The sequence below is a fragment of the Pelodiscus sinensis genome, chromosome 7 (genome assembly GCF_049634645.1).
Source record: "Pelodiscus sinensis isolate JC-2024 chromosome 7, ASM4963464v1, whole genome shotgun sequence".
In the NCBI taxonomy this organism is placed as follows: Eukaryota; Metazoa; Chordata; order Testudines; family Trionychidae; genus Pelodiscus; species Pelodiscus sinensis.
The window spans coordinates 17,289,060-17,571,116 of NC_134717.1; the positions used below are offsets into that span (position 1 = coordinate 17,289,060).

General features: G+C 42.9%; 3 protein-coding genes and 1 long non-coding RNA gene across 9 annotated transcripts; 1 reads left to right on the forward strand and 3 right to left on the reverse strand.

Moving 5' to 3' along the window:
• Positions 1–2,330: 2,330 nt before the first annotated feature.
• Positions 2,331–32,743, reverse strand: MAP3K19 (mitogen-activated protein kinase kinase kinase 19). 2 transcript variants are annotated; one of them, XM_006117069.4, is made up of 7 exons: positions 32,389–32,743; positions 18,188–18,241; positions 13,767–13,958; positions 7,979–10,399; positions 6,312–6,461; positions 5,402–6,099; positions 2,331–2,466 (listed from the first exon to the last, which is right to left on the reverse strand). In XM_006117069.4, the coding sequence occupies exons 4-7, from the start codon at positions 10,382–10,384 to the stop codon at positions 2,400–2,402; spliced, it is 3,321 nt and encodes a 1,106-aa protein (XP_006117131.2). In that variant the 5' UTR covers positions 10,385–10,399; positions 13,767–13,958; positions 18,188–18,241; positions 32,389–32,743; the 3' UTR covers positions 2,331–2,399. The 2 variants fall into 2 exon arrangements, with proteins under 2 accessions (XP_006117131.2, XP_014425946.2); XM_014570460.3 differs by having other exon boundaries at positions 13,767–14,013.
• A 2,802-nt stretch (positions 32,744–35,545) lies between these two features.
• RAB3GAP1 (RAB3 GTPase activating protein catalytic subunit 1) lies at positions 35,546–105,903 on the forward strand. 4 transcript variants are annotated; one of them, XM_075933287.1, is made up of 25 exons: positions 35,547–35,772; positions 35,860–35,915; positions 42,714–42,789; positions 47,928–48,060; positions 49,388–49,466; positions 51,780–51,899; positions 53,198–53,363; positions 61,334–61,433; positions 64,498–64,579; positions 71,087–71,155; positions 72,092–72,165; positions 73,819–73,911; positions 76,341–76,510; positions 76,950–77,045; positions 78,311–78,483; positions 79,520–79,574; positions 79,950–80,333; positions 87,640–87,777; positions 89,236–89,463; positions 90,724–90,820; positions 90,901–91,004; positions 91,143–91,258; positions 94,658–94,760; positions 103,773–103,793; positions 104,480–105,903. In XM_075933287.1, exons 1-25 carry the CDS (start codon positions 35,731–35,733, stop codon positions 104,720–104,722), a joined length of 3,018 nt encoding a protein of 1,005 aa, XP_075789402.1. In that variant the 5' UTR covers positions 35,547–35,730; the 3' UTR covers positions 104,723–105,903. The 4 variants fall into 4 exon arrangements, 3 of the variants coding, with proteins under 3 accessions (XP_075789402.1, XP_075789403.1, XP_075789404.1); XM_075933288.1 differs by lacking the exon at positions 103,773–103,793 and having other exon boundaries at positions 35,548–35,772; XM_075933289.1 differs by lacking the exon at positions 35,860–35,915 and having other exon boundaries at positions 35,548–35,772.
• LOC142830156 (uncharacterized) lies at positions 99,054–104,484 on the reverse strand. 2 transcript variants are annotated; one of them, XR_012905139.1, is made up of 3 exons: positions 102,048–104,484; positions 101,373–101,482; positions 99,054–100,109 (listed from the first exon to the last, which is right to left on the reverse strand). It is a non-coding gene; the product is annotated as an uncharacterized LOC142830156 (long non-coding RNA). The 2 variants fall into 2 exon arrangements; XR_012905138.1 differs by having other exon boundaries at positions 101,373–104,484.
• A 544-nt stretch (positions 105,904–106,447) lies between the features above and the next one.
• Positions 106,448–231,057, reverse strand: ZRANB3 (zinc finger RANBP2-type containing 3). Its single transcript, XM_075933286.1, has 22 exons — positions 230,914–231,057; positions 219,080–219,237; positions 190,389–190,407; positions 180,466–180,644; positions 176,498–176,729; positions 175,199–175,284; positions 171,575–171,746; positions 167,518–167,646; positions 163,846–163,965; positions 163,056–163,175; positions 162,036–162,215; positions 158,138–158,290; positions 147,626–148,094; positions 145,184–145,405; positions 140,907–140,998; positions 135,426–135,527; positions 132,812–132,954; positions 130,340–130,486; positions 128,013–128,406; positions 125,501–125,632; positions 120,579–120,673; positions 106,448–113,103 (listed from the first exon to the last, which is right to left on the reverse strand). Exons 2-22 carry the CDS (start codon positions 219,229–219,231, stop codon positions 113,082–113,084), a joined length of 3,360 nt encoding a protein of 1,119 aa, XP_075789401.1. The 5' UTR covers positions 219,232–219,237; positions 230,914–231,057; the 3' UTR covers positions 106,448–113,081.
• Positions 231,058–282,057: the final 51,000 nt, after the last annotated feature.

Sequence of the window (282,057 nt, forward strand, 5' to 3'; positions counted from 1 at the left end):
TCTTTGAATAACAGAAGGTTTAAGCAGGTGCTAAAACACTTGCAGATGTCACCAGAGCATGTGGGATTTTATTTAAGCTTTTATTGGAAAATTTTCCAGGAGGATGTAGTGATTTTGTTGAAAAACCTAACCTTTCTCTTCTAATACATACTGCTTACTCCAGTGCACCCTTGTCCATTAGTATTTAATATAAATGGTACCTAATTATCATTTAATGTGAAATTAAAGATCATCTTTACTTTGCTGTCTTTTTGAAGACTTCCCTAATACAAAGAGGGAATTGTATATCATGGAAAATGTGCCATGTTAGGTCACAGTATAGGGTTCCACCTATCAGTTGTTAGGAGTGGACCACATCCATTATGATTGAATTGGCCTCATTTGCCCTGGTTCTCTGTGTGTCTGTGTCTGTCTGTCTTTTGCCCAAATAAATGTTTAGATTAAGATGCCATGGGATTCCTTGATTTAATCTTATTTAAAAAGCAACGAGTAGTCCTTTAGCACCTCAGAGACACAAAATATATATAGAGAGAGAGAAAATATCCTGAGCTTTTGGGAAGTGGGTTTTGCCATGAAATCTCAGGATACTTTATATTAAATAAATGTTAGTATCTAAGGTGCTATAGGACTAATTAAAGTTACAGAATAACACGGCTACTCTGAGATTTTTAATCTATACTTCCGAATTGTGCATGATAAAGTTTGCCAGCTCTTGAGATACTTGAGGTTTAGTGTCTCATTTGTAAGATTCAAGTGATGATGAGAATCTTGGCTTTCATGTATGCAGAGAAAATTGACAGAAGAATGCATTATAAAGGTTTAGAAATGAGCTATCAAAACTTATTACCTTGATGAGTGACTCTCAAGTTTGTTGAGGACCTAACTAATTATTTTTAAATGCTGCTGATTGGCATTAGTGCATAGAGGTGGTGAGACCAGATACCTAGTTTACTAAAGGTAAAATGTGTTTGTGTTCCTAAAGCCTATTTTCAAAAGGGATGTACACATTTAGGAGCCTAAATCTCTCCTAAGACTTACTGATATTCAGTGGGATTTTGGCTCCTTTGTGTTTAAGTCCCTTTTGAAACTGAGACTTAGCTCCTAAACCACTTATGATAAAATATTCAGAAGTGAGTAAATGTTAATGTTTAGAACCAGACACTTGTAGAATAAAATATACCTCTATTAGAGAAGTGAGACAACTGCAACGGTTGGCATTCTATAAATTTCAATTTGTACAAAAGACAGAAATTTTACTATTTTCAGCTCAGAATAACTTAATGACTCAATACCTCTTAGTAGTTACTTGTTCTCTCATATATTTGATTCCTGCTTTATTTTTCTGCTTTACACCCACAACATTACATCTTATACATTCAAAAAATCCCTAGTCTTGTTTTTAGGTGACCTAGATCCACATTCCAAAAATTTTTTTTTTAATCTGGCCAAAGACCATACATCAGTCCCAGTAAAGGATGGTCATCTTCTACAGCATGCAGGAATTTCTCTTTAATACTGTAATTGTAGTCACACTTCAGATCGTCCCCTTCAAGATTTTACCCATCAAACATACAGATTCAATGGTAATATAAACAAGTGACAATTTCAAAATGGCAAAGTCAGTTTACCAGTCCAAGGAGAAAAGAGGAATAAAGCCTCTTATGGCATTTGTATTCCGAGAGCGAACAGGAAATGTTAATTACTGAAGTTAACAGACTAGTACATATATAGAGCAGATATCTCTTGCCAATTAATTTTTGATAAATCACCAGCAGTAAAAGACTTCCAAATTATGTGTGTGCTGGAACTTGCTGTTCTGTATCCAAGTAATATTAAATGGACCCTTCTGAAAGCTGCTTTGTACTTGTAACTGTGTATTGTTCTGACCTGTATATAAAGTAAATTCTGATTTTTCCAAGTGATTTCCACAGTCACATTTAATGAACTGGTGAATTCTGTTTGGGAAATACACCTGAGCAGCATGTACAGAACTCTTTGATGCTTTTGGATAATATTAGCTATTTCACCACTTACATATTCACAGAAAAAATGGGAATCCCCCAGTTCCATTTTTATAAAATAGCTTCTTTTTAAGCCTCTTCAAGTTGAAAACAATGTCATGGCTTTTGTTTAAACATTTAATCTTTGCAGGAAAAAAAGTTGTTTACTGAATAAATGGCAATCTAAATTCCCCAGCCCTGATAAGCATGTCACAGGACAAATCAAACTAGTTAAATTATATTGCAGTCTCACAGGTGCTTTCCACTGTTTGGCTGACTGCTGAGATCTAGTAAATTACTATACTCCTATTTCAATTCAAATGCAAATTACCCTGTTGTACTGTTAGAAAGAGATATGAATGGAAAATGTATATTAGTTTGGCAGATGTTTTGAAAAGTTCATTGTCTTCCCTTCATGAAGGGATGCTGCAGCAATTGTAGAGCAGATGGACGCTCATGCTGATCCCTGCACAGTGGGGTTAAGGAATTAATAAAGAAAATAGTTACAAAACGTGCATGTTGTTTCACTGTTATATTATAAAATATAGATATCTTACATGGTTGCTTCTGCAGTATTTATTTTCTTAGAGTTCAGGAGTCAAGGCTTAGTGGAAAGTACAGACATTAATAGAATTCTTAAATAATTTCAGAGGGGTAACTGTTAGTTTGTAACTGACAAATCTTAAACAAATAGTCCTGCAGCACCTTTCTACGTTTTTTGTTAGTCTCTCAGGTGCTGCAGGACTATTTGTAGTTTCAGTTTTTTAAATCAAATAATTGCTTCCAGCCTTCTGATGTCATTGTCACTTTGATTTCTTCTAGTTAGTCACTCGCTTTCTTGTAAGCTGAGTATTCTAGTGGCAGTTGCATCAAAGCTATTTAAAGAATTATTTCTTGTTTGCTGACTCTTGCCGTGATCAAATCTGAATTGACTGCTTTTTACCCTGCTTCCTATTTTTGAGCACTCGGTATATGCTATTTTCAAACTTACCACTATGCTGTGGGTGACAAACTTGCTCTTTAGTTTTCCTGTAATAAATAAATAAATACTGAAGTCTGCAGAATCACTTGACTCCAGGAGCCAAGGTTTAGCAAAGAATGCCCCAAATGTCAAGAGTGATGAGACAGTCACAAGAATTGCAACATTGGAAACAGCACTTTCTAGGTGTCTCTCCTCTGTTTAGGCTTCTATGCATGTTTTATTTGCATTTTTTTCAAATAGAATAGAATAGCTTTTTGTATATGCATTTAATTTTTCCAGATTGTTTAAAGCTGCCCTTAACATTAATGAACACTATGAAATGTAATACCAAAACGCAGGTGAAACCAACTTTCCTGTTGGTAACTGTCCATTTTTCAGAGTAATATAGTAAGGTCCTGGGATGTGAATGGTTAGTCACCTCTTTTCCCCCCCCCCCCCCCCTCCCACCCTCCTGCCTCTATCAAGAAAGCCCTGACCTGGGCCTGTTGCTACAGTTCAAAGTGGAGGTGCCCTTATCAGCTAATGGAATAGTTGATGAAAACTGCATCAACTATTCAATTAGCCATTTACATTAACATCCCTGTAAGATACTTCCCCCCCCCCTCTAATTCTTATGCCATTGGATGAGAACAGTTTATAGCATAGCAGTGGTTGGTTCAGTGTTCTAGCAGAAAGTAAATTCTATGAGAGCTCCCTCGTATGATTGTCTTGTAAGTTGTTTGCCTTTGCTCTAGCCCTAAATCAGATCGTGGTAATGAGGGCATTTTAAGAAGGAGATATTCCTAAATGACCCTGGCATGCTCTAACTCAAATGAATAGCTTCAGGGGGTAGCCAAGTTAGTCTGTTAGAGTATGCTTACACTTGCACCCTACTTCGAACTAGGAATGCAAATGTAGGCATTCAAAATAGTCAATGAAGCGGGGATTTAAATATCCTACGCTTCATTAGTGTGATCTTGCTGGCATGTTACTCCGATCAACAGCTATTTCGAAAGTGAAAGTGCGCGCCAGGACATGTTAGTTAGAACCAAACCCTCATTTTTTGAGGAGTAACGTTAGTTCGAACCAAGGAGTTTGGTTCTAATTAACACATCCTGGCGCGCGCTTTCATTTTCGAAACAGCTGTTGATCAGAGTAACGCGCCTGCAAGATCATGCTAATGAAGCATGGGATCTTTAAATCCCTGCTTTATTCACTATTTTGAATGCCTACATTTGCATCCCTCGTTCGTACTAGGGTGCAAGTGCAGATATACTCATATAGACAAAAACAATGTGGTAGCACTTTATAGACTTAAGAAAACATGTAGATGGTATCCTGAGCTTTTGTAGGCACAGCTCACTTCTTCGAATGACTGGAGTTATGCATTTAGGATGTGTAGACCCAAAATAAATAGAGGGGAAAAGAAAGGGGTGAGAGAGAGGGAGCTAGAGGGAATCAGTAAGTATCTGAAGATTGGGTAGATAAAATGAAGCAGATTAGAATCAAAGTCAAATCCAAATAAATAGCAAGGCCAGGAGCACGGTTCCTGCCTGTGTAGCCGTGCACAAAAAAGTCTCTGCCTGCTCAGCTACTTTGCAGAGTTGTGCAGCAGCACTCATCTTCCTGCTGGCAGGTGTCTTCTCCAGGCCATGGCCAGCTGAGATGGCATGGGGCGTGGGGGGATTTGTGGGGCAGCCGTCCTGGACTTACCGTGTGGTGTGGGGAGGCCTGGGGCCAGCTTGGGGATGCCAGGGCAGCATGGCAGTGGAGCTGCTCAGGTGGCTGGAGCTGTGTCCAGGGATGCAAAGTGGCTTCCTGACTTCTCCCTGGGCTGGCTATCTCTTTTGCCCCCAATCCTCTGTCCCTTCTGTTCCCTGCATGTCACTGCCCCACCCCCAGCACTTCACTCCCTGCAAACCCTGGGCAGTGACAGAGAGGAGAAGCCTGGGCCAATCCCTGTCCTGCACACAGGCTGCCCAGGGAACTGTGCTCCCTGGAGGAGGGATGTCTCACCTTATCCCCAAGAGGTGGGGGGGGGGGAGGGGGCGCTATCTGGGACAGTTTCTTTGGGAGCAGTTCCAGTGGTAGGTGCCACAGTGGCACACATCCAAACAAGTGCATGTGACCTCATTGGGCGCATAAGACAAAACTCTGCTCATGAATTCTTAGAGGGAACACTGGCCAGGAGCTACGGGTGGGGGGAAAGACCCAACAAAATGAAGTTTAGAACTAAATGTCACTAAAAAACATTCAAGTTTGCTTCAAGCCTTTTTGGAATGCTCAGCAAAATGGTAACTTACAGAGACATGTTTCCTTATAGGAGATAACCCAAAGCCTCTGCTGATGATCAACAACATACAAGCAATTTGAGAAACTGCATCAAAGATCAAAGGTGGTTATTTCAAATTAATATTAAACTAATAAAAAACCTACTTACCTGGTTAAGCATACATGGACAAAGTCTACTGCTTTTCCTGAGAAATAGTCAGGTAAAGAAGGCATCAGTCCTCTGTGGGCTCCAATGTAAAACATAGCAGCTAGCCTATCCATGGAAGACAGAGGCGGTTTACCAGTTGCCATCTCAAATACAGTGCATCCAATGCTCCAGATGTCTGATTTTCTTCCATATCCAGATTCATTTATTACTTCTGGTGCCATCCAGTATGGAGTCCCATGCATAGACTTGAGCATTTCACTGTGTGTGCCACTCAGGCTTACCCATGCTAACCGCTTTGCACAGCCAAAGTCAATCAACTTTATAACACCATTTGGCATAAGCATAATATTATTGCCTTTGATATCTCTGTGTACCACACTGTTATTATGTAAATAGGCAACCCCATGCAGAATTTGTTTTGTATATTTACAAAAGACAATTTCGGACAATGGCCCAAAGCGACTAATAATACTGGAAATTGAGCCACCAGGGACAAACTCCATGAAAATGCTTACAATGTTATTTTTTAAACAGGTTCCTAAATAGGTTACAATGTTGATATGCTTTAGTGTTTTCAACAAGTCAACTTCCTCTTGCAGCTTTTGATACTCCTTCTCTGTACTGACTTTATCTGAGGTATCCAAAGCAACTTGTTTCACTGCTATTAATTGTCCTTGGCTTGTCAGACCACAATACACCTGCAATCAGACCAGAATTTGAAAAAATTAAATATGATTTAGAGACAGCCTTTTTAAAAAATAAATATCATTTTAGATGTACCATGGAAGCTGATCTAGAACTCATCTGTATAATCCAAAATATTGACATACACAGTAAATGGGATAATAGTTAACTATGTAGCTTGAGGGAAATAACACATATTTTTAAAAATATTCAGACTTTAACTTACAGTGCCATAGGCTCCTTTTCCAAGGATTTCACCTCTGGTCCATGTGATAGGATCCTTAACTTGAGTGATTTCTGGAAACACAGTAGGTTTATTGAAGCTTAGCAAGTCAGTTTCCCTCTTTGACACCAGAAAAGCATTACTGTAACTCTGCTAGAGAGGTGGTGGTCAGGGAGATGATGGGGCAGAGGAGAAAAAGATAAGGGCTTCATGTTAATATTATTCACGTTTTTAAATGATAATCTGAAATTACTCTTCTTTATATCATCACTTTAGGGTGGTCAAAAATCAAGGCTCCTTGATTATACTACACATAAAGCACTTTCAAGTAATGTGTAAGTATCGTACCTAGGTACTATTGACTGTCAATCAGAAAGAATGCAAAAGAATCCATCTAAGAAAGCTGGATAGCAAGGTATACCCTAGTCTGTCATCTAGTTTTCAAGTACCTACTTCTTACTAAGCTGAAGAATCAAACTGTGGCCTGATGCAGCTCACAAACCCTCCTCCCCCTTGTCACCCCCCTTTCTCTGCCTACCAGACTGGGGCGGGGGGTTGGGGGAGAGGAGGAAGCTCAGGACCTCTGCCTTGCAGTGGAGTGAGAGGGTAGGGGCTCTGGTCCAGCAGGGTGTGGCTGCCAGTGCTTGAGGCTTCAGCAGGCATGGAGCTGAAGCCCAGAACCCTGGCTCCTAGCAGGTGTACGCTCAGACTTCTGGAGGTTATGGTATGTGGTTTGGAGGGCCATTAAGTGTGGCCGTCCCTGGGCTAGATATACATTTAAATAAATCTCAGCCCTGGAAATGGCTTCCTCTAGAACAATTGTTCTGAAATAAGTTGAGGAAAATTTGGATGGGGGGCATTTTAAAATGAAAGAAGTGTCCCTATCTACCCATAGATGCTTATGAGGAGGGAAAGATTTGTAAAAGAGGTGTGTGTTCTCTTTTGTGTTACAGTAGCACCTGCAAATTAGTACCCCTTATGTTAGGCAATACACCAATGCACAGTGAAAAATAGTCCCTGTCCTGAAATTACAAAGGTGTTGGAGGGAAGAAATGGGTGAAATGACTAACACAAGAGCACACACAGCAGGTTTTTGCTAAGCTAGAGAACTGTTGATTCCTGCCTCAGTGTCCTATCAGCTAAGCTCTGCTGCCTCCATGATAGAGCACTTTTGTTTTATTTTTCCCAATGTAAACTCTTTCCAAACTTTTATAGTAAGCTAAGAGTTATGGTCATTTCTACGGCAACCATCTCATGGCTAATATTGATCCAAAGATAAGGTTGCCCTCTATGTTAGAGCTCCAATGCTTTGGCCTGGGCACAAAGAAATCTGTCGGTCTATTCTTGTGGCTTGTCCCTTCCCTTTACCATTTTTCTCCAGTTTATCACTGCTCATTATATTAGCCTTGCTCATCTTAGTTTCTCCATAATTATTCCTTTCATCCTGGAACAAAGTAACTGCTGGCCAGGCTTATTAGTCACTTCTTGTGGTCTTTGTAATGGGCAAGCCTGTCTACACATCAGATGACAATAAAATTGACACAAAAATTTTGGATGCGTTCAGGTTGCCATCTGTTTGAGTGTAATGAGGACTCACCTGTTTTTCCATGCTGGTGGTTTTGCTACATCTTGAGGAAACAAATAGGTAGCTATGGGAAATATGTTTTTACCTGTTCCTCTGCACTTGCCGCCACTTTGCCATCCACATTCACGCTGTCTTCTTCTTCTCTAGCAAATACATTTTGTATTTCAGAACCTGTATTCTCTGTGGGGATTATGGAAGAGGTGGTATCTTTTTCATCAAGTGCTAGTAGCTCTGCCGCCAGGCAACAAAGCAACTCATCAGTCAGTTTTTCGTTATCTGCACAGTCCAGAATGTTTTGATAAGTCTGGAAAACTGGGCCTGCAGCATTTAAATGCTGAGTTGATGCATTTTCGGACATGTGTCCCCAGCTCTGATCTAGTGTTCTTGGAGAAGACGTAGAGTCTGCTCTGTCTGGAAAAGACAATGCAAACAGTGCTTCATATTTCTCTATAGACTTATGTAAGGTCTGGTTTGCTTCCAGATTGATGGAGTTATTCATATCCTTTCTTCCTTGGACTCCACACTTGTTATTCTGATCCGTCTTTATCAAAGTACTCATTAAAGCAACACATTCTGCATGATCTGTATCAACCAGATGAAAACTGTGGGCATTGATTGCAAATATCTGATTGTTAGCCACATCTCTATTATCTGAAGATAGCTCCAAAGGGACTTCTTTAATAGTTGATAGGTTTGAATTCGGAATGATTTTATTTTGTTTAGTGAATTGTGAAAATTCCTCCAAACCCAGAAACTGCTGATCTTCACCTTCATTAAACAATGGTGTGCTTCTTGAAGTCTTTATGTGCCAATCAGAAGCAGAAATGATTAAAACATCATGCAGCTCTGTGTTGCTATCTTTTAACACAGAACTTCTCTTTTTTGGTGTTAAGCCTACTTGTTTCTTTTTAATGTCAGTCATGTTCTTGGGTTTAGAATGTGTTCTTTTCTGGGTGCTTCTTACTCTGCTGCTGTCTTTCTCATTAGTACAGGTAGATTTACGTTTATTAACAGTGTATCTCTCAAGTGGAGCAGAACAAACTTCCCTGTAAAATCTGTTCTCATGTTGACCAAATTCACGCACTTGGGAATATACAGGAGTTCCAAACATTTCATAAATCCCTGGGCCTTTGTCATCTGAATTTATTTCCTTAAACATGTCACTATATTTCAGATTCAAGTAGTCTGAGGCAGACTGTGTTTGTGGAACAGAGTGTGGAGTAACGTGTTTCTTTAGGCTGCTTGAACTTTCGCAGATATAAGGAAATGCTGGGTTTTTAGATTTCTGAGCACTCTGAACAACATAGCAGTTCTTCATCTGAAGTCTTTTTTTCTGATGCTTTGAAGAAGCCTCACATTCCACATGAGACATTTCCCCAGAAGGGAAAATCTGGTTCTTGATGCTGGTTTTGTGTGTCTTACATTTGGTGGAACTCTCATCAGAAACAATGAAATCTTGAGGTATTTTTCTACTCATTTTAGGTTTAAAAGCAGTTTTATTTTTACTAGTTTTTATCTTATTATCATTTTCTTTCTGAGCTAGTATGTTGAAGCTGTGACTCACATTAGGAGGCCTACTGGGACATTTGGCAATCTGTGGTGCTCTAGGTGGCACGTGTTCAGATAATGGGACAAGAGGCCATGGTTTATTGATTTTTGTTTCAGTTACTTCTGAAATAGCTATTTTTTCAGTTTTTCCAAAGGCTACGGGACAAATACTGGTTTCTACTTTTCCAGCAGAAAAGTGAGGCATTATTTTAGCTACAGATTTCTCTTCCAGCATATGATATGATTCTACTACATTTTTGCAACTTGAATCTAAATCATGATTTTCAAGCACAGCATTCACAGTGTCAGTATCTGCACACCAAGTATAAGCTGGGATCATCCCTGAAACATCAGCTTCCTTTAGATAAGTCTTAATGACACTTTTTGCTGCTAAATCTCTCTCGCAGTAGTTTCCAACTCTTTCCTTGTCAGTATTGCTTGATGCAAGACACTGAACTGCAAATATCTCACAGTTCTCCTTGGTGTTTGTCATTTCACTTGAGCTTAAGTAAGCATAACTTTCATCAAGAATATTGGCTCTGTTCACGATATCTGAATTTTCATAGGTTATTGAAAGCTGATATTTTTCAAAGTCCACCTGTTTACTTTTAATACCTACATCAGCTTCATTGCATTTTATTTTTACTTCACTTTGTTCTTTCAAGTCTCCGGAGCATTTGCAATAGCTATCCATTCTGAACGAGTCCAGGTTTTCCATTGAAGTGGAGCTTTCAGAAGCACTAGTAGGAGCTTGGTCTCGTGATGTTTTAGCCTGCCTTTGCTGTGGGTTGGCTGACTGAGGCTGATAAAGTGTGGTATATGGTTTTATAGGTATAGGTACAAAATTCATAATACTTAAAATATTGTTGCTATCAGTATTTGCACTGGCTTTATTGTCCTCTAAAGGAGTCAGTCGAACTGCTCTTGTAGGTTGAAATGTCATTGGTACCAGACAAAACTGCAAGTTCCAGAACAAAACTATTAGTAATTTGCTTTGTATTTTGGAGATCAAATACAAAATTCTGAGGCAATAACCAATGGTTTTAAGCAAGTAAGTATGCCCAACTGTATTCTTTGGCAATTTTCAGTATTTTACTCAACTTCAGTTTCAACATCAACACAGAAAATACAAAGTTGGTTGATGGATTGCCACTGAACTCACTTGAATATAAGTAATTTTACCAGGTGTCCCATATTCAGTATAGGGAAATATAATCAACTATCAATGTATTTAGAACTAGAAAAAAATGGAATTAGATTATATGAGGCAAATGTCACTACAGCTAAAAAAAATAAAAATAAACCCTGATACACATGCTTATAAAAATCATCAAAAGATATTAACTCTTAACTATGTCTTTGATGTATGATTTCTGTTTGTTTGCTGTACAAATACAAAGGGTAGTCAGTAGTTTGATATCCCAGAATTTATGTCACTCGCTGTGCACTTTCTCAATGAGAAAACAAGCCTTTCACTTAAATGTATGTCATTATTATGGTTCTAAGAATGTACTGAAACTCATGAATTTTCAAGTAATACTAATAGTCACCATGCCACAGAATATAAATCTATTTATTTTAACCATTAAAAAATTGTGACATTCTGCCATTGTAATTTTAGTTTTTATCCATGCAGAAAATTCTTTCCAGACCTTCAACAGATGTGTTGTTATAATCTCAAACAGCTGAAATAGTGCAGCTCATGTACATGTCCAGTCTTACCTCACCAATTTCCATAAACCATACTATACTGACACATGGCGTAATTGTCAGAATGGTAAATATGTAAGAAATTGTCCGAGCTTTGCCTACTCCAGCACTTCCACAAGTTCGGCAGAGGGATATTAAAAAAAAAATCCCTTCTGTAGACAAGGCCTGCTTAGATTAAGCATTTTTTAAACCTGTCACACCATAGTGTAGCCTCATTTATAATGAGCGATCAATTTATCTACACAGTGTGTAAAAAAAAGTTTGTTTTTCCCTGCAGGTGGAACTACCCTATATCTAATATTCTGGAGCGCTAGGAGAACTATGTGAGTATACAGCAGGGCTACTCAACTCATGGCCCACAACCTGTTCATTTGTGGCCCACGGTGCAGTTTGGGTTTATGCCGGGCTCAACATGTGGCCCACAAGTGGGATCCTTTGAACATGGCCTCCACTGGGAACATGCTCCACAATGGCAAGGCATCTCCCAGATGCGGTAAGCATTGAAAGCTGCAAGTGGATGGACTGGCTGGAACAGATGGGTACAGAGTGACAGCATTTCTAGCCCCCAGGGATGAGGTGCCGGGAGCGCCAAGGCATTGTGGGAAGTGCTGGTTGCTTAGCCCTGTGGGCAGAGCCTGAGAGGTGCTGACTGGCTCACACTGGACATGTTTGGGTCCAGCGCCGCGGCTTAAGGCTTAATCTTTGTATTCATGCGCATCAGTGTGAAAAAAGCTATTTGTGTATATTTGCATGTATATGCGACCACACTTATGTTGCAGCCCTCGGCATGTGCTGTGAGTATCATCAGGGCTTCCAAAGTTGGGTAAGTCTGTTATACAGTATTCCTATTTGGACTATGCATATCAATATCATGAAGAGGATTTGGCCCAAAGCATATTTCAGAGTGTTAATGGTTTTGCATATGGAGAGGAAAAAATGGGCTCAAAGACTATGCTGTTTGTTTTTATGCAAATAAATGAATAAATATCCCAATTCCACAGAAACAATTAGTGGTCATTTGCATGCACTGTGTTTATTTGTATGTCTATATCCAACATGATCTGGAAATTTGCAGTAATTTCAAAGTAGTGCTGGTGTCTGTCTCATTGGAGCAAGCCATGACCTGAGTGTGCTGAAGTTCTGTAATTCAGAATTTTGGCAGGCTCTTTCTTCTTTTAACCCAATGGTCACCAACCAGTAGATTGGAAGCTACAGGTAGATCTTGGAGCCTCTGACGGGTGATCCTGATTGGTTTGGCCAAGAGGCCATCAAGTCCTGGCATTTCAGCTGCCCTTCCACCGTAGTGCTGTGTACCTCCTTCCCTTTGCCTTGGAGCTGCCTCCCCTCGCTCCCGGGAGCTTCCTGCTTGCTGTGCAGGGCAAGGCAGGGGAGGGAGAAGAGGGGCGCTGATGTCAAGGTGCCCCCTCTCCCACCCTGTATCCCATCTCCACTGAGCAGGGCGGGGGGGCACAACAGGACTGGGTAGGGAGTTAGCCGTCTGCTTTTGGGAGTGGTGCAGGGTCAAGGCAGGGGTGAGCAAGGCAAGGGGTTGGGAGGTATGGAGATTCTGGGTAGAGGGTGAGGATGCAGGAATCAGGGCAAGGAGCTGGGAGGTGTGGGGTTCAGGGAAGGAGGTGGAGGTGCAGGACTCAGGGCAGGGGTGGGAGCTCTGAGAAGGGGTGGGGTGCAGGATTCAGGACTCAGGACAGGAGGCTGGGAGATTGGGTGGCTTACTGGGGCCACCAGAGGGAGGCAGGGCTGCTCTGCCCAGCTCTAGCTGGCAGCTCCTCCCCAAGGTGGCTGCTGGTCAGTGAGGCTCTCCCTTCTATCTGATGCTGCGGCTGAGGGCCAGGGGGAATGATTTGGCCTTAGGCTTTGAAGTACAAGGATCACTTACTCTGGCCAGTAAGATGGGAGAGCTCTGTTGCAGCTGCCCCCCTTGGCCACTTTGCAGTATAATGGTCCCTCACGCTCACTGCCCCCCTGTGGTCATTATGGAGCATAACTATCCCTGCTCTCAGATCCCTCCCTTTCCATGTTATAGAAATCATCTCCCATTGTCTTGGCACAACCAAATCCTGACCTTGCTTTAAGTTAGGATAAAAGGAAGCTACATACCAAATTTGATGGTCCTAGCTCTTAACGTTTAGGACAAGTTCTTGAACAAACCGACTCACAGACGGATGGAAAGACAGACAGGTGCACATTTCTAAAATATATAATAGATGTTGTGGCTAAACTGAACAATTAGAATTGGAAATGTAAGGGGAAAAAAAGATTGAAATCATGACCCCTTTTGATTTCACACATAGATTGACCACAATGACTAACCATAAAAAAGAGAGACATAATTATCGCGTCTCTTTTTTATGTTTGTCTGTAATTGCTCCTGTTTGTTTTTCATTCACAGGTATTCACAAAAAGACAAAGGGATGGTGGTTTGACTAACGTTCACTGAACACAAAGAAGATGGCAAGCAAACTGAAAGAAGCCCAAAAATTAATTTGAAAACAAAAGGCTAATTTTGAGACTTAGCCACTTAACTGTGTCCTGTTTGCATAGTCTACATTTATAGAAACAAATAACTTTACAGTAAACGTAATAACTTAACTTACTTTGCTGACTCTAGACTTTTATTTTTTGAAGGGCATCTAATCCCATAAGGGACTTTGAAATGTTATTCTCTAAGCAAGATCCCTGCTCCAGCAAACTGAAGTCAAAATTGAAGTAGGCGTCCTATATTTTCCTCTTTCTTCAAGAAAAAAGGCAATGAAACATTCTGATGCATCTTGAATTCTGTCTTTCATCTAGAAAAGATGCAGATTGTTCATTGGCCAAAGTCTGGGCACTGATGTTACCTGGCTAAAAGGCAAAATCAAAGTTATTGTTCATATTTCAAACTATTTAGAACAGGGTCTTTGTTTTCATGGCACTATACTAAGAACTTCACACAAAACCTCTTCATTTGCAGTTTCCCCAGTAAAGTATTTCTGCATCTCTATGGAGAAATGCAGTAAGTACATTGTCTAGCCATTCATTTTCATTTTCATCCAAGTATTCAGATTCTTCAGAGAGAGCTCAAAATTTCATTCCATCAACATGTATCTCACTACACATACTCCTTTTCTTTGATTATTTAACATCAGACGTGGACTTCAATCACCCTAACATCTGCTTGAAGAGCAAGACAGCTGCACACAGACAATCCAGGACGTTTTTGGAGTGTTGAGGACAACTTCCTGGTGCGAGTGCTAGAGAAACCAACAAGAGGTCATACTCTTCTTAACCTGCTGCTCACAAATAGGTGAGAATTTGTAGGGGAAGCTAAAGTAAGTGGCAGCCTGGGCAACAGTGACCATGAAATGGTTGAGTTCAGCATTCTGACAAAAGGAAAAAAAGGAGAGCAGCAGAATATGGATGTCAGAATAGCAGACTTTGACTTCCTAAGGGAACTGATAGGCAGAAGGCTATTATGAGAGAGAAAGAAGTCAAGGAGAGCTGACTGTATTTTAAAGAAGCCTTATTAAGGGTGCAGGAACACACCATTTCAAGGTGCAGAAGGAACAGTAAATACATTGGGCGAACTGCTTGCTTAACAGAGAATTCTCAGAAAACATAAACACACACACAGACAAGCTTACAAGAAGTGGAAACTTTGACAGATGACTAAGGAGGAATATTAAAGCGTTGCTTGAGCATGCAGGGTTGTAATCATAGAGGCCAAAGCACAACAGGAGTTGCAGCTAACAAGGGATGTTAAGTATAACAAGAGGATTTTCTACAGGTGTGTTAGTAACAAGAAGAGGGGCCAGGGAAAGTGTGGGGTTGTTATTGAATGAAGAAGGCAACCTAGTGACAGAGGATATGGAAAAAGCTGAAGTACTCAGTACTTTTTTTGCCTCAGTCTTCACAGACAAGGTCAACTCCCAGACTGGGCAGCACAATATGAGAAGGAGGTGAGCAGCTCTCAGTAGTGAAAGGGCAGGTTAAGGACTATTTAGAAAAGTGAACATGCACAAGTCCATGGGACCGGATCCAAAGCATCCAGCGGGCCTGAGACAGTTGGTTGATATGACAGAAGAGTCATTGGCTGTTACCTTTGAAAACTCATGGTGATTATGGGAGGTCCCAGGAGAAAGGCAAATGTAGTGCCCATCTGTAATGGATGGGAGGGGTACTACCCTTTTGTAGACCATCCCAATATTCAGTAACTAAAAGGTTAAACCCAGAACAGTGGGTATCCAGGAAGTATTGGCAGGGAAGATAATGGGAAGAGAGAGAATTTTTTTAAATAGGTTTTGCCTGCTTTAGTCTCCTTTGTGTGTGAGTTCAGTGCAGGAGCTGAGGAAAGAGATGGACTATACCAGGAATAAAAGGCATGAATTTTTCAGCGATATCTAAGCTCATGGAAAGACTGACCCCTAGAACAAAGAATATGTAAGTAAACAGATAATATTTAGTTAGACACAATAAGGTTATTTACTTTGTTTTTTAGGTTGGTTAAACTCCTCTGTGCTAAACCCCCCTGTACATGATAACTGAAACTGAATCCCAGGGATGCAATTTTCTGTGCTTTAATCTTTTTTTTAGATGCTCTGTAATACTTAGCAGCCAAATATTCTTTACCAAGTATGTCATGTTTATTTTTTTTAATAAAAATCACCTTTTTAAAGACTATGATCTGATTCCTGTGTCCTACAAAGCAGGAGGTTCTGTGTGCATATTCCTTGAGAAAGAAGGTCCTCTATTAAGAAATTACAGTTTGTTTTCAAGCTCTCTCCTGAGGGAGGTTTAAAGAGCTTGGGGTTACCTTACAGGAAGAAGTTTCAAAGTACATCTTCTTGGCTTCTCAGAGGTTTTTGAATTTGGGTGGTGGCAGTGTACCAACCAAGGTCAGGGAATCTATGACCTTGGTGAGTTTTTTAAACAGAAGCTTTTAGTGACAGGGTATTTTACGGTCCCTTGCAGGCCCCCACCTTCTGCACTTGAACATCATCTTTAAAAAAAAGGAAGAAGGTGGATCCAGGGAACTACAGATCCATCAGCATCACCCTAGTTTCTGGAAAAATCATGGAGCAGGTCCTTAAGGAATCCATTTTGAAACACTTGAAAGAGAGGAAGGTGATCAGGAATAGTCAACATGGATTCATCAAGGGCAAGTCATGCCTCATCAATACTCTCTCACAGTATTCTTGCCAGCAAGTTAAAGAAGTATGGCTTTGAGTGGACTATAAAATAGACAGAAATCTGGCTAGATCGTTAGGCACAATGGGGAATGATTAATGTCAATTTCTCAATGTCTAGTTGGCAGCTGATATAAAGCAAATTGCACCGGGGATTGGTCCTGGGGCTACTTTCGTTCAACATCTTCATTAATGATCTGGATGATGGGATGAATTGCACTCTCAGCAAGTTTGTGGATGACTAAACTGGGGGGAGTGGTAAATATGCTGGTGTGTAGGGTCCAGAGAGACCTAGACAAATTGAAGGATTGGGGCAAAAGAAATCTGATGATATTCAACAAGGGGAAATGCATAGTCCTGCACGTAGGATGGAAAACTATTGGGCTGTGTTTACACCACAAGGTTTTTGCGCAAAAACTGGCGAAGGGTACACACCTCAAGGGCGTTTTTGCACAAGAAAATCAACAGAACAGAGGGCTTTTGCCAGTAGAGTTATTCCTCTCCGCACGAGGAATAACTCCTTTTTGCACTACAGCTCTCATGCGAAAAGGCAGGTGTGGACGCTCCGCAGTGGTTTTTGGACAAGAAACCCTATCGGAAAAAGCACAAATGCTCTGATGGCCATTCTATGAATGGCCATCAGAGCTTTCTTGTGCAAGAGTGTCCATGAAATGTGGACGCTCTCAGTAGTGCACTGAGCTTTGAGGTCTGGCTGTGCTTTTGTGCAAGAACACTTCTGCAAAAGGCTTCTTGTGCAAAAACCCTGCAGTGTAGACAAAGCCTTGGTGTTTAGTTGTGTATATGCTGCCTCTTGAGGTGTTTTAGCAGATTTTATGTTCCTTCTTTGGAGTCCTTTATTTTATATATAGTATCTTGAGGCCTCAGACCCATTGTGCTAGATACTGGACATATACATAACAAAAAGACAGTTGCTACCCTGAAGAGCTTCCACCTTATAACTGAAGGGTAGTTTTACAAGATAAAGATAGTGGTAAGATTCTGTTTTGGTCCAACGATTAGGTGGTTGATGGATATTGTGAATAAGCAATTTGCAAAATTCAAGACTACAAAAAAAGGTATGTCATCTTTCTGTTATGTGCATATGACAATTATGTGGCCATCTAGACCTTTTAGTAATGGTTGGCTGTGGTGCCACTTTGGCTATTAGTAGACATTCATGGACAAGCACATAGATGCTATGGACAAGCAGCCCTGGGAGTAAGAAACCATATAGCCCAGGATGTACAAGCAAGGCATTATCCATTTGAATTCTGCCCTCATGTCTTCCATTTGCTGTCTCTAGCACACTTTTCCATGAACCCATTTATGAAAACATGGAACAGTCTGATAAAAGTCAAAGGAAAATCAGTGCCTTACAGAGTGCACCATATTCTAAAGAATTACCACACAGAATAGCTATTGCATGGACCAGAAAGAAGCTGCTGTCATCTCATTCCTGAAGAGTGAGAAATGCAAAATTATAAAAATGAAACCAACTGAATTTAAATCTAGAAAAACATGCCTCTTTCATCCAAAAGTCACATTTTGATTAATGGCATGATAATTGCACGTTTTCAATTGCACAGAAGGTTGAAATAAAAAGATGGTCATAAGAAATCAAATCATTTGTCTTTCTAGTGAAGTGTCTTGCCTCCAGCAATGACTGATATTTGATGCTTCAGAAAGATGCAGAAAGCCCATTACAACACACATAGTTGTACAATAATGTACCTGTCACTGAGTGAAAGGAACCCTTTTCTTCCTCACAGACTATTAGCTAGTTCTTGCTTTTCTTTCATTTCTGTTTATTTGATTATAACATAAGTACTAATATTGCAAAGAAGATTACTTACTTGTTACTACAGTTTTGCATGACTGATTCATTTCTTTCAATGTTGAATCTGCATCTTAAAAAAATCACAAGAATTTCACAACTTTCAATATACATATGTACTGTAATGATAATATGAAATATAGTTCAGTGACCAATAATCAAAAACTCTTATTTATTTCTCTTTTTAAAAGTGACATTGTATAGTTGTACACAAATTAGGACCTTATGTTTAATAAAATCATTATGAATTAATCATTAATAGCATTGTGTTTTGTGTGTGTGTGTGTGTGTGTGTGTGTGTGTGTGTGTGTATATATATATATATATATATATATATATATATATAAAATCAACTAAGGATTTAAAATACTATTCTGCTTGAATTGGCTATTTAAACTTTCATAAATTGAAAATATATATTAAATTCAGAATTTTAATATGACATACCACAAAAGAAAACTCAATACATTTCTCTTTTTAGCCAACAAATCTTTTTTACAGCAATTAAATATCTGAAATAATGTATATTTCATAAAGTTAATGTAGACAGCCTCAAAATAACTATAACTGATTATAATTATCAGTAATTGCAGTACTAACAAAAAGCAAAAACATTTTTACTTCTAAATTTTAGATGTAGAAATCAATCATTTATATTTTGTCATTTCTGGATCAAAAACCAGCCAACTTCAAAACTCTTGCCCACATTTTAACAAAACATATAAGGATATAAATGAGTTTCCATGTAACTTAATATCTCACTGATGCTGAAAAATAAATTGGAATTCTGCACAAGGTCTTGGGAACAAAGCACCCTCTCCTAAATTCTAGAACCAATATTCCATGGAGAATGGAAACCCCAATGTATGACTTCTTGAATGAAGCTCTTAAAAAGTCAATATTGTTTTACTGTTTTTTTCACCTCTGGTCCAGAAATAAAAGGTTTAAATCTGTTCAAGATGTGCAGTTCATATCCGTTGCTGACAATTCAGTACAGTTGTAGGAGGAATCCTGTTATCTTTCTGATGAAATAGTTACATTTTTGTCTACTGCTGTCTTTCCAGGTGCATGTTACAGAGATAGAAATTTTCTAAACAATATAACACTTGTACCAATACTGTCTCTTGGCAAAGTAGATTCTAAGTCCAAAACTTTGTGTGAGCTCATGCTGAATACACAATATCTAATATACTTACTGCATCATCATTTACAGCTTAATCCAAAGACTATTGACATCAAAAGGAGTCTTTCCTTTGAATCAGGCTTTTAATTCATTAACTTTATAAAGCAGTTTGGATACTTTGAATAGGAAGGGATCTACAATAAGACCAATTTCTTTTTAAACATAAGTTCAAAGCTTTGTTGAGCATGTTTCACAACAGATAAGTTAATAAACACTCAAGATGAAATCCTGGCTTCACTGAAAAAAATGGTAAAACGCCCATTGATTTCAGTAACAGTAGGATTTCACCCTCCATCTACTTTATCATATATTCATGATTTAATGATGTTTTATAAGCAGTGCTAGCTTGTAAGATTCCCGCTTTCGAGGATACATTCATGGATATAAATTCTCTGTCTATCATGCTAATTCTTTACAAAATTGTAATTGTTCAAAAGTAACTAGTTATTATATAAGTTATTTGATCTCTGACTTCGGCATTCTGTGCCAGCCATCTGTCTGAACACAGTATGCCTGGTAGTTATTAACCAAGACACAGATGCGATATTCTGCCAGTCTGTTCACATGCTAACAGTAAACTTTTGGTTTTTGGTGAAGGTTTGGACAGTGCATTCTATTAGTTCACATATAGTATATTTATAAGAGTGATCGTTTTCTGTCTGCATTATCACGGAGAGCCAAAACAAATGCATTTCTATAGTTTGTTCTAGACTAAAAAGAAAACAACTTAATATTAAAAAGTGTATTCGCACTTGTAGAATGCTGATGCTGTCTGAAATCTACCTTTTATTGCCGTATTGCCAGGGCTGGAGCCAGGTCATGGTGTTTGCTGCTCCTGGGGCCAGGGCCATGGTGCAGCCGCAGGAGCAGCCACACCGCGGCCCCAGCTCCAGCCTCAGCACACGGGGCAGCTGTCTGCCATGCAGCCCCACTCCAGGAGCAGCCAGGCAACCAACATGCAGCTCTTGCCCCAGATTCAGCCCTGCTCCAGGGCTGGAGCTCCAGCCAGGGTGAGCTGCATGTTGGCGGCCCAGCTGCTCCTGGGGCAGGCAGAGTGACAGGCATCTTGCTCCATGTGCCAGAGCTGGAGCTGTGGTGCGGCTGCTCCCGTGGCAGCCTGGCCAACCAGGTCCCAGTTGGGGCCCAGCCAACATCTGGCCACAGCATCCTGTCCCTGGCCCCGATCCTGGGGCAGGCCCGCAGTTTGACCCCCTTCTGTCCACAGGAAGGGCTGGCGGTGACATTCTGTCCTGCTGCGCCTCAGGTAGGAAGGGAGGCCATGATCTCGCAGTGGTGATCCTGGACTGGTCTATTGTCCAGCCACTTCTGCCCGGCTGTACCAGCCCAGCCCTGGCCAGGTAAGGAAATCCAGTCCCAGGGCCCTCCCACATACTCTAGTTCCCACCCTCAACCCTCAGCTCCCTGCCCCACCTCCTGCACCTCCCACATGCCCCAGCCCCCTGCCCTGAGCAACCTCATGCACACCAACCCTGACTCCTGCACTCCCACATCCATAAACTGCACCCCCAGCAGCACCAGAAGTCCCATTAAATAAAGTCTGTGAGAAAAATGTTTCATTTATGCTAATATTAATCATCATGTCAATTATCAATAATATTATGTTGTATATTTTCAGTCATGCAAATGGGAATTTTTATACTGGCTCTTTGTTGACCAATTTTTCTGAATTTGGATGTAGTTTGGCTCTTTGGTTTTAAAAGGTTGCTGACCCCTGGTGTAGACTCGGTCATTTGACATTGTTTTCAATGTCAGAATTGGAGCAGAATTGGATATTACATTTAAAAATCTATTCCAAAGCCCATGGATGTCAGAATTTTTCCATTGGCTTTAGTGGGTTTTGGATCAGGTCCTAAGTGAATTTTTTGCTTATGAAAGTGAGAGACTACTAGCACTAATATATAAGCTGGACCAGTGGATCCCCCTAGGGGTCTGTGATTGTACTGTAGGGGGTCCACGGAAAGTTGAGGAAAGGAAAGGAAAAGTAAGGATCAGGCCAATTGTGGGATGGGACTTTCCATCGGATGACTCTCGCCCAGGGCTCGCTGTTTGCAACCAGCTGCACACACCTTGCCTCCCACCTTCGGGATGGGATCTTGATACGCCAGGAGTCACCATCCATCCTCCCGCCACCAGCTGCGCTGCCATTCACGCTCCAGCCCTCTCCCTCTTCTCAATTCTGCGGTGGGCCCGATCCTTACTTTTCTTTTCCTTTTCTTTTTTTTTCTCCCCTAGGGTTCTGTGCTTGGCCAAGGGTGGAGTGCCAGGGTAGCAGCTGCCTTTGGCCACAAGAACCCCCTCACCATATCCTCCATGTATGGGCAGGGGATGGAGGGGGTGGGACCTGAAGAAGCAGTGTGGCTCAAGGGACATGCTGGCCGCCACTGCCTACCGCTCCCCTTGCGGGGGGGGGGGGGGGGGGTGAGGAGGGTCCGTAAAAATTTTAACAGATTGAAAAGGTATCTATATGCTCGAAAAGGTTGGGAACCACTGAGCTAGACATTATGCAAATTTCTTCCGACTGCTCTAACAATGCATCTTAGTAATGATTTACAGCATATAGCTGCTATACCAGTTCTGATACCTAAGTGGGGAGAGATTGGTTGTTGTATGGTGGCTGATGAAGTGAGCAAACACTAGCCAACATAACATCAATTTTTTTTCAGTCATGATTTGAGTTCTGGTCCTCAGAAGGTGTTTGTGCACTCCTTTTCCTAAAAGCAGTGTAGTGATAACAAATAAATTGTCCTTAATGTGTTTAGGTCTCCAATCTCTTACTGGGTAATACCTGGAGAACCAAAACTTACAACTTGATGACATGGAGGCATCCTTGTCCCAATGAGGTCAATAGTAAAACTGTCACTGACTTCAATAGACCTATGATTTCTTGATAAAATGTATGTGACTGCAACATATGGGAGCAGCAAAACTTTGGTATGACCCTCCAACCACATCATAATTATACGTGCTTCACCCACACTTAAACTCTGGAAGGTTTGCAACGGAGAAAATGTATTTTAAAAAGAAAAATGTGTTTATTGTTTTGTATTTCTAAAGAACCTCTTCGATTATCTGGGTACTATGGGTTGGATCCTGCTCCCATTCAAGTCCATGAAAAAATTCTCATTGGTTTTAGGTATGCAGGATCAGGTCCTATTAGAATAAAAAGGTGCTATTGCTAAATAGGCCTATTTATTTCTTTGCTTATTATTTAGAATTAGATTATTCAAAGGTTGCATAATGAAGAGAATCAACTTTTTAGCTGCAGAAAGCTCACATCCTTTCTTTGAGTCTTTATAAACTCCAGTGAGTAGATAGTTCTTAGTAAACTTTAATTATTCATTATTGACAGGACATGTAATGCTATTATTAAAATTGCCTGACACTTCTCATTACAAATATATCTGTGATGCCTGTAGCAATGAGTGTTCAAACTCAGGTAAACAGATTCAGACTTGTGGGTCTCATGCTACCATGCTAAAAATAGCTGCGTACCCAGCACTTTTAGGTTGATGACTGGGCTGGAGATTGGGCTCTGCAGCCCTCTTCCCTCCCTCAGCCCCAGAGCCCAACTCCAGCCCAAACTGAAGTGTCTAAAACAGCTATTTTTAGTGCTGTACTGTGAGCCCAAGTGTGACTACCCTAGCTTGGAGGCTAGTTGCACAGTCTGTAAATATACCTGTCATTGCAGAGCCTTTGGCCATTATCTTTGAAAACTCAGGGAGATCAGGAGAAGTTCTGGATCATTCGAAAAAGACAAATGTAGTGCCCATCTTTAAAAAAGGGAAAGGGAAGAAGGACAATCTAGAGAACTACAGACCAGTCAGCTTTACCTCAATCCCTGGAAAAATCATGGAGGGGATCCTCAAGGAATCCATTTTGAAGCACTTGGAAAAGGGGTAAGTGATCAGGAATAGTCAACATGGATTCACCAAGGGCAAGTCATGCCTGACCAATCCAATTAGCTTCTATGATTAGGTAACTGGCTCTATGGACAAGGGGAAGTCAGTGGATGTGATGATATTCATTGACTTTAGCAAAGCTTTTGATATGGTCTCCCACAATATTCTTGCCAGGAAGTTAAGGAAGTATGGATTGGATAAATGGACTGTAAGGTAGATAAAAAGCTGGCTAGATTGTCAGGGCCAACGGGTAATGATCAATGTCTTGATGTCTGGTTGGCAGTCGGTTTCAAGCAGAGTGCCCCAAGGGTCAGTTCTAGGGTCGGTTTTGTTCAACATCTTCATTAATGACCTGGATGAGGGGATGAATTACACCCTCAGCAAGTTTGCGGATGACATTAAGGTAGGGGGAGAGGTAGACACATTGGAGGACAGGGATAAGGTCCAGAGTGACCTAGACAAATTGGAGGATTGGGCCAAAAAAAATCTGACGAGGTTCAACAAGGAGAAGTGTAGAGTCCTTCACTTGGGACAGAAGAATCCCAAGCATTGTTACAGGTTGGGGACAGACTGGCTAAGTAGTAATTCATCAGAAAAGGACCTGGCGATTACAGTGGATGAGAAGCTGGATATGAGTCAACAGCGTGCCCTTGTAGCCAGGGGTGGCCCGTGAGCCTAGGCAAGGTAGGCAGCTACCTAGGGCGCTGCTGGCCCGGGCGCCTGATGATGACGTCATGAGGCACCAGGGCGCCCTGTGATGACGTCACGGCCATTGATGGCTGTGCAGGCAGGGGAGCCACAATTGGTGCCCTGCTTAGGGCACCAGCTGCGGCAGCCAGCCTCGGGCCACTTCTGCTTGTAGCCAAGTAAGCTAATGGCATATTAGGTGCATTAGGAGGAGCATTGCCAGCAGATCTAGATAAGTTATTATTCCCCTTTATTTGGCACTGGTGAGGCCACATCTGGAGTATTGTGTCCAGTTCTGGGCCCCCCACTACAGAAAGGATGTTGATGCATTGGAGAGAGTCCAGTGGAGGGCAACCAAAATGATTAGGGGGTTGGAGCGCATGACCTATGGATTTGATAGCAGCTTTCAACTTCCTGAAGGGAGGTTCCAAACAGGATGGAGAGAGGCTAGTGTCAGTGACGGATGGCAGAACAAGGCGCAATGGTCTCAAGTTACAGTGGGGGAGGACTAGCTTGGATATTAGGAAAATCTATTTCACTACGAGGATGGTAAAGTACTGGAATGGGTTATGTAGGGAGGTGGTGGAATCTCCATCCCTAGAGGTGTTTAAGTCCTGGCTTGACAAAACCCTGGCTGGGATGATTTAGTTGGGATTGGTCCTGGTTTGGGAAGAGGGCTGGACTCGATGACCTCCTGAGGTCTCTTCCAGCCCTAAGAGTCTATCATTCTATAATACTCTGTTTACAGTTACTTATAACTTGTCAAATATTAACTGTGAGAGCTGAAATTCTACAGGCTGTCTGCTTCATGCTAAAATTGTCTGGAAATTTTCAGGAAAAAAAGCAGCCATTTCCAAAATGTATAGGCTAGGGAAAATATGTTGTTTTGCTCATTTTAAAAAAAAATCTGTCAATGTTTTTGCAACTCCCATGCTTGGGAGCTTGAGCTTAGAATTTTGTGTCAGGGATGTGCCTTTAGCTAAATCGTAAGAACATAAGATTGGCCATACTTGGTCCGACCAAAGATCCATCTAGCCCAGTATCCTGTCTTCCAACAGTGGCCAATGTCAGATGTTCCAGAGGGAGTGAACAGAACAGGTAATCATCACGTGATCCCTCTCCTGTCATCCATTTCCAGCTTTGGATAAACAGAGGCTAAGGGCACCATTCCTACCCATCCTGGCTAATAGTCATTGACAGACCTAACCTCAATGAATTTATCTAGTTCTTTTTTTAATCCTGTTGAAGTCCTGGTCTTCACAACATCCTCTGGCGAGGAGTTCCACAGGTTAACGGTGTACAGAGTGAAGGAAAACTTCATTTTGTTTGTTTTAAACCTGCTATGTATTAATTTCATTTGGTGACCCCTAGTTTTTATATTGTGGGAATAAATAACTTTTCTTTATTCACTTTTTCCACACCAGTCATGACTTTATAGACCTCTTGCATATCCCCCCTTAGTCTGCTCTTTTCTAAGATGAAAAGTCCCAGTCTTTTTAATCTCTCTTCATATGGGATCCGTTCCAAACCCCTAATCATTTTTGTTGCCATTTTTCTGGCCATTTTGTTGCCAATGAGATGAGGCTACCAGATCTGTACAGAGTATTCAAGATGTGGGCGTACCATTGTTTTATATAGAGGCAATAAGATACTCTCTGTTTGATTCGCTATCCTTTTTTTAATGATTCCTAACATTCTTTTGGCTTTTTTGGCTGCTGCTTCACATTCAATGGATGTGAACTATCTATAGTGATTCCAAGATCTCTCTCTTGAGTAGTTTTAAGTAAATTAATCCCCATCATATTGTATGTATGGTTGAGATTATTTTTTCTAATGTGCATTACTTTATATTTATCAACATTAAATTTCATTTGCCTTTTTTTTGCCCAATCACTTAGTTTGGTGAGATCTTTTTGGTCTTAACTATCTTGAGCAGTTTAGTATCATCTGCAAATGTTGCCATCTCACTGTTACCGCTTTCTCCATATTATTCATAAATAGGTTAAACAGGATTGGTCTCAGTACAGAACCTTGGGGGACACTACTAGTTAACTTTCTCCTTTCTGAAAACTGACCATTGATTCCTACCTGTTGTTTCCTGTTTTTTAACCAGTTATTAATCCATGAGAGGACTGTCCCTCTTATCCCATAACAACTTACTTTACTTAAGAGCCTTTGGTGAGGGACCTTGTCCAAGGCTTTCTGGAAATCTAAGTACATTATATCCATCCAATCCCCCTTGTACGCATATCTGTTGACCCCCCCCCTCAAAGAAACCACCCAAATTTGGCTAAATTATAAAGTGTTGGAAAATCACAAGTTGTACGTGCTCAGGAGTGATTTGTTAGTGTTTAACAGATAACATTTCCAAAGATTCTGTGCACTGAACTTGCTCCATATACTAGGGGGCTGTGTCTAGACTGCACCCCTTTTGCGGAAAAGTGATGCAGATTAGACACAGCGCAATTGCAAATGAAGCGGGGATTTAAATCTTCCCCGCTTCATTTACATAAACATGGCTGCCGCTTTTTTCCGGCTCGGGCTTTGCCGGCAAAAAGCGCCAGTCTAGACGGGGATCTTTCGGAAAATAAAGCCTTTTCCGAAAGATCCCTTATTCCTCTTAAAATCAGGAATAAGGGATCTTTCGGAAAAGGCTTTATTTTCCGAAAGATCCCCGTCTAGACTGGCGCTTTTTGCCGGCAAAGCCCCGAGCCGGAAAAAAGCGTCAGCCATGTTCATGCAAATGAAGCGGGAAGATTTAAATCCCTGCTTCATTTGCAATTTCGCTGTGTCTAATCTGCATCCCTTTTCTGCAAAAGGGGTGCAGTCTAGACACAGCCGGGATGTAAATACTGGTTAACCAATACGCCTCACTCTTAATGGGTGAGGCATAACAGTTTTGGTTAATTGATAAGGTCTGGAGCAGTTCCAGCCTCACGGAGACTGTTCCAGCCTCACGGGGCCCACTGCAGTCAGGGGCTGCTCCAGCTGACTGGAGCAACCTCTGTCCATGGCAGGCTTGGCAGCCCCACCATAGGTTACATGCTAGGTCCCCAGGAGCGGGGCCGGTGGAGCTGGCTGCAGTGCCTCCCCAGGAGCCAGCATTGCTGTGGCAGTGTACTGGCCCCACTCCCAGGGAGGCTTTGCTGCAGCACTTGCCTGACTCGCTCCTGAGGAGGCTTCACTGCATACTGCAGAGCACACTGCAAAGCCTCCTTAGGAGCGTGGCCAGCAGCCCTTGGGGCACCGGAGCAGCTTACCAACGGGGCTTTCTCGCCCCGGAGCTCGCAGGTAGCAATCCGCTACCTCGACCTCCGGGGCGAGAAAGCCCCGTTCGTAAGTGCGGATCCGCGTAAGTCGGGGACTGCCTGTATTAGACTAGGCTCATGCCTAGGAAGAAAAAGTACAATTAATCCTCTATTTTACTAACCAGTAATCTTGAAGGAGGTGGAGGTCACCTTGTAATGCTGATTAAAATAACAGCATCTGGGGAATATGGAATGTTTACAGCTAATAGACATTTCTCATGCAAATGATATTTAGCCATAGGGACAGTTGTCTAATTGCTATAAATTTAAAAGAATATCTTGCTCCCTTTTACAAGGAAAACAGTGAGTAGGCCTGTGGCACCTTAGGTTATGTCTAGACCAGTGGAATCCCGGAAAAGCTCTGCCATATCCAAGGAACGCGTCCGCTTTTTCAGAACAGTTTCCAAAAAAGTGGACATGCTCTTTCAGCATTCCTGTATTCTCTCGGTGAGAAGAATAAGGGGTGTTCCAAAAGAGGACTTTTTTCTGAAATTTGGCTCCATTTAGAGGAGCCAAATATCGGAAAAGCCTCTTTTGGGAAAAAAAGCAGAAAAGGGTATGCAAATATCATAGCCTTAGAGACTAACAAAAATATATATTTAATATCATGAGCAAAATCCACTTTGTCAGATGAGATGAGCGGAGATAAAAGGGGGACTCTCAGAATAAGAAGGGAAAGGGAGAAAAGAAAGTAAGTGTCAATTGTAATCCTGGTGCTGATGAGGCTAATTGAGTGGGCTGGAAGCATCTCATACTTAGATGTCAATGGGGTTTAGAATGTAAGGAAAGCTGGTTTTATAATATACCATCCAGTTCAAGTCTTTGTTCAGGCAAAAGGAGACAAATTTGCAAATGAAGGTCAATTCCACACTCTTCCTCTGTATTTGGTTTGTGAAATTCCTTTGTAGAAGAATGACTACTTATAAATGTTCCCCTACAGGTTTGTGTGTGTTACCTTCCTAATATCTGATGTGTGTCCATTAATCCTTTGTTGTAGACTGTCCAGTTTGGCCAATATACGTAGCAGATGGGCATTGCTGGCATTTTATGGTATATATCACATTAGAGGATGTACAGTTCTATGTTCCTCTTATGTTGTGGCTTATGTGGTTAGGTCCTGTGATGGTGTCAATAGTATAGCACCAACAGTTAGCTGGGGACAATAAAGACTAAAATTAAAAGTAATATCTTACCAGAAGAATTTATATTCTATACAGACAATGTACAAAGAAAGGAAGAAAGACAAAATGCAAGAAAGAACAGAGTGGTTGAACAATCAATCTGAATACATAAGTTTGTTCACTTTTTTTGTTCTTTGTTTTAAAAAAATGTTATGCTTTAGAGTTAAGAAATTCAATTTTTAGGTTACATAACGCTTGGGTACTTGAAGAATAGAGTCTAGCATCCCCATCTATAATGCAGTCCATTCATCTCTGCCTACACATAACATTCAGAAACCAATGAAAATCATATCTTTGTTCAGATTTATTTTGTGATCCCACTTATCATTTTCAGAAAGTTCTGTATCAACAGCTGTCTTACATTTACACAGTTTTGTAAAGGAGGAGAAGAATTTCTATATTATTACAAGGATTGTATTATAGCATGTTAATTTCTCTAAAAGCCATTGTTTTAATTAATTATTAAAGGATAACATGATATGTTGTGGTTCAGTTTTCCACAGCACAATAATTTCAATTCAACTGAACGTGCTAACACTGAGGTGTAATCCAAGTACATTCAGACTAAAGTGAAAGATGAAATATATTAGAAGTTTAAAAAAAGCACTCTGCAAGTCACCAAAGAATAATTTATATAAAAATGCTAAATATGGGACATTATCAATTATTTGGTGTCTAATATTCTGTCATTAACAGTGGGCAGTTATAGATGTTTCAAAGGAAGTTGTTAAAGTCCATGGTAGATATTTATTACGGGCTGTCAAGTGATTAAAAATGCGGTGGTGTTTCAATGGGGCAGCGCTGCATGGAGTCCCCATGCAGCGCTGCCCCTTTCAGGCGCCGGAGCGGCACTTCAAAGGTGCAACGCAATCGGAGCCCCTTTAAAGTGCCACTCTGGTGCTTTAAAGGGACAGTGCCTTAGGAGCTGGGGATCAGCTGCAGACTCCAGCTAATACCTGGCTCCACTTGCACTGCCCCTTTGAAGTGCAGTTTTGGTGCTTTAAAGGGGCAGCACATTAGGAGCTGGGGATCAGCTGGGGACTCCAGCTGAGCCCCGCCTCCACTGTTGCAAAACCCCTTTGAAGTGCCTGTGATTAACGCGTTAATTTTTTAATGTGTTAATCCTGCCCTGAGTTAATCGCAGGCATTAACACAGGTCAATTGAGAGCCCTAATGTTTATGCAATAATATGCTCATGAGCAATGTTCCCTCTAATTTTTCCCACCCATAATAATAAATGTTCTCATGTGCACTAATATGGAGGTGATGTGTCACTGGTGCACATAATAAAATTCACGTGGTGGGATGGGTCTGAGGGGTTTGGAGTGTGGGAGGGGGCTCAGGGCTGGGGAAGAAGGCTCAGGTGCGAGGGGGGGAGGAGTTGAGGGCTCCAGCTAAGGGTGTGAGCTCTGGGTTAAGGCCAGGAATGAGGGGCACAGGGCTGAAGCAGAGGGTTTGGGTCCAAGGCTGTGGGTGAGTGTTTTGACTGTGGGGTACAGACTCTGGGGTAAGGCCAGGGATGAGAGTGCAGGCTGCTCCAGGGGCTACAATGCAGAGAGAGGATTCCACTCAGTTCTCTCTCCCTGTAGCAGCACCTGGGCATAGAGGGAGAGGCTCCTCTGCCCTGGCCACAGCAGATCCAGGCTGGGTCTGGAAGGAGAGCCTGTTGCCCAGGCCGCAGCAGTTTTGGCCTGGGTTGAAACCAGAAGTGGTGGTGCCCTGACAGGTCCAGGGCTTGGGAAGAGGCATCCCTCCCCACCACAGCTCTGAGCATGTGCATGGTGCTTAATAGAGGGAACTTAGGTCAAGAGGTAGTTTTTTTTCCTACCCCAAACAACTAGTAGTTTCTTGGCATATGTCCTGAAATACAGGAGCGGATGAGGATTTTGCAGGGCCCAGGGCAGCACAATTTTGCGGGTCCCCCCTTTGACACGGCACATGCATGGGGCTTCTTGAAACATGGGGCCCGGGGCGGCCGCCCCACTCGCCCTGCCCTATATCCGCCACTGCTGAAACATTAAAGTTTATATCACTTTATCCTAACTAGTATTATTTGCAGATGATATGATGTCTCATACTTTTTGGGGGGGGAAAGAGGGAGTGGTAGAATTCTACTGACCTATCTGCTCAATAACATTGTATGGCAGTAACACAGGTTACTCAGGTAAGAAGTATTTTTATATCAGTTTTAAAAAGTATTGCATTTTACAGTGGGTGTTCTCTTATTTGTATTCATTTTCTGACGTTAGCTTTCTATATCAAAGTCTTCATTAGCAACAAGGAGTCCTGTAGCACCTTATATACTAACAGATGTATTGGAGCATAAGCTTTTGTTGGTAAAGACCCATTTCATCTGACAAAGTGGGTCTTTGCCCATGAAAGCTTATGCTCCAATACATCTGTTAGTCTGTAAGGTGCTACAGGACTCCTTGCCACTTCTGCAGATCCAGACTAACACAGCTACCCCTCTGATAAGTCTTCATTCACACACACACGCTATATCCACTTATTCATTCAAAAAGCTTTCTTACAAGATATAATATTTAGATACCACATGCATACTTAAAGAGGTGGAACTGTGAGAGAGAATAAATTGGAGAAACTAATTGACCCTTTTCATGGGTCTGAGCTAAGCCTATCAAAGTCAATGGAAAGACTCCCTTTGACTTCAGAGGGCTTTGGAACATGTCCTCTGTCATCTATTATTTTATGCATTCATTTTGTGTCACTTTATTCATCTCTCTAAGCTAAACAATCATATTATTTTACTAGGGGGCTGCGCTCTCTGTTTGCTATGTTCACCTACTCCCTCTGGCCGCTTTCACTTCACTGGGTCTGATTATGTCATTCTGTCACCCAGCAGGAATATTTTTAATATAGAGAGAGAAATCTCTCCGCTTTTAATAGAACTGTAGAAATGTGGGGCTGAAAGGGATCTCAAGTAATTATCATGTGCAGCCCCCTGCACTGATTTTAGACTATCCTTGACATTATGAGAGTAATTTCAAGCTTCTAATACGATTCCCAAACTTTTTCATACTGGAGCCATTCTTGCAATAACTTGCTGGATGGGCAATCTGTCCTAGCCCATTAGGATACCTATCCCCTGAAGCATGCTCTGGAATTTTTGTTGCGATTTATTTTCTTTATTTTTTGTTCCTTTTCCAACTCTGTTCCCTCTGCTCTTTTTTTTCTTTCACACACCTTTTTAGTGGCTCATACTGCCCATTCCTCACTCAACAAAAGACTAGATGCTGCTTATGGCAGAGATTCTTAAATAGTTAAAATTTTTCCATCTAGCTATAAATTCCGGGGGACGGGGGAGAGACTGTAGGGCCCAATCCAACTTTCTTTGACTTCACTAATTTTCCTAGAGTGTACTATTCAACATGAGCAGACTCAGGCTCTTATTTCATATTACATTAACTAATAAGAAAGCTTAATTCCTTGAACAAATGCTGCAGCACCTTCTACAGACTTGTTGATAGTTATCCCCTTGGATTTATCCTAGATTAAATTCTATTATAACAAATTGCACTTTTATAAAGCACTTTTTAATCCAAGAATCTCATACAGTTTAACACAATAATAGTAAGCCTCATAACAATGCTGGGATATAGGCAGGTATTACCAACATTTTAAACATGGCTAAACATATACAGAAAAGCTGAATTACTTGCCTGAGGTCCCACAATCAATCAGTGCAATAACTAGGATAGAAGTCAAGAATCTTGATTCTTAATCCTCTGTGCTAAATCACTAGACAACACTTTCTCCTGTTGTATATTAGCATATCCATTCCATTAAACTAGTTTGTAAGATAATTAGATCTCCTTTTGTCTTTTTATTTTATTGTAAATTACCATGCATAACTGTGGACCTTCATAAATAATAACTGAACATAGTAGGTTCTGCAAAATATGCTGAAACACTGAGCTTACCTAGAGCAAGTTTTGAAACAGGCACCAATCCAAAGATCAGCTAAACAGCATTTTTAGGTCATAGTTGTCCCTATTCACTGAAGAGCAGCTTATTCACACAATGATTCTATGTACTTCGATTTTATTTTCTGGGCGAGCTTGAGATTGCATAGCCAAGATTGTTGAGATTGTTATGAAAGCAAATTCTTCTAGCGTAAAATTCTTCAAGCAGTCAATGCTACAACCAGACTGTTTAGTTTACAGGCTGTTGCCAAGGCAACTGTCCACTGGGCATTTTATTTAGAGAATTGTAAGTTGAAGTCTCTGCATGTATGAAAATAAATATGGCTAACTACATAGTAGGATTTTAGGTCCCAATTACAAAATAATTGCTCTAGCACACAAAGCAGCGTATGTCTCAATATGTTGTCTTTACAACTATCTTTTTGCTTGCATGACCTATTTTTATGGAACTTTTCTCTGGGTGTCCATTAGGAATGTTAAAATGTGTTTAATTATGTAATCATGTAACAGCGGAACATTTTCCAGCCAATGGGAGCATCAGGAGGCAGTGTCCTGATTTGCAGCCAACGGGAGCTGTGATTGCCCGATATCTGTGATGGCACAGGTAAATATAGTGACGGTGGCCCACCAGGGACTAACCCTGCAGGCCGCCATTTTGTTATTGCACATGCTTGCCTTATTTACTTTTTCCACACCATTCATCATTTCATAGATCTCTATCATATACCTCCTTAGTCATTTTTCTAAACTGAACCATTTCAGGCTTTTTAATCTCTCATATGGAAGCTGTACCATAAACCTCATCATTTTTGTTTCCTTTTCCAGTTCTAACACCATATATCTTTTTTGAGCTGGAGCATCCAGAACTGCAGCCTTTCCTAGTGTGGACATACCATGGATTTTTATCCTCACATTATGATATTTTCTGTCTTCTTTTCCATCTCTTCCCTAATTAGTTTTTTTAACTGCTGCTGCACATTAAGCAGATGTTCTCAAAGAATTATGCATGATGACTTCAAGATCTTTTTCTTGAGTGGTACCTGCTACTTTAGAACCCCATCATTTTGTACGTAAAGTTGGCATAATGTATTCCAGTGTGTGCCTTGCTTTGTGTTTGTCAACAATGAATTTCATTTGCCATTTTGTTGTTCAGTCACTCACCTTTGTGAGATCCCTTTAACTCTTTGCAGTCTGCTTTGAACTTAACTGTCTTGAATAATTCTGTATCATCTGCAAATTTTGCCACTCCTTTGTTCATCCCCCTTTTCCAGATCATTTGTAAGTATGTTGAACAGCACAAGTCCCGGTAAAAATCCTCAAGCTATTTACTCCTATCCATTGTGAAAACTGATAATTTATCCTACTCTTTGTTTCATAACTTTTAACCAGTTTCTGACTCATGAGAGGACTTTTTCTCTTATCCCATGATTGCTTACTTTAAGAGCCATTGATGTGCAAACTAAAAAGGCCAAGTACACTATATCAACTGGATCACCCTTCTCCACATGCTTGACGAAACCTTCAAAATATTCCAGTAGATTAATGTGGAGGGGATAGGTGCAGGGGCAGGGCTGTCTCTGAGGAGGGTTTGGAGGGGATGAGTGCAGGGGCAGGGCTGTCTCTGACGAGGGGATGGGTGTATGGGGCAGGGCTGTCTGAGGAGGGGTTTGGAGGGGATGGGTGTATGGGGCAGGGCTGTCTCTGAGGAGGGGTTTGGAGGGGATGGGTGCAGGGGCAGGGCTGTCTCTGAGGAGGGGTTTGGAGGGGATGGGTGTATGCGGCAGGGCTGTCTCTGAGGAGGGGTTTGGAGGGGATGGGTGTATGGGGCAGGGCTGTCTGAGGAGGGGTTTGGAGGGGATGGGTGTATGCGGCAGGGCTGTCTCTGAGGAGGGGTTTGGAGGGGATGGGTGTATGCGGCAGGGCTGTCTCTGAGGAGGGGTTTGGAGGGGATGGGTGTAGGAGGCAGGGCTGTCTGAGGAGGGGTTTGGAGGGGATGGGTGTAGGAGGCAGGGCTGTCTGAGGAGGGGTTTGGAGGGGATGGGTGTAGGGGGCAGGGCTGTCTGAGGAGGGGTTTGGAGGGGATGGGTGCAGGGGCAGGGCTGTCTGAGGAGGGGTTTGGAGGGGATGGGTGTAGGAGGCAGGGCTGTCTGAGGAGGGGTTTGGAGGGGATGGGTGCAGGGGCAGGGCTGTCTGAGGAGGGGTTTGGAGGGGATGGGTGTAGGGGGCAGGGCTGTCTGAGGAGGGGTTTGGAGGGGATGGGTGTAGGAGGCAGGGCTGTCTGAGGAGGGGTTTGGAGGGGATGGGTGTAGGAGGCAGGGCTGTCTGAGGAGGGGTTTGGAGGGGATGGGTGTAGGAGGCAGGGCTGTCTGAGGAGGGGTTTGGAGGGGATGGGTGCAGGGGCAGGGCTGTCTGAGGAGGGGTTTGGAGGGGATGGGTGTAGGAGGCAGGGCTGTCTGAGGAGGGGTTTGGAGGGGATGGGTGCAGGGGCAGGGCTGTCTGAGGAGGGGTTTGGAGGGGATGGGTGTAGGGGGCAGGGCTGTCTGAGGAGGGGTTTGGAGGGGATGGGTGTAGGAGGCAGGGCTGTCTGAGGAGGGGTTTGGAGGGGATGGGTGCAGGGGGCAGGGCTGTCTGAGGAGGGGTTTGGAGGGGATGGGTGTAGGGGGCAGGGCTGTCTGAGGAGGGGTTTGGAGGGGATGGGTGTAGGAGGCAGGGCTGTCTGAGGAGGGGTTTGGAGGGGATGGGTGTAGGAGGCAGGGCTGTCTGAGGAGGGGTTTGGAGGGGATGGGTGCAGGGGCAGGGCTGTCTGAGGAGGGGTTTGGAGGGGATGGGTGCAGGGGCAGGGCTGTCTCTGAGGAGGGGTTTGGAGGGGATGGGCAGGGCTGTATCCCTGGGTGTGCTGTGGGGGTGCGCAGGGACGGGGCTGTCTCGGGGGGTGCGCAGGGGCGGGGCTGTCTCTCGGGGGGGCTGTGGGGGTGCGGAGGGGCGGGGCTGTCTCTCGGGGGGGCTGTGGGGGTGCGGAGGGGCGGGGCTGTCTCTCGGGGGGCTGTGGGGGTGCGGAGGGGCGGGGCTGTCTCTCGGGGGGCTGTGGGGGTGCGGAGGGGCGGGGCTGTCTTTCGGGGAGGTTGTGGGGAGGGTGTCACTCGGGAGGGGAGGGGTATGGAGACGGGACAGTCTCGGCGGGGGAAGGGAGCCGGTGTGGCACTGGCCAAATTGCGGGGGGCGGCCCTTTGTACGAGCCCAAAACTAGGGTCATTTCCAACGGCTCGTACCGCAGCCTCCGTCCTTCCCGGCCCCGCCTGTCTCCTCCCCCCTGCCAGGCTCCCGTGAGCCAGCGCGTTGATGCCCAGGGCCTGGCTGCACAAGATGGCGGCGGACAGCGAGGTGAGTCTCCTGCTCCCCCTCTCCGTAGCCCCGACGGTTCCTCCGAGGCCCTCCCCGCTCACCGGCTCCCCCGCTCTCTCCCTGCAGCCCGAGTCCGAGGTGTTCGAGATCACGGACTTCACCACCGCCTCGGAGTGGGAAAGGTACGAGCCTGCCCCCCCCGCCCGCTTGTGCAAGGTTAGGGGCAGCCCCCCCCCCCCGAAATCCCTGAGGGGATGGCGGCACCGCGCGCCTCCTTCCTAGGCAAGCTCCTGCCTGGGTCGGCAGCCCCGGGAAGGGCCTCTCGCTCCGTCTCCCCGACTCCCAGGGGCCGGCCCCACAGCCGTTTTGGTGACCAGTTTCCCACTCCCGTTTAACCTGGCGTGTATCTGCTGGCGGGTGTGCTGGGCTCGCCAGCCAGCAGCGCTTTTACCGGACTGTTGCATAGACCTGCGGTGGTTCAGTCTCGGTGATCAAATAGCCAGTGACTTCCTGGAGCCTTGTCGCTGGCACCACTGCAGGAGAACCAATGTTAGCAGGAGGGGGCCTTTCAGCGAAGCTAAGGTAGAGACAGGTCAGGAATTGTATTATCTGACACTTCATAGCTTCAAACACAGTGTCATGTTGTTGGGGACTCAAACCCAGACGGCTTCAGTTGGTTGTCTGACCGCAAAGAGACAGGCAACACCAGCAAGGTCTAATCACAAAGCTCTTTATTGGAGAGTGCACACGACAATAGAGAGCAGCCCATCTCTCCGAAAACCAGCCCCCGATTCCTATAGCAAGTAGGGTTATATAGACAGTTCCATCCTGTCATAGACTGTTTACTTAAGCAACTCACCCCTCTTAGAAACTTCTAGCATGGGTGCATACCTTGCCAACTATACAAGGTGGCCTTGATACATTAGCAACTTTCTTATTAAGACAGAAGGCGAGTACCAGACGACGAGGAGACGGGGCGTTTTCTTATCCGTTTCTTAAGCAAGCTGTTCAGCTCAGCAAGTACAAAAATGCAGCTGTTCGCTTATCTCATGCCCTTGCTCAACTCATGTCTCAAATTTTGTTCAGGGACTACCCAGAACCCTTTGCTGGACTCTTCTCCGTCTGTCTTAGCATAACTGCCCTAGGCCCAATTTTCTGTGGCCTAACAGTGTGCAACATGGTATTCCCTGTATCCAGTGCAATGCAGATCCAGTGCGTGTGTGGTTAAATAAGAGCTGTCAGTTTTGGCTGGCTACATATTTGACAGGAAGAATTTATGTTGTTTTGTTTGTCAGAAGTGTAATCATCTTGTTCTTGTTTACTTAATTAAAATACTATGTAGACAGTGCACAGAATGGATCTCTGTACCTGACACAAACTCAGATATACAGTAGTTGATTGAAGTACTAGTTTGAATGCAGGTTGAGTAAGCATAGAAGAAAATTGATTCCTTCTAATTAAGGTTGATTGGAAAGTCAGAAGGTGCTATCCCAACCATACAAAATTCTGGCTGGAATATTGAAATGCTAGTAAAATATATCAGTGGCATAATCTCATTTCCAGTGAAGTCAATAGAAGTAGGATCAGACCCATCATAGAACACTAGAACTGGAAGGGACCTCGAGGTCATTGAGTCCAGTCCTCTGCCCTCACAGCAGGACCAAGCACCCTGTAGACCAGTGTTTCTTAAACTTTTTGAGACCACGGAATACCGAACAATAATAATTTATGTAGAACACCTATGAAAATTTTCTTAAAAAAAAAAATTCTCACAAAAAAAGACAAAAACAAGTAACAAAAATGTGGCACATCTGTGAGTCTAGACCATGGTCTGATAGATGTTTATCTAACCTGCTCTTAAATGTCTCCAGAGATGGAGATTCCACAACCCTCCTAGGCAATTTATTCCATTGCTTAACCACTCTGACAGGAAGATTTTCTTAATGTCCAATCTAAACCTTCCTTGCTGCAGTTCAAACCCACTGCTGCTTGTCCTATCCTCAGAGGCCAAGAAGAACAATTTGTCTCCCTCCTCCTTGTGACACCCTTTTAGATACAGGCAGTCCCCGGGTTACGTACAAGATAGGGACTATAGGTTTGTTCTTAAGTTGAATTTGTATGTAAGTCGGAACTGGTACATATTGTAGGGGAAACTCTAACCAAACATTTCTCCAGAGCTCAGTTTTATTCTCCCACACCTCACTTCCCTCAGTCCTGCAGACCAGGGAGACGTGGAGTGGCTTTTCTTGCCGCGGAGGACGCGGATGGTGGGACCGCGGCGCATCTCGGCGGTCTGCTGGGGCAGGGGCGCAGCTAGTGCGGGGTTGCCTCACCCCGTTTGTAAGTAGGGATCTGATGTAAGTCGGATCCATGTAACCCGGGGACTGCCTGTACTTGAAAACTGCTATCATGTCCCCTCTCAGTCTGCTCCTTTCCAAACTAAACAAGCCCAGTTCTTTCAGTCTTCCCTCATAGGTCATGTTGTTGCTCTTCTTTGGATGTCTCCAAATTCTCCACATCTTTCCTGATACATGGGGTCCAGAACTGGATATAGAACTCCAGTTGAGGCCTACTTAGCACACAGTAGAGCAGAAGAATGACCTGTCATGTCTTGCTTGCAACACTCCTGTTAATGCATCCCAGAATTGTTTGGTTTTTTTGTGACAGTGTCACACTGTTCTCTCATGTTTAACTTGTAGTCCACTATGACCTCTAAATCCCTTTCTGCAGTACTCCTTCCTAGACCGTTGCTTCCCATTCTGTAATCATGAAATGGATTGTTCCTTTCGAAGTGGAATACTTTGCATTTTTCCATATTAAACTTCATCCTATGTATCCCAGACCATTTCTCCAGTTTGTCCAGATCATTTTGAATTATGACTCTATCCTCCAAAGCAGTTGCAGTCCCTCCCAGATTAGTATCATCTGCAGGCTTAATAAACATACTCTCTATTCCAGTGGTCCCCAACGCGGTGCCTGCCGGGGCATTCGTGGGCACCCACTGACAACCTGGGCCGGCCCCGCCCCGGCGCACGGGAGGTGCCAGCCCCAGGCGCGCGACACGCACCGGCATTGGGTGCGCGGCGCTTGGGCAGCCCCAGCCCCAGGGCACATGTGGGCGCTCGGGTGCGCGGTGCTCGAGCGGCGCTGGTGCCGGCCTCAGGCGCGTGGCTTGGGCAGCACCCTGGGCCCACGGCACAGGGCGCTCGGGCGGCCCTAGCCCCGGCCCTAGGGCACATGCCAGCGCCAGGTGCAAGGGCATCCCAGTCCCCTGGCGTGCCCCCGGACGTGCAGCCCTGCCCCCACCTCCCGGGCGCCCGGCGCGTGAGTGGCCCCACCTCCCGGGCGCCCGGGAGCCTCTAAAGGTTGGGGACCACTGCTCTATGCCAATATCTAAATTGTTGATGAAGATATTGAACAGACCCTGTCCCAAAACAGACCCTTGTGGAACCCCACTTGTTATGCCCTTCTTGCATGATTGTGAATGGTTAATAACTATTCTCTGAGAACAGTTAAATAGCCAGTTAGGCACCCACCTTATAGTAGCCACATCTAAGTAGTATATGCCTAGTTTATTGATAAGAAGATCATGCGAGACCTGATCAGATGCCTTACTAAAGTCTAGATATACCACATATGCTGCTTCTCTCTTATCCACGAGACTCGTTATCCTATCAAAGAAAGCTATCAGATTGGTTTGACATGCTTTGTTCTTTACAAATCCATACTGGCTGTTACCTATCACTTTATTTTCTTCCAGATGTTTGCAGATGAATTTCTTAATTACTTGCACCATTATCTTTCCTGGCACAGAAGTTAAACTGATTGGTTTTGGTTTATTTTTATTTCCCTTTTTATAAATGGGCACTATATTTGCCCTTTTCCAGTCTTCTGGAATCTCTCCCATCTTCCATGATTTTTCAAAGATGATAGAGGAGGTATCCTCCTTTAGCTATCAGCTCCTTGAGCATGCCTGCACAACTCGGAAAGCGACGAGGGCCATATTACTCCAAAGAAAATAGCTGCGGGCCGCAAGTAGGGATGCTCTCCCAAAAAATACCAAGCACGCCTAAAAATTTTTGTTGAGCCAAAAAAAAAACCCAAACACTGCGTGTCTCCACTTGGCCCCCTGGCATTTGTCTCCTTCACCCTGCCCCTTGGTGTCTTCCTCTTTCTCCTAACCTGCCTCCCTCCCCTCAGCACAAGCCCCTTCCCCTCCTCTACCTGTCTTCTGCCTTTTTGAATTTGGAGGTCGCTGGCCGTGATGTCACACCAGCATCCTGGCGTCTGCTGGTGTCTCACCCTCTGGCTCGCGCCCCACCTCTTTGCGCCGGAGCTGCACGCATGCAGCCTGGTGGCGAGAATCACCGCACTTCCCCCTTCTCAGCGACGCTCCGCTCCTCCGCCCGGCCAGCGGATCGGATGGGGCTGCGCCGCCTGTAGTTGTCATGGGCCACACAGTGAGCCCCTGCGGGCCGCATGTTGTGCAGGCCCGTCCTTGAGTATTCTAGCATGCATTTCCTCAGACCCTGGTGACTTGCAGACATCTAGCTTTTCTAAGTAACTTTTAACTTGTTCTTTTTTTATTTCATCTTCTAAACCTACCTTCTTCCTACTATTGTTAGGCATCCCTTCATCATCAGACTTCTTGGTGAAGACTGAAATAAAGAAGTAATTAAGGACCTCTGCCATTTCCAAGTTTCCTGTTGTTGTTTCTCACTCCTCACTGGAGTAACTTTGTCCTTGGTCTTCCTCTTGCTTCTAATATATTTATAGAATGTTGTCTTGTTACCTTTTATGTCTATAGCTATTTTGAGATCTTTTTGAGCCTTTGCCTTTGTCATAGCTCCTTCCCCACTCTGGCATGATAAATGCAGAAGTGGGGGCCAGCAAAAGTACCCCAAAACCTTATGTTTTCAGGCTTTGGTAAAAACTTCCCCCAGAATCTTAATAACCTAGATTTTGGGGATAGAAACTCCACTGCCACCACCCAAGTAATAATAAAGAAACCAGGGAGAGATTACTTGGGAAATCTCACCCCCTAAAGTAAAACCAGGACACACAAATTAACCAATACCAGGTTAATAAAAGAAAAGAGAAAGAACTTTTATTATCCCCACAATATTCCTGTTGTAAGCATCACGACTAGATGGAAGAGTCACAAAGTAATACTCATGGTGGGAGAACCCCACTATGGGCCTAGGACTTAGTTACAAAAGAGAGCAAAAATACATTTTTAAAAAGTGCACAGACATCAGCTCCCATTTTCCAAACCATAAAACTTAATGGATTTATCAAAACTTTACCCTACTTACAGAAGAGTGAAGAGTCTATTCTTGGAGGGAGACATTCTGTCTGACTTTCTCAGTAGCTGGAGAAAAACTGCTCAGGAGAAAGGAGGAAGAAACCAAAATTCCTTTGTCCGAGTTTGAAATTCCTACCTACATTCCTATTGGCCAACCTATTGGGTGTGTTTCATAATATTCTGAGATCTTCTGTGGTTTCACTGAAGTTTCAAAGAATGAAATCTTGCAGGTAGAAAAATACATACTAGAATCTGTCTTTCCATTATTTTTAATAATCAGTTTTCAGCTGTTGGAATTGAGAAAAACACTATTTGCAGCTATTGTTGATTTATTGCCTTACAATTGTTGGCTTGGTCCTTTGGATTTCCTGTGTTTGAGTGTAATTTAAATCAACTGAAGAGAGTGTTCAGAACTGCTCATGGTGAAAAATATTAACTTGCTGTGAGATACAAAGCATGAATTCTGTTTGCTAATCCAGAAAGCTCAGGTGACTTTCTAAACTAAGAACAAATTTTGAAGGGTTTATCACCATTAACAGAAGTATAAACTAAAATTGCAACTTTATCTTTTTATGGTATACTATGCATTTTTTAGTTTCAGATATTCCAAAAGTTATGAGATTTCCTGCTCAGTCTCTGGTCATCGTTCCATGGGTTCCTAAACTGGGGGACCTGCCTCGGGGTGGGGTGTGAAGAAATTCCGGGGGGGGGGGGGGGCGTGAGATGACTCAGCCCCCTCTGTCAGTTACCCCCCCAAGAAAGAGCCCAGTCTGTCCGTCCGCTCGGGCATCTGCTCAACAAGTTTTGCTGCTATATTTTTTGGGGGGGTTTCTCAAAAATCAAAAAGGGGGCATTATGTGGAAAAGTTTGGGAACCATTGCTTTATTCCATGCTGTCCTTGAACAGATCAGATACTGGGTGACCTAAGTAGCACTGTGTTATATAGTAAATAGGTTGTTTTAAAATTAATTTTCCAAGTGTAGAATTTCTGAGCTGGTCAGACACACTCAGAATCATTCACTTTGAAAATTACTTAGTTTCTACAATACTATTTGGGTACCTTCTGCTCTCTGGTTAATGGAATGTTTGTGCTTGCATTCTATAAATCAGATTTTGAACTCATTATTTACACTAGTGATCAGTGAAATGAAACTCTGAATGAAGTGTAATTTCCCCTGAAATAGAATTAGTGAGTGAAACTACTCTTGGGAGTAACACCAAGAGGTCATGAGTGCAAATAAAAGGCTCACAATCAGACACTCAGTATATGTGAAATTGAGGAAAAAAATAATAGCATAAAATCCTAAAATTAACCTTTTATCTTGCTACGTTTTTTTTATAATAAGGATGTGAAAACGTAACCATGTCCACAGTTAACTTATGAGCCTGGGTTCATCAGTTAACCTTGAAGGTTACACACAGCCTCCAGGTACATATGGGGAGCCAGCTTAAAAAACAGCTGCCTGCACATACCTACTCCTGGGGTGTTGACTGCCGCCCCTTGTGTAACCATGGAACCACTGACATTTTCAGTGATTACTCGGTTATTTAAACATATTTTAACAACTTTAGTTTATAATGAATTATATAGTACCTGTTTTTCAGGAATTGTTTGGAAGATTAATTCTAATGTAGCTACTGTTGAGAAAACGCTAACAATTTTTCTTCCCTCTAGATTTATTTCAAAAGTTGAAGAAGTTTTGAATGACTGGAAACTTATTGGGATTTCTTCAGGGAAGCCTCTAGAAAAGGTCAGTTTAATTGCTTCTGAAATTCTGTTTTAGAATTGGAAATGGAAGGTATAACATAATGTGCATTCGTATTTACACTTCAAACTTTCTTGAGTTTGGCAGACTAATATAAAGTTATTTCTAGTGAGAACAGTTTTCAGTGGGAAGTTTTACTTGCAGAAATGAATCTGTGGACAAAATTATGTGTCTAGTGATGATTGTGAGAAATTTTCTCCCAAGGAAATGTTACATTGGTAATGAGTAGACCTTTATATGTGCTTCAGTGTTCTTGTCCTGGATTCAGAGTGGGAAAGGTACTGTCCAGGTTCCCATTTAAGTTCTCAAGGGTCTCTATTTTTCTTCCACTTCATCACACTGAACTTTTATGTTGTATGGATAAAGATCTCACAGGAATCCTCAGAGCTAGTGAATATTTGTAAGTATTTTATTACAGAGGATACAGTTGTGGCTGAGGCACTCTCCTCCCTCAAAATCTAAAAACTATTTAGGGAGTATCTCCTCCATGGATGGGGAATCTTTTTTTGGGTCGGAACTGCTAACCTGCATATATATCAGCCGGGGGCCGCACAAAAGTGAGAAGAGTAAAACAAACAAAACCCCATACCACACACTCATGCATACAAACAGTGTTGTGGTATGATGTTCTTTTTAATTTTTTTATTTAGAATTTTAATATGATGGCTGAACTTGCTTTTTGCAAGGAAGGAGCTGTGGAGGCTTCCCAGCCCATGCAGCTGTAGGCACCAGTTTTGGCTTCCTGTTGTGGGGGCGAGGGTGGGGCAGGGGAGGCATATGTGTACACGCACATGTGCATCCCTGGCTCTGCTTCCTTCTTTGGGATGGGGCGGGTCTGGACGGCTGGCCCACGTGGGGTGCCGGGGCCTGGGCCGTGTTCCGCTGCTCCTGGAGGGTTTGTGAGTCCTAGTGCTGCTGTCCTGCCGGTGAGTGTGCTGGGGGCACAGGGATGTCGGGGCAGGAGTTGGGGTGAAGGAGGATGCAGGGGTTGCACTGAGGGGCATGGGACGATTCAGGAGATCACACTAGTGAGGGATTGTGGGGCTGAGGGGAGCAAGGCTGGAGCAGAGGGAAGATGTGAGGGAGGACACAAGTTTACTTCACAGAAACTGCACTTTCTTTTACTCCCCACTTCTTTGCCTTTCTCCCCAACTAGGTATTTGGCTCTCATTCTTTCACCTTTTCCCCAGCCCCCTCCTGCCCCTAAACCCTCTCTTGTCCCCCGACCCCGCACTCTCTCCTGCCAACAAACTCCCTTCCAGACCCTACCCTCCTCACTTTGTCCTGCACCTCACCTCCTGCCCAGGTCCTGCATCCCTATCCCACTTGCTAGCAGCCATGTCACACACATTGATCTCCTCATTTTTGTTCCTACCTCAAAGGCTAAGGGGGGTCCACAAAATCTACTAACTCTGGAACCTCAGAAAAGTAAATCTGGCCTTTGGGAAGCCCTAAACTGCAGTTCTCCCTGTCCCTTCCCCTCACCCTGTGGGGGCTGGAGTGCCGGAAGAGTGAGGTGTCTCAGTTGGGGGCCACATCAATGAGGGTTGGGGGTTTGAGAGAGAATTTTTTGCTTCTCACTTGCGTGATCCCCAACTGATTTTTCTGTGGGTCAGTGACACCTGACCCAAAAGAGGTTCCCTACCCTGCCATAAATAAAGAAAACATTGAAACCTTTTGTGTTGGACATAATATTTTACTTTACTTAAAATGAAGTTTGATAAACTAATATGATAAAGTTAAAGAGGTGGAGCGTTTTAATAGTTTAAATTAAACTGTTCTCCCCAGCTGCAGCACTAGCAAAATGGCTCAGGTGTAATTATGTAATTAACTAAGTTTTTCCATTAGCAACTGGTAGTCCACAGAAAGGTTTGCATTGACCCCGTAGGTCCAGAGGGTGCGTGGTGGAGAGAGCCCTTCCCTTCCCCGGCAGAGTGGCACAGCCCAGGGCAGGAGGCTTAAATGTTGGCATGCCGCTTTGGAAAGGTTGCTGACCCCTGATCAAATGTAAATACTTTCAGTCTTAACTGTTAATATATTCCCGTGCCTTAAGTTAAGAGCTTGTCTGTTGAGACGTCTAGACCGCTGGCCATCCTCTCACTTTTTCTGCGTTACTGCATTGCATCAACTATTCGATTAGCTGATAAGGGCACCTCTCCCTTTGAAATGTAGCAAGAACCTTGCTGGCTCTTGCTACGTTTCGAAGGTGGAAGTGCTGCTGGGAGCATGGGGCCAGAGGAGACTACTCTTGACATATTTCAAAGGCAGAAGCACCACCAGTTCCCCGCTGCACCTTGCCTCCCCCTTACGTAGACAGTGCTGGGGGGAGCCGGCTCCTGCTCCCCCCTCCCCTTCCTGCCTCTCTGATAGAGGCAGCAAGGGTGGGGGGAAGCAACTAATTGAGTCAACTATCCAATGAGCATGTGCTTATTGGATAGTCAACTAGTTGCTTACATCCCTAATCTACCAGTAGATGTTAGAGCCTCTGACAGGTGATCCTGACTGGTTTGGCCAGGAAGCCATCAAGGGCTGGCATTTCAGTTGCCCCTCCATCCACTGTCGCGCTGCTCCTGCCCTCTGCCTTGGAGCTGCCCCCCTGGGAGCCTCCTGCTTGTTGTGCAGGGTGTGGGAAGGAGAAGGGAGGGTACTGATGTTGGGGTGCTCCTCCTCCCCCCCTTCTATACCCTGTCTCTACACAAAGAGAAGGGGATGGAGGGAGCTTGGCAATGCAAATCTCTGTCAGTCTCATACACTGAGGGTATACACTAGCCACTCTAGTTCGAACTAGGGTGGCTAATGTAGTCATTCGAACTTGCAAATGAAGCCTGGGATTAAAATATCCCGGGCTTTATTTGCATGTTCCCGGGCGCCGCCATTTTTAAATGCCTGGTAGTTCAATCCCCCGCCCGCGGCTACACGCGGCACGGACTAGGTAGTTTGAATTAAAGCTCCTAATTCGAACTACTGTTACTCCTCATTGCAGAAGGAGTAACGGTAGTTCGAATTAGGAGCTTTAATTCAAACTACCTAGTCCGTGCCACGTGTAGCCGCGGGCAGGGGGTTTGAACTACCGGGCATTTAAAAATGGCGGCGCCAGGGAACATGCAAATAAAGCCCGGGCTATTTTAATCCTGGGCTTCATTTGCAAGTTCGAATGACTACATTAGCCACCCTAGTTCGAACTAGAGTGGCTAGTGTAGACATACCCTGAGTTTGTGTCTGTCATTCTCACAAATGCACACTATACTTCACACTAATCTCCCAACCCAACACATAGGTGAGGAGTTGTTGTTACAACTTTTACTGCTTGCAGAGTGTGATTATTTTTGGTTTTTGCTTGGTCTGTGCATTTCATAATTTTCATTTCTCTCTTATGCTTAAATGTAATTCTTTGAGTAGTGAGTTCTAAAATGCCTAACCTGTTGTGGCTGGAGTCCCTATCCCTGTGGTAATTGCTGCTCCTGGAAATGGCTGACATGTCCCTGCAGCCCCTGAGAGAGGCAGAGCAGGGGGTTTCCACATGCTGTCCTTGCCTGCAGACCACTCCTGCAGCTCCCATTGATCAATAACAGGGAATGGGGGCTAGTAGAAGTTGTGGGCTCAGTGCCTGTATATGAGGGGCAGCATATGGTGCTGTGGAGCCATTGCTGTATATACCAGCTGCTTTCAGGAGTGAACCTGCCTTAACTCTACTGCTCTACCGCCTGGAAGCTGTCAGTTAAACAGTGCCCAGCCAGAGCCTGCTTCCTGAACCCCTGTCCCAGCCCTGAATCTTCTCCTACACCCAACCTCTTATCCCAGATGTAAGTCCCACTGCACCCAAACTCCTTCCCAGGGCTTGCATCCTGAAACCCCTCCTGGACCCCAGTCCTGCACCCTGGGCTAAGCCTTGGGGTCCCTCCTACACTCCAAACCCCTTGGCCTAAGACCAGAACCTGCACACCTACCCCAATCTGTTGAAAGTGTGTGGGTATGGGGGAGGAAGGGGTCTGGAATGAGCAGGGTGAGGTTTTGGAGAAAAGATGGAGCAGGGTTAGGGCCTCAGAGAAGGGGTGGGAAGAAAGTGGGGCAATGTTATTTGGGTTTGAAGTAGATCTTAAATTGCACTTAAATTGAAAAAGTAATCTTGTTAAAAAGGTTGGAGACCACTGGTCTAGACCAATAATTGAGTGATGGGAGCCCTGTAACAAGTAAGAGGATGGTGCAAATTAAGGAATCCTCTAAATAATTGTTTAAACATAACTGTACAGAAAGTCAGAACTGTTCATCTTATACATGCAGTGTTACATGGATATTTACAGTTAGTGTTATGCAGATTTGGGATGTGAATAGGTAACAGTTCACTGGTTCCCTGGGAGCAACCCTCTGCCCGTAGCCTGCTGTGCACAGAGGGCAGCCCCAGTCCCACTGGGCACTTTGTGCAGGGCTGGCAGGGCTGGTCCCTCCAGCTGGGCTAGAGCAGTCCCCTGCTTGGGATGCTGCTTAGTTAACCACTTAAATGTTAGGTTAATTGATTAATTGGGATTTTACATCTCTCTACATATTAAACTGTGGTCTTGCTGCTATTTCTTCATCTGAAACTTGATTGATGTTTGTATTTCATACACAAAACTATTTACTATTATCTGAAGGATAGAATTGTGTAATTACTTAGAAATGAGATAAGATTCAAGATGAATATCAGAAACGCAAAATTATTTCACACCAAATAGTGAAACTAAGCAGCACACAGTAGTTGTAATTTTCAAATGGAGTCATTTTGTCTGTCAGCACAACACCAGTGAACACTCTGAACTCTGTGATTTTTGTGGGAGAAAGGTACAAACACCTTTGAAATGTCAGATAATTCTATAGGTAGTTTATTTAGAATAACTAGACCTTCGGAATGAATAGGCTTGAACATAATGACATTTGTTTTAGTACTTAACTCTGTAGAGTGTTTTGGGACTCCTTTTAAAAAATTAATCTATACAATTAATTAATTTTATAGATTAATTTTTAAATCTATAAAATCGATGTAAAATACGTATTATCCATACCAGAAAGATTAATTCTGTAGGTAATACTTGAAATATATGTTATTGTTGTTAGAGAATAAGTCCTTACCCTTTTTAAATCTGCAGGGTGTATATACCACTGGATTATGGGAGGAAAAATCAGATGAAATTTCATTTGCTGACTTCAGATTCTCCATTACTCATCATTATCTTGTGCAAGAAGCCAGTGACAAAGATGGGAAAGAGGAGTTGGTAGAAGGTAAATGATAGTTCTTTGATATCAAAGATATATTGGCATTGGCAAAGATTCAGAAAAGGGCAACAAAAATGATTAGGGGTGTGGAATGGGTCCCATATAAAGAGAGATTAAAAAGACTTGGACTTTTCATCTTAGAAAAGAGGAGACTAAGGGGGGATATGCTAAAGGTCTATAAAATCATGACTGGTGTGGAAAAAGTGAATAAGGAAAAGTTATTTACTTTATTCCCATAATATAAGAACTAGGGGTCACCAAATTAAATTAATAGGCAGCAGGTTTAAAACAAAATAAAGTTTTTCTTCACTCAGCGCACAGTCAACCTATGGAACTCCTTGCAAGAGGATGAGGTGAAGGCTAAGACTTAAGTAGGGTTCAAAAAAGAACTAAGCTAGATAGATTCATGGAGGTTAGGTCCATCAATGGCTGCTAACCAGGATATGTAGGAATAGTGTCCCTAGCCTCTGTTTGTCTGGAAATGGATGACGGGAGTGATCATGTGAGGATTACCTTTTGTGTTCCCTCTCTCTGGGGCATCTGGTATTAGCTGCTGTTGGCAGACAGAATACTGGGCTAGATGGACCATTGGTCTGACCCAGTATGGCCGTTCTTATGAGATATGGCTGGAAGTTTTGCATATGCTATTCCGGCAGGGCCTGATGCCATTTTGAATTGGTTTGCCCCGATCTGTAGAGGGCAGGTCTAGACATCCCAAGCAGTAAATAGTGTTGATGTAGCAACGTTGAAGTGTTTTGGGAATTTTGCAAAAATGACACATTTCAACTTGAGTTTTTAAAAGAACAAATTGAACAAACCTTAAAAATTAACATTCCTCTGACCCTAGACACACACAAGCCAATAAACCGTGCAAAATCTCTGTTTTTGTCTGAAGGTATATAGCTTGGATGTGGTAGTAGCAATTGGTTTGTAAAATGTAAGCAAGTGATTGACTCTTCTCACATTTGCCCCCTCCCCATTGCTGCTTCTGTATCAGAGGCAGGAAGGGGAGAGGGGAAGCAGGAGCTGGTGCTGGGGGGATCTGGCTTAAAAGCCAGTTCCCCCAATATTGTCTCCGTGGTGCCTCCCCCACACTGCTGCCTCTAATAATGGGGAAGGCAGGGGAGGCTGCCATGAAGCATCCTCTGCCCGCGGTGGGCCCAGCCTCGCTGTGGGCAGAGGCTGCTCTGAATCCCGCTGAGCAGCCCCTGGCCATCATGGACAAGGGCTGCTGCCAGAGCAGCCTGTGTTTGTGGCCATTCTGTCTTTAACTTTCATAATAGATTTGTGCTTGATGAAGTAAATACTGACCTTTATCAAATTTGTTTCACAGATGCCCTTCCGTTATCTATGCAAGATTTGCTGTGTATGAACAATGATTTTCCTCCTAGAGCCCATTGTCTGGTGAGATGGTATGTGTACATTCTTTATTCTATTTTCTTCTATATTACTTGTAAGAATTTAACATATCATAATTTGATGATTTGATCAAATTGAGTGTTTTAGCTTTGATTGTATCAAATTTTGAGTCTTAAAAAATAAGCATCACTCAGTATTTGGAATTTTTAGCTAACTTTAAATTTGCTAAAGATTTAAATTAAAACTAAACTGAAAAGCTTTCAGTGTTTAAAATATTCAAATGATACTTTTAGTGGAATGTGTACTGAAATTCAAGAGATGGTTACATACATTTCAGACTGAAGTCTTTCAGATTTAGTTTTTCATAACAGAGCAACACTTGTATTGAATAAAAATTTAAGATGTATTTTTGTCATTCATAGTCGTGTTTGTACTACAGCTAAATAGCCACTATGTTCCTTTCACTATGTTCTTTTCTGCTGTGAAGCAGAATTAGTGCTATCACAAATCTTTATGGCTAGAGAATGATGTTATAAACTCAGAATTATATCTTGGCCCTAGACTTGGGTAGAAAAATAATGCCTTTATTTAATTCTGTATTACTTTAAGGCTGTGTCTAGACTGCATCCCTTTTCCGTAAAAGGGATGCAAATTAGACACATCGCAATTGCAAATGAAGCAGGGATTAAAATCCCCCCCGCTTCATTTGCATAACAATGGCTACCACTTTTTTCTGGCTCGGGGCTTTGCCGGAAAAAAGCACCAGTCTAGATGGGGATCTTTCGGAAAATAAAGTCTTTTCCGAAAGATCCCTTATTCCTTGTTTTTCACACTAGGAATAAATGAAAAGCATAGTACAGTAAAACTCCAATGGTCTGGCATCTGATGGTCCGGCACTCCTGATGGTCCAGCACCATCAGGAACCCGGAAGTGCTCCGGGCAGCCGGACCATAGGGAAGCTGAGGGCAGAGCAGCTCCAGATTCAGCCGCTGCTAAAACTGACCAGCGGCTGAATCGGGGAAGCTGGGGGCAGAGCAGCTGGGGCGCTGCCGGGTAGGTCCCGTAGCGCTGCCCCTCGGGGCTACGGGACCAACCCGGCAGCACCCCAACTGTCCCCGATTCAGCTGCTGCTGAAACTGACCAGCGGCTTACTCCAGGAAGCCCGAGGCAGAGCTCCTCGGCTTCCTGGAATCAGCCGCTGGTCAGTTTCAGCAGCAGCTGACTTGGGTACACCTGGGACAGAGCAGCTGGGGTGCTGCCGGGTTGGTCCAGTAGCGCCGCACCTCGGCACTGTGGGACCAACCCAGCAGCCCCCCAGCTGCTCTGCCTTGGGCTTCCTGGAGTCAGCCGCAGATTAGTATCAGCAGTGGCTGACCTGGGGCAGAGCACCTGGGGTGCTGCCGGGTTGGTCTAGTAGCGCCAAGGAGCGGCGCTGTGGGACCAACCCAGCAGCACCCCAGCTGCTCTTCCGCAGGTGTCCCCAAGAGCAGCCGGGTTGGTCTCGCCGCGCCAAGGGCCGGTGCTACCGGACCAACCCGGCAGCATTCCAGCTGCTCTGCCCCAGGCGTCCCCGATTCAGCTGCTGCTGGTCAGTTTCAGCAGCGGCTGAATCAGGGACGCCTGGGGCAGAGCCGGACTATCGGAAGGGGGGGCTATGAGGGGTCTGGGGTGGCATCCCCCCCACCCCACCGCACCCCAGGCCCCTCTTAGCCCCCCCTTCCGATAGTCCAGCATATCTGATAATCTGGCACCCCGTGGGTCCTAAAGGTGCCGGATTATTGGAAGTTTACTATAATACTTGCCAGCGTGAATAATACATGCTGTCTTTGTTTTAAATGCTGACAGCAAAAACAGATTGAGTACATCACTGCATATGTGGCAGAGGACTGTTCTTATCTGTTTTAAATTATACCTTTTATTTAGAAAAGTGGTTCTCAATCTATTTACAATTGTGGGTTGCATCCAGCACTACTTGTGTGGCCCTGAGGATGTCACATGGGCCACGGCTCTGTGGTGATTGGGCTGCAGGTTGAGAACCACTGATATAGAATGTAAGTAATAACATATATTATGCTCTAGCACACTAGTTGTAAAAGTGATTTATTTAAAAATAACTTTTAGTGTGCAACTTTTTAAAATGTTTGAAAAGTGGATTGAAAATCCAAAATATACTTTAATAATTTGGCTTTTTTCAGGCCTTTTAAATATTGGAGACAGTGCTAATTAATTGCCATTATATTACTACCACAATATGCACCAGTTAAATAAAATGGTGACCGCTGTACTCTAATCTAGCCTACCTAAGTTTGATTTGAGAATGCAGTTATTTGTAATATGTAACTTACTACAATTGTTATTTTTTTTAGGTATGGCTTACGAGAATTTGTGGTTATTGCTCCAGCAGCCAATCATGATGCCGTTCTTAGTGAATCCAAATGTAACCTTCTTCTGAGTTCAGTTTCGATTGTGTTGGGGAACACTGGCTGGTAAACAAAGTGCTACATATCCAGATATTACTTTTATTATAACTTGGAAGATGCTTCATAGGAAGGAAAAATATTAAATCAATAGTAACACTGTAGACTTAATCTGTTACCTGCCACATAAAGAAACAAAAAATTGTGTGTCAATAGAAACTTAAACTAACCTTAATAGCACAGGATTCTTTCAAAGGTAATTATCATTTTAATGCACTGAACCATAAATATGACATCTGTTTAATAGGCTTTTTCAGAGTGGGAAAAACTTCTTGTTCTGAAATATCAAAACCATAAGACGTTGGTCTACAAGAGACGATTATCATTTATCATAGACTCATAATGTCGGACTGGAAAGGACCTTGAAAGGTCATCTAGTCCACCTGTCTGTGCTGAGGAAGGACCAGGCATTCTTCATCATTCTTGAGTGCTTTATCCAATCTGTTCTTAAAATCTTCCAGTGATAAGAATTCCAAAACCTCCCTGGTAATCTATTCCAGTACTAAGCTTTCTTAAACTTAAGGTTAGTTTTTTCCTAATATCAAGTCCTGGGGGAATTCTGCAGATTTACTATACTCCAGTTGCAGAATTCCCCAGGACTATAATATCTAATCTAAAACTCCCTTGCTGTAGATTAAGCCCTTATCCTTTGATTAGTTCATACAGACAACAATTGATCACTTTTGTCTTTATAACAGCCCTTCATGTATTTGACGACTATTGTCAGATTCTCCTGTTTTCTTATCGAAAAACTAAATGTACCAAACTTTCTGAAACCTTTCCTCAGAGGTCAGATTTTTTTTTTTTTCAACATCTTAGTTTTCTGATACTCCTCTGAATTATTTCCAGTTTATCCACAGGTGCTACAGGACTCCTTGTTTCACCCCATATTGTTTGCTGGTATTCAGTCGGATTCACTATAACCCCCAGTAGTACTACAGTGTAGCCAGTTATTTCCCTTTTTGTGTTTGTGCATTTGGTTTTTCCTTCCTAAGTGTAGTAGTTTGTTTAATTTTATGTTTGTGAGACCAGTTCTCCAATGTGTGAAGGTCATTTTGTATTCTAATCCTGTTCTCCAGATTATTACTTATAATCAATCCCTGCTTTGTGTCATCTGTAGGTTTTACAAGTATACTTCATTATCCACATCATTAATTAAACTGATTTTTTTCAGTATTTAATATACATTTTGTATAACGTTTAGTTTATAAAATTATTAAAAATCTGATGGCATAAATACTGTTACATAGTTATAAAAATGTTAAAACAATGAACATTTTGTAATCCACTGTTTCAATATTTTGCAGTCAGGTACCACTGTTTGTGCAAATACATCATAAATGGAGAAGAATGTATATTGGAGAATGTCAGGGCCCTGGAGTTAGAACTGACTTTGAAATGGTTCATCTTCATAAAGTACCAACTCAGTATACTCATTTATCAGGTCTACTGGACATCTTTAAATCCAAGACAGTAAGTATGTGTGTATACTAGAAATCATGCCCTTTAACCAATGAAATGTAGGCTATTTCTTTTCAAATCAACAATTTTAAAAAAGATTTAGGCAATGTAAAAATTAAAGGGGAAGAAAAAGGGGGCCTATGCTTTAATCAACATGGCCTGCCTGTTTTTCCTTTTTGTTTAATTAAAGGCTCTACTGACCTTTTAAACATAGAGCAGTCATACTAAATGGCAATGTGAGTACTAGTTGGAATGTTTTTTCATTAATTCAGCTAGTTCTGAATCTTATCAAACATTCCAAGCTTTCTTCTTAATGCAAACTGTCAGTTTTTGGAAGAAAGTCACTTGAGCTTCAGTTCAGCAAGGTACTTGAGCATATGCCTAACTTTCAGCATGTGACTAGTCTTGTTACCTCCAGTTTGACTGTTTATATGTTTGAAGTTTTTAGGTAAGTACTTAAATACCTTGCTGAATATGACCTTACTGTTTATTATAGGATAGTTATTGTAAGGATGCTGTAGTTATTGCTGCAAAACGTTCAAGTAACTGTTTATAATGAAAACCATCAACAACATTTTGAAAAAAGAACTGTTGGACTCAGCTTGGATAAATTTGATAGTATTTTTTTCTTGGAGTGCCCAGAATTTACTAAGCTCCTCTCAAATCTGTGGTCCCTACCTTTAAGAATTTAACACTCTATTAGTGAGGGGCATGTCAGGGGAAGAAGAGATGAAGAACATTGTGGCAATAAGGTCACATGACTACTGTAGTAAGGTAGACACATCTTGATGGGGTTTTTTTTAGTATCTCTTTCTCATAGTCAGATAGTGAAAGTGAGTTTGTTAGAAGTTTTCCTTGAAAGTTTGGTAGAGATCACTTTGATCTTCTTTACTTTGGTAGGAATTGGGGTTTATCTATTCTTTTTAAGAAACTTTGCAGACATTCTTTGCACTTAAATCAGTTTCACGAGGAATTTGACTGAGACCATTTCATTTCAGATAGGACATCAAGCACCAGTCAGATAGTAATAATTATTTTGTGTGTGTTGGATTTGATCTAGTTCCAAAAGACATAGAATAATGTATGCTATTACCAGCCTTTTTCTAGTTTAGTTCCTATTTGTGTTGCTTTGAAATAATTTTCTTATCTGTGCATCCTCATCATCAGGGCTCGCCGAGCCACGGCGAGCCCCGCTCGCCAGCTGCGCCATCCAGCATTCTGTGCACACGCAGATCGCCCGACCCGGCTCTTCTGGGATGTAATCTACTTGCCATGGGCGAGTAGATTACATAGATTGTCGAGCCCTGCTCATCACTGATTTCAAAATATCTGTCATAGAACCATATTTTTTTGACAATATTCAGGCTAGCAATGTCCTTGTGTAGATGACTGTGATTAACTAATAAGGTCGGGTTTAGCAGTTAATCTTGTTGACTCTACACATTCCCTCCCCTTGCTGCCTCTGATGGGGGAGACAGGAGCTGGTGCCCATGAGGAGATGACTTAAAAGCCAGCTCCCCATGAACATTGGATCTACCTCTCCCCTGTCCCCTGCGTGCTGCTGCCTCTGATGAAGTGGAGAGCTGATAAGCATGGGGAGCCAGTTTTCAAGCAGGCTCCCATTGAATGCTGACTCTGCACACCCACCAGTCCTCCCATCCCCTGCTTCCTTCTACAGCGGGGGGGGGGGGGGGGGAGAGAAGGCAGGAACCAGTGCTGGGGGGAGCCAGCTTAAAAGCTGGTTGCCCCCCAGCACCAGTTCCCCAGTGCCTCCTGCCCCCTCCCCCACCTCCCACTGCTGTCTCTGTCAGAGGCAGCAGCATGGGGAGGGGGGCAGATGGGAGGGAAGGCTGCCGCAAAGCAGCCCCCAATCTATGGTGGGCCTGGCTTCCCTGCGGACAGAGGCTGCTGCACATTCCATGGCAGCAGCCTCTGTCAGCAGGGAGCTCGGACCCCCATGGACAGAGGCTGCTGCCTCTGTATTAGGGGCAGCAGGCAGCTGGTCTGTGCAGAGCGCCGGTTTTAAAACAAGCTCTCTTTGTGGACCAACTCTGTCTGCTACTCTGTGCTGCTGCCCGTGTATGAGAGGTAGCAGAGCATGGTGGCAGTTGGCTCCCCAGCGGAGCACTGACTGCTGATTCTGCTCTTAGCAATTACACAACTATCTGATAGTTCCTAAGATTTCATGTGGTTACATGACTATTCAGTTACATGATATCTAACATCCCTAATTCAGGCAGCCAGTCTTATTGAAGTCAGGTTTACTGACTGAGTACAACAAACTTGATTTGTCTTGTGTTCCAAAAGTAGTAAATTTGATTAATTTTTTAATTGTGAATTTATACTAACTGGCCTATTGTGTTGTTTTTACAACTATTTTTTAATATATTGTAGGGAAAACTTTTGTTAGGCCACTTTTTTTTTTAAAGCCAAATGACTGAATTTGACATTAAGTTCTTCTTCGAATGCTTGCTTATATCCATTCCACTAGGTGCGTGTGTGCTGTGTGCACGACTCCCAGAACTCTTTTACCCTTTGCAGTACCTGTTGGGCCAGCCTGGAGAGCCCCCTAGAGTGGCTCTGGTATAGCTGTGCATATATACCCCCACTGGCCCCAACCCCCCTCAGTTCCTTCTTACTGCCCGTGGTGGTCGACCGGAATGCTTGTCTTGCTCTGCAAGACTGCCCTGGGCATTTAGTTAGTTATCTAGTTTCTAGTGCAAATACTTCTCTGTTACAGTTAATGTTGGTTCTTTGTTTTGCATAGTTAGAGTGTTAGAGTAGTTTACACGTCCCCTGATAAGGGGGAGGGAATGCTGGGGACGCAGGGCTTCACACTGTGCCGGCGTTGTTCCAAACTTATGCCCCGTGGGGACCCGCACAAGGATTGTTTATGCTTGGGTGCATGGCATCTTAGACTCCTGCAAAATCTGCAAGTCGTCCAAGACTCATACTAAGGGGGGGCGCGACTCACGACTTAAGGTTATCCTGATGGAATTGGCGCTCCAACCCATGGCACCGGAGACACCATAGGTGCGGAGCGCACCGGGGTCAGTGCGGGAGACTGGGCACCAGGAAGGATGCCCCTCGGTGCGAGAACACCAGCCAGTACCACGGCACCGCTCCCAGTCCCCAGGCCTGCATGCGCACAAGAGGGTGCGCAGAGGCAGGTTGCCTTCAAGAAGGGAGACACGTCAGAAGGAGGGGCACCCTACTGCCTTGGCACAGGAGTGGCACCGAAGGGGACCCAGCTCTCATAAGGAGAGCGGTCCTGACTCCCCAGGCCTGTCTGTGGAGGAGGTCCATCCACCATTAACGCCAGACATTCCTGGCAGCACAGGAGCTCTTCAAGCTCACAGCATCCCCAGGACCGGCACTGCATGGGACTGACACCCAAGCCAGCTGGGACAGGCAGGGTGCCCAGCCCTCTTCGGCATTGCTGGCACCATTTGCCTCAGCACCATCTACCGCGGCACCATTTCCCTTGGTGGTGCTGCCTCCAGTTTCACAGGTCCCAGCACTGTTGGTCCTGGAGCTTCCCAGACTTGGTTGCTGGCTCCGTGCTCGGGGCGCAAGACCAGGCGCGGGACAGACCTCGTGTGGCCCTGCTTGCACACCCGCTGGCACTGGAGTCCGAGACCATGCCACCACCAGCACTGCGACAAGCCAGCGGCCATGTCTCAACATATTCAAAAGGACACCGCCATGGTTGGCATCGGAGTATGCCTCCAAGTCTGAAGTGGAGTCCCTTTCTTCTAGGGTCTCCTCTAGGCTCTCCGGCAGGTCGCATAGGTCGAGCCCTCGGTACCATTCTAGGTCTCTGCACTGATCAAGCTCTCGGCACCAGTCTTAGAAACATCAGCAACTGGAGATGCAGACCTGGCCAACTCAGTGGCAGCCTCCTCCACAGTGGCTGTTCTGGACCCCATGGATAGCCAATCAAGAGGTTATGCTTAGTAGGTATGCCTTCAACTCCTTGGTGGCGGCTAATAAGTTCGAGGCCAGGTTGCCCCAGTTCTCGCAGCAGGAGTTTATGGCCCTTATGGAAGAGGGTAGAGCGGTCTGTAGGTCGGCCCTCCAGGCCTCTCTCGACTCAGTGGACTCAGCTGTTAGGGCTATGGCTAATGGCATAGTCATGCGCCCGAGTTCTTGGCTCCAAGTGTCTGGCATTCCCACAGAGGTGCAGTCGACTCTGCAGGACCTACCTTTTATGGGGACGGGCCTATTCTTGGAGCAGACGGACAGTAGGCTCCATAGCCTGAAGGATTCTAGGGTGACTTCAAAATCCTTGGGTCTGCATACCCCGGCACCTCAGTGCTGCCCTCTGAATTCTTGAGGGGTGAGGGGCTTTAATCAAGGGGCCAGGTTTGACAGCAGGCACAGAACCAGGGATGATTCCGCCAGGAATATGAGGAGGCATTCTCATTCGGGGTTGGACCACAACCAGGGCCCACCCAATAAGCCCCAGGGCTCCAGATCGGATGTTTGATGGCATGCCTGAGGACGACACACCAGCTCTCATTATAGGTTGACCTTTTGGACAGACAGTTCCCTTTCCACCAGGCCTGGAGTACCATCACGTCAGACCGCTGGGTCCTCGAGGTGGTGGCAACAGGCTATTCTATCCCTTTCCTATCTCTCTCTTCCTCTCGCCCCCCTTCCCTGTCCCTCTTCAGGGACCCCTCTCACGAGCATCTCCTCCAGCAGGAGGTATCTGTGCTCCTATCTTTGGGGGCAGTGGAGGAGGCCCCTCCCTCCCCCCCCCGGGTTTCAGGGGGAAGGGTTTTATTTCCATTACTTCCTTATCCCGAAGTCCAAGATTTTAGACTTCGCCCCATACTGGACCTCAGAGGGCTCAACTCCTTCATAAGGAATTCAAGGTTCAGAATGGTAACGTTGGCCTCCATTATCCCATCACTTGATCTGGGAGACTGATATGCCACCCTTGACCTTTGGGATGCATACTTCCATGTTTCCGTTTCCCCTCACCACAGGAGATTCCTGAGGTTCGTGGTAGGGACCAAACATTACCAGTTTGCTGAACTACTGCCACAGCAGGGAGGGCCTACCTTCCGATCCTCAGGTTCCAGTTGATAAGGGGGATGGTCCAGGACCTGGAGGCTGTCCCTGTGACCACAGCAAGGCAGTGCTGATGGGCCACATGGCGGCATGCACGTATATCATTCGACACACCAGACTGCATCAGTGACCGCTACAGTCCTGGCTGGCGAGGGTCTACAAGCCAGCCCGCGATCATATAGACAAGGTGGTCACCATCCCCTCCTATGTCCTCTTGGCACTCGATTGGTGGACAAGGGAGAGCGAGGTGTGCAGCGGAGTCCTGTTCGTGCAACCTCTCCCTACGATGCAGCTGGGGACGGATGCCTCAGATCTGGCTGGGGAGGAGGCGGCGCTCAGGACACAAAGTACGTGGTCACAGGTGGAGAAGAAACTACATATCAATGTCAAGAAATTGAGGGTGGTGTGGCTCGCTTGTCTGATGTTCCTTCCCTGTTTGAAGGGCACCTGTGTTTCCGTTCCAACGAGCAACACGGCTGCCATATACTATATCAACAGATAAGGTGGTGCTTGCTCCTCTCCCCTTGCAAGGAGGCAATAGCCCTTTGCATTGTCGATGACATTAATTTGCAGGCAACCTACCTTCCGGGGGCCCACAATACCCTGGTGGACCAGCTCAGCAGGGCGTTTGCAGCCCACGAGTGGTCCCTCAGAGGAAGTGGCTAGCTCACTTTTCCACAGGCCCTCCTGGACCTATTTGTGTCGAGGCACAACAGGAAATGCCCCATGTTTTGCTCATACCGCAGGAGGGAACCGGCCCTGACATTGTGGTGGCCAAAACAGCTGCTGTATGCCTTTCCCCCCCCCTTTCCTCTGCTTCACGAGGTGCTTATATGGGTCAGGCAGTACGGGGGTGACGCTGATTCTCATTGCACCATCGTGGCTCCGTCAACATTGCGGAACCTTCTAGTGGAAGACCCCATCCCTCTCCCTCAGGTTCTGGACCTGCTAACTCGTGTGCCATCTGGATCTCCACTTCTTGCACCTCACGGCCTGGAAGATTAGCGGCTCAGGGGGGAGGAACTTCTATGTTCAGACCCGGTAAAGAGGGTGCTGAGGGAGAGAGGGAAGCCCTCCACCAGGTCTGCTTACAGGGCTAAATGGAGAAGGTTCTTCGCTTGGATTGCCGGTGGGAAGGGGGGTCCCGGACTCGGCCCCCACCCAGAGGATTTTAGACTATCTGCTGAGCCTCAAGCAATAGGGGGTTCTCCTCCTCCTCCTCCTCCTCCTCCTCCTCCTCGATTAGGGAGCCACCTGGTGGCTATTGCGGCCTTCCATCATGGGGAGGGTGATCGCTCAGTGTTTGCACTTCCAATGGTTAAGAGGTTCCTCAAGGGCCTGGACAGACTGTACCCTCAGGTTAGACAACCTATCCCCCGGTGGGACCCGAACCTGGTGCTCCGCAGCCTCATGAGAGCCCTGTTCGAGCCGCTGGCTACCTGTTGCCTGTCCCGTCTATCCTGGAAGTTGGCGTTTCTGGTAGCCATCACTTCAGTGAGAAGGGTCTCAGAGTTATGTGCCCTTTCCTCGGAGCCCTCGTATCTGGTGTTTTCTAAGGACAAAGTGACCCTACGGCCATACCCAGCCTTTCTGCCCAAGGTGATATCTCTGTTTCACATGTCCCAGGAAATCTACCTCCCTTTTGTTCTACCCAAAACCGCACGCAGACGGGAAAGAACAGGCTTTACACACGTTAGATGTCAGGAGAGCACTAGCATTTTATTTAGAAAGGACGAGGCAATTTCACAAGCCCACGCAGCTCTTTGACTCCATAGCTGAAAGAATGAAGGGTTGCCTGGTGTCAGCTCAGTGTCTGTCATTGTGGATTACTCCATGTATCAGAACGTGCTATGACCTGAAAGGGAAACCAGTGCCCCCTATCACGGCCCATTCAACCAGGACCTGGGCGTAGTCTATGGCATTCTTAGTGCAGGTGCCGATTTTGTATACCTGTGGGCTGGCCACGTGGTCATCAATCCACTCATTCAAGTCTCACTACGCAATTACGCAGCAGACCAGGCAGGATGCAGCGGTAGGGGCTGCAGTCCATTTCTCTGTAGGTCCGACCCCACCTCCGTAGGTATGGCTTGGGAATCACCTAGTGGAATGGACATAAGCAAGCACTCAAAAAAAAACCTGTGTTGTTTATGTCCATTCCAGTCCCACTCGCCTCGCCTCCCCTTCGTCGGAATTCCGGCAAGAAGGAACTGTGGGGGGTTGGGGCCAGTGGCTGGCCCAACGGGTACTGCTAAGGGTAAAAAAGTTGCGGGTGTCGTGCACGTGCTCACCTAGTGGAATGGACATAAACAACACATCTTGAAGAACAACAGTTACGAGTTAAGTAACCGTTTTTTTTCAGCCCCTGCATATAGGAAGGGTATGTCTACACTGCATTCCTCTTTTGACAGAGGAATGCAAATGCAGCTGAGTGAAATTGCAAATGAAGCCCGGATTTGAATTTCCCGTGTTTCATTTGCATAATTACATCCGGCCGCTATTTCGAAATACCCTATTTTGAGATGAAAAAATGCCGTGTAGATGAAACCCCTTCTTTCGAAATAACCGTTAATGCGTCTACACGGGATTTTTATCTTCAAATAGGGTATTTTGAAATAGCGGCCGGATGCGATTATGCAAATGAAGCACGGGAAATTCAAATCCGTGCTTCATTTGCAATTTCGTTCACCTGCATTTGCATTCCTCTCTCAAAAGAGGAATGCAATCTAGACATACCTGAAGAGATTTTACTGAAACAACAAGATATCACAATGTTAAAAACTCATTTGTGGCTTTTTTTTTTTTTTAAACTCAGTATTTTAGTTTCAAATAAGTATAATATGTAGAGTGTTACTCTAGTTCATTTATTTTAATTCATTTGTAGTGTTTCTTTTATTTATTTTTAGGGATGTCCTTTAACTCCACTGCCTCCAGTAAGCATATCTATTCGACTAACGTATGTTCTTCAAGACTGGCAACAGTATTTCTGGCCCCAACAGCCACCAGGTAGGATATTCATGTGCATAATGTCTTCAGGATAATTATAAATAAATGTATGGAAAACAGTTATCATAAAGAAAATATTTTGTGAGTATTACTGAAGGAATTAATATTTGTATAGGTCTTAGCAGAATTTTGCAAAACTGTAGTAGCTCTTTAGTCATGTTTAGAGAGAGTCAGCCATAGAGATAGTCATGCTTCTCTCTAAGGTTTTGAGAACAATAATGACAATGTTTTTAAATCTAATCCGTTGAGTGTATTTTGCTCTTTTGGCTGAAAAATCACTTGGTTGCACTTTTCTCTTTGCACTTTTCCTTGCATCCCATGCTGCTGACAAAATAAGTCCACAAATATACCTAAACACAAAAATCAGAAGAAAACAAAGTTGCCCAGTCACGTTGTTAATAGGAAGAGATAACATGTTGGTGAGAAACAAATTTAATATGACAGCCCTTTTGCACTGAAATTGGATTGTTTTATTTTGTGAGTCTTGTGATGCAGGTTAAGTCAGGTATTCAAACGGTCTTCATTTTGTCTGAAGAAATTTTTTTATTTTTTATTTTTTTTAAGAGTTTTGGATTCTAAGGTTACTTGGCAGAATAAGCTACTCTACTAAACTGAGTGGGGAATAACTTGTTTCTTCTTCTTGACCTGGCTAGAAGAGCCTTCTAGCTAACACCTCTAGCTTCTGCTGGTCCATTAGATCAGCTTCTGTTGCTATTGGTACCTATTTTTAGCTTTATCCATGAGCATAAAAACAAAAATGGGCTGGGGTCAAGTAGGAGGTTCTCATTCAGGGAATATCAACTAACTATTACTGAAAAGAGTCTTTATATACATCTGTTTTCATTCCAAGAGTAAGTTACAGGGAAAGAATAAAACAGAACAAGTTGTCCCAATGCTGCACAAAAAGTAGGTTGTCTGCAAGTGGGCAGAGACTGAGGAGTAAGAGCAGTTAATACTTTTTGGGGGAATGGAACAGCCCTATCCATGTATTAGTACTGCTGAGAAATTAGTCATTTGACCAGTCAAATAATGTGAATTGATTGTTTGGACAAGCTTCTGGGGATATACAGAGCTGAGACACAACATGATGCCCTGTTAGCCTCCACATGTTGTTGGATGAAGATCATTTGAAGATTCTCTGCCTCTCTCTTTATAGTCCATGCTGCCTTTGAAAAATACATCTCCCCAAGTTCATTGATCAGTGTAGGCTGCATTCCTCCCTGTCAGTCTCTGAAGGAAGCCACACCTCCTCGCTGTTGAATACCAATATGAGTGAGCTCAAAGGGGGGAATTAGTTACCTTACTCGTCTGCCCAGCCAGAGTGCTAGGTGTCAGTCAGTCTATGAGCCCTGGTCCCCAGGTTAGGAGAGGATAGCAGATAGTAGCCTCCAACTTGCAATCAGGGCAGAGTGGTTAATCCGTCTTGAGTCAAGGCCTGGGCAGGGCAGGACAGCAAAGCAATGAATAGGCTCTGGCCTGCAGAGTGGCTAAGCAGTCTAGGAGCCCCCATTAATGGTGAGCGCCAATATAATCTCTTGGGTTTATGTTGGCATGCCTGAGGTGCACAGGTCTCTTGCTTTAAGAAGGGGGAATACTGTGGCAGCTCCAACAGCTCCACTGTAGGTTTTAGCAGCAGGCAGGATGGTGCATCCATCTCCTGTTGTGGTTCCAGCCCAACTGAGCTTCAGAGCCTGCCTTTTGTACTTCCCCCTTCCTGTTCCACCTCTATGCTTTCAGTGGGGGTAAGTGTGGCTCTCCTGGTTTGGCCCACTACTGGGTCTTGTTGTGGTCTCTCACTGTCAAACTCTGAGGGAACTTCAAGAGGCAGGAAAGCTTCCTGGTGTTCCAGTCTCTATCACTGTTGAGATTAACTGCTCACTTGCTCTCCTAAGAGCTTTTTTGCCTAGCATGCAAATATGCTTGTCACTGTCTTTTCTCTGTTTACTCGGGAGACACATTGAAACACATGGAACCTCATTCCTTTCTCTGGAGAAAAATCCGTTTATCAACTTACCCTGACATGCCTATTTTAAACACATTTTAGTCATAATTACAGCACAACTGTATAAACCTTTGGAGGTTGACCATATATACATTATGTAAGAATATTAATGGTCAGTGAGTTAGTTTTCCAATGATACCTTTTTAGATGCAGATTGACAACAGTGAGTTGGCATACACTGCGCTGGTCAGGCCAGCTGAAACTCTGTGCTAGAAACCAGGGGAGCCCCTTGCCTTTTGGCAGAGGGATGTTCTTAGGGTGACAATTGCATATTTGTCTATGGTCAGATAATACAGCAAGAATGTCCAGATGTAGGCAATGGCCTGTTTTTTAATTTTAATTTGTGGTGCCATTCTTCTATTTTTTTAGAACTTCATTTCATTGTTCCAACATTTTTTTGAGTTAAAATACCCAGTTAAAATACTTGTGTGGGTTTTTTTGGTAATTAAACATACGTATCTAAGGCTAAGCCTGCTGGAGACCGTGAAGTCTTATTCTTTCTTTATAACTTTTGTTCCTCTTCTAATAAATGATTTGACCATTCTTGATTATATCTGACCGGTTGACCAGTTATTTTTGGATGGGTCAAATGCCCAACATTATTTTCTGGTTAGTTCAGGAGATACTTTTGTTAAATAGAGATCATATATTTGACATGTTTTGCATTTGTAGTGTGTATAAAAGGGAATGGTATGAGTGACCAAAGATATAAATATTTGCCTGTAGTGTTTATCTTTTACTTTGATTTACATCTATATTTAAATAGAGAAATCATTCAAGTACATTTGTTATTCTAATGAAGAAGAAATAGCTTAATGTAAATAATAAAACTAACTTTTCCTCTTTAATAAAATAACTTATCATGCGGAATATGTTGCTTGCCAAGACAGTGTGTCAGTTGTTAGTAATTAATATTTTATATTATCTAAATTTTAACTGCTTGTTCCAACAGAAAGATCATATGCCATGTAAGCTTTATGTTTAGTAGGCAGTGTGCTATTTATTGCTCTAGCAAACTATCACTATATTTAAATTATGGAAAATGTGTTGTTCTGACTTCAGATCTAGATGCATTAGTTGGAGGTGAAGTTGGAGGTCTGGAATTTGGGAAGTTACCATTTGGTGCCTGTGAAGATCCTATTAGGTGAGATTAAGCATTCAGAAAATTATAAAATAGTGTAAGTGCTTCTGAGAAAATCAGAACTATAAATCTAATTTTATATGGACTTTTGTTTTCCAGTGGTGTATCTGTGAGCAAGGTTCCCTTTCCCTGCAGCTGTTTAATCAGCCCTGTCCAGTCAGACTCAGGGCTCCATGCACAGAGCTGGCTGACTGGGCAGAGCCGATTAAGCAGTTGTGGGGCCATGCTGCCACGCAGCTTAGAGGGAACCTTCTCTGTGAGCCATTATATACTGCTAACAGAAGGCCTTGCAGTTTAAGTACTGCATAGGAGCTAAGAGCAGTGTGTGTTAAGAGAGGCTGTTTTATGAAAATTGACAAACATTAGAATACATAGAATAGTGCAAAGAGCTGTATTTTAGTTTCCAAGTTTCATGACAGATATTTTGGGTACTTAATGTACTTGATGCGATATCATAATTATAAACTTTCAGCTTTGTATTTATCACACAAACCCTAATGCTAATAGCTAAAGATGCTGTGTCCATATGCAAAGTGTCAGACTTGGAACTCCTTAAAAACAAACAAACAAAAAAAAACAGTTGAGCACACTGATTTTATTATCAAAAGAGGAAAGGCATTTGCAGAAGGTGAGTTTCTTTGATCCATAAATAAGTGATATAAATTATTGGGGGTAGGATTTTTTTGAGATCCCATGTCTTTTTATTTTTTTTAAATTCACCCGGTTGAAACAGAACATGTAATATATTTTATGTTCTAGTATGCCAAAGCAATTTGCAGATCAGTAATATGAAAGGGTGTAGCAACTGTGCATACGGTTAGGGTAGTTATTTTGGCCAGGATTAGTTCAAACAGTGTTGCCAAACCTGTATCCATAGTGGCTCTGGATCGTGCATGCTCCACCTTTCCAGGGACCAGCTGAATTTTATGCTTGTTTTCCAGTGCCAGGAGATTTGGATTATAAAATTGTTGACTGGGAGTTCTGTGGTGGTAATTTGAGTTCTCCTGTGGGAACTCCATCGCTTTTCCTTAACTACAGCCATTCTTAGGACATGTAGATTTTTCCCTACTTTTATTGAAGAGGAAATGACCATTCACTCTTCTCTTATTTCTTCCAGCAATATATGAACTTATTCTCAACCTGTTCTTCTTCGAGTGCTTGCTCATGTCCATTCTGATTAGGTGTGCGCGTGCGCCGCGTGCATGGATTCTGGAGCTTTTTTCCCTTAGCAGTATCCATAGGTCCAGCAGGGAGCCCCCTGGCGCCGGTATACCGGTTCATATATACCCCTGCTGGCCCCTCCACACCCTCAGTTCCTTCTTACCGCCGGTGATGGTAGCTGGAGCATGCTTTAAGGCCATTAACCTGTCTCTTAGCAGCTGTTTCTCTTACTCATTTTGTATCCTAGTTAGAGTTTGTAGTTAATTCACTGTTGAGTAGTAGATAAGTAAGTGTAAATATTGTAATTAGTTGAACAAAGGAGCACAGTGGGACTCTCCCCATAAGGGGAGGGAATGCCAGGGCCCCAAGGCTCTTTAAACCCTGTGCTTTCTGCTCAAAACCTATGCCCTGTGGAGACCCGCACTCCGACTATCCTGAAGTGCCTTGGAGAAGCCCATCCAGCAGAGAACTGCTCTATTTTTAAAAGTTTCAAGCCCCGAACAAAGAAGGAAAGAGACTCTTGGCTAAAACTCTTGCTGATGAGTCTGCATTGCAGCCCCAGAGTGAGGACCGCCCCCACTCCGTCCGCCGTACACAGTCTGCTTCAACCACGGCACCGGCCAAATGGTAAGCGGCCGCCGCCAAGGCACTGAGATACAGGTTGCAGTCGCTGGCACCAAGGAGCTCTAAGGGCTCGAGGGGCCGGTCAACGGAGCGGAGTGCACATAAGATGCGCCCTAAAGAGGGGCATCTGACCTCCAAGGCACCTGAAAGAAGGCGCAGCCCGGACAAGTCTAGGAGCCCAGGGCAGGTTGCGGGTATAGGGGAGGTTCGTTGCCCCTCTACCCCAGAGACATTCAATTCAGCCCGAGAGCTCATCAAAATGACCATGGCAGAGGGAGAAGGCCCAGTGCCACAAGGGCAGGCTGCGCCGTTACAAAGCACAGGCATCCTCCCACAGGCCCCGCCAGCCAGACCATGGGACTCACAGGGCAAGGTGCGGACTCCAGCCCAGCAGCAGCAGTTCCAGGTGCTGGCAAGGGCACTGGCACCCATGCCAGTGCAGGCTCCGGTTCCAGTTCCCTGCCTCGGGGTGGTGATGGCACCGGGGGCGGGTGCCTTCCCGGTACCGATGGCCTTGGCACCGGGGCAGCTAGAACGGCCCCAGACGGCACTGGACTTCGCAACCACTCGCTACGTAGTGCAGGAGGCGGTACCGCAGCCCAGACCATGGACGGTGCCAGGCCCCGTGCCAATCTACGTGCCTATGCTGGCACCACAACCTGCATCGCATATGGCACCAGCATTATTGCCTCTCCCAGCACCACTTCCGGCACCAGGACACGGACTGGGAGCACCGATGCCGCAGCAGACCGCGGTGCCGCAGTCAGCAGCGGCACTGCAGGAATACTTCCCGGCTTACTAGATGCAGCTGGGTACCATGCTGACGCAACAGATGCCTCCCCGGCACCGCGCCTAGGTCATAGGGGAAAGCCATCAGCTATGGCGGCACACCAGAGGGTGTAAGCGTCTTCTGCTCCTCCCTAGTCGGCATCGGACTATTCTTCAGAGTCTGAAACAGAGTCCATGTCGTCAGCCAGGTCATCATATAGGTCCCAGTCCCAACATAGATCTCACTCAAGTATCAGATCTGGGCACCGGGAAGCAGCAGACCAGCAGCAGTGGCAGACCCAAGGGCAACCACAGTGGCCCTTCTGGACACCTTGGGCATACTATCAGGCCCAAGGGCCCCCTTCTACGGTGTCAGTCGCCGGTTCGTCCCGAAGGAGCAGGGCCCCCTTGGTCACTCCACTACGAGCCCCACCATCAGAAGAGGGCCAACTCACAGTGGCGTTGCCCAGGCTGCTGGTGATCAGCCAAGGGCAAGGGACCACGGTCCCACCGGGCTTGCTGCAGATGAGCTCCTTGACTAGGGGGGAACCAGAGGCACCGCAGGGTGCGGAAGAATTAGGTCACCCAAGAGAGTCCTCATCTTCCTCACTGGATGAGGCTCTGGTAGACTCAACACCCCAGCCCCCATCTGTGAAGAGGTACACAAGGACCAGGACCCCATGGTTGATATCCTGACAGTGGCGGGTCTTGGTCGTGTGGTGCTCCCACTAAACAAGACGGTGGACAAGCTGTCAAAGACCCTGTGGCAGACGCCAGCCTCAGTTGCACCAACACAGAAGGGGGTGGAGAGGTGCTATTACGTGCCACAAGCGGGGCATGAACAACTGTTTAACCACCCAGCCTCGGGGTCTATAGTATTGCAGGCGGTGGGACAAAAGGAACGCCAAGGGCCCCCAGGCCCGACACCAAAGGCAAAGGACCCTAAGAAGCTGGACCTTCTAGGCTGAAAAACCATGGGAGGCCTACAGCTACGCATCGTGAACCAGCAAGTGATGCTGGGGCGTTATGCCTTTAATACCTGGGCATCGATGCAAAAGTTTGGAAACCAGCTTCTCCCTGAGTCCCGGCAGGAATTTGGGGCAATTATGGAGGAAGGAAAGGCGGTGGCACGCACGTCTCTTCAAGCAGCCCTGGACGCGTCGGATTCAGGTCATGAGGCGTAGCGCATGGCTGCAGATGTCTGGCATCCCATCTGAGGTGCAAACCACCATTCAGGACCTGCCATTTGAAGGGTCCGGTCTGTTCTTCCAGCAGACCAACTCTAAGCTTCACAGCTTAAAGGATTCGAGGGCGATGCTGAAATTGCTCAGGATACATACCCCAGCACCCCAGAGGTGACCCCTTAACCCTAGACCATACCAGAGACCATTCCAGCGAGGACAGAGGACGGTCAGAGGCCACAGAAGGGGACGTAACAACGGCTGTCCCGACCAATTTAGAAATAGGTGCAGAGGCCCTAGGTTGGATTCTGAAAGGGGAGCTGGCCCATCCCCTGGCCAGGAGACCAAGCCTTCGTTTTGAAGGTATGCTAGAGAGCAGAGTACCAGTGGCACCTATCAATCTACCCTTCGGAGACCGTGTCTCCCTGTTTTACCAGGCATGGTCAAAGATCATGTCGGACTGTTGGGTCCTAGACCTGGTAAAACGGGTATACTATCCCTTTCCTCTCATACCCTGTCCTCTCCCCCTCTCCCCCGGTCCCTTTTCAGGGACCCCTCTCATGAGACCCTCTTAGGTCAGGAGGTGTCCAACCTATTGTCCCTATGGGCCGTAGAAAGGGTTCCGCAAGTGCTGAGAGGAAGGGGTTTTTACTCCCGGTATTTTCTTATTCCCAAGGTGAAGGGTGGCCTATGTCCCATTTTAGATCTAAGGAATCTGAACACATTTATAAGGAAAGCGAAGTTCAGGATGGTGACGTTGGCATGCATCATCCTTTCGCTCCAGAAAGGAGATTGGTACGCTGCTCTCGACCTCAAATACACTTACTTCCACATTTCGGTGTTCCCCAGTTGCAGAAAGTTTCTCAGGTTTGTGGTGGGACAGGACCATTTCCAGTTTACGGTCCTCCCATTTGGCTTATGTACAGCGCCGAGGATGTTTACCGAATGTATGGCCGTAGTAGCCACATCCCTGACACAGAGTTCAAGAGTTCCCTTATCTAGACAACTGGTTGATAAGGGGCACATCTCAGGAACAGGTGCAAGACCAAATCGAAGGGCAAGGGCGTTGTTCGCGAGCCTCAGCGTTCTCATAAACGACGCCAAATCCTCGCAGGACCCCACGTTCGAGCTGCTGGCCTTGTGCTCCCTGAAGCACTTGTCTTACAAGGTAGCCTTCCTGGTAGCCATTACTTCAGCTAGGAGGGTGTCAGAACTTAGAGCACTGACTTCAGAGCTCCCTTACACAGTGTTCTTTAAAGACAAGGTGAGGATGCGTCCCTATCCAGGTTTCCTACCCAAGGTGGTCTCTCACTTCCACCTATCTCAGGACATTTACCTACCAGTCTTTTACCCCAAGCCACGCTCCACACCCAGGGAGGAGGCCTTTCACTGTCTGGATGTTAGGAGGTCTTTAGCGTTTTACATAGGACGCGAGAATTTCGTAAGTCACCACAATTGTTTATTTCAGTGGCAGAAAGGATGAAAAGACTGCCAGTCTCGGCGCAGCGTATGTCTTCATAGATTATTTCCTGCATCTGGGAATGCTATGAGGGCGCAGGCAAATCACCGCCGCACATAACAGCCCATTCCATGAGAGTTCAGGCGACATCGGCGGCGTTCCTAGCGCATGTGCCGATCTCGGAAATCTGTAGGGCAGCAACGTGCTCATCCGTGCATACGTTTGCAGAGCACTATGTGATCACGCAGCTGGCTAGAGGGAATGCTGCTGTGGGGAGGGTAGTCATAAGATCTGCAGAAGTATAGTCAGAGTCACCTTCTGACCCCACCTCCAGGGGAATGGCTAGGGATTCACCTTATCAGAATGGACATGAGCAAGCACTCGAAAAAGAAGAGGTTACTTAGCTCGTAACTGTAATTCTTCGAGATGTGTTGCTCATGTCCATTCTACATCCCACCTACCTCCCCTTGTCAGAAGGAGCAGGCAAGAAGGAACTGAGGGGGTGGAGGGGCCACAGGGGTATATATGCACTGGTATACCGGCGCCACTCCAGGGGGCTTTCTGCTGGCCCTATGGATACTGCTCAGGGAAAAAAGCTCCGGAAGCCGTGCACGTGGCGCGCATACACCTAATCAGAATTGACATGAGCAACACATCTCGAAGAACTACAGTTACGAGGTAAGTAACCTCTTCTTTCCTATTGCCCCACTCTTGAAGCTGCACACATAACGTATACATACAATTAAAAAACAAAACAAAATGAAAAACTCCCTCCCTTTTCCTATAGGGAAAGGAATTGGGGAAAGAGCTCTATAAGATGGATGTTAGTCACATTATTTATTTAATGCGCTGTTAAAAGGAATTCACATACTGGGTGATGGGCACAGTATAATAGAAATACATTTTGTGTAGTCAGTGCAAGCATGTCAACTTGTCTGCATTAAAAATATATTTTAATATTTTTGCTCTTTTGAGCACTAGAGTATGAATTTTATATCCCTCGAGCCCCCCAAAGTTTTAAAAACAAAACAAAAAAGACTTGACTTCAATTTTAACACAAAATTCAGTAATAAAACCCTGAAATCAGAATACAATACATGTAACAAAACTGTAATCATGGATTTGGTTCAAGGATTTATTGTGCTAGGTTACAAAGGGAGAGATTTTGAAGGCATAAATGGCAGTTAGCTCCCTAACTTCCAGTGAATTTCAGTGGAAGCTAGGGGAGATTAACTGTCATTTATGACTTTAAACTCTCTTCCACTGCTTCTCAATACTCAGTCTAGCATCATTTATGCTAAGTTTTTGCTGTTTCAGTGAACTCCATTTGGCAGCTACATGGCCTCATCTAACAGAAGGTATAATTGTGGACAATGATGTTTATTCGTAAGTATGTGTATTTGTAAATGTATGAATTAATAAATGTTTTTTCTTCATCTATTAACAGCCTGTTTCATTTTAATGCCACCTAGAGTTTAAAGGTCTAAGACTTTTATTTTAATTCCTTGATGAATGTATTACTCAGATAAGAGTATTTCAGAACCATTTGTTTTCTAATAATTTTTTCCTATGTGTGCATTGGCAAAAGACCATTACATGCTGATCTCTGTATACATAGTACATGTGCTCCTGTCTTGCATTAATTCTCTCTCTAGTTTCCATTTAGCTCTCTTTTATTAATTGATTTAAGGGTGCTGGTCTAGCATTCAGAGGAAGAAAGATGCCTCATTAGTGAACCTGAGAAGGCAAAGGAGTTACTTAAGCCCATAGCTGTGTTTGCAGAAGAACGGGATATCATCTCTGCTTTCTACTTCATATAGCAAGCATGGTCAGCAGTATGCACTGACCTATTTTAGAAAAGAATGCTAGCACTTTAATTGTTCATTTTGTGGTGAGTGGTTCTAAGTTTTGGAAACTTTAGGAGGAAAACATACATAGACAATTAAATGTTCTTTAAAGACATATGTTAAACGCTGAAATACATTCTGTTTAGCTTTAGATAGTGCCTATTTTTTTTGTATTTGTCTTCTCTGACTTTTTAGACCCATGTGTGAAAACAGGATCCTTGTTTATTAAGACTTCCATCTGTTGTTAATTTTTCTCACTTAATTCATGTTGTTCTCTTTGTCTTGTTCTTCACTTCAGCATTATTCTAATGTACAAAATGCAACTTATATTATGACTTCTATAACTTAGTTTGGCCAACTTCTTTGTTTTATATACTTAGCTCTTACCTTGCAATTCTGAAAACCATTTGATTATACATGGTGCAATAATATCCCCTAATGCTGTTTTTTGACAATTAGCACTTTTTTTTTAAAGTGACTTGGATCCCATTCAAGCACCACAGTGGTCTGTGAGAGTCAGAAAAGCAGATAATCCTCAGTGCTTATTAGGTAAGATATCTTTAACTTCATTTTAAACAGCGAGGAGATGAAGTTTAGGGTTGAATAGATGACCAGTCTCCTAATCCCTTGTGATTCTGCATTTTTTTTCATAATTTTTCTTAATTGTAAGCACAGAATTTCCTGATTTCTTTCATTGTCTGAATGGACTTCAAATTAAGCTGTCTTTCAAGCCCATAAGTGTAGAAAAGACAGATTTTTTTTTGATGCACAGGTCTAATAAAACTGTACTACTCAGCTTTCACTAAGTTCTGGCTAAGGTTCCCATGCTGATTTTGTTCTGTAAAGCACTGTATTGCTTAGAATCTTTATCTGAGAGATGGTTTCTTCCTATGTCCATCCTAAATATGTGATCAGGTCAGGCTCACTAGGTGACATTTACTAGATTTGTAAATCATGGAGGCATGATGTTCTTCTTAATACGGGCTCTTAACTCTGGAATTCCTTTTCCTTGTTGAGATAACATCCCCAGAAAAGCAGAGCAGGCTACAAAGGTTGAGGCACTGCATTAACTGAGTTTTGGATGTGTTCTTAGAATAACTGAAGTGTTGGAGCATAAACTGTTGTGGGCAAAGACCCACTTCAACATGCATCTGATGAAGTGGGTCTTTGCCCACGAAAGCTTATGCTCAACACTTTGGTTAGTCTATAAGGTGCCACAGGACTCCTCGCTGCTTTTGCAGATTCAGACTAACACGGCTACCCTTCTGATTCTTGGAATAGGTTGTTGTTAGCTTTTTAGTTGGAGTTGGTTCACTCTAGTTAAGCTGTAATTTAGTAGATTTGATCCACAAATGTGTAAAATAGGGATGTCAACGCATAGATGACTACATGATTAACTGATACGCCTGGCTACATGCATTTCCTCTCCCCCCCCACTGCTTCTGTATCAGAGCCAATGACCCCTTTCCCCCCCTCGCGCTGCTCCATCTGATAGAGAGGCAGCAGTGTGGAGGGTGAGGGGGACAGGAGAGAGCCGACTCTCTCGTTTTAAGAACTTTCTATGTGTGCTGGCTCCACGGACCCGACCCATCTCTTCTCCCCCCATCAGAGGCAGCAGTGCTGTGGTGGGGGTGGAGGGAGCTGCTGCGAAGCAGCCTATGTTGATGGTGGGCCTGGACTCACCACGGAAAGAGGTTGCTCCGTGGCAGTAGTCTCTGTCTGTGTGTGTGGGGGAGATGGGTGGGTCTAAGCTCCGCATGGAGAGGGGATCCTGCTGCGGAGCAGCTTCATCCGCAGGGACCTTAGATCCCTTGTGGACAGGAGCTGCTGTCATGTGGAGTGGCAGGAGGGAAACAGTCTGTGCAGGAAGTCAGTTTTTAAATTGGCTCCCCTCGTGGACTGGTTCCCACCTGCTAACCCACGCAACTGCCTCTGATACAGAGGACTATTGAATAGTTGTGTAACAGCTAAAATTTGATGTGATTACACCACTATTCAGTTACACGTTATGTAACATCCCTAATGTAAAACATGGCCTACAGATATTAATAGGTACATTTCTCAGATTAATAGTCAAAATAATTAACACTTCTCTCTCTTTCCCCAAGAGACTCCTGCAATGAGGAAAAAGGACATATGCTATGATTAATTTGTTATAGTATCTTCTCCAGCTAAATATTTAGACAATTGTATTATTTGTAGGTGACTTTCTTACTGAATTCTTCAAACTTTGTCGTCGGAAGGAATCAACTGATGAGATTCTTGGAAGATCTACATTTGAAGAAGATGGAAAAGGTAGACATCTTTATTCTTAATTTTTTAAAGTCATAACTTGGAAAAGTGATCTAATTAAAATAATACTTCTCTACTGTCCTGGTTATTCATGACATCAGCTAGATTTATTATTTTACAGCTCTAGGGGAAACCAATAGCTTTTCTTAGCAGGGAGTATTATAGGCAAATTCTAACTCTTCTTCCCACACTCAGATCTAGCTTGTCTCTTAGGGTATGTCTACACTGTAATGTAAGCTTAAGGTTAGTAGAACATGAGTTAGCGGACACTGGATTTGTTAACCTAGGGCTTGAATGTGTACACCTCAGGTTAGGAATTGTCTACACTGCATTATGCAGAGCTGAGTCCAACCACCCGTATCCCAGACTTCCTAATTTCCTCCCAAAATGCAGCCGCTCAGTTTTTCCCCAAGAAAGAAGAACCAGTGTGCACCAGATTTGACTGTCCAGAGAACAAAGAAAATCAACCCATGGGGTTGTGGGTTACTTTTAGTGAACTCATAGAGCACAAGTCTTGTGGTGCTGTGTCTATAATGTAAAGCAATAGGGTTTGAACTGTGAGTTGTGGCTTGACTTAGGTTCAGACCCTCTACCCCGGAGGTTCTGGGATGCTGGATGCAAGCCCTGGGTTAGCAGATGGAAGGGAGTTAGGCTTGAGCCTGAGCTGGAAGCCAGGGCCTTCATAGCAGTGTAGACATGCTTACAAGATTGTCTTCTCACAGCATGTCCTTTGGGAACCAGATTCCTTTCTTTTCTCTTGGTTTTGATCAGGAAGTCCTTTCCATGGTCCATCAATCAGATGTTGTACTCCCCCTTGATATTGGATAATCAGTGGATTTTCATCTACATAATTTTCCTAGGTTCTTTTTAAATTCACTTTTTCACTTCCTTTATACTCCTAAAACTAGCTCACTTACATTGTAACATCTTATTTTGAGGGTAGGACAGTTTGTCTAATTTCTTTGTAGACTTGGCCACTGTAATTTGTTCTGCATTGGGCAATAGAGGATAGCCATTAACAAGCATGGCCAATCCTGTCCTATCTTCAATCTCTAAAGCATAGGTGGGCAATAATTTTTGGCCGGGGTCCACTTCAAAAAATTTTTGAAGTGGCCCTGGGCCACCCCATGAGGGGCAGGAGCAGGATGATTCTGGGCTTCCCCATGCCCAGAGCATGATTGGTCTGGTGGTGGGGGAGCCCGTTTGCCCCCTTTCCCACTAGGCTCCCATGCCCCTGGCAGGGCAGGAAGAGGCTATGCAGGGCTTGGGGGTGGGGGAGTGCGCAAAGCCTCCTCCCACCCTACCCCTGCCTTGCCAGGAACACTTGGCACTTCAAAGTGCCACGTGCTCCTCGCAAGGTGGGAGGAGGCTTCGTGCACTCCCCAGGCCAATCAGGGAGCTGTGTGAAGCTTCCTTCTTCCTGTCTCTGCCCAACGTGAACGTATGGCAGTTTGAAGTGCGGCGCGCTCCTCACAGTTCGGGGGGGGGGGCAGGGCGCGTGGAGAAAACTTTGCATAGCTCCCCCGCCCCCTAGGGTTGCCAGATGGTTTTAACAAAAATACCAGACACATGCGACGTTACATCACAATCTACATTACATCTTACTTAAAAAATACCGGACATTTATAATTTGTCACTTATATTTTCTCAATTTGTTTCCCGAACAGAAAGCTCAAATACTGGACTGTCTGGTTCAAAACCAGACACCTGGCAACCCTACCGCCCCCAGGCCAATCAGGGCTTGGGGGCAGGGGAGTGTGATGTCTCCCCCGCCCCGCAAGCAGCACGTGGTGCTTAAAAGTGCTGTGTGCTCTTGGAAAGGCAGGAGGAAACTTCGCGTGTTCCCCCGCTACCAGGCCAATCAGGGTCTGGGGGCAGAGGGAGCTGTGAGAAGCTTCCTTTGGCCTGCTCCTACTCTGTGCGAGCATACGGCACTTTGAAGTGCTGTGTACTCCTCACGGTGCCGGGGGGAGGGAGGAGGAAACTTTGCACAATTCTCCTGCCACTGGGCTACAAAGGGCTTGGTGGCGGGGGAGCGCGTGATGTCTCCACCCACTCCGCAGGCAGCACATGGCGCTTCAAAGCAATGTGTGCTCCTGGCAGGGCAGGTGGAAGCTTTGCATGCTCCTCTGACCTCAGCCCCTAATTGGCCTGGGGGTGGCAGAGTGGCAGGGCCTCTGTGAGCCGGATCAGGTCCATGGAGGCCCTTTTGTCCACCTCTGCTCTAAAGTAAACAAGGAACTCTGGTGGCTGCTTTATAATCTCACTCTGCCTTGCAGTAGTGTTTCTAAAAACAGTTAATTTCAGATGTGGACAGGGCATCAGAATTGCAGAGCATAGGTTAACAAGTTCATTAGAATTGCAAATCCTAAATAAATTGAGATAATAGATTAGAACTCTTAATTTATTATGAATAATTTCTTATTTTATAGAGGTTGCTGATATAACCCATGCTTTGTCAAAGCTCACAGAGCCAGCACCAGTTCCAATCCATAAATTGTCTGTCACAAACATGGTTCACAGTGCAAAGAAAAAAATTCGTAAACACAGAGGTGTAGATGAATCGCCATTAAATAACGAAGTCCTCAGTACTATTATGTTGGTAAGCAAACTGCATTCCGCATGTGTGTGCATGTGTATGTTGGTGTTTTGTTTTATGTTTGTGATTTACAAAATATTAAAAATATTTTCGCTGACTGAGAGTGATTGATTATGACTGTCACTAGATTGGAAGATTCTGTCCTGTTCGTACCTAGAGTAATCAAAGGTGATACCACTAGCACTAGGGGGGAAGGTTATCTTTTCTATTGACAGACAGCTATACCTATTTGTCTGAGATTTGACAAGCCAAAGTAACACTCATCCATTTCAAGAGTATCAAAAGGCATAATATACAACCTCCACTGTTTGAATATCAATGTTCCATCTCAAGAAGTTGATCACAGCATATTAGCAACTCTATCAAGAAAAAATTAAGTTGTGTGAGGGAAAAGTGGGGAAAGTGCTAAAAACTGATATGGTATATTTCTCCCTCTTCCAAGTTCTTATTTCCTGATGCCGCTGACAAACTAACAGATGGATCTGAAGCCATGCCTAGTACTTCAAGAAACAATCCTCCTCCAGAGAGTGAAGAATATGTAAGTATAATTGAAATTAATAAGAGAAATATATAAAACCTGAGGCTACGTCTACATTGGCATGATCTTGCTCAAGAACTCTTTTGCGGAAGAGTTCTTGTGCAAAAACTCTTCCAGAAGAGAGCGTCTACACTGACATGTGCTTTTGCACAAGAAATGTGCAAGAGCATCCATTCCAGTGTAGACGCTCTCTTGCGCAAGAAAGCTCTGATGGCCATTTTAACCATAGGGCTTTCTTGCGCAAGAAATTCATGTTGCCTGTCTACACTGGCCTCTTGCGCAAAAACAGTTGCGCAAGAGGGCTTCTCCCTGAGCGGGAGCATCATAGTTCTTGTGCAAGAAGCACTGATTTCATGCATTAGAACGTCAGTGTACTTGTGCAAGAACTTGCGACCAGCGTAGACAGGCAGCAAGTTTTTGCGCAAGATCATGTCAATGTAGACACAGCCTTAGTGATTTCTTTATTACCTCAAAAAAGTTTGCCAGATGGAATATCTTTTATCTACATTAGTTTGTTTTAAATGTTCTTTAAAATAGGCAATCTTAAAAACCAGCTATATTCTTGTTTGACCAGCAGGTGTTGCTATTTGCCCTTTCTTTTCTCTTAGACTATTACTGCTCTATCTCTCTTATTGCCTTTAAAGAATGATTGGAAGAAGAGTTGTTTTTAGTGGAGGTTGTACAGCAGTGATGGGCAAGCTGGGCTAGTGAGTCCTTTGCATGAGTGGCCCTTTTTCCTCTCAGTGGGAGGCAAGATTTGTAGCCCACTGAGATGAGGAAGAGCCAATCTTGCAGCTAACTGAGATGAAGGAGGGCCAGATTGTCATAATTAAAATTCGCCTAGAATAGGGTAGTTTTGCTAACCGCATTTGTGTACCTAGAATTTGCAGGTGTCTCAGTTGAACTATAGCAGTGATTGGATGCAGACGGGGTGCATGGCTCTCACAGCCAATGTTATGTGCAATCAACACCCAACAATATGAATGGAAATCAGAGGACTCTGGCAGCCATGCGTGTGGGCAACAGTAAACCAAATGTCTTGCAGGCCACATGTAGAACCCTGCATGTTGCCTGCCACTGGTCTACAAAAACAAAAACTGTCTTCATTCCCCTTTCTCCCTTATCATTGAGGGCTAATACTTTTGCAGAGTTGAGTTTTGTTGTCATTGACACACAGAGATACCAATTTGTGTTTTAGTGAAATCAAGTTTGAAAAATAGTCATTTTCTGTTTTTTTGTTGTTGTTTTTGTTTTTTTAAATGTAGAATCTTTACAATCAATTCAAATCAGCTCCTTCAGATAGTCTGACCTACAAACTGGCCTTATGTCTTTGTATGATCAACTTCTACCATGGAGGGGTAAAAGGCGTGGCACATCTCTGGCAAGAATTTGTAGTGGAAATGCGCTGCAGATGGGAGAAAAATTATCTAATTCCAGGGTAAGATTTCCATTGGAATTTGACTGAAGATGTCCATTGTTTGTGTTAAAAGAATAACTTGGTGTGACTTTAAACTATACTCTGATTTTTCAGACTTGCAAAAATGATTTTAGATGTACGCTATTTGAATTAATACTCCTGGCTTCTCTTCCTACTCCCTCCCATGAGGGAACAAAGCACAGGGGGTAGGAAAGGAGCATCTGTTGCCTTGCCTTGATCCACAAAGCTAGAGAATTTAGGGGGTAGGGAGAGGTAGAAAGGCACATCATTTTATTATGGCAAGAGAACTTCGGGAGAATCTAAAAAGGAGTATTGGTGCCAACATTCCCTCTCGCCCTATTTCACATTAAAACCAAGGCAGCTGGGAAAGTAAAGTATAACACCCCTTCCTGTTCTCTCAGAACAAAAGCAGAAAGGGGGGCAGTTGCCCCTGGTTTCTGGGTTCATGCTCATCTCCCATTTTGGGTACTTGGTTACTTTTTTGAGCAACTGCGGTAGCCCTGCTCTGTGTCTACTGTGGCAGGAATTTGGCCTACAAACAGAGAGATGATGAGTATGTGGCTCCTACACAGTCATCCTTTTGTGTGAAATGTGACATCAGTCAGTAAAATGGGATTTAAAAAGTTTTTAGTTACCATTCTGGTATAATTTTGTCTTGTAAAATTACTATTAAAGTCTGTCTACTTCTTGTAAAAGGTGTTGGATTGTTAGCCCTGAAACTGATATCCTTTTAATCCCAGAATGGGTACATCATGGGCAGAGATAGTCCAAGTATTCCTGGACAGTCTCCCAATTTGTCTCATCCCTGACCTAGAGGAACAACCTGTACAGGTGAAAGTACTGTAGGTCATTTCCCATGCCCTGTTAAGTCTTTGGCCTGTCTACTGAAATATTGCCTAATAGGGTAGCTGCCATGTTAGTTTTTATATGTGGATGTTTGTACTCAGACCTGTACTCAGAGTACCAGCTCCCAATATGTAGTAGTGTCATAAATGCAGATGTTTTGTGGTAAATGTGTAAGTTTAACATTTTACAGGTTAGCTAATGGATCTCCAGATCTGAGATGCTGTCTACTGCATCAGAAACTTCAGGTAAATATCACAAATTAAGACTGATCTGTTTCTTAATTCTTCTTTCCTCATAGGTATAATAAACAACAATAAAATATTTAGTCAATGTAAAGTCATTATATGGTTAGCGTTAACTCTGATCTTTAGCAGTTGGTTTTTCCAATTTCAGTGTAGCTTCTGGTAGTGGTCACTTCTCTTAAAGCTGATAAAAATCTCTGCCTCTGTGCACATTCTTTCATATTAATTATACTGCTGTCTTTTAGAACAGAGTTTTCTGATACTGTTTTTAATAGGTTTCAGTATGTGGTAAAATGGCATTGCTGCCATTATGTAAGTATATTAGTGAATAGTTATTAATATATTAGAAATAATTTGTTACTGTTTTTAACTTTCTAGATGTTAAACTGTTGCATTGAAAGAAAGAAAGAAAGGGATGAGGGGAAAAAAGCATATACTGTTGATCGTTCACCTAGTGGTTCTTATGGTGATACTGGGAAAGCAGTAGACCATTCAGGTGGAGATTATCAAAAGGAGACTGAAAAGGAAAGAGGAGAGGTTGGAAAATCTTGGGAATCATGGAGTGACAGTGAAGAAGAATTTTATGAATGCCTCAGTGACACAGAAGAACTGAAAGGAAATGGACAAGAAAATGGAAAGAAAGGAGGAACAAAAGAAGGAAGTAAAGAATCTGCAACCTTAAAACCAGAAGGTCGCTTACATCCACATGGAAAGCTGACTTTGCTGCATCCCGGAGAACCTCTCTACATTCCAATAACACAGGTTAGAATGTAGTAGCTTAGCAATATTTATAGGTTAATTTTTAGCAAGTTGCTTTTATAACCAATTATTGGTGGGTATGGTAGCATTTCCCACTATGGGTATGTCTAGACGACAGGTTTTTTGGAAAAAGGTAGCCTTTTTTCAAAAAACTTCACTTGCATCTAGACTGCAGCTGTGTTCTTTTGAAAGTTAATCAAAAACACGGCAGTTTTTTTTTGATCGTGGTAAACCTCAATTTGAGGAATAGCGCCTTTTTTCAAAAGCATACATTTGAATGCAAACTGTGCTTTTTCGAAAGAGCGTCTGGATTCTCTTTCGAAAAAGCGGCTTGCTTTTTCGAAAAATCTGCTTGTAGTCTAGCCACTCTTTCGAAAGAGGCTTGCAGTCTAGATGTAGCCTATATGACCCCGTTTTCAGCTGCTTCAAACTTTTAACTGTTAGGGCTAAAATTTTACACGCTGGGTTTCTGCTCCATGTTGAATGTGTTGGAAAACTTAAGCCAAGAAAATCCAGCTGTTTCCAAGGATAAAGGTAAAAAAAACCCACATTATTTTGGCCATGTTAAAAAATTCTGGCAACATTTCTCTTTGAACAGTTCTAGCACCATCACGCTTCAGAGTAGAGACTTGAAATTTGGCCTGGAATAGACTTGATGTCAAGAATGTGCCTCTTAGGATGCTTCTAGACTACAGGGTTTTTTTTTTTTTTTTAAAAAGTGGCCTTTTTTCGAAAAAACTTTCCCTGCATCTAGACTGCTGCTGCGTTCTTTCGAAAGTAAATCAAAAGAACATGGAAGCTTTTTCGACCGCAAAAAACCTCATTTTACGAGGAAGAATGCCTTTTTTCGAGAGTGCTCTTTCGAAAAAGGTGCTATGTAATGCAAACTGCTTTTTCGAAAGAGAGCATCCAGACTGCATTGCTTTTTCGAAAGAACTGGTTGTGGTCTAGACGCTCTTTCGAAAGAGGCTTGCAGTCTAGATGTAGCTTTACTGTCCCAAAGACAATCTGACCAAGTTTGGCCAATTTACAAGCCTTTGAAAGAATCACAATTTGCATGTGCTCAGTTAAAGACATACTAGATTTTAACAACTAAATTCCCTAAAAACTATTCACACTGAGTATGCTTCAGCTTGGAATTGCAGTTGTAGCTCAGAACTGTGGAATGTACTATCTCCAGGTCCAAATACCTGAACTTTGAGGAAGCTTGTCTTCCTTGTGCTTTCAATGTTATTCTGCCCAAAGCACTATGGAGGAAGAAGCTGACTGACCTCAGTGCAGAAGGCAGAAGAGGCAGACCTCTGGGAGAAGTAGATAGAGTGAAGTTTGGCAGGGGTAAGGAGAGGGGTGACTGGGACTAAAATGGGATAGAGGTGAGATTAGGATTGGCTGGGCAAGGAGACTGGGAGCCAGTAGGTGGGTGAAGAGACTAAGATCAGATGGGGGATGATGGTGATGGTGGTGGACTGGAATTGAAAATCATTGAGGAAGAAAGAAGAGAAAGATTTGGCAAATCTTGTGTTGGTTTCAGAGGTGATGAGAAGCCCAGGGAGGGAAACTGGGAATAGCCTATGTGGATGGGGAATGTTGATGGTGGTGGCAACTGGACACCTGGGAGGGTAGTGGCAGAGGTCTGGGACTTTGGAGGACTGAAACTAAGACTGTTTGGCAAGGGGACTGGGATGAGAAACCTGGGGAATGGAGACTGGGATGGGGTCATTGTTGGTTGGGGAAGGGTGTAATGAGCAGAAGAATCTCCATAGTAGCTAAATTTATGAAAGGTTTGGGGAAGCTCTTCCCACAGAAAAAGGGATAACCTGCTTGGGGCAACCCCATTTGAAGCAATGGCGATGAATTTATGTTCCCTAATGAATTTATCAACGAAATGTTTTCCTTTACCTCGAGTAGGAGAGTTCAAGAGATTGGTGTGTTAAAGGCAAACTCTCACTTTCACAACATTCCACAAGAATAACACATTCTTATGGCTGCAGCTGAGGTTTCTTCCTGTTGTAACTTCTGAATTGCATGTGATTCAGGCCATATGTGTGCCAGTTTTCTTTCCAAAACTGTGTACTCCAACCAAGAGACTGTTCTTCATACTCTAGATGCCAGGACAGCGTTATCCTTTCATCTGTGTAGAATTAAACCATTTTGTAAATCCAACAGGCTATTTCTTCAGATTGCAGAGAGATCAAAGGGTTCTCACATTTTTAAAGACACTTTCTAAATGGATTTTCAAGTGTATTCTAACTAGCATCCAGGATGTTGATATTCCATTACCACTAGTGTTTCAGAACACTTGACTAGATCAAAGTCTATAGCTATTACTCCTTAAAAATATTCCCATTCCCCAAATCTGTTGAGCTCATGCTGCAGATGGCAGTCTCTTCAGTTATTGACACCTTTCTCCTATCGGATTATACTCACGGTGACTCCCAAGCAGTAGTGTACCCATAGAGTGCTCCTGGAGGAATTCTACACCACCATGCAATGCAGAATTTGTGCAGAATTAATGTTCTGTGCAGAATTTCCTTTTTCACTTGCAGAAATGGGCTGCAGAGTTGCAGGGGGCCACTAGACCTGGCAGCTCCCAGCTCCCCAGCTTGCAAATAAAAGGCACTGCTGGAGGAAGGGCAGGGAGAGAAACAGGAAGGTTCCCAGCATCTGAAGCTCCTGGCATGCCCTGAAGGGAGGACAGCATCAGGCTGCTTCTCCCTATGGCTTTGTTGAGCCTGTAATTGGGTGGTATGGATGTCTGGGCTTGGGGGAAGGAGGTGTCCCGCAGCTGAGCTCTGAGGGGTAGAAGGTATAAGTGTTTGGAGTGGGGGGTGTACTCCACGGCTGGGCTGTGGGAAGAAGGGTTTGGGTGTCTGGCTCCCCAACTGGGCTTGGGATGGGGAAGGGGCAGAGAAACAGGAACATGGTCGCCATAATGGTTTAAAGAAACCTATACTCCTAGGGCAATGATTCTCAAAGTGGACCATTAATGGTCCACGGCTGCCACCCGAGCGGTCTGAGGCTCAAGTTAATCCCCCCTTCTTCCTCCTGTAGCAGGGAGCTCGCACTGGCACTGTAGCCTCGTGTCCACTAAACAGCCATGAAGAAAGCCCCGACCCCGCCAGACTGGCTGAAAAGGGGGAGCAGCACAAGTGGCTCCATGCTGTGTTTCTCTCCTCCCACCCGCCCAGGTCAGCTCCGGTCCACCGGGAAGGAGGAGTAGTGAGGGAATGTGAAGGGCGTTCCCTGCTGGGGAGGAGGAGCAGGGAGGGAGTGTGAAGGGCTTTCCCCATTGGAGAGGTGGGGAGGGAGTGTGAAGGGCTTTCCCTGTGAGAGAACGTGTCTGAAGAAAGCTCTGACCCCAAGACTCCAGAACTGCAGCATAATGAAGGGCTTTCCCCACATGGGAAGTGGGGGGAGGGGAGTAGCCCTGCCAGAGGGAGTGTGAAGGGCTTTTCCTGTGGAGCAGGGAAGTGTGAAGAAATCCCTGACCCCCGTTAGACCAGCTCAAAAGAGAGAGCAGCACAAGCAGCTCCATGCGGCATTTCTCATCTCCCTCCTGCCCACCTCTTGGGGGGGATGGGCAGCGCAATGAAGTTTTTCTTTCCAAAAAAGGGGTCTTTCCAGCTGCCAAGCAACGTGATAGAATTGGGCATGTTGGAAATAACAAAAGGTCTCACCAAAAATGCCATGGAACCTTGACTCTCCTTTGCTGTTCCCTTTCCACAGCTGTTCTCGCACGTGGGCTAAAGGGGGGGAAGGGTCACACATAGGCAATTTCAAATGTGGATGCCCAAGAATTCATGAACCAGATTTTCAAGTGGCAGGTGCGCACACACATGCATGCACACGTGTACAACATTGTATTTTGTGTTCCCGCAGGCAAGCCAAGAAAACAATCCCACAAGACCAATCACAACTCAGCTCATTGAATACTTACCAAGCACTGTTGGCAATCTGGCCATAGAGTTTAAAATAAATTAGGAATAAAATTAATCGAATACTTTTGGGGGAGGAGGAGAGCTTTTCCAGCCACTTGCGGGGGGAGAAGCCCTGACACCCCCTGGACGGGCTCTAAGAAGGGAGGGAGAACAAACGGCTCTATGCTGCCATTTCTCACTTCCCTTCTGCCCAGCTCGCTGGGGAAATGCCACCATAATGACAAGCTTTCCTTGCTGCTTTCATTGGCTGCAGTTGCTGCCAATGGGAGCAGTGGGAGACCATGCTTGGGACCCACGAGGGCTCAGAGTCAGGTAAACAGCTCCCCCCATGCTCAGACCCTGCACCCCAATCCACCTCACTCCTCCCCTCCACCAGGGCTGGGCAAAATATAATCTGAGGCCTGGATGGGACTGAGAGTCTCAACTGGCTCCCTGCCTGCCCACCTCCACACACACTCAGTGAAGCCACCTGTGGGGCCACCTGTGTTTCTGAACCCTGAGAACCTGGAGGGAGGAGGAGAAGAGGCTTCTCATGCTGCTCCAGCCCCCAGTAGCTTCCATTGGCCATTTCAAGCCAATAGCAGCTGTCTGTTTGCAGGACAGGCAGCATGTGAATTGCCCTTCATTCCTCATCCCCCTGGGCTCTCAGCATTCAGTTCAGAGAAGTAAACATGGCTCCTGCAACTGATCTGAACATGTACAGGGGCTGGAAGACAGTGACCCTGGCTAAGGAACCTGCTGGGCTGCTGGTTAGGAGCCAGGTAAGGTCTAACCAGAGTAAGTCTGTGGCATCCCATCCCAGCCCATCCCTCCCTCAACCCCATGTAACCCAAGTCCTCTGCACCCCAAACACATACTCCTATCGTGCTCCAGTATCCACCATTGCTCCTGCACCCTCCCTCCAGGCCACATACTGCACCTCCCTTGCTCTTGCTCCCTCCACCCTGGCCAAACACCCTCTTCCCAGCCTGCTTCTGCACCCCACCTCCCACCCAGACCTCGCATCCTGCACCCCATCCCTATCCCACTAGCTGGCAGTCCTGTTCCACACACTGAACCCTTCATTTTTGTCTCCATCCCAGAGTTAAAGGGGCGTACCACATCCACTAACTCTGGAACCCCAGAAAAGTAAATCTGATCTATGGGAAACCCTGACCCTCAATCCTCCCTCTCCTTTCCCCTCATACCATGAGACAGGAGCATCAGAGGAGTGAGGTGTCTCAGTTGATGGACACATCAGTAAGGGCTGGGAGTTTTGGAGGAGTTTTTTGCTTCTCACTTGTGTGGTCCCCAGCTGATTTCTCTGTGGGCCAGTGACCCAAAAAAGTTTCCCCGCCCCTGCCATAAATAAAGAAAACATTAAAACCTTTTGTGTTGAACATCAATATTTTACTTTATTTAAAATGAAGTTTGATTAACATGGGAATGTGAAAACACTTAATCTGTTTAATAATTTAAATTAAATCATTCTCCTTTGCTGCAGTACAAGCAAAATGCCTAGGGTATAATTATGTAATTAGTGGCGAGTTTCCATCAGCAACTGGTGATCCGTGGAGAGGTTTCTTTGAGCCAGGTTGTCCATGGATCAAAAAGTTTTAGAACCACTGTCCTTGGGGGAATTTTTTTTTTGTTTCTCTTGTTGTAGACATAGTTGCTGACATATTTTCAAATAAATTACCAAAATAATTGAAATTGGTATTGTTTTGATAATATACAGAATTTTGTGGAATTTTAAAATATTTTGTGTGGATTTTTTTTTTTTTTTTTTTTTTTTTTGGCACAAAACACTGGTCGAAGAGATGATTCACTTTGTGCAGTAGCAGTGGCTTTTTGAGATGTGTCTCCCTATGAGTCATTCACTGCCTGCCCTCTTTCCCCTCTGCTTTGGAGTTTCCCATGAGACACCACAGTGGAAAAAAAAACTGACGGGCAGGTTCACCCACACAGCCTGATAGGGCCTTTATGTGCGGTACGAAGATACTAATGGCACTTGTGCAGGCCAAATGGACACTGCTAATGAAAATCTCTGATCAAATGGCATACACACTGAGGGTACGTCTACACTGCAACGCTATTTCGGGATACCCTAACCCACATCTTCACAGCAAGCCCATTATTTTGTGCTTGCTATTCCAATGTCACTGTAAACCTCCTTCTACGAGGAGTAAGGGATGTTTCAGAATAGTGCTTTATTTTGGAATTTGGTGCTGTGTAGACCATGACAAAATAAGCTATTTTGAAATGTCATCAAAATAAGTTATGCAATATGCAATTTAAACTATGCAAATCTTACTTCGACGTCTGGTGCAGTGTAGACACACTCTAAAAGTGGAATACTTATATTAGGATTAGGGATGTAAGCGATTAGTTGACTATTTGATAAGCATAAATTTATCGGATAGTTGAATAGTGACTCAACTAGTCACTCCTCTCCCCACCTTCCCTCCTCCCCTGCGGCAGGACAGCAAGAGCTAGTGCTAGGGGGGCCGGCTTAAAAGCTGGTTCCTCCCAGAACTGTCTCTGCTGGGGGCAGGAGAGGCAGAGGCACAATGTGGAAGCTGCGTGTGCTGGTTCCCACTGTGGTGCTTCAGCTTTTGAAATGTGGTAGCAGCCCTGTGGGCTCTTTCAAAGGCTGAAGCACTACATTGGGAACACGGGACAAGCGGGGATTGCTGGAGTCCCCTCTCACGCCATGCCCTGTGCAGCGTCCCTTCCCCCTGCTGCTTCTATGAGAGGCAGCAAGGCGGGGAAAGGAACTGGTGCTGGGGGAACCCCTCCCCCAGCACAGTCTCCAGGGTGCCACCTGTTCCCTGGCCTCTCCCCCTGCTGCCTTAGGGATGTTAAAGATGCGTGTTCTTGGGGGGGGGGAGGCGTCCCTGTAAATGTGTAACCACTGTATCAGATTCAGAAGCACAGGGTGGCTGCGGCTCCCCATGAGCAAGTGCTTGCAGAGAGCCTGCTTAAAAGCTGATTCCTTGAAAGCACCAGCTCCTGCCACCCCTCCACTGTCCCCGCACTGATACCTCTGTATCAAAGTGGTTACAAGCGGGGGCTCATCCAGGATTTCAACTGGGATGTCTCTGAAAATTGGAACGTGTTTCCTCAGCTGGGGGAAGTATGTAACCCACACACTTTTGGGGTGTGGTTCACTGTCACATGTAGTGGCACTTAGGCTACTTACAAAGAGAGAATGAGTTTGCTCAGTGTTAGCTGAGAGCTTACTAGTTATTAGCTCAAGCTGTAGAGGGTCATGCCCTAAGCTCCAGAGGTCCCAGGTTCAGTTTTGCCTGTTGGCATTATGCAGTTGTAGCATTGCAATTGTAGATGTATCCAAAGTCCTTTTGTGAATCTCTAGTCCTTCATCTTTACAGGAGCCAGCACCTATGACAGAAGATCTGCTAGAAGAACAGTCTGAAGTGTTGGCTAAACTGGGAACATCGGCAGAAGGCGCTCACCTTCGGGCACGTATGCAGAGTGCTTGCTTACTCTCAGATATGGAGTCATTTAAGGTATATGCTCTGGAACTATTTTGACATGAGCAAGCTGGGAAAATAGGGCAAGATGACTAATTTGAAGGATATCCTGATAGCTGTTTTTCTTCCCTTGCTGTTTTAGGAAAAGAATAGCAGGATAAGTTTAAAAATACAGTTTATAATTCTTCTAAAGCTTAAAAATTAAGATCTGTTAATTTCCCCCTGGTAAAATTAGGTCAGTGTATCAAACTATTTGGAGATGCAGCACTTCATAGTAATTTTTGTAGTTCGTTATTTGAAAACATAAAGTAGTGATGTAAAATATAACTTTTGATTTGGCAAGGAAAACCCTGCCTTCTTCAGTTCTAGCATTCTGGTGACAATGTAGAAACAGAAATCAATTGTGCTATTAAATGAGGCTTTATAAGGTAGTGGGAGAGTTTGACTTGTAAAATAAAAGTTAATAGGCTGCTCTCATTTAATAAGCTGTTGGGCAAGTGTTGTTTGCTACCTGCTTTAGTAACCAAACCAAAGCTTAGTTTAGAAAGTGTTTTAATGTAGTCTCTGTCTTTTTCAGGCACTGAGTGATGACAGCATGATTTTTTTTCCTATCTCCAGTGTAATAGGTCTGTTTTTCTTCCCAAATCACAAGAATTTGTAAATCTCATTTTCTAATGCAGAAGGGATTCACATGCAACAAGACAAAGACTTAATTTTGAACTTGCTTGAAAAAGATGGTAAACCTGTATTAGGGATGTGAAGTACTAGTCAACCATCTGATAAGCATTTGTTTATTGGATAGTTGATAGGATAGTCGACTAGTTGCTTCCCCCTCTTCCCCCACTTGCTGCCTCTATCAGCAAGGGGGGAGGGAGAAGAGGGGGTACTTCAACATGGCAGTGCTGCTTGAAGCCTGGGGCCAGACCTCGGGCTCCACACAGCGCTGCCGCTTTGAAACACCAAGTGCAGCCTGGGCCAGCTGGGGCGTTCCCAGGCTGCATGTGGCATTTCAAAGTGGCAGTGCCGTGTGGAGCCCGGGATCAGCAGGGGAGATCCTAGCTGACCCTGGGCTCCACATGGCGCTTTTGTCTTTGAAGTATAGCAACAGCCCTATGGCTAGTGCTGCACTTCGAAGGTGGAGGCGCCCCATTGACTAATTGAATAGTTGATGCAAAATGCATTGACTTGATTAGTCATTTAGTTGATACTTAACATCCTTAACCTGTACTGATTTGTATGAGTAAAAGGATGCGCATTTTTCATTGTGATTGATTTTTTTCCCTGTTGTTGTGTACCATTTAATAAAGTGAATGTTCAGTGCTTTTCTAGTCTCCTTTTTTTTTTCTAGCATTCACACAATGAGCTAGTGATTTGTTACTAGAACTTGGGAATTCTTGGCTCATAGTGCTTGGCTCAGGCCACTAAACCACATTGTCTTGCTTACTAGATTGTATATAAACAAATATTTTGTCTTATTCTATTCTTCCATTTTAGGCAGCTAACCCTGGTTGTTGTCTGGAGGATTTTGTAAGGTGGTACTCTCCTAGAGATTATATTGAAGAGGAAGTGGTTGATGAAAAGGGAAATAGAGTACTTAAGGGTGAACTGAGTGCCCGAATGAAGATTCCTAGTAACATGTGGGTAGAGGCGTGGGAAACGGCAAAACCAGTTCCAGCCCGGAGGCAAAGGCGACTGTTTGATGACACCAGAGAGGCTGAGAAGGTAAATGTGGTATGGTAGTCTGTTCTGTCTATCCTGAAAGATTTCATCAGTAATTTGTAATTGCACTACATTTTAAGTTTATTCTCCTTAAACAGTGCTACTTAAATGCCATAGCATTACTCAAAATGCTAATTTGAATGTTGCAGACTACTTTTTTGCTATGGTATAACTGTTCTTAGAATGACTTTTTGAAATTTAAATAAATAATGCATTTGCTATTTGAAAACATGCCCAGCAATAACTTGGTAAGTTGTATTACTTTTGGACTTACTTGCATTTCTAATAAATGAAACAAAGACTGTGATTAGTTCAGTGCTTTAGTTTCTTGAAACTTTTATTATTTGTATTTTCTTTCTTTACTTAATTTCCTTAGAATCACAAATTATAGATGAGAAAAATTTAAGTCCCATCTGTTGTTCCTTCTAATATGTTATGCCCACCAATATGGAGGTGATGTATTACATAACAGAAGTCATTCCACAAACAGACAGTGTGTGATGGGGATGGAGCCAAGGACTGGGGCAGGGGGTTAGAGTGCAGGAGGGTGAGTGCTCCCACTGAAAATATAGACTCTGGGCTGGGGCTGGTGATGAGGGATTCAGGGTGCAGGAAGGGGATCAGTTTGGGGCTAGGGCCCTGGCTAGGGATGGCGGGGAGAGGCGGGTTTCTGCTGCCGATTAAGGGTTTAGGTTGCTGTGGAAGGAGAGGACTACTCCCAGCTCCGTCTCCTCACAGCAGCTTGGGGCCTTGTGAGAGGTGCCTCTCCATGGTCACGGCAGCTCCAGCGGACATGGCTTGGGGAGAGAAGCCTGTCTCCCAGCCAGAGCAAGGTCGAGAGTAGGCTGGATGGGGCCAAAGAAGGGATGCCTCTCCTATGGCCACAGGAGCTCTGGGACAGCATCGAGTTGGGACTGGTGCCTCTGCAGTTCTGTGTTGTTCCCTGGCTGTGGCATCTCCAGTACTAGGTCTGGTGAGAGAGGTGCCTCTCTCCTGGCCATGGAAGCTTTGGGGACTGGAGAGAGGAATTTCTCTCTGTTGCAAATCTGAGTCCCTGCGTGGCTTAATAGGCAGTGTGTGAGGCTTAATAACATCATAGCATACTTTGGTGATTCATGTATCTATCTTATTAATGTTGCAATGGGTGGAGTGCAGCTTAATGTTCCATTTTTCTAATTTAACCACTAGTGCTCAATCACCATTAATCTTATTTTTGCAAAATGAATTTTGTCATTAAGGTATTCATTTTTTGATATACCATAGGTGCTTCACTATCTTGCAGTTCAGAAACCAGCTGACCTTGCAAGGCATCTTTTGCCTTGTATTATCCATGCAGCTGTACTAAAGGTAAAGGAAGAAGGTAAATAACATATAATAAAGTAATACAAATGATTTTTAAGAGCAGTGATGATACTATGACTAAAGTTGTGTTCTTTTTAGAAATGCTGGAAGATATCTCTTCAGTTAAGAAGATTATTAAGCAGATAATATCTCATTCCAGTAAAGTTTTAAGATTTCCAAACCCAGAGGACAAAAAATTGGAAGTAAGCGTCTCAAGTTAGCCAGGAAGAGAAACTTTGCAGATCTTAGTACTGAACATAGAGTGGGTTTACAATGCTGATGGTTTTTTTTTCCTTTCTCTCCTTTTCCCTTCATTCAAAATAAAAATCACCCTTATGCAGGAGATCATTGCTCAGATTATGAGTGCGGAAGCTACCATTGCCAGGGCAAGGTCACTGAAAGCAAAATTTGGGATAGAGAAATGTGAGCAGGAAGCGGAAAAAGAAGATCTGGAAAGGTGATTGATACTTTATTAAATAGTTTACTCACTTTGGTGCTTCTCCCAGTATTTTTCTAGGTTCCACATCTTAGAGAAGTGATGGTGAGGAATAATAATATGCAGATCCCCAACAAACTGCATGCAGTATATCACCACACATGAAAGAAACTTCAAAGAATAATGACCTTTATAACTCTTTTTTTGGCTGGAAAAATTTCTGGGGAGTTCCTGTCGTACACATTTGGGATGGCCAATGTAATCTATCTATCTCTTGAAAAATATTATGTGATGTGGACTTAAGTCAATTTTATTAAAATGTTTTATATAAATGTGATGAGTATTTAGTGCTCAGTCTATAGCTTATCTTGTGTGTGTGAAAGATCACAAATTGAACTATGCTGTTTGAGAACTACTGATGGGAAATTTTATATAAGAGCCAGGTCTTCTTCTTTATTTCTGTCCTCTGTATTATGTAGAATTTAATATCCAAAAGAACTGTTTTTCCAGTTACTCTGCTTATTAATATGAAGTGCCGTATTGATGCACTATAGTCATAGCCAGTTAAGCAGATTTTTTTTTCTGTTGACCACCATACAGTGGTGGTGAACTATTTATTCCTTAGTTTGGCTTAAGATGTTAATATTAAATTTAAATACTGTATTGGAATAGGTTAATTCTTAGAGCTAAGGTGGTTGCTGTGCAAGGATTAGGTGGTTTCTTCACTGTTGGTGTTGAGACTCTTCGGATGAGCTATTCTTCATTAACTCCACATCTCTCTACTAGAAATTCCAATTTCCATCCGGTGGTCTTAATGTGCTCACTTCTACCAACTCTGGATTCTTGATTCTTCCTGAAATTGGGAGCCAGCTGGGGGAGGATTGGATACATTTGCCAGTGGTGGCTAAGAGCCAATAAACTCTTACAATATAAATCAGTTAAAAAGTCAGCACACAGGATATGAGTAAGCACAAGAGAGGATGCCTTTTCTAGGTCTGGGAGAGGGATTAAGAATGGAAGTAAGAACTGCAGTCCCTCTTGGGGAAAGTAGTGAAAGACTGGGAGGGACAGATGTGTATACCACATATGAGGGATCTAAGAATTAAGATTAGTAATGCAATGTTACGTATAATACTGGAAAAATAGTAAGCTTCTAAAATGTACATAAAGATGTAATTCTGAATGTATGTCTTCCTAATATATCCCTAAGGGAATTCTGTGTCTCAAAATTCTGCATATTTTGTCAAAATAAGACAATACAGGCAGTCCCTGGGTTACGTACAAGATAGGGACTGTAGGTTTGTTCTTAAGTTGAATCTGTATGTAAGTCGGAACTGGCGTCCAGGTTCAGCCGCTGCTGAAACTGACCAGCGGCTGACTACATGAAGCCCAAGGCAGAGTTGCTCTGCCCCGGGCTTCCTGGAATCAGCCTCTGATCGGTTTCAACAGGCTGAATCTGGATGCCAGTTCCGACTTACATACAGATTCAACTTAAGAACCCCAGGCGTCCCCAAGTCAGCTGCTGCTGAAACTGATCAGCGGCTGATTCCAGGAAGCCTGGGGCAGAGCAACTCTGTCTCGGGCTTCCTGTACTCAGCGTTGGTCAGTTTCAGCAGCAGCTGACTTGGGGACGCTTGGGGCAGAGCAGCTGGGGTGCTGCTGGGTTGCTCCAGTAGCGCCGCTCCTCGGTGCTACTGAACCAATCCACCAGCACCCCAGCTGCTCTGCCCCAGGCGTCCTGATTCAGCTGCTGCTGAAACTGACCAGCAGTGGCTGAATCAGGATGCCTGGGGCAGAGCAGCTGGGGTGCTGCTGGGTTGGTCCAGTAGCGCCCAGAGCGGCGCTGCAGGACCAACCGGCAGCGTCCCAGCTGCTCTACCACAGGCGTCCGGAGAAAAGCATGGACTGCTGGGGGGGAGGGGGGGCAGGGAGGCGGCGTACTAGCTGCGCCTCCCCTCCCCCCCTTCTCCCAGCAGACCAGGGAGACACGGGCGGGGGACCGAGACGCAACGCGGTCCCGCCGCCCGGGTCCTCCGTGGCTTTGCTCCGCGTCTTCCCTGGTCTGCTGGAGACCAGCAGACCAGGGAGACGGGGAGCAAAGCCGCGGAACACGCGGGCAGCGGGACAACCGCGGCGCGTCCAGGCTGTCCGCTGCCGGCGTGCTCCCCGGCTTTGCTCCCTGTCTCCCTGGTCTGGGGAGACGTGGAGCAAAGCCGCGGAGCACGCGGGCAGCGGACAGCCCAGACGTGCCGCGGCTGTCCCGCTGCTGGCGTCCTCAGAGGCTTTGCTTCCCGTCTCTCTGGTCTGCTGGTCTCCAGCAGATCAGGGAGACGGGCAGCAAACCCCGTTCGTAACTGTGGATCCGACATAAGTTGGATCCGTGTAACTCGGGGACTGCCCGTATAATCGTACCAGTTTCAATTATTTTGGTGACTTATTTAAAAAAAACCAACCTGTCAGCAGGTATGTCTATAACAATACAGACAACAAAAAATCTGGATTTTTTTTTTTGACAGATTTCTTACAAGGCTTATTAATACAGAACTCTGAGTAACAAACCATTTACACCGCAGTACAGAAGTGTATTTTCCACACCCCTTAGAAGCAATGCAAAGGCTTGGGGGAGTTAGGGGTAACTGAGGGAGAGGGAAGTAGTTGCTTGGAAGGAGCCTGGGAGTTATCTTGAAGGGTTCTTAGGTATAGGTGGGAAAAGGCATGAAACAGATTTTTTTGGAGGGTGAGGGGCGATGGGGAGGGATTGTTAAGGAGCTTCCTCCATGCAGGCCCTGGCTGCTCTCTAGCCTCTCCAGTTCAGTCAGACATATCTGCCCCTAACCCTATGTGCATATCCTGTCCACATGATCCTCTGTCCTCACTCACACACCCTTTCCACTCATCCCTATGTGGCCCTGCATATCCTTTACCTCTGGGCCTCAACTCACATTCAGCTGTTGCCCCAGTTGGTCTTCCTCCACTAGCTCTTATGAGGCCCTGCCTGTGACTCCCCAGCAGTTCCATGCTATCTGTCTCCTCATATCCCGTCTCTTGATCTGGCCTAACAAGCACGAACAAGGCACTACCAACTCTTTCCTTTCCCTTCCTTACCTGGCCAGGTCCAGCTGCTCTGTTCTAGCACTACAACACCATCAAGTACGCAAAAAATGGAACGTCTGCAACTTTCTGGCAGAAACTGTTGTCTGCGAAAAAAGAAAAATATGCACAATGCATGGATTATGCATGCACACACAGTATTGGCCCAGGAGAACTAACAGTGCTCTTGGTGCTAAAACTGTTTGTTCACTCAAGATAGATGGGGGAGATTTTTGTCATTGGAGATTTCATGTGAAAATAATTAAAAATTGATATAGTTTAAATTTGGATGTTCACTTTTTCCTCCTTTGCATTATTTTGTACTTCTAGGTTTGTAAATTCTCTTTTGGAACAGCCAGAAGTATCGGTCAATGGTGCAGGAAGAGGACCTGCTGGTAGTATCATCCACAAGTTATTTTTGAATGCCCAGAGGGTAAGCTGGAATTTTTTACTGATTCTTTGATCACTTTAATTTAGACAGTGTGAAACAACAAGTCTCCATATGATGCTGATTTCTTCTACCTATAAATAGGCTTGAATTTTTGTAAAAATGCATGGAAATTCTTTTTCTTCCAGGGAAGACAATTTTGGCAATAGTATAACTTTTAACTACATGGCGAAAGGAGAACAAAAGGCATAGGATGTTATAAGACTGGATGCAGCTGTGTAGATAGGCATATAAAGTGACCTTTAAGTGAGGCTCACTTTGAAATATGATTTAACAATGCCATTGTGCAATTTTACATTTGTATCTATCTTTCCAAATCAAATGTGCTCAGTTTATAAAGTTTTTTTTTTCTACTTCAAGCACTGTAAATCTGGATTCTGAGTTAAAACTTTTTATTTTATTTTATCATTGGTATTAAAGGTTTTGCAGCCAAAATCTGCTTGTGACTTTTCTGCAATTCTGTTGTCTCAATAAATTGGCACAAATATTTCTGATTGAGACTTTGCATAATATTTACAATGCAAAGTTTCCCTCAGAAATATTTGTGACCGTTCTTGTGTTGATACACAAGAATGAAGAGCCCCATTCTCTCTCCTGTAGCCGTATTGGCTTTACAGTGCTTAACAGACAAAAATCAGTACAGATGTATGTATTTTTGTCGATGAAAGAAGTGGAGATGACTCAGTACATACAGGGAGTAGGTCTGATAGGTAACCTGCTACTATTTTTAGTAGCAGTAGTGGTGGCTGGGAGCAGTGGCCTCCTTTAAGTCTCTGGGCCCTGGAGCAGTTGCCCCCTTTGCTACTTTCCTCTCCATCTCCGTTAGTGACTTTTTTTTAGTTATGATACGGTCATTCATTTCACATTGCTTTCTTTTTTTGCTCACGTGGTGTAATGGTTTTTTAAATATAATGACCTAAAAATGTGATCTTATTCAGTATTCTGAGGACAGTTGTGACCATTGAATTATTACAGTGATAGTGAATTCTCTTGGCAGACGTTTCACAAAATTCAAGATTGTATAGAATTTTTCAGTTTCATTAATGTAGAACTTTTTTGCATCATTGCAGTCCAAAGGTGTCTCCTCCTTGAATTCAATTATAAAACACCATGAAATATTTGTATTGAGACTAATGAAACTGCTTCTTGCACATGACCAATTATATTTGCAGTGTGCTGCAAGGTGCAATTGCACCTTGATATTTGTAACCTATACCTAGCTTATTTTTTTTCATGTCAGGATTTTTATTGACTTGGCCAAGTGGTGAAATTCCATGCAGTGTTGCCATCTGGAGAGCCTTACTAGCTTCTTTGTATATAAACTGTCAGATCTTCTCCAGTGTGTATCACTTAGTTTTTTGTTGAGCATACTAGGAATGAGAATGGTTAACTGGTCAGGTAAAACATAACATTTAACAGATTAACTGGTATTCTTACATCCCTAGTGCATACCCCATATAGAACAGATACTAAGCTTCCTGTGACTCTTCTGATGCTAAAGTTCCTTCTAAACATCTTCCATTTAAAAAAAAAAAAAAACGCAGGGATACACTAGGGATGTTAAAAATAGTGTAATGGAGTACAGGCAGTCCCCGAGTTACGCGGATCCGACTTATGTCGGATCCGCAGTTACGAATGGGGCTTTTCTCGCCCAGGAGGACGGGAGCGGCGGGACGTCCAGATGTGCCGCGGTCCGCTGTTCCCGTCCTCCGGGGCGAGAAAAGCTGCTCCCCGTCTCCCTGGTCTGCAGGGAGACGGGGAGAAAAGCCTTGGAGCACGCCAGCAGTGGGACAGCCGCGGCGCGCCTACGCTGTCCCGCTGCCCGTGTGCTCTGCGGCTTTGCTCCGCGTCTCCTAGGTCAGCAGACCAGAGAGACGGAGCAAAGCCGTGGAGGACTTGGGCGGTCCCGCCACCCCCGTCTCCCTTGTCTGCTAGTGCCCCCCCCCACTAGACCAGGCTTTTCTTGCCTACCCCTGGGGTAGAGCAGCTGGGGGCTGCCGGGTTGGTCCCGCAGCGCTGCTCCGGACCAACCTGGCAGCACCCCAGCTGCTCTGCCCCAGGCATCCTGATTCAGCCGCCGAGGAGCCCCGCTACTGGAGCAACCCAGCAGCACCCCAGCTGCTCTGCCCCAGGCGTCCCCAAGTCAGCCGCTACTGCAACTGACCAGCGGCTGACTACAGGAAGCCCGAGGCAGAGTTGCTCTTCCCCAGGCTTCCTGGAATCAGCCGCTGATCAGTTTCAGCAGCAGCTGACTTGGGGACACCTGGGTTTCTTAAGTTGAATCTGTATGTAAGTCTGAACTGGCATCCAGATTCAGCTGCGGTTGAAACTGATCAGTTTCAGCAGTGGCTGACGCCAGTTCTGACTTACATACAGATTCAACTTAAGAACAAACCTACAGTCCCTATCTTGTACGTAACCTGGGGACTGCCTGTAACTGTGAAAATCTTAGCTGTTACACAGTTATCTGCACTGTGGGGTCTGCAGCATAAAGCTTAATTTAGCAAAGCCTTTCTGTGAGTGGGGCTGCCAGCCCCTGCCGGTCTGGCTCTGAGGAGGCTCTACTGCCACAGTGACGCTCCTCTCCGGGAGTGACAGTCCTTGCATGCCTGGCTTCTCAGGATGAGGCTTCACGGAGTGTATCCAGCGCTGTTAATTGATAAGCATCCGCTTTTGTTTTGATTCTTCTTTAGCTTTGCTACCAAGTATTCAGCATCACCAAATCTTGTAAGCTATGGCAATTTTAACTTTTCTCCTGAAGTCAGAGAGGGGAAGTATAGCAGATGTTTTGTATTTATTCTCAAATACTTTTTTGTGTTAATTAGCTAATAATTGAAAGATTTTTTTTTTATGCAGTGAGCTGGGCTCTTACTAATTTAGAGATTTATTTTTTAATCTGTCAACAGACTGAGGTTTGATAAAAGGACTTTAACATCATTGCATCTAATTTTCCTTATACAGCTGAATTCTGCTGTAGATATAACAACTGTAACACTATCACATCCTGTATTTTTTCACTTTTACAATGTTTTCTTTTATTTAAAATTTTTTTCTTTCAGAAAGTCCCACCTATATATAATGTTGCAAAATGCAATATGGCTACAATGCATGCACATATGCTGTAATGTGTGCTTTGCGCTGCTGGTAGACTTCTGATTAAGAGCAGCACTCAGTAGTTCCAAAACTTCATAAAAAATTTCAAAGTTTTAGTGTTGAAGATGTATGTTGATTTCAAGCTTTGACTTCTTTCAGGCAGAAATATTCAAAGCTACCTCCCAACTCTTATCTTCCTGTGTGAGGGGGGGATGTTAGCAGTTGAAACATAATAGTTATTATTGATGGGACAAAAATTTAGTTTGCTATTAAATAGCAAGTTTAATTTCCAAAAATAATTTCGCCAGCTACTTGTTGGGTAAATAGAACTTTGACACAGTGTATTTACTAAGCTGTTCTTCGAGGAGTGTCCCCGTGGGTGTTCCACCTTAGGTACTTGGGCACTGCTACATGCCTAGTCAGAGATTTAAGGTCGCAATGCCCTCTGGTAGGCTGCGCATGCGGAGCAGATGGGATGTGCAATGCTACTCCTGCACATGTGCAGCCAACTGTCCCCTCATTTCCTTCTCTACCGCTGCTGGCATCACTTGGAACCACAGTTGCTCTCAAGCTTTTCAAACTTTATCTTGTTCTTGTTGTTAGTAGTGTTATATTGTTCAGTTAGTAGTAGTAGTTTTTCTACTTAATTAATTATGTCTCTCTTTTTTTTTAAAATATTTTATTGTTAATGCAGTTTTTTGCCTTAGCAAAATTCCCCGCCCCCCCGCCGAGATTCCAATGCTTCCTCTTCTGCAGACTCTCAGTTCTTGTCTCTGATGGGCACTCAGTGTGTACAATGCCTGGGACAGACGCACACTACCACTCAGTGCCAACACTGTAAGCAGTTAATGGCCCACACGCGCAACTTAAACCTCTCTCTGGAGAATATGGTGAAGCCAGCCTTGGACACAGTGTTTCTCAACGAGTGGTACGAGTACCCTTAGAGGTACTCTAGAGAAGTCTGGGGAGGGGGGTACGTCAACACAACTGAAATTTGGAGAAAACTGAATTTTTATTTTAAGTTTTACAGTGTTTTATTATGTATTACATACTTTTTGCACCCAAAAATTTCATCGCCTGCCCGGCTATGATTAAGTTGTTTAAACAAAGGTGTAGAAAAAATTTGTGTCTGAAAACTGTAGGAACTGGGGGTACTTTTGTTTTTAAAGGGGTACTTTATTTTAAAAAAAAAAAAGGTTGAGAAACACTGCTCTACCCCCGCCTCGGCAGCCCTCTCCATGTCTGAGAAGGTGGCTCTGGCGGGCTTGAGCACCAGGGACTCTTCCTCTGAGCAAAAGAGATCTCACTCGCCAAGTAAGGGTGACTCCCCCTCAAAGAAATGGGGGTAAGCATCCAGAATACCTCCTGCGCCGATCTCTACCAGGGCACTGGACAGTGAAGTATTGAGACTGACAGGCACCGACCATTCCCGCGGGTTGAAAGACTGGGCACCAGGGCTCCTGAAAAGCCTAAGTCCAAATTGGCACCACTGAAACTGTCTGAGCCCGCTTTGGCCTTTGCTTTTGTTGGTGCCAAATCAGCCTCAGCTGGTACAGCCTTAGCCAACTCCATTGGCGCCATCTCCCTGCCATCTCTGGACAGATCAGCCTACTAAGAGGAAGATGAGCTAGCCTTGAGCGATGAGGACTCTTCCATGTCTTCTCACTCTGCAACTCACATGTCATCGTCCTCCCCTGATAACACTTAATGCCCCCTCCTCCTATGGTGGGAGATTACTTCCGCTCATTCTAGAAGCTACACAAAAGGGAGGCGGATGTTTTGGAGGTCTCCTTGGTTAGCCTCCACAAAATGCAACATAAGCCGACCAGCATACTACATGTTCCCCATCTGCTAAGCTGCCCCTACTGATGGACCCGGCGTTGATGGATCCTTTCATGGTGATCTGGCAGACACCAGCCACAATCCCAATGATCTGCAAGAAATCTGACTATAAATTGTGTTGTACCACAGGGTGCCAATTTCCTGTTTTCCCACCTGCCTCCTAATTCTTTAGTGGTGGATGTGGTCAACCATAGGAGAAAACAGAACGCAGCTAGAAACATGCCGTATGATGAGTGGAAGTGCTTAGACCTCATGGGTAAGAAGGCATATTCCTCCACATGGTTACGATTGAGGACTTTCTTTCCCAGGGCACCAAACTGATCACAGACACCATTGAGGCATCACTCCATTCCCTCAAGGATTCACGGGCTACACTGAAGATGGTTGGCATCCATGTCCCTGCAACAAAACACAAACAGGGCAGGTATTTTACACAATACTACCTTCACTTTTCTCTCAGGCCCAGAGGTATTTTGATAATAGTAGGCAACACCAAACTAGATCGAGGCAGACTCCTGACCAGCCCTCTACTGCCCAGACCTAAACCTCAAGGCAAAATTTTTGAAGGTTAGGTCAAGAGTCTGATAACACCTCCTTGTTAAAGGCAACCTCAGACCAGCACCTCCTACCTTTCTACCCTCAATGGTCTTCCATCACAACTGACAAGTGGGTACTGTACGTCGTAAAGGGCGGAATATGCTATCCTTTTGTCTTCTATCCCTTTTTCCCCCGCCCACCTTTCCTGTCCCTCTTCAGGGACCCATCTCACTAGAGCATCCTACTCCAAGAGATTAAACATTTATTCTGCCTAGGAGCCATAGAACCTGTACCTGATCACTACAGGGACAAAGGATGCTACTCTCATTACTTCCTCACAACAAAGAAATCAGGGGGAATAGAGACCAATTCTCAATCTCAGAAGGCTCAACCATCAAATACGACCCCAGCAGTTCAAGATGATCAGCCTATCCACTGTAGTCCCACCCTTAAACACGGGACTGGTTGTTTACTTTTGATTTCCAGGATGCATATTTTCATGTATCCATCTATCTTGCGCATTGGAAATACCTAAGATTTGCATTGGGCAATGCCCATTTCCAATACAGAGTGCTGCTGTTCCGACTCTTCACAGCTTCAAGGTCTTCTCAAAGGTGCTCATGGTGGTTGCCTTGCATCTCCATAAAAAGGGGATATCTATATTCCCCTACCTTGACAATTACCCGATGATGAGCAACCGTGAGTCAGGAAGCCCACAACGCAGCCTTGCTTACCAGGGATCTAATCCAGATCATTGGGCTGCAGATAAATTTATCCAAGTGCAAACTACAACCATCTCAGACAATGAAGTTTATCACCTCAACTGTATTCGGGCTGTAGCCTCCTTCCCACAATTGAGAATCCAGTCCATCAATGACCTTATTGCACTGCTCCAAATCAGCCCACAAGTTCCAGCTAGGACCTGTCTCCAGTTACTAGGTCATATGGCAGTAGCCACATCAGTAGTGCTCCATGCTAGGCTATACATGAGGCCCATGCAGCAGTGGCTAAAGACCGTATACCGACATTGTTACAACAATATCAATAAGCTAGTCTCAATTCCAAAGAAAATCAAGCGATTGCTAGACTGGTGGGCAGACCCAAAAAACGTGTGTGGTGGAGTACCTTTCCAGAGACATCCCCCAGTGATGTTCATCATGATGGAGGCTTCTCTCCTTGGAGACGCATTTGGGCCCGCTCACAATTAGGGTCACTGGCCCCTGCAAGAGTCCGCCCTGCACATAAACATACAACAACTCAGGGAAGGATTTTACTCATGCCAACATTTCCTTAATTTCATATGCAATGACACAGTGCAAATTTTTACGGACAACCAGACCACAGTTTATTACATCAGGCAGGGTGGTGCCAGGTCTCACCACTTATGCTGGGAGGCTGTCCACCTGTGGACACGGTGCATTGCACTCAAAGTTCGCATACAAGCCTTTTATCTTCTGGGCAAGGACAATCTTACTGCGGACAGTCTAAGCAGAAAGTTGAACTCCAATCACAAATGGTAAATGGACTCCAATATTCTACAACAGGCTTTCAGTCAATGGGGGTTCCCAACAGTGGACTTGTTTGCAACCAGTACCAACACAGAGTCCACAATACAGTTCCCGTACGGGCATCGGCTTGCGCTTTCTGGGGGACGCATTCACAATATCCTGTAGTGCATATCTCCTATATGTGTTTCCTCCAAGCCCGCTCCTTCACCAGGTAGTCAACAAAATAAGGGCATACACGACTTCAGTAATTCCTATTGTCCCAGCTTGGCCACAGCAAACTTGGTACACCTACCTGCTACAAGTGTTCAGTAGGATGCCATGGCATCAACTGCTGCTTCCCCATCTTCTCAAGCAGCAGGGTGGGCACGACCGCCATCCATCCCTCCAGATTCTTCACCTCTGGGCATGGTTCTTCAGTGGTTCTCCTCAATAGAAACAGCATTCACTGATCAAATTAAGCAAACTTCCCTGAACAGCCATTGATCAACAACCAGGAAAGCTTACCTGTGTAAATGGCATAGATTCTCCCTTTGGGCCGAACAAAAGCATGTGAGAACCCATCGACGATGCCACTTTTGGATGTTCTTGAATACCTTCTAGACCTAAAACACTTGGGTGTTTCATATAGTTAATTTAAGGTTCACCTCGCAGATATAACAGCCTTTCATTAACCCACTGACAAGAAATCGGTTTTTGCCCATCCGACAATCAAGTGCTTCCTTAAGGGCATGCAAAACACTTTACTGCCTGTCAAACCTGCAGTCTAAGCCTGGGACCTCAATTTAGTACTTTGGGCCCTCACCTGTAGGCCATTCGAATCCATAGAGATATGCTCCATGCTCCACCTTTCCATGAAAGTGGCCCTATTGGTGGTTGTTACTTTGGCTAGGAGAGTGAGTGAAATTGGTGCTCTAATGGCTGATCCATTCTTCATGGTATTCTATAAAGAAAAAGTGGTTCTGAGACCACGCCCAAAGTTTTTTGCCAAAGGTTTCCATCTCTTTCCACTGCAAAGAACCTATAAATAGTACCCTTCTTTTCCCAAAGCCTTATGCCAGCGCTAAAGAGGCTATGTGGCACTCGCACGATGTGTACAGAACAATTTCCTTTTACTTGGACAGGGCAAGGGGAATCTGCAGAACACCTAGACTCTGCAGTGGATACGAACAGAGATCCCTGTACTGCATCTGGCTGGCCTACTCCACCTTTAACCAATATTCTCCATTGCAATTATGTGCACATTCCATGAGGGCCATAGCGGCTTCTACAGCCTAGCTCAGTAACATGCCTCTTGTGGACGTTTGCAGATCTGTGATGTGGTCTTCCTCCCACATATTTGCCAGACATTGTTGTTGATACTTGCCCAAATCTAGTACCCTGGGATGGGTATGTCATTCTGACCACAGCCCAGGTTACTGATTAGTTGAAGCACCCGCCTCCGATCATTGCTCCGTAGCCACCTAACGTGGAGTACCTACAGGGACACTCCTCGAAGAAGAGGAGAGGGTTACTCACCTTGTGCGGTAATGGAGGTTCTTTGAGAGGGTTGTCCCTGTGGGTGCTCCACCACCTGCCCTTCCTCCCTTCTACTTTGGATATTATTGCTTCTGTAGCAGAAAAGAAACGGAGGGGACTGTGGCTGCGCATGCATAGTAGTGGCACCGTGCGTGTTGTCTGCTCCACATTCACAGCCTACCGGGGGGGGGACTGCTTCCTTAAATTTCCAACTAGGCATGCAGCAGCGCCCAAGTATCTTAAGCTGGAGCACCCAAAGGGACAACCATCTCAAAGAACCTTCTTTACTGCACAAGTGAGTAACCCTCTCTTCTGATTCTGGACTCCTGCATATATACGTTGTGTTACATGTGTTGTGTTCTCAAAGTATATGTTTGTCATAACTCTCTCAACAAACTCTTGAATTCAGTATGTGCTGTCTTTAAAACAATCCTAAAATCTCTGACTTGCATTTGTTTGTTTCTATCTTTCATCACTGGTTCTCTTCTCATCCCTTCTCAAGATGACTGAATCTTCTGATGAGGTAACTAGCTTTTGTTCCTTGTTTCCTGCTCATCTTCCTACCTTCATGTTAAGGGTATAAAGAATAGAGTAAATATAGAACAGCATGATATGATTTGTACATATATCTTAAAAAATATTCTCTCTCCCCCTCTTTCAAACTGGTTACTGCTTATCCATAGATTTTTGAAGCTTAACAAGCTGTGAAAAAACAGTTTGTAAAAACACTGAAGAACTCATCAAATGAAGTTTAATTATGAGAAGTTAATTGTTTATGAAGTCAGTTATTTATGACTTTTCACAGTGTATCCTATTGATGGTTGTTAGAAATACTGTGGATATTGCCTTAAACTAAACATAAGCCTGTTTTTCACTGGTTGGGACAGCAGTATACAGTAGCACTTGTTTGTCTTTATTTAATTTGCCCTGCTATGATAGACCAAAGTAATCCTACTACTTGGCCAGTAAAAATCGTGACATACTGCAGAGAGTTCTCATTTGGTATAACCACACAGCAAAGAAAAGTTGCCAGCTGGTATGGCTCAGGCTGTTTCATTACTGTGTAGACTTCTGGGCCCCTGGGTCTTACTTTGTGTCTGCCGGTAGCCTTTCAATGTGTAAATTACCACATTTTGTTTTTGAAAATAATTTGATGTTCTAGTTTTAAGGATAACCTAGCCTTAAGCAAAGCTTCTGGTTCCGTTTAAGGTTGCCACAATGATTCCACTTGATGAAGAACTGAAGAGGTCTGGCTCATCAGATGAACGGAGACTGAATTTAGGAGCAGTTGCAGATTTCCCACCACCTGCAGGCCGTGAGCTCATTTTACGCATGACTGTACCTCGACCTGCACCTTATTCTAAACCACTGCCTCAGCGAATGTACAGTGTAATCACAAAAGAGGATTTTCGACTTGCTGGTGCGTTTTCATCTGATACAACATTCTTCTGATGTCACTGGCTTTAGGTTCTCTTGTACGTCTCTGCAAGTGGAACACTATTTCTCTCTTTCCATGGAAATAAATGCTATGGACCATGCCAGTCTGTGGACAAAGAGAGGAAGGATAATACTGGAATAATTATGCTAAAGAATAACTTTTCCCTAATGAGTCGAACCAGCATCTCAGAGTGATTCCTGCATCAATCTGGTATTTGGGACAGCTCTATACGTTTAAACATTTCTTCTTCTTCTTCTGTCTAGAAATCTCCCCTCTATCCAAAAAGTTGTACTTGTTTGCATTAGTTTAACAATGGACATTTCTCTGGGCTTTTTACAAGTACTTCATGTTGAATTTATAGTACAGTATGTGCTGCTTTTCAATTCTTAATGTAGTCCTGGTGTTAGGCAGCCTATTTGAAGTGTGAACATTAAAATAGTTATTTATTATCATATAAAATATAATCTTAAATTCTGGATATTTTTGGTGACCTTTTCACTGAATTCCAATGGCTAGTTTTAAAATACTATTACTTTAAGCAAAATGTATCGAGAGAAGATTCTATCTTGTGCTAAACTCTTAAACATGCAGTATTTGTCTGAAAGAAGTCCTGGATTATATGCATTACATACGTCTTTTTCTCTGAAGCACTTAACATAGATATTTTTGGCTATAGCAGGGTATTAAATCTTAAAAAAAGGGGTCAAATAGCCTTAAATTTGTCATTTAAAGTTTTCAAGCTTTTATGTCTCCCTATGTTGGAAGGGATCATGCCTACAAGTGTACTGTAGACAGCCACATGTTAGCTATGCTTCAGCTATTGTGCTAAGAGTAGCAATGGGGGATGATGGTGCCTCAGGCTAGCTGCCAAAGTATGATCAGTCTTGAGGCCCTGAGTTTGAATTTGGGTGGCTAACTGTAGCCATTATGGCCACACCACTTTTTTTTTTTTTTTTTAAAGTGAGGTTGCTGAAGCAGAACTAATATGGCTGTCTATTCATGTTAAGAAGTATGCTCACAGCTAGTGTAGCAATACCTTAAAGGTGAGACAACTGGGCCAAAACTTTATGTAAATGATGATTAATTACTTAAGCAACTTATTGATGCTTATAGATGCCTCTTGACGCCACATAGTGTATACCATGCATTTATGTTCATATTGTTCTGGTAATAAAAATATTATGAAACACATAAATCACATGCTATATGTTGACTTTGTAAAATACCATGCAAACAGTGTACTTTTAACACAAAGGCTTATTTTAAGCAATAGCTTGTTTTTGTCTGAATCAAAGGATTATAGTGGTGTTGTAAACTGTCAAAATGGCTGTGAAAACACAGTCTTGATGCTTGCACTTATTTGTCTTTGGACACTGTACAATAAATCTTAAATTGTAATTTGCGATTGAAATTCTTCAGTTTACTTGTTCAGTGAAAGTGGTAATACCTCAGACAATACATGTGCTAAGTATATCTCTGAGGATCTGGACCTTCAGCACATCAAGTAGCAAAATTAGTTAAGATCCCAAACAGTGTGTGAACATCCAGCGGCTATGAAGAAACTGGCATCCTCCTTAATTGTCAAAAGTATAAGCTGAATCAACTTGTTGATTCAGGAACAATATCACTTATATAGTGATAACAGCTTATACTTTTGACAATTAAGGAGGATGCCAGTTTCTTCATAGCCGCTGGATGTTCACACACTGTTTGGGATCTTAACTAATTTTGCTACTTGATGTGCTGAAGGTCCAGATCCTCAAAGATATTTAGGCGCTAAACTGCCATTCATTTTAATGGGAGTTAACTGCATAAATACCATTTGAGCATCTGTACCTAAGTGACTTACACTTGTGTGACAAATTTATAAGGGAGTAAAGCTTTTGTGAAATGCACCTCATTACTTCAGATGCTTGAAGAGAAAAAAAGGGAAGGGATACAGAGATAGGAATGTGACATCAGTGGATGTGAGTCATCTCCAATGAGCCACATTGGAAATCTCAGAGGGGTAGTGATATTAATCTGTAACTTAGGAAAAAGGAAAAAAAAAACGGCTATTCACCCTCTGCAGTAACTGATGTTCTTTGAGATGGGTGTCCCTGTGGGTGCTCTGCCTTAGGTGTTTTGGTACCTCAGTGCACCCGGCCAGAAGATCTACTAGCAGTGACTTTGACAATGCAAAAGTGCTACACGCGGTAGGTGGCTAATGTGCATGCGCAAGATAGGGTCATATCAGTTCCTTCTCTGCCCTGGAAAAGTACGGAAATAATATCAAAGCAGAGGGGAGGAAGGGTGGGTGGTGGAGCACCCACGGGGACACCCATCTTGAAGAATGCAAGTTACTCTCTTCAAGGAGTGTCCCTGTGGGTGCTCCACCTTAGGTGACTACAAGTAGTTTATCCACTGGAGGTGGGAGCTTTGGACGGTGTAGTGTCCTTTTAGACTGTGGCAAGGATTGTATGTCCGAACGCAGTTTCTCTAGATGCATAGGAGTCCAGAGCATAGTGAGCAGCAAATGTATGAGCAGAGGACCAGATGGCCGATTTGCATATATAGGACAGGGAGATGCCCTGTACATAGGCCGTTGATGCTGCCATGGCCCTGGTCAAATGTGCATGAAGTTATGTAGGTGGTTCTTTACTGAAGATTGAATATGCTAGTCTTATGCATTCCACTATCCATTTTGAGATCCTCTGGGAGGACAAAGGGAGTCCCTGGGATCGTTCAGTGGTTGATACAAATAACTTGTTGGTTTTCCGAATTTGCTTGCTTCTTTCCAGGTAGAATGCAATGGTCCTCCGTAAAGCAAGGGTGTGGAATGTGGCCTCTGTCTGGTTGGTGTGGGGTTGGAGAAAAAAGACTGGTAAGTTAAAATGTTCGTTACAGTGGAAAGAAGACGGCACCTTTGGCAGGAACTTAGGGTGAGGCTGGAGGACTACCTTGTCCTTATGGAAGGTGGTGGAAGGAGGGTCTGCTATGAGAGCTGCAATTTCACTGACTCTCCTGGCAGATGTTATTGCCACTGGTAAGGCCACCTTCATGGAAAGGTGGGGCCTGGAGCAGGTTGCCATAGGCTCAAACGGTTGACGAGTTAAAGCCCTCAGAATCAAATTGAGATCCCAGGCTGGAGCTGGAGGTTTGATTGGTGGATAAATGTTCTGCAATCCTTTGAGGAACTTTTTGGTCGTGGGATGTGTAAATAGTGACGACCTATCTATGGACTACTACAAAGCAGTTATGACGGCGAGGTGAACCTTCAGGGAACTGAGTGAAAGTCCCAAATTTTTGAGTCTGGTTATGTATTGCAGGACCGCAGGTAATGGAATGGAAGATGGATCGAGATTGTGGAGGTGAGACTAGGTGAAGAAACGATGCCACTTGTACAGGTAAGGTTTGCAAGTGGATGCTCCGACTCCTAAGGCGGATATGTTGTACTTCGTCTGTACATTCTGCTTCTAGTGAAGTAAGCCATTGAGAAGCCAGGCCTGAAGGTTCAGGGTGTGGAGATGAGGATGCTGAAGGCAACCGCAACATTAGGTGAGGCGATGTGGGAGCTGTGGGCGATGCCGTGGATGGTCAGCTGACATTTGCAGTAGGTATGTATACCAGGTTTGTCTCGGCCAGTCTGGTGCCATCAGTATGATGTTGGTGTTGTCTAAGTGCACGTTTGTGACTACTTGATGGAGAAGCAGTATGGGGGGGAAAAGCGTATAGTAGGGTTGTCACCCAGTGTATTGTGAATGCATTCCCTAGGGATTGTGTTCCAATGCCCGCATGCGAACAGTAGAGGGGACACTTTTTTTTGGCACTGGTGGCAAACAAGTCTATCTGTGGGAAGCCCCATTGTGTAAAAATTTGATGCAGAATCATGGGGTGTAGTTCCCATTTGTGGCTCGCAGGAAAGTTCCTGCTGCGAATGTCTGCAGTTATGTAGTCCATGGGGAGAGCAAGCTTTGTGGATGGAGAGGTATGGAGGATGCTTGTAAGTTTATGCGGGGTCTCTGGCAGTGTGGTTAACAAGACCTTAAGGACCTCAGCTACCCTCTTAAAAAGGTATTGGAAAGCCTTGAAATCATCCCCAGATAGGGCTTGCGGAGGCACGAGTGTGTCCCCTGGAGAGGAAGGAGATACCAGTGTGAGTGAGAGGAAGTAGTGGATTCCTCGTTACTTAGTGGCTGATTGAAGTCTGTCTGGTCCCTTGAGGGTCAAGGGACACAGTGGATGTAGGCTTGGAACAAATTGAGCAACACTGTGATGCTATTGCTGCTGAGCCCTGTAAGGTGCTCAGTAGGGCCATGTGGGGGCCATAGGTAGCGGTAGCCAATGCGCAGGTTGCCAGTGTGGTAAGGCTGGTTGTGAGTGAGGGAATTTGAGCCTTGGTGTAGAGTGTGTGGGAGGAGTTGAGGTCATGATAGAAGCCTGATCCTCCTCAACTGATAATGGAGGTATGGAAGTGCTGGGGAAAACCCCTTAGAGTGAGGGGATGAATCAGTGCCAGACGAGTCACTGAAGGGATCATAGATTGTCTGTGGCTGTATAAAGGCAAAAAGGAGGCATGGGTGGTAAAGAATATTGTGCTGGTGTATGCTTTGGCTTCATGAGCAGAGGGGCTGGCACAGGTGCTGAGGCTGGTAACAGTGCTTTGGTCCCTGCACTGCTTCCCTTATGTACAGCACTGCTTGGTGTTGGTAGGACCGACGATGCTGCTGTAGCCCCATGCTGTTCAGCCGTGACAGGCTTGGGCTTATCAGCATGTTTAGGCACATTGGCCAGGTCCTTACACCCTCGGGGTACTGTGGGTGAGCACTGCCCTGAGGAAATGCTTGTCCAGAGCCCCAGTTGGGGGTGGAACTGGCTTAGGATGCAGGGATTGCCCTGTTTGCTGCTACATGTGCTCTTTTCTGTTTGGAAGAGGCAGAGCTCGCAGTTGAGGTGGGGCAACTGCCTTATCTGACATTGCTGCTGGTGATAGTAAGAGCGGGGATGCGGGGTGACCAGGATCCTATGCTGGTCTGAGAGAGCATTTGAGGGAGATCAGGTTGAGCTGAAAACCCTCTGGCTCTCCTGCCATGGCTGCCAAATTTTCACTGATGGCAGTAAACTGCACTGTAATTGCACAGACAGTGTATGCACTGAGAGTGTTAGTCTGGCAGCATGACTGACAACCCTTCAGGAAAAAACAGCATTTAAAACAGAGCCCCTGCTTGGCAGAACGCTATGAAAAAGATTAAGAAATTTTTTTTAAATCTGTGAAAAAGTATCTCAGACTTATGTGAGGAGGCTGGAGCTGAGGGAAAAGAAATTCCTCAGTGCAGAAGAGAGGAGTCCCCTGAGGGGAAGTGCTGAGGGAGACACGTGGTGGCGCTGACATTATTCCAAAATAACATAGGCAGTGTCTATACAGCAAGCAGTTTTTTCGACATGCAAAAATAATGTTGAGCTGGAGGACTTCTTATTCAGACTCCTGTAACCCTCATTTTATGAGGAGTAAGAGAAGTCAGAGGAAGACTGCTCTAACTCAAACTTCCTGCTGTGTAGATAGCTTATTTTGGCTTTTGGTGCTATTTTGACTTAAGCTATGCAACTGATATAGCTCAAATTACATAGCTTATTTCAGCTTTAGCCCTGCTGTGTAGACGTGCCCCTAGAGACTAACAAAATTATATATAGTATCATGAGCTTTCGTGGGAAAAATCCACTTCTTCAGAATAGCACCTGAAGAGGAAATTAGTGTTGTAATGTAAGAACTGTTCCATGTTTTTATTTAAACCTCTTTTGACTGTCAGATTTGCATATGAATTTCAGCTAAGCAGTTTCTTGTTGCAGTATTTTTTTGAAGTTTTTTGCCTGAGAATGGTAACTTGTCAGTAACTCTGTTTGTCCAAGATTAAAATCATAGAACACTAGGACTGGAAGAGACCTCGAGAGGTCATCCAGTCCAGTCCCCTGCCCTCATGGCAGGACCAAATACTGTCTAGACCATCCCTGATAGACATTTATCTAACCTACTTTTAAATAGCTCCAGAGATGGAGATTCCATAACCTCCCTGGGCAATTTATTCCAGTGTTTGACTACCCTGACAGTATATAGATGTCTTTCCGTAACAGGCAGGCATGTGGACAGCAAAATGAGTAGTCATCCTGAGACCAAAAGTGGAAATAAGGTCAGACTGAGAATTGAAAACAATTTTGATAAATTGGAGGACCGGTCTAGCAACACTTCTTAAAGATGATCATGCTCTGGATTTGGCTGATCTCTTCTGGAAGATTTCCAGCAGAGCTGGTTTCCCTTGACAGAGAATGCTTTGTGTTCCACGCTGTCCCAGAGGGTTACTGTGACTGGTTCATAAATGAAAATTTGATATTGATGTAGCAATGGCTGCTTGTCCTTCTTCCTCTTGCATCTCTGTCCTGAGAGTGAGAGCTCCTTGGGCCAGGACCAGCCTGTCTTGAAAATCTGGAAAGCACCTAGTTCATCATGGGCATGACCATGAATAAACAAATTTATAACAACAACAAATAGCCTGGTAGCACTTTAAAGACTAACACAACATGAAGATGGTATCATGAGCTTTCGTGGGCACAACCCACTTCTTCAGATGACTAGAGTGTTGGATGTCCAGAACTAAAATAGAGGACAAGGGAAGGGGGGAGGAAAAAAAATTTAGGGGGAATGGGGAAAAGAAGAGGCAGTTGGTATAAAAATATCAAGGAAAAAGCCAAGCTGGAATGTACCAGGAAAAACAAATATAAGCATCTAAAGTCTGGATAGTCAAAAGAGGCAGATAAGAACCATTAGTAGGCAATAAGAGGGGAAGAGTACTAACAGCTAATACTATACAGACAAAGAACTATTGGCACCTTCAAAATGCTCCCTTACTGGTTTTTATATGTTGCCATTTTTCATGTCTGAGTTGTTCATTTATTCTTTTGCTTAGAGACAGCTCCGTTTGTCCAATATACATGGTAGAGGCACACTGCTGGCACACATTACATTAATACATGTGCACATGAATGACCTTTCATGTTATAACTGATGTGGTTAGGTCCTGTAATGGCATCACTAGGGTAGATGTGTGGACAGAGTTGGAAACTGGATTTGTTCCAGGGAGTGGTTCGTGGTAGGGATATGAAAGGTTAACTGGGAGGCTGGAGCAGCTCTATTGTCTATTATGTATTATGCTTTAAATTAGCCTGAGTTTCCAGATACTGTGCTTAGCTTTACTTTTAATCAGATAATGTTTTCCTATAACTCTGTGCCCTTCCTTGTTGGATGATGATACCAGTCAGAGCTCCTGATTTTGTTCTAATAAATAGCTGAATTATTACACTGGAACCGGTTTTCCCCACCTTTATTAATGAAAAATTCTTCAAGTGACTGGTCATGTGCATTCAAATGAGGTGTGCACGTGCATGGTTTCCAGAGCATCTTTTTCCCCAGCTGTACCCGTCGGGCCGGCAGGTCGCCCCCTGGAGTGGCGCCACTATAGTGGAGCATAAGTATCGCTGCTGGCTCTCCCCCTCCTCAGTTCCTTCTTACTGCCAGTGACAGTTGTTGGAGCTTCTCTGTTCTTGTGACAGAGCCCACCGATAGTTAGTTGTTTGCCTGTTTGTAGTTTCTTCTTCCACTTATGCCACCCCAAGTTAACGCCCACCTCACTAGAGCTCAGGCGTTCTCAGCAGCTTTTGTGTTGCGCAAGTTCCAATAGTTGACATTTGTAGAGCGGCCATGTGGTCCTCTGCACACATGTTTACGGTGCACTATGCTATTACCCAGCAGGCCAGGAATGATGCTGCTATGGGTTCTGCAGTTCTCAGTTCAGTTCAGTTCGTAGTAGACCAGAGTTCAGCTGAACATGTTTGACATGGCTTGTTTAGGAAAGTGGTTGAATTTGGTCGGATTTACCTAGCAGTAACCTAAATACACCCACTTTTCCTAGTCCAGACAAAGTTTTGGCAAACAATTTAGTATCTGCATCTGACTACCAAATGCAACTGTATTTAATGAACCAGCACGCGCACACAAAAAATCACAAACACACACGTACCTTGTAAACACTTGCCAGGGATATGAAAATGATATCCAGAGTCTCTGTAATACACCATATCAAGTCCTGCAAAACCTTGAAGTCATCCACTCAGATGCAGAAGTTGGAGGATGAGGAGATCACATTATAGACCAATATTTTTTCCCTTTTCAGATGATGTCCTTCCTCAGTTTCCTCCTCTCTTTTTCTAGATCTAGAGTATCTCTGAGGCTACACTACTTGGTCTAGCTGGGATGGCCTGTACTGCATTTCTTGTGGGGGATATATATCACTGGAGACAATAGATTATGCAGGGCCTCCAGTAGAGTCAAGGCTGGTGTGGATATCAGTACGGAAGTGGTGGATTCCTGGGGAGTATAAAGCAGATGTTCCCTATGAGTCAGAGTTCCGTTCTGTAAACTGTCATAGAATCATCTGTATTCACATTTCTTGACTCCCCGCTATGTTACCCAAGAAGAGGAAGATGGATAGGTGGGAAATGAGTGCTGTGCCTAGATGAGGATGAGAAGGTATACATTTTATCCAATGCAGGGTCTTTTCTATCAGGAGCACCCTGGAGAGGCTGGTACTGGGAATCTTCCTTAACATGACATAGCAATAACTCAGTAACTGGTGACGTATATATCACAACTCTCCAATCCCTTAAGGGAGAACACCTCTGGTATGGGACACTCAGGTAAGTCACTCAATACCATGCATGCTTTGCATAATGACAGTTGGTAGCAAGGAACCTGGTTCTGAGGGAATAGGTAGACACAGGATTTGGGGCGCCCATACTGAAATCGGTACCAAGAAAGGTGTGGCCCACAAATTTAACAGTACCATAAGCGCTGTCTTAGAAATTGGTAGTGGGGCAGTAGTTCTGAGAGGTATGTGAGCATAAAAAGTGGAATCCATGCAACCGATCACTTGAAAGATATTCTGTTACATCATTATAGAATCATAGAATCATAGGACTGGAAGGGACCTCGAGAGGTCATCGAGTCCAGCCCCCCGCCCTCAAGGCAGGACCAAGCTCCGTCTACACCATCCCTGACAGATGTCTATCTAACCTGTTCTTAAATAGCTCCAGAGAGGGAGATTCCACCACCTCCCTTGGCAATTTATTCCAATATTTGACCACCCTGACAGTTAGGAATTTTTTCCTAATGTCCAATCTAAACCTCCCCTGCTGCACTTTAAGCCCATTACTCCTTGTCCTGTCCTCAGAAACCAAGAGGAACAAATTTTCTCCTTCCTCCTTTTGACACCCTTTTAGATATTTGAAAACCGCTATCATGTCCCCCCTTAATCTTCTTTTTTCCAAACTAAACAAGCCCAGTTCATGAAGCCTGGCTTCATAGGTCATGTTCTCTAAACCTTTAATCATTCTTGTCACTCTTCTCTGTACCCTTTCCAATTTCTCCACATCTTTCTTGAAATGTGGCGCCCAGAACTGGACACAGTACTCCAGCTGAGGCCTAACTAGTGCAGAGTAGAGCAGCAGAATGACTTCACGAGTTTTGCTTACAACACACCTGTTGATACAACCTAGAATCATATTTGCTTTTTTTGCAACAGCATCACCCTGTTGACTCATATTCAACTTGTGGTCCACTATGACCCCTAGATCCCTTTCTGCCATGCTCCTTCCTAGACAGTCGCTTCCCATCTTGTATGTATGGAACTGATTGTTCCTTTCTAAGTGGAGCACTTTGCATTTCTCTTTCTTAAACCTCATCCTGTTTACCCTCTGACCATTTCTCTAACTTGCTAAGGGCATTTTGAATGATGTCCCTATCCTCCAAGGAAGTTGCAACCCCACCCAGTTTGGTGTCATCTGCAAACTTAATAAGCGTACTCTCTATCCCAATATCTACATCATTGATGAAGATATTGAACAGTACGGGTCCCAAAACAGACCCTTGAGGAACTCCACTTGTTATCCCTTTCCAGCAGGATTTAGAACCGTTAACAACAACTCTCTGACTACGGTTATCCAGCCAATTATGCACCCACCTTATCGTGGCCCTATCTAAGTTATATTTGCCTAGTTTATCAATAAGACTATCATGCGAGACCGTATCAAATGCCTTACTAAAGTCTAGGTATATGACATCCACCGCTTCTCCCTTATCCACAAGGCTCGTTATCCTATCAAAGAAAGCTATCAGATTAGTTTGGCATGACTTGTTCTTCACAAACCCATGCTGGCTATTCCCTATTACTTTATTACCTTCCAAGTGTTTGCATAGGATTTCCTTAATTACCTGCTCCATTATCTTCCCCGGGACAGACGTTAAATTGACCGGTCTGTAGTTTCCTGGGTTGTTCTTATTCCCCTTTTTATAGATGGGCACAATATTTGCCCTTTTCCAGTCTTCTGGAATCTCCCCTGTCTGCCATGATTTTTCAAAGATCATAGCTAAAGGCTCAGATACCTCCTCTATCAGCTCCTTGAGTATCCTGGGATGCATTTCGTCAGGACCTGGTGACTTGCTGACATCTAACTTTCCTAAGTGATTTTTAACTTGTTCTTTGTGTATCCTATCTTCTAAACTTACCCTCTCTCTGCTTGTATTCACTACGTTAGGCACACCTCCAGACTTCTCGGTGAAGACCGAAACACAGAAGTCATTGAGCATCTCCGCCATTTCCAAGTTCCCTGATTGCTTCTCCCTCCTCACTAAGCAGTGGGCCTACCCTGTCCTTGGTCTTCCTCTTCCTTTTAATGTATTTATAAAAGGTCTTCTTGTTTCCCTTTATGCCTTTATCAAAATACAAAGGGTGAAGGGAAAAAGAGAAACTTAATTTGCCAAAAACATGTCATGTTTTCCTGCAACTACCTTAGTTCAGTGTTTCTCAAATGTAGCTTGAGGCCACCTTCAAAATGCCACAACTGTTGATGAGTATTAAAGTTGCCTTGTAAACCTCATAAATCATAGTGCACGCTCATTCTCTTCTAAAGATTATGGTACAGTACAGGCAGAGCTGAATTACATACATGTAGTTTTCTTTCAAGTCACAAAGCCTAGTAGTCATTGGCTAATCACTATGTTTACATCTCATGTTATTGTAACTACCGTATTTTCCGGCGTATAGGGCGACTGGGCGTATAAGACGACCCCCTATCTTTTTAATTAAAAGATAGGGTTTCATCTTATACCCCAGCGCCCTTCCGCCTCCTTTGCTCCCGGTGTCCCTGGTCTGCTGGAGATGGTCCCCAGCAGACCAGAGGCACCGGGAGCAAAGCCGCCAGGAGCGCCTGGGCTCCCCCCCGCCGGAGCCCCTCCGCGGCTTTGAAAGCCTCGGGGGAAGCCGGCGGGGGGGCATCCCAGGCGCGCATAGGCTGCCCCCCTGCCGGAGCCCCTCCGCGGCTTTGAAAGCCTCGGGGGAAGCCGGCGGGGGGGCATCCCAGGCGCCCATGGGCTGCCCGCCCGCCGGAGCCCCTCCGCGGCTTTGAAAGCCTCGGGGGAAGCCGGCGGGGGGGCATCCCAGGCGCGCATGGGCTGCCCGCCCGCCGGAGCCCCTCCGCGGCTTTGAAAGCCTCGGGGGAAGCCGGCGGCTGGGAAGCCTCCGCGGGGCTCCGGAGGGGGGGCAGCCCATGTGCGCCTGGGATGCCCCGCCGCCGGCTTCCCCCGAGGCTTTCAAAGCCGCGGAGGGGCTCCGGCGGGCGGGCAGCCCATGCGCGCCTGGGATGCCCCCCCGCCGGCTTCCCCCGAGGCTTTCAAAGCCGCGGAGGGGCTCCGGCGGGCGGGCAGCCCATGCGCGCCTGGGATGCCCCGCCGCCGGCTTCCCCCGAGGCTTTCAAAGCCGCGGAGGGGCTCCGGCGGCGGGGCATCCGGCGTACAAGACGACCCCCGATTTTTGGGGGATGTTTTTTAACTTCAGAGGTCGTCTTGTACGCCGGAATATACGGTAAGTGGCTGCTGGCCAACATCATTAGGAAGATCACTAATGTTGTTTGAGAATGCTCATTGTTCATGGCACAAGGAAAAAGTTAAAAATGCAAAAGTATATTGGAAAGTTTTTCAAAAAATTCATGTCAGAATGACCCTTAATAGGTTACAGAAATGGTCCCAGAGGGGCCACTTGCTGCTAAGAAAAGTAGAAAGTAGTAAAAGAAAGAAAAACAAACATTTCAGGACCAGTGTGAAATGCTGCTGCTTGTTTCTGAAGCCATCTGATTCAGTTCCCAAGCAAGTTACATTGTGTGGTATTTGTAAGAATGAAATTAATTAAATTAAAATGTACGCAATGCAGAGTTGTTATAGCCGGCATGCAAGAGAAATTGCATAGAATTTCCATAGTGAGTAATAGGTGCAAGCTGTTAAAAGATGCAAAAACTGAACCTGAAAGACAAGTGACAGCTCAGAAGGCTACTTTTTAATAAAGGTGGTTCAGATAAAGGTGGCTACTTTTAGAGTTGCACTATTTTTAAGGAAAGCAAGGAAACCATTCAGTGACAAAGAACTTATGAAGAAAATTGTTCTGGGCATACAATCAGAAAATATGCCTGTCAAAGATATACCACTGAGCAATGAAGTATTCAGAGGAGCACAAGCAATCTGGTGAATTTTCTACAAAATGAAATAACTAAAAATGTCACAGAGCCCTTTCTACACGCTCTGCTTGGATGAGAACTTTGATGTCATAAAGAATCCCAAGGTAATTGTGTGCATTCGCTTTGATTGCCATTGTTTGTGTGAAGGTGTTTTATGTCTCATGAGCCTCAGTAACTAGCCAGTTGCAAAAACATTTTTGAATGTGTTCAGGCAAGAATGGAGTTGGGGCACATTAACTTTGACTGTTGAAGCTTCACAGTGGCTATGTAGGGTGCATGCATAGGAATGCTGAACTCAATTTTTTTTTGTTTCACTGTTTTGTCCTCCAAGTTGTCAGCAAGGCTTCAGTGAAAAGCATGGATGAAATTGAATCTGTAGTGAAAAAGTGCATCAATGTTGTCAATGCCAGTGGCCTCAATAAAGGGAGATTTGCAACTCTGTACAAAATGGGCTGAGAGATGCAAAAGGTGCTGCTGAATTAGTCTGTTCTGTGGCTTAGTTACACTGACAGACTACAGAGGCTCTTTGAGCTGTGGAAAGAGGTTGTTGAGGTTTTGATTGGTTTTGCCAGAACTGTCCCAAAAGTTACAAGATCCTGAAGTAGATGGCTTGCTATTTTTGAAAGAGTTATTACCAAAGCTTGCTTCCTTGGACTACAGCTTCAGAAATCTTACCAATGACAGTAGACACCACTGAAATAGTTAATACCTACAGAATGATAATCACAGTCATTATCCACCATTGTACTCTGAAGTTTTTAATGAGCTTAGTCAGCTTCTCAGCTGAAGGATGAAAATGTGTAGTGAAAGGTCACTGTAGCTGTAAGAAAATACCTTAGTATTCTTTTGGAGGATTTTAAAAATTGTTTGAGGGGGAAACTTTTTCTATTAGTACATCTTTGTGAATGACCCATTCAGCAATTCCGGTTCAGATTTTTGGCTGCAACGTACATAGCAAGACAGATCAGTTTCCTTTGACACTCTCAAGTACCTCCTGAAATGTGCACAAATGCAAGAACAAAAACTTACTTCAGTCACCATAATGTTACAGATCTGGAGAAATGTGTACCTGTTTGAGGACACCTACAAGTCCCTAGCTATAGTTGCTTTTCTTGTCGCCATTTTCTACTGCGGTGCTGTGTGAAAGGGTATTCAGTGAACTGTATTTTCCAAACACCACATACTGATATCACTGATGCTAATATGGAAACTTCCCCTCTGGTTAACAGGAGATTTGGATCCTGGCCACTTTCCAGTCATAGAGCTTATGAACTTTTGCATCTAGTTTGATCAAACCCAGAACTTGAATTTCGCTATCACACTGTATTAGTAAAGTTCAGTCAAAGAGGATTATGTTTACTATTATCATTACTGCTGGATTAATCTTTGTCTACATTTATACAAGAGAAATTTTGGACATATTTGCAGAGGGTTTTTTATGTAAAAGCATTTTAAAATTTTACTTCTGAATTATATAGACTTTCTATTATGTTTAGGGCCCAATAATGAATATAGACATTAGTTTTATTATAACCTACAAAACTACAATTATTTGAACATACAGCTACCTTATTTTAGAGAGTTTGTGCATCTATATGTCCATCCATTCATGAGTTTATTTGTTGAAAAACTCAAACAGAAGAGTTGGGATCACCAAATTTGGTATGCATTATCATAACCAAACCCTGAGCTTGCTTTAAGTTGTGCCAGGACAATAGGATGAGTATGGAATGTGATTTGATGTGAGAGCTGGGACAGATCTACTTAACAATCACAGAGGACCAGCAAGGCAGCAAGTGACCCAGCCCCAGGGAGCAGCTGCCAATCCAGGGTATCTTGCCTCTGCCCTCAGGGAGTAGGTGACCTGCACAGCCCTACCCTCACCCTATGGAGACGTTGATAGGCAGCCTGCACACATACCCCATGCTAGGCTGACCCCCACGTCTTCTAGTATGCTTATATTTGTTTTTCCTTCAGTTAATTAGGAGGCTGCACCCCGAGAAGAGAAATCCTGCTGCTATTAAATCCACAGAAATAAATTTTGTATATGCTAAAAATTATTTTTTTCCCCCCTGAGAATCATCAAGGACATTTTACTAGCTACTTTTGCCAGTTTAAAGTGAAAACAACTAATAAGAGGTGATGGTCCAGTTTCTGAAATACCCCATTATCAGTTAGCTGACTTTGACTGTTACCTTTCCAAATTCAAGTGATCACAATGAGTGAGTGAGATTCCTGTCTGTCAGGGTGAGCGATGCAAATGAGATTGTTCTGGAAGTACTGAGAATGCAAATTTTATTGTATCCAATACAAAAAGCTCCTATAGGAAATAGTGTTTTCTGTCACATGAACAAATTTAAATGTCTCTGTCATGTATATTCAATTCAGTTTCAGCTGGACTCAGTCATATATTAGATAGTTAATCTTTTAAAATATTATGCAACACATGAAAACAGCTGCAAGTATTCTGATAGTTAAACCGTTGTCACTTTATTCTGTCTGAGACATGTTAAACCGTTGTCACTTTACTCGTTTGAAACATAGCCAAAACTATTGCTGAAAAGAAACCCAATCCAAACTGAATTCCCCAACAGTGACAGTTATCAGTCTAGGGTACTCATATGTCTGCTATCACTTTAGTATCACAGCATCCCCCAAATATTGAAAAATAGATAAAAATAGAGAAGTAGAAAAAACTTTTCTTACATCATTCATTCTGTGTATTAAAAATAATTTGAGTGTCTGAAACAAAGATATGAAATAATGATTTAAACAAACATCTTTACTGTAAGATATTTGCTCCTAGAACACCAGAACAATATAAAGCTAATAGAGCTAATTTCCGAAAGGTGTAGTTACAAATAATGTTGTTTGGAAACAGCAATACTGTAGAAAAATAGGTTCTCACACATACACTAAAACAATATTAAGTTTCTGATTTAGGACAATAAACCCAAGGATTCTTAGCTTTCAAATTACTGATTCATGTAGTGAAGAAACAGTCTTGGAATACAATGTCAATATAATGATTTGGTGTTCTGACATCCCAGAAATACTGAAGCAATTATGAATAAAATGACCATTTCTTTCCCCAGCCATGGTTTTGCCTGAGTCCGATTTTTCAGAATTTATTCTATTTATTACAATAATTAGACTGTAAAGATTCAGAATTCTGCATCAGTGCCCAACCAAACCCATTCCCATACATGATGGTTCTGAAATATTACAACTAAATACATTTGCATTTTACATCAGTAGTATATATTGTATACTACTCACATTTTTACAAAAAATTTTGAGATATCAGATCCATACTTCGAAGCTAAAGAATGTCGCTTCATTTGGCTTCTTTCCTTGGCTTGTTTAGCAGTTCTCTGAAAGAAAGACAGACCTGTCAGTACTAGTGATGTAAAATCCTATTTAATTAGTTAATGGGTTAAACATGAAGGGGGAAGAGGGCTACCAGCTCCAAGCCTGCAAGTCAACAGCCTTGTTTGGGACAGAAGTGTGTGGGAGGGGCTGTGGCCTCCCAGTCCATGAGCCTGCTCAGGTTTGGGGCCAGCAGCCCCCCTTCCCCTGCGAAATCGGATAACCAGTTACCCATTCACATCCCTAGTCTGTACATGTTAAAAATTACTTAGCATTGGCATTCTGCATTTGAGAATTGGGGGGGGGGGGGGGGGGGGTTTGTCTCATGTTAGATCAAACATGTTGCAACACTTATTTCATTATCTAAAATACAGCGCTTGTAACAGAGTGACAATTTCCACATGCTGGTTGAACTAAAGTCTTCCAATTTGGCATACTCATTCCTTACGTAGTACTAAGTATAGAAGACAGATCAAGTCTGAATACTGATTTTCCTATTAAGAAGGAAATCAGTCTCTCTTACTGGAGTTGAAATTCTTGATGTGCTTTTTTTAAAACTAGAATCCTGAAGTCTGATATTCTTAATAGATTACAGAAAAATAACGTATGTGGAATTTGCTATTTTTTACTCTGTCACCAAAATGTCAGTCAATTTATAAAAGTTATATTAATTTCTTCTGCAAGATGCACATGTGGTAGAATGACACAACCAATTTTGAAAAACTGCGATCATCTAAATTCATGAGTTATACTTAAGAGATTTTAGCCAGCTAACTGTTGAAGGTGACTATTGAAGTATGTTGCAGACCCTGATGTTCATAACCCTGTCCACTTGAAGGCTGCATTACCATCAACTAGTACTTTGTACAGTAGACTTCCAATAATCTTTGGGACCTAGGTCTGGATTATCAGATATGATGGACTATCAGGAGGTACTATAAACTTTTTTTAAATTTTACAAACACACACATACAGTATATAAAGTGTAACCCTTTTTATTGTAGCACAAGCACTGTCCAGCATCACACAATGCCCAGTGGCAGAATGACTTGGTCCCATCCGGTTTTGCTCGGTTCAGCTGCTGCCGCTGATGCCTTCTGACTCATTTTTTGCTGAAGTTCACTCACTAGGTTCTTGCCATTTTGATGCCGGACTATTGGGAATGCTATACAATTGGATGCCGGACTATTGGAGTTTTACTGTATTTAGTATTCAGGTAGCCCTGTATATCAATGCTGGGCAAACAAATGTTCTTATAGGTGGTTTTGTGAGGACTGAGACATGTAATATTTCTTTCCTGACATGGATAAATAGATACAGAATAAATGGCTAGAACCAAATCACATGGTAAATCAGAGAGCCAGGATTAGAAATCTGTAGTATATGACTCCAAAGGGGATTGGAGAATCACTTTAAAATTACAAGGTTATGTAAAGAGGCTCTATGCCTGTATCTAACTTTATTCATTGCACACCTGCATTAGTGAGAGAGACTCATTTAGTTTAAAAAAAAAAGACAGCATCTTCAAAAGCATCTTTAAAAGCTTTTTCTAAAATTATTACCATTTAATGGTTATGTACCTACCAGTGCAAAATAAGTTTGGTAGTCCTAGCTCAAGTCTTTGTAAAAGCATGTTCATATTAAAAACACTATTGCAACTGGCAGTAACAAACATCCCTATTGTGCCTTTCAGCAGTGGTACCAAAAATCAAACAGGATGTTTCAAAATGTACTATCATTAGATTATTACATAGCCCTAATAGTCTCCTCCCGTAAATTAGGTACAACAGATGTGTTAACATCACAACACAGAGAAGCTTCCAGTGGTGCTATTTATTTTGTACATAAACAATGAGAAATTTCCTATTTGGTAATTTTCTGCTAGCAGCTTCTCTCTTCATTCATAACAAATGGAAAATACCTTCCCTTCCTTTCTCTTCCTGAAAACTTAATTTACTACCCCAACAAAGAAAGTGTCTAAGGCTAACACTATAAATCAAACTAAGGCTTACTAATTGTGATTACAACCACCGCTGTCAGTTTTACTTATAGAGAACTATGAAACTCATTTAATTCTGTCTATTTAGTGACATGATCCTGTCACATTTTCCAGTGTACTATATTGGTTTTGAAGTCAGCTAAGTTACAGTTACACAAAGCAGGAAATGTGGGTTAATGTTTTAGGGGAGGTAGATGCAGCTTAAATCAGGGGTCAGCAATCTTTCAGAAGTGACGTGCCAAGATTTATCTTATTCACTTCTATTTATGGATCTGCGTGTCATTGATACTTTTCAAAGTCAGTAATAGTCCTGCTTACGTTTTAGCAGCTTCATTAATAAATAAAGATGCAGATCTTACTGTTAAGTGTGATCCCAGGTTTTGCATTCCCTTGCTGAGTTCTCTGATCCTGGGCTCATAGTTTGATACTTTAAGCAGCACACAAGCCTCTGAGTATTCAGTTGTTAACTGGCTCCGGGAGGGACAAAGAACTGACTTCATATGTGAAAATGTCTGTTCAGAGTTATGTAAATCCAAATGCTGATTGCAGTGAAAATGCCACTTTCTTCAAACAGTCAAATTTCACAAGCAGGGTTTTATAACAGGTCATGAAGAGACCCCATGATCTCTCTTGGTAGCCTCAAGTGTGTGCCACAGATCCCTAAACTTTGAGGCCCATAAGTCTGAGCATTATAATTCAATGAGCTGCATTTTAAAATCCTCAACACCCATCCACTGAAACGTCAAATCCATATCGACGATATTAAAGTTGTCTGCGGAAAACATCGGGCCAAAATGTTGGAAATCCTGAAATCTGACAATTCTGATCAGAGTTCTTACATGTACATTCTAATCTCAGAAACACTGATGGTGCAATGTTTCAATAGATGTTGGAAATAGTGGAAAGTTGAGGTATCCATGTCCCAAGAAAAAATGGCAAGTTCCGCAACAAATGCCTTCCATGTTTCAAAAAGATCCATAACAGTTTGGCCTGCACCCTGCACAGAGGTTGAGTTCATTTAGATGCTTGGTGATGTCAGTTAGAAACATTAGTTGTGTGACTTATTTGTTGTCATCCAATTTGGGTAGTTTTAACCTTCTGCTGACAAAAATCTTGATTACATCAGAACAGTCCACAAAGAGTGTTAAAACTTTCCCACAGCTTAACCAATGAACACTGCTGTGAAGTGGAATGTCCTTGTATTCATTGTCCATCTTCTCAAGTAGCGTTTGAAACTGCTGATGTGTCAAGGCAGATCAAGCAACAAGAAAATTCACAATCTTCAGTGTGTAGTCATCACATTATTAAACTCAGCATTAGAAATCTTGGCACAAAGATTTTCTTGATGAGTAATACAATGAAAATTTACTGTCCGGTGGCCAACTTGATCCTCAACGATCTTTACAAATCCCTTTTGTTTTCCTATGATAGCCAGGGCATCGTCAGTTGTCACTGAAAATATTTTTTTGGGTATCAATTCCTCTTTCCTCAAAATGATTAACAAATGTCTTCGCTATATCTTCCCCTGTTGTGCCATGCATGGATTTTAGGCAGCATAACTCTTCTCAAACTTTGTCTGAGTCTCAGTTATCTCGCAAGAACTGCTAACCATGGTACATCATTTATATCCACACAACTCATCAAGAACGGACACTAAGTGCCATTGCATCTTTTAATGCCAACATCTGTTGTTTGTTAATATTTTCTGCCATTTCACTGACCTCTCCACTGACCTGGCAGGCACAGATAAGTCTTTTATTCTGGAGATGATTGTGTCTTTATTGAGCAAACCCCTGAACAAAATATCCGAACAACTGAGGAAAAACCTCTTTTATATATTCTCCTTTTGCAAATGGCTTTCCATGTTTTGCAACACATTGTAAATTCTTTGTGGCTTGATTTTTAACACAGAAGTCAGTAGGAACACTGCTTTGATTTCCGTATCTGACGAGAACCTGTATGATTGACTCAGCTTGTCCGCGTCATCCTTGAAGTGTTTCTCACGCTTTGTTTGAAAATGTCATTGGACACTTGATGTGCAGCAAACAAAGCTCTTACAGCACACACAGAATGGTTTTTATGTTGAATAAATCTGTATTTTTGTCTCCAAGAAGGCTGAAACGAGTGAACATCTAACTTTGCTTTCTTAGGAACTGCCATTTTGTCTAAAATGTTTGACCCACTGTTTAAGTGTAAAAAACATCAGTGGCTTGCATCTCAAGCTTTCCTGTGAAAGGGAGAAAACTAAGAGGATTTTTCTAGTGAACGTACTCATACCATTAGGCTTTCATTGCGTGTGCAACTCAAAAATCTTGTGTGCCACTTATGGCATGTGTGACATACATTGCTGACTGCTGGCCTAAATGATCACTTATGTGGAAAATATCCTATTAATTCCTCCTCCAGAGGTTAAAAAAAGAAGGAAGCAATTTTTAATGTACCCATTATAGAGTACTTATATAAAGTAATGTTTTGGCAGTTTTATATAAAAAACTTTAATCAAACTCCGTATCAGGATTTGAACCTATTGTAGGCATATCAGGGTTCAGGTAGGAATATACTGTATCTTATACACTTAAGCCAATATTTTGAAAAGCAATTAGCAATTTTGGAAGCATAATTGAGACAGTTATAAAAACGACTTATTTTCAGAAAGTTCTGAGCGCTCAATCCTCAAAAAATCAGGCCTATTTAAATTAAAGTGATTTGAATTTGGTGACCAAATTCACTAGTTACTTTTCAAAGTTCTGGCTGTAGAATTTTTCATTTACACTTCCATAAATTATCTATTTACTTACATATTCAGGAGTTATGGGTTCTGATTTATACTAACCTTCTTATGACAAACTGTACACAAAGTTTGAAGATTTTCCAGAGTGCACTGTCCTCCTCCACTATAAACTGGTTTGATATGATCCACTTGCCAGAACTGGCCTTCTGTTGGGTTTGTTATAATTTCATTTAACTGCGGTAAACAAAGGCACAGCATCAGAAGTTTTAAGCAGTCAACTGTGAACTGATTAAATTGTGTCCCACATTCTACAGTCATGTTTACATAGTAAGAGCAGAGAAAACATGGAGATAGCTCTTTATAGCTTTCATTGAGAAAAGGAAAAAATTGGGTCTTAGATTTTTTTCTTTTACTTTTAACAGGCAACAAGGAATTATATTTTTAGAAGGCTTATTTTCATCAAGCGCACAGCAGTTCGATATCTTTTAGCAAAATACATGACCCCAAAGGTATATCCTAATGTATGTGTATTGAGAAAATTGGAGACCAGAAACTAAGTATTGTTTACAACCTGTCCTTAATGTCTGTGTAACGACTGAAAAAAATGTAAGAATAAGACAAATGATGCATTTTCAATCTTGTAATTTACAAAAAAGGTCAAAATACCATCATAAACTTTGCAATTCACAAATAATTAGATATTGACTGTTTAACAGTTCTGCTATATTTAGTAGTAAAGTTTCAGTTTTGTCATTGGGCATTCCAATGAAAGGCACAGTGAAATATTACAACTTTAAGAAAGCTTTCAAAATGATTAAGGACTACTGTAATTTAAATATAACATGGAGATGAACGGTAAACAACATAATAGTGTTTGTATAAAGGATGCAAGAGAGACTACTTGGTCTTTGTTGTTTGACCTCACTTATTTTTAATCTTTGTATCTTCAAATGTTTCAAGTTACACAATGCAGTTCTTGAAACAAGGGCTGCTGCAAGCAATCATGAAAGATCAGGAATATATTGTGTTAATTGCCAATGTCAATTTTTACTGTTTATTTCTGAATTTTTCATAAATTTGAATGGGCATGGGTAGAGTATCACATTTAAACTTTGATCTCTGAATTGATGCTTGTTCAGTAGGTGCCAAATAACATTCCCTCTGAATCAATGCTGTAGCAATGCTCCTCCATCTTGAACATGGAGGAATGGTGTGTGTTAGTATTCTTAGGAGATCTAGAAATTACATCAGGTTATTAAGACTTTAATGAACATTTTGAAATAATAGGAGGGTTCCACCATACCCCTCTCTCTTGTGGCTTTAATTGGACTTCACTTCCTGTCAAACTAACTGTATGTTGCTGGTGTGGCCATATTGTAAGTCAAAAATAGCTGCATTTCAGTGGTGAATGAAGCTACCCTTATTATATAATTCATAATTAGATGAAGCACGTAATGTAATGCTCTGTTTTAAAACAAAAACAAGTTTTCATTTATTGTTTAGTAGTTCCAATAGGACATATAAGGTGCTTCCATCTAAATAATGTTAGTTTATTTTCAATATGTAGATATTTTTCTTTTAAGTGCAACAGATCAAAAATGAACAATTTATTTATTTTCAATAAAGTAATGTATTAGATGTATAATATTTCAGCATGTTCATGTTAAGACTTGTTTAATACTATAATATCCATTTTAGTCTGAAAAGTACTACAAGTTATTAAATGATTTTAAAGAATTAAAACAATACTATTTTTGCTGTATTTCAAATCTTACACTCTGTAGGAAAATCTGATGCCCAAAGCTTAATTGGTTCTCAAAGCTTCTTAGTTGGAGCTTCACATACAAAGCTTTGAATCACAACCTGAGGAAACTGTAGTTACAGCTTATGCACCAGACAGTCTCTGTTTTAAATAGATTAGATATGACGGTCTGACTCTGATGCTATACTACCCAGCTAATTTCTCTCTCTAGCTCTTAATACATGAATTATGAACTAACCAAACAACCACACACTTCATTTGGAATGAGTAGCATAAAATTAGGGAACATCAGACATCCCTCCTACCCCCCTCCCCACAAAAAAACAACCTGTATTAAACTACAAAAATAATGAAGGGAAGGAAAAGTTACTGAAGTGTTCATAACTCTGAGGTTCTACTATATTACAGAATTGAAACACTATGTTAAAGAAGTTTTTTGTATAGTAGAAGTAATAATCAGTACATTCTTACATCTTATTACATTCATTATTAAATGCAACTTAAAAGCATCTACCTAGCTTAGGGTTTTATAATATCACTCAGCAGTGTACTATTGCACCTTCTATGTAAAATCTATAGCTATAGTCAAGTTCCTAGTGGATTTTGTGGAATTAGGCATTTCTCCCTTTTTGGGATCAAAATTCTACTTGGATATGTTTTCTTGTTTTTAGAATTTTTTTTTGAGTAATTCCCTTTTTCATTGCTATTAGAAGTAAAGGAATAGAAATTTCCATCCCAAGTAGTGCATTTGTTAAATATTTTTTAGGTTTAAAATGATGCAAGGAGCATAACCACCAACTACTACATAAACATATGTATTGTGCATTACTATTAACACACCATTGACATTACCTGTCCTAACGGAAGCTGAGACATCCAAGAACTTTCTAGAAGATTCTTACGTTGATTCTTAGGGGCATTTTTGATGGTAAGATAGAGTTCCTGGGCATTGAGATTACAAAGCTGACAAACACCATGTTCTACTTCAAATACTTTACTCCTGAGATAACTCTGACTAGAGCGAATTAAGAAGTCTTCCTGGCATTTAAGAGAACAAAATCGTGTTTCCCAAGCAATAGATTTGCAATGTTGAACAGTTGGCTTTTGGCAGGTAAGACAAAGTGGATTTCCTTTATTATCTACAGCCTGTATATATCCTTTGCATATGGCAGGGTCTTCAACAACTTGAGCTTGAACTGAGTCAGCATAAAGAACAGGGGAAACTTTTCCATCCTTTAGAAGTAACCTGTGATGAGGACAAGAAGCAATTATTTAATAAGACTGGACTTCATCAGGATCAGTAAACAATACTTAAATATTCAATAATACAACTAATAGGGTTTTTAGAATCATGTAAAGTATCAACTTTAATGAAACCTCATTCTGCTTTGGTTACTGAATAATACAATTAACTCACCTGAATTTCATTTTCAATTACATTTTATGAACTGATTTTCAGAAGGCCTCGCTTTTTTGTACATGCAAACTCTGTGCACACCCACCTGCACATTAAATTATTATATACATATATACATTGAATTGTTAGTTGGAGTTTCCTAGTTTTCCAGTGGAAATGCTAGTTTATATTTGCATAAAAAGGTGCACTGATAATGTGTATATACAGAAGAAAAGGATTCTATAAAATGTTACCCTTGAAGTTTATAATAAAATAAGTTGTAAATGGGATTAAATTCTTTTGAGGAAAATTGTGAGAACTTCCTGTTTGTCCAGATATTTTTCATGGGTATCTTGTAAGTATTCTGGCAAAGGCTTTGTCTATACTGGCAGATGTAAAGCACTGGCAGTGACAGCACTGTTCACAGAGCGCTGCAGGGAAACTGCTGTTGCATATCCACACTGTTAGCATGACCACCCTTGCAGCAGTGCACTTTGGGGAGCTCTCTCACAGAGCACAGATTCTTCTACCTCTGAGGCTTATGGGAAGGCAGAAGGGAGGGATCACACAGCATTCTGGGCATAGTTCCCTCTAGGATAGTGTTTCTTAAACTGTTCTGTGGCACACCAGTGTGCTGCAAGACAGTCAGAGGTGTGCCACAGAGTTCAAAATGGCCACCCTTAAAGGGGCAGATGACTTTTCTGTTTTTTGCTAACAAAAAAAATCCTTAGTGCTCCTCAAAAAAAAAAAAGTTATTTGGTGTTCCTTGGTCTTAAAGTTTAAGAAACACTGCTCAAGGAGTTTGCATGGGCATGCAGAAAAAAACTGACAGAAAACGCTAAAAAAAATTAGCAGGCTTAGAGGTCCTTTCCAGTTAGTTTTAGACAAACTCTCCCCAACATCTATAACATTTTAAATAAGTTAGGGGTGTGCGTGTCTATACAGCTCAAACTGGGATCTGAGTCTAAGCTCAAGGAGACACACCTCTCCTAAATCTGACTAAGCTAGCATGCTAAAAATAGTGTCAGCTGAGGCATCAGGAAGAACTAGCTGCCCTAAGTACTTATTCACCTGAGGTGCTCAGCATATAGGCTGGGCCACTGCTCATGCTGCTTCCCCTACCACTATTTTTAATGTGGTAGCTCAATCAGAACTAGTGTGAATATGTCACCTTGAGATGGGGCTCCCACCCACAGCTCAAAGCACAGACATACTCTGTGTCTCACATTGCCTGTTTTCAAACAGGCAGCTTCCATTGGCCAGAAACTGGGCAATGGGTTCATGCTAGGGGTAGGAACAGTGCATGGAGCCTCTCCCCCAGCAGCTGTCAAACACAAACGACCTGGCAGTCACCTTTCTGAGCAGCATGCAGGAGGTGGTGAGGCAAACAGGAGTCTCCTTGAGGCTCCCTCCTGTGTTCATGAACTAGATCTGGCAGCTTGGCAGGCTGGATCCAGCCTGCTGGTCCTATTTTACCCAGGCCTACTCTCAATTGTTTGCTGTCAGCCTCACACGCTCTCATGTAAGTTCTTGATTGTCCTGACTGTACAACTTTGTTTTTCTTTCATATTAAACAATTCATTTGTCCATTGACAAATGTGCTAACTGAATACAATAATCTAAATAATTGTAGGAAATAAGATTTAGTTTATCAGCACAAGGTAAATGCCTTCAGTCTTAAGCAATGCATCACATTAACATAAGGCCTCATATCTTACAATTTTGGGAAAAATTAATCACTTAATTGTGTCTATTTTGTCTTTATTAATATTAACAAACTTACTTTGTGGACTGGTCATCTGTTTCTCCAGCAGAAGTATGATCATTTTTCAAGTAAAATGCAGTTTCCTTTGTAACCAGGCATACACTGCCTCCGCTGCTAGCAGCTTTCCTGAGTGAGGCTACAGCAACATCATCTTTTGTCACATATCTGGAATTATTACAAGTTGTTTCAGTATTCTCTTTTCCCCCGAATTGTATTTCAGACAACTGAATACTTCTTTAGAGAACATTCAAATCTGCAGAAATAATCCCCTCCAAATATTTCTTAACTTTCTAAACCTGGCATGAGTACAGTTTGGAAAATGTATTTTATTCCTTTAGCTTTTTCACAGCAGACAATACTTATTTTGTTTTTTAAAAAGACGCCTCTTTATTCTGCTGCCAACAGGTAATAAGCTATTTTCCGTGACATGTAATTATAAAGTGTCAAGAAAACAATGCAAAGCCTATTTCAGTTGAATGAACCGTTTCAGCATGATGTGTGTGTGGTTTTTTTGTTTGTTTTGCTTGTTTTGGAAAAGACACTCTTTGGGAAAGAATATAAGAAGCTTTGGAAATCATGGAAGAGTTCTGGCAGAATTGGTTTATCTTTGAACTTACAATAAAAATGCAAAGGATATTGAGTAAGACCATCCTTATTCTTGTAAATAAAGCTCTGTTAAACTTCAATATGCTCTCTCCCTTTAGTTACTTTTAAGATATTATTATTAAATCAACCTAACTGATGGTCAGGGCCAGGTCTTAGCCAAGTATAGACTTGTGAGCCACTCAAATGGCCAGCCAAAGTAGATGCTTATGTGGTAGGGATGTATCTGTATTAACCCTATCCTGGTCACCAGAGCTGCACTAATAATCTATTCACCCAAGCAAGTCCAGTTCTCGCAGCATGGATGTTGCTTGCTTAGTGCTATTCTATTCAGGTCACTCAGTGACTTGGCACTGCCATATTCATTATCTCATGTCTGTCCCCGCAGAGCTCCCTGCCTCCCTTTGTTGGTTGGCTCCCAACTTGTAGCAACTCGAGACTGCTGCTGAATGAGTCCTGTGGGCACAGCAGACAGGACATAGGCTGCTGAAAATGGGTGAGGTCAGGCAAGTGTATGGAGATTTGGGGAGTCCTGGGCTGTTGTTACACTTCAAAGGTGGAGGCGCCCTTATCAACTATTCAATTAGCCAATTAATCTAAATTTAATATCCCTAGTTCTGATACTACAGAAATGTGCATGTGACAGCATGTATTTCAGCATGGACTAGCAATGTGAGCATGAGAGTTCGGTGGGCACGTACCACCTGTGCCACTGTATCCTCACCGAGATGAAAAGCTACAACTGGTACATTTACATGAGCTGCAAATGATCCCGCTGCTTAAAGCATAGCTGTAACCCAAGAAAGGAGGCAGAAGAGATAAATTTAGATTTAACCACTGACTGGCACCTTACATACAAGAATACTAAAAAAACCCTGGCATTTGAGGATGAAATAAATCACGACAGAGATGAGGCTGAGAAAGCATACAAGGAGATTCTGGATTATGAAATAAACATAAGTACAGGCAGTCCCCGGGTTACGTACAAGATAGGGACTGTAGGTTTGTTCTTAAGTTGAATTTATATGTAAGTCGGAACTGGTACATATTGTAGGGGAAACTCTAGCCAAACATTTCTCCAGAGCTCAGTTTTATTCTCCCACACCTCACTTCCCCCAGTCCTTTATTTTCAAGCTGAGGTGTCTGCTGAGAAAAGCCACTCTGCATCTCTCTGGTCTGCTGGGGGGAAGTAGCTAGTGTGGGGTTGCCTCACCCCGTTTATAAGTAGGGATCCGATGTAAGTCGGATCCATGTAACCCGGGGACTGCCTGTAGTCATTTATTCCTGCTTCTAAGCCTGGAGAAACAAGATGATGTACTTTGGCAGACTGAAATTCGGACTCCTGGGACCTAAAGATAATAAATGAGGGATTTGCAGGAGGAAAGACAAAAGATGAAGGCACAAATATGATTTTGTTGAAATATTAAATGAGGATAGAAGGAGATGAAAAATGGTGTCCAGTTTTCACCTAGAATGTCCGGAAAGCATTTCTTTTGTCTGGTAGTCCCTCCCCCCCAAGAAAATAACGTGATTTTCTGTTTCTCTTGGACAGAAGGCTAGTGGAGCCATTTTTCCCCTGCTGCGTCTGGCGGGGACATGAGAGAATTTAAAAGCACAGCTTTTTTTGTTGTTGTTTTGTTTTGCTTAACAAGTTTGGTTTGCCCTCCTTCTTTCCCTCCGCCTTTTTTTTTTGCTCAACCAATTCACCCCCTGCTGTATTTGGGATATTTTGTGAAGGTATCTGATAAGCCTATAAGAAAAGTTATTGCTTAATGTTCAGTTTAATATTTCAACATGATCCCCCTGAACATTAGATAAAAATCTCCCCCCCCCCCCCCCCCCCACCTTCAGTAATGAATACAAAAGAGGAAGGAATAAAAAACATACCTTTTGGTGCTGCTCAGCTTGGCCTGCTGTTTAGAAATTTCTTCTGCAGCAAGAATAGGGCTACAAAAGATGTGGCTACTTTTTCTGATAATTTTCTGCTTCATGGCTGTTAAACTACTCCATTCTCTCACAAACCTCAGAATCTGGTAAAAAGAAACTCAAGTGGTCAACAGCACAAGTATTTAAAGAAAAATCTTTAACTACACTGAAATATTTTAGATTATTATATTTAAAATTATTTTGTCAACTGGAAAAAAGTTTTCTTGCCGGGACAATCATGTTTAATGTGAGCTTCAAAGGATCTGCCGAAACATTAAGTCTTGGGATGGATCTAAACTTAAAATATTTTCCTATATAGCTATGTCAGTTAGAAGGTGCTTGGGGAAGGGAAATCACACACTTAATGTAGCTATGCTGGTAAAGCCCAATTATATATATAGACACAGATGTGCTGGAACAAAATTATTCTGCTGATTAACTTATCTTGTTTAAGGAACAGGTTTTTAACTATACTGGCAAAAGATTTTTTTTGCATCTTCACTAGTTATATTGGCAAACCCTTCTTAGTGTAGCATAAAAATATAGACAGAAAGCTCAGTTCATCCTTTCTTATTTGAGCCAAACTTCCATTGCTCTCAAAAGGAATTGTGGCTCAGAAAAAACTATTTGAACAAAGTCTGAAATCATGATCACAGATACAACCCATGTCTCACTTAAAAAAAAATCCAATGCTAAATCTGTAATGCAAATTGCCTAGTTTCAGTACTAGTGGTGAATGGCATGACTACAAATGAGTTGAAAGAGCATTTTCTACTAAACCATGAGCTGGTTAGGCTTTGTGAAAAAAATATACAGACTATTCCAGGTTTGACAGAAGCAATATAAAGGAACAAGCCCACTCTTCATACAGGCCATCATAATGATTTTCCTTTCCTCCTAACTTCCCTCCTTAATTTTATTAAGGAATGAAAATAAGTACCTATTAGGATTTCTCCCCCACTGACTTGGAGCAGTAAGGAAGGACATAATGAAATTGGACATTTCAGTGTTTCTTATGCAAAGGTCTGATCAGGGTAAAATTTTCCCTGTCCTGTGTCTGCCTGAGGTTGAATATTTGTTGTAAAGTTTCAGCGAAAGCTGTTTCTGGGAATGAAGACAGAAAAAAGTATATGTTTTGACCATATATAAATTCTTACAATCATTTTGCTGAGATGCTCTAGCATCTTCATATTTTAAGGCAGGTACTTGGAAATTTCACACTGATGTTGGGGTGTTAGGAATGTGTCTTTTCCTGCCTTACAAAAATCCACCCAAATTTCACCAAGAAATTTCAATTTGCACGTGCTCAGCAGAGGTTTGTTAGAATCTTTGAAGAATTATCTCCTGGCTTCTATCAAGTGAGCACGATCCCTCATCCTGTAATGCTTATGTGCTGACTGAATTGAACATGCTCTATGCCGAGGCTGAACATCTCTGAAATTGCTCCTCCTAGCAGCTGGGAATGCTGTAGGGTCTGAACAGAAGAATGGAGGGCAGGGAAACTCTCTCCTACACTGGTGATGCAATAGTAGTAACCTAACATGACAGCAAAGGGCGAGAAAGCACTGGCGGAAACACGGGAACTTTTTAAAGGAGGTAACAGGAACAGAGGGGCCCAAGAATAGATGGTGCTGGGAAACAGGAGCAGAAAAGAACAGGAGAAGAGTCTATAAGCACCATAAATACACTCTTCTCCAGAGCCTGAAACTGAATCCAGAATTCTTGAGTCTCAACACTCCTTCACTGGCTAGTGAATAGTTGTGAAAAGCCTTGACAAAATTAGCTTCCTACCCGTTAATTGATCCAAGTGGAGAGAATAGCTTTATCCTGCTACCAGGTAATCAGCTCAATTGGTTGAGATCTGTTCAGTATATTTAAAGGTCCCAGCCTTGTCATAATCCATGAGGGAATCAATAGGATTCCACATGATAGAATTTACTTTAAATTTGCTTTTCTAAGAAGATAGGAAATTGCTTTTAAAAAAACCCCTATCTTAAAAATTAAGTTTCCAATGTTACAAGGCTACCTTAAATTCTGAGAACTTGACTTAGAACCTAAGAGTCCTAATGCTGTATTTTGGATGTAATCTTCATTATAGGGACAAAATTCCTGGACCTTACAAGTTTCAGCATGTCATGCTCTACACTGATCTGAAGAGACGAGGGTGGCCACAGAGAACACTGAGAACTCCGCGGCCTACACGTATAACAAGTGTGACGCAGTCAAGCCTATTTTCTCTACTCTCAGTATGCAACGCTTAAAACATGACCTTTATATTATGTGATTTTAATAACTTCTGAACATCACTTATTAATTCTGTAAAGGAGAAAATAATTGATGTGATGATGATTCTATCTACAGAAATGGTAACAGGAGGTGTGATAATCTGCCAAGTAACAGAATGCACATTTATCATTCACATCAACATTTATAAAATCTGGCTGCATTGAGAAAATGTTACCAGAAACTGAAACCTGAGGCAGGGTAACAAAATATTCTCCATTTATAAAAACTAAAGAGATCCAAATTAAACATTACATTATTTCCATAGTAAAATTTGAAATATTGTTCTTACCAATGAACGATTTTGCTTCTGTTGAAAACTCTCTGGTAAATCCTCCCAATTATCCAATTTTATATCCAATGGAATAAAATTACAATTCAGTGACTTTCCATCCTGGAGACAGAATACAGACAATTTTGATAAATCCATTGAATTCTGAAAGAATCCAAATCCTTTATTTTTGTTTATAGTTGTAATTAGCACAATATAGAAGTAGTACTGATTTTTTTCCCACGTGGCTACTTAAGCAACCTAGTTTCCTAATATTAGAAGAAATTCAGGTTATTTGCACAGTGAATATAAAAGCACAGCAAGATTGTCAATTCAGGAAATCTGATTCATAGTAGTATACTGCAACAAGAGGACTGGAATTTTACCTCTAAAGACATTTGCATAATCTACACACACACATATAAAATCTATGAATAGATCTGAAGCACCAACTTCACTACATTAGATCTACTAGCGAGTTAACAACTCAACTGTATTGCATAGCACAGGGGATGACTGTAAAACTGTTCCTTCACAGTGGAGAAAATGACTTTCACTTTAAATCAGGTGTCAGGAAATGCTATGGTGAAGCATGCTCAGTGTCTCCTCTATGCTCTGAGCAAATTCTCTCTCAGCTAATTGTCAACAATTGAACCATCATATAGAGTCCATGCAGGCTAAAGTGTTGTTCATGAAAGACTGATCAGAAAAAGAGCTCATTTGGGGAAAAATGAAGCCAGACCTCTATGATATATATCAGTACATAGGAGAGACTCCCTCTCCAGATATAGTTTTGGCTTAGAAGATACACTAATCTGGGGACCAGCAGGATATGAGCTCTGATTTTACCTCTTTTATTGATTGTTTATGTTCTGTGTACTGCCAAATGAGTAAGATCTCATACCATTTGCTCTAGGAGGCAAACATAATCACCTTAATTTTACAAACAAAACTAAGAGCTTCCCTTCCACAAGCTTGTTTCTGGCAGAACTGATAGCAGAACCCAGATCTTGAATATGAACGATCCATGGGCCAAGTATGTGTCTTAGTGGCAGCTCCACACAGAGTCAAACACTTATTTCTACAGCTTAAGCAGTACAGGTTTACTTTGAGGCTGTAAAGGTATGAATACATTTGTTTTTCCCGTTCATTTAAACAAGTGGTTTATTTAATTTATAGAGTAGAAAACTTTCATTTAGGATGAGATCTACAACAGAATCCAGGTGTTCCACATTGTAGTTGCTACTGAACCACAACAGTTGGTTCGAAAATTAATAGTTATGAAATAGTCCATTAGACCAAAAATGGCTCCTTTCCAAAAGCAGAGGAGAAATAAAATGAAACATTGACAGTAACTGCTCAAATGACAATTGAAAATAAGTTTACCAATTTTTTTTTTTTTTTTTTTAACTCCCACCTGATTTGGATACCAATGGGAGTTTTCTTGAATTTGCTCTATTCAGAACATTACACAGATGGCAACAGTTGCTTAACTGTTCTGAAACTTAGGAGACGTTTTGGTTGAAATAATGGATAGTCATAATTTTTATTGATATGTCGAATGTTTACCAATGGACAGTGGTGGATACTCCAACACTACAATGTTTAAATCAATACTGGATGTTTTTCTAAAAAGGTATAGTTTTATGCTGGTATTATTTTGGGGAAGTTCTATAGCCTGTGTAATACAAGAGGTCAGACCACATGATCACAATGATCTGTTTGGGTCCTGGAATCTATGAATGTTTTGCCAATAAATTTGTATTACCCTTTTGAACATTTTCAAGAATACTTCTGACTACAACTCTGATCCAACATTTACTGGTATACAATAGCAACTAATATTTTATCTAAGTGAAAGATGGCTGTTATTGAAAACCATTTAGAATCATAGAACCACAGAGCTGGAAGAGACCTCAGGAGGTCATCAAGTCCAGCCCCCAGCCTAAGGCACGACCAATCCCAATTAAATCAATCCAGCCAGAGCTTTGTCAAGCCGAGACTTAAACACCTCTAGGGATGGAGACTCCACTACTTCCCTAGGTAACCCATTCTGGTACTTCACCACCCTCCTAGTGAAATAGTTTTTCCTAATATCCAACCTGGACCTCTCACACCACAGCTTGAGACCATTGTTCCTTGTTCTGACATCCATTACTACTGTGAACAGCCTCTGTCCAAGCCTGTTTGGAACCTCCCTTAAGGAAGTTGAAGGCTGCTATCAAATCCCCCCTCACTCTTGTCTTCTGCAGATTAAATAGACCCAACTCCCTCAGCCTCTCCTCGTAAGTCATATGCTCCAGCCCCTAATCATTTTGGTAGCCCTCCGCTGGACCCTCTCCAATGCATCCTCATTCCTCCTGTAATTGGGGGCCCAGAACTGGACACAATACTCCAGATGTGGTCTCACCAGAGCCGAATAAAGAGGATGAATCACATCTCTGGATCTACTGGCAATGCTCCTCGTAGTGCAACCTAATATGTCATTAGCCTTCATTGTTACAAGGGCACACTGTTGACTCATATCCAGCTTCTCATCCACTGTAACCCCCAGGCCCTTTTCTGCAGAACTGCTACTTAGCCAGTCGGTCCCCAGCCTGTAACAATACTTGGGATTCTTCTGTCCCAAGTGCAGGACTCTACACTTGTGCTTGTTGAACCTCATCAGATTTCTTGTGGCCCAATCCTCCAATTTGTCTAAGTCACTCTGGACTCTATCCCTGCCCCCCAATGTATCTACCTCTCCCCCTAGCTTAGCGTCATCCGCAAACTTGCTGAGGGTGCAATCCATCCCCTCATCCAGGTCATTAATAAAGATGTTGAACAAAACCAGTCCCAGAACTGAACCTTGGGCATTCCGCTAGAAACCGACTGCCATCCTGACATCGAGCTGTTGATCAATACCTGCTGGGCTGGACCTTTCAGACAGCTTTTTGATTTAGAAACCAAATCAGAGTCACACAAACATGTAATTTTAAATTGTACATATTTCCAAAATCAATGAAAAAGTAATAGAAAATAGTTTTCTTCTAGTTTTCATCAAGGAAGATGGCTTAGTCATATAAGTAAACACAAATTTCAAGTCCAACTAGGGATTTCTATTTTTCACCCTGGTAGAGTTTGGTGCAAGACTATGATGTGGTTCCTGACCATTGGTGAAAACTGTTTTTGGTAAAACAATTCTCAAACAGCACATGGTGGCATATTCAAAAGTTACCAGATAGCACTTTAGCAGAAGATATCAGTGTTTCTGAAAGTGTGCCATGAAATCACTTTGAGAAACACATTAACTGGCTGCCCTGGTTTGTTTATTTACTGGTGCCGCAGCCACGGAGCCTCGCGGCTCCCATTGGCTCCATTTTGTCCTTTGCAGCCAAGGGGAGCTGCGGGAAGCAATGTGTTTCTCAAAGTGATTTCACAGCACACATTAAGAAACACTGATCTAGATTATATAGAACCATTTTCAAGATCCTGATACAGAGTCTATTTATATCAATGAGAAAGACTCCCTTTACAGAAAGAAGGCCCTGTAAAAGCATTCTTCAACTCACATTAGCAGTAATTATATGGGCAAGATTTTTACAAAATAAGAGAAAAAGTTTGCCATTCTATTAACTTGTAATGAAATCCTATTTTACAGTGAAGAAACCTTATAGACCACTAACATTTTTACTTCAACAGATGATACAATGTATCAGCCTTCAAAAATATATCTATTGAGAAAAAAAATGTTATCTGTAAGCTAAGAGCATAAAGTTCATGTTTAGTGAACTATTATGACATGATGGATAAGAACTAGAAGACAAATAGCCTAATTTTTCTACCGCTCAGTTAATTAAAAAATTACTTTAGACCTTAATCCATCCCATAATTTCAGCACACTGGGCTACCCACATTCTCCATACTTGCTTATCAGCTGCCACGTGACATAAGTCTTCCCATTTCATATTAAATTCTTCTATGTTGTTAATAATCATATACTTCCAAGTCATCCTAGGTCTACTCCTCTTTCTTGGTGAATCTTCTGGCTTCCTATAGAGAGCCATAATCAGTACTGTTCCTCATAGCTCACTCCTAATATTCTCCACAAGCAACTATGATGAAATGTATCTAACTTCTAAGCATCTGTTTTGTAAAGTTGCCAGGTTTCACTGCTGTAGCTTGCCATGGTTACAATGACAGCTAAGTAGATGCTTAATTTTGTATGCAAGGACATGGTATTAAGTTTTCAAATGTTCCTAAGTTTACCAGAAGCTGTGTTCACTTTGCCGATTCTTATCCTTATTTCCTCAGAGCGTGTACCATCTTGGCTTACTGTGCTTCCAAGATATATGAATCAACCCACCCTTTCTAGACATTCATCGTGAGTTTGATGTTTAAATCCATATCTCCAATTACTATGTTTATACATTTCTTTACATTGAATTGCAGTTTTGCCTTCTTCATTTGTGCATCCTTGAAGTCCTTCAGCATTTTCATGTACAGGTTGGACCTTCCTGGTCTGGCACCCTCAGGACCTGACTGGTCCTGAAAGAGGGAAATTGTCCCCAGCCCTGGCCCCATCCCACATTGCCTCAGCCTGTCCCAGCCTGCTGTGGCCCCACTACCATCAGTGCCGCTGGGCTGAAAAAGCCCAGCATGGCTCTCAGCTGCTGGCCCTTCTGCCTCTAGGTTCCTGAACCCAGGACTCTGATCCAGGAATATCCATGATCCTGCTGGATCAGAGTCCCAATTTAGGGAAGTGCAATATGTAGAAGACTGTTCTTACATCACTGCAGACTATAATCAATGAGGAGCAAGTACAAGAATGGAAACCTGATGCACCCTTGCCTTAATTTCAAATGGCTTACTTAATCTGCTATTAATTTTAATAGAACATTTGGAGTTAGTGTAAAATGCCTTCATTATGTTGATAAGTTTAATTAGAATTCCATACTGCTCAGCAGTTTTCCACATTGTATCCATGTTTACACGTTTTATGCTTTTTGAAAGTCTATGAAATTAATAAAGAGAGTTCCTTAAAATTCACTGGCATTTTCAAATAATCCTTCTTAAAGTGAAAATCGCATCTGTGCATGAACAACCTCACCTAAAACCAGATTGTTCTTCACGAAGAATGGTTGTGATGGACCCACCCCCATACTTTATGTAGTTCTCTTGGAGCTTTTTTATGTCAATGGCTTGGGCCAGTCAAGCTTTCTTTACAGCTTTTTATGTTTTTATCTAATGCTTGCCTTCAGTAAATAATGGTCACTACCTATGTCTGCTCCTCTAAAAACCTCTAGCATCTATCACAGATGTTTCTAATCTTTTACTGATACATATATAGTCTATTTCATTCTGTATTCAACCATCTGGTGCTACCCAGGCCTTATGAAGTGAGAAAATTAAAATATCAATACATATGTTGAAAATCTTTTATTATTACAAAGTAAAATGTTTTCCTATAATAAAGCATACCAGTATGTGAAACCTTTATAGATTGAGCATTGTGATGCTTACCGTTGTATAGAGATGAATTCTATCGGTATTCCTGCTTGCACAGAACTTCAACTCAACATACACTGGAAAAGTATCTGAGTTATCTTCAATTCCTATAAAAATAGTAAAAGTTTTTTTTTCAAAATACATCTATTTTCATTACTTGGAACAAAAAGGAAATAAAAGCACATCAGTAACAGAAACAGGTTAACCTGATCTAGAAGTCATGAGAGCCACATAAAAGTATTTTATATTTAGTGTGGTACTTAGAATTAAAACTTAGATAGGGTTCTAGCAAATTAAGCACTATCTTGCTAATACACTTATATCTAATGATGTCTCTAATGGTATAATATACTAGTTATTACTTCTGTTGTGCAGCAGTTTGGTCTGTTCTAGCATGTGACACCTTTCTATCCTTAGGTTGTAAGGGTACAGGGGGCATGTTCTTCTATGTGTTTATATCAGACCTATCTCAAGAGGACCTTGACTCCGATTACAGCAACTGAATGCTATTTGTGTATCAATAGTAATTCATTACAAGACTGTATTTAAAGCAGGGCTAGATTAACATTTTTGTAGGCCCAGTGCTAAACATATTTGTGGGCCTAAAAGTGTCATTATTGGCCCATTCAGACATGGGCCCACTGTGTCAGTGTTGCAATATACAGTAGACTTCCGATAATCCGGCACCTTTTGGACGTAGGTGGTACCGGATTATCAGATTTGACGGAGAATCGGGAGGTCCAGTACAGCTACATGGCTTAACAGGTGGCCAGGACACAATCTCCGTCCCTCTCCCGTCTCCTCTGTGTTGTAACCTGATCCTCCTCCTCCCCTTTCCCCTTTGCTGAAGCAAAACACTCTTCTCCATACTGTAACACAATCCCACTCCCCCTGCCGCCCCATGCTTATGCTCCGTCTGGTTACAGCCAGCACGTATACCGAGCGGTGGCTTTTTAATCAGCTAGTCAGGAGTGCTTGGCATTTTGATGCCAGAGTATCGAGAGTGCCGAACAGTTGGATGCCGGACTATCGGAGTTTTACTGTACCTGGTTCTGAGTCTCAAGCATTTTTCACTTTGATTACATACCTCTGCAAGACTGTATGTACTGCTCTATGGAGCTTCTTCAGCCTCCAGTTTTCCTCACTGATCTGTACACCTATGTGGGTTTACCAGTGTCTACAGTGACCAGAAATGTCAGTGATCAAGGGAGAGAACCCACAGATTTATCTCCTTCCTTATCTAGACACTCTATAGCTATGTTTCCAGGACCACCTTATTTCACCAGTCACTTGTATATGGTCCTGGTCTCAACTCAAAGTTCCACAGCCAGCAGCTATGCTGATCAGTTCTGACAAATCCCTTCCCCAGCATCCAATAAAGTGGAACAATTTTCAGTTTGTGTGACTGAAAGATACCTAGATCCTTATTCTAAAACTGTCCCACAAACAAACAGCTGTTAGTGGCAGCTGAAAATAACAACTCTCGTCCCAGTTTTCACTGGGAAGATGCCAGCATTTGTTGGTCAACTATATCCTACTTTTTCTAAAATAAGTTACAGAGGATCAGTATTTGATTTTGGAGAAATGATGTAACAACAACCCACATTAAACTTGAGCGCTCTTGTTCAAATCTGGAAGGTGGGTGCTAGATTTCCTTCTGCATATTAGATAAATCTGGGGGAAAAAAGCCCATTTCTGCTTCCACAGCTGCGGAAATACAGTCAAATTCTTCTGTGTGCCTGGCATTGTATCTAAAGCCATCTAAGTCCTCTAATAGAGACTTTCTTCCCTTACATATATTAACCTCTTCTGGTGGGGTCCACGTATCTCCCTGGATAGGCTTCAGGCTGGATGTGCAATGTCCACTCAGTACATCCAATTCCTTTTTCAGGGGCAGTATGCCAAAGCCACTAGTACCCCATATTCTGTCTGGGCAAGGCTTCTGAGGATGAGAACTGGGCTAAAGTTGTCTATTACCCTGTGCACACATTTTCCACTAACAGAACCAGCCCCTTCTTGCAGTCAACTCTCCATTCACAGCATGACTCACAGGTTCTCCCACTCACTCTTCCTCCCTTTCCTGTTAGCTGCCAATGGAATGCTGGGAAATACACTCCTTTCCCTGCTCCAGGGTCAGCTTTTTAGGATACCTTGGGCTCCCCATTGTCAAATGGGGTCCTTCTGATCTGGGGCCTGGAGCCATGGAACAATGTCCCTATGGTAAAGTCTGTACATTTCAAGTAGTCCAGGGAAGACAGTAGTAGGGTTGGTGAAAATCCATACCTTAATTGCTCACTCTTGGGCTCTTTAGGGAGCAGCCTGGCTTCTTTGCCATCGGCTACAGAGTGGCACTACTGGGGAAGGGGGAGCAATCAACAGGAAGACTACCTGATTCACTATGGGAGTGACACAGTCTGGGCAGTGGATGTGAGGATTGCCTGATGCTGCTTGTGCAGAGAGGGGAAAAAAAATCACACAGTGACCTGGCCAGATGGGCAAGTCAGGTTGCAGTCACACTATGACTCCGTGAATAGGAGAGCTGTGCAGTGGAAGATCAGAAATGGGGTAGAGACTGTCCAGTTTGTCGAATATACATGACAGTGGGGACACTACATCATAATCATCCAGGATCCCACCCCTGCAATCAGCCCTGGTGCCAACACTGTACACACGTCTACACAAGTGATTTCATCACTGGACCCAACCACATCAAACACCACATCAGAGGCTCATTTAACTGCACATCCACTAATGTGATCTCTGCCATCAAATGCCAGCAATGCCCCACTGCCACGTATATTGGCCAAACTGGACAGTCTCTACGGGAAAGAATTAATGGACACAAATCAGATATCTGAAAAGGCAACACACAGAAATCTGCTGGAGAACACTTTAACCTGCTCGGCCACTCATTAATTGATGTCCAAGTCACAGTATTGTTTCAGGCCAATTCCACAAGCCAAATACACAGGGAAGGGCTGGAACTTAACTTCATATACAAGTTTGATTCTTATCAGAGAGGAATGAATAAAGATATCTGCTGGCTCGCACACTACTTTCCACATCTTAATGACTCAGCCAACCAACCAACCAATGGGTGCTTATAGAGATGCAAATTGCTTTTATCAGCTTCGTGTAACCTGAACAATCGAATCCACATTTTTTCCTCTTCTCCTCTGCCACCGTCCCTTATTTATTCTTGGATTTGAGCTTCTAATACTCCAGTCATCTGAAGAAGTGGGTTGTACCCAAGAAACCTCATGATACTATCTACAAGTTTTGTTAGTCTTTAAACTGAATAAGGATAAGGTTCTGTCATGGTGGTCATTTTCATGGAACCTGTGAATTTTGTCATTTATTTCAACTACTAGACTGTGCAAAGTCACCACCGCCAAGTATCAATGAATTTTTGCCATTTATATGTACCTTGCTGAGGAGCATTAAGAGTCTGCTAGTTTGCTTTAATCTAATCCTATTTCAAAGGCAACAAAATCAAAGCAAACTAACAAAATATTAATATGTGGCAGCAAGGTTTTCTGTGACTATAATGTGAAATCATGCATTTTTTCCCCATGGCTTTGCCATACATGATATATAGTTTTACAGTGACAAAAACTGTTTCCGTAAGAACGAACATGAACAGCAGGCATTCTGCATATCACACAGCTTCTGTATCTAACTGCCGAGTAACCGCTCAGTATGACCGCAGAAACCTACAAGCCAATCAAGAACAATGATGCATACTTCAAAAATTCACTGCATCCTGCTACTACAAATAAATAAATGAAGTAAAAAAAAACCCATAGAAAAGATGGGCAGGAGAAAATTAAAGGAAAAATAAGAGAAATGAAAAAGACGTTTATATTTTTATCCTGATGTGTGTTTCTGATTTATGTGGTGTATAAGAACTACAGACTAGTATCTGCAGCCACAAAGTTCAATAAAATAACAACACTGTACATGGACTAAGCGTTTGCTAACTGGCAGCTGCTCATAGGTTTTACTTGTCTCATAACCCAAAATCAAACTGTAAACAATACTTTGTATATCTGTGGTTCTGCCACAGTTGGATGACAATACTTGGTTTAACCCACCTGACAAATCATGTGGCTGTACTACAGTGAAAATCAGAAATCTAGTCATCATTCTGCATACATCAGCTTTTCTATTTCAAATATACAGTTTCCAAAACTTTGCTAAAAATGATTCTATATCCCAGTGTTTATGTTTAACGTAATTCTGCATAACAGTTATGGTAGGTTTGCTCTGCTAGGAATCCTATTTTTCTTTACCTTCTTTAAGCTTTTGCACACATTCTTCAGGTTCATTTTCAACAACATTTGCTATTTCTCCAGTGCTCTCATCAGATGGTTCAGTCGATGTTTGTGCTAAGTCTTCTCTCTCATGGTCTGCATTGCATATTGCTATATCTTTGATATTTTTAGAGTCCTGTGATGCATTGTCTCCTTCACTCAGCATAGGAGGATCATTTATTTGATTTGTATTCTTTTTATCTATAGTTAAACATAGCAAAGTGATCATTTTTACTTTATTTCTATAAAAATATGTAAGTAAATAATCATTAGGTAGTAATCATTAGGTAGTAATATTAATTTTATATTTGATATATAAAGTATCATAAAATGTATTTTGGTTGTAATAATCCAGCAGTTAGTTCTGAACAATAGCTGTGCCATAAAAGAAATTAGATTTAGATTGGCTACAATAACAAATAATTGTAAACTATTAAACACCTGAAGTTTGTAATGTTTAAGTTTAAACATCAATATTACAAATAATTTAATCTGCATGAAGTTGAAAATTAATAATTATTCAGCATATTATTCCTAATATTAACACATTTCAATACAACTTGTAAATTTCCACTTATGCAGTACTTATTCATCTTAGGAAAATGTATAGATCAATTGATTCCTCTCTCTCCTACCCACAGCAAATATATTTTATTTTAGAAACCAGAACTTAAGTCTGTGAAATCAATTAGAACCAATATAATTATTTTAGTTTCTATAATGTTAAGGCAATTTTAGTGGTTATGAGACGTGCCAGATTCGTGTTTCCAATGCCATCAGTCCTCTATGGCAGGGGTGGACCTTCTTTGGGTTGGGGGCCACTGACCCACAAAAAAAAAAAAAAAAAAAATCAGTTGGAGGATCCCCCTCTCACTGATGTGGCCCGCTGACTGAAAAACAGAAAGACATTTCCTACATTCCCTTCACACACCAGAACCTTGGGGGGTGGGGGGAGGGGGTCCAGGCTAGTAGATTGTGTGCTTCATCTCTGCAGGGGACTGGAGCATCATTGACGGCTCCCCAATATTGGGGGGAAGCCCCGAGCCTCAGGGACCAGATCCAGGTAAGCTGGAGGCCGCATCCAGCCTCCAGGACTCAGATTCCCCACTCCTGCTCTATGGAATAGACATTGCACAGGCACTGTGTATCAGCCATGTGTATCAGCCAGAGAAGTGAACAGATATTCCAAGTCCATGACACAAACTATCCTTGATCTCCACTGCTGAAACTGTGAACAATCATACCAACTGTGGTAATGGCATTTATTTTATAACTGTGTCACCTAAGAACTGGACTGTGTCCATTAATGAGAACCCTGTAGCAAAATAATTAGCAATGTAAGCCATAAGCCAAGTCACTACTCAACTACTTGCCCCCCCCCCCCCCCCCCGACTTGCTGCCTGTATATTAGAGGCAGCAAGGAGTGGGGAGCAAGAGCTCGTGCTGGGGCATGCCAACTTAAAAGCTGGTTCCTTCCAGCACCATCTCCATAGGGCTTGTGCTGGGTCCCAGACCGCTGTGGCTCTGCTTTTTAAAAGCTGTAAGAGCAGAATCACAGCAGTCTGGGATCCGGTGTAAGCCAGGACTGCTTAGTCTTGGCTCACACCAGATCCCCTGCTGTGACTCTGCCTTTTAAATGTATTAAGAGCCTGCCCAGTCCCGGCTCATGAGTCCCCAGGAGCTAACCCCCTTTTCGACTAATCAAGTAGTCGATGGAAATTCCATCGATTATTCGATTAGCTTATTAACCACTACTTAACATCTCTAAACTAATATGATCCTCTTACATGCTAATAGTTAGTTTTAAAGAGGTACAGACATGCAGGTTATATATGCATCTTAATTTTGAAATATAAAACAGTAGATATGGTGAATAAAAACTGTACATTGTACAATAAGCTCAGCAGGACCAGTAATTGTCTAAGGGTCATTTTCTGTTTTGCTAGTGAGAACTGAACTTTAAAAGATGTCCTTTAGTTGATTATGTTGTTTCAAAAATAAAATAAGGGCAGTAACTGTTATTATTTCTGTTTAAACCAGCTTCCCCCAGCATTTGATCCTGCTCCCCAACCTAGCTGCCTCTCTCTGATAGAGGCAGTAAGGGGGGGGGGGGGGGGAGAGTGATTAGTTGAGTCTTTAGTCAACTATCCGATAAGCATTTGCTTATCGGTTAGTTGACTAATCGCTTACATCCCTGATTTGTGCTAAGTTAATGTCAGATCACAAGAACTTTCAGAAATAAGTTCCTGACCAAAATCAGGTGACATTTTCAAAGATTCCAACTCATGTGATGATTTTGTTCTTCATATTTTGTCTGAATTTTTAAATACTCATGTATTTCATTACAAAAACATAATATCTGAAGCAAAACAAAATACAAATATGACTATTCAGTTGCAGTGTGCAACATGAGTTACTCACCATCATTGCTACGAGGACATTCACAGATTTCACAGTAAGTTAGTAATGAATTATTAGTGTAAGTGCAAAGACTACAACACCAGGCTTTGGCTGAAGATGTTTTTTCCCTTGAATTAGACAGTAAGCCATCAGAAATACCATGATCCATTTTTTCTGTATACAAAAAGTTTGTTTTTCCAGACAAAGATTTTTTCTTTTTCTTACTGGAGCTGCTTCCTGTTGGTGTACTGATGGCTCTTGGTCTTTTAACTTCAGGTTCACTGTCATCTTCATAACAAATTGTGTTCACATCAATTCTTTCTTTGGAATTCATATGCTTGCTCCCCTCTATCTCCATTCCCGATGTGACTTTAAAATCCCCTAAGCTAAAATTCAGTGATTTATCCAGAGAGTCAATTTTGCGTTTTTTCTCAGTAGATGGTTTTGGAGAAAAGAAGGAACGAATGTCATGTTGTTTTTCTTTTTCAAACTAGGGAAGGGAAACAAACATTAGAAAACCTATATCTCCAAAATTCCTTAAGTAGATATATTCTCCTGTTTCAAGTTGTAATATCTTTTACTCAATTACAATTTTTTTGTACTTTCTAATTTGAGGTATTTTTTAAAAAAATAATTAGAAGAAAGAAAAAGGCAAACTTTCTATTTTAATGACAAACTCAATTTAAAATTTTAAAATCCTGTGTAATCAGTCAAGTGGCTAACTGTTATGTCTAACCAGTTAACGGCTTAAACCGGGGTGGGTGGGGAGCTGCTCTAGCTAGCTGGGTAGGAGCAGCCTCCCACCTGTCAGTTAACCATTCACATCTCTAATTTAAAATCAATTTAATATTATTTCTGAACTATTATATTTTAAATAATATACTCGTCAAAATTTTAAATCAGCATAAGCGGAGTAAAAATGCACAGAATTGTTAGTGTGGTATATGCCCTGGTCTCCAGGAGGGAAAGAACATGGTGGTGGGATCCCAATAGAAACCTAGCTATCTAGCTATAAAAACTACTTTAAAAATTTACTCTAAATAAAGCCTTTACAAGTACAACAGGACAGTCTACTAGAGGATTGTTTGCCATAGCCAAAGAAGAAAGCAGGTCTAACGACTGTCACTGGTGGTAAGAAGGAATTGAAGTGCATTGGCAGAGACCTATGTACACAGCCATGAAGGCATAACTCCATGTGGCTCCATATCTAATCAAACAAGTACTGCTAGCGCAGGGATCTGCAACTTATGGCTCACAAGCCAAATATGGCTCTCTACGGAGCTAGATAGGTTTCTTCTGGAGCCCCAACTCAGCCGTCCCACCCCTCCTGCAGCAAGCAGGGTTGAAAGAAGGTTGAAACAAAAATACTCCTCCCCCCCCCCCCCCAAAAACGGGAAAAAATTCTGTTGAAGGAAAATAAAGCGGGGGGGAGGCAGGGGGAAGAAACCAAAGTTGTTGAGGAGAGAGAGAGAGAGAGAGAGAGAGAGAGAGAGAAAAAAAAAAAAAAAAAAAGGACTCCAAGACTCATTAAGAAGAAAAAAAAAAAAACATTAAAACAGCATATACCCTTTCAGAATGAATGTAGGGATAGTGAGTGCTTCCCCTTGGTCGGCAGCCATTTTGTGCCAGCAACGTTGCGGAACCAGGTAAGCATGGGGTCTGGGGGTGTTGGGAGCCGGGAGGGTGGGGGCCGGGCGCTGAGTGTTTGTAGGGTTGCCAGGTGCCCAGCATTTTCGCCTCCTGGCTGGGGAAAAACAATCAGAATACACCAGACATTTTAGGTTTCTGGTATTCTCTAAATTTTTTTTTTTTTTTTTTACCCAACAGGAGGCAAAAATACCAGACTGTCTGGGTAAATATCGGACACCTGGCAACCCTAGCAGCAGGGAGCCTGCACTGGTGCTACCACCTTACAGCCTCCCCCCTCCCCCCGCAAGAGTGGAGTTCCGGCTTCCCAGGGGGGTGGGAGGTGGACAGACAGACAGGGACAAAGTCTCAAGGCTCTGCACTGGAACCAGCCTGCAGGGAACAAGCAGAACAAAAAAAGTCTTGGTGCACTGCTCTTCTCCTTCCCTCTGCATGTGGGAAATAAGCAGCCAAAATGGCTCCGGGTGCACTGGCCTTTATCATCCCTCTGAGAAACACTTCCCTGGAGGCTTCCCCTGAGAATCCTTCCAGGAGGCTTCCGGGGAATGGGAATAGAAGGTGTGTTACTTGTTTGCGTGCCTCATGGCAGGCACTGTGTAAGTGCCCCTCCAGATCCTCACCCCGACATTCACTTCTCCTGGCCACACAGCCCCTGCCCCCTAGCCAAAATCCCTCCTGCCCCAAGCCTCATGGCCAAAATCCTCCCTATCCCCAGCTCTCTGGCCAGACACCCCCTGCCTTTCCCACCTGACCGGAATCTCTCTGCCCTCTCCCTCCCCCAGACAGCCAGCTTGATCCCTGGCTGGACCTGGCACCCTCACTCCCTCCTACGCACCATCTCCTCCCGCCCAGGTCCTTCCCTCCTATCCCTATCCCATTCACTGATAGCCCTGTCCCACACACTTAATATCTCATTTTTGGCCCCACCCCAGAGCCTAGGGGGGCCCACAATATCCACTAACCCTGAAACCCCAGAAGAGTAAATCTGGCCTGAGGCCTTGAACCTCAGTCCTCCCTGCCCCTCACCCCACTATAGGGCTGGAGTACCAGGGGAGTGAGGCATTTCAGTTAGGGGGAGAGGGGAGGTTGGAGTTTCTTTTTTTTTTGCTTCTCACTTGTGTGGTTTCCAACTGATTTTCCTGTGCGTCAGTGGCCCCTGACCCAAAAAAGGTTCCCCATTCTTGCCATAAATCAAGACAACGTTGAAACCTATTGTGTTGGACATAATCTTTTACTTGATTTAAAAATGAAGCCTGGCCAATAAGCCCCCATTTGGGACCCAGCCCCCACCTGGTTACAGAATCATAACACTCCTGCACCCCCGCACACACCAACTCTGAGCCCATCATACACCTGAACCTGTTGTCCTGAGTCCTGCTCATCCCCACATCCCTGGACTCCTGCCCCCCCACATCACCAGTCCCCTCCACAACACTCCTGCACCTCTACACACCCCAACATTGAGCTGAGTCCATCACACATCTAATCTCCTGCCCTGAACTCCTTGTACTCCACAACCCTCCTGCATCCTCACAACACCAGCCCCCTGCCATAAGATTGACAGAAGACAGACTAATTTCATGAATGAAGTTGGATTTGGCCAGTTATGATGTAAACTTCAAAGAAATGTGTGAAAAGATGCAGCAGCAGAAGTCCCATTAAATAAAGTCTGTGAGTACAATGTTTCATTTATGGTATTATTAATCATTATGTCAATTATCAATAGTATTACATTGTATATTTTCAGTCATGCAAATCAGCATTCTTATATGGTTCTTTGTTGACCACTTGTTCTGACTTCTGATACAGTTTGGCTCTTTGGTTTGAAGAGGTTGCTGAACCCTGCGCTAGCAGAAACACCTGACAATTGTGTACGAGGCGCACATACTCCTGGTTGGGATTGATAAGAGCTAGCACTCGAAGAACTAAGTGTATTGCTCTATGCCTCACTTGAAGTACTGTGTCCAATTCTGGACACCATACTTTAGGAAAGATGTGAACAAACTGGAGTTCAGAGAATAGCAGCAGACATGATAACAAATTTAGATAATTTGATCTACAATGAAAGTTTAAAGAAACTAGCTATATATAGTCTTAAGAAAAGCAGATGTGATAGCTTGTAACGTATTTGAAGAAAGTTATTTTATAAAGGACAGTCACCAACTGTTTTCCATGTGCACTCAAGGTACAGACAAATAGTAATAGACTTAATTTGCAGCAAAGAAAATGGAGATTTACAGTTTAAAGAACACTTTCTAACTATAAGAATAATTAAGTTCTGAAGTAGGTTTCTAAAGAAGGTCATGGAATCCTAGTCATTGGAGGTTTTTAAGAACAGCTGTTCAAACACCTGTCAAGAATGGTCTAAATTTACCCAGTTCTGCCTCAGTGCAAGGAACTGGACCTGATGACGTGTCAAGATCCCTTCCAGACTTACATTTCTGTAATTTCATCCTCATCAGACTTCTGTGATAAGGAAATACTAGTATCGCTATTTTACAGATAGGAGATGAGGAAGAGAGACTAAATACGTAGAGTCATACAAGAAATCTGTGGCAGAGCTAGGAACAGAATCCCTCTCACAAGTTCCAATATAAAATCTAATCACTTGACAGTCCTTCTACCGGGGGTAGGCGGGAGGGGGCAGCATCTTGATAGATGTTGAAAGTAGGTTAATCCAAGGTCTCAAGAAATGTATCTCTAAGGTGAGAGGCCTTTTTTTATCATAGTGGAAGACATCAAACCAAGGATGGATCATTTTCATTTCACTTTAAAAAAGGAACATATGAAATCATGAAAAAAAAAGAGGTTACTCATTTTGTGCAGTATCTGTAGTTCTTTGAGTTCTGTGTCACTAGAGGTGTTCCACTTCAGGTGCTCATGTGCTTCATGAGCCCATGTCATTGGAGATTTTATGTTAGCAGTCAGTACTCATTCAGCCCACGCATGTGCTCCATAAAATATCATGCTATACAATGAAGGATATATAGGACTATGTGCACAAACCATCCTCATTTCCTTTTCTGTCCATGCAGTTGTGAGAAGAAACTGGAGATGTGGATGGTCCACCCCCCATCTTTTTCACCTTGAGTGAAACCATGAGGCAATGTAAGAATGTGTGTGTGGGCCACTGAGCAATACTGTACTACTTTGAAAAATTCCAGCTTCGGGCACATGGTGCATGTGCATAATCCTCAGTGGAATTCAGTATTGCCCATCATTCAAAGTACCACTACAGTTGCTCAACAGGGTGAATAACCTATTCTTCTTTGAATTGTATCTCTATGGGTGCCCCATTTGAAGTGATTCCAAAGCAGTTTCTCCACTGCAGATATTTCAGGAACTTTTGTGAGTCTTCAATGCCCTCAAGAAGTATCTGAAACATGTCAGCCACCATCTTCACCAACTCCAGAAAGTGGCAAAATTGTTGACTACTTATGGCTATGGTTGAGAGGTCAGGATGAAATAAGAGTTTGAAGGGTGGCCTCCCTAACCACCCTAGTCCCGTTCTTCAAAAGCTTCTTTGTGTTGGAGGGTGTGGGGTTCAGTAGAGGAGAATGTCATCCATGCCTCTCAGTGCAAGGGAGCTTGAGTGTTTGCAAACTGCTGCCAATGTGCTGCCAAGGATCTCATTATGGCCACTTGGGAGCTGGTATATGTGAAAGGGTGGACCGGGAGCTGATCCCACCATCCCCATCATGGATGAGGACTCTGAAGGTATGTTTAGACTACATCTGTTTGTCGGAAAAAGCTACGTAAAATGCGCTCTACATTTTTCCAATAGTTTTATCAGAAGAGGCTTTTCCGACATTTGGCTCGTCTAGACGGGGCCAAATGTCGGAAAAAAAACCTCTTTCGAAAGCCCCCTTCTTCTCCGTAGAACAAGGAATACAGGGGCTTCCAAAAGAGCACGTTTGCTCTTCTGCAAAAGAAAGCGGAAGAGTAAACGCATTCCTTGGACACTGAAGAGTTTTTTTGGGATACCTCTGGTATCCCGAAACCCATACCCCAGCAGTCTAGTCGTACCCTGACTGAAGTATGGCCCTCTGAATGGTTGTAGAGGAGATTCCCACATCTGTAAAGGGAATCTTCCTCAATGTCCTCCAATGGGGAAACACCAGCAGAAAAAGGCTAAGAAGCCTGTGGTTCCAGGAAACAGTTATAATCAAGAGACTCAAGTCTCAGTACCAATACTCATTCAGGACACATAAGCAGTACTTGATACTTCTGAAAGTCAGATCAAGTGCATTTACTTGTTTGAGGTTTATTTTGACAAAAAATTTTTATAATAATAAATACTGATAAAAATCCAAAGTCATTTAAATTAATATTTCAATGCATTTCAACAAACTAAATGTGCAATGAAAATTGCTTATTTATCCATCAATTTAAATATTTCCTCCCCTGTTTAAATATGTTTTTACATGGTGGCATGCATTCTGAAGAAGGGCAATAATGAAGGTTTACACCAGAGACAGACTCTTATTAGTTCTGTATGGCATTTACTAGGGTTCAGCAGATTTAGCTATACTACTTGAGGCAACTTAATGTTGTATACAGAGTGAAAACTGAGTGCGAGTCAGGTAACATCTCAAAGACAGTTTTTGCACTGTAAAATGAGAAAGCACAAACAGAGTTTCAGTTAAGAGTGTGACAGATCAGGCAGATGCAATGGCACCAGACAGCTACACAAAACAATGATGAATGATGAACCAGGATACAAACATCATGAGCAATATCCTGACCATGCTGTTTAACTCAAACTTAAAAGTAACCCACTCACTGCTATTGCCTGAAGCAATAAAGCACAAGCTAAGCTCCCTCTCTAAAGCCATACATCAGCCACCTGACATCTATCAAGTTTTTTTGATATCTACCGCAAATTAGCTCAGCCAAAGATGTCTATTGATTCTAAAACAGATGAACATCATGATTTTTTGGGCCATACGTGGACCTCTTTGATACTGGTATAGATAATTGTAGGTATAGATGTAGATCTCTTTGATACTGTCTATCAAACAGTTTATCTTTGTGTGTCTGTCCCCTAACCGGGGAACATGCACTTCTCTCACAGCTGGGCCCTTTTCAGCTGCATCAGCACTTCTAACCTGGCCCCAAAGCTGCAGCAGTGACAGAGGGCTGGGGTTATCCTCTCTCCCGGGGGCAGCCTGCATACTGAACCTCTCATCCCCAGCCTCATTCCAGAACAATGATTTAAATGAAGAAAAACAGAAATTATTTCAGTTAAGGACTCTAGAAACACGAGGAAAATCTCCTAATGAATAATATCCAGATAGTGAAAAAAACACTTGTTGGTTACTGGTATCTTTGGGAATTGTGGATATTATGCGAAAATATTGAGTTTTGAAACAGTTATGTATATATCATATAAGTGTTATTTATTATTACATCTTCACATACTAGTAAATAATTATTAATTCTAATTTATGCAGATGTCTTCCTGCCTGCATAAATAAGGACACTTGTGAAAGTAATGGATCTTTGGTCATTTCCAGAACAACTGTGATGTAAAAAAGAGGATTGTATTTTAGGTTCATTTGGAATTATCAGACAAAAAATACCTTGTTTTCAAAAACAAGGGTATCACAAGGCCAGAGTAAGAGAGATACAGAAAATATGACATATCAAACTAATGATGGTGGATAACATTTTTAAAAAGTTTTCCATAAAGCACAGCTACTCTTCAGCATAGTTTTTTTTTTACATTATCATATAATCGTTATACTTTCACAGTTATGTCCCCAATGCTATTTGCAATGTTTTCCTGGCTTGCAGAAGCATGACCTTGAGCTATAAACTTATCAGAACTCATACACTAAGAGGGGTGGAACTTAGTATCTAGAGTTCTCCCAAGTAACGGGTGCTGCAGCAAAATATCTCGGTGATTCAGCAGGAGGAAACTCTTTCCTCTGAATCAGTGATTCTTAGCTTATTTACCACTGTGGGCTGGATATGAAGCTCTCTCTGTGTTATCTGGTCCACATACATACAAACTATTATACATATACAGCCGCTCCCCGAGTTGTGAATGGGAGCAGTCGTAAAGGCGGTCCCCGAGTTACAAATGCGACCCGCGCTTACTAACAGTGTGGTCGCATGTAACTCAATAGGGTCCGAGTTACGAACAGCTCATAACTCGGAGCGAGGCTGTATATGTATACACACACTACTTGTACGGCTCTGAGATGTTACATGGACTTCACGAGTGCTGACGTGTCCCCCAGGTTGCAGATTGTGAACTACTGATTGAACTGACCAAGGCTCCTGCATGATGTTAGATTAACCCTGTTCGATAGGAGATACTATCTTCTGTTTATTCTAACACCACTGGCACTTTTCACAAGGGTAGGTCAGATGTATTAGACTTGGCTTACTAGCATAGCAAGAGTCAATGTGGCAATTACATTGTGCCAGTCTAAAATACAGTTTCAATTTCATATAGTAGTATTTACTACCTGTCCTAAAGTCTTGTGTACCATTGGTTGGCCTGTACACCTAATTTGTACACTCCATTGCAGAAGTAGCTGCATTTCAGTGTTAAGTTAATAAATTCAATATATTTGAAGAGCAAGATTCATAAAGCTTACTGTTGATTCTGGGGGCCCAATCTGAGACATCTTCAAGAAACCAGATTGAGAGGAAATACTATGCACCCATCCTCTAAGAAACAGACCTCTTAAAGGTGTTTCAAATTAGGTTAACAAAAGAGGGAGCATCCGAATATCACTAGTCAAGTTTGAAAATCTTCACAAAGCTGGTAATGTTTCAGAATATAAAAACAGCGAACAAATATAAAGAAGCAAAGTAGATGAGTGTATCCATCATAATGGGGAGGTTCCAATTTAATTTCCTCTCAGGTGATCAACTGTTTTCAACAAGTGGCTTGTACATTTTGTAAGAGACTCTCTCAACTAATCAATTAGTCAAAGAAAAATCAACAGGAAAATCATATACAGGTTGGACTTCCTAGACTGGCACCAGTGGAACCTGAGTGGTCCCAAACCAGGGAGTTTGCAAAATCAAAGGAGACTAATGCTCTCCTGCTGGCCTCTGGCCCTGCTCCCGGGCTCCCCACACTGCTGCTGGCACCACTGATGTTGGCTTGGCTGCGGGTATCAAAGCCTGGGCTGCCCACCCTGCTGCCTGCTCTGCTGATAGCAAGGGTTCCCAGACTGGGACTGCTTGACCACCACCGGCCCCACTGTTTGGTCCAGGAACATCCGTGGTCTTACTCGACCATGGATATCGCAGGACCAGAGAGAGTCCCAGATTTGAGAGGTTCAACCTATAGTTTGTTCATAAAGAAGAACTCGAATACTCTAGAAAATTGACTTTTGTAGTATTGTAATTATTAAATGATAGCAGATAAAAAGTTTAAACAGAACAGCAAAGGAACTTGCAAGCTTTAATAATTTAATTTTTACTGACGAGCTAAGATAAAATTGTGAAATCTTGGAAAAAAATCAAATTGATCTGTACATACAAGTTTCCTCTATTGTTTGAGAATCTCTAAACTTCATTTTTTAATATACAAACTTATCATTAAATCAAGTATAATCTTTGGGAAGATTTACTTTTCCCTCATCTCCCTTCAACTAGCACAGAGAAAGCTAAAACCTAATGTACAGTAGGCACAAATAGTTTTAGAAGGCAATTGGATTATTTGCATTCATTTCTTTGTGTATAAAAGTAATAAACTCATCTATCGGCTTTTAACAACAAATGCAAATTTCAAGTTGTCTTAGTTGCTATTAGGATGATATACTTTCATCCCGTGTCACATGCTCCTCTATGAGTGCCCGGATAAATGCCATTTAGCATCACTCCATTTTTTCACTGAGCTAGACTGAACATAAATATTACAGCATGCTTAGATATTATATGACTAAAAAGCATGCTGCAATAATTTAAAGGACATAATGGATTACAGAACAAGACCTTTTATTGTAGGGATGGACTTTGGTCAATTTTAACTGTAATCATAACTTGCTTTTCAGCATTAAGTTATAAACTAAAAGTGCTCCTAACCATTAAACAGTACCTGGAGATCATGCTAGAAAAAGGCTTGTGACCAGTACTTCACTGGTATAAATGGATTATATGACCCTAGAGCATATTCTTCAGCACTTTCCATTAGGGATGTGACTGGTTACCTGGTAAGCATCACCCTTACTGGATGATGTGTATAGTAACCAGTTAACAGGTGCCCTGGGGCAGCCTCTTGCCCATGGCCTGCCATGCGTATAGGGCTACTCCAGTCCTGCCAGCCCACTGTGGAGCAGGTCAACAGCCAGCAACCCCATGGGTCCAGGAGCAGGAGCCCCGAAGGCCTGGCAGAGCTGGCAGCCCTGAACCAGCAGCCAAAGGGAGCTGGCGGAAGTGACAGCCCTTTCCCTCCACCCCCCTGCAGGATTCCGCTTAACTGGTTAAACTTAACATTTAACTAGTTTACTGATTAGATGAGATTTTACATCCCTACTTTTCAATAGACTAGTTTTAAAGGTCTTTGGTGATGGTGTTTCTACCACTAGCTTCGAGAAGCCATTCTACAGTCTAATAATCTTACAGGTTCACTAGGTCAATATACCTAATGAGGATGGATAAGAAAATAGGCACTCATACAACCCCACATGAACCCATTCTAAAAAAAAAGGAAAAATGGCTGCAAAATGAGCAAAAGAAGACTGAAATAAAAAGATAGGGAAGAGAAGATAAGTAATAATCTAAAAGTCTATTTCTTTAGACTTAATTCTTTTCAAAGAAGGACAGCTTAGCTTTTAATTTGAACCACAATTAATTGTTCAGTATTGCAATTATTTTAGAAAATAAGAACATAGATAAAGATATATATCCATCTTGCCTTACATGAGTGAACAAAACTTCATTCTTGATCTCTTCAATACTTTCATTCGGGGTCCAGGCTTCAGCAAAATTCAAGAAATCCCACTTTTCCTTATCACCTTCTTCAGCTTGCAGTTTCTCCTTCTTACCATTCAATGTGCTGCCTGTAACTTTGGCCTGCAGACAGAGGAATTTCATCATTTCACACTTTGGAGTAAATTTAGTTGCCCAAGTTTAGTACGTGTTTTTAAAAAATAGCTAACAATCTATAAAGCTAGCATGTGATCATCGTTCACATCCTCTGTTAAGACTGACTAGTGCCACAATGTCAAGATGAAATCTATTACTTTATGATTACTTGGCAATGGGACAGTCGGGACAGTCAATATTTATTGATAAATACTGCAACACTTAAATAACATAAGCGTATGTCCCTTCCCCAAAGCCTTTATAGGTTTGTGACACTTCTTGGAATAGCTGGGGTTGTGAGGCACCTTGATAGTATCTGCTCTCAATGTGGGCAAGGGTCAGCTCTGACTCTTCCAGCCACAAGCAACACCTTGTGCCTTTTACAACATCCCTCACCCATTCCAAAACCCACAGGGCACTGTGCAATAGGAAAAAAACCCAAATACAATAGAATAAAGGATGGGATCAAATTCCATAAACTAACAAGTACTGAAGCAAAAGCACAGTTAACTCCTGACTTAAAGAATCTTTAAGTGGCAGGTGCATTAAATTGTAATGAGATTCAGGTACTTAGCTTCCTGAGACTCCTTTGTAAATCCCAACTTAAACTTTAAAAGCCATGTGTCTTTCTAGGTATGACTGGCTGCTGTCCCCAGGGACTATCGAATAGTTGTGTAACTGCTAAAATTTGATGCAGTTACACGACTATTCAATTACATGCTATTTAACATCCCTAAAAGCAACATATGGATCAGTCATATCAAAAGCTACTGCAAAGTCTGGTATGACCAAAATAATCATCCGATTCTGATCTAAAGCCAGCAGGAAATCAATCATGATCCTGAGACTAGCGGTGTCAGCTTCAAAGGAAGTCAAATGTAGAGTGGAACTAATGAAGGATGCTAGGTATCCAAATATGTGTGGAATCGAACAGCCATCACCTTCTCAGTCACTCCTTAGAAAAAGACTAAGCAGTAATTGACAAGCATAATTCCTGGAGGGAATTCAATGTTGGTGCACATGCACAGAATTTATAGACCCCTGTAGATTTCTGTGCATTTGTGCAGAAAAATTATTTCCGACAGAGAAGCAAAGGGAAGCCACAAAAACCCTTATGAGACAGGCAGTGCAGGCAGGTTGGTTTGGGTACCCAGACACACGTTGTCCCCCTCACTCACTATTGTGGCATGCTTGGCATGGAGGGGAAGGACTTTGGAATGGCAGAGCAGATTGTATCAGACTACCTGCTTAGTGAATTGTTACCATTGTTCTAAATGCATTCCCCCCAGAACTATAAACAGATGTACAAATTTTACAGCTCTTTTATACACTGCCAGAGTGGTGTATAGGAAATGTATTGTAAAGGACAGCATGGCCGTATAAACACACTTATGGTCCTACAGATAAGTGGTTTTCAAACTATGGGTCGTGACCCAGTAATGGGTTGTGGAATGTCAAGCACTGTGCCCCATAAGTGACAGGCAGCAGGCCCAGCTTGTAGGTTGGGGAGGGGGAGAAAGCGCACAGGGTTCCACGCACGGCCGCTGCCCTGAACACTAGCTCCACACTCCCATTGGCTAGGAACCTGCTGCTGGCTGCTTCTGGGGCGCAGCATGGTCTATGGTGCCAGGAGAGGCAGGAAGCCTGCTTTAGTATCCCACTGCACTGCTGACTGGGAACTGCTCAAGGCAAACCCCTCCTGCCCCAGCCTTGAGCCCCCCCCAAAGCCAAAGCTCCCTTTTTACACCCCAAAGCTCTCATCCTCAGTCCCATTCCAGAGCCCACATTCTAGTCGCAGGGATCAACCATGTTCTTCAACTGGGTCATGAGAAAAAAGTTTGAAAACTGCTGCTATAGATATTAGAACTGGTTTAAATGTTTGTATTTAAAAAAAAATACCAACCAATAACTGTCAAAATCTTCTCTATGAAATATTTGCTACTGCCCTTGGGCCCTAGCCTTCATTTGCTCTTCAGTTGCCTACACTGCCCATATGGCTGCATATATCTGTTAAATAATCTGTATCTATACATTTTAGAAATGTCTGTCTGAGAGTCTGTTCAAGGAAAATGAACCTGCCTGTTTAAAAATGTTCAGCAGCCTTTCTGAAAGAAATACAAGACAAATGGTGCACAACAGTTCAGACATGTTCATGTGTCATAGTGGCACTTTTCTGAAGGTATCATCTTGTACTCTCGAGTTCCAGGTTGAAGGGTGTATTGGTGGTTTTTTAAGTAAAATAATAGTTATGGTCAGAAATGAGGAAAGAGTAAATGAAGCTGAGCTTTTAACAGCCTGAAAAATTTAGTTCACATGTTCATTGATAGTTTAAATGTCAACAATTTGAAATATGTTATTTTTTACTGCCACAGATTTACATAATTTACTCTGAGAGTTGCACCTAATTTTGGTGTCCCAAGTAACTGGTGTTTAAGAGATTTCCCCCTGATCCGACCATGTCAAAAAGGAGCCAAACCCCAAGAGGCTGGCAGAGTCCATGGTCATATTCAAATCCTACCAAGTTGCAGCCAGTGTTTGCACAACATATTTTGAGCAGCATCTCATTTTGGTAACATACACCTGTTAGAGGTTTTTAAACTATCACAACTGGCTATTAACTCTTTCCAAACTTTGATGTGAGTATTTCTAAAATCATCATCTTTCCAGATTCAGTTTCCACAGTTTTCTAATAGAAGCTTCAGTTAACATTTTCCAGGATGAAAAGTAGCAGTTTTAAAAAAAAATTCATCCAACCCATAGCTATTTCACAGTTATAGTGGAAAGAGAGAAATAAATGTTTTGCAATGTTTATCTTGTGTATTACATCAGCATTCTGGCTCTTACTGAATCCTTGAATGATCTTTTCTTCTCTGTTTGCATCTTAAAATACAAAACATACTTGTTTTGCTTCTTCTCTTTTCTGCTGCCCTTTCCTAAGATAGTTACCTGTTCTGTAACTGGCGTTCTTTGAGATGTGTTGCTGATGTCCATTCATCATAGGTGTATGTGCCTGCCACATGCACTGGTGCTGGAAGTTTTTCCCTAAGCAATACCTGTAGGGACCAGGATCCCCAGTGCCACCTGGAGTGACACACGCACACTATATAGGGCGCCCCCGGCCTCTCCCTCCTCAATCCCTTTTTGCCAGAACTCAAATAGAAGGGAGGAGAGTAGGAGGTTGAATCGACATGAGCAACACATCTCAAATAACATGTTACAGAACAAGTAACTGTCTTTTCTTCTTTGAGTGCTTGCTTATGTCCATTCAACATAGGTGACTGTAGGTAGTGTCTGCAGAGGGGGGTAGGAGTTATGGGAATGCAGAATGCAGTACAACCCTGCCAAACACAGTAACATCCCTGGCCTGCTGCGTGATGGCATAATGAGGCTTGAAGGTAAGTACAGATGTCCATATCACTGCTCGACAAATGTCCTCGATTGGAGTGGGCCTTAACTCCGGTGGCTGGGCCCCTGCCAACTCGTAGCACATGCAGACACAGGAAATGACCCATTTGGACAACTGCTGGGAGGACATCGAGGAACCCCTCCTGTGCTCTGCACAGGCCATGAAAAACTGGCATACCCTGTTTCCCAGGATTGCTGGATTAAAGAGGTTCAAGTATATTAGTATGATGCCCCTGTACAGAATCCTCTACAGCAAACACCTTGAGTATGGTGGATTGCTAATACACAGCACTTTGTGGATTACTTTTAGTTTTATTCCAATATATACCTTTCGATTTAACATTGCCCACATAAGAGGATCCAAAGTTCCTTTTGCAATGAGGTAGTGGATGTTTACAGAACTGCATTGTCCAATTCGATGTGCTCGGTCTTCTGCTTGCTTCATGTGTCCAGGGTCCCAATATAACTCAGCAAACACGATGTGAGTGGCAGCAGTAAAAGTTAATCCCTAAGCAAAATTAGTAAAAGCAATGTTGGTTCACTGATTTCTAAAATGCAAGAAGAGAAGATGTGACTCTTCAAACACACAAGGAAATTTCAGTAAATGACTGAACTTCAAAAGGGAACTATTACAAATTACAGAAAGTATTTTTTAAATGGCAATAAGATATGGGACGGACAAGGTGGATAAGGTAATATCTTTTATTGGATCAACTTCTGTTCCTGAGACAAACTTTTGAGCTTACATACAACTCTTCTTCAGATACTGGGATACCTGGTCAGCAGATGATTCATAAGTATATATTTTTTCAAAGGCAAGTCAAGGCATTTTGCTTCTTGTTGCAAGTAAGGATTATTAATTTTATAGCTGCTGAATTAAACAGTAACCCATACCAATTGTACTGAAGTATTAATTCTAGCACTGAAAATGGGTATAAGACAATAAATACTTCTGAAGTACTTGTGCCCATGTCAGATGAAATAGTGACAGTTGGAAACAGCAGTATTGTGTAACTGCCATCACATTGCTTTCCCCAGCAAAAAACAGTGGAAAGTGACATTTGCTTCTTATTACATTGGTGCTTTACAAACAAATGAACTCACATCACCATCCTATTTAAGTACTGGCTGACTATTTTCTTGCTTTGGCTCTGTAGAAATAATTTAAATGTCAGTTCAGAACCGATTACATGGTTGGTGCTAAATTGGTTAATGAGAACAAAAGCCTCATGATGTAAGTCACTTATAGTAAGACATCTTCACGATCATACTTGTATGCTTGGTCTTTTTAAAACTTTATACTTCAAATTGCATTGGTCAATATATCTTCCCCCGCCCCCAGCCTTACCTGACCAGCAGCCTGAATGCTCAAGATGGCCACACGAGTATCAGGATCCTTCTGAAACTGATGGACAAGATGGATTCTTTCTACTGAAGGAACACTTCCATCTATCCGAATGTAACGTGCCTATTATGTACCAGAATAAATGCAAATTTACATGATGATGACAATATTTTACACAAAAAGAATCTTTTTTCAATACTATTAAAAAACTGGGAAACAGATTTTTTTTCCTACTCCTAGCTCAGGACCATATGCAAATCACTTAATGCCTCTGTGTTTGCATCTTTTATGACTATAAAAGAAGGATAAGCATTTTACCAACCACACTGGGAATTCAATGAGGCTTAATTAATTTATTGATGTTTGTAAAGTAATAAGGCATCTTAAAATGGAAGGTATTCGAGAAGAATAGTACATTATTTCACTTTGACAAGTATTTATTAATATTCTCTTTAATGCCAACCACCATTTTGTGTGCTATTACAATACAATGAAATAGTAAACCATTTTTAGCACTGGACAAAAGGACTTACTCTACAAAAGTACAATAGCAAGGGATCTGGCATTACTGTTCCAGTTATAAGTGTTTACATTATTTCCCAAATATTCTACAACCATGTGAAATCCTTTCAATACTGACTGTGGCTGTGATCCTACAAACACTCATAGGAATAACTGTGAACTCATGGAGATATGACAGTGCCTAAGTGTTGGCTGTATTGGGGCCTAATATAATCTTTGGAAGAGGTCACTTTTAAACTTTATGAAGAACATTTAAATATTTAAAAATTACCTTGTTTTCTATGGCAGCTTCTGTACAAGCTTGGAGCATGCTTAAGTGGTGAGCAAAAACCAGAAACTTAAGTTTGTCATTCTCGAGCATCATTTTGATATAGTCCTTTACCGCTCCTGCCTAGGGCACAAGAAACAGTGCAATTTTATTAGTTCAATAGACAATAAGAAAAATTTATACAGTGACGGTTTCTGTTTTAGTACCTCCTGTGATGTAGCTTTTATATTAGGAGGACAGACTATTTTTTAAACTCGCATGAGTCATGTTCTAAGAGAGAAAAGCCTTTCCAGATATTGTCTTCATTATCTTAATGACCCTCTGTTCCTTTATAAGTTTCTCTTATCTTTAAAGGGTTTGATAGTTTAATGGTGCTTGAAAAGGATTCAAATGCAATATTTAAATTTCCTTCAGCTAATAAGATGACAACTCAGATTGATTATTTAATATGCTGATAATCTAATGAATATCTATTGATTTCTGTCCTAAAGATATTTAAAGGGAGACTAACAAAAATGCATTAAAATATGCTGCTTCCCTAGTACCACTGATTAAATTGGAAAGAATAATCCAATTTATTTTCCTTTTTCTACTCACATTAGGTTTGCAAAATATTTAAAAAGCTTCGTAAACTAATGTAATTTAAAAATGATTACTATGATATTGGTATTGATATATTATCAATGGAAGATTATTCCAATTAAGTATTTGATACAGAAGGCTATACTCTTTGACTGTAATATCATTAATATAAAGCAGTGGTCTCCAACCTTTTTACATCCAAGATCACTTTTTAAATGACAGATCAAGCTAAGATCTACCGCCCCGCCCCTTCCTTGAAGCCCCGCCCTCTCTATTCTCCTCCTCTCCATCACTTGCTATCCCCAATCCTTATACTGCTGCTTTTTTAAAAAGGTTTTTCCAACATTTGGAAGAGGTTTTTCAACATTTGGAAGTGGTGCTCAGCCAGGGTGCACCACACTCCACGTGGGCTGGTGCTGAGGGGAAGCTGCCTGGCCAGCTGGCTGTGACCTTCAGCCAGGAGGAGACTGAACTGCGCTCCAGCTGATCGGGCAGCTTCCCCTCTGCTCCTGCCCACATGGAGCTTGGTGCATGCTGGCTGAGCGCCATGGTCAGCTGGCCGGGAAACCGCTTCTCTTCACTCCCGCCCAGCTGCCCTACACTCAGCCCGGGAAGCTTGCTCCAGCACACCGGGCGGGAGCGAAGAGAAGTGGCTGCCCGGCCAACTGGCCATGGCGCTCAGCCAGTGTGCACCAAGCTCCACGTGGGCAGGCACAGAGGAGAAGCCACCGATCAGCTGGAGCGTGGGGCAGCCTCTTTCAGCTGAAAGCCACAGTCAGCTGGCTGGGGTGTTTCAGCCCTCCCGACCTCCCAGCTCCCACCATTCCTTGCAGCTACTCACCTGTGTTGTTGCTCGGTGAGTAGCTGCTCCTCAAATGAGGAAATCTAATGTAAATTTACTGAGCAGGTGCGCAGTTCAGAGAGGGCTCAAGAGCTACTCTTAGAGCCCCTGAGATCTACCGGTAGATCGCGATCTACTGGTTGGTGACCACGGATATAAAGGATAATTTATTACCTAAACAAGGCCAAGTGATTTAAAAAATTAACAGTGATTAATCACACTGTTAAACAATAACAGAATACCATTTATTTACATATTTTTGTATGTTTTCTACATTTTCAATATATTGATTTCAATTACAGCACAGAATAGAGTATACTGTGCTCACTTTATTTTTATTTACATTATTCCTCAATGTATTGTAGTGCAATCTCTATTATGAAAGTTGAACTTACAAATGTAGACGTATGTAAAAAAAACTGCACTAAAAAACCCTTGTAGTCTCTAACCCTTCAGAGACTACAAGTCCATTCACTTTTACTTCTTGTTCGGCCAATCAGTCAGTCAGTCAGGTCAGTCAGTCAAACAAGTATCCAGTGTTGGGGGGAGGACAGCGGTGGGGGAAGTAAGCAATTATTTGTGCAGGAGAAGGATCTGGGAGGACAAGGGTAACAATGGGGACCAGCAAATAATAACTGAGGTGTATTGCTGCTGCTTCTGGAAGGGTGGTTTCTGGTACTGGTTTCACATCTAAGAAAGGTCTTGGTACCAACACACTCCCCACATATTACAAGGATATACCAACGAGGTTGAGAATAGGGTATGGGGCAGGAAACCTTTTTTGGGTTGGGGGCCACTGACCCACAGAAAAATCAATTGGGGGCTGCACACCTCATTGATGTGGTCACCAAACTAATAAGGAGAAAGACACTCCCCACTTTCCCCTTGCACAGCAGAACCTGGGAGGGTGAAGGGAAGGCAGCCTAGTAGATGTTGGGTGCTCCAGCCCTGTGGTGGAGTGCCGGGGGAGCTGGAGTATCAGTGCAGGCTCCCCAATGCTGGGAGGTACCATGAGACTTAGAGGCTGGATCCAGGCAACCCAGGGGCCGGATCCAGCCCCTGGGCCTTAGGTTCCCCACTCCTGGTCTAAAATGACAGCATGATGGATAGAGATGTTTTTCTTGGGTGGTGCCCTTTATTGGACAGCCCCTGAGCCATTCGGCCGTAGATGTTGGCGTTCCTGCGCCGCGTGTGCAGAGCCTGGACCGCTTCCTCCTCCCCCCACAGTTCGAGCAGTGTCAGGACCTCTGGCCCTGACCAGGCTGGGGCTCTCTTTTTCTCGGCTATGGGCACCAGGGCTGGCTCCCTCGAAGGTCCTTGGGGGGGGAGGGGCTCATGGCTCTGGAGCTGCACATATGGCCACGTGCAGGTGAAGCTGGGAGAGCTCTGTGCTGACAGGCTTCCTCTGTGGCCAGCTTCCTGTCACAATGCCTGCCAGGGATGTCTGTGCCTTTAAAACATGGCTAGAGACAGGAACAAGAGGAGGTTTTTCCTGAAGAAGGACTGTCCAGCAGGGGGTTTCCTTGGAGGTATTTTTCTGTCAACAAAAGAAACCCCCGCGTCCAGACTGTCCTTTATGTCGACAGAACTCTGTCAACAAAGGCATTATGCCTCGTAAAATGAGGTTTACCCACGTCGACAAAACTGCTGAGTTCTGTCTACGTTATGTCGACAGAACTCAGCAGTAGTGTAGAGGCAGGTATACTTTTGTCGACAAAACCCTGTAGTCTAGACACACCCATAGAGCTTGATGATTTTCAGGCACAGTGAAAAGTATCCACTTAGTAGTAGAGAGCAAATTGGCAGTGAAACTGACTCCCAAGGGTGGTCAAAGCACAAGCATTGTCATTTCTGGCATCTAAGCAGAACATCAGACTAGAAGTTCAAGTAGTCTCTTCTTACTAAACATATATAATGCTGTTTAGAATTCTGAGATTGATGAAGTCTGGCAAAAGAGCTTTGCCAATTTATTTCTCTATCGGATAGCTTACATTTGTTCTTATTATACTGGACAATCCAAATTATCCAAAAAATTTCACATAATTAGCTAGACACCTCTAATACAAATGTGGGAAGTTATGAGGACCGAAGATCACCCAAATGCCCAACTGTCCAAATTCTCTGAAGCATGCCAAGTCTACTAGTTAAGTAACTATGCACTGAAAACCCACAATATAAAAATAGTAGAAAGAGAGAATTAAAACACACAATTAAATATATGTTTAAAAGAAAACTACAAAAATTGTCATTACCTTAGCAATGGCTGTTTGTTTATACAGGTGTGTAATCTGACCCATGACTTGAACAAAGTGGCTTTCAATGACATCTGATTTTGGAGCCCTCATTAATTTCTCCCACTCTTCAAAACTGGTATTCAGTTCCTGAGTGCGAGGGCAGAACAATGTTTAGAGGAACAATATAAATGGCACAACAATTACTGTTTCTGTAAATTATGTCCTACTTCCTACCAAAAGGGAAGGTAAGGGAGGAGATTATATCCATAAATGCCAGGCTTTTTCCCCAGAAAAATATCAGTGCAGAGTTAATATAATGACATACTAAAACACATCAATGGTAAGATTTAGATTTAGTCTATCAGCCAAGATGACCCCAGGAAACTTATTTAAGTAAAAATACAATGTAACAGTTATCAGCCCTTCAAAATACTTTCCTTTGTTAAAAATAAACTAAACAAAAACATTAATTCTACTTGATTTATCTAATGACAACCCAAGTAACACTGAAATACAATCACATATTCATAGGACTGGAAGGGGCTTTGAGAGGCAGGACTAAGTGTTATCTCGACCAGGGGTTCCCAAACTTTTTGACACGGGGACGAGTAAATCCATTTATAGTAGAGATTATACTGACATCCCTAATTGTATTAAATGTGGATTTGTGCCAAGATGTACAGGCAGAAGCTGCATAATCAAGAGCACTTTTTTATATATACAGCAAGACAAAAAAAGTCTATTTCTTTTAGGTACACATTTTGCTAGTTTATTCAAGCAAAAAAATAATCTCGAGTTGACATATGCAATGCACTGTACTGTTTGAGTACTACTCTGAAATAGGGATGTGGGTAGTTGGCTCTCTGATAAACTCATGCTTATTGGGTAGTTGAGTCAACTACTCTCATTTCCCCCCCTCCCCAGCCTTGCTGCCTCTGTATCAGAAGCAACAAGGGGCGGGGAGAAGCAGGAGCCAGTGCCGGGGGGCTTTCTCCCTCCCTCACCCTCACTATTGCCTCTATCATAGGCAGCAGTGGGGGGAGGAGGGAGAGAGAAGGGGAGCCTGCCGCGAAAGCAGCCCATGTTTGCGGGGGATCCCAGGTCCCTGCTGGATCTGACATGAGCGGGGACTGGTCAAGCCTGACTTAGTCCCAGCTTACACTGGGTTCGGGACCTACCCCAGCTGCGGCTCTGCAGTTTAAATGTAGTAGGAGCTAGGCTGCCTGCCCGCCTGGCTCTTACTACATTTAAACTGCAGAGCCACAGCGGGGGTAGTTCCCGGACCCAGCGCGAGCTGGGACTAAGCACCTTCCTCTATCGACTAATCGTGTAGTCAATACAAATTCTATCAACTACACGATTAGTTAAATACCTGCTTCTTAACATCCTTACTCTGAAACTGAAATTGAATGTAACTGTCCACTTATTAAGTGGTGCATCATCACACAGAACACAAACATAAGAACATTGGTTGTGCAAAAAGAGAACTTGGAGAAGAAGTGCTGGCCAGGCATTTTCTGTTGAAGGATTGCTGGGTTTGGAACTCTCTCACCTGTTGATTTGTTAGAACCCACATTAATCAGCTTTTGGAGAATACCACAAAGCTCATATTTATTCTCGGGAATTAGAGGAAGAGGCTGGTTGTTGGGATGGCTGTAGTAGGCTGTGAGTGCGCGGATATGAAATTAAGGAGACATGTTTTTTGTTATAATTATTGGCTATCCCATAGATGTATTAAATAACTTATTGGTTTAAGTGTAATGATGTTCTTGTCAGATTATAATTTATATTAAAAATACACAATTAAAAATATTAACTTGGGACAAATTACTAAAGTTTAATTTTAAATAAGAATACTCGATTGTGTGTAAAATGCCAGATTTTGAAAAGACTGCAACTCTTGCTGGTAAAACAAGTCACAAACTGTATTTCTCTCAGTGAGCTATTCAATAAACATGATAACTAGATGTATCATTGTACAGCTCAGTGTTATAGTTATTGCAAATATACAGTTTACATTTATTGTACTGAGTGATAATTCAAATTTCTGAGACCTAACTTAATTTGGGAAAATATAGGAAAGAGAGCAGTATGTGCTAGTAGGTATAATTAGATGATTTAGTTAAGGTAGTATAGAAGAGACATTTCAAATTAATACAAAATACATCCTTAACTGCAGTTACTTGATTATACTCTCCTATACATAATTCTCTCTGGGTATGTCTACACTACCACCCTAGTTCGAACTAGGGTGGTTAGTGTAGGCAACCGGAGTTGCAAATGAAGCCCGGGATTTGAATTTCCCGGGCTTCATTTGCATATTGCCGGGCGCCGCCATTTTTTAATGTCCGCTAGTTCGGACTCCGTGCCCGCGGCTACACGCGGCACGAACTAGGTAGTTCGGATTAGGCTTCCTATTCCGAACTACCGTTACTCCTCGTGGAACGAGGTGTACCGGTAGTTCGGAATAGGAAGCCTAATCCGAACTACCTAGTTCGTGCCGCGTGTAGCCGCGGGCACGGAGTCCGAACTAGTGGACATTTAAAAATGGTGGCGCCCAGCAATATGCAAATGAAGCCCGGGAAATTCAAATCCCGTTGCCTACATTAACCACCCTAGTTCGAACTAGGGTGGTAGTGTAGACATACCCTCTTATAGTGAAGCTTATTTTTTTCATTATGAACATTTAGAGTCCAAGTATTCTTTTAGAATGTAGTAATTATTACCCACTGGCACCAGATAGTGTTAATCCACTTAAAATGCCACATTTATCACTTCCCTCTTTGAGAAAAGTAATAATAAAATCCCCTGGCTCAGGGTCTTGCTACATATATTCTGAACAGGGAGAGAAGTCTTGTTCTCTGTTCTTCAGGGAGTAAAAATACACAGGCTTCTACTGTATCTACCCTCTACACCAGGCATGGGCAATAATTTTTTGCCAGGGGCCACTTCAGAAATTTTTGAAGGGGCCCTGGGCCACACCAGAAGGGACGGGGTCTCAAACGGAAGGGGCGGAGCCAGGATACTTCCCTGCTTCCTCACCCACAGACCATGATTGGTCCAGGAGTAGGGGAAGTGCCTTTGCCCCTTCCAGAGGTTCCCCCTTGGTGCCCATGCCCCTAGCAGTGGGAGGAGACTTCACCTGCTCCCCCTTCTGCCCCCAGGCCAATCAGGGCTCGGGGCAGAGGAGTATGAGACGTCTCCCCCCGGCCCTGCCAGAAGCGTGTGGTACTTCTAAGCACTGTGCGCTCCTTGCAGGGCACGGGTAAGGTAGAGGAAACTTTGCGTGTTCCCTCGCCCCCCAAGACAATCAGGGTTCGGGGTGGGGGAGTGCACAAAGTCTCCTCCTGCCAGGGTGGAGTTAACTTCATGCGCTTCCTCCTGCCCCCACGCCCTAATTAGCCGAAGGGTGGGGGAGTGGCAGGGCCTCTGCGGGTTGGATCAACCGCTTGGCAGGCCGCATCTGGCCTGCGGAGGCCCTTTTGCCCGCCCCGATCTACACCTATAAGACATTCTGAGATTGAAGAGAATAGGATCTTTTCTACACCTCTAATATTGGAAAAATTCTGCTAATAAAGTGAAGTGTTTTTGTGGAAGGGAAACCCTTCACGATAAATATGGTCCTGTACTATTTCAGGTAATGGAAACTTTGCCACTGACTTCAGTAAAGTTGGATAAGGACCTTTAAGAGAGGTGTTTCTGCACATATATTTTATTGTAGGATATCAACAATGTATTAAAAAGAGCTAACATCTAATGTAGTACTTTATGTGACAGACTACTTTGTAGTGTATTATGTATGGCTCCTTAGAGGCAAGCTTCATAGAGGACTTGTGGATTCACCACCCATTGGTAATGTAGCTATCTCAAACTCACGTTAATAAAAGCTATGCATCATTCCTGTATTTTTGTGAGTGTGTAACAAACATATGCTATATACAAATTCATTTTCTTTATATACCAAAATATATTTAAATAATTCAGGTAAATAGGATAGTAAACAGTTATCAGATGAAATTAATGCTATCAACAAGTTTGCTAGATATTTAAAAATACTGAATGAGAGTCATTTCACCTTAGCAGCAGCTTTTGGAAGATCAAATGGAATGCGTTGTCTAATTTTTGGAGGCAACTGGGTTAGAACATCATTCTTCAGGCGTCTGATCATTATGTTACTTAACAACTGATGCAATTCATCTAAGTGTGAAGCCCCTCTGCAGTCCCAATGAGCTCTTTTACCAAAAAACCTGAGAATGAGAAGGAAGAGGGGTGATGAAACTTGTTCTGCTAATTTGAATCAACATTTGCTTTAGTACACATTTGCTTTTATAACATGGGGCAAGATACCAATGTGTGCCAGAGCAGTACTCAGTGTACCTGGATATGAGGCAGATGTACTCTTCATTTCACTTCTGCCACTCCACAATCCCAGAGGCTGGTAGACCAATGTGTCCAGGGATCAATAAGAGCAACCTGGGCTGCTTAAATTTATACCAGCAGATAAAGGGACACAAGAAGCCTCTTCCCCAGCCCAAAGTATATTAAACTCTGGCCTGGTCCCATGCTGGAGATCCAGACGGAGCAGCCACAGAGCAGCATGTCTAGGCTAGAACGTCTTGGCTTTGGGTATGCCACCAGTGGCCAATATTTTTTTGCTGGAGGCCACTTCAGAAATGTTTGAAGTAGGCCCGGGGTTCACCAGAAGTGGCGGGGCCTCAAGCAGAAGGGACGGGACCAAGATACTTCCCTGCTTCCCCACCCACAGATCATAACTGGTCTGGGGGTGGGGGCAGCACATGAAGTCTTTCCCGCCCCTCCCTGGTTTCCCGGAAGCGCTCATGCCCCTAGGGATGGGAGGAGACTTTGCACAATCTCCCTTCTGCCCCCAGGCCAATCAGGGGTTGGGGGAAGGGGAGCACACAAAGTCTCCTCCCACCCTCCTCCTAATTGACTTGGGGGTGGTGGAGTGGCAGCACCTCTGGGGGGCTAGATCAACCTGCTTGGCAGGCCAGATCTGGCCCACGGAGGCCATTTTTCCCACCTCTGCAATAAAGGGAGCAAGTGGGGGTAAAGGTATCAGGCACCTCTGGAGATCGGGAGGAAGGCACTGTTTTTTGTTGTAATTGCTTCACGGTTGCTGTTCAATTGCCTTACACCTCCTTCCATTGGTTTGTACCCATTGCCTTGACTAATATTGTCTATAAATGGTCTCAGAACTCCTCTGTGTACAGTGGGTTTGTGTGTCAGGGGCTTCCGAATATGCATGAGCAAAAGAGTTGGTGAAGGGCTGTGGGCCTGACCCACAGAGAACGAGGTGCTGCCAGTACTAGGTTCCTAGTGCAGAGATGGGGAGGGAGTACTTTGGTATAGTACTTTCCTGATTGCCTGTGCAGCACAGCCGATATAGAGGATGATCGCCGTTTTGGCTCTGTTGCTATAAATGTCCTAAGAAATGCTGAAGGCAAGTCAAATGTTACTTTTACTTGTATTTCAAGGATTTTTAACAGCCCGCTTTCCTCTAGTTTCTCTGTTCCCTTGGGTATGTCTAGACTACAGGCTTTTGTTGACAGAGGCTGTGTCGACAGATACTGTCAACAAAGCTTCTGTCGACAAAGAGCATCTAGACTACATCCAGTTCTGTTGACAAAGCAAGCCTCTTTGTTGACATGAAAGTGTAGGCACAAAGGACAGTGTAGATGCAATAACGTCTTCTGTCGACAGAACTCTGTTGACAAAAGGCATTATTCCTCGTAGAATGTTTACTGCCGAGTTCTGTTGACGTTATGTCGACAGAACTCAGCGGTAGCATAGACGCAGGTATAGTTTTGTCAACAAAGTCCACTTTTGCCGACAAAACCCTGTAGTCTAGACACATCCTCGGTATTTAAATGTCGCCCCAACTGCTGAAGTTTTCCATCTGAACAGTCCTCAACTCTTTTGAACCTATTTTAGTGCTATTTAACCAACAGGCAAGACGGAAAGGACTCTTCTACACGGATGTTGAAAGTGGCCATTGTTGGTAGCATCGTATTTGCAGAGGCTGGCATAATCTGAGCATCTGAGTTGCTGTAGTTTGTGACCTGCTGTGGTGCTGGTACAGTTGATGCTGGTGCCATGCTTGGCACCAGGGCCACCAATTGTGACTGCTGTTCTATGGCACATGGAGGTATGAAAGTCACCAATGCTACCTACATTGCACCGGAGCACGAATCTTGCCTCCTGCTCTGATCTTGGTGAATGAGCCAGGGGTCCCAAATGGCCATTAGCTGTACATCATGATGTCAATCTTACGGAGGTGAGAGATCTGCTGCAGTCCCTGGAAGGACTGATGGGACAGGATGAGGGGGAGGAAGAGATCTGTGTTTCCCCTGGAACTACACTAGTGGTCATCATTTTTCTAAAAAAGAGATGTGTTAGGAACTATTTTGGGGAAGTTCTATGGCCTATGATGTCCATGAGGTGAGACTAGAGCAGTGGTTCCCAACCTTTTTTATACCTCAGACCGGCAAACTCATTAAAAAAATGTTGGAGGACTGACACTGAGATATTTGCATATTCATTAATTATTTGCATATTTGCCTATTCATTGCGGTGATTTTAAGAGCTCACGTGTTATTGTACATTGCATCTATATGCACACAAAACATATCATTGTAACAGATTTCTTTTTTATTGTTCCCCCCAACGAATTCGCTTTCCACATTAAAAAAAATACAAATAAAAATCATACTAAAAATTATTATGCATACTAATAATGCATAATGATAATAGGTGTGTGCACTGGCTGGGAGGGTCAGGCAGAGGCTCCTGATAAGCGGGGAGGGAGGAGAATGGGGTCGCAGGGATAGCCATTCTCCACGTAGTGCTTGTCCCTGGCTGCCGGGGCAGCCACTCTCCACATGGCGCTTGGTCCTGGCCGCTGTGCTGCAGCCGCTCATCATGCAGCCCCGCCAGCTGCACCATGTAGTGGTCACCAGAGCTGGAACTGGGACCAGGGTGAAGCTGGCCCACTTGGGGAAAATTTTTTGTGCATGTGCAAGCGCATACCTTCTGGGGAACCCCAGTGGGAAGGGCTCATTAGCAGCTGGGCACATGGCATGGCAATGTGCCGTGGCCCAGCAGGCAGGGGTTCATGGTCCACTGCTGGTCTATGAACCGGCGGTCGGGAACCATTGTTTTAACACATTAATATTTCTACAAAACAGTCATCATCAGCATTTACATTTTATAAAAACAATCCAATACATTTTAAAACAACTAATGAGAAAATGTTCTAGGCTAGTTAAAAGTAATTTACCAATAGCAGCCGGCTACATGCCCACAAAAATGATCCTTATGCATTTCACAGGGCACAAGAAAGCCTTTCACGGTGTCATGCTTCTGCCATGGTTAATTTGTAACGAAAAAGGTGCTGGGGTTCAAGCAATTTTTTTACATTCATAACTCATGAAGCAACCCGAGGATGTTGGAGCTATGAATTCCCAAGCCTAGAAGTGCTGGGGCTCAACCCTAGCACAAATGAACCACTGCCCCTTAGGCTCTCCTGCTTGAAGGCTCTAGGCTATTTCTGTACCTATGGCTTCAACAAGCAACCAACTATTAAAGTAAGTTTTACTTTTAATTACTTTCTTATCAGGATTTCTCATTTATCACAACATGAAAAAACAAGATGTTAACTGAGAAATAAAAAGGCAAGTACCTGACATGAGCATTGCAGTATTGTTTTGCATATTCATTCCAGGTTCCAAATCTTCTTGGAAAAAGTGCCTCAATCTGCATGAAAAGCTGTACACACAGACACAAATATAAATAAATGAACATTAACCAGATTTTTCTCCAAACCCTTAGCTCAAGCACAATGTTTTAAAAACAATCTTCATTTAATCAATCATTTGTCTTCCCTTTTCTACAAGCTACATTACATAAATACAAAACTTGAAACAATAAAAACATTACATAGGAGACTTCATGTTCTCAGAGAGAACATCTGTGGAAAGCCCATGAAACTGAATTTCTAGATGGTGTGTCAGAGTAACCTTAAAAATGTAATTGAGGTCCTCAGGAAAATGGGGTAGGGGAGCAGAGGAATAATCTAAAATATTTAATATCAGAACCTGGAGTGCCTTGTAAACATAATTAGGGCTGTTAAATGATAAGGTTAATTACAATTAATCACAGATTTATTAGTACTATTAACAACAGAATATTGTTTATTCAAATATTTCTGTTTTCTAGATTTTCAAATTACTGATTTCAATTACAACACAGAGCACAAAATGCTTATTTTGTATAATTTTATATCAAATATTTATATTTAAAAAAAGAAAAATCTAGTATTTTTCATTTCACCTCATACAAGCACTGCAGTGCAAGCTCTATTGTGAAAGTGAAAGGCATTTTGTTTTTTATCTGGCTAGCAAGTCTGCTGTGAAAAGTGATACTTGTATGTTTGTTAGTAACACTTTTCACAGCTGACTTACTCAGCCTCGACAAACCTGGTGACAAATTAAGCCCTGGCTGAGGAGTTGGAATAGACAGCAGGAGCCAGCAGAATGGCGCACAGAGTGGGGGAGGGAGAAGGTATCAGAGGAGCAATGGAAGCCAGTGGAAGCCAGAGGGATGGGGATAGAGCCAAATGTCACACAGTTCACTGGTGTACTGCCAGAGCCTAAAGCCCTGTGGCTGGAGCCTGCCACCTTAAAGGGGAAGCCCAAAGCATGAGCACCACTGCCCCTTGAAAATTATACATTATAGATCAGTTTTCCTTGAAGGCTAGCTTTCTGACTATTGGTATGCTTGAAAAAGTAAATACAGAAATATATTTTATAAAATCTCAATATAATCAACACAAAATTAAGCAACTTCTTTTGTTTTCTGATAGTCCCATAGAGTAATTGTAATAAGTGCATAAAATAATATGTATAGATGTTCAGGCTTAACAAAATGTTGTATTTCATGAATGAACCATCATCCTTTTGAAAAAGGATATATTTAATACCTCTTCTGGTCTTCCTAGAGCAGGAGTTCCAGTGAGAAGAATGGCTCGAGCAGCTTTCTGTACAATTGGCAACAAAATCTTGCTGCGGGTTGCATTTCTGGATTTCATATAATGAGACTCATCAACCACAACTACCTTGAAATTTTGTTTGTACAAAGTATCTACTAATGTCTGTGCATCTGTAGTTAGCAGGCCATAACCCAAAACTGTCACTCTGCTAGTTGATATTCTCCTAGAAAAGAAAATCCGGGGGGTTGGTTACTAATTTATCATAAAAAGACTAACCCAGAAAAGAAGAAAAAATAAATATGCTGAAGGAATGTTACAGAAACATCTCCAGTAAGAAAGTGTGCATGAGGATAGTTACAACTGAATCTGTAAAATCAACTACTGTACCTACTGGTTTAAATGTCCAAATTATATAATATCAATTGTTCAAATATCAGCAACATTGGAAAACTACACAGAGAAGTTCTATACACACTTCACATTTTCATAACAGATATTTATTTTATTTAAAATATTTTTTAAAACAATAAATAAATAAATAAATAGATAAATAAATAAATAAATAAATAAAATACGAGATCCCAGAGGGACATAAAACCTGCTAAGACATCTAGAGAAGAAGGATATATTACACATAACATTAAACACTGATGCATAACAATACATCAAAGTTGCCAATGACAATCACAAGCTCCCAATGTACAGTTGATGAATTCAGTAGCATCAAGCGTGTTTTTTATGTAAGACAACTATTTGACTGGCAAGATGTGCTACACATTCAGACATCTACTTAAAGTGAATTAAGGCTGGTGAAGCGCACACAGAAATTTTATGACGGTGAGTTAATATGGACAAACGTAAGTGATATCACAAAAAATTAATACATGTAAGAAAAATATAGTAAAGTGGTTTCCTGTACTGTTCACACTTGCAATTTGATGGAGATCCTTAGAAACAAAGACAGAAGAAACAGTTAGTAGAGCACTCCAAAAGGGATAACAGTTTTGGAAGTCGCCTACACTGTCATTTCCTATTTCCCAACTAGACATCAATTTCACAATCTTTTTCACACCTTTTTCATTCCACCCACATACATTAGGAAATTTGATCATGTCTCAGCTTCCCTATTCATCTCTTGTATTCCAGGAGACCATTTTAGGGTTATGATTGAACATGAGGTATTCTGATTTGTCATAATTATATTTCCGATAATCATTTGCATCAGTCCATTTCTTAATGTTAGTATGTCAGTGTGTTTAGCCCTAGTTTCCAATAGTCTCTAACATGTGTTGTGATAACGTGGCTTTCAGAGTTACCCTAATTATGAACTTAAATGTGACCTTCAGATTTACCCTAATTATGAGCTTAAATGTGAAAAGTGAAAGTTCACAAGATGCCACAATGAGTTATGTCACAAATGAGGCGATAAGGTAAAAAGAGAGACAAAAAGACTGCAAGAGTCCAAACAGAGTCCTGTGTGGATACAAAATTTGTATCTGAATCCACAGCTGTAGCCGCAAAAATGAGCTGCAGATTAATATCCACAGATGCAGTTACCCCTTGATAAAAAGCAAATAGCTTCAAAATTTCCAAGTTCTAGATATAAAATTTGTATCCACATCCATATTCTCAAAAATTAGCTGACGATATCCACAGATTCTCAGAGTTATACAAACAAAAAGATCAATGTCATCTAAGTAAAAAGACCTAATGTATCTCAAGGATTGTGTTAAGATCATGCTTTGCAAACAAGAAAAGCACGGAGCCAGAACTGAATTAACCAAAATTGGAGCTTCAGAAATTAGGCCTGATTAGTGGACAAAATAATGGGGGTTATTCTGTCTACCACTCCTTTTGTGGGTCCTTAAAGAAAGAGATTTTGGAAAACAGGCTGTTGGAGTGAACTTAACCATCATGCCTACCACACCCCACCTTCTTCTGGGATCCCCTGTCCCTTTTCATCCTGAGATTGTCATCCAGACCAGACCAGAGAAAAGGACCCACATGATATCACAACCTCTACCAACTCCAACTGAATCCCAAACACCACCTAGGATGAAACAGTATTGGATTTTAACAGTGACAAAAGCAACTTCAGCTGCTCAGCTGACTTCTCTTTTACCCCCAAAGGCCAATTAGTACCATCTTTAATACCACTGAAGAGACTGTCAAACAAGGGAGATTTTCCCTCTAAAAACTCTCTCTGGATAAATGGAAAAGGAACAAGGAACGTTGTGAAAATGAAAGCAATAGTTAATGCTTTACATTTCAAATGGTTGATTGTTTTTCTTTTTAAATCTTTAATAAAAGGGTAAGAAAATTTTTAATATATTTGGTTTGATTTTAAATTAAATTAAAGCTGAATTCTCTATAAACCAAACCCCAAAATTTTTTTGTCGCTGTTAAATCTTAGATAGCAACTGGGTTATATTAACTCCTCGTAAACTAATATACCAGCTGTTACCATTTCTTTGTGTGTGGCTTATCTGGCTATCACAAGATACATTACTAAACTATTACAAGATACATATTACTAAGTTACACAACCTTCAGTGGAGCACATATATCTATCATATCATAATCTTTGGTCATGTACAAGCTAACTTCCATTACACCTCACTCTAAGCTCTTAACAGTTAACTATTAAAACTGATCACAAAGACTATTTTTAATAAATACATTTTGGTCCTTCTATTTGCTGTCACAGATTCAGAAATGTCTATTATTTCTATAAGCATATTTAACCAATAGATTATATTTTACTCAAAACTATAAACTCTCCAAATTCAGGTCATTGGTCAACAGCACCCTGAACTTTCAGATGTGACTTTGGTACAAAAGCTGGGTTTGACCTATTTTTAGTCAAGAGTTGGGATTTAGATGAGGCATGGTTTGTGTAGAACATGGTATCTTCGACTTAATGCAGGTTCACACCTCACCCTCAGGATTGATGTTGCGAGTCATCCCTATACCCAATCTACAACCCAGCAGTGGGTCTAGAGACACTTAGGGCATGTATAAGAGTCTCTCAGTAGAAATAGCAGCTCAGTCTGCCTCATATCACTTCATGGCTTGGTACTCTCCCTGCCTGATAGCAGTGACAGACTATACAATCCTCTGACTGCTCCAGCTCTATTCCTATCCCCATTCCAACTCCAGCCTTGTTCCCAGTTCTGTTCTTGCTTTGTTCTAACCTCCTCTTGAATCTTGACTCTGGTTCCAACCTTTGGTTCCGAGTCCTGACCTGGCTGACACCACAATGCCCACTAGGTCAGATTGCTACCACTCCAGACACCAGGTCTGACCTGCCACATTCTGAATTCTGATAAATACCAATCATCATCAAAGCATTGCAATGAAGCACCAAGTGCTCCAATGCCTTCGCAAGTGAAATAGCTAAACTTAAGAGTGAAAGCACAGCTTTTGACACCAGTTTCTTGCTGATCTCACTTGACTGTTAGTGCTAACTGACTTGTAAAATCCAATGGTAATACTCTGCCACTTGCAAATATTTTAGTTTATTTTTTATGTTGGACATATTTCATCATTGCAAGGAAGGGTGCAAATGTTTTGAATAATTACAACCGGAAGCTAGTGGTTCCATCTGGACTAGAGATCTCGATGAGCAATCAAGTCACTTGTTGGCATTTTCCAGACATCAGAAAGAGCAACCTTCCTTGCCCAAGAAAGACATTTTATAATTGCATCAACAGATAAGAAAGCAAGATAGCTTGACTGTAACGGGGAAACTGATGTTAAGTTAATTTTCTTTCTTTAGATCACATAAGAATTTGGTAGAGCCTGAAATAAACCCATTTTGTCTAATTCCCAGTCTTGTGCACAAGACTACATGTGCTTTCCTAGATGCCAGATTATGTGAATTGCATGTACTATTACAGGCATTCTCTGAACAAATCACAACAGACTTTTTTTGGGAAAGAATAAGAAACTTTACTCACCCAGTGTCAGTTTTGTTCTGAATGATGCTGATATCACCTGGACAGAGTTCTGGAATCCATTTCTCCAACTCATCAATCCAAGGGTACCGAAGAGATGAAGGGACTACTATTAAGAGAGGCCATTCCTCTTTATAGTAATAAGAAATGGCAATTGCTTGGATTGTCTTCCCCAGCCCCATCTAAAAAAGACAAAGAGAAAAAATAAAGTCATTATCTGCATTTGAAAGATGAATATGAATTGCACACCTTTCAAAACAGCCCTAAGTGGATGGATTAAAAAAATGGCTTGGGGAAAAACAGACCTGGAAAGGAAGAAAGGGGGAGAAAGGACAAGCTAATGCGTTGTGGAAAGAAGCTGCAAAGTATGGTTTTCAATTCATGAATATAAATTCAAAATAAATTAGCCAAAAGTTCTTGGGGCCTGATCCAAAGCACATTAAAACTGACAGAAATGCTCCAAGTGAGTTCAATAGGCTTTGGAGAAGGTACATCATGAATTTAGTAGAGGAGGGGAGGCCAAAAATCTTCACCATTTTGACATACCAAAAGACCCAAAGAAAATATATGGAGCAATTGGACAATTCTTCCAGATGTTTTCACTTCCACTTATGGAAATGAGTTTTCTATATAATGCTCAAATTGTATTTGATTGTTTTACATGGAATAATATCTAATCAGTATGCAGATAATATTTTTCTTTACATTGTAAAAATTAGAAGATGAAATAGGTAGGAAAACAATTTATGGTTAAACTATATTTAAGAGAAATAGAGTTACAAATATGTTCTCAAGTTTGAGGTTTTTTTGCAAACAAGTAGAGATATACATCTATAACATGTATTTTAGATGCACAGTGCAACAGTCTGAGCTTTTATTTAGATTTGTCACATCAATACCGTAGAAGTTTACAGAAACATTTTAAAATTACTATTTAAAATTTTCCTTTTAATAAGCTGGCTATTGAAATGTACTCCCATTTTGTAGATCACAATACGTTTTTCTAGATGATGACTCAGTTAATAATTCTGAAAAAAACCAAACAAAATTCAAACTTTGACAATGCAGTTATGAGAACTCTATCTATAGCAGCTCTTCAATAGATTTGGGGCAATTCCTTTGAAGTTCACAAGAAACTTATTAATTATGGAGTAATGTCAGAAAAGGGAGAATAACATGTCTAATTCAATTTGTTGACGTCCTTCCTATTCTCTCATCCCACAAAGGGAGAGTCCATAACAGCAAGCATATTTGCTCACCTACTGGAGGCAAGTAGTAAAGAATGGACTGCAAATATTTTATACTAGCAGAAATACCAGGCATCGCCTGGGGAAAATATAGTAAAAAGCATGATAAATGAACTACGTCAATTACATTAACATAGCATATTGTACTGGAAATACTTTTCTCTTATATATTACTTTAAAAAATTAACATAACTTAATTCGTAGCCAGAAAGAAAGGATCTCATAGTTGCAGTTTATGTGACACGCTTAACAGAAGAGTCCAGCAAATGCCTATGATCAGGCGCTACTAAAAGCTAATTATCAGTGGGTCCAATTGAGGCTCTGGAGGAACTGGGGAAACCGATTTTGAGATATAACCAATCCAGTTATTTAAGTTAGAAAATCAGTAATGTCTGATCAAAATTTTGTGTTTCTAGCTCTTACCGTTTCGGAGATCTTTCAGGACAAACAAACAAACAAACAAACTTTCAGAAATATTTATAAGGAGATATAACAATCCAGCCCCTATATCTCAGTCTAAAATCAAGTAAAAAAAAATTCAAATTTAAGCAACTGTAAGAAAAAGGGAGGAAGACTTGATTGAAGAATAGATAGAAAGTTACTACTAAGTAGTTTTTCCTTTCTCAAATGCCTTCTTCTCCCACAATAAAAATATTTAAAAAACAATAAACTGTTGTAGTGAAATGGGTTTACTTGACGAGCCTAGTTTGAACTCTTTTGGTTAAGAGCCATTTAGAGAGGGTGGGGTAAACAGAGGGATGGCTCCATCAGACGATATTTGATGAAGGAATGAATACTGGAACAAGTGCTATATGCTTGATAATATCATCTCAGTCCTATCTTCCTAGAAGGGAGCTCATGTCTCTTACTGGCCATAGTAATCTATAGGTTTTCCTGCTTGCTAGTATGCCTTACAAATATAGCCCTTGATCCAATAGAAGAAAGTGCTCTTGATGGCTCACAATCCTTTTAGGATCCTAGAAATAACATTTTAAGCTTTCAATATATTTGAGTGTAATTTAAATATTATGTAAAACCTCTTCTGGAGTAGAAACACTGACAGATAAAGATGACAAGCAGACTTTTGATTAACATGAAATTACTAGTTTTTAACAGAAGTTACAGAGGTAAATGTAATGCAAGCTAAACTTAAACATTAGGTAAATCAATAATTAATTAGAGTTCAATCTTGGCATAGCTAGCTGTTACGGTGTATGCACATGGGGTCCCTTGGAGGGAGGATACTTAGGGGTGTGAACACTGCTTGGTCAGCTGCCAAATCATCAGCAATTTCTCTTTGTCTGTGGAAATCCATCCTCAGTATAGGGTAGTACAGCACCGTAGCTAAAGTTAATAGGGTAGCTTTTAGGTCAGGGGAGTACAGCTTAATAGCCAGAGTCAATAAGGAGTAGCTCTTGGTACAGGGCAGCACAGCCGAACGACCAAAGTCAATATGGGGTAACCCTTTAAGTCACTGACTTTGCCTAAGTGGTGGGACTGCAGCCACCCCAGTAGAGGGACCCAGGTCTACCACACTCCACCAGGTCCCAACCCAGAGCCCTGAGAGTGACAGAGTGTTCTACCACTTGCTCAGCAGGGACTTCGACTGAAACACGCTGAGCTTGCCTGGGTGAGAGATACCACTCCGACACCCTCTCTGGGTCACTTCCTACAAGCACTTGTGCAGATCCATTCCATTCTATTCCATTGGTCTCTGGATCATCCATTTCCCCGGCAGCCATCCTCCCTGGGAATCTTCTGGCGCTGGTAGCTAGAGGCAGTCACCTGGGTCTCTGGGTTTCACCGTCTGGGTCTCTGATTAGCATGGCTCTGCTGGAGGTCCTTCTCAGACTGAGCTGTGCTACTACCTTTTATGCTGTGCCAGCATTTGGAGCATTTCAGGTCTGTGTGAAGGGCCGAGACTTCCTCTGCCCATAGTGTTTTAACTCCACCTGATTCAGTGCGGGATATGCACAGCCCGTCACACAAGTCAACAAAATGGCATGTTACTTTCATGAGAAGAGGCTCAGAGGTCCCATACTATACCAGGGATTCAAAATGAGGCCCATGTAACTCACAGTAGGTAAACTTTGGTAGGGTGGAAAAAGGTAAAGGCTCAATGTTAGGAACTTTCATGAAAAAGCACAAAAATATGGCATTGTAAGGATAAAAATCCCAACTCAAATGAGCCACCAACATTGGAGATAGTAATAATACCACCTACTTGTCATATAGTACTTTACATCAGTAGATTTCAGTACATTAAAAGGAGGTAAGAGATGGCAGATGTGAATTCCTAAGGTCTTGAATTTAAGGCTCACATTAAAAATACCAAAATATTTGAATATTTTCTGAAGGAACAATTAAGATAAATCATTGTAATGACCTGGGAATATACTCTTCAGATCCATGGCAAGATATTTTGACCAACCAAGGAAGAGACTGGCCCCCAAAAAATTCTGCTTGGATTTCCCATGGATTGAACGCATTGTGCAACAACACTTCAGAAGTTTAATCAGTGCTATGTGAATAGCCACAGTAAAGACATGATCAGCTCAGATATGTATCTCACATGACCTTCTTATCAATAAGCTAGGGAAACAGAACACAGATGGGGTTACTATAAGGTGGGTGTATAACTGGCTGAATAACTGTTCTCTGAGTGTAGTTATTAACGGTTCACAATCATGGGGACAGGCATAACAAGTGGGGTTCCACAGGGGTCTGTTTTGGGACTGGTGCTGTTCAGTATTTTCATCAATGATTTAGATACTGGTGTACTGTAGATAGTATGCTTATTGATTTTGCAGATGATACCAAGTTAGGAGGGGTTGGAGGATAGAGTCAAAATTCAAAATGTTCTGGAGAAACTAGAGAAATGGTCTGAGGTAAACAGGATGAAGTGTAACAAGGACAAATGCAAAGTACTCCACTTAGGAAGGAACAATCAATCAGTTTCACCCATACAGTCTGGGAAGTGATGATCTAGGAAGGAGTACTGCAGAAAAGGATCTAAGGGTCATAGTGGACCACAAGCTAAACATGAGTCAACAGTGTGACGCTGTTACAAAACACCCCAAACAAACAAACAAAAAAAAACCAACCCATGATTCTGTGATGCATTAAGAGGAGTGTTGTGAGCAAGACACAATAAGTTATTCTTCCACTCTACTCTGCGCTGATTAGGCCTCTATGGGAGTAGTGTGACCAGTTCTGGGCACCACATTTCAAGAAAGATGTGTAGAAACTGGAAAAGATTCAGAAAAGAGAAACAAAAATTATTCAAGGTCTAGAAAACATGACCTATGAGAGAAGACTGAAAGAAACTGGGCTTAATTTGGAAAAGAGAAGACTGAGGGGGACATGATAGTGATTTTCAAGCATCTAAAAGGAGGAGAGAAAAAAAATTGCTCTCCTTGGCCTCTGATGATGGGACAAGAAGTAATGGGCTCAAATTGCAGCAAGGGAGATTTATGTTGGACATCACAACACTCCTAACTAGTAGGGACTGGCCAGGTAACTTCCCATGCAGAAGTGGGAACCTTTAAAACAATAGGAAATTAGCAGGTCTTGGTCTTTGGCTGGCTGGCATGGCACATCCAGGGGAATGAATGTCAGCCGACGGTCAGGGCAGTGTGTATGTGCTATACACCCGAGACTTTAACTGCTGAGACCGGGGTCCCTTGCAGCAGGCAACCTGGAGGAGGCTGACGGGTGCCCAATAAGTTTACAGGGAGAGCTTATAACACCTTAGATTTCAGCTGCTAGAATTCGTAATTCCTTCTCAGCGGGCAGCCTTGGGGAAAGACTGAAAGGTGCCCCAGTGGATTCTGCCACCTGGTTGTGACACAAATCCAAACGCCCACGCTCTTCCTGTACTGTGTGTGTACTATACACCCAAGACTTTAACTGCTGAGACCGGGGTCCTTTGCAGCGGGCAACCTGGAGGAGGTTGACGAGTGCCCCAATAAGTTTGCAGGGAGAGATTATTACACTTCAGATTTTAGCTGCTAGAATCTGTGATTCCTTTGCAGCGGGCAGCCTGGGGGAGGCTGAGAAGTGCCCCAACGGATCTGCCACCTGGGAGTGACACAAATCCAAACGCCGAAGCTCTCCCTATATCTGTCCCTTAAGACCGGCTGAAGTTCTTTTAAATTGTGCCTGGTTCTGTTACAGCAACTGAAGGAGTCAGGTTAAAGCTTAAACAGTTAACAGGTTTATTGAGGAAGCTTATAAATCATATGGTTGCAATAGCTATTGTTCTATTTCTTAACTGCTAGCAAAATATAGATCTTAAAAATGGTTACAAAGAAGATAAAGATAGGAAAAACAGAAATAATAGTACCAAGTAACAGCTTAACCTTTAAAGAGCTCAAAGTCTGTGTACACTTAAGACAGAGGACCACATCCAGGTACAATTTTTACCCCCTTCTGTGCCTCTCGACTCCAGCGTGTCAGGCCAGGGCCGGTCCCTCAATTCCTAGGAAAGACGAAAATATGAGGTGGGCGTCCCCATAGAACCTCAGGAGGTCAAACACCTAACCCAACCAGCAGGTAGAGGGTGGAATGACACTCAAAGTGAGTGTGCTGCTGGTCCTATTTTTATACCCATGGGGTCACGTATTTCTCTTTCTTGTCTGTCATGCAAATGGTGCTGGTCTGTCTTTTGTGAGACCAGTTCTTACAAGGGAGTTGTGAACTTAATTTACACTTGTAAGAGAGATAACTAAATTGGAAGTACTGGGCATTCTTTTCTCAGTGGGAAATTCCTCTTCCAGGTACTGTGTGTGTGTTCGAATCAACATGGGTGCCAGCCGGGCATACTCGCATATCCTGATCTCGCATCAAAGCAGATCAAAGCTTAATGGCTATGCTGATTTTTTTATTGTTCCTTCTCTGTCCTATATGCTTCAGGAACCTCAGAGAGGCAAAATAAGATGGATGAGATGGGGAGGGGGGGCTGTCTGGCTACAATGAACCAGAGACCTGAGGGAAAGGGAAGGTCCCTGGTTTGAAGGCTTAGCTGGAAAAGGAACACTTTTAGAGTGAGTTTGTAATGAATTTGTAACAACTTTTTTTCGTGTAGAATTAGCTAAGTGTTCTGTTACTTTAAGCTTGTAATCTACTTTGCTCTGCCTGTTCTCACATATTACCACTTAAATCCTACTGCCTGTACTTAATAAAATAACTTTTATTTACTATCAAGCCCAGTTTAAATAATTGTTACCGTGGGGAGGGGGGCACATTCAATGTGCACATCCTCCTTTCATTGCTAAAGGGGGCTTACCCAAATAATTCCTGTTCCATGAGGAGTACAGATAGTTCGAACTACGTAGCCATTCCGAACTATCTAGCCCGTGCCGCGTGTAGCCGCGCGGCACGGGGTTCGCACTAGCCGGCTTTTAAAAATGGCGGCGCCGGCTTTATGCTAATGAAGCCCGGGAAATTCAAATCCCGGGCTTCATTAGCAAGTTCGGTATGCATACATTACCCCGCTAGTTCGAACTAGCGGGGTAGTGTAGACATACCCTTAGAGAATGGAAATATACGTCCTTGTCCTCCAAAGCTATTGACAGGCCTAAGGCAACAGTACATGGGCTGTTAATTTGTAATGGAATAGGATAGCAAAAATGAAATGAAATTTGGTGTTTCATATACAGACACATTATATCACAGAAAAGGAAGATGATAATCCCTCATCTACAAGTCTGGTGATATTACAAATGGAATAGCCACATTACTTCTGGGCAACGCAATTCCAGAAAGATATGAACAGAGAAATTGAAGAGGAGCAACACATTTGCAGGACTGATTTTTATTACAACAGTTTAAAAGAATGAAATATTCGTAATAGGGCTTGGCCAAATGAGATAGAGGCAGCAAAGGGAGGGGAAGGGGTACTTCAAAGTGGCGCTGCCACTTTGAAACCCCAAAGCAGCCGCTGCACAGCTGATATGCAGATCAGCTGTGAGTAGGCTGCCCCTTTAAAACGCCTCCTCTGCACAATTCAAAAGGGCAGCCGTGGAGCCCAGGGTCAGCTGGGGGCTCCCCAGCTGATCCCGGTCTCCCCGTGGCATTTCCCCAGAACCCAGCATCAGCTGAGGACTCCCCAGCTGACCCCGTGCTCCATGGCAGCTTCCCCTTTGAAATGTGCGGAGGTGGCATTTTAGAGGGGAAGCTGCTGCGGAACCCGGAGTCAGTTGGGGACTCTCAGCTGACCCGGGCTCACCGCAGCATTTCCCCACAACCCGGGATCAGCTGCGGACTCCCCAGCTGACTCGGATTCCAGGGAAGTGCCGCGTGGAACCCGGAGTCAGCAGGGGACTGAGAGTGGCTGTGAGTAGGGGACTGTGAGCAAGGGATTCCACAGTTCTGAAATGCGCAAGAGCCCCCGCTGGCCCCAGTCTGTACACAGAGTTCCACATTCCTCCATTTCAAAGGAGGAATGTGGAATTGCCTATCGACTAGTCGATGGAAATTCCATCGATTAGTCAATTAACCGCATTTTAAAATCCTTAATTTGACATGAAAAAGCTACTTGACGCCATTTTCTGAAATGAAAATATTTCTGAAATAGATTAGAGAATAGAAGAATGGTGTAAGGATTTGATGAAAATCTACAACAAAATATGCAATGAAGATGAATGATTGGTGTAAAAATCTTATAAAAAAGCCAAATCTTATAAAAAAGCCAAGAATAGATTTTATTTTTGGATTAGTGTTAATTTGGGAGCTCGTGGAAATGAAAACACTGCATGGGAATAACGAAGGTATATTAATTGGAAAGCACTTTCTTCAGTTATCAATGTAGAGTTTTTTAACACAGACAGTAAAAGTATAACAGCCTCAAGTATGCTAACAACACTGCTTTCATACCGCAAATCTTTCTAAAAAGGAGTATTTTTTATATCTAACTTTCTACGTGATTTCAATTTTTACTGCAATATACGTAGATAATAATACTGTGTTACATGAAGTATTGATTGCACAATTTATAAAAAGTGGACACCGAAGGGGAAAAATTAATGGTAGTGTAAATTATAAAAAATATTTTAACAATTGAAGTAAATGGAAGTTAAAGTTAAATTAGTAAGGAACAACAGTACAACAAATAAGATAAATTGAATGATAGCTCTTGTATTATAACTACAGGATAATTAAGACAAATCATAGATAATCCTCATTACAATTCTGAGTTAATAATTTTATTTATAGTACATGCCAAAGGTAGGCAATAAAAAGATAAAGGAGGAGGACGTGAGTGAGTCAACTGGTTCACAGTATAAAGAAGAAAACCAGCACCAAAAGGTAAAGTACTGAACTATGTGCAGAGAAGAAACTGATTTTTTTAAATAATATCTTTCTTAAAGTAGTTTCTTCTTGAATTTTTAGCTATCTACCAGTAATTTAACATAGACAAAAACAAAAATCACACATAAGCCTCAAACCTGGAAAATTAATTTCTTTAGATTCCAATTGATGCACTTTGACTTCTACATGATTTTGGATCCAGTTATAGGATAGCTTCTTCCCAGAACACAATGCTGAAGTTGAGATTAATAGAAGTGCTTGAGCTGTAGCTCCTTCAATATAAATGAGATGGAGCTTGGTCACACTGCAAAGTACCTTTTGAATTCGTAAGTTCACAGAACCCTAAGGGGCCTCTCTCTCATGGCAAAGACGCACCAGTGAAAGGGACCTAAAAATATTACTTGGCAAAACCTACTGGGATCCCAAGGGAGAGTAAATCTAACCATAAGATTTTGCACCTCTATCACTTTTATCACATGGACCCTTGCTATGGGCTGGAGAACGCCAGCAGCCCTATTCCCTATTTGATACACAAGTGCCCACATTTGTTCATCTTTCATTCTGGAAAAAGCAATTTCTCCCCATATTTTCTCCATAGCTTTTAAGATTAAAGTAGAGAGCCCTCTATTTATTGGGAGTGGGGTGTTAACTCACAGGATGGTCACAACGTTATATTTTAGAAACTCGAAGAAATTAAAATATAATTATGTGTATTTGAGTAATACAGTCATGACTAATGCCCCTACCTCCACAAATGACTTAGCAAGCACAACCAACTATGACAAGCAAGAAAAAAAATCTGCTTTGACTTTATATGCTACTTTGAAGAAATAGGATGCAAATGATATGATAGGTTACTCAGTCAGTCAAGCGCATTATGCTGTATCACACAAAGAATTTACATTTTCTTAAGAAATCAAATAATCATTATTTCATTATCTGAGAATCATGTATTACTTTATTACATACATGCACTGCTGCATTGATAGATTCATATATGCAACTGTTTAAAACAGACATCACTTCGGTTTAAGAATGTTTATTTGTAGCTGAAGATTGTCACTGTGTAGATGCCTGACTTGGTTAAAAGTAAAATATATTTTAATGATTTTTCAGGAGAGGAGTGTTAACATCCACAATAAGCAATTAAAATAGACCTTTAAAAACAGTTGGTTCATATCTTCTTTTAAACCAGGCAGTCTCAATCTCAACTTTTACTTACCTACTTTGACACTTTCATTTAATCTAATGAGCATAATAATAATACTTCTCTCATTCATAGAACTTTACTCCCCCCAAAAGAGACATTCTTAACAAGGTTAACAGTAATAAAAGGGATATTATATAAGAAGATGGAAAAGAACTTACCTCATCAGCTATCATACACCTAAATGCAAAAAAGGGAAATGTAAAGTAAATAACAGAAAAAACACTTCAATTGCATTTATCTACAAATCTCATTTAAGAATTAAAAAGCAGATTAACTGTTTAAGAACAAAAACTAGCTTTTACTGTTATTGAAACCCCTCAGAGAGGGACTTATTAATATTGTAATAAACACTATGAGAATGATAGCTCTTCTAAAAACATTTATCAGATATATTTATGCTAAAGTTTAGTACAACATATTAAATTAGGTACAGTCTTGGCATTACATTAATGTGATATCCATCTATGTGTTCAATAGAAGCCCTGTATCTTCTATTTTAGTGTCTTTCACAGAGGATGAAGTGATGTTCTTCACTTCTTTCAGCTACATATTATTTATCTAGCTGTCAAAAAAATAAAAGGTATCTATGAATAGACGTAAATTACTTGTTCTGAAATTTCATCTAGACACTTTTAGAGTAGAAACAGAAGATGACTTCCACTTCCATATTCTGCAAACAAATCTTATCTTTATATATGTTACTAGAAGGCTTATCCAGTGTTGTTCGGGTCCTTCAAAGCAGAGGCCTCATGGTGTACGGGGTGCAGGAGTCAGGGCAAGGTGTTGGGAGGTATGAGAGCTCAGGGCAGAGGGGTAGGCATACAGGAGTCAGCGCAGGGGTGTGGAGAAATCAGGGCAAGGGGCTGTGAGGGCTAACTGGGACTGCCCATGGTGTTGAGAACTGGCCTCTGCCCTGGTACCTCTTGGTGGGGGAGCAAGGGCTGCCATCAGGGGGAGTAGCATGGAGGATTAGAGATGTCAGGGCTTCTTGAGGGAGGGGCGGGGCAGCAAGGTCTGGCCACGGTCCCTGGCACAGCTCTGGGAAGTGGGGAGGGGTGTGGCACAGCCTGGCTCCAGCACCTAGAGGTGCTTCTCCAGTGCATCAGGCCTGCTGGCTAGTAGGGCTCTTTCCCCCACTCCTCCACTCCCCGGTCCAATGCTGTGGCCAAGGGCTGGGGGGGGATGAGGAAGGGGGAAAGAGAGTGGTTTGGGGTAGGGCGGCCATTTACCTGGGCCAGTGGCCAGCAATATGGAGAGCCCTGGACCCAACTGGCCACTTTGTAATGCAGAGTGACCACAGGAGGGTGGCCGCACAAGAACTATCCATCCAAACAGCCCTCCTCCATTTCTGTGTCATGGAAAACAATCGATTCCAGGCACATTCCACTTTCCTAGCACAATCAAACCCTGTCCTTCTTTAATTTAGGATAAGAGGACGCTGCATACTAAACTTGGTGCTCCTAACTCTTCCTGTTTAGGAGGAGCTCTTGAACACACACACACACTCACAGACAGGAGGACGGACTCAGTACATACACAAACACAAATTCCCTAAGAATACAGATATAGATAATGTACATCAACTAGAATTTTTCCATTTCAGAATTCATCTATTTAGTGTTACTCTCAGTAATACCAGAACTAGCTTCAAAATCACAGCGAGAAATAGTATAGCCTACAATATTTGTCAGAGGCAGCAGCAGGTACGGGGGGAGGGGAGGGCAGGAGAGGCCTCCTTGGAGCAGCCTGTTTGCGGCGGGCCTAGGTGTCAGGACAGGGGTTGGGCTGTGGGAGGGTTCAGTGCAGGAGATAGGGGTGCAGGAGTCAGGCCAGTGGGGTGGAGAAATAAAGGCAAGGGGCTGGGAGGGATCGCTGGGGCTTCCCACAGCAGTGAGGACCGGCCTCTGCCCCAGCTTCTCTTGGCACAGGCTCACCGCACAGGTAACAGGGGTTGCTGCTGCCCCGCACTGCTGGCTATGTATCAGAGGCAGCAGCATGGGGTGGCAGGAAAGAGCCTGACTGTATGGGGAGCTAGTTTTTAAACCTCTGATAGAGGCAGCAGTGCAGGGTAGTAGGGGGCTCTCCGGAAGAAGTTCTGGGAGCACATTAGCTTATGGCCCTGCCCCCAAGGACTACTGAATAGTCCCGTAACCGATAATATTTTGTGCAGTTACACAAGTATTCAATTAATCGCTATCTAACATCTCTACTATGAAACACCAGAGTTATGAATTGACTGGTCGACCACAAACTGTATTTTTCCGGTTCCAGACGCAATCAGGCAGCAGCAGAGATAAAAATTAAACAAGACAAACAGACCAGCTGTATTAAATCAATGTGCAGGTATAATTTTTTTGAAATAACCACCATAACGTATTGCTCAGAGTTATGAACTACCTTCATTTCTGACTATGTTTGTAACTGAGGTTATACTGTAGTCAGAGAAGTAATGATTTAGTCAGAAGCTCAAATTGAAGTTTTGATAGGACACTACAGATGAGATTCCAAAAGAGAAGTAAAATAGAATCAGAGAATGAGAGAACACTAGAACTGGAAGGAACCTCAAGAGGTCGAGTCCAATCCGCACTAGGCAATTTATTCCATTGTTTAACCACCCTGACAGTTAGGAACTTTTCCCTCGTGTCAACCTAAACCTCTCTTGCTGCAGTTTAAGTCCATTGCTTCTTGTCCTGTCCTCAGAGGCCAAAGAGAACAATTTTCTCCCTCCTCCTCGTGATACCCTTTTCAATACTTGAAAACAACTATCATGTTCCCTCTTAGTCTTCTCCTTTCAGATCTAAACAAGTTCAATTCTTTCAGTTTTCCCTCATAGGTCATGTTCTCTACACCAGTGTTTCTTAAACTTTTTAAGACCGAGGTCCACCAAAGGATCTTTTTGTTGAGCAAAAAGAAAAAAAAATGCATCCTGTTAATGCATCCCAGAATCATGTTTGGTTTTTCTGCAACAGAATCACACTGTTGACTCATATTTAGCTTATGGTCCACTATGACCCTTAGATACCTTTCTGCAGTAATCCTCCCTAGACAGTCGCTTCCCATTCTGTATGTGTGAAACTGATTATTTCTTCCTAAGTGGAGTACTTTGCATTTGTCCTTATTAAACTTTATCCTGTTTACCTCAGATCATTTCTCTAGTTTGTCTAGATCATTTTGAATTAAGACTTTATCCTCCAAAGCAGCTGCAAACCCTCCCAGCTTGGTATCATCTGCAAACTTAATAAGCATACTGTCTATGCCAATATCTAAATTGTTGATGAACATACTGAACAAAACCGGTCCCAAAACAAACCCCTACAGAATCCCACTTCTTATGCCCTTTCATCAAGATTGTGACTCACTCTCTCTCTCTCTGAGTAGTTATGAACCCTTCTTACAGTAGCTCCATGTAAGTTGTATTTGCCTAGTTTATTCATAAGACGATCATGCAAAACCATACCAAATGCCTTACTAAAGTCTAGGTATACCACATCCACACTTCTCCCTTTTCCCCAAGACTTGTTATCCTATCAAAGAAAGCTAACAAATTGGTTTGACATGATTTGTTTTTTACAAATCCATGCTGACTTATCACCTTATCTTCCAGTTGTCTGCAGATCAATTCCTTAATTACTTGCTCCATTGTTTTACCTAGCACAAAAGTTAAACTGACTGGTCTGTAGTTTCTTGGTTTGTTCTGATGGGCACTATATTTGCTCTTTTCCCAGTTTTCTTGAAACTCTCCCGTCTTCCATTATTTTTCAAAGATGATAGCTAACGGTTCAGATACTTCCTCCTCGAGTATTCTAGGATGCATTTCATTTGACACTGGTGTCTTGCAGACATCTAACTTTTCTAAATGATTTTTAACTAGTTCTTTTTTTATTTTATCTTCTAAACCTACTTCCTTCCCACTAGCATTCACTATGTTCGACATTCCTTTGTTTATCAGACTTCTTGGTGAAGATCGAAACAAAGAAGTCATAAGCACCTCTGCCATTTCTTTTATTGTTTTCTTTTATTGTTTCTCCCTCCCCACTGAGCAATAGGCCTACCTTGTCCCTACTCTTGCTTCTAATATATTTATACAGAATCTTCTACCCTTTATGTCTGTAGCTATTTTGAGCTCGTTTTGTGCCTTTGCCTTTCTAATCTTCCCCCCGCATGCCTGTATTGTTTCTTCTTATTCACCCTTTGTAATTTGTTCTAGTTTCCACTTTTTATATAATTCCTTTTTAATTTTTAGATCATGCAAGATCTCCTGGTTAAGCCAAGGCAGTCTTTTGCCATAGTTTCTATCTTCCCTACCCAGAATAGCTTGCTTTTGGGCCCTTAATAATATCCCTTTGAAAAACTGCCAACTCTTTTCAGTTGTTTTTCCTCTTAGTCTTGCTTCCCATGGGACCTTACCTAGCAGCTCTGAGTTTACCAAAACCTGCCTTCCTGAAATCCACTGTCTCTATTTTATTGTTCTCCCTTCTACCATTCCTTAGAATCATGAACTCTATGATTTCAGGATGACATTCACCCAACCTGCCTTCCACTTTCAAATTCCCAACCGGTTCCTCCCTATTTGTTAAAATCAAATCTAGAACAGCTTCCCCCAGTAGCATTTTCAACCTTCTGAAATAAAAAATTATCTTCAGTGCAGTCCAAGAACTTATTGGATAGTCTATGTCAGTTTTCCAACATATGTCTGGATGGCTGACATCCCCCATCACCACGAAATCCTGCGCTTGGGATGATTTTGTTAGTTGTTTAAAAAAAAGCCTCTTCCACTTCTTCTACCTAGGTAGGTGATCTATAGTAGACCCCTAGCATGACATCACCCTTGTTTTTTTACCCCTTTTAACCTAACTCAGAGACTCTCAACACTTCTGTCTCCTATCTCCATCTCCACCTCAGTCCAAATGTATACATTTTTCATACATAAGGCAACACCACCTCCCTGTTAACCTCACCTATCCTTCCTAAGCTATACCTTTTACACTAATATCTAATCATGTGTATTATCCCACCAAGTCTCTGTGATACCAACTATGTCATAATTGTGTTTGTTTATGAGCACTTCAAGTTTTTACTGCTTATTACACATACTACTTGCATTTGTATATAGGCATCTAAGATACTGATTTGATTTTGCCTCCCAGTTCAGCCTTGTCCCTCCTTTTTCTCTGGTATTATAGCCCTTGCTCCCTCCCATGTCTCCATGTTCTTCACTTACCTGTGAGCTTTGGAATAACTATGTATTATGAAAAATATATTTTTATTATAGAACTAATAAAACATTGAAAACCTTACAGCTAAAAAAAATTAAAGCAAAGTCTCTCAACTTTTTTTTGGTAAGGTTCCCTTTAACATGCTAAAAAACCCTCTATGGCTCATGTGTACCACAACTGTTTTTTTGTTTTTTTTAATATAAAAGCCCAGGCTGCCATTATGGGATAGCAAATTGGCCAACTGCCTGGGGCCACGTATGAAGCTACATTGTTTAGTTTCAACTTTAACCCTGGATGATGGGGCTCTGGGCTACAGATCTGAGACCTATGAAGTGGGAATTTGGTTTTCCATTTTGGTCCCCTGTGAGTCTAACACTGTTCCTCCTTGGTTGACTCCCAGAAGCCTGCTCATAGCACCCAGGAAGGTCCCGTACAATTGATTTAAAAGATTCAATCCCAATAAACTGTTATTTGTTCCACAATCTGAATTTTACATTTGTGCCCAGGTAATATAGCAACAACAGGCTATATCTCTAGGCTGAAAACTGATTTTGTCCAATAGAGTCTAGAATGAGAAAAGTTAAGCCATGCTGTGAAAAAAAAAGTATTGATTGGTTTGTACTATAACTCCTCCAATTTATGATCACTTGAGTGGTACTGGACTATATAGCTACTCACCTGTCATTATAGCCTGAATTTATAGAATTTGTGTCATCACTTAATGACTTCAAGATGTCTATTTAGTATTACATAACCTTTTAAAAGGGAAATCTTTGTTTAAGCTTAAAAGCTCTCACTTCTCTATCTCCCACATTAATGTATTCAGACTAGCTGCCAACACCAGACTCAAATTGCATGCTAAGTAGGAGAAACAGATCTTCAGATACATATGAAGGTACAAATCTGTATTTCTAGTTCACGTATTTTGACTACAAGACGACAGACTTCTTGTTCTCTGAAGTTCAATTAGTCATTTCCTCTCCACTGGTAGTTACTCAATTTAGGCTTCATCATTCATATCCCATCTGCTCCTATGACACCTTAATAATAACTATACCCAAGAATGCAAATCCAAGCTCTGAGACACTCCGTTTCATATCCTGCTAAAGGATCAGTGCACATAGCCAAAGTTTCAGAAACTCAGGAAGAACAATATTAGATACTTTGGACACATATTTAGCAATACAGTCCGAACATTTTGAGAACATTATGGTCAAATATAAATATCGTCACTGTTTTAAGAAAAAGAGAAGATTTTTTTTTATTGACTGTATCTGCTTTCATAGAGATTCAGTGACTCGTGCTAGAACCTCTGTGCATATATCTGAGAAGATGGCTGTTATTCCAACAATAAGCATTAGAATCTCACTCCAATCTACTGCACATGCTGGTGTAATGATAGGATAAGCAATGGCTCCATATGCAATGATGATACTTCAGAAGTTCAGTTCATAAAAGAAGGCTTGCAGAGTGATCTTAGGAACTACAATATTATTTCTGTTTAATGTGTTTACTTTAGAATAATAACGCAAAGTCTAAAGTGCACCATTAAAATACAGACATCAAAAGTTAAAAAGGAAGATTTGCCTGATCAGCTATCATGGCAAGCATACATGTATGTGGGGAAAAGAGCGAAGTGCACAAGGGCATTAATGGCTCAAATGCAAGCATCAGGTACTATAAGTAATGTTTCTCTCTCCTCAAACTCATTTAAATGTTTCCTCCCTTCAGGTTTCACTAAGTTCCATCACTATGCCTTTAAAACCCTGCTCTAAATAGGTACACCAATATAGTTTAAAGAGTTCATGCTAAACCAGATGGACCAGAGCCCTTATTGGGCCATGAAGCCAGATAAAAACCAGTTACTTACTTCGTAACTGTTGTTCTTCGAGATGTGTATTGCACCTCCAGCTTGAGAAGATGCTCGTGAGAAGGGTTCCTGAACAGGGACGGGGAAGGTAGATGGGAAGAAGGGCAGGAGTAGAAGGGGATGAAATATCCTCTCCTCACCGTGTCCAGAACCCAGCAGTCCATTGTAATATGCGACTAGGCACGGTGAAAGGGGGAAAGTTGATCAGTGAATGACCTGCGATCTGAGACTGGTGCACTGTCCTCACTCGCACTTTCAAAGATTTGGCCTGGGGCCTGCTAGAGAGGCCCAGCTCCCTGTTCACAGGACAAATGGGAGAGGTGTCTGTCACTTCAGTTATTGTTATTATTATAGTGGCCTCTCGGTCAGGAGAAATCCTGTCTGCCCTGGTGGAAGGGATAAGCCGGGCCAGAGTGTGGATACCTACAGACCTAAGAGATCCAGAGCGGTGCTGGGACCTGCACTAGTGCTAGGATAAAGAGCAGCACTGGGAGTGGGAAACCGATACCCTAGATCGCACCAACTCCACGTCGGATTCTGACGAGTAGTCGGACTCCAACCACGGCGGAGCCGAAGTCAGGCCCAAGGACTGGTGCCCCTCTGCTTGCCGAGCCATGGATGCCAGATTGCCCCGGTGTCGCCCGGAATCAGGGCGCTGGATGCCAATCTCTTTCTCTAGACTCCTGAGAGAGGGAGGTCATCGGTACTGAAGGGCCTGACGGTGCTGGCATCGATGTGTGCTGGGAAGCATACCACCAGACAGGGCGCCAGTGCCCGAGGTGAGACCCAGTGCTCCCGAGGAGGCAAGGGCGAGTCCACGGTCAACTCAATCAGCTCCTGCGCCACCTCGAACATACCCAGCATGGAGGTCCTCTCAACCTGTACAGGCTCCTCCATTGTGCTGCGGCCCTTGGGCACGCTCAACTGGCCGTGTTCAGGCCCAGTAGTGGTGGACTTCATGGTTGGAGTAGGCGCAACAGGGTTCCCTGACTGGGGGCGCACTGCGGGCATGTGCCAGGGCAGGGACCTGCCCCTCTCCACCCTGCTCTTCTTACGGGACACTTGGGATTGAAACTGGTGCCGCGCCGCAGGGCGCCTTCAGACTGACAAGGTCCCTGACAAACGCAGTGTCTCCCGCACCAAGGATGGTGCCGCGTTCTCTGCTGGTGCTGGGTGGAGCGTTGACTCCATGAGGAGTATCTTCAAGTATGAGTCTCTCTTGCGCTGAGTCTGGGGCTTAAAACTACGGCAGATCCTGCAGCTTGCTATGACATGGGCCTCACCTAGACACTTCAAACACAACCCGTGTGGGTCACCAGGGATGCAGGTTTTGAACAGTCAGCATAGGGCTTAAAGCAGTGAGGCCCTGGCATGCACAGGGAGCCAGGAGGGAAGGGGACGCAACAGGCAAGCCCCAACCCAACAACTTATCCAACACTGTCTAAACAGGTACTTAACAGGAGAAGCAACTTGGAAGAAACACAGGTAATCAACTAGGTGCTAACTACTCTAAAGAACTTGCAGATACTGCTGGGATCATGCTTCTTAACAAGTGAGAAGGGAGCTCCAATGACTGTCATGGGTGGCAAGAAGGAACTGAGAGGATGGAGGGCCAGTGGGGATATATATGCACCGATATAGTGGTGCCACTCCTGGGGGCTCCCCGGCTGGCCTCCTGGGTACCATTAAGGGAAAACTCTCTGACAATCCGTGCACGTGGTGCATGCACACCTAGAGTGGAATGGACACAAGCAAGCACTCAAAAAAGCATCTTGCAACACTAAAAAGGTCACTGAAGGTTTTTGAGAGTGCCATACTTTCTTGACAACTGAAGACCATTCTCCCAACACAGGCATCAGGTGTCCCTTTTCATAGTATTCTTAGGTTCCAAGATCATAAGGCAGGTACCATGTCCACTTCCATCCTATTTATAATGCTCTAGCTCAGGCAAGAGTGGAGCTGCAGTTAAGAGCCAGCTTAAAAGCTGACTTCCGGTGTGAACCACCAGAGGCAGCAACGCGGGGCAACAGGCAGTGCACGCCAGAAGCCAGCTTAAAAGTGGCTAGGCAGCAGTCTAGGAAAATTGGCTGCCACTCCGTGCTGCTGGCTGTGTATCAGAGGTGGCAGCAGCATGGGGCGGCTGCCAGCTCCCCAGGAGCAGGGCCAGCAGGCAGGAGCCAGTACATGCTGGGAGTAGGCTTAAATGCCACCCTGCACTGAAGATGCATGTAACTGCTTTTCAACATCCCTAGTGGAAACCAGAATACTATGTGAAAGTTTATTAAAATTAAGATGTCCATATTTCAGAATTACTCCTTCCATATAAGCATTCTATAGTGAACCTGTATGTTTAGAGTAAGCTCCTAGAGCTGTAATTTAACACAATATGGCTCAGCAGGCAAGAAAAGGAGAATTTCATGCTCATATTTTCTTTTATATGAAGCCAAGCAATCTATCCCCTTTAGAAACAGTTGTAGTCCAATATTAGCTAGTCTGTTCCAAGACTCTGACCTTGTAAAATCAATTATTTAGGACCATGAATCCCCTGAAAGATCACATAATCAAGCTCAAGTAAGCACTGATGGGAAATGGGGAGAAGGAAAGTCAGTTGATAGTCATGTGACAAGGCTATAAGAAAAGGTGACCTGAGTCTATAGCTCAAGCTGGAGAGAGAATTGCATGCAGCAGTAGAGCCAAGAAGGTGGGAGGCATACCAGAAGTTAGGCAATTCCCCATGAGAATTAAGCTGCACAGAGCAGGAAGTGCTGGCAGGCTCTTCAGACACTGAATCCTGGAGAGAATGGGCTTAGGATCAACCAAGCAGGTGGCAGGAACAGGGAAGGAATCTACAACCTACCTCTGAGCCCCCAGAGGCAGAAAAGGCTAAAGGAATTATTTCTGAAGTCCTGCTAATCCATGAAGCAATCCCCGGTACTCAAGAGAGGGAAGCCAACTATTTCTGGTAAAGAATTAGAATGGCTTACGACAGCGCACACACACGCACACGCACGCGCACGCACACGCACACGCACAAAAAAAGATATTTTGAAACCCATGGACATGTTAGAGTTAGTCGTCTTAACAGGAGCTATAGTAATTAAAGAACTCTCATCTGTTGACATTATGCCTCAAATGCACCTGAGTATTTTCCTTTCTTTATTTTCCTAAATGGGACACTTTGTGTTTGTAAATCTGCATGGAAACATAATGTGGTGCCAATCAAAATTATACAATACAATAAATGTACACTCATTTTATAGGCATACAAATTGTCATACTTCTCTAGATTTGTGGTCCACCTAATCTAGTATCCTATCTGAGTATGCCTAGTTCCAGATGCACTGGGACACTGCAAGATCCTCATAATATACAACAGCAGAGTAACATACGAATAAAGGAAGTTTCTTTCTAAATCTAGATGATTAACTCCACAAATGACTATCAATTGCCCTTATGAAGTTTTAACTTACCTAATATAGCTATTTATTGCTTATTTATACAACCAAATTAAACTTCTGATAAATTTTAGTAAGTTATTTATTGATTTTTTAAAATCAAGAGATACATGTAACTTTGGGAGAACAGAAGCCCTATACTTGTACATATGTTTCTGAAAGCAAGTCAGTTAAAACAAAATCACTTTAACAAGTTCTAGTAGTAAAGTGATTTTTTTCACCAAGGTTATGAAAAAATAATGCCGTTTTCTTTAATAAAAACAAGCCTCATTCAATCTGTTGGAAACATACTGTACAGAGGAAGCTGACATGTTTCCTTTGCTAGTGTGGGTGTCCTGATATCCTTGGGATTCTTACCCACTTATGTGAGTCAGTTTTATATAACACCACAACATATAATTTGCCTCCTACTCACAAGTCAACACTTTAGTACTAACATCTTACCCCAACATTATTTAAAGTATGTGAACTAAGTATATTTTTATATAAAAGTACGTAAGCAGCCATTTCATTCGTGTGTCAGTAATCACAGTATGCAGTCAGAAAATTCTAACAGTGTAGGGTGATCATCCGTCTCATTTTTACCAGGACTTCCCCGTATTTAAGATGTCCTGACATTTTTTTTAAAAGGGGCAAAATGTCCCATATTTGCACACCAAATTCTGTCCCTGGAGTTCCCTAGTCAGCGCAGCTGCAGCAGCCTACTATTTGTGGCTGGTGGTATAGCAGGCATCAGAACATGGTGTCTGGAGTCAGGCAGGGTGCAGAGGGAGAAACACAGAAAGAAACCAGTAATGTCTTCCCTTCCTGTGAAGCCCACCGTAAAGAAGGGGGAGAAGTCTGCCAGGCTTTCCAGAACATGAGGCTGAATCCCCTTTCTCTGTCATCCCCACCGCTGGCTGCAGCCCTGTTCCCAGGTGGCTCTTGCTGTGGGGCAGTTTGTCTAGATTACTTTGAGTTATGATCCCACCCTCCAAAGGAGTTGCTGCCCCTCCTAGCTTGGTATCATCTGAAAACTTAATAAGCATACTCTATGCCAATATCCAAATCATTGATGAAGATACTGAACAAAATCAGTCCCAAAACAGACTCCTATGGAACCCCACTTGTTATGCCCTTTCAGCAGGATTATGAACTGTTAAGAACTACTCTCTGTGAATGGTTATCCAGCCAGTCATGTAGCCCCATGTAAGTTGTATTTGCCTAACTAAATGATAAGATCATGTATAGCCATATCAAATCCCTTGCTGAAGTCTAGGTATACCACATCCACCGCTTCTCCCTTTTCCTCTAAACGTGTTATCCTATTAAAGAAAGCTATCATATTGGTTTGACATGATTTGTTATTTACAAATCTATGCTATAGATTATCATTCTCCTTATTATCTTCCAGTTGTTTATAGATCAATTCCTTAATTACCTGCTCCATTATCATTCCTGGCACAGAATTAAACTGACTGGTCTGTAGTTTCCTGGGTTGTTCTTATTCCCCTTTTTTTAGATGGGCACTATATTTGCCCTTTTCCAGTCTTCTGGAATCTCTCCCGCCTTCCATGATTTTTCAAAGATGATAGCTAACGGCTCAGATACCTCCTCTTTGAGTATTCTAGGATGCATTTCATTTGACACTGGTGACTTGCAGACATCTAACTTTTCTAAATGATTTTTAACTTGTTCTTTTTTTATTTTATCTTCTAAACCTACCACCTTCCCACTAGCATTCACTATGTTCGACATTTCTTCGTTATCAGACTTCTTGGTGAAGACCGAAACAAAGAAGTAATTAAGCACCTCTGTCATTTCTAAGTTTCCCGTTACCGTTTCTCCCTCCTCACTGAGCAATGGGCTTACCCTTTCCCTACTCTTACTTCTAATATATTTAGAGATAGTCTTCTACCTTTTGTCTGTAGCTATTTTGAGCTCATTTTGTGCCTTTGCCTTTCTAATCTTCCCTGTATTGTTCGCTTATATTCACCATTTGTAATTTGTTGTAGTTTCTACTTTTTATATAATTCCTTTTTAATTTTTAGATCATGCAAGATCTCCTGGTTAAGCCAAGGCAGTCTTTTGCCATACTTTCTATCTGTGCCCCGCTGTGTTAGTTTTCCAACATATGTCTGGATGGCTGACATCCCCCATCACCACGAAATCCTGCGCTTGGGATGATTTTGTTAGTTGTTTAAAAAAAAGCCTCTTCCACTTCTTCTACCTAGGTAGGTGATCTATAGTAGACCCCTAGCATGACATCACCCTTGTTTTTTTACCCCTTTTAACCTAACTCAGAGACTCTCAACACTTCTGTCTCCTATCTCCATCTCCACCTCAGTCCAAATGTATACATTTTTCATACATAAGGCAACACCACCTCCCTGTTAACCTCACCTATCCTTCCTAAGCTATACCTTTTACACTAATATCTAATCATGTGTATTATCCCACCAAGTCTCTGTGATACCAACTATGTCATAGTTGTGTTTGTTTACGAGCACTTCAAGTTCTTTCTATTGACTGCTTCCTGTTTTCAGCATCACCCTGAAAGTAAGAACAAGCATTCATATGGTATTATAGCAAACTGTGATGGTCCCTGCATGCTTTATGAAAATTGGCTTATGAATATAACTATGTATAACTCTGTGATGCTTCAGACAAATTTTCATGTTATAACCAGATAGATATGTATATCTTATTTTGGTGTATGTATCATTCTTGCATGTGATGTTGGAAATATAAAGTATGAGACTGTTTATAGTTTTAAATGTGCTAGTAAGAGCCATTACTGGTACCCCTCCCCCTTTTCTACCTGGCCCCAGAAGCGTTAATGATTTGGTGATCACCTTAACAATTTGTAAATAGCCTTGCTTGTCCTATGGGTGCAGAATATGGTTGGTCCTAGGAAAATATGTGACTATATCACCTGGTACTGGGATCTATTTTTGAACCTGGTAGTTTTTCACCAAAGGGGAGAGGGAAGGAATATAAAACAAAGAAACAAACAAACCAAAAAAGATGCCCATGCTGGGGGAGAGTGTATTTAAGCAATGGGAAGCTATCAGCCCCTAGGTCTTCAGCTAGCCTGGAAAAATGCCCTGGGACAGTCTAAAAAGGCTGGAGACCCAAGTCAGGATAAAAAAAGTTTGTCTCACACTTGAAGATTATGCCTGAAATAAGAAACTGCATGCAATGCTTCTTTGAGGATTAGAACTCTTTATACATTTTCAATTACTTTTAATTTAATAACTTACTTTGATATGTCTGTTTTCACTTGCAACCACTTTAATTATACTGTTTGCACCTAATAAAAAACATTTTTGTTTACCAATCAGGCCTAGTGTAAATAATTGTTATAGGGGAGAAGTGTGTGTGGGGGGGAGGGGGCGCGAGACAACCATTGTGCTTCTCTCGCATTGATGTGAGGGAGAACATCCTCATGAACTTTCCCTATGTACAACTTTTACACAGAGAAAGACAGATGGTGGGAAGTCCCAGAGAACATGAAGGTGGGTGTCAGTGGTGTGATCAGCACACCAGGGAACAATCTCAAGGTGACTTCTATGATCACATTACATCAAGAAATGTACATGCAATAAAGATTCATGTTCTTTCATGCTTCAACAACCATTACAGAGGACATGCGTCCATGCTGGTAATTGGTTCTGCTTGATAGCGATCCAGTACCAAGTGGACCGATGCATATTCATTTTCATCATCAGAATCAGATGCCAGTAACAGAAGGTTGATTTTTATTTTTGGTGGTTTGGGTTCTGAAGTTTCTGCATTGGAGTGTTGCTCTTTTAAGAAAGCATACTCCCCTCTCAGATTTTGGAAGGAACTTCCCAAGGTTTTAGGAATCTGTTGAGTGCTATAAGTATTTTTAGAAATCTCATACTGTTACTGTAATGGACAGGAGAAGTGCTGACCAGAACCTGGTGACTAAGGGGTTAAACTCAGGTAGCTAGCAAAGATGTTGGCCAGGGGGCCAGGAGAATCAATCGAGACAGAGGGATGAAATTTGATTTGGATATAGATTCCTTGACTACTTCCTTTATATCCTTTGAATCCTTTGGTATATATGGTTGTGACTATTTTCTTCCACTATTTGATCTGAGGAAGTGGGTCTGGCCCACGAAAGCTCATCATCTAATAAACCATCTTGTTAGTCTTTCAAGTGCTACATAGTCCTGTATTTTGTTTCAGCTACACCAGACTTTAACACGGCTACATTTCTATCACTACTTCCTTTATGTGAGAGAGAAATACCAGGAGTTGAGACACATGGAATGATATAAAACCCAGGCAGGACTACCACGTCTTCAACGAATTTGGGGCATGGGTGTGGACTGAACAAGGAGAAAATTGGAAGTAAGTAAAGGAAAAAGTAAATCTAGTCACCTTCAAGGTAATTTTTCTTTATTTTGTGGTTTGGTTTAAACCACTCTGTTTGAATTTATGCCTCCCTTCCCCATTTACCATATAGCATTGTGTTCAGAAAATTCTCTGTGTTTTAATGTTTTTCTTCTTAGTTCCTCTGTAACATCTAGCAACCAAGTATGCTTCATCAAGTTTATATTTTGTTTTGTAATTAAAAAAAAAAAAAACCACTTTAAAGTGATGATTTGATTCTTGGATCCTGGAAGGTCTGTCTGTGTGTATCCGCATGCCTCAGACTGGTAAGTCAGCTACTAGAGGCTATGTCTAGACTGCAGAATTTCTCCGGGACACCAAGGTATCCTAGAAAAACTCTGCGATGTCCAAGGAATGTGTCTGCTTTTCCAAAAAAAATTCGGAAACACAGACGTGTTTTTTCAGCATCCCTGTAAACATCGTTTTACGAGGAAGAAGGGATGTTCCGAGAAAGGGTTTTTTCCCCCCCGACATTTGGACCAGTATAGATGGGCCAAATGTCGGAAAAGCCTCTTGAAAAAAAAAAAAAAAAAAAAAAAAGAGGCATCAGAAAAAGATACACAAATTGCCAACCACAATTTTCGTATCTTTTTTTGGAAAAACAAACAAAAACAAACAAACAAACCCAGCAGTGTAGACATAGCCAGAGACTGCAGCTTTTTTCTCTCTTTTCTTTTTTTTTTTTTCAAGCACTTTTAGGGCAAAAGAGTTTGGGATACCCATGAGAGTGGATTCAAGTGTTCACCCCTGCTTTTTTAGGGATAAAAATCACATGGTGGTTGCAGCGATTCCCCCAAATCTGTGTATTGTGATTCTGGGATGAAGTTTCTGTAACCAGTGCCTGTACAGTATAAGCAAAGGGTCCCATCCCTCCTCCCCCTTTGAGCTCTTTGCAGGCAACAATCTTCTGCACTTGGAGTGCCAAAGTGGGGAACGGCCCTGACAGTGACTATCTTTACATTTTGTCAAATCTACAGTGAAAATGTATTCTTAAAACAAAGATATGCTGAATCATCATCCGAAACTTCTATAACATGAAAATACATTGCAGAGTGTGGATAAAACAGAAAAGGAAACATGCAGTTCTCACCCAAGGTTTTGTGTCACACATGTAATTAATGCATTATTTTTATAATGAGCATAGTCAGTATGGAAGCATGTCCTTTGGAATGGTGGCTGAAGCATGAAGAGGCATACCAATGTTTAGCATATCTGTCACAAATACCTTGCAATGCCAGCTACAGAAGTGCCATGTGAATACCTAGTCTCATTGGGGACACTGCAAATAAAAAGCAGGCAACATTACTTCCCATAAATGTAAAAAACTTGTTTGTCTTAGTGATTGGCTGAACTAGAAGTAGCACTGATTGAACTGTGGGCTTTAAAGTTTTACATTGTTTTGTTTGAGTGCAATTATATAACAAAAAATTATATTGACCAAGCTAAGAAAAACTGAGGGGAAAAAACAGTAACTATTAGGAAATATGTATTGAAAATTACTTTTGGGAGACAAAGTAAACACAATGGCAAAGAAAAGTCTTCTAGTTTTTATAGTGACACTTGATAGGCATCGAGTTAAATTGTGTAGAAAGCACTATCAAGAGGATTTCTTTTTGAAATACAGATGAGGGCTGGTAGACTAATTTTCAGTCATAAAACTGAGTTCCAGCAACATATAACTCTTCAAATAATGGCAGGAAACTACACAAAAAAACCTATCACACTTGCATCTGTGTTTCTCTAAGATGAGCCTCTGTACGGCCACAGAAGATGCCATCAAGTACAAGGAACCCAATTAGTGTTGGCATGCAAGAAGCACATAGGGTGTAGCCAGGGGAGGACCTGGAAGATGTCTAGGGTGAGATGAGAAATTAGAGAGATGGATAGGGACAGTGGGGTGAGGTGAAGGATGTTATGGGGAACTTGAGGAATGCAGGCTGCGGCAAGGAGAGATGTCTCTTCCCAAATCCCAGGACTGCAGTGTGGAGAGAGGGATCTTTTAAAAATACATATTATATACTTGATACAATACAGATTGTATTTAGGTTTTTTGTTTCTACTGTTAGTGTATATCTCCCTAATACCTCAAAACTGGAAATGCACATAAGAATCCCATTCTGCACATGGATTGAAAAAATTAGAGGGAGCATTGATGTGCATGTATTTAGGCACACATGGATTTACTTTGCATTTAAATATTAATCTTTTTTGTATTTTTCTTATTCATAGCTGCTGGCAAAGACAAGAAACTGGAACAAGCCCATAAAATGAAAAAGCTAATCAGTCTGTTGTAATGGATAAAGGAAGTAGTAAAGATAAAAAGAATAAAGCAAAGATTTTGACAAAATGAAAAGGTCATATACCAAACAGAGAAACCTGAAAGAAGTTAAAAGAAATGCTACATTTTATAGGAGAGAGGAGCTGAGTAATGAAAGGAAGGCATAAAAAGAGAACCAAACTCAGTAACAAGAGAAAAAAAATGAAAGAAGAAAGGAAAAAAGAATATTGAAAACTGGTTTGAACACTGCTTCCTCTTTCATGTTGTCCACGTGCGAGGACTATAGATACTTCCAAAACTGCATAGGCAGCAGAGTTAAGGACAATAAAGAGCATTTAGATAGACAAAAAGAATCCTGACCATCATATTAATCCATTCCTGGATGGAAATGGTAATATTATCAATAATAACGCAGAAAATACAGAAGTGCTCAATAGGATTCTAGATCATTTGGTAAACTGGACACCAAACCACAATATAGCTAGGTCTACACTGCGCTGTTTTGTGCAAGAAATATGAAATGAGGTGAAGCGTGGAATATCACCGTGCTTCCTTTGCATAATTAATGAGCAGCTACTTTTTGCGCAAGAGCCGTTCTTCCTGAAAAAAAAAATGCGAAAGAACGGCTCTTGCACAAGAGGGGTTTTTTGCGCAAAAGCCTCTTGTGCAAAAAGCGGCTGCTCATTAATTATGCAAATGAGTTGCAGCGATATTCCACGCTTCACCTCATTTGCATATTTCTTGCACAAAACAGCGCTGTGTAGATGTAGCAAGTGTGTGTTAATATGGCTAAATATAAATGTATGCCTCTAGGAACCAAGAACATACTTATGGGGTGGAGTACTCTATCCTGGGAAGCAATATTGTTGAACAAGATTGGGGGAGAGTGGAGGAGCAATGGACCTTCAGCTGACAGATAATGCAATCCTGGGATGCTGTGATGAGGGGTACTCCTCATATCATCCCTGAGAGTGTTGAAGTAAGCCAGGCAGGCCTAATCAGCCAATTATGCTGCAAAATCGGAAAAATTCAGACTGTGCAGAAGGCACTCATTAGGAGAAAGATCAACTGTGAAGGAACAGGTGGGGCTTCTACAAAACTACCAAGCTGGCGGGGGGGAAGTAGCAGCAGGGAGGAAGCCTGTAGTTTGCCTTCGAGATGTGGGAGAAGGAAAGAGAGAGAGGTATCCCTGAGAAAAGGGATAGGCGTCTAGGAGGAAGAGTTTACCTAACAGGCCTAGAAGAGAAAAGTCAGTCTAGAAAGTCTGGACAATGAAAACTTGGACAAGCACAGTAGGAAGTGGTTCAGGACCAAGGGGAGTAAGGTAGATGTAGCTTCCGACATTAACTGCTCACTACAGGACCCTGAGCTGGAGGGCACGGCAATGAAAGGAGCAAGTCTGGGTTTCCCTACCATCCTCTGCAGAGAGGTTATTGCAGGATGAAGTGAATGCAAAGACTACCTGAGTCACAGTGAGTGGCATAATCAGAGAAGCAGGCATGAGGACTGCCTAATGCTGTTTGTGGAAAGAGACTTTGAAAGACTCTTCTGGAAAAGGAATCACGACACTACTGGATAGCCAAGTTACAAAGTGGCATACTATATTTTAGCGATAAACTCAAAGAGCTCAAGCTATTTATCTTAACTGAAGAGAAGATTAGACGTAACCCGATTACCATCTATAAAAGGAACACATTTAATAATGGGCTTTTCACAATAGCTGAGAAAGGTATAATATGCATCAATGGCTGGAATCTGTAACTAGACAAATTCAGACCAAAAATAAGGCATAATTTTATTGATTAACAGCCAGGGTAATTACTCTTTGGAACAATTCAGACCAAAAATAAGGACCATGGTGAATTCTCTATCACTTGCAACTTTTTAAATCAAGACTGGATTTTTAAAGAAGATATGCTTTATTAATTTTGGGGCATTCTATGATTTCTATCAAGGAGGAGTCAGACTAGATAATGGTCCCTTCTGGCCTTCGAATGAATGAAAAAATATAAATTATACTAATTCTAGTTACCTACACTCCAAAACAAGAGACCATAGCATTTTCTTCTCTTTATGCAGTCTTTTATAACATAGCCTAATATACAAAACATGATTGTATTAACATATTTTATTTATGTATCAATAATGTTTTCCCCTTCTCCCAAAGAAAGCACACTAGGGGGAAAAAAAACAAAACAAAACCTTTCATTTCTGTTCCTACAATTGTCAATACTGCAATGTCAAATTCCAGGGTTTCATATCAGATTACTTTGTCCTTTGTTATTTTTCCTCCCTGTCAATGTTTCTAAATATCTTCTATTGGAAATCAGTAACTGAGTTATTTGTGGAGTTGACTTCTGCTGTAGATTGTTGTGCATTTACACTACAGGAATAATGTAAAGAAATTACAAGTATATTATATTATTTATATCTTTATATTTATAAAGATACCATTAATAAGCAAAAAAATTAACTAGGATTCATATTTGGACTAAGTGGTATGACCTCCCTCCCTTGCAGCTACATCACCATTTGTGCCAATATTGAAGTACATCTAAATTCTACTAGACAAATAGAACTGATTCTACTAATCCGAGACCAGAATGCCCCAGCAGCAGGGAGCCGCAGTCGACCATGAGTCCGGCACAGGGGGGCTGGTACCTCGGAGCTTGGCTGGGGCCAGGAGTGAAGCTGGACCAGTGTTTGGGAGGAAGGGGGGAGAGGGGAAGAGTCAGTGGCCAGCAGCCAGGAGACTCGGGGGTCAGATCCATGGTCCACATCTGCCCCTCACCTTTAGCTTCCCACACCTGGGCTACACATTTACATGTAAGGGGAAGGTTGCTCCATAGAAGCTAGCACTCTCGTGTAGATAGGCAGGTGGGAACCCACACATATTGGCTTCTGAGGAGTCACCTGGTCCCAGCTGCACTGCTGCCTTTGTATCAGAGGTGGCAGCATGGGGGAGGGCAGGTGGAAACTGGTATGCACTGGTAGCCAGTTTTTAAATTGGCTCCCCGAGTGTACTGCCTCCTGGGAAACCGCCTCCCCACCCCCTTCGCTGATGCCTCTGTATGAGCTGCCTGCTCTCCCGTGAGTAACTGCTGAATTTTTCAGTGGTTACACGATTCCATAATTAAACGCATTTTAACATGCCTAACAACCATTATTTTCTTTTTGGTATTCATTTGTTTTCATTCTTAGTTGCTTGTTCTTTTCATTCACACATTTTGAAATTAAAACTACCAGTGGTAATAAATTAAGCTCAAGCTCCAGTACAGAATAGGTTGTAAGGGCTGCACATCATTTCAGTTGAAGGGAAGAAAAACAGTTGTAGGTATTCTTGCTTCACGACTGAATGCCAGTTTCTCTCATCAGCCTATGATTTTACATTGCCTTAGATTGTTTTACGTTAAGAATTTACTTCACTTTCACTACATCTCAGACCATAACCTCTCACACCACGAACAATGCTGACAATAGTATACTTATCAGCATACTGACATCTACTAATTAAAAGTAGGCTGAGGAAAATCCCTGTCTATAAATCCTACATTCTATTATTTACAATATTATATTGTTGCTGAAAAGAAGAATTTATTTCAATAATTCAGAAGAGCATTTGGTCTAGGCAAATACTACATTAAAAGAAAAAAAAATTGGGGAGGCAGTTAGCTGTTTAATAAAAAATAGAGTGAGAAGAATTTTAAATAATTTCCTTAAAACAGCTATGCGTCACATTCAGTATTACAGATTCAAAAGGCTTATGCTTCCCTCAAATATACACAAGCAACTCTAATTAACATTAAAGAGAATTACATAATGCACTGAGGGGGGAAAGAAACAAATATGATTAATCAGACAATGTTCTGTAATTTTGAACACCATTTTACTTCAAAGTTATTAGAAATCCATTAAACTGAAATTGCCTTGTTAGCTAATGACAGCCAGCAATATTATAAAGAAATGCAATTACAGATCTTATATTCAGTCTGTGCTGCATATGAAAGACATTTATAAAGCCCAACTACTGTAGCCTTATGATTTGTTAATGTGATTGTCTACAATACCACTGTGAGGTAGGAACATACTTCTAATAGTCATTTTACAGTTGGGGAACTGAGAAATAGAGATATAAAGGGTATATCTATTCTGTAATGCTAGACCAGGTTCAGGCTCAGGCTTAAGTCCAAATTCACTTTCCATATACACATAAATCTGCCAGAGTCAGGCTGGTAAACCCTCATAACGTGGGCTCTAAGATCCACCAAGGAAGGGGGATCTGAGCCCAAGTCCCACTAGAACTTGACTCTAAAAAGGCATCATGTTGCATTGCGTATGCAGATCACACATAGGTACCTAGACTTGCACTGTGAGAATCCAACAGTGCTATTCTAAAGTGTTCTTGATTTTCTATCCCAATGCTAACCAAATGACTCCCAGGAAATGGAAGCAACACACCAAATCCAAGTAAATGTCTGCTTGACATTTAATCCTTAGATATTATTTCGGTGGTGTTTTCATACACTGCCAATAGAGTCAATTGTAATCACCAAACGTTTGCCAAGAATGCAGCTGTCTGATCACAGACACATCCGATTCTTAAAATCTCTGGTGCAAGACAGTCAGTTTGGGTAAAAGAAATGACAATGTGTATACAAGAAATAGCGGTCAAGCAGATTAAGCAACTTGAATGACTATCAGAAAGTCAAGAATGAAAACCCCCCATCATTCTGCTGCACCCCAAAACCTTCAGTGATGTTATGGTATGATTATGGCCTAATTATGATGCATTTTGTACAAGATGGGTCACATGCGGTGTCATTAGAAAAGTTATGGTCTGTTAGACGTGATTATCCCATTTGTATGCATGTATCATTTTCTTTATTTAGTTAGCTGTGGGTGTTACACGATGTTACTCCATGGGAGCAAGTATGCACAGAGAGTCAGCTCCTCATGCACACTGGCTCCTGCCTCCCCCCACCTCTAATACAGAGCAGGAGGCTGCGGGGAAGGGGGGGAGGGTTGCGAGTAACCATTACGGTAAACAGCTACACAATCACATCCCTAGTGACAACCTTACAGTGGACATGCCAGACATGGCCAATTAGTAGCTACAAAGAGAGGAGAAGGCTTCACAGTAAGCGGACATGTACAGAGGCTGCAGGATATGAGGAGAGTTGGTGTGCATATGCAAATACTAATTTTGTATCCATGCAGGACCACAAATGGCTCTTCTTTGACTTTTAAGATGAAGAGCACAGCTATCCACAATAACATGGATGACATGGTAATCCAAATGGTTCTGTAAAAACAGTGCCAAAGGGGTTTCATTTTGCTAAACTCACAACCACCATTCTATGCTTCCCAAAGGCATAATTAAAGTGTCTTTTCTCAGGGTCTCTGAGATCAGTCCATGGTTTCATAAGCCAAGGCAAAAAATTGAAGTAGTATCCTTTGCAGTTTATGTTCCTATTTGCTCACTGAGAAGGGCAAACTAAAGACACACATGTCCCATTAATGGCCCTAGCATAGTTGGAAAATCCCATTCTTTCAAAACTGGCAATTACTTCAAGGGCATTGTTTATGCCCATTATAGGCTGCCTGCGACTTGCAATGTGATCGATTCCCGGGATAGTGTCGCAAGTCGGAGGCATCATAACTCGAACCTGCATTTACGATAGGCACCGTGCGCCATCGTTAATGTGGGCTGAGGAAGTAAGTCGGGGGTTTTTGGCCCCTTATACACTTAAAAAAAGACTAAGTGCAGGGGGTCTCAACTCAGGCCATTGTAAGGTGGACTTTTCCTGTAGCTTTCTGAGTATATCGTACAACAGATCACCTCAAACCTTTGCAACCACAGTCCCCAGAATAGACTTGCTATCATCAAATTGGTTGGCAATGAACCTGTAGCAGTCAGGAATGGCCAACTTTGTAGATGGTTATAGCAATCCATCTCTGGAACAACACAGTTGACCACATGTGTATGTCCTGATGCTACAGGGTCAGGGCAAGCTATTCACAAACCTCCAGAAAAATGGCTTTGTTCATGTGAAAGTTCTGAATCTACTGTTGCTCATACCATATCCTCATATCTATGTGATACCATGAATTTGCGACTGTGGCCCTGCTCTAGAAGCACCGCTCTACACATGATCCACTAGCAGTTATATCCAGTTGGAGTCTGTTATGTCTCCTCTTCCAGGTGCTTTTGATTGGTCAGAAAAAGCCACCAAAACATTCACCAGCTTCTCATGGATATTGTTTGTTTCCAGACATGGGAATGTAACCGAAGCAGGACAAATTCTTCAAATAATGACTTCTCCATGTTGATAGCTCTGGCTGCCAGGAGCATGCCATCCTCTTGGGGGGGGAGGGGGGGAGAGAGAGTTCTGCTTCACTTTGCAGGCACAGAATTAATGTCCCCTACAGATTTATTTGCTTCCCGCAGAAACATCACTTTCTGACAGGGAAGCTGCAATAGCAGTCATACACGATTCCCCTGCAGTGCAGGTATATTGTCTAAGTCAGCGGGCAGAGGGTAAATTACCATAGTGATAGGGACACTCCAGCAAGTGACTCCTACCCTTACCTAGGATCAGCTGCTAATCCTAGCTGGACTGGAGGCGGGAGAGGACAGGACTTTCTCTTCCCTTGTAAAGAATGGCTAGGGCTGTAGAAGACCCACTCCCAGAAACCTCCTCCAGATGCATTAACATCAATATCCTCCCCTGCTTCCTGCCCCCATCACTCCTTAGCTGTACAAGGGAAGGCAGGATGTCACTGTATAGGAACTAAGGATGTTAAACAGCGAATAATTGACTAATCGAATAGTCGATGTATTTTGCATCGACTATTCAAGTAGTCAATAGGGCCATTCCATCTCTGAAGGGTAGCAACAGCCATCGTTGAAGGGTAGGTCTGTTGCTACACTTCAAAGGTGAATTGCCACCTGGAGCCCAGAATCAGCTGGGTACTCCAGCTGATCCAAGGCTCCACACAGCGCTGCTGCTTTGAAACGCTGAATGCAGCCTGACACCGATCTCCCCATAGAGTGCTTTCAAAGTGGCAGCACCGCACGGAATCTGGGATCAGCTGGGGACGTCAGCCATACCCAAACCTTGGCCTCACTCCCTGCTCCAAAGCTCCCTGCGTCTGGACCCTCCACCCAGTGTTCCCCACAATCTATATGCTTGTGAGACCACTCAGGAGGCAACAGCTAGGTTGCTTCTTCTGATGGTGCACATTCATACACGCCTCAGTGCACATAAAATTATGTTTCCAGCCATGTACGGAATAATATTAGAAAGAACAATGCCATACCCCTGCAACCAAACCAACCCCCACTGAGCTACCTGCACTGAAACCCCCATTCTGATGAGCTCTACTCCCTGCATTATCCTGAGCCCCCACATCCAGATACCCTTGCCACTTATCTCCAACTAGCTGCACCCAGAATCCCTCTGACAAGTCCCACTCTCAGCATCCAGGTCCCCCACTGAGACCCCTACACCCAGATCCCTCTGCTGAACCCCAACCATTTTTGCCTACAAGCTCCTCACAATCCCAATGCTTCATTGCATGAAATCCCCTTTTCCCCAACAAGCCTCTGTGCATCCAGATCCCCCCTACAATAAGACTCCTCCCAATGAGCTGATTGCATCCAGATTGTCCCAAAAGAACCCCCTCACGCCACACCTGGATCTCCAGCATGGAGATCCTTCTAGGGCTATAAGTGACTACTTAACTATTCAATAAGAATATGCTTATCAGATAGTCAACTAGTGACTCAAGTAGTCACTCCCCTCTGCGCTGCCTCTATTAGAGGGAGGCAGCAAGTGGGGTGTGTGGGCAGGAGCCAGCTTAAAAGCCAGTTCCCCCCAGCACCATCTCCACGAGGGGGTAGGGGAAGGTGGGTAGCAGGGAACTGGCGGCGCCTCTGCCTTTGAAATGTAGGAAGAGCCCCACTCTTGCTACATTTCAACAGCGGAGGAGACCTTATTGAGTAGTTGATGGAAAGTCCACCTACTATTCAATTAGTTGATTAATCTAAATTTAACATCTCTAGATCCTTCACACTTGGACTCTGATTTCAAAATAATGGGTGCGCTATTCTGGCATCCCTGTAACACTCGGTCCATGAGGGTTAAGGGACATTTCGGAACAGCACTTTATTTTGAAATTTGTCACTGTGTAGACAGCACCAAATTTCAAAATAAACTATTGAAATAAGATACGCAATTTGCATAGCTCAAATTGCAGATCTTATTTTGACCTACGGATGTCGTGTAGATGCACCCTCTGTGTCCTGGTGGTGAGAGGGGCGGAGGATCTCTCACCTTCATGCAGCCAGTGTCCCCACTGCCAAACTAAAGACTCTGCATTTATTTATCAAAAAATAAAACTTGCAGCATTTTAAAATATTGTGTGTAGAAATGCAGACCCAAATTACAGCTTGAAAGGCTGTGTTGGCAGGCTTTCAGTGAAATGCCACAGGATGCAGTGTCAAGTTTTCCTACAGTGCACTACAAACAAAAAGTCTAGAAAGGCTCCAGCTAAGAGCAGTAGAAAGCCCAAGATAGATTTGGCTCAGGACTGTGTAAAGCAATAATGCACATATTAGCAGGATGAGAGACCCAGATCTAGAAATTCCAAATGTAAAGAATCAACATGCAGTGTGAACATTGAAGCCTGATCATAGAAACGCTGAGCCTGGGCATTTGTTTTGCACAGATTCTGGTTCACACTGCAATTTACGCCCATCCTAAATGGCTTGCCTAAGGAAGAACACACACAGTCTGTGGTGGAACAGAGAACTGTACCTGGATCTCTCAAGTACCAGTAGTAGACCACACCCTAACTACTGTGCTATCCTTCCTCCTTGCTGCCTGGCCCAAATCTTATGGCCAAATGTACAGCATTTAGATGAATTTCAGATACAGTTTGACCCAAGTAAAGATTACATGTCATGGTAAACTTTAAGGACAAAGATTAAATATGGAAAACTAGAGATTTTTTTTTGGGGGGGTGGGGGAGGAAACAAACTTTCCCCTCCACACACAAAGAAAGAAAAAAATTAAATAATTTCTAAGCACTCCTTAGAACTTAAGGCACCTAGAACTTAAGACACCACAATGTTTGCACTGTACTGTTTTATATTTACAGTGACCCCAAACATGAGCGTAAGAGTATTTAAATGAAACATGGTACAACAGTAACTTCATAATGTTATTTTGTTACACTGAAAAAAAAAATATGCCACTTCTCTGAGCACTGAAATTCTTGGTATCCTTGTGCCTGCTATATTAATTGAGGTCATGCAGGGCAGACCATCTCACAAAAAATATCCAGTGCTCTTCCTATCTGTCAACTTTAATTTTTCTTCTGTACTGTAAGTCATTACAACAAATTAGGACGGTGTATTTTTCTACTAATTCTTTCCACAAATGTCCTTATTACACTGATACATTATATACCCAGCATGTGGATTTTCGTGGCAATAGAAATCACTTAATAGCGGTAACAGTGATACCATGTTGCAATCAGCCCTGACTCCAGGGATTTTACTATTACACAAAATCCGAAGTATTCATTTTAAACTTTATAACCCTATATAGTTTGGGTCCAACTACTTGAGTAATGCCTCCCTCACAATGTATCATCATGGATTTGTTTCAAGATATGAGTAAAATGGTGGTAATCTCCCAGATTCAACTTCCTATTACAAGGTATCATTCCAAAGTGGATTGCAAATACATAATACACTCGGTCTTCTTTATTACATGCTTTGATCATCAATAGAGCATTACCAATGTTTTGATTCAAATTACCATCAGTGTGCAGGAGAGTCAACATTTCATGGAAATAAAGAAGAGCAGTTCAAGTTGCTCAGAACAATTGTTGTAGTCAAGGGGTCAACAACCTTTCCGAAGTGGCGTGCCAAGATTTAACCCTCCTGCCCTGGGCTGTGCCACTCTCTGAGGGGAAGGGAGCCCTCTCTCTACTGTGTGCTCCGTGGACCACCTGGGTCAATGTAAACATTTACACAGACTACCAGTTGCTATTGCAGGGGTGGCCAACTCATTTAACAAAGACAGTCAAAGGAGCGGCAGAAAAAATGCGAAGAGCCGCACCACAATTGTCAAGCACAAAAAAAGCCCTCCAGAACAAAATTGTCAAGCAAAAACAAAAAAATTAATTTTTCAAAAAAGAGGCTGCCCCTTTAAGACGGCTGCCATCCTGGACGCTATTTTCAAAACCCCACAGCTCTGACCGAATAAGCACAGGGAAGCCGAGGGGTAACCTGCGGGGAACGTTTTGGGGGGTAAGGGAGGGCACGCAGGAGCAGCTTTGAGAGCCGCACTTTTGGAGGGCAAGAGCTGCCACAAGTCACGGGTTGACCATGGCTGTGCTAATGGAAACTCATTACGTAATTACATCTGAGACATTTTGCTAGTGTTGCAGCTGAGGAGAATGGTTTAATTTAATATGAGAAAGTTAAAATATTTAATCTCTTTAATAATTTAGTTTATTTAAAATGAAATTTAATAAAGTCAAATATTATGTACAACACAAAAGGTTTCAATGTTTTCTTTATTTATGGCAAGGATGAGGAACCTTTTTTGGGTCACGGGTCACTAACTCACAGAAAAATCAGTTGAGGACCACACAAGTGAGAAGCAAAAAAAACTCCTCCAAAAACCCCTAATCCTCACTCATGTGGCCCCCAAAGGAGACACCTCACACTCTTCTGGCACTCCAGCCCTTATAGAGAAAAGGGAAGAGATAGAGAGGACTGAAGTTCAGAGCTTCCCATAGACCAGATTTACTTTTCTGGGGTTTCAGAGTTAGTGGATTTTGTGGACCTCCTTATCCTCTGGGGTGGGAACACAAAAGAGGGGTTCAATGTGCGGGACAGAGTTGCCAGCGAGTGGGATAGGGATGTAGGGTCTGGGCAGTAGGTGGAGTGCAGGATAAGATGAGAAGGGCAGAGTCTGGAAGGGAGTTTGGTGGCAGGAGATTGTGTGGGGTGGGGGTATGAGAGGTAATTTGGAGGCCAGACTCTTTCAATTTATTATATTGTAAAGATTTTTACAAAAATATATGAGTAATTAAGACTTCCTATAAGAATTTAGATTATAACAAAGGATAGTAGACATAACAGAAAAGTACCAGTTCACAAGTCACCACAAGCCCATGTAAACCAACCCCAATTGAAATAAGCTGAAATGCTCAGCATTTGGTGGTAGCCTGTTTTCAACAAAACCTCTCTATCTTAACTCCACTAGCTGTTTTTCCTTTGAACATTCTCAGCTACGCCTTAAAAAACCCCAACATTATAGAAACAAGTCTGTTTTAAAGAAGTTGTTAGAAGTGTAAAACAAACTTTCTGTCCTTACTGATTTTTACCTTCATATAGGCACTGATGTGGTATTGCAGGGTTGCTCAAGAATACAGCATTATTAGGATCTACTTATGCTAAGAAAAATATGTTTTTTAGCTCTATAGAATTACTAACATTTTAAATAAGTTTCTAAAACATTCCTTGACTTAATTGTCACTTACTTCTAAGCTTTTTGTAATTGTTACACAGATTTCTAAAACAGAAAATTACCATGAGATAAGCAATTACCTGCCGCTTCTCTGAAGTGCAAACAAGATTCCTTTCTTCTGAAAAGGAAGCAGTCTCTCTCTCAGTTTTTCAGGTAGGAAGGATAATTTAGTATCAGCATCTTCTGAACAAGACGTTTCAACTGTAGAAGTTTCTTGGATTGCGTTTGACATGTTGAACTTGTAAGAAACAAACAAGAGGCTAGGAATTAGGTACTGAATAGTTTAATTCAATACAGGCTATAGCTATACATAGCAATAAGAAATAGTATTAACATGTGTCTTCTTGTGCTCCTGTGTCAGGGCATGAAGGAGAGTTACAGCCATCCCCACCTTTACTTCTCTTGCAATTCAAAGCCGATGATAACAGAGGATTCTGAAAAGTGGAGATGGAGCAGTTCATGGACAGTTCATGGAATCCACATACAATATCTCAAAAGAACCACAGTTATCATAGGGCAAGTAATGACTCTCTTACAGCATGTGTCAATGTTGATACCACTACTGATGGCAGAAAAGTAGTATCCCTCCAAAACAATATGCGGAATCTCAGTTACATCAGTCCAAGAGATGTTGCAGTACACCTCTCTCAAATTGGCACCTGATCGGGTGGATGAGCCCAAAGCATAGTATTTGAAAAACATCAGAGAGTTACTCCATGTTGCCATCCTGTAGACTTTGGAAAGACAGATGATGTTGCTTGTGTTCTTATTTGCAGTAATGTTCAGTAGGACAGGCACATTAGTAAACAGTAACAAAGTGCTATCTATTTCAGTAGCTTCTAAGACAGGAAGGCCTGACATTAGGACTGACCAATCACATCAAGAACAACTCAGGAAACAGGGTGAATAATTTTATTCTGTCAACATAATAAAAATCAAGAACATCTAGAGCAGTGGTGGGTGGCCCGAGGGCTGTATGTGGCCCATTTGGATTCTGTGTGTGGCCCACCACTGCCCACACACAGGGTTGCCAGATTCTACTGATTTTCATCGGAGTAGTTTTTTCCCCCACCAGTATTTCTAAAACAGGGTTCACCAACCAGTAGATTGGGATTTACTGGTAGATCTTGGAGCCTCTGACAGGTGATCCTGATAGGTTTGGCTGGGAGGCTATCAAGTGCCTGTACTTCAGCTGCCCCTCCCCACACTGCCTTGCTTCTCCTGCCCAGAGCCACCCCCTGGGAGCCTCCTGCTTGTTGTGCAGGGTGGGGGACACAGAGCCTGGGGCTGCTGATGTCACTCTGCCCCCCTCCCCTGTACATCATCCTCTCAGAATGAGGTGGGCAGGGCTTCGGCGAAGGGGTGGGGGAGGTGCTGCAAGCATAGTTAGCACAACTACCCTATCCTAGGTGACCATCTTGGTTATGACAATCTTGCGGCCCACTTGAGATGAAAGAAGGCCAATCATGTGGCCCACTCACTAAGTTGCCCCAACTGATCTAGATGGCCAAATAGCTTCTCTCTTGGTAGAGTGTGTGGTTTGGAAAGAGGACAAGATAGATTGATTCAGAAATCACACGGGAGATGAATTTCAGGTCAGGATTCCATACCATCTTATCTTTACAAAATGTTGCATGCATGGCTGCAGCCACAAACACCAATACTCACTTTTCACCTAAAATGATTGCAACCAGGAAAATGGGTTCCAAAAAAGATGTAAGGAACATTTTGAACAAGCTACAAAGGGAAGCTCTGAGAGCCCTTGCAGAATTCAATTGAGGTTCCAGACAAGAAAGAGTCTTTTAAAAAACTAAAAATCCATCAAGTGAAAAAACAAGGAAAAAAACAAATCCTGAAAACAATTGCACCAGGAGGACAACCAAAGATTGCTATGAGGTAAGGATGTTAAAAGGCGGGTATCTGGCTAATTGTGTAGTCAATACAATTTGTATTGACTACACAATTAGTCAATAAGGGAAGGCACTCAGTCCCAGCTCATGCTGGGCCCAGGAGCTATCCCTGCTGTGCTTCTGCATTTTAAAGGTAATAAGTGCTGGCCTTGCTCTTACTACCTTTAAAATGCAGAGCCACAGCATTCCTGGACCTGGTGTGAGTCAAGACTGAGCTGGGCTTGCTCAGTCCTGGCTTCCAATGGGTCCAACAGCCCCTATCTGTAGGAGGTTCCAAGAGGGAGCTGGCCCAGGCTGGCCACAGGATGTGGAGCAGCCTCTGCTCATGGTGGGCTTGGGTGTGCCGCAGTCAGAGGGTGTTTCATGGCAGCCTCTCCTGCTCCCCCCACCCAAGCTGCTGCCTCTGATAGTCAACTGGTCACTTACAACCCTACTTCAGAGTGAATAAACATGCAACACTGCATACTAGACTAATCTGTAGTGCCTATGGACTTTTAAGATGGCTCCCCCAGCACCGGCTCCTGCTTCCCCTATCCCTTGATACAGAGGTAGCATAGGCTTATTGGGTAGTCGACTACTCGCTTACATCCCTAATGTGAGGCAGACCCTGAAATAAAACTGAACAAAAAGCTATCCTGTTTCAAATGCAATTTTTGACAATATTTGTAAATTATATCAGCCCTTGGTCTAGCCACACTGGAGTGCCCATACCAAGAGGTTTTCCCTTCTTGTGGAAGTTTTCCTGCTCTTAGTATTTCCTGGACATAGCAGTCTCTATCCATGGTGCTTAACCACTTAACAGCCACAAACAATATCCTATGTCAGAGGTTCTCAAACTTTTTGGGCTCTGGAGCCCTTTACATGCATAAAAATTTATGCGGAGCCCCAGCGTCCCGATTATATGTGTTGTACCTATCAATGTTTCCAGTGTGTCATCCTCGCAGAGCCCTTGGAGATGTCTCATGGAGCCCTGGAGCTCTGCGAAGCACAGTGAGAAACACTGTCCTATGTAGCGACTTCAAGTCTGGACGCAGTATCTGGCCATGGTGCTGCAAGACCTTTCTGCTCAGAACTGAAAGCTGGATAAGCAGCTGAACGGATGTATAGCAGGTATCACAAAACTGTCATGGCCTGTATGAAGCAATGAGAATGATCATAGCTGTGACTCATTTGATTGTGGAAATCACCATCAGAATCAGGGGATTTGGTCAAAAACTACACAAGAAGCCTGAGGACCACTGCAGAAGTAAAATAAATGGTAGCAACCTGAACTCCTGTATTAGATAGGGCACAGGATCCTCGCACTTGGCATTGGCAAAAAAGTCTATTATCAGATTCCCTCTGTAAAGGAATATCTTCTGTACTATGGACCTCTGCAGCAACCTCTGCAGTTGCCTGCTCAAGTTCCTCAAATTGTTACTGACTTCTTGGAGTAGAACAGGCACAGAATTATCCCATGTCAGAGGCACAATATTCAGTACACAATCTCCAGACAGAGGGCACACTAATACCTCCTTGCTTGTTTATATAGTGCATTCTGGACATGTCCACCAAAATCTGCACTGTGCAGTTTTGGAGAACTATTAGAAAGGTCATGCAGGTTTTAAGAATGATGATATGGAGTTTCATTTCTGCCAGGAAACTAGGTCTTTTCCATTTGTATATAGTTCAAGTGGATTTTATCAAGTGTCTTTGACACATCCAGGATTAAAGTAATTGCTAGAGAAAGGGGCAGGAACAATATCCCACTATCTCTGTTCTGACTAGGGATGTAAGTGACTAGTCGACTATCCAGTAAGCAAAAGCTATCAGAGGCAGCAAGGCTAGGAGCAGATTTCAGTGCTGTGGGGAGCTGGCTTAAAAGCCGGTTCCCCCCAGCACCATCTCCGTTGGGAGAAGGGGCAGGGGCGCAGTGGCAAACTGGGAGCACGTCATCCGCCTTTGAAATGTAGCACGGGCTCTTGCTCATTTCCAAGGCAGAAGTGCCATGGAGAGCACAGCCAGCGGGGGACTCAAGCAGTTCCCCACTAACCCAGTGCTCCTTGCATTTGAAGGAAAGCACCACCTGCAAATTACATCAACTATTCGATTAGCTGATTAATCTAAATTTAACATCCTTACTCTGAAGCACAAAAATTAACTCAATAGTGAACTGGATTCCCATTGAGGATGGAGGTGAGAATCAGAACTATTATATCTGAGAAACACCTGAATATTCTCCATATCCAGTCAAACTGGAAAGCAGAATAACTGATTGATCTAATAAGCTTTCTTCATCTCTGAATTCTGCAATTAACTCTACTGGAAATGACTTCCAGAAAAGTGTTTTTACACTGATCTTAGGGTGTGGGGGGGGAGGTTTGCCTTATTTTTCAACACCATAGATTAGAGTCAAACTGTTTATAGTTAAAGTGCAGGTTTTGGAGCCCCCCACATTTCCCCATTCTCCACGTACCCAAGTGGGTGGGATGGAGAAGGGAGACAGAGAGAGAGGGGAGTTCAGGGCTTCTGCCCTGCAGCAAAACGGTGAAGCTAGGGACTTCCTTGCAGTAGGAAGTGGGTCTAAGAGCTGCAGCCCTAGCCTTGCTAAAGCCCCAAACACTAGCAGGTACCTCCCACAGGACTGAAGCCCCCAAACCCCTGCCACAGGGCAGAAGCCCTGAATAGGTGTGCCCAGCTCTCAAACTTCTGAATATTACTGTATTTGGCGTGGAGGTCAGTAAAAGTTTGGCACCTCTGCTATAGATGGAATATCATTATGAAGAGAAATGAACAATTCTGATCAAGTTGCTGCCTAACGTCTGCTGTAATAGAAAGCAGTTTGACAAAAATGACAAATGAAATTGCATTTAGTTACACTAGATTCTGCTAAGATTACATTTTTTTACCCTCACATTTCAATCTTTTGACAAATGGATTTAGTCTGCTTGAATCTTTCAATAGTGGAATTTGATTTAAAAGAAGCTGTCAAGAATAACAGCACTGCCAAAGTAATTGCTTTGGTACTGCATAAGAAGTTAAAATTCATTTTGCACTCGTGACTAGGAAAATTTCCAAAGCAATAAGGCTATCAAATATGTAAACTTATTTACCAGGAAGTTAACAACTGCTTTGCTGCTTAAATGCCTAGTGGTGAATACAAAGGCTACATGCCCATGAGTTAGAGCACAGGACAGGAAAGTGTCCTGGGTTACAGTCCCATCTCTGTTACTGATCTGATAAATTATCATTATGAAGCAAGACACTTCATTTCTCTATACCCTGTGTAAAATTCATATGTGATACCTTCACCAAGCACTTTGAGCTTCTCTTATAAGAGCAGTGTAATACGATTGAAACTATTCAATACCAAGAAAAGACAAGAAGGTAATTTCTAAAGCATTCACATAAACATTTATTGTCTGAAAATATAACTGTTTTGTATGCAACACAATTAAAAAGTCATTTATAGGGAGAGAATTTTCAAATTCTGGAACATTTCTCTAATTTATTTGCTGAATAAGACCACTGGAGAACTCAAAGGCTTCTGACTCACCAAACTCTGAAATGAGCACTGGAGAAACTCCATTAACTGCTAGAGAAGGTACAAGTGGGGATTACTGATGCATAAATATTAAATTACATTATTTGGGACCAAGAGGTGATGCTCTTCACTAGCCCATTAAACTACATTTACCCTCATCCACCTTTCCCAGCAAATATTTTATACCTCTTGTTATATCTTATCTTAAATTATGCTGCACCTACCATCTGATCTTTATGAGGCCCTGAACTTGATTGTGAGTTTTTTATTCTCTCTCCAGAAAACAAGAAAATGCTTTGGCTAAAGCTTCTAGTGCAAGCTATCATAAAACTTGTAAGTATTTCCATAAAAACCCCCCGTCAGAATAAGAACATAAGAATGGCCATACTGAGTGAGACCAAAGGTCCATCCAACCTAGTATCCCATCTGCTGACAGTGGCCAATACCAGATGCCCTAGAGGGAGTGAACGGAACAGGTAATGATCAAGTGATCTCTCTCCTGCCATTCATCTCCACCCTCTGAGAAACAGAGGCCAGAGGCACCATTCCTTACCCATCCTGGCTAATAGCCATTAATGGACTTAACCTCCATGAATTTATTTAGCTCTTTTAAAAACCCTGTTATAGTCCCAGCATTCACAACCACCTCAGGCAAGAAGTTCCACAGGTTGACTGTACACTGTGTGAAGAACTTCCTTTTATTTGTTTTAAACCTGCTGCCCATTAAGTTCATGTGGTGGCCACTAGTTCTTATATTATGGGAACAAATATATAACTTTTCCTTATTCACTTTCTCCATACCACTCATGATTTTATATACCTTCAAGCGCCGCTCACCAGCTGCACGGTTCAGCACGCTGCAAATGCGCTGATTGCGCTGAGCAGCTGTGCCGGCTTGTAACCTGCTCATCACGGGCGAGTAGATTACACTAACTGTTGAGCCCTGTTTATCATATTCCCCCTAATCTCCTCTTTTCTAAGATAAAAAGTCCTAGTCTCTTTAATCTCTCTTCCAAACCCCTAATCACTTTAGTTGCCTTTTTCTGAACTTTTTCCTAATGCCAGTATATCTTTTTTGAGATGAGGAGACCATATCGGTATGCAGTATTCGAGATGTGGGCATACCATGTATTTATATAAGGGCAATAAGATATTCTCCGTCCTATTCTCTATCCTTTTTTTAATGATTCCTAGCATCCGGTTTGCTTTTTTGACCACCGCTGCACACTGCGTGGACATCTTCAGAGACCTATCCACAATGACTCCAAGATATCTTTCCTGATTAGTTGTAGGTAAATTAGCTCCCATCATATTGTATGTACAGTTGGGGTTATTTTTCCCAATGTGCATTACTTTACATTTATCCACATTAAATTTCATTTGCCATTTTGTTGCCCAATCACTTAGTTCGGTGAGATCTTTTTGAAGTTCTTCAGTCTGCTTTGGTCTTAACTGTCTTGAGTAGTTTAGTATCGTCCGTACACTTTGCTAACTCGCTGTTTACCCCTTTCTCCAGCTCATTTATGAATAAGTTGAATAGGATTGGTCCTAGGACTGACCCTTGGGGAACACCACTAGTCACCACTATCCATTCTGAAAATTTACCATTTATTCCTACCTTTCGTTTCCTGTCTTTTAACTAGTTCTCAATCTATGAAAGGATCTTCCCTCTTATCCCGTGACAACTTAAGTTACATAAGAGCCTTTGGTGGGGGACCTTGTCAAAGGCTTTCTGGAAAACTAAGTACACTATATCTACTTGATCCCCCTTGTCCACAAGTTGGTTGACCCCTTTCAAAGAACTCTAATATATTAGTAAGACATGATTTCCCTTTACAGAAGCCATGTTGACTTTTGCCCAACAAATTATATTCTTCTATGTGTCTGACAATTTTATTCTTTATTGTTTCAAATACTTTGCCCAACACTGACATTAGACTTAATGGTCTGTAATTGCCAGGATTGCCTCTAGAGCCCTTTTTAAATATTGGCATTACGTTAGCTATCTTCCAGTCACTGGGTACAGAAGCCGACTTAAAGGATAAGTTACAAACTACAGTTAATAGTTCCGTAATTTCACATTTGAGTTCTTTCAGAACTCTTGGGTGATGCCATCTGGGCCCAGTGACTTGTTACTGTAAAGTTTATCAATTAATTCCAAAACCTCCTCTAATGACACTTCAATCTGTGACAATTCCTCAGATTTGTCACCTACAGAGGGCTCAGATTTGGGAATCTCCCTAACATCCTCAGCCGTGAAGACTGAAGCAAAGAATTTGTTTAGTTTCTCCGCAATGACTTTATCGTGTTTAAGTGCTCCTTTTGTATCTCGACCATCCAGGGGACCCACTGGTTGTTTAGCAGGCTTCCTGCTTCTGATGTACTTAAAAAACATTTTGTTATTACCTTTTGAGTTTTTGGCTAGCTATTCTTCAAACTCCTTTTGGGCTTTTCTTATTACATTTTTACACTTAATCTGGTAGTGTTTATGCGCCTTTATGTTTTCCTCACTAGGATCTGACTTCCACTTTTTATCTCTCACGGCTTCTTTTACATGGTTGTTAAGCCATGGTGGCTCTACTTTAGTTCTTTTACTGTGTTTTTTAATTTGGGGGTATACATTTAAGTTTGGCCTCTATTATGGTGTCTTTGAAAAGTTTCCATGCAGCTTGCAGGGATTTTACTTTAGCTACTGTACCTTTTAATTTCTGTTTAATTAACCTAATTTTTGCATAGTTCCTCTTTCTGAAATTCAATGCCACAGTGTTGGGCTACTGAGATGTTCTTCCCGCCTCAGAAATGTTACACGTTATTATATTATGCTCACTATTTCCAAGCGGTCCTGTTACAGTTACCTGTTGGACCAGATCCTGCGCTCCACTGAGGACTAAATCAAGAATTGCCTCTCCCCTTCTGAGTTCCTGTACCAGCAGCTCCAAGAAGCAGTAATTTAAGGTATTAAGAAATGTTGTCTCTGTATTTCGTCCTGAAGTGACATTTACTCAGTCAATATGGGAATAATTGAAATCCCCTACTATTGTTGAGTTTCTTATTTTGATAGCCTCTCTAATCTCCTTTTCTAAACTCAATTTAAAATGTAGTTTCTAGGCGTTAGTGTCACGTTACTAGATTTTAAGGGGAGCAGCCAGATCACTGCTGCACTTATGAGGGGGTGTTTGCCCCAAAAGTCTGTAGAAAGGGGGTCATGTAAGGTGTCACATGAAAGCTTGTGTTTTACTGATTCTGTATATGCTATCAGGGAAGCAGCCCTAGACTAGCTGCCAGCAACTGGTGCCCTAGGCGAACCATGCAATCAGCACCCCCACCTCCAAACCCCTCAATGATATTGCACCACCATTTGGCACCCCATTTAACTTGGCACCCGAAGCGACTGCTTAGTTCACCTATATGGACGGGCCGCCCGGTATGCTATTCATGTACTTGTATGATATCTGTATGCGGACTTATAAACATGTACTCTATAGGGATGCTGGAAAATTCTCTGTCTGAGGCAGAGCAATGGGCACAGAATGTTAAGACAGTGGCTATGTTAATTAACAAGGCTCCAGGGACAATGCATCTCTAGGTGCCAATACGCACCTCAGGAATGTGACTGATATCTGCAAACCAGCCAGGGCCAAAGGACTGCCAGCATGGGACACACGGATAGGTCGTTGGACCATGTGACCTTCTCTTGCCAGGGAGATACCAGGGGAGATATCTAAGTGCCGTGTGGTACCCTCCATCATGTCTTGAGTTCTTGATCCTGATCCCAGATGCAGCCTTGCAGGGAACAATGAGCCGGGAAGAACCGTGGACCCATCCTGACACAGGATGTACACCAGAGACTTTTAAGATAGCAGAGATGTTATAAACGGCTAAGAGCCTGTATCGAGAATTGGGTGATTCGATGCACGTAGTGTATTATCCTTTAACAACCGTACTCTCATTCTTTTCTTTCTTTTGGTAATAAACCTTTAGGCTATGTCTACATTGGCATGATCTTGCACAAATACTCTTTAACACAAGAGTTCTTGCGTTAAAGTATTTGTGCAAGAGAGCATCTACTCTGGCATGCACTTTTGCGCAAGAGCATCTGTGCCAGTGTACACTATCTTGCACAAGAAAGCTCCGATGGCCATTTTAGCCATCGGGCTTTCTTGCGCAAGAAATTCATGTTGCCTGTTTACACTGGCCTCTTGCACAAGAAGAGCTGCACAAGAGGGCTTATTCCTGAGCGGGAGCATCATAGTTATTGTGCAAGAAGCACTGATTTCACACATTAGAACGCCAGTGTTCTTTTGCAAGAACTCCCCCCCAGTGTAGACAGGCAAGATCGCACCAATGTAGACACAGCCCTAGATTCTAAAGGATTGGCTCAGCATGATCTTGTGGGTAACATCCTGAGTATAAATTAATTGGGATCTGTGGCTGGTTTCTTGGGACTGGAAGAACCCGTTCGGGGAAGGTAAGATTGGGTTCTATAACCCCTCACCTGTGTATTAGGCCTGGGGCTGATTCTGGGACAGGAAGAGCTGGGGTGTCAGAGGGGTTTTGCTCCTGAAGCTTCTGGCTGGCCAAAGTGGAAGCTGAAGCGCTCGGTGTGACTGGTTTGTGACTTGTTTGGGAGGATCCCCAGTCTGGGGCTATAAGGAGCCCCCAGGTAGAGCAATTCGCCCTAAGCAGACGCCCTCAGCTGTGCCCAGACCCAGCCCGGCCCATCACAGTTAGTTAAAAGTAGTTTCAGAGACAGCTTTTCTTATTATTAAATTGCATTTCTAATCGTGTTCTTCCCTTAGTTTTCTCTACTAAGAGTTTTATTGATTGCCTACATTTTTATAGGTATCTCTTAAAAAAAAAGATTCCTCTTATTCAGATTTTTTACACTATTTCTGAATTAAGCAAGGATAAGTCCACATTCTGCAAATCTGAGTTGATACTGCATTATTTCAGTGCACCTAAAGTTGTTCCAGATTGAGAAACAACCTGTTTGGCCCTTTAAAAAAAAATCTATGCAAGATTTGGGTAACTACCTAGGAAACTAATCCTTCTTTTTAACATTTTCCTTATTATGGGATGGATTGCAGATAGAGCATTGGACTGGAATAGAAGAAACCTGATTCTAGTCCCAGCATCCAGACCAGTGCCCTTAGACAAGTCACTTCACAAGATTGTGCTATAGTTTCCCCATAGGTAAAATTGGGGTACTTCTTTATAAAGCGTTTTGAGATCTACAGATAAATAGTGCTATATGAGTAGTACAGTCTCCCAGATCACGTGACCGTCTAGCGTCACCTTAGACTAGAGACTAAGGCAGCGGCAGGCAAGAGGCTACAAGCAGGCTGGATCTGGTCTGCCAAGCCACCGGATCTGCCTTGCCAAAACTCTGAGACAGAGAACAGCTAGCTGCTCTCCACTCTGGCTGGCTGGGGAGGGAGGAAGGAGTCTTTGCACACTGCCTTTGCCCCCTCAATAGGAGCTGAGAAATTTTGCTCAGGGACAGCATGGAAGCCTCCCTCCCTTCCCCGTCATGCATTGAACACAACCACATGAAACAGCCAGAAGCCTGGGACTGCAGCAGTCTACCTCAGATTTATGTAGGGCTGCTGGCTGGGAGCCACCTAGGTAAGCACCTCCTAGCCACAGCTTACCTTTAGCACCCCATCTGCTCTGTCCCCTCTGACTACTTGCCCCAGGCCACCATCTAAATCCTCTGTACCTCTTTCCCCCCCTTCTCCCAGGTCACAACTCCTTCCTTGTCCCAGGCCAGAATCCTCTCCTGCACTATTGCCCCCTCCTGGACTGTGCACCCCAAGCCTTTGCTACAGATCAGTCCCCACCTTGACTCAAATGCTCTCTCAGACCTCACACTACTGTCTGCACAGAAGTCTCCTACTCCAAGCTCCCTTCTGCACCCAACCTCCACGCCAGACTCCACACCCCCTCCATAGATATGCAGCCCTTGACCACTTGCCAAAATCTTGGCATACGCCCCCATTAAACAATTATGCCCTGAACTAAGGCATATATTAGGTCATGAGCTTTCCTAACACCCCGCTTGATCAGATAATTCAATGGATCTACACAACAGCAAAAGCAGTTACCTGCCAAATGTAAGACCATCGTTAATTAAGCTAATTAAGTCAGGCTGGTTGTGACCCTAACATTTGATATTCCTATTGCTGTTGCATATACTGTACCCGGGATTCTGTAATTTCCACTCCCCCTCGAGGGATGAAGTGGGTTTTACCCACAAAGGCTCATGACTTAATATGTTTGTTAGTCTCGGAGGTGCCACAGACCAGCGTGTCGAGCTTACTGGTGCGAGTGCAGCTTCCCCTCGGACAAACCCTGGCGCCGCCCCGCGCCCTAGTGCGCTGGAAAGGCCCAAGGCTTTTAGATAGGTTTGCTTAGCCGCCTTTTAACCCGCGTAAAAGCCGAGAGCGAGCTGCCTCGCCGCCCCGGGCTAGCTCCCACCTACCGTAAGTGCCGCGGCGCCCACAAACTTCACAGAACAACACCGGTTTCGCGCCGCTTTCGCCCCAGCGCCGGAAATGGCGTCTGGCAGGGGGCGGAACCGCCGTAGTCCCAAATATCGCCCCTCCCCGCACGCTACTCCTGAGGGGAAAGAAATCCCGCCAATAAGTGGTCAGCGGTGCGCGCAGGGATGGGCATGGTTGAGATCCCAGGGAGGAGGGGGGCTGCTTCTGCATTTACCCTGCTTCCTTCCACCTCTCCCCGCCGGAGCAACCGATTCGTCCCTTCCCGCTGGTCTGAGAGCGCGGGTTTGTCAGTCTGAGCCTCGACGCCCGGCCCCATCCCCCAGCTTCGTCCAGGGGACGCGCGGGAATGGGGGGGGGAGGGGCGGTGACAGGGATTTTTAGGGAAAGGATGTGGGGCGGCAGTATCAAGGAAGTGGGGTGTGAGGTTGTGGGCACTGTGTTAGACAGGCGTGTGTGGACTGGGAAAAATATAGAGGGACGTAAGCATCTATGCAGGGGGCGCTTCACGGAGAGTGTGGGAGCTATGTAAGGGTACGGTATATGAGGGGTGTGAGACGTGCAGGGGTGCACTACACCAGAACTGAGGGAGCTATGCAGTGTTACGGTATATGACGGGTGTGGAACCAGTGCAGGGGTGCACTACACCAGAACTGAGGGAGCTATGCAGTGTTACGGTATATGAGGGGTGTGGAACTAGTGCAGGGGTGCACTACACCAGAACTGAGGGAGCTATTCCGTGTTACGGGTATATGAGGGGTGTGAGACGTGCAGGGGTGCACTACACCAGAACTGAGGGAGCTATGCAATGTTACGGGTGTATGAGGGGTGTAGAATCAGTGCGGGGGTGCACTACACCAGAACTGAGAGAGCTATGCAGTGTTACGGTATATGAGGGGTGTAGAACCAGTGCGGGGGTGCACTACACCAGAAATGAGGGAGCTATGCTGTGTTACGGGTATATGAGGGGTATGAGACGTGCAGGGGTGTACTACACCAGAACTGAGGGAGCTATGCAGTGTTACGGTATATGAGGGGTGTGGAACCAGTGCGGGGGTGCACTACACCAGAACTGAGGGAACTATGCAGTGTTACGGTATATGAGGGGTGTGGAACCAGTGCAGGGGTGCATTACTCGGGAAATGAAAGAGCTATGCACGGGTGCAGTACGCCGGGGATGTGGGAGCTATGTAGGTGGGTGCGATACAGGCGTGTGTAGGGGCTGTGCAGAAGGACGCAAGAAGGGGGGTGGGAGAGCTGTGCAGCGGACGCTGTAATGGGATGTGAGGCTCTCTGGAAAGGCTCTGTGGGGGGGTGTGAGCGAGTCGGAAAGCACTAGTGGTTCTGGGGAGAGAAGGGCTTTGCAGTTAATGTAGCGTGGCAGATGAGGAGGGCTGTGTTGAAGGGGAGTATACAGCTGACTGTGACGAACCCACAGAGCAATGGGTGGGGCTGCAGTGCTGTGGATTGTCTGGAAGGCGGCGGTAGAGCCCCCTATAAATAAGCGAGCTGGCGGGGGAGCATAGGAAGCTTTACTGAGTTCTGTGTGCTCGCGCCGCCCAAGCGGCTAGACAAGAGAAGGGGCGCGGGGAGGGCTCTGAGCATCCTAATACCGGAGACTACAATTCCCAGGACGCCGTGCGCGGGCGGCGCTATCCTCCAGGGCACGGTTGGGCCATGTCGTCTTAGGAAGCTTGGGAGGCTGAGGAGACACGTGCTGCTGGCCCTTCTACCTGGGCGCACAGCCAGAGCTCGCGAGGAGCGGGGTTATCATATCACTATGGGGACAAGTGCCAATGTGATTGTTATTAGCGATGAAAACCGTCTGTCAACGCAGCGCCGTGATTCCACTGGTTGTCCCTACCTAGGTGGGTCTCTGTGTGCCGGTTAGCCGGCTTCCTATTGGTAATAAGAGCCGTCATTCAGCTAAACCACCTGTTACGATTGGTCAGCGACCCGCTGGGTGGGCGAGTTCGTGCGCGAAGGGGTATGTGCACCACTGAGGGTCGGTGGGGGGGGGGGGTGGATGCTGTACTGTAAATGGTTACGGCAGACGTCGGTTAGCAGGATTCTGCATTGCCATTCGCCGACACTGGCAGTGGGCGGGCCTCTATCCCTGCAGCGGCAGTAGGAGGAACCAGAGCCGCTGGCGGGGGCTGGTGATGGGGTCAATTCTCCCGCGTGTGTGAATCACCGTCACCGAACCGGCCCGTTGACGCCCTTATCCGCGCGGCTGTTAGCGGCATCGCGGTAAGGAGCGCGCCGCCCTTCATAACCATCGCCCGCCGCCCTGCGAAGGGAGGGGAGCTTGTTCCAGGGCCCCCGAGCCGCGTAAGGGGTCCGCGACGGCGCTGGCCGGCCGGCACCCAGGGCTGCGGGCGTGCTGCACTCGGGGGGGAGTGGCTGAGTCTGGGCGCGGCTGCTCCCTAGGAGGGGGGGCGGCACTGGGGGCAGCCATTCCCTGGGAATGGGAGCTGCACCGAAGGGGGAAGGAGCCTGCACTAGGGTGGGGACACTAGGGCAGCTGCGTTGGAAGGAGAGTGGAGCCCACCGTGGGGAGGAGGACCCTGGAAGCAGCTGCATCCTGGGGGTGGGGGCCCAGCAATGGATTGACTGCTCTGGGAGGTGCTGTAGTCGAGGTGGGGGCAGCTGCACCTTGGGGTTGGGAATGCACTGGCGTGGTGGTATTGGGGGCTGCTGTACCTGGGTGGGTAGGGGTATCTGCATTGAGGTAGGCCTTAGCACTGGGGTGGATGTGTTTGCATCCTGGGGATGGCAGGCAGTCCACCTGCTGAGATGCCAAAGTTGGCTGCATCTAAGGACTTCTAAGGGGCTTTTCTTGTAGCTGTGCTCTGGGATCCTGCACTGGACTCGTTGCACCCCTAGGATTTTTTTTTTTTTTTGGGGGTGGAACAATTCTGCGTACAGTGATTTTATATTTAGATTAAGGTAGATGCATTTGAGCAGGGACTATCAAACGGACAAGGACCAGTGAAGAAATTGATGTGATTGTACCATGTTGCCCTTTTAAAGAAGTAATGAATGCTTCAGATTTTCCCAGTTATAAAAGTTGGGGCATGGAGATACTTTAAAAACTGTCTCCCTGACGCTAGATTAGCAAAACTCATGTAACTTAGTATTCAGGTGAAGGCCTTAGGTGACATTTAATGATGCAGGCAAGAGAAGGATTGTTTCCAAAATACTGATTGTATTGGCTTATAGGTATAATAGGCTAGTTCAGTTGAAATGGGTGTGTGTTGACACAACTGGATGTGAAGCTTTTTGCTTGATTGAAAATAAGGTTGTCCTATGTTCTGTCCTAAACTTGTCATATCTGTGGCCTCCTGTTGAGCCAACTCTGAATAGGTTCATGTTGGTAGGTTTTTGCTATAAAATTTTAAAAAACTGCTTCAAACTTAATATATATTTAAAAACCCTGTTAAGAAACTATATACTGTGTAAATTTGTTGAAGTTATTTGGGCTGACATAGGTTGCATTTTTAAGTGTCTTCACTCTGGATGGAGGAAATGTTAGCTCTGATATATGGTTATACAGCCACATTCTGGACACTTCTCCAGAATACATCCTGTATCTAGCACACTGTAATCCAAAGTGTAGATAGAATAACTCCTAAACTACATCATTGTCTGGTTTTGATTGGTTCTTAGAGTGACACTTACTTTTTAAATGGCTCCAAGTTTTAAATGGTTGGCACTGGAGAAGAGTTTTTTTTGTTTTTTAAACCAAAAGGAAAATTAAAATATGAATGCAACTTCATCTTCTTAAGATACCTATAGTATTAAAGATTTGAATTGTTGTTGTAAACAGGTTTTGTAAGCTGGATTCCTAAAATAAGCAGTCTGGGTGATGTGATTCGGCAGATTGCAGGTGTGTGTTTTCTATTTAGTATATTTTGTGATTACAGTAAGAGGAGTGGAGGCAAAAATTCTGTTAGCAATGTTTGCTCAAGATACACATTGTTGAAAATGGACATCATTAGATCATCTAGTCCAGTGCCTTGTAGTAAGGCAGGACTAAGCATTATCTAGACCAGGGGTTGGCATGCGTGCCATAAGTGGAACACAGGATGATTTTCATTAGTGAGCCTCCCCACCAGATCCAACGTGCAGCGAACACTAGCCCCACGCAGTTCCACAGGTTGCTATTTCCTTTCCCTCAGCTGGGACAGGCTCTTGCTAGCACAGCTCAGCAGCAACAGACACCCTACCTTCTCACCCACCCCTCACACACCCACAACATAGGCACTCAGGGCACTTTGCTAGCGAGCAGCCACGGCAGCTTCCAGTGGCTGGGTCTGAGGCCAAACCCAGTGGAGCCACTCCTGAACCTCAATGCCTCAGAGCTGCTGCTTCATCTTTGGGAGGGGCTGTGCAGAGCCCAGCTGTGGTGCTGCAAGGTGAGGTGCACTTGGGCTTGGCAGGTGTGCGCAGTGTGCTGCTATTCTCTCTCCCCCTGCCCCTTCCCACCCTGCTTGGGGAGCAGCAGCACATAGAGCTGCTTGCAGTACTGCTCTCCGCTGCGAACCGGTATGGTGGGCTGTGCGGGCTCCCTACTGTGTGGTGGGAGTGAAGCTCTTTCCTCCCCACCCTGCTGGGGGAATGGTAATGCAGTGACACCCCTAATTGCAAGGGGACACGAAGCCAGGTAAGCATCCTCCCTCATGCCCAGACCCCCACACTCCAATCCCCCTCACTCACTTCCCTCCTCCCCCCAAGACCCTGTACCCCAGCCTTGTTTTAACACCCTCTTCCTCCCTCCCCCACCCAGCCAGACACCCTATCCTCATCCTGCTCCTGCACCCTCCATCCTGGCCAGACACTATCTGGTGTCCAGACACCCTACTCCCAGCCTGCTTCTGCACCCTGTCTCCCACTTAAACCTCACAACCTCTCCCCCTTCTGCACCCTCCCTCCCAGATTCTTCACCCCATCCCTACTCCACTCACTGGCAGTCCTGTCTGGAACACTAAACCCCTCATTTTTGTCCCTACCACAGAGCTTAAGTTCCATAAAATCAACTAATTCCGGGATCTCAGAAAAGTAAATCTGGCCTATGGGAAGCCCTGAATCTCAGTCCTCCCTGTCTCTTTCCCTTACCCCATGGGGGCTGGAGTGCCAGAGGAATGAGGTATCTCAGTAGGGGCCACATAAGTGAGGGTTGAAGGTTTTTGGAGGAGTGCTTTTGCTTCTCACTTGTGTGGTCCCCAACTGATTTTTCTGTAGGTCATTGGCCTCCAACCCAAAGAAAGGTTCTCCACCCCTACTACAAATAAAGAAAAACTTTTTTTTTTAAAGCAACATATAGTCTGGTAGCCCTTTAAAGACTAACAAAATATGTAGATGGTATCATGAGCTTCTGTGGGCATAGCCCACTTCTTCAGATGACTGGAGTGTTGGATGGCCAGAACCAAAATAAATGGGGGGGGGGGGAGGGAAATTGGAGGGGGGAGGGGACACAGAAAGAGGCAGAGGGTAGATAAGTATTGAAGAGAAAGCAGAGTATGTATATAACTGGAAAAACAGGAAAACAACAGTAGCCTATTAGCACCTAAAAACTAGATAGTTAAAAGAGGCAGATAAGAACCATAGTAGCAATTAGAGAGGAAGAAAACATTGAAACATTTTGTGTTGGACATAAATTAATATTTTATTTCATTTATCAAACTTAGTTTTAAATAAACGTGACAATTAAAATACTTTATCTGTTTAATAATTTGAATTAAACTGTTCTCCCTTGCTGAAGTTCGTTCAGAAAATATGGTTACCATACCCAGGCTTCCCCTGCCCACTGCACAAAGATCTGTAAATAGAAGTGAGTAACTTAAATCTTGGACGCCACTTCTGAAAGGTTGCCAACCCCTGATCTAGACTATCCTTGACAGGTATATGCCGAACTGCGGCGAGTCCTGCTTGCCAGCTGCGCTGTCTCGCAATCTGCACATGCGCAGATTGCCCGAACCTGGCTCTTTTGGGTTGCAATCTACTTGCCCCGGGAGAGTAGATTACATTATTTGTCGAGCCCTGGGTATTTGTCTAACCTCCTTAAAAATCTCCAATGACAGAGATTTCACAACTTCCTGAAGTAACTTGTTCCAGTGCTTAACTACCCTGACAGGAAGCTTTTCCTAATGTCTAACCTGTATCATCTTTACTGTAGTCTTAAGCCCACTACTTAGTTAAGATGAGCAATTTATTGCCCTCTGCTTTACAATGAATTTGCAGGATGTTATCCTGTCTCTTCCTCCCTGCCCCCACTCCTCCTAGTTGTCTCTTCTCCAGACTAACCAAACCCAGTTTTTTTAAATATTTGTCTTAGATCACATTTTCTAGACATTAAACTATTTTTGTTGCTCTCCTCTGGTCTTCCTCCAATTTGTCCACATAATTTCCAAATCGTAGTGCCCAGAACTGGACTTAATACTCTGGTGGAGGCCTTATCAATGCTGTGTAGACTGGAAGAAGAATTTTTTATGTTTGGCTTACAACGTCCCTATTAATACATCCCAGAATGATGTTTAATCTTAGGCTATGTCTAGACTTCATTCCTCTGTCGAAAGAGGAATGTAAATGAAGCAAATTGAAAGCACAAATGAGGTGCAGATTTAAATATCCCGCTCTTCATTTACATATTCACATCCGAGTGCTTTTTCGAAAAAGAGTTTTTCAAAAGTGAAAGTGCAGTCTAGATGCGGTTCTTTCAAAAAAAAAAAACCCCCTCTTTTTCAAAAGAACCTGTACTCATTTTTTAGGAGTACAGGTTCTTTTGAAAAAGGGATTTTTCTCGAAAAACCCCCGTTTAAACTGCACTTTCACTTTTGAAAAACCCTTTTTTGAAAATTCACTTGGATGTGAATATGCAAACGAAGCACAGGATATTTAAATCCACGCTTCATTTGCGTTTTCAATTTGCCTCATTTACGTTCCCCTTTCGACAGAGAAATGTAGTCTAGACATAGCCTTAGAATATGGATATTTTTATAACGCAAAGTTTGCTAAAACCTTATGCCTCCACATGGATCATCATGAAACTTGCAACTTAGAAAGGATCGTGTATTTAAACTACACATAGTTAATTTTTAATTATTTTCTAAACAAAAATGTCCATTACTAAAGCCTTAGCATCAGTTCACAAAGCATAAACAATTTGTGATTACTTTCTTACAGAACAAATTTTAAAGAAAAAGTAGCTGAAAATACAGTGTTTTCTCTCTCTCTGGGCTACAGATAGCTGTAAGGTTCTTGACTTTATGCTAAAGCAAATACTGCGTGCCAGCACTTTTATGATATAATGTTATTGTTAGACTGGAGAAATAGGATTTTGGGCTTAACTGTTGTAATGAAAGGGGAAGATCTGAAAAAAGTTACTTTTCCAGAGTCTTTATTTAAACATTCTGCCATTGTAGGAGATAATTCTGGTGTTAGCAGATTTCATGAGACTTAGTCTACCACTTTTTGTCACGTGACATTCTTTGGTAAGACTGGCAATAAGATTTCAAAATAGGAATTGTTTCGTGGCATGTACTGTAATAAGATTGTTCTATAAATGCTGTCATGTTAAAGTTTTTATGCTCTTCTGTCACAGTAGTGGGTCTTGAGTAGTGGACTATTTTGCTACTCAAGTAACTTCTAGTAGAATGTTCACACTTTTACTATTTAAATCCCTTTCTTTTTCTATAAAAACATAATAGCAAATTTGTCAACTCTGACTATATAATGTTTAAAAGTTTCAGAGGGGTAGCCAAGTTAGTCTGTAACAGGAAAAACTTAAACAACTAATAGTCTGGTAACACTTTAAAGACTAACAAAACATGTAGATGGTGGTATGAGCTTTCGTGGGCAGCGCCCACTTCTTCATATGTTTGTCCAGTATGAGGAACACTGATGGACATACTTAAATGCCAGTTGTCGGTGAATGGAATATGATATATTGGGCATTGGAAAACTGATAAGGAATCCCAAAATGTATTCATTAAGCTCACATCCCTCTAAAAAGGAGAGGTCACTTAATTCTGTCCAAACTCAGGTCTAGATGTTGCTTTCCCTCTTTCTCTCCTCTCCTACTCTTCCTCCTGCATGCTTTAGGCTCCTTTATTTTTTCCTTGTTACTGGCTCCCAAGATTGCTTCTGTCAGTCTGCATATGACTCCTCTTCCCTTTCCCCCACTAATTTTTTTGTCAATCTTTTATCCTTTTCTCCCACTATCTTCTAATATTTAGCCTTGTTTTTCACTCCAACTCACCTTTCAGGTTTTTTTTGCTGCTGGCTTTCCCATCTTCATTAGTTTTAAACACTGCTTGCTGTTACGCCTCTCCCCTCTGTATGTTTGATTCACTTGGGCGTTTTGGCATTATTATTTTTTTTTTTAAAAAAAAAAGCTTAATTGTACCACAAGTAGCTCTGTTAAGTAAGTCTTTCTCTTGTACTTAACTTTGCACTGTACAGGCAGTCCCCGAGTTACGCGGATCCGACTTATGTCGGATCCGCAGTTACGAACGGGGCCCTCTCCCTGGTCTCCAGCAGACCAGGGAGAGGAAGCAAAGCAGCGGAGCACGCGGGCAGCAGACAGCCCAGACGCGTCTGGGCTGTCCGCTGCCCGTGTGTTCCGCCGCTTTGCTCCCCGTCCCGCTGGTCTGCAGACCTGGGGGATGGGGAGCAAAGCAGAGCAAAGCCGCGGAGCCCGAGGGCAGCAGGACAGCCACGGCGCGTCTGGGCTGTCCCGCTGCCCCCGTGGTCCGCGGCTTTGCTCCGGACGCCTGTGGTACAGCAGCTGGGGCGCTGCCGGTTGTTCCTGTAGTGTCGCTCTGGGTGCTACTGGACCAACCCAGCAGCACCCCAGCTGCTCTGCCCCAGGCATCCCCCAGTCAGCCGCTGCTGAAACTGACCAGTGTCTGACTACAGGAAGCCCCTGCCCCGGGCTTCCTGGAATCAGCCGCTGATCAGTTTCAACAGCGGCTGAATCTGGACGCCAGTTCCGACTTACATACAGATTCAACTTAAAAACAAACCTACAGTCCCTATCTTGTATGTAACCCGGGGACTGCCTGTATTAAGATAAAATGTGCCAATGCTTGATTTTATAAGCAGGAAAATGGGCAGTTTTCTATATTTGAATTCCTTCCATGTCTTTGACCTAAGATACTCCCTCTCACATCCCTCTTCTCCCACTCAGATGCTCACAGCTATCTCTGTCAAAGAACTTGTGATGCAACACACTTTTAAAAACACTAGCTGTTTCAGTTTTTAATGTAGTTGGTGACACAGCATCTCTTGCTCTAGAGTAACTTATACAATTACATTTATTGATCTTATTTTACTTGGGACTGTATGTGGACAGTATATAAATGAGTTTTGATGCCTTAGTGTACTGCTGTTCTATAATATATTTAAAATAATGGAAAAATCTGACTTAGGTTGGTTGTAGTGTGGCATAAATAGTAGAAAAGTATATTGAAAATCTCTCTATATTTGAGAGAGTATGTCTAGGCAAAGCCGCCTCCAAAATGGTAAGAGCTAAATTCTGTATATAGCTTCCTTTATCATAATTTAAAGCAATATAAGGGTTTGGTTGTGCCAGGAAAACAGGATGTGCCTAGAATGGGATTTTCTCATACAACCAAACAGAAAAGAGACAGAATTATCAAAGTAAATACAACCTTCAAAATGTACATAACTGAGTGACTCAAGGAGAGCAGGGGATCAGGGTAGGTACATAGAGTGCAGCCAATGACTCCAGCACATTTCCACCACTTATACCAGAAACCTACCAATGGCTGCACGTATCTTCATGCCTTTAGCTTCCACCCCAGACACATTTCTCAAGCTATTGCTTACAGTCAAGCCCTAAGATGCAATCGGCTTTGTTTCAATCCCAAAGACAGAGGCAAACACTTACGGGATCTATATCAAGCATTCTTAAAACTGAAATACCCACCTGGAGAAATGGAAAAAACAGATTGACAGAGCCAGGAAAGTACCCCCACATGAACTCCTTCAAGACAAGCCAAGAAGAGAAAACAGAATTCCACTAGTCATCACCTGTAGCCCACACTTAAACCCCTCCAATGCATTATTAACACTCTATTCTGGAAAATGACTCCTCGCTCTCACAGGCCTTGGGGGGAGGGGAGGAGAGAAGGAAGGCCAGTCCTTGCCTACAGATAACCCCCTAACCTCCAACAAATTCTTTGCCATAACCATGCAACACACCTCCATCATAATCATCCAGGAACCCGCTCCTGCAATCAGTGCCAACTCTGCTTGTGTAGATGTGTTGACAGTTTCATCACTGGACTCAACCACATCAGCCATTACATCAGAGGGCCTTTTAACTACATATCCATTAATGTGATCTATGCCAGCAATGCCCCACTGCCGTGTATATTGGCTAAACTGGACAGTCTCTCTAGGAAAGAATGGAAAGAAATCAGAAATCTAAAAAGGCAACATACAGAAACCTGCTGGAGAACATTTTAATCTGTCTGGACACTCATTAATGGATCTTAAAGTCAGTGTGTTGTTTCAGGCCAATTCCATAAGCCAAATACACAAGGAAGAGTTAGAACTTGACTTCATTTATAAGTTTGATTCCTATCAGCAGGGCTCGACAAGTAATACAATCTGCTCACCTGTGGCGAGTAGATTACAACCCGGAAGAGCCTGGTTTGGGTGATCTGTGCATGCACAGATCGCCGGACAGCACGGCTGGCGAGTGGGGCTTGCCGCAATTTGGCGAGCCCTGCCTATCAGAGAGAAATGAATAAAGATATTGGCTGGCTCAAGCTACCTTCCATATCCTAATGACTTAACCAACTAACCGTGGGTACTTACAAGAGACTGATAAGAACAATTTGCACCTCTGTAACTTGAACTAATTCACTACTTCTTTCTCCCCCTCCCCCCCCCCATCAGCCTTTTCTTGTTGATTCTTGGATCTGGACTTTTTATTACTCCAGTCATCTAAAGAAGTGGGACCCACAGTCCTGACCCTGGGAAATGGTGTGGTATATGGTATGGCAGTGGTCCCCAACCTTTTGGGGCTGCCGGATGGCCGGGGGTGGGGCCAGGCACACGCCTGGGGGCAGGGCTACCTATACACCGCATGCCCGGTGCTGGCGCCACTCCTGTGCTGCATGCCCAGGGGTGGAGCTACCCATATGCCATGCAACTGGGGCTGGTGCCACTCCTGTCGTATTCAGCCAGGGGCGGGACCTCCGGCGCGTGGCGTATGGGAACAGCCCATGCGCTGCATGCCTGTGCTCATGCGCCGCGGGCCTTGGGCCAGCGCTGCTCCTGTACCATGTGCCCTGGGGCGGGGATGCCCATATGCCGCACTCCTGGGGCTGGCACAGCCCATGCACTGTGTGCCCGGGGGCGGGGCTGTCCATGTGCTGCACGCCTGGGGCTGGCACTGCCCCTGTTCCATGCGCCCAGGGGCGGGGCCGGCCCTGATCACTTGGCGGGTGCCATGGCATCCATGGGCACCACGTTGGGGACCACTGTGGTATGGTATCTGGATCTAGTAGGTGGGATGGTAGGAGCTCCATTTGAGTGCTTTCCCTCACAGTGTAATCACCACTACGGGAGCTGGGCTGAATCTTGTCCTGGGGCGTTATCGCTCTCTCTGAAGGAGGAGGAACTGAATGACTTCAGGGGTACTCTCAAGGAAGGGCATGGTCGAGGACAGGGCTACTCAACTTTGGAAGCCCTGCGAGTCACAATGATACTCTAAGCACATGCTGAGGGCCACCACTTAAGTGTGGTTATATATATATATATATATGCAAATATGTTCTTTCACAGTGATGGACATGAATACAAAGATTAAGACAAGACTACACAACACACAGGCCCCATTTAAGTCAGTTCTGCTGATATTAATAAAATGCAATATTTACCCGACTTCCACCCATAAGACAGTACTTTTAATGAGCAATGACAGCCCATGACTTTAACTACTAAAACCATATTGACAAAAGACTAATAAAATGACTTGTTTTTTGTTTTGCCTCTCAGCTGCAGACCGCATGGTGAGCCCTGCTTAAATCCAAACTGCACCGCAGGCCATAGTCAAACAGGCTGCAGGCAGCATGTGGCCTGTGGTCCACGTGTTGAGTAGTCGTGGCCTAGGAGATGCGTGGCAGTGGAAGACTGCCCTTATGCACTCTCTTTCCATTGCTGGAGCCACTCCAGCAGATGTCACACTGGCTGAGTTCACCTGTCTTCCCAGTACAGTGTACATCAGTATGAAGCCACAAGGGGGAGCTCTGGTGCAGTTGTTCAGGATTTCTGGTATGCTGCCAAAATTAAGATACATATTGCAAGTGACAAACCGGAATTGGTACCTTTCAGCACTATGTCACTGAAAGTAATCTGAATGGAGTTTCACAGCACCTGGCTTGTAGCCAAGTTTACCTCCTGATGAATTTCAAATCCCTACTACAAACAACAAAGCTGTCAGAATTTCTTAAAGAAAGGTTGCAAGAGTCTTTTATAATGGATGGTGTTCAAGTAACCTAAATTTGGGGGTTGCTGCCAGATCTCTCTGTATTGGGCCTCGGTGCTGCAGAGTAAATGTTTCTATTTCACCAAACATCTTAGCAAGGCTTAAGTTGTTTTGGAGCTGTTGCAGTTGCTTTATGAAGGCAGTGAATGTTATGAATTTCTAGTTGTTTTGAAGGCTGTGACCTTGTGTGGTGTGGGTATAAATAACATATAGCCCCTATGTGACTTTATACCCATTGCAAGCAGACATAATACAAGTGCAAATAAACACTTTAAATCACCAAAGGGGTATATTCACCTGTGTTGATGTTTCTTGGTGGTTACTAAATAAAATCTGGCTAACTCTCTTTTAATCTGCAAAAATTTTATGACTGGCATGGACTGAATAAGGGCACTTGTACATAAACCCCAACCTGTGGCCTGTATTCTCTAGGAAATTCTGCAACCAAAAAAGTCTGCAGCAAAAATATTAAATTCTTCACACACTATTTTAAAATTCTGCAAATTCTCTCTCACACACAGTACAGAGTTAAATAAATACCAATACATGTGAATCCCTCCCCCCTGAGTCAAGTCATGGCATCTGCAGCTCAGATACTTGCCCCTCAGACCTCACCAACTGCACCCCCTTTCCTTCCAAGCCCATGCACCCTTTTGTACAGATACCTGCCCTCCCGAGCCCAGCCATGGCTTCCTCCAACCCAGACACCACCCTTCTACCTCTCCTAGTCTGAGGATCCAGCTGGAGGAAGAGTCTGATGCTCAGTCTTGGGCTTGTGTGGAGTTTCTGGTATGCCTTCCTCTTCTTCCCTCAGGATATGCTGGAAACTGCAACTGCCAGGAACCTTCTAGCTCCTTCTCCCTTTTCCCAAAAGTGTCTTTTGTGTATGAGCTTGGCTTTGTTGGGCACAGTGGCAGACTGCAGCACCGTAGCCCATTTTTGTGCAGGAAAGGTGATTTTACACAAAAATGTTAATTTCTGCAAAATTCTGCATTGTGCAGTGGTACGGAATTCCTTATGCCCCCACTTTTTCTCTGAGGTTCTGCCATGCCCCTTTCCCACACCTGGTGTGATTGTTCAATGGGGGTGCCACTAGGGATGTGAATGGGTGAATAGTTAACTGCTGCAGAGAGAGAGGGTTGCTTCAGCCCCAGGAGGCTCCTGCTTTAGTACTCACACAAAGCTCCCAATTCCTAGCCTGCACAGGCAGGGAGCCAGCAGCCTAGTGCTGGGCCGGAAGCAGCCCCTGCCTGCCCCCACTTATTCAACAAACCAGTTAAACTTAGCGTTTAACCTGTTAATTAATTAAGCAGGATTTTACATTCCTGAGTGCTACCTTTTCCTTTCGAGGCAAGTTCCACGCAAGAGTAGCAGCCTGGGTCCCCCAAAATCTTGGAAGAGATAGGAATGGCAGTAAGTAGCACTCCAATACTTCAGTTACTAGGTGCTCCTACTTAAATTCTCTCTTACTGCTTTGGTGCTCTGGATGGATCTGTTCCTTTTTTCCCCCTGCTATATGTACAGTCCTTTGCAAAGACAATTGGGTGGAGTCTGCTAGTGAAGTTAATCTTTAATTAATAGTCCATAGAAATGTATGCATCTGTTCATAGGCTAAAAAAATACCTAAGAGCTATCTGCACACTTAGAGTTTGTCTAGACGTGAAATGTTACAGCACCGTATGTGCAGCTATGGATCATCTGCTGATTGTGAACTCCAAGTGCAATTCTGTGACCTGATTGCCTTCTGTGATGAGATAACTGGCTCTGTGGACATGGGGTAAGCGGTAGACGTGGTATACTTTGTCTTCAGCAAAGCTTTTGATATGGTCTCCCACAGTATTTCTGCCAGCAAGTTAAAGAAGTAGGGCTTGGATGAATGAATTATAATATAGATAGAAATCCAGCTAGTACATCAGGCTCAATGGGTAGTAGTGATCTGCCAGTAGTAAGCAGAGTGCCCCAGGGACCAGTTCTAGGGCTAGTTTTCAACATCTTCATTAAAAATCTGAATGATGGGATGGATTATTCCTTCAGCAAATTTGCGATGACCTTAAGCTGGGGGAGAGGTAGATACATTGGAGGGCAGGAATAGGATTCTAAGTGACCTAAACAAATTGGAGGATTGGGCCAAAATAGATCCGATGAACTTCAGTAAGAAGTGCTGAGACCTCTACTTAGGAAGGAAGAATCCCATGCACTGTAACAAGCTGGGGACCAACTGGCTAAGTGTTAGTTCTGCAGAAAAAAACTTGAGGATTACAGTGTATGAAAAGCTGAATCTGAGTCAACAGTGTGCCCTTGTTGCCAAGAAAGTTAATGGCATATTGGACTGCATTAGTAGGAGCCTTGCCAGCAGATAGAGAGGAATAATCACTTCCCTCCATTTGGCAGTGGTGTGGCTTCATCTGGAGTATTGTGTTCAGTTTTGGGCCCCTCGCTATAGAAAGGAGATGAACAAATTGGAGAGAGTCCAGCAGAGGACAATGAAAAATATTAGGATGCTGGGGAACATGAATTATGAGGAGAGACTGAGGGAACTGGGCTTATTTAGTCTGCAGAAGAGAGAAGTGGGGGGAGATTTGATAGCTGAAGGCTATCTGAAGGGGGTATCCAAAGAGGATAGAGCTAGGTTATCATCAGTAGTGGCAGATCACAGAATAAGAAGCAATAGTCTTTAAGTTGCAGTAAGGGAAGTCTAGCTGGATATTAGGAAACCTATTTTTACTAGGTGAAACCATTGGTTTCTCTTCTTCAGCACCAGAGATTGAGAATGGGCACTGTGCACTTCCCAGAACCAAAGTGCTTGGTGCTGAATCCAGCACTGGTTTAAGACTGGGAATCTAAGAAGTCAGTTAAATAGGTAATCGTGTAATTGCTGAAAATAAGCTTTATACTGCAGAGCCTGCAGTCAAGCCTTCCCAGAGAGGAGGCTTCCCTGTCACAATAAAGCCATTTCCCCATGAGCAGTGCCAGCAAGATGTGCCAGCCCACTCCCAGCAAGTGCTTTGCTGTGGGCTCTGCAGCCACCTCCCAGCAAGCCAGCGTGTAGCCTGCAGTGAGGGGGCCTGGCCGGGCCAGGCCCGTCACAGATAGGATGGGCCCTTCAGGGCTGGAGCAGCCCTCTGCTCGGGGCAGGTGGGAAACTGCTTCTGCCGCTGAGGTTAATTGGAGCTGGTAAGCATTAACCATTTAGGGTAATGCTCGCCTGTTAACTGGTTAATATTTCACATCCCTAGCTTCCGATAGGATAGCCATCTGACTAGCCTCTCTGTCTTTGTATGATCCTTTGGCGTCCTGACAAAGCTGACAGCGCTCTCTTAAATGAGATAGAGATGCAGCCGTGTTAGTTTGGTCTAGCTGAAACAAAGGACAGGACTATGCAGCACTTTAAAGAGTAACAAGATGGTTTATTAGGTGATGAGCTTTCATAAGCCAGACCCACTTCCTCAGATCAATATGTGGAAGAAAATTGGCACAACAATATATACCAAAGTGATACAATCAAAAAAATGAACACAAGTCTGGAGTTAAAGTCTCTTATATCTCCAGACCAGCAGCACAGCCATGGGTACCCACATGGCCCCACAATACGCTAACATCTTTATGGCTGACTTAGAACAGTGTTTCCTCAGATCCCGTTCCCTTTTACCCCTTCTCTACATACGCTACATCTATGATATCTTTATGATCTGGACCCATGGCTAAGAAACACTGGATTCATTCCACAGAGACTTTAACAACCTACACCCCACCATCAATATTAGCCTGAACCATTCTACATGAGAGATCCATTTCCTGGACACCACAGTACAAATCACCAACGATAAATTAGACACCACTCTCTACAGAAAACCCACTGACTCCTACAGTTACCTACATGCCTCCAGCTCCCATCCAGGACACACCATACGATCCATCGTCTATAGCCAAGCCCTCAGATACAACCGCATCTGCTCTAATCCCACTGACAGAGACGAGAAACTTCAGGATCTCTACCAAGCATTTTTAAACCTCAATTACCCACCTGGAGAAATAAACAAATTGAAAGAGCCAGACGAATACCCAGAAAACATCTACTTCACGACAGACCCAGGAAAACCAACAAAAGAGCACCACTTGTCATCACCTACAGCCCCCAACTTAAACCCGTCCAACACTTTATCAGTAAACTACAACTTATACTGGAACAGGATACTACCCTCCAAGAGGCTCTGGGAGACAGACCCATAGTCTCTCATAGACAACCACCTAACCTCAGGATGATTCTTACTTACAACTACAGGACATACCACACTAATACCAGCCCTGGAACTTTCCCTTGCAACAAACCCCGGTGCCAGCTTTGTCTACATATTTACTCTTCTGACACCATTATTGGACCTAACCATGCATATTACTAGATCAAGTACACATATTCCTGATCATCCAGAAATATAATTTATTGCATCATGTGCCTAAAGTGTCCATCTCCTATGTACATTGGACAAACTTCTCAGACACTTTGCCAAAGAATCAATGCACAGAAAACAGACCTAAGACTCTCTCACAAAGAGAAAGCTGTTGCCTGCCATTTCAGCCAGACTGACCATTCCCTCAATGACCTTAAAACATGCATATTGCTTCAAAGAGACTTTAACTCCAGACTTCAAGGGGAAGCTTCTGAATTGTTATTCATGCTTAAATTTGACACTTTATGTATGGGTCTAAACAAAGACTCTAATTATCTCACCCATTACAAAGATAGCTTCTCCAGTTATCACCCCTAATCGGGGAAGTTTCTGTGAGGGAATGACATTATCACCCCTATGTCATTACCTCATAGACACTAACCTTCCCCCCTCACCTCCACTCTGTTCTAAAATTTGATTTGTCAATTTCACATGCGTTCATTTTTTTGATTGTATCACTTTGGTATATATGGTTGTGCCAATTTTCTTCCACATATTGAACTGAGGAAGTGGGTCTGGCCCAGGAAAGCTTATCACCTAATAAACCATCTTGTTAGTCTTTAAAGTGCTACATAGTTCTGTCTTTTGTTTCTCTTAAATGAGGTTCTCCCAGAGGCTTAGACAACTGGAGTGTTGATAGCCTACCAGCATGCGCATGCATGCTAATGTGTCATGGACACGAATAAGTACTTGAAACAACTCTTCTTTCTCTCCTTCCCACTCCAATGTGATTTACTTCTGGAGACCTATTAGATTGTAGATTGCCAATCATACTATGGTCCCTGTAGGAGTAGGCCTTTGAAGAGGTAGCCAGTCAGACATTTTACTAGTTCAAACCCTACCAATGACTACTTGACAGTGTTCATAGAAATAGGTACACCTATAGTTTGCTAAACCTGGCACATTCCTGGTGTTTAGAGCGAGCTGGTTACCCTATTAACATAGTTACTCGAAAAAAGGAAGACTTGGCACAGTTGTTAATCTAACTCCATAATGGCTAGCAATAGTGAGATCTGGAAGATTAACCGGATTATTTCTGCAATTCATTGCAGTCTGACTGGTTCCCTGACACTCATTTTTTCTGGACCTCAGAAGTCAAATGCAATAGAATTTTCCTGATGTGTAGAAAAGATTGAGAGATGCACCATTAATCAATTATACCAATTAGCAAGCAGAGCAAAAAAAAGTACAAGATAATTGATAAGGCATTGCTCCTACCATTAAGTAGTCTTATTCTCTGAGGATTTGTCTACATTGCAGGCTGAAGTTGAATCAAAATACGCAACTTCAGCTATGTTAATTGCATAGCTTAAGTTGAAATAACTTGGCTTTTGGCACTGTCTGCACTGCAGGAAGTCAAAGGAAGAACACTCTTCCTTCGACTTCCCTTACTCCTCATGAAATGAGGGTTACAGAAGTTGGCGTAAGAAGCCTGTTATTTCAAAATTATTTTGAAATAATGGGCTTGCTGCGTAGGCGCACGCACTGTTGTTTCACAATAACGCTGCTGTGTAGACATGCCCTGGGTCATTTCTGAAAACGTGAGTGCAATCTCTTCAAGGCCTGAAGCAGAACATATCTTACCTGACACATTTTAGAATAATTGATCTATATATTTTGTCAGTTATAGTTAATTTTTAACTATGATACTTCATGTTATCTTAGTGAAGGCACTATAAATTTTTTACTGTAATATCTTAATCAGTACATGTGTGAAGACAAACACAAGAATGGAATTAAAATGGTAGGCTTCTAGTCTGTTAATTTGAAGCACACTGAGAGGAAAGCAAGGTAGATTACTTCCCCTGTCCATTGTCCCCAAATAACCAGGCATTAACTGGGTCCAGTATAAAGTAAAACAGCCTTAATCCACACAGCCATTGTCCCTCTCTACCTTAACACTTTCAAAGAGGAGCTAGGATTCAGTCCAGCTGATTAACTTCTCTATCCCCTGAATCCCTGTAATTATCTCCTGAACAGAGTTCACTTTGACTGCTCACTCAGACAGTCAATGTAGCCAGATAATCCTGTTGTAAGTGTGCCAATGCTTGAGATGATGGGTTGTCCATGATTTCCAGGTTTGTGTATTTTGGGATTGCAGATAGAAAACTCCTGTTCGGGGATTAGGGGTTGTTTGTGTAGACTTGTCCACAGATCTGTACTAGTGATATCATCACAGGACCGAACCACATAAACGACTACATCAGAGGCTTATTTAACTGTACATCCACTAATATGGTGTATGTCATCAAATCCCAGCAGCAGTGCCCCTCTGCTATGTATGTTGGCCAAACTGGACAGTCTCTACAAAAAAGAATTAATGGACACAAATCAGATATCTGAAAAGCTAAACCTGTTGGAGAACATTTTAACTTGCCTGGGCGCTCGTTAATGGATTTAAAAATCGCCGTATTGTCTCAGGCCAATTTCACAAGCCAACTCCACAGGGAAGCCTTGGAACTTAACTTCATTTACAAGTTTGATTCCTATAACAGAGGTATGAATAAAGACATTGGCTGGCTGGCCTGCTATATTCCACATCCTAATGCAAAGCAGTGGGTACTTAAGAACAATTAGTACTTTTTCTATCAGCTTCATGTAGCATGGACACTCTATTTCTTTCCCCTTTTTTTCTTTTTTCCTTCTTTTTCCTTCTCTCTCCCCTCCCCTCTTCCCCCCGCCCCATTTATTTAGAAACTGGACCTTTAATAACTCTATTAATCTGAAGAAGTGGGTTTTGCCCACATATGCTCATACTGTCTGCATGTTTTGTTAGTCTCTGAGGCATTGCAAGACTCTTTGTTGCTTTTTAAGTTTTTCCAGTTACAGACTAACACGGCTACACCTCTGAAGCTTCTGATAGTGAAAGTTAATTTTGAAACCTGTTGTTTGGAAATGTAGGACATCTAAGATATACATAGGGCTTTAGACTGGAAGACAAAGTTTTGCTGAAGAGACCATCTAGATAACAATAGGCTTGCACTGTTCTCTTTTTTCCAGAGAGAAAAACTAGGATACCAGCTGTTCTGTGGGCACTGAGGGAACTACAAGATAGGCCAAAAGGAATCTCTATCACCTGATTATCCAGTTTCATGTTAAAGGGCTCCTGGTGTGGTGTCTGCCTAAAGAAATTCCAGTCGTGTTTCTGTAAGCTAATATTTTCCATAGGAAGAATTTAGCGAAGGATTTCTACCTGCACATGCTGTATCATACAGGAATGTTAGGATCGTCTTTCTTTGCAGGCTAGGCATGGCCTTCAGCAGCATCATTTGTTGTTTAGATTGAACCAGAATACTGCAAGTCATCTTTAGTAACTTTCTATGCATGCCTCGTGTGATACAAAACTTCAATATCTAATTGCACAAAAGAAATGGGCAAAGTCCATTCTGAGCTGTCTATTTTCTATACAGGACTTTGTTCATATATACGTCAATTTCTGGCTTTATCAGAGAGTCACTACAAGGCCCTAGAAGAGAGATGCAAAAGATTAACTGGTGGGGGGGGGGGGGGGAGGGAGAGAGGCACTGCAGACTGGCTGCTCCCGCCAGCCTGGGAGCCCCAAGGTAGGGACTGCTCCAACTGGGAAGCCAAAGCAGCTTCTGCCTGGTTCAGCCCCTGCCTGCCATGGTGGGCTGGGGGTGTGTGCTCCAGCCCAATGGCTCACCAGCCCATCCCTTTAATCAGTCAGTCAATTAAATGGGATTTTTCATCCCTACCCTAGACTCAAATATTCACTTTCTCGTTTGTATATGATCATAGAATACTAGAACTGGAAGGGACCTCGAGAGGTCATCAAGAACAGTCCCCTGCCCTTAAGGGAGGGCCAGTCACCATCTAGATTATCCCTGATAGATTTGTGTGTATAGGCTGTGGTGCAAGATTTTAGCTCGGATTTGTGATTAATCTGGCATTTCCTTTTGAGTCAGTACTTACAAGAAATTTGTCAGAGGGCTGGTGGTAGTGACTGATCACTGTCCAATTTGTGATTGATTGGTGGCACTCACTGATATTTTTTCTTTCCAGGCTGCTTTTTACTACCTAAGTGTGAGAAGATATCATACTCAGTACTTAAAATATACAGTAAGATCCTTCCAGCTAGTTTCTAAAGGTTTAATTATGTTACAGTCAAAATCCTCATCCCCCTGCTTCAGTGCATAAGCTTAATTGCTTAAGATTTGTTACTGCTGCAGTCTCTGCCAGACTTAAATCCAAAAAAAATCTTCAGCTGTTTTCTAGCAGATAGCAGCCAAGCCACCAGGACAACACAAAGTATGTTATCTTTATTAAAATTGTTTCAGAAATCCAGCTTTCACAATTATTTTAACTTAAGATTGCACAGGGGATGAAGTCATCTATAAAGCACACTCAGAAGCTCTGTGACTGTTGTCATCTGTACACCTATTAGAAAAATAACTTAAGAGATTTAGCATCCATTTCCCTCCTTGGCAATCTCCTACTACTATGATTTTCAAAATAGAGAAAAAGAAATCACCTATGTCAAGAGAACATTAATTTAGGCAAATACTATGTACTGTAGTGTACATATATTCTACAGTAATCTTTAGATCAGGTTTGCAAACTGCCCCCAAATTTTAGTGTTTCAAGCACAATATTTATTTACCTTCCATTTACCTTCATGGTAATGTGAAGAAACTTACTAACAGTATTTTACTTATCCACAGCGAATCGGACTTTACAAGACAGAAGTTTATTTAAAAAGAAGGATAAGGGAAGAAACATGAAGAAATCCACTTGGGCCAAAACAACTTTCTGGCTTGATGATTGCTCCAAGTGTGTGGCTGAAGTATACAAATGCTTTAAAATGTAGGATACAAAAAATAAAAAATCCAGTCCATCCATTGCAAGCAAGCAGTCCAATATAGAGGGCTTCTGAATAGCAATGTAAAATCCTATTTAATTGGTTAACCAGTTAAAAGTAATGTTTAACTGGTTAATTGATTAAAGGAGGAGTGGGCAGGGGGGGCTTCTTTGGCCAGGAAGGAGTGCCCTGCATGCAGCAGACCCTGTGAGGCTGGACCCCTGCAGACAGAGGCTGCTCCCACTCTGTGCTGCTGCTTCTGTATTTGAGGTGGTAGTGAGGGGCGGCAGGTGGGAGCCCATCTGTGTAGGGAGCCCTTTTTTAAACCAGCTTCCCTAGCGGACCAGTTCCCGCCTGTCACCCTGCACTGGTGCCTCTCATACAGCGACATCACTGTGTGGTGGCAAGGGGCTCCCTGAGGGGGTCCCGGGAATACACTGGCTGCCGGCCCTGAACCTGGGGGCCATTGAATAACTGAGTAACTGATAAAATTTGATGTGGTTACATGATTATTCAATCTACCTGGTCACACTTTAAAAGATCTCCAAGTGTCTGTCTTGTTACAGACCAATTCTACAAGCCAAATACACACAGAAGGGTTGGAATTACAATTCATCCACACATTTTATTCTCACACCTATGGCCTCAATCCAGATAACGGCTGGGACATTATCAACCAAACAATGAAGATGCCAACAGCTCTTTGTCTGTGTAGATTCTTGTGTTAGTACTCTTCCTCTCTAAGTGCTATCCTATGATCCTTATCTGCTTCTTTTAAGTATCCAATTTTTAGGTTCTTATAGATTACCAGTTTTGTCTGTTCGGTTTTCCCTTTGATATTTACATACCCTCTGCTTCTTGTTTCCCGCCCCATTCCATTTTTTGCCTCCTCCCCCCTTCCTTCTCTCCTCTTTATTTTGGGTCTGGACATCCTAAACTCAAAACTCTGGTCATCTGAAGAAGTGGGCTGTGCCCACAAAAGCTCATGGTACCATCTACATGTTTTGTTAGTCTATAAAGTGCTACCAGACTATTAGTTGTTTTTAAAGGTTATCCTGTACAGACTAACTCGGCTATCCCCTGATGATTCAATTAAATGTTATCTTACAGCTATAGTACTGGGTCATTTATCACACCAGTCATAATTGATTGCGAATGAGAGGCAGGCTCCTGTATGGCTCCCTTTGGCATTGGTTCCAATGTAGGTAATAGCAGTAGAATATGGAAGGAAGTGCCTCCTTTGCTACAGGCATCTTCCTCCACCTCCCTAGATGCGGTCATCTCAGGACAGAGTGGACAGTGCTGCAAGGTGATTTTAGAATACACCAGGAGGTTCTAAACAGGATAGATGCTAAGCTAGTGCTAGCCATTGAGGAACCCAAGGAATCATCTCCCAGCCTCACTGATATTTGGCTGCATCAGCCAGTCTAAGGTAGCCCTGTCCATTAATGAAATTGTAATGAGTCAGGGCTCTGACCAGTGGGCAGACCTAATTTTGTTTTCCCTTCTACTTTGAAGAGATCAGAGAAGCCATGCTGCATGCTAACCAAGGATATGAGTATCAATACTCTCATCTCCTTCTGGATCCCTAGATATGTTGGTGGCCATTAAGAGGGATCAACAGGGCCAACCAAGTACTACCCAACACAGTAAACTTGAAGAAACTGGATCTGATAGGCAGGAAAATTTATTCAGTGGATGGACTCCAGCTGTATATCTCTAACCAGAAAGCCTTTCTAAAGAGGAATAATTGACATTACATCAGTGTGATGTGCAATGCTGCATCTTAGACCCTTGCAGACATGTTAGCTTCAATGCACTCACTGAATGGACACAACTTGTATTCAGTGTTTAATGTTCCAGGCTTGGTCCTTACCTCTCTCAACTAGTGGAGGGACACTTGATTGGCAATGACAGGTGTCAGTTTTGTCAGCCTCCCGGCTGTCAGTGTTGCTAGCATTGGGTGCTTCCAGTCTAGGTTGTGGAGCCCATCTCAGTCATCTCAGAATACAGGGCTCTGTGGTCCCAAGAAGACCTGTCCCTCCACATAAATGTCAGGGAACTCAGAGTGGTCAACTTAGTTTGACAAGTGTTTCTCCCTCATATCACAGACAAAGTTGTATAGTACTGTTGTTGATATAGAACATGGCCACCATGTTGTCCAAGGAGGGAGGAACAAGTTCCTGTACCCTTTCTCAGTAGGCTATCCGTCTAACCTACTTCTGGGTGAAGCTCTCCATCACTTTGAGAATCCATGCAGAGAGCCTTGCCAGATCATCTCAGCAGATACTTGTCTTCTCACCAGAGATCAAGTTCATCTTTCAGAGGTGGTATCTCCCATGGTTGTGAATTGGCCCACCTGGCAGAAGAGGGAATTAGCTTCCTGTGCATACACAGCCTGGGCTCCCTTTCACATGCTGTCCTCCTACAGTGAACAGAGATCCTTTTGAAAATCAAATGGGAGATGACATTGTTCTTATAGCTCTGGCATAGCTATGTCAGCTCTGGTCTGACACACTGCTATACTTATCACTAGGACCCCACTATTGCTTCCACTTTGCATAGACCTGATCTCACAAGACTATAGCTGTTGACTCCACCTGAATTGTGGGGCTCTTACCTAACTGCATGGAAGCTCCATGACTCAACTGGAGGAGAAAGTCTGTTCAAAACAAGTTTACCAGGCCTTCCAGGCTAGTAGGAAACAGTCTATTAGATCTACTTCACCAAGTGGAAGTGTTTCTCAATATGGTCCTTCCAATAAGGTCTCTCTCGAACTCTGTCTTGCTTTCAGTTCATCTTGGATTATTAAAACAGCAAGGTCTGTCCCGGCCCTCAAATTTATCAAAATACACTTCGTAGCAATTTTGATCTTTCACCCACTGGTAGGTCAGATTTCTTTCATGAGAGGTCTGTCTGCTTTCTTAAATGATTGGAGAGGCTTTACCCTCAGGTTTGCAAATTGGTTCCCCTAAAGATTTAAATCTGGTTCTATCAAAACTCATGGGCATTCCCTTTTAGCTACTAGTGTCATGCCCTCCGCTGCTTCTCAATCTTGGAAAATTACCTTCCTGATGTGAATTACCTGAGTCAGAAGAATCTGTAAAATCAGGGCCTTTATGTTACAACCGCCATACACTGTATTCTTCAAGGGCAAAGTTCAACCATGCCCCTATCTGGCCTTCCTGCTGAAGGTGGTCTCATAGCAACCAACCTGTTTTCTTCCCAAAGCTTCACAAGAATTCAGAAGAGTGGCATCTTCACTCATGAGATGTCAAGTGTGCCCTAGCCTTTTATACCAAGAGTATTAAACCATTCTGCATATCTACACAACAATTTGTGGCAGCAAGAGTAGGAAAGGCCTGCCAGTTTCAGCCCAAAATATCTCACCCTGAATAATCTCCTGTAGTCGGGCATCTGAATGTTCCACCTCCCACCATCTTGACGACTCATTCCATGAGAGCTCAGGCTTCTTCAGCACCATTTCTGTCCAAGGTCCTGATCCAAAACATATAGGGTCTCAACGTGGTCATCAGTGCATATGTTCTCACACTACACTCGTGGTCACCAACCCATCGATTGCGACTGACTGCTCGACGAGTCAATCATGAGGCATTCAGGGCCCCCCCATTTTCCTCCACCCCCCAAGAAGCCCCACTATCTGCCTCAAGCAACAATGGAGGTAGTGCCAGCTTCCTGCAGGGTAGACGGAAGTCCTGAAGCTGTGCGCCACTTCTGGGGGTTCCGGAAGTGCGCTGGGTGCTCCCCTCCCCCAGGTCTGTGGCATGACGGAAACTTGTGGGGGGGGGGGGGGGGGAGTCTCCAGAGGAGGCGCGGGCTTCCCTCCTCTGCAGGAGGGGGGAGTTGTCCCTGGAGGAGGCGCATACCGGGGCTTCCCTCCTGTGGGGGGGAGGAATCCAGGGAGGAGGCAGGTGCGGGGGACTCCCTGGCCCCAACAACACCCTGCCCCCTGCCCCCCTTCCCCTGCCCCCCACTGGCACCCTGCCCCCACCCCAGCACCCTGTCCCCAGCACCCATGAGCACCCTTCCTCAGTACCATGTCCCCTGCTCCCACCAGCACAGTTGGGACCACATTAGTGAGGCTTGGGGGATTTTTGGAGGAGTTATTTTTTTGCATCTCACTTGTGTGGCCCCCAACTGATTTTTCTGTGGGTCAGTGACCCCTGACTCAAAACACATTCCCTGCCCTTTTCATAAATAAAGACAATGCAGAAACTTTTTGTGTTTGACATAGTCTTTTATTTAAAAATGAAGCCGGGCCAACCTCCATCTGGTCGCAGCATCATAATACTCCTGAACCCTGCCCCAGAACCTAGATCTGAGCCCTCCTTGCCCTGAGCCCCTCACATACCCAAACCAGATTCCTGCACCCTCACATCCACAAGCCTGGAGCCCTCCATCTCACCCCAACACTCCCCAACCTGGAGCCCCCTTCCCGAGCCAGCATCCCCTTCTCAACCTGCATCCAAATTTCCTCCCAGAGCATGCACCTCACATCCCTTCCCACCCTCAAATCCCTCATTCCCACCCCAGAGCCAACACATCCTGTCTCAATCTAGTGAAGTACGGCTAGACTGCAGGAGTTTTTCCAAGATTCCAGAGATATCCTGGAACAGCTCTTCCACATCCAGGGATGTGTTTGTTCTTCCGTTCTTCCATTTGTCTGTTTGTTTTTTTTAGTGGAAGAGCAAACGTGCTCTTTCGGTAACCCCTGTATTCCTTATTCCATGAGGAATAAGGGAGCTTCTGAAAGAAGGGGTTTTTCTGACATTTGGTCCAGTCTAGACAGGCCAAATGTTGGAAAATCCTCTTCGTACAGAAGAATCGGGGAAAAAAAGTGGCAGTGTAGAGTGTATAAGGGCTGGGGATAAGTGATGTATAAGTGATAGAGAGGAGGAGAATAGAGAGGGCGGGGCTTCAAAGAAGGGGTGAGGTCTTGGGGGAAGGATTGGATGGTAGACCTTGGCTTGTTCTGACATTTAAAAAGTGATTTTGGGTGTAAAAAGGTTTGAAACCACTGCACTACACCAATACCCAATAGGCTTGAGACAATGCCAAATTTGGGAGAACAGTTGTAATCCCTATGCCTATGAATGCTGAGCATAAGTCCTTGTGGGCTGCTAGTGAGTCACTTTATATAGAAAGGGCATGAGGAATCACTGGAAGAAAAAAACAGTTACTAATCTTTCTATAACTATTCTTCTTAAAGATGGTTTCCTCATGCCTGTTCCAGATTCACCCTCTCATCCCTCTGTAGGAGTTTGTCAGTACTGTAACAAGGAATGGAAAATGTGTGGAGCCCGTTTATATCAGCATGTATGTATGTGGCACCAGAGGGTGCTAGATCCAGTATGCCAGATACCACTGAAGGAAAAATCTCCAGCAATGGTGCAGAGGGCACACACGCACACCTAACATGGAATGACCATGAGCAATATATCTCAAAGAATGATAATTACAGAAAGATTAGAAGAAAAAATTCCCCTATGCTCATCTCCTTGTACTTCAAGGAAATGTCATGTACTTATATTTACCTACTTGTTGCTTCAGTGGTGCCTTGGATTTTTCCTTTGAAAATCTAATCCTCCCGATGTTCTTCCTAAATTCTAAAATATGAGCACAGATATTTGATATGAATTAGGGATGTGAAAGTGTCACCGTGATATGGTTAACCCATGAGCATGGGTTCATCTGTTAACGTCCCTGGTTACACTGTGGCTCCTGATATGTGGGGGGTTATGCACAGGGAGCTCACATCCCTTCCCCCGGCACTGCTGTCTCTGATACAGAGGCAGCAGCACAGGGTGGCTGAAATTTTCAGTGGTTACACAGTTACATTTTAGGATTCATATTAAGGATCTTAAAATGCATGTAATTAAGTATGTTCATACATTGAAATTATTTTAAAAACTAATTGTGAAGATACATTTTGTGCATTGGGGGAAAATACAGCTTACTAAAAAACCTCAACCCTTTGTGTATAGTTCTTCACATCAGACAGAAAACCACCGCGGCAATATTAACTTAATTAGTATCCCTTGGCTAGAATACACTTGAGAATCAATCACCTCTGGTCCTTGAAAAGGTGACTGTTTTTTTGTTAAACTTTTTTATAAACTTGTATCTAGACTTGGGGATAATTAACATGGGTAGATAATTAGTGGTAATATTTATATTCATACAAAACATCCTAGCTGAAAGCACAAAAAAATCTTCACAGTAATTATATACTGAAAGCAATAAAATGCACTATATTCATCACTGTCTGCATTCACCAGCACACCCACTGCTGTTCCAAAACCTAAATTCAAGATGCTGTTTTTACTCGTATATAATCCTTTGAAATAATTAAGATAATTATTTCACTTCTTGAGAAAAATAAATGAGGAAAGCTGGGAGTTATGCTTGTTAGGAAGTAGGATCTTCTGAATTAGTGGGCAAACAGATTCGAATCATCTTGTGTTTCTTGTGCCAATGCCATTTGAACCCTAAATCACATTGAGGGTTTGTTTTATGTGGGCTATTCATGGGGAGGTTGGAGTGAAATAGTGACATTGTGAATTTAAAGTGCAGTTGCTATTGTGCACAGCTACTGTGTGGGCATATATTCCTCACTGCCTGCCTTTTTATGATTGAGCTTTATTTGTTGCTTAAGTATAGAATAGGAGTCTCTGCATGGTGCGCTAGTATTTTGCAGTAGCTAATCTGATAGCTAGTGCAGGTTTGAACTTGGTTGACTAATTGAAGTGCAGCAGTGTGCACACAGCTATTTTTGCTATGTTATCATGAGCCCCACTAACACAAGTCTACCTGCAATGGGAAGCTTGTTCCCTGATGGATTGTAGACATATCCAAAGAGACATCTGGGACTTGTGAGACTTAAAGGGATATAATGTGGGGTTGGCCTCTTAGGGTACGTCTACACATCAGTGTTATTTTGGAATAACTGATGTTATTTCAAAATAACAAAATGCGCATCTACCCAGCAAGCCATTGTTTTGAAAGAATGTTGAGGTAAAGGACTTCTTACTCTAACTCCTGTAACCCTCATTTCACATGGAGTAAGGGAAGTTGAAAGAAGAGTGTTCTTCCTTAGATTTCCTGCTGTGTAGATAGCGCCAAAAGCAGAATTAAGCTATTTCGACTTCAGCTGTACAATTGACAAAGCTGAAGTTGCGTATCTTAATTCGGCTTTTGCCCTGCTGTGTAGACATGCCTTAGGGAAAAACTGCATAGAAAATAAGTAGTCTTATATGAAACTAACATTAAAAAGAGTACCTTTCCTGGGTTGGGTATGTAAGTATTCAAGATAAATACCTAGCAGTGGTATTGCTAAGCCATTTTCCACATCAGTTGATAGATGCAGAGTGACGTTGCCAGCATATTGTAAACAAGTTGGTTTTATTGTGTACATGGAGTTAATTTAAAAAAAAAAAAGAACTTGAGCAGTTTCAAGATAACGCACAAATAGAGATTCACTTAGATCTTTTTGGACCCAACTGCGAACTATCCACTTCAGCTGATTTGCCCTTTGAGTATAGTATGTTTTCTGAGCAGCTAAACAGTCTTGAGGTGCTTGTTTGGATAGAAACCTCTCTAACTATTAGTCTCCTAGGAACTGAGTGAGCAGGCAAAGTAATGTTTGCCTTGGGTGCAAAGAGATGCTCACAGTTCCAAGAAGGCTAATGATTAAGATGTGACTAGTTATATGGCCATTGCAGCACCAGCAGAGGCTGCAACTAGGCTTTTGAGCTCAAGCCCATGCTACTTCTACCATCTTCTCCTCGAATTTGAGCTTGATTGGATAGCCTGAGCCTCTGCTGGTGCCACAACATTTGCTTATCTATTTTTAGCATGCTAATATGAATCTGGCCATTCAGGCTGGGAGGCTCACTCCCAGCTGCAGCATAGACATACCTTAGGGCTTGCTTACTGTGCAAAAGAGAACAAGATTGTAGCTTGCTCCAGTGAAGCTCAGGGAAAACCAACTGTGTACTTTTTTGTTTTATTTGTAAACCTTCATTGACTATCTTGTCCAATGCTTCCTGGGTCTTTCAGCTTGTGTCTTTCAATCTCTTTTATCAGGGCTCTTAGGAAAAACTGACTTTTCTCTACCTTTTAGCTCTCCTGTGTACTGAAAATAGAACTTCATGTGACCTAAGCTGGCCTTGCACCTGCTGCATATTGGTCTTGCATTACTTCCCTCTGGATTACTCCCTTTACTTCCCTCTGTAAGCACCATTCCTGAAAGGTTTGATTGACATGCAGTAGAAAGTGGCCTTATAATTTCTGTAGTTGAAGATATTACACATGACTAGATCTCAGTATCTACTGAGCACCCATCTCCAACTCAGCACGCTGTGTCTACTGACTGTCTTTTTTGTTTTTTAAAATCTACCTCCATACATTATCATTTTGTATTGAATGTTATGGAATCCTGTACAATTCTAGCCAATCGGAGCAGTGGGGAAAGTTTCTAGGTGAATCGTTTCCTTCACTCCTGTTCCTCCAGCCAGGTGAAAGGGGAGTGACAGCACGTGGAGCTGCTTCCTGCACCCCCCACAGCCAAATGAGGAATACAGGATCTTTCGAAATGGGGTATTTCTGTCGAAAATACCCCGTCTAAACTGATGGGTTTTTGGGGCTTTTCGAAAAAAAAACATTGCGAAAAAAAGCAGTGGCTACCGTTATGCAAATGAAGCATGGAATATTTAAATCCTGGCTTCATTTGCTCTTTGAATATGTCTAATTTACATCCCTCTGCCGACAGAGGGGTGTAGTTTAGACGTACACTTTGTGAACCACTGCACTAAAGAAATCCTTCTTTACGTTGTTCATGAGTGTTTTCTTTTATTCCCTACTGTGTTTTAGGATCTCTAGAGGTGTCCAGAGTGCAACAATAATAGACATTCTTGAGCCCATTCTTCCTTCCCCTTTTCTCTGTGCAGTCACCTTTCTGCTGCATGTTGCCTTTTTCAGCTAAACACCATCTTCTAGGACCTGGACATGAATGTGATCCTCAACACTCCACAGAGCTGTGCATGTATCCTAAAAGTGACCAGACTGGAAATACTATCTAATGCACAGAGTAAAATAAAAAAAAGAGGAAAATATTTTTCCTAATTTCAGTTACAGTAATCTTGTAAAAACGGAAGGCACTGGAAAACTAACTTGTAACAATTTATCAGTATGTATTTTCTTTAAGGACGAATCATCTTTTTAACTGTGTTGTTTCTAGTATGCAACTGCTGTAATGAATTTATAAATTTTAATGCAAGTGACCGTAATGCAAACTATTCATCTTTTTGTACTATTTGATGAATGTAAGAGAGTTTTGAGACCTTCCATCACTCTGAACCTTAAAAGACTCAGAGGGATAACCGTGTTAGTCTGTAACTCTAAAAACAATGAGTTGTCCTGTGGCACTTTAGAGATTAACAAACATACATGTAAAAGCGACAAGGAGTCCTGTAGCACCTTATAGACTAACAGATGTATTGGAGCATAAGCTTTCTTGGACAAAGACCCACTTCATCAGATGCATATGTCTGACAAAGTGGGTCTTTACCCAAGGAAGCTTATGCTCCAATACATCTGTTAGTCTGTAAGGTGCTACAGGACTCCTTGTTGCTTTTGCAAATCCAGACTAACACGACTACCCCTCTGATACTTGAAACATATATGTGTAATATCATGAGCTTTTGAGGGCAAGGTAGTAGTAGGTACATGATAGTATATATACATTTTTGTTAGGCTCTAAGGTGCTACAGGACTACTCATTGTTTCTGAACCTTAAGTGGGCTTTGCATGGGCAAAGGGGTTGCTGACTCTCCTCCATTGCTGCAGTTTCTCTTGTGTGTGCATAAACGCAGAGTTCCAGAGATGCCTCGAAATACACCAAGAAAAAATCTGAGCATAGTGTTGAGCAACAGAATTTTGCACTATAGTAAATCTTTAGAATGTTGAGTGGTTAATTTGAGTGAGCACAGAGGCATGCAAATGCAGTGATTAACAAGGAAAGTATTTTAACTCAGCATAACAAAGCACTATATGCTTTAGTTTGATTTAGTTTTACATTACTGCAGTTGGCGTGGACATAGTAATTTCATGTAATATTGCCATGTAAAGAAGCCCTATGTTGGACATGGCCACACTAGGTCCTACTTTTGGAATTCTGGTCCTTCTGGACTGCAGTAAATGTGTAGTGGCCCATGCTTTATTCAAGGGGGAAGTAATTACTGCTCTTCTTGCTCACTTGGGTTCTGAAAAACCTCATACCAACCCATACAGTATCACCCATTTTGATAGTTGAGGTAGTTCTAGTCTATTAGTCTGCGTTCAGTAGTCTAGTTTTTTGTTTTTTGTTTTTGTTTTTTTTGCTTGGAAAGTCTCCAGGTCAGTTATTTCATCCAGCAAGCACCAATGTGAATGCTGTCTTCAAAAATGTGTTCTTTTCATTTGTCCCATCTGCTGATACTGTAAAGTAACTCACTTCTCTAGAGAAATCTAAAGGGATTTGAAGAAGTCAAGCAAACATGTAAAACATTACATTTGTGGTACTCTGGCTGGTTGTTATTATTTTGCCCTTAAAACTGAAAATACAGCTACAGATTAAACACTTAACATCTGACTATAAACTTATAAAATACTCTGATATTACTGTGGTGAGGGCCATGTAAGTACTTAATAAATTGATAGAATTTTTTGAGTTTTTTAAAATCTCATTGTTTATAATATCAAATGGAAAAAGTAAAATAGCATTGCATTTAGAAAGAAAATTACTCTCTGCATAGCAATACCGTATTAGTTTTGCACAATACATACAATTGTGGCAATTAGTAGAAAAAATAATTTCATAGTAATTTTTCATGCTGGGAGATTTGCCATAGAATTTTTAATAGAGAAAATGTCTAAAATCCCCTCTACAGCCATTTTTATAGAACATTTACAGCTTCACAGGGCTTTTGCATCACTTGATACTGAATTGCTAACGAAGAGCTCAATATAGCTTCTGATGCGTTTTAGTTTCTCTGTGTGGTGACTGGCTGGGGTATTACTGACATCACAACATACAGCTGTTGATTTTCTATTGTCTCTGAGGCTTCAGCAAGTGCCTTAACAGATTGCTTTAGCAGGTACCTACAAATGCCTGAATGATAAGCTAAGTGCATTTGTGCAATAAGCTCTTTTAAAGAAGCAATATAAAGCTTAGGTATGAGATATTATGGAAAGCATACCTTCAGTAAGTCTGCATAATGAAGCTAAATGCCAGTATAATGCAGGTATGTGAATTACACAGTGTAATGTTTAAAATATAATCTGAAAAGAAAGCTAAAAATCTTCACATGCTAATTGTAACCGTTAATTGTTTTCATTTTATTAATATTCTTACAAACCCGACGTTTAGGTCTTAGCAGTTACCATGGAAAATGTTGTTAAAAGTACAGCTATTTAAGGAGAAACAAGTAGATCACTTGTTTTAAGAAAGATACTTACAAAAATACTCATGAAAAATATATGTGCCTGTGTGTGCGAATGTGTGTGTAAACTTGTTTGAGAATGGTCTTCTTGCTAAATATTTTTTATAGCTGAATATTGTACTAGTGCCAGAATCAGAAAAAAAAAAAAGATTGTAAATATATCCTTTACGGAGACAAGGCATAATTCGCTTAAATCGCAAAAATGGAAAATGTTGCACTATTTACAATGGAAAAAAACTGTTCATTTTACATTACTGGTCTCTTGCCATTGTACTGATAAAAGGAATTAACTGATTAAGCTAAAATGTTTTCTTTTATAAAGATACTTTTATAAAGATAGATAAAAAATGTTTGAATAGGAAAAAGACCTTTGCTCTAGGTTCATTTTGAAAAGGCTGTATAAGACATGATAGATATAGTTAAATCTATGCAGGACATTAATCTCATTTTTATGTCCTAGAACAAATCCAATTTAGATGAGAGAATGATCTTTTTCAGGGGATTAGAAAACAAAGACTGCTGATTTCTTCAAGATTGACACTACATTTTTTAAATTCATAAGTTAATCTGCTAATAAAGCGAAGCCCAGAACTGTCATTGTTTTGATTACTGTAGAAGAAATCCATAAAGTAAACCTGCTGTTAAGAAAAGGACTAGTATTTTTTCAGTTTTGTTTTTAATTATACAGTTGGAAAATTCTGACATGAACGATGTCAGATATACAAGCTAGTAAATTTTATTTCTTGTTACCAGTTCAGAATCTATGCACACTCAACTCTTTTGGTGCACTAACATTTTATAAGGCATTTCAAAATACAAATTGGAAAAATCTGTTGCCATTGATTGACTTAATGGCACTTTGAAACTATGGTGAAAACTAATAGCATAGTATATAAAGAATATAGTGATTTACCAGATCACTAGATATTTTTTACTGTAATAAATTGTGTCAACATTTATGCCCATAATAATTCTTGTGTAGTGTTTAAACTTTTCCTGGATAATTGTCTTTTGGTTATTAACAGTTGTGGTACAGATTGGTTAGTTGGAAGCCATGCTCTGTTAAAATTAGAAATCCTGTTCAAACCATTGGCAATACTTAAAACTCCTACTTTAGACATTTTCAAGTCTAGCCTTTCTATTCTTGTGCATGGAAATGAAAAACAAAATGAAAGCTCCTGTGTTTTAAGAATAAAAATCTAATTGTATATAAATATTTTCTGCGGGTTTGCTTAGTAAAATTGTTGTGGGTTTAAGTATTTCATATATTTTAGCTGGAATGAAGATTTTTGAAGTGTATTATAGTCTTAAGTATATTTTGCTTATGCAAACTTTATTTGATATTATATGCTTTTGCTTAAGTGTTTTTGAGCAGTTCCGTGAAATAACTGAGCAGTTATATTTTTCTTGCATTGGGTGAAAAACGTTTTTACACTTATAATTTTTTTTTAAATATTCTGTTTTGTCAGTTGGTATCATAAATTGATGCAGAGCTAAAGAAATGACTGTTAACCTGTGTTTAGATACACATTTTGGTAAATAATAATTATTATACATAAGTAGAGGAAAACCTTTCAAAAGTTTTATTTACTGGGGGGAAAAGTGCATTAAAAAATGTACCTAGGTAAAGCCAAGTCAAATGGAAAACACATCGCAGATAACTTTAACTGATCCAATACCAACAGAAGATTAATCATAGCTCACATTTTTTTAGGTTTTTGTTCACAAAAATATAATTGCTTAATTACCTAAAAATATTTATTTGGATTGTCAGGTGGTGTTTTTTAAATATATAAAATCCAGTCGGCAAGAATATTTCCAAAAGAAATGCCCTGCAATTTATGGAAATCACTGTATGCCTTATTTTAATGTGCATTTTAAGGAATACATATAACGGTAATTTTACGGTAACATATAACAAACTGCCATTGGGGTTCTTGTCATAAACTTCATAATCTGAAATCACAAGCCGCTACAGTACATTGCAATAAATTAACCTGTTTGTTTTGTAGTGCGATGTCATCTTATAACTGGAACAAGTGGCTTTTCAAGAGTTTTTCTTGAAGGCAACTGGGAGGTTACTTGTATTGAGCATTATGAAAAGTTGGGATTAGGCAAAGGAAAAAATGGAGCAGTTATCTAAGAAGGGTAGTATATAGTTTACAGGACAGTATGTAAGAGATGAAAACAGAAATATGCAGGGCCCGAATTATGACTGCTCAAAACATGCAAAGTGATTTGGATTTTATAATAATAAAAAAAAGGAAGCCACTGCAGAGAAAGGTGGAGCTGTGGGATAGATGCTAAACGGGATAGATGCTAAACAGGAAAAATGGTTTTGGCAGCAGTGTTTCTGATAAGAGAAATGGTTGAAGTAGGGAATAGCCAAATGTGTACTGTTGTGTTGAGACAACAGTGATGGAAAGAAATGGATAAATGTTCAAAATAAAGTACAGGTTGTACCTCTCAAAACCAGCACTTTCTTGTCCAGCAACATCCTTGGGCCAGCAGGATCACAGATGTTCCTTGACCAGGGAGTCCTGGTTGGGAGCCCCAGTGGCAAGATGGCTGGTGGCTTGGAGCACAGTGAGGCTGGTGCTGGGACCAGGGCTGGAGCCCCAGTACTGCAGCAGCACCTGTAGTGGGGCTGGGGCTGCAGCAGTCCCAGTAATATGACCAGGGCCGAGGGTGCGGCAGCCTCGGTAGTGGGGCCGGGGACACAGCAGCCTGGCAACCTGGCAGGGGGACAGCTGAGGCTGTCAGTGGGGAGGAGAGGTGGACTGGGGGGCCAGTAGCAGGGGACCTCACCTGGTCTGGCAAATTCCCTCGTTCAGGACCAGTCAGGTCCCGAGGGTGCCGGATCAGAAAGGTCTAACCAGTACAAACTTTGTATGCGGCATATTGGTGGAATAGGGAGGAATAGTCACTTAGTCTGGTTAACTGAGTGTTCAGTGTGCAGCAAGAGGCTCCTAGCTGCAGCAGGGGGATGGGGTGTGGGAAAGGGCTCAGGGCAGGGGCCTGGGTGGCGGTGCAGCTTTGGGGTGGGGGTGAGGATGAGCGGTTTGGGGTGCAGAAGGGGGCTCCAGATTGGGACAGAAGGGCTTGAGGTATGGAAGGGGGTGTAGGATTCAGGCTTGGGGAGGGAGTTTGAAGGCAGGAGGTTGGGGTGTAAGAGGAGTTTTGTGGTGCAGGATCTGTGAGGCTCCCTGGAACAGGCAACATGTCCCTGATGTTCCTAGGTGGAGGTGTGGCTAGACAGCTCTGCATACGACTTCCACCCACAGGAACCACCCCTGCAGATCCCACTGGCTGAGTACTGTGGCAATTCCTCCACCTAAGAGCATCAGAAACATGTCACCACTTCCAGGGAGCTAAGTGGAGCCTAGTAGGGAACCTGCTGGCCCTTTGTCAAGTGAGTTATAAACCAGAATTTCGAAGAAAATCAGAAATGCTGGTTTATAGAGCTTTCCCTTTGGGACAGAGTGCAGATTTTACTGTACTATAGAAAATATTGTATGTCTTACCATACAGTTTCTAGACGTGACTACTAGTTTTGACTTGAGGAATGTATACATGCTTATAATTTTTTTATCACATTCTGAAAAGTTAAAGGTATATTAGCGAATTTTTGTTTTTAACTAGAATATACTACTTGAGCTAAAGTGATTTTCAGCTTCTATTTTACTATTTACTGTCCACTGTCAATCAATATGGCTTGAAAACAGGATCTGGTCAAACAAAAGATGAGAGGTGAAAAAATCTTTTAAGGTTAGTCTATTTTATGGTCCTCAAATTATTTCAAAATAAAATAAAGGTAGGAAGAAAGCTGTTCAACTGTAATACCAAAGTGCTGATGTTCTGATGGAATACTAAGAATATCTGCCTTTTTCAAACACAGGTTCTTTGGGCTCAGAATTTCACTTCATTCTGTTATTAACCAGGTGGAGCAAATAATAAAGGAATTCATCTGCAAACATCTGGAGAATAATAAGGTGATAAGTAACAGCCAGCATGGATTTGTAAAGAACAAATCATGTAAGACCAGTCTGTTAGGTTTCTTTGATAGGATAACAAGTCTTGTGCTTATGGGTGAAGTGGTGGACATGGTAAGTAAGCCTAGATTTAAGTAAAGAATTTGATATGGTCTCACATGACCTTCTTATCAATAAACTAAGGCCATGGTGTCTTAACACGCTAGCCACTAGCCACATGTGGCTGTTTGGTTGAGTGTGGTTAGTTGTCTTGATAATGTGGCTATTTGGCCAGTTGAGTTTGGCTAGTTCGCTATAGCAATAGCCCCTGCTTCAGAACTGATTGGACACCATGGAACTAGGAAAATATAACCAAGATGAGGGTACTATAAGGGGTTGCATAACAGTCTGGATAACTGTTATCAGGGAGTAGTTATTAATGATTCACAGTCATGATGGAAGGGTGTAACAAGTAGGATTTCACAGGGGTCACATTTGGGATTGGTTTTTATCAATATCTTAATCAACAATTTAAATATTGGCATGAAGGGTCCACTTATTAAGTTTTATAGATGATACCAAGCTGGGAGAGGTTGCAAGTGCTTTGGAGGATAGGATCATAATCATAATGATCTGGACAAACTGGAGAAATGGTCTCAGGTAAATAGGATGAAGTTTGATAAGGACAAATGCAAAGTAATCCACTTGGGAAGGAACAATTGGTTTCACACTTAGGGTATGTCTACACTACAGCACTAATTCGAACTAACTTAGTTCAAATTAGTTAATTCAAACTAAGCTAATTCAAATTAGCGCATCTAGACTTAAAAACTAGTTCGAATTAGCGTTTTGCTAATTCGAACTAGCATGTCCATATTGAGTGGACCCTGAACCGGGGTTAAGGATGGCCGGAAGCAGTGCCGGCAGGGCATCAGATTAGGACTTAGAGCGTGGAGCTGCTGTCTCAGGCTAGCCGAGAGCTGTTCTTAAAGGGACCCGACCCCCACCCCGGACAGACAGTTATCAGGGGTTCCCTGCTCGCGTGTCTAACTCGATGAGGGACAGCAAAGCAGTCTTGGCTTGGAGTGCCCTGAATACCCACACTCGGCACATCACAGCACTTGGCGATCAGCCTGGCTGCACTCGCCGCAGGCTGCCATCTGGGGAGGGGGGTTATCGGGGGGCTGCAGGAGAGCTTCCACCCCGTGGAGCCCGCAGAGCCACCCCAGTCCTCCCCATTGGGGGCTCGTACCCCATTCCTCCCTCACCTCCTTCCACTTACCCTTCCCTAGCCCCCCTTCCTGATGTACAAAATAAAGGACACGTGTGTTCAAAAATAGAAACTCTCTTTATTGAACAAAACTGGGGGAGACTGGGAAAAGGAGGTGGGAGAGGGGAAGAGAGAGGGCGGGAGAGAGGAGGGCAACTAAAATGATGAGGGGTTTGGAACAGGTCCCATATGAAGAGAGGCTAAAGAGCCTGGGACTTTTCAGTTTAGAAAAAAGGAGACTGAGGGGGGATAAGATAGAGGTCTATAAAAGCACGAGTGGTGTGAAGAGGGTCCATAAAGAAAAGTTCTTCATTAGTTCCCATGATAGAAGGAATAGAGGACACCAAAGGAAATGAATGGGTAGCAGGCTTCAAACTAGTAAGCGAAAGTTCTTCTTCACAAAGCAAATAGTCAACCTGTGGAACTCCTTGCTGCAGGAGGCTGTGAAGGCTACAACTAGAACAGAGTTTAAAGAGAAGTGAGATCAAGTCATGGAGGTTGGGTCCATGGAGTGGTATTAGCCAGGGGATAGAAATGGTGTCCCTGGCCTCTGTTTGTGGAAGGCTGGAGATGGATGGCACGAGACAAATGGCTTGGTCATTGTCTTTGGTCCATCCCCTCCAGGGTACCTAGTGTTGGCCGCTGTCGGCAGACAGGCTACTGGGCTAGATGGACCTTTGGTCTGACCCAGGACAGCCATTGTAAGCTCAGGGCTCAGGATCGGTGGTCTCAGTGGACCACCTTGATTTTCATGCAAACCTGCTCCTGGGTGGCCAGGCTGGCAGCTATGCTGCCCTAGACGGCCACTTTCCTGTGCCTAGTGTGGAGGTCGTGGACGAGGTCCACGATGTCTGCACTAGACCAGGCGGGCGCCCGCCTCTTGCAGACCTGGGCAGGCTCCTGGGAGCTGCCAGCCTGGTCCCGGGAAGAGGCGGAGGGCTGGGTGGCAGCGGGTGGCTGGCTCGAGCTGTGCCAGGTGCAGGGTCTGCTGGCTGGGTGCTGGCAGGCTTGCACCTGGCACGGGCACCGTAGCCAGCCCGTGCCCCTTTAAGGGCTCCGGGGCCGGGAGGGGGGCAGAAGAGTTTCCCTGGTGGTGCCCAGAGTGGCCACCAGGGAAAGCTGGGGAGGGCTAGCCTCCCACTAGTTCGAATTAAGTGACTACACAGCCCTTAATTCGAACTACTTAATTCGAACTAGACGTTAGTCCTCGTGGAATGAGGTTTACCTAGTTCGAATTAAGTTCGAACTAGTGGTTTGCTAGTGTAGCGCCTATCAAAGTTAATTCGAACTAACGTCTGTTAATTCAAATTAACTTTGTAGTGTAGACATACCCATACAGAATGGGAAGCGACTGTCTAGGAAGTACTGCAGAGAGGACTCTAGGGGTCATAGTGAGCCACAAACTGAATATGAGTCAACAGTGTGACACTCGCAAAAAAAGCAAATATGATTCTGGGATGCATTAACAGGAGTGTGTGTGACAGACTTCCCCACCATGCTTTACGAAATGGATTTGGACTCAGATATGCACAACTTGAAGATGCTTTGCACAAAATAGCTTATGTAATCTATCAATCTGAATAGCATAATCTGCTGAACTGTGTATCTTGGTGTATGTATCGTTCTTGTGTGTAAAGTAAGGTATATGGAGGCTACATGGAGATACATGTGGAGTGCTTTCTTGTTTTAAATGTGCAAATGAAAGTCATCAAGGTTGTTACTTTCAGTGTCTAGGTCAAGTGTTGGCAACCCCCGGCATGTGTGCCACAAGCGGCATGTGAGCCGATTTTGAGAGGCACGTGTAGCCTAACCTTCTGTTGGTGCCCTCCCTCTTCTCTGGCAGCAGGTTAAGCTGTGCTCACAGTAGCTGTGTGCTCGGAGATGCCCCCACACTGGCTTTGATGCAGGCTGCTGCTGGCAACTCCCTGTTACTGTCTGCCCCATCACCGTGTGCTGCCAGCCCCTCCCTCCCCCTGCAGGACTGCTGTGCCAACTCCTCTGGGCCACTGCTGCCAAGGGGACTTCTATACTTTGGAGCTGCTGGCGAGCAGAGTGAGTAGCATGGAGCCAAATGGCTCACATCTGTCTGAGCTACCGCAGCCTAAGCAGAACCTCTGTCTGCACGGGGAGGTGGGGGGGAACGCTCTGGCCCACGCTGGTCACATGGCTGAGGCCACGATGGCCTACAGCACCACTGCCTGGTTTGCCCACCTGTGGACTGAGGAGCTGGCTGAGAGCCTGGCACTCAGCCTGCTTGAGAAAGTACTGCGTCTGCCTCCCTGGCCCACTGACAACCCCAGGGAAGCGGGTGAGGTGCTGGGCAACTCCTGTTCAGCTGCCCCCTATGCCAGTGGCTGTTGTGCAAGCTGGTGACCCTGCACTGTGGCCATACTTGCTGCCACCACTGTGCCGAGCCTGCCACTTACTCACAAATGAGTAAGTGCCTCCCACCCCCTCATGCCCCGACCCTCACCCCTCACTCATTTCCCCCCCTCTCAGCCAGACAGTGTGGCCACTCCTTCCCCCTGGCTAGTCAGTGTGGCTGCTCCTTTTCCCAGGCCTCTCCTGCCCCCTCCCTTGCTTCTGCCCTCTCCTCCTGGTCAGACACCCTACTCCCATCCTGCTCTTGCATGCTACCTCCCATCCAGACTTTGCACCTTCACCCCCCACACATACCATGCCTCCCTCCTAGATCCTGTACCCCTATCCCTATCCCACTTCCTGGCAGCCCTGTCCCACACACTGAACCCCTCATTTTTGTCCCCACCCCAGAGCCCAAGGGAGTCCACAAAATCCACTAACTCTGGAACCCCAGAAAAGTAAATCTGGCTTATGGTAAGCCCCAAACCTCAGTCCTTCCTGTCCTGTCCCCTTACCCTGTGGGGCTGGAGCATCAGAGGATAAGGTGTCTCAGTTGATGACCACATCTGTGAAAGTTGAATTTGTTTGGTTTTTTTTAAGAGTATTTTTTGCTTCTCACTTGTGTAGTTCCCAACTGATTTTTTTCAGTGGGTCAGTGGCCCCCACCCCACCATAAATAAAGAAAACATTGAAACCTTTTATGTTGGACATAAATTAGGGCTGTCAAGTGATTTAAAAAATTAATTGTGATTAATTGCGTGATTACAAAAATTAATTGCACAGTTAATCGTGTGCGCTGTTCCTTGAAATGCTGCAGTGGCATTTCAAAGGAGCAGTACTGCGGGAGCCCAGGATCAGCTGGAGTCCCCAGGTGACCCCGGCTCGGTGAAGCGCTGCCCCTTTGAAAGCCCGGGGACTCCAGCTGATCCTGGGCTCCTGCAGCGCTGCTGTTGCCCCTTCAAAATGTCACAGAGTACCGTGGAAATGTCTGCGATTAACGCATTAAAAATTAACACTTTGAGTTCTGCGTTAATCACATGTGTTAACGCGTGTTAATTGACAACCTTAACATAAATTAATATTTTACTTTATCAAACTTCATTTTAGATAAACATGGGAAAATTAAAATGCTTAGTCTGTTTGGTTTAATTTAAATTCTTCTTCTTCTTCTTAGATGTAGCACTAGCAAAATGGCTTGGACATAATTATGTAATTAACGATGAGTTTCCATTAGCAACTGGTGTTCCGTGGAAAGGTTTGCATTGATCCAGGTGGTCCACGGGGTGCATGGTGGAGAGAGTTCCTTCCCTGTCCTGGGAGAGTGGCACAGCCCAAGGCAGGAGGGTTAAATCTTGGCACACCACTTCGGAAAGGCTGTTGACCCCTGGTCTAGATGATCAGCTGAAAACAGCCTCCTTTGTCCTTTAAGTCTTAGCAGTGGTTAGTCCTAGGAAGTCACGTTACACCCCCCCCCCCCAACCTGGTAGGACCTAACCAGGTAATTTTCCATGTAAGTGAAGAATGTAGAAACAGAATTCCTGTCCAAAGTGGAATCTATAAAACAATGGAAAGCTAGCAGTTTTTGTCTTTTGCTGGCATGGCACAACCAAGAGGATGAACCAAAGACTGCAAGGAAAAGGAACTTCTGTGGTTTGGAGGCTTAGCTAAAATAAGAACAGTTTTAGGGTGAGTTTGTAATAAGTTTGTGATAAGTGTCAGATTTAGCAACACATTTTTTTGTTATTTTACATTTGTAATCTATTTGGCTATTGGCTGTGCTTGTTTTCACTTGCAACCACTTAAATCCTACTGCTTTTACTTAATAAAACCACTTTGCAAAGCCGCGGGGGGGGGGGGTCTTGGGCAGCGAGGCAGCCCAGGCGCGCCTGGACTGCTCCGCTGCCGGCTTCCCCGCAGCTTTGCAAAGCTGCCGGGGGGCTCGGGCAGCGAGGCACACCAGGCGCGCCTGGGCTGCCCCACCGCCGGCTTCCCCGCGGCTTTGCAAAGCCCCGGGGGGGGGGGGGGGGGAGACTCGAGCAGCAGGGCTGCCCGAGCCCCTCCGCGGCTTTGCTCTGCGTCTTCCTGGTCTGCAGACCAGGGAGACGCAGAGCAAAGCCCCAGAGTACACGGGCGGCAGGACCGCGAGGTCCTGCAGTCCGTGTACTCTGGGGCAGCCCCGTTCGTAACTGCGGATCCGCGTAAGTCGGGGACTGCCTGTATTTAAGAACAGGTTAGATAGACATCTGTCAGGGATGGTGTAGACAGAGCTTGGTCCTGCCTTGAGGGCGGGGGGCTGGACTCGATGACCTCTCGAGGTCCCTTCCAGTCCTATGATTCTATGATTTGCATTGCCTCGTCTGGCAAAATGTGTAGTATAGACACAGCCTGAAAAAATAAAAATTGTCTTCATATTTAATGTCTGCAAAAAGTGCGTAGCGAGCTGTTGGCACCACTCAAACAAGAATAAAATACTAAAAGAATAAAAAACAATAATAAAAAACAAAACATTCAAGTGACTGAGTATTTTACACCTGGTGCCTGCAAGGTGAGATAGATAACAATCTTCTGAATACTGATGGTGCTTGGGGTCACTACTTAAAAGCTGGCTCCCTGCATGTACCAGCTCCCGCCTGTCTCTTCCCGTCCCCCACCCTGTGCAGCAGTATAGGGGGAGAGGTGGCTCAGCATGAGCCGATGTGCATGGGGAGACGGCTTTTAAGCCATCTCCCCATGCATACCGGGAGCCTGCGTGTAACTGTGCATGTTATCCAATGAGCTCAGGCTCATCAGTTAACCGTATACGTGGTTACACTTTCACATTTCTAACTCTTAAGTGACTTTCTGTCTGAAAGTAATGCATACATTAAGTAAATGCTTTATATCAGCGGTAGGCAACCTGTGGCCCATGGACCCGCTGTTTGCCCCCTCTTCTACGTACTTCTTGTGCACTGGCGCCCTGCACTTATTACTCCTCCCCCTTCTAGCACTCAAGGAATGTCATGAATTGCCTGATTAGCTCAGTCCCTGCTTCTCCCCCTTCTTAACAGAACAAATCAGCTATTTGTGACAGTGGCCCACTGAGATGGAGGGCCACTTACGTGACCCCCTCACTGTTCTTGGTTGCCTGTCGCTGCCCTAAACCATTTCCATCCAGCTGGATTTTTAAAAATTCTCCGTACGTGTTATAGGCAAAGAGGCATAATGTACCTAATGTAATACATTCTAGACTTAATTCATTTTAGAAAAATATTAATAATGCAGTACTTTTACACAATTTGCCACTATACCTCAGAATTAAAATTTGACCAGTCAACCATGCTCATCACTTGAAACCAGAAGTACATAATCAGGCAGCACAAGAGACACTCCTCTACACACACACTCAAAAAAAGCTAATGTATACAGTACTTTGTTAAAGTACTAAATAAAGAGAATGTGATTTAAAAAAATTGTCAAGGAAAGGAAACTGTTTCTTTGTTTATTTTTGTTTCATTAAAATTAAACAGGTTAAAAGCATTTTTTCTGCATAGTAACGTTTCAAAGCTTTAAATCAATATTCAGTTGTGTACTCTTGAACCTTTTTTCAGAGTTGGAAACAATCTCCATTCTCAAGGTGTTGATAACTCTCAGGTTCTACGTTCTTTTAAGTTTGTGTTTATGAATATCTTAATAAATTATAACAAATGGTCTGGTGCACTTTATAGACTAACAAAACCTTTAGATATATTCTATAAAGTACTACCAGACCATTAGTCTGTTACAGAAAAAAACAACAAACTCGGATACGCACTGTAGCTCCTTAAGCTATAGCCATCAAATAAAAAAGCTTCTGATATTAATGCAATGTATAGTAATTTAACCTATCCTTGGTTATGTAGAACTTTGAAAAGAATATATTTGTGTAATGTGTGGTAGAAGGAGCAAAATTTATCCTTGATGTAAACCTTTGGAAGTAACTGAGGTATAGCATGAATAAATTTCCCCAAAGTCTTCCAGTTAGTAATTGTAAAATTCTTATAAGTTTATAACTGTTTTTGGTCATGACTAATGGATTTCTTTAAAAAATTCTCTGAGCTGACTGTGTATTTTAATGTATACATGCTCTAAAACATGATTTTATAGTTTATTATAGGGCCCAGACTAAATGTCTGTGGTCATAATTGCTAGTCTCATTCTTGCCTCAAAAAATCTGAAATATAACCAAATATGCAGAATCCATGTCCACAAAGCACTTACTGCATGCCAACATTTTGGAAAGAGGAGATGAATTTGCATAATGCTGGGATATTAACTTTTTTAACTGCATGGAGTAACATGGCATATTCTTTCAAATGAAGCATTATTGGTGAGAGCAGACAATCATATTGAAGTAGTTTATGTACACAAGCTAGATAATGGTTAAAAGAAATTTTGAACATGTGATCTGCTAATATTGACCTAAATAGAACTGGCAGTATCCAGGGGTTCATTTCATAACTGCAAAATAAAAAGAGGGAGGACAAAAAATGGTTGTGTGTCTTAGACCATGATTCGTAATGCTTGGATTTGTCCTTGATCTCCAAGTCATCAGGCAAAAGCTAGCCAGGTCAGGATGCAGAGGAGTTGTGGTGCCCTCTGCTGGAGTACTCATGCTGCAGTTCTTGTTTCTTTGCTGCTCTAGATGGGGTGATGACAGCAGCCTTTAGCTCTTAGACTGATCTTCCTGTCTCATAAGCTTTGCCTACACTACATGGCTTTTAGGGACATGGCGATGTCGCTGAAAGTCCGGCAGTGTTTGCACTGCCAGACACACTGTTAGTACTTTTGCCAACAAAATGTTGCCCCGCTCTGAGTAGGTTTCAGAGGGATAGCTGAGGGGTAGCTAGTTTAGTCTGTCACAGGAAAAACATAAAAACATTGAATAGTCTAGCAGCAAATTAAAGACTAACAAAATAGGTTGATGGTATCATTAAATTTTTGTGGGTAAAATCCAGTTCTTCAGTGGGGTTTGCATTGTCAACAGGAGAATCCTCCTGTCAATAAGAAGCCATTCACAGTGCCACTTTTGTCTTTCCTCAGATGAAGGGGCAGCATTCTTAAGCACCATTGATCAGTTAGGAGTATAGACAAAGAGAGGCTTTTCTAAAGCCTTAGAAAAGCTGCTCAGAAGGGATTTCAGGCATCTCAAATACTGGGTTCCTGTGTTTGCTTTCGTAGCATCTATTTATTCTCCCTGCCTTAGGATCCCTTCATAAGCTAAAGATACAGCTAGCTGTGCTTCAAAAGTGTTAGCATTCAACATTCATCTTGACAGGGATTTTTAATCATATTGCATTAACTCAATCGGTGTATTACCGTTGAAAAATACTCCCTTTTGACCATTAAATCAGAGCCATTCGGGTTTATCATCATAATCTGGCAGCACTCTCCTTTTGAGCCTTTATCTTTGAAGGACTGAAACCTAAACATTGTTTTTTGTAGCCATCAGCTCTGTTAGCTGATTGGGTGAAATGCTTCTCTGTTCATACCTATAGGCTACGTCTAGACTGGCCCCAAATTCCGGAAAAAGGATGCAAAGCAGGTAAGTCAGCATAGGGAAATCCGCGGGGGATTTAAATAAACATGTCCGCCGCTTTTTTTTCCGGCTTGGGGAAAAGCCGGAAAAAAAAACATCTAGCCTGGCGCGATCCTCCGGAATAAAGCCCTTTTCCGGAGGATCTCTTATTCCTACTTTTCCCCCAAGCTGGAAAAAAAGCGGCGGACATGTTTATTTAAATCTGCGGGGGATATTTAAATCCCCCGCGGATTTCCCTATGCTGACTTACCTGCTTTGCATCCCTTTTCCGGAATTTGGGGCCAGTCTAGACGTAGCCATATTGTCTTTGATTAGTACGAGGAGCGTCTCAAGAATTTCCTCTCTGAGTCAGTCCATTTTCCCTTTCACATTACCTATTGTTTGATCTAAATGTACTTTTTGGTTCCCAAGAACCCTAAGGAAAAAAACACATATTTTTATATGTAGATATGATCTTTACATTTTTGTCTGGAACGAATGCCAGACAGAAATCATAAAATGACTCTGTGACAAGTCCTAAACAGAAAAGTCCCCCATAGGCCTTTCTTTGTCTTTACTCTGAAAACAGATATACAGGAGACCTTCACAAGTCATGGAATCACCATTTGTAGTTCCATTTGTTTACGAGTCTCCTGTCTTGCCTGTAGGGATGGTGAGGGACGAGAGCTGTGGTGAATTCACTGTGGGTACGTCTAGACTACATGCCTCTGTCGCCAGAGGCATGTAGATTAGGCTACCAGACATAGTAAAATGAAGCGGCGATTTAAATAATCGCCGCTTCATTTAAATTGACATGGCTGCCGCGCTGAGCCGACAAACAGCTGATCAGCTGTTTGTCGGCTCAGCGCGGTAGTCTGGACGCGCGGGTGTCGACATCAAAGGTATTTGTCGGCCACCCAGGTAAACCTCATCCCAGGAGGCTTACCTGGGTGGTCGACAAATACCTTTGATGTCGACACCCGCGCGTCCAGACTATCGCGCTGAGCCGACAAACAGCTGATCAGCTGTTTGTCGGCTCAGCGCGGCAGCCATGTAAATTTAAATGAAGCGGCGATTATTTAAATCGCCGCTTCATTTTACTATGTCTGGTAGCCTAATCTACATGCCTCTGGCGACAGAGGCATGTAGTCTAGACGTACCCTGTGGCTTCCTGTACCTGTGGTAAGTTCGGAGGCTCCCAGTATTCACAAATGGCAAGGGTTTCCTGTAGATTAAACACATACCAACTAGTTGAGGTGAGGAAGCCTAAAAATACAATTGCTTTGTCTACTCTAGAATTTTAATGTTTCCTTAATGTTAAAAATACAGTTTTTCCCCAAGTGTAAACATGGTCTTCCAAGATCAGTGCTTCCATGTCTGTTTTGCCAGTCATTGTCTCTAATCGGGAGCTCACTAGAGCCCATTTTCTTACTATGGCTTTATCTTTGGCACAAAGGGAGTGAAGTGAAGAGTAATCTTTAGCCTTCCTGGAAGGTCTGCTCCAAGTATGGTAGGCTTGATTATTTTTCATTTTTGGAGCTTTGAGCAGACTCATCCAGGGCAGTGTCATTCACAAATAGTTTTTCTTTGTCACACCTGCCTGGCATCTGAGCGAGTTACATATTTTTGTCTCCATCACAAAAGGATAACTAGACAATTCCATGTGTTAAAAGCGTTTTTTCTGGGAATGCAGAAACAACTTTTTTTTTTTAATATCAAATATGCTTTATGTGTTTCTAGACACAGATTCTCAATGACCCACTAGAGAGTCGACAAATTACCAGATTCCCTTCAGATGTGCCAGATTAATGCTCCCCAGTATCATCTGTGTGGTGTCACCTGCCTCCCCCTTGCTGCTGCCTTTGAGAGGTAGCAGGGCGGGGGGAAAGCGGGAGTGGTGCAAGAGGAGGCTGCTGCAAAGCAGCCTCTGCCCACAGCGGACTCAGTCTCGCTACATGCAGAGGCTGCTCCGGCAGCAGACCCTGTCTGCAGAGGGTCCCAGACCTCGCAGTAGGGGTAGGTCTTGGACTCAGCGCAAGCCAGAACTGAGCTGAGCTGTCTTCCTTTATCAACTAATTGAGTAGTCCATAAAAATTCTGTTGACTACTTGATTAGCCAATTAATCATATCGCAACATCCCTACTAGGTACTTAACTAACTGTGTAGTTTCCAAAACCACGATCTTCTGTAAAATTACTTATATGGGGCACTGTGACTTGGAGACATAACTAAAGTAAAAAGTATATAAATACATGGATCATAGTGCAGTGTTTCTTAAACTTTTTAAGAGTAAGGAACACCACACAATTTTTTTTTAATGAGGAACATCAAGGATTTTTTGTTGAGCCAAAAAAAAGGGGGGGGGGTGTGAAAAGTTATTGAGCAAAAAACTTTAAAATAGCCTTTAATGGTGGCCATTTTGAACTCTGTTGTTCTCTGTGGCACACCTCTGACTGCATCGCGGCACACCAGTGTGCTGTGGAACACAGTTTAAGAAACACTGTCATAGTGGCTAGATGTGTACATATCGCCTCAGGGTGCATATCTCATTAAATTTCATAAGCTAAATGTGGTTAGTTTTGGTCATACCTAAAGGGTAATCCTCAGTTTTGCTGTTGTGTTGTGCTGATGATTAAACATTAAAGGGTGTCTCAGATGATATATAAAACCAAATTCCTGACCAATGATGATAAATAAAGGTCTTCTAACACTGTTTGCAAGGGAGGGGTTGTTAATTCCAATGCCTTGGAGATTTATTTCTATCTCCACAGTTTCTATAGCTACAGTGTTTTTCATTTCTTGTACCAAACTATCATGATGTGTTGCTATGTGTCGTTTAAGAGCTGTTGCCTTGTAGCCCAAGTTTTGGCTGCACTTGTTATGGGTGAAAAGAGCCCAATATATAGAAGTGTATATGACAGGAATAAGAAGTTACAATTTCATTATTTATTGTGATGTGGAGTAAGAGACACACAAGGAGCTCCTGGCAGGAAAAGTCACCTTGACCAAGCTAGCTGTTGCTTCCTTTATATTGTAACTCCACCTCTCTTCATTTCTGTCCTTTCAAAATATGCTTTGGATTTTTTCCTGATATGACGAGCAGTGAATGTATTGTTCAGGTGTGTCTTTTTCATTGCCTTATAGTACATTTTTCGATGGTGTTAGATCTAGGGATGTAAGTGACTAGTCTTCCCCCACCCCCCCCACCCCACCCCCAGCCTTGCTGCCTTTATCAGAGGCTGAAAGGCGGGGAGAACAGGAGCCGGTGCTCAAAAGCCAGTTCAGCCCAGCACCATCTCCATAGCGGGAGGTGAGCTGGGGGTAGCGGGGACTGGGAGCTAGCTGAGAATCAGCTGATTCCCGGTTCATGCCCAGGCCCAGAACACAGTGCCTCTGCTTTTTAAATGTATTAAGAGCCTGCTCTAAATACGCTTAAACAACAGAAGCACAGTGGAAGGCACCTGGCGGCACTTGTGAATACATTTGTATTCATAATTTCTCGTTACACAGCCAAATTTATCTCTAACACAAACCTGATATCTTCCTTTTCTTAACTGAGTTTAAAAAAAAAACACTTTTCTGATATCACTCTTTATCACACACTTAGGACATCAGAAAGTTGAATTGTTCAGTTGAATTGCTAGAAAATGTTCTGTGTTGAAAAAATAAAATTTCACATTCCTGTGCTTTTTTTATCATCTTATATTTAGGCTTCAGTGGGTTTATGTGTAGGTGTATCTTAGGAACTATAGTAGAGGAACCTTCTGTTCTATTTCAGGATACCTTTTGGAGGCCTGAGAGATTTATTTCGTTTTCTCATTATTTGAACACTTCCTTCTCTATTGTGATGGTGGATTAAATTTTGTTTTAGTACTGGAGGTCTCACTGTACTTAGTATTTCAAATTAAAAACTGTTGGTTTTCTTGAAGAGAAAACTACTAGAAAGATGGTGATAGAGCGACTGTTCTGTAGGATTTGTAAATCCTGGCCAGAGTTGAATAGATTTGCACTGAACAAATGCGAATCTCTCTTGTCACAGAAACAAGGTGGGATGAGGTAATATATTTTATTGAACCAAATTCTGGTGGCGAAAGAGACAAGCTTTTGAGCCCACGGAGCTCTACTTCGGGTTTGGGAAAGGTGATCAGAGTGTTGCAGCTAAATAAAGGTGGAGCAAATTGTTAAGGAGTTAACATATATTGCAAGCAACCATACAAGATGAAATACATAAAATTAACATCTATGCAGTCATAAGACCGAAGAGAAATAAAACAGTGTCTTTGTGTCAATGTTTTTTATTCTTAGTGGAGTTCCAAATTTAATCTCCCATGCTTATCATTTGAATGTGTTATGCAGGTTTCCTTTGAAAATTAGGACTGACAGGTCAGAGATGGATTAGGGATGTGAATGTATAACCATAACTGATAAGCCCGGGTTTATCTATTAGTGTTCATGTAGCCTGGAGAGCTGCCTGCCATCCCACGCTAGGAATGTTAAATTTAGATTAATTGGTTAATTTGATTAGTCAATAAGGGCGCTTCCAACTTTGAAGTGTAGCAACAGCTGGCAAAAGTGCTGCGAGGAACTCAAGCAGTCCCCAGCTGGCCTCAAGCTCTCCACAGTATTTCAAAGCAGCAGCACCACAAGAGTCCAGGGTCAGTGGGTGAGTCCCCCAATGGCTCCGGCTACACGTGGTGTT

What these genes read in the sequence shown, in the direction of transcription:
- MAP3K19 (XM_006117069.4), bottom strand. Translation starts at nt 10,384, where the DNA reads ATGACATTTCAACCTACAAGAGCAGTTCGACTGACTCCTTTAGAGGAC. An exon ending in CGGCAAGTGCAGAGGAACAG is followed by an intron (nt 6,462 to 7,978) that starts GTAAAAACATAT and finishes CCACCTCTCTAG; the next exon opens with CAGAGTTACAGTAATGCTTT. An exon ending in GTCCATGTATGCTTAACCAG is followed by an intron (nt 2,467 to 5,401) that starts GTAAGTAGGTTT and finishes CCCACTGTGCAG; the next exon opens with GGATCAGCATGAGCGTCCAT.
- RAB3GAP1 (XM_075933287.1), top strand. Translation starts at nt 35,731, where the DNA reads ATGCCCAGGGCCTGGCTGCACAAGATGGCGGCGGACAGCGAG. An exon ending in CTCCAGAGAGTGAAGAATAT is followed by an intron (nt 77,046 to 78,310) that starts GTAAGTATAATT and finishes TTTTAAATGTAG; the next exon opens with AATCTTTACAATCAATTCAA. An exon ending in ACACCAGAGAGGCTGAGAAG is followed by an intron (nt 89,464 to 90,723) that starts GTAAATGTGGTA and finishes GATATACCATAG; the next exon opens with GTGCTTCACTATCTTGCAGT.
- ZRANB3 (XM_075933286.1), bottom strand. Translation starts at nt 219,231, where the DNA reads ATGTCAAACGCAATCCAAGAAACTTCTACAGTTGAAACGTCTTGTTCA. An exon ending in TACTGCAATGCTCATGTCAG is followed by an intron (nt 171,747 to 175,198) that starts GTACTTGCCTTT and finishes TCTCATTCTCAG; the next exon opens with GTTTTTTGGTAAAAGAGCTC. An exon ending in ATGTCCTCGTAGCAATGATG is followed by an intron (nt 145,406 to 147,625) that starts GTGAGTAACTCA and finishes GTTTAACTATAG; the next exon opens with ATAAAAAGAATACAAATCAA.